The sequence below is a fragment of the Microcaecilia unicolor genome, chromosome 4 (genome assembly GCF_901765095.1).
Source record: "Microcaecilia unicolor chromosome 4, aMicUni1.1, whole genome shotgun sequence".
Taxonomy (NCBI): domain Eukaryota; kingdom Metazoa; phylum Chordata; class Amphibia; order Gymnophiona; family Siphonopidae; genus Microcaecilia; species Microcaecilia unicolor.
Window position 1 is genome coordinate 35,377,442 of NC_044034.1, and position 288,358 is coordinate 35,665,799.

Here is a 288,358-nt window from a genome sequence, read left to right on the forward strand (position 1 = left end):
CCTTTTTTTGTGGCCGAAAATGGACGTGCGGCAAAATTAAAACCAGCGCACGTCCATTTTCGGCATGAGACCTTACCGCTACTCACTGATTTAGCAGTAAGGTGTCATGCCTTAGCAGTAAGGGTGGTAATTGTCAGCGCATGTAAACTGCCGATTACCGCCGGGTAAGCACCACCTGGTAGAAAATAGAAGATATTTTCTACCACGTGTTTTGGATGTGCGTCAAAAATTAAATTACTGCCCGTGGCACGCGGGTAACTGGGTGCTAGTTCCAATCTGACACACATTGAACGTGCGTAGCGCTGAATATGCTTTGTTTGAGCTTGGCTGTCCCCATATCAGGATATATATTAAGCAGATTTTCTTTCAAGTCATGTCTTGTTTTACAAATAGCACTGGTGTAAATGTAGAAAAATGTGGTTTCCATGACAATGCATTCCACATTTATAGCCAGCAAGCCCTCTCATTAAAAAAGAATCATATTGTTACCCAAAAGTGTGAATAGACTACAAAGTGCTCTACTAAGTACTTGTTTTGCTGTAGGGTGGTATTTCCCATACTGTTAGGACAAATGACTAAGATTACTATATACCAGATAATTGATATTTTTTATAATTATAATATTCACTCAAATTGCTCAGTTAAATAATCAGCAACAACTTCCTTTGCCCTTATAAGCTCTGGAACAATTTGTGATAAGAGAACAGTCTAAGACGTCCGCTGATCAGTTAAAAACAAATGTAGGATTTTTTTTTGTGTGTACACCTAGCCGAAGTGCTGAGTATCTGTGACTTTTATCTTATTTTTGCTAATCATAGTCTTTGTATGAAGGCTGATGGCTTGCTCTGCTTTTGTATGTTAAAAAAAATCAATAAAATCATTTCAACAAGGCTGGTAATGGAGTTTCTCACAATATATGCCTTTTCAGCAACTCCCTTTTACTAATGTTTACTAAAGCGCAGTAAGCAGTTATAGCACGAATCAGTATGTGGTGCTAATTCTTATTTGGCAGCTTAACCCCTAGTTGTACTACCATGAGACTACCATTAGAGGTCAGAATAACCATTTTGGATTAGGAAGCAGACATGACAGGAGCATCTAGGCATTGCTCCTGTCCTCCCCCTCTCCCTCCATGCTAGCTACCAAGGACTTCTGGTAAGAGCCCAGAGGGATATCAGGGAATAGGGGCATGCAGGTACGGCTGGTCTTAGCAATTGCAGGTCCCTGTGCAGATCAGTTCGGTGGGGCCCTAGGCCCCTTGCCAAGACCTGCCTCTTGTCCAACCCTGCCCCATCTAGCTCCGCCCCCACCCAGCACTGTCCCTGCCCCCAATTACAAGAATTTTTGTAAAAAAATTTTATTTTAAGATCTATGGTAAACCCTCCTTTCCAATAACATGCAAACAAAAACTGAAAGTAGAGATATCAGACTCTGCATGTCGTGTAACACCAGAGAAATAGAAAGAAATGCATGTCCTGCACAGTGCAAAATAAAGCCGACAGATATAAACTCTCAACACCGACATAATTCAATCACTAAACTGAAAACGAAATCATTTTCCTACCTTTCTCTGGTGATTTTATTATTCTAATCATCTTATTCCCAATCTCTGGTTCTGCTTTCCTCTGTCTGTGATCTTTAACTCATGTTTCCAGGACCTCCTTTCTTTTCTCACCTCCTTTTTTCTTCACTTCCTGCCTTTTGTCTTTTTGGCATTGATCTTACACATTCAGCTTTCTTCAATTTCTCTGCCACCTTCTCAAATCTATCTAGCTTTCCCTCTCCTCTTCCCTTCATGTGCAGCCTCTCATCCTTTCCATTCCATCCATGTGCATTTCCCCCTCTCCCTGCCCTCCTACCCAAGTGCAGCACTTCCCCCTCCCATTCCATTCATGTGCAGCTTTTCCCCCTCTCCCTCCCATTCATGTGCATTTCCCCCTCTTCCAACCCTCCCATCCAAGCGCAGTCTTTCCCCTCTCCCTTCCATTCATGTACATTTCCCACCTCTCCTTTCCATTCATGTATATTTCCCCCTCTCCCTTCCATTCATGTGCAGCCTTCACCCCCCCCCCCCCCCTTCCCTGTCCTCCTATCCAAGTGCAGCAATTCTCCTTCCATTCCCTGGCCTCCTATCTACCTGTAGCCTTTCTCCCTCTCCCTTCCCATCTATGCCAGTGCAGCCTTTTCTCTCTCCCTTCCCATCGTACAGCGTCTCTCTCACTCATGCAGCAGCGATCCCCAGTCGCTGCTGTCCATGCCATCATCTCAGAGAATCAAAATGACGGCTCCGACCTCTCACAGTAGTCTCATGAGAGTTTGTGGCCACCATTTAGAATTGCGGAGCCGGCACAGGAGCTGCGACTGGGGATCGCTGCTGTCTGAGGGAGAAAGGTGCTGCACGTGCCACCATGTCAGGGTCAGTAGCATGGGGTCCCTGAGAGCATGAGGTCCTGTGCAGCCACACTGGTTCTTCCTGCTTAAGACTGACCCTGAGTGTGGGGGACTTGGTTCACTGTATTGGTAGGCTGTGGAAAAGAGGGGGGAATTGATTCTGAGTGTCAGGGGTATCAGCCTCCAGTAAGGGCATCCCCACTACCAAAGAACTTAGCATGCATTAATCAGCAATGTAGTTACCATGTGGTAAACATATGTGGTGCATGGGTAGGCATGGCCTAGGGTTACCATATGGCTCCAGAAAAAGGAGGACGGATTGAGCCAGCCGGGTTTTACTTCCATTGCTTTCCATTGAAAGCAATGGAAGTAAAACCCGGCTGGATCAATCCGTCCTCCTTTTTCTGGAGCCATATGGTAACCCTAGCATGGCCACACCCCCACTAGTTACCACACAGGTTTTATAGTTAACTGTGTTAATTTATGCCACTAATTTGCAATAACTACAAAACTTTACCATACTTTAAAGTTAACATGTCTCCTTTAATGTGATATAAGGGCAATTCATGACCTATAAGTGAAGTCCTCATAATCCCCCCTTCCCACTCCACCCCCTATGTGAAAACTGACACAGTTTCAACTTCTTGGCACCACAATCTGCCCCCCAGAAAGACAATTTTAAAAACACAGGGGTCCTTTTACTAAGCTGCGGTAAAAAGGGCCCTGCGCTAGCGCCAGGGGCCATTTTTGCCATAGTGAGGGAAAAAAGGGTGAAAATAGCCATGGCCATGCGGTACGATTGCTCTTACCGCATGGCCATGCGAGGGGGAGCACTTATCACCACTGACTGAGGTGGCAGTAAGGGATCCCGCACTAACCCGACAGTAAGGTTACAAGTAAAACTACAGTTTTATTAACGTTCAAAATAAAGATTCTTCAAGTCTGTTCTCTCCACAGGCTTGATACTTTAACCAATCACTTGGAACTTCCTGAGCCGGTACGTCAAGCTCCATCTCTGGCTGTCTTCAAATCTAAGCTGAAAGCCCACCTTTTTGATGCTGCTTTTAACTCCTAACCCTTATTCACTTGTTCAGAACTCTTATTTTATCATCCTCACTTTAATATTCCCTTATCTCTTATTTGTCCTGGTTGTCTGTCCTAATTAGATTGGAAGCTGTGTCGAGCAGGGACTGTCTCTTCATGTTCAAGTGTATAGCATTGCGTACGTCTACTAGCGCTATAGAAATGATAAATAGTAGTAGTAGTAACGTGCTGCCCGATTAACGCCACAAAAAAATTGAGCCCTATTTTCCCCAGCGTGGGAAATGGCGCTTGCTGGGGCTGGAACTACCGCCGGTGCCTGCATTGGGCCAGAGGCAGATGGAAGTCTGCAGGGCCAGTGCAAGGAGCGAGAATGAATCGCTACAGGCGCTGAGGATGCCTGTTTGATAGACCGGGGAGGGACGGGGTTGAGACAGGAGCACAGATGCCGGGACACTGCAGAGGAGACAGAGGAAATGTGGGGTAGCTGAAAAAAAAATCTATGCTCTTAAAAAATATCTATGGGAAGATATTTGTTGTGTTGTGTTGTGTGGTGTGGTATAGATGTGGAGGGGGGGGGGAGCGGCACGTTCATGTGGAAGGGTCCATCCAATTTATCTCTGGGCCCATCCAAAATACCGAGTCTGGCCTCGCCTCTGATATATGTACAAAGAGCTGGTATAAACGCTTGTCCCTTAATGCCGAAGATAATAATAATTATAATAATAAACAGTAATCTTATCTACCATCACAACCAACAGCTCAGTAAGGTTTACACTAAGATAAAAGAAATCCATTCAGTCTAATGGTAATATCATAACATATCATCATTCAGTAATGTAATACATTTTAGACATAAACATTCCTCTACGTTTAGTATTTCATAAATAACCACTTTTTCAATATTTTTCAAAATGTTAAATAATCAAGTTCACATCTCAGAACTGTAGGTAAGTGATTCTACACAGAAGGAAAAGCATTACTAAAAATGTTCTTTCAAAATGAAACAAGACAAGTTGAAGCATCTGCAGGGAGTTCAAACTTGTTCTTATGAACTAGTTGTTTTCATAAAAATCCAAATCTCACCTTTTTCCAAGTACATCATATAAAATGGACATTCATCATATAACAACTTAGAAACAATACTCAGAATCTTAAACTCAACTCTAGTTTCTAGCGGCAGCCAATGCAAAGCTCTCAGAAGTTGGGTCACTCTCAGACTTTGATTTCCCTAAAATAATCCTGGCTGCTGTATTCTGTAAGAGTTATAATCTAATGAAAAGGGCATTAGAATTACCTAAATAAATAGAATTACAATATTCCAAGCTCAATAATACATAGATACATGTTTGATTTATAGTATTCTATGAGTGACACATATAAGTGTGAGTCCCACCCATACTCTGTCGAGACTTCACTCATGGCGCACCCATCTCTAAATTACACACTATCGGAGATATGCATGTATTTACAAAATACCGTATAACCGGATTTTCGACATTTATGCGTGTCTATGCACACATTCATGTGTCTCTGCCAGTATCCTAGTCACCTGAGCCAGGGGCGTAGCCAGACTTCGGCGGGAGGGGGGTCCAGAGCCTGAATTGAGGGGGCACATTTTAGCCCCCCCCCCAGCGCCGCCGACCCCCACGCCATTTTTGACCCCCCCCCTGCTGCAACCGCCACCACCTTTGACCCCCCCTTCCCGCCGCCACCAACCCTCCCCTGCCGTCGTCGTCAGGTACCTTTGCTGGCGGGGGTCCCCAACCCCCGCCAGCTGAAGTCCTCTTCTCCAGCGCAGCTGCATTCCTGATCTGCAAGGCTTCTGTTTCTGTGAGTCTGGCATCCTGTAGGTACATGCAGGATGTCAGACTCACAGAAACAGAAGCCTTGCAGATCAGCAAGGCGGGCGCAGCAGAGAAGAGGGGCTTCAGCTGGCGGGGGTTGGGGACCACCGCCAGCAAAGGTACCCGACGGCAGAGGCAGTGGCGGGGGAGGGTTGGTGGAGGGAGGGGGGTCGAAGGGGTTGGCGCCGGGACCAAATCTACAGGGGCCCATGCCCCCATGGCCCCACATAGCTATGCCCCTGATCTGAGCATATATCTGCCCTATAAATGTTGATGTCTACTTTATAGAGTTACTTTTTTATGACCAAATTTGCTTTATCTAGGGATCCTTTTACAAAAGTGCGCTGACAAACGACCTGCGGTAGTGTAGATGCATGTTTTGGGTGCGCGCAGAATCATTTTCCAGCATACCTGTAAAAAATGTCTTTTTAAAATTTTTGCTGAAAATGGATGTGCGGCAAAATGAAAATCGCCAAAGTGTCCATTTCGGCGCCAGCCATTGACCTAGCGATAAAGTCTCAAAAGTAACCAGGCAGTAATGACCGACGCACATCAAATGCCACTTGGTGCGTGTCCGAAAATAAAAGCTAGTTTTTGGACTCATGTATCGGATGTGCAGCAAAAATGAAATTACCACAAGAGTCACGCAGTAGCTGGGTGGTAACTCCTTTTTAGCACACGTTGGGCGTGCGTAGACGCTTATGCGGGTTAGTAAAAGGGCCCCCTAGTGTCTCATTCATGTATACTTAGGACTTCTGAGTTTAGGTTTTAACTCATACAAAAACGTGAAAATAAGTGTTTAGAGGCCCCTCAGGTTCTGCTTCCAAAAAGCACAGCAGAGACCTCTAGTGGCTCCACCAGGATTAGGCATGTGACTTTTTGACATAGAATTAGAGGTGTGCACAGGGACATAACCTGCTCCCCATCCCTACTTCTCCCCAGTCAATTCTTTTCTACCCCTTCCCCATCCCCATCATATTGGTATTGTTCCATCATCCCTACAGTTTTCCTTCCCATCCCTGTACCCAACCGACATTTAAAAGATCTTGTAAATTCAAACAAAACAAACCCCCAGATTGTAGAAATTCATGCCAAAATCTAGGTGTCTTCTATAACAACGAATGTAACTTAATTGGCTTAACAAACTAATTAGCCATTGATAACAGCACTTAAGCAATAATGAGCACTAATTGGCAATAATTAGAATTTACGTGCTTCTTTGGTTGTTTTTTAGGAACCGGGAAAAATTGTTCCTGGGTCTAAAAATAAATTTAATTCCTGATATTACGAAAGAAACCCAGAAAAGACGTAAACAATTCTTATTATTAAAACCTGCCGTCTTACAACTTGGAGGAGTACTTTATTTAAGGTTTCCTTGCAAATGTATCATCCGATTAAATTCATTTAAATATGTTTTTATGGACCCTTCGCATTTGTCATCATTTATAGCTTCGAAAAGAACTGAAGGAGTTTAATTAATACTAATTTCTGTCCAACTAGGTGCTGATTAACCTTTGTAATTTTTTCTTTCCTTGAATATCCTGTAATTAACATCATGGATCCAAAAATTTGTGGACTTGAGTGTTGAAACTAAGCTTATTATTATATTATTACTAGTAAAAAAGGCCCGTTTCTGACACAAATGAAACGGGCGCTAGCAAGGTTTTCCTCTGAGTGTGTATGTTTGAGAGAGTGTATGTGAGAGTGACTGTGTGTGAGAGAGAGAGTGAATGTGCGAGTGTGTGTATGTGTGTGAGAGAGAGAGTGAGTCTGGGTGCGAGTGTGTCTGTGAGAGAGTGTGTGTGTGAGAATGAGTGTGTGCAAGTGCGTATGTGAGACACAGTGTGAGAGAGAGTGTGTGTTTCAGACAGATACAGTGTGTGTGAGAGAGAGTGTGTGAGATACAGACTGTCCGTGAGACTGAGTGTATGAGACCAAGAAAGTGTGTGAGTGACTGTGTGACACATAGAGAGTGAATGTGATACAGTGTGAGACATAGAGTGTGTGAGAGTGAGAGAGAGAAAGACATTGACTGTGAGAGAGAGAGAGTGTGTGAGAGAGAGTGTGTGTGTGACAGAGATACCTCCCCCCCCCTCTCTGGTGTCAGGCCCCCCCTCCCTCCCTCCCTCTCTCTGGTGTCAGGGCCCCCCCCCTCTCTCTGGTGTCTGAGCGTTACTGTGCAGGACGCTGAGCTCTGGCTGTGCTTCAAGGAACTGACCAATCCTATTTAATAGAATGCACCTCAAACTTTCTGAAGCTGAGTAACCTCATGTGGATGGTCACTTCTGCTTGTGACGAACCCGGAAGTACGTGATGTCAATTCAGGAGATGGATACAGAGAGCAGGAATGCCTTAGCCATGCAGTCAGCTTCAGAATGTTGGAGGTGCGTTTTATTATATAGGATAATGTTTCCTTATTTCTTTATATTTATACTAGCCGTTCAGCCCGTAAAAACGGGCTAGTATAGGAGGGGGGGTTGAGAGGCCCCCCACCCCGCCGCCGAGTTCGCCGCTGCCTCTCCCCCCCCCCCCCCCCCCCCCCCCGGAGCTGTCGCCACCCACCTTCCACCCGGTCGGGCCCTCGCTCCGCTATTGAAACAGCGAGGGCACGCAGCACACAGCTCTACTGCTGAGCTGCCATGGCCTTCCTTCTTCTTCTCTGCCTGTGTCCCGCCCTCGTGTGATGTAACGTCATCGAGGGCGGGACACAGGCAGAGAAGAAGAAAGAAGGCCGACGGCAGCTCAGCAGAGCTGTGTGCTGCGTGCCCTCGCTGTTTCAATAGCGGAGCGAGGGCCCGACCGGGTGGAAGGTGGGTGGCAGCGGCGACTCTGGGTGGGGGGAGCGTTAGCGACGGCGGTGTCCCTCGCAAATGCACAGTACAGACCCTCTCTGTTCTGCTCCCGTCATCACGTATTGACACGGGAGCGGGGCAGAGAGGGTCTCTACTGTGCATTTGCGAGTGAGTACGACACTCGCCATTTATATATATTGATTTCTTTATATTTTTCTTTATATTCCCACCCAGTGAAGGAGTGGCCTAGAGGTTAGGGTGGTGGACTTTGGTCCTGGGGAACTGAGGAGCTGAGTTTGATTTCCACTTCAGGCACAGGCAGCTCCTTGTGACTCTGGGCAAGTCACTTAACCCTCCATTGCCCCATGTAAGCTGCATTGAGCCTGCCAAGGGTGGAAAAGCGCAGGGTACAAATGTAACAAAAATAAATATATATATATTTGTGGAAATGTTATTACACTTTTCTGGATGAAGAGCATAACCTTGAAAATTGTTATAAAATTCTGAAAAAAAAGCATTTACGTGCACAACTCGCTAAGCATATTCTGTAACACAGTGCACCTAACCTTTAATATGTGCAAGCAAAAAGGGGCATGGTTATGGGCAGAAAATGGGTGTTTTGTGAGCGTTCTGAAATTTACGCACATAGTTATAAAATATGGCCCTCGGCGCCTAAATCTACGTGCTGGGATTTATGCCACATTTTTGTTGGTGTAAATGGAGGCACTGGGATATCAACTAAGTGTATTCTATATTCTGCCCCTAAATCTAGGCACTGCTTATAGAATTCGCTTAGGCGGAAATATTTTCCACATGGATTTTTTAGGTGCCATGTGTAGGATGTGGCCCAAAATGCATCCTATGACTAGTTAAAATTTAACACAAAACAATAGGCATTACTTTGTTAAATATACAAGAAAAATATATTCTTATTATTAACATAGACTACTCTTTTAATTTTTTAATTAATTTATTTTTTTTACTTCAGATGTCGTGTTTCCAGTTTCCGCATCGAGATGTGCATGGGGACATAATCTGATCTCCATCCCCTCCCATCCCCATTCACTTCTGAACTATCCCCTCCCTACTACTATTACTACAAACTCGCATATACATATAAAGTATCACATACCATGTAAAATGAGTTTATCTTGTTGGGCAGACTGGATGGACTGTTCAGGTCTTTATCTGCCGTCATTTCATTTCGTTTACTATCCAGCTTATTTTCGAAGGAGATCGCTGGCCATCTTCCGACACAAATCGGGAGATGGCCGGCGATCTCCTGAACCCGGCCAAATCGGTATAATCGAAAGCCAATTTTGGCTGGCACCAACTGCTTTCCGTCGCGGAGCTGGCCAAACTTCAAGGGCGGCGTGTCGGTAGGGTAGCAGAGGCGGGACGGGGGCATGGTACGAAATGGCCAGCTTCGCCTGATAATGGAAAAAAGAAAGCCGGCCTTGACGAACATTTCGCCGGCTTCACTTGGTCCCTTTTTTTTCCAGGACCAAGCTCCAAAAAGGTGCCCCAACTGACCAGATGACCACCGGAAGGAATCGGGGATGACCTCCCCTTACACCTCCAGTGGTCACCAACCCCCTCCCACCCAAAAACAAATATATATATATTTTTTTGCCAGCCCTCTATGCCAGCCTGAAATGTCATACCCAGCTCCCTGACAGCAGTATGCAGGTCCCTGGAGCAGTATTTAGTGGGTACTGCAGTGCACTTCAGGCAGGTGGACCCAGGCCCATCCCACCCCTACCTGTTACACTTGTGGTGGTAAATGTTAAGCTCTCCAAAACCCACTGTACCCACATGTAGGTGCCCCCTTTCACCCATAAGGGCTATGGTAGTGGTGTAGAGTTGTGGGTAGTGGGTTTGGGGGTGGTTTGGGGGGCTCAGCACACAAGGTAAGGGAGCTATGCACCTGGGAGCAATTTTTGAAGTCCACTGCAGTGCCCCCTAGGGTGCCCGGTTGGTGTCCTGGCATGTGAGGGGGGACCAGTGCACTACAAATGCTGGCTCCTCCCACGACCAAATGCCTTGGATTTGGCCAGGTTTGAGATGGCCGGCATCGGTTTCCATTATCGGCGAAAACTGATGCCGGCCATCTCAAACCCGGCCATCTCTGACATTTGGCTGGCCCCAACCGTATTATCGAAACGAAAGATGGCTGGCCATCTTTTTCGATAATACTGTTCGGGACTGGTCTTTGCGGCGCCGGCCAAATAGATGGCCAGCGATCTATTTGGCCAGCACCATTCGATTATGCCCCTCCACGTTACTGTAACTAAGCTTGTTAAAGCCAATTATTGATACTTATCACAAACTGATTGCCAATTTACCACCAATTAATTAATTAAGTTAGATATGTAACTGGTGCTTTCTAAAATGAGATCCCGAATTGTGTGCCTAGCCATACACATCCTATACAGAATGCGGGGTTTAAAGTGCAAGAGGAAACATTGTCCTAAAAATGTATTTTAATTGCTACGTTCAATTGCCTAGTGTTTGCTTATCCTAAGGAATCTCTTGCATTACCTAGAATAACTCTGTCTAAAAATACACTGCCTTGAACTGAATCACTTTTGTCTGAAATATTCGCTCCACAGTAGGATCTAAATAATGGTTCACATTAAAATCAACCGAGGAACCTCTATTTCATGATTCAATTAAGTGACAACTGGCCACAGCAATCAACCGTGAAATCGCCAATGTTCCAGATTTCTCTGTGTTTAGTTAGGTTTAATGGATGGCCATGAAAGAAAAGAAAATTGCTAATTGTTGGAAAAGGATTTTGAATCAAAGTCAAGTCAACTTTAACACATCATTTCACGAAACTACTACAGTGGCAAACACCATTTTCATCTTTAAACAAAGTTAAATCACTTGTGTCCTCAATTTGCAAATACATTTCCACAGCATACTGCTTCCCTTACTATTTAAGGAAAATCTATATCATTTTCAACAAGAACTTTCCAGTGATTTGTATGGATAACTATATAAAAATTGTGGCGAGACCACAATCTCCCTTCTGCGTACACACTTAGCGCTACAGCATCAATACATTGACACATATATTGCTTTCACAATTGGATAGAATTAATGATCAACACACGGTGAGAAGACTCCTGACGCAGGCCAGTATAGCCGAAACACAGCTGTGTCGAGTCCCTTTCTCCCTGCTATCGTTTGGCTAATAAAGTTGATTTTTTAATTTTTACATCCAAAGTGTCGACTTTTTTATGTAATTTTTAATCTTTATGTATTTATATTTTTAAATACATACTTTATGATTATTTTTAAATTTTGATGTTTTTTAATATATTTTGTTTTTAAGTTTTGATTTTTTGTTTTTTGTTTTGTTAGTCATCTTCGCTGTTTTGTTTCTTGTAAACTGAAATCTTACATTTGCATCCCTAATGTCACCAAGCACAACAGTCTCACCAGTTCTGATTAACTGTCTGGATTTTTAGAAGGAGAGGTAGTATGATATTGGGGGTGGGGGTGGGGCTAAGTGCTGGATTACCTATAGAATTTACATGAACTACAGATGTGCACAGGGCAAAGGGTTTTGATAATTTTTCAGTTCGTTTGGCGTTTTCCCTAATTCCCTCCCCAAATTTAGAAGAGTGAGGGTTGGGATTGGGATCTTGGGTAATTTTGTAGTTGGAACGATGTTTAGGGATGTTAAAAGGGGTAGTTTAAGTCGCAGCTGCAGTAATTTAAATGAGAATTTTTCAAGCAGCCTTCATTTAAGGACAATGAGTTTACTGGCTATATAGATTTTACAGTGTAATCTGCTTTTGTGCGAAACCGCCAGAAGCAGAAGTGAGGCCTTGATGTCACTACAGGTCTCCCTTTACAAAGTGGTTCAGGGAGTATTAATACATTTGATGGAATAAATATGTGCAGCTAGGTCGGCACCGACTAGCTTTATAAAAGGTAACAAGAAAAGTGAAGGTTGCATTAAAATATTGATAACAACATTTTTATTTGTGTTGGTTATGAATTTTTGATTGGTTAATAAAGCTGCGGCCAAAATTATTTTTCCAATTTATAAGGTTGTCATGGAGGGGCATAATCGAAAGTGTGTGCCCATCTCCTTGGGTGCCCATCTCCGTGGGCAGCCATGCGAAGGGACGGGACAAACCGTATTTTCGAAAAAAGATGGACACCCATCTTTTTTCGATAATACGGGTTGTGCGGGGCAAATGCCTAGGATTTGGGCGTTTTTGAGCTGGGCGCTATCGCTAATGAACAAATCCAGGACGTCAGACTCACAGAAACAGAAGCCTGCGCGGCCGCGTTGCTGATCTGCAAGGGCAGGCTTCTACATGGAATGTTGCTAGTGGAGGAGTAGCCAAGTGGTTAGTGCAGCAGATTCTGATTCTGAGGAACTGGGTTCAATTCCCACTGCAGCTCCTTTTGACTCTGGGCAAGTCACTTAACTCTCCATTGACCCTGGTACAAAATAAGTACCTGAATATATGTAAACTGCTTTGAATGCAGTTACAAAAAAAACTCAGAAAAGTGGTATATTTATTTATTTATTGCATTTGTATCCCACATTTTCCCACCTATTTGCAGGCTCAATGTGGCTTACAGAGTTTTGTTATGACATAGTCATTCCAGGATATCAGATACAATTGGTAATGTACAAAGCTTAAGTAAAGAAAGAGAGAAGGAAAGTGTAAGGCAAGTTAGTCTAGAAGGTGGAATTTCATAGCCGGGTAGGCTGGTGAAGTAGTTTTGTAGTCTATGGGTTCTCTTTGTAGGCTTTGTTGAAAAGATGTGTCTTCAGAGATTTGCGGAAGTTGGTTATATCAAGTCCCATTTCCCTTTCCCTTTAATGCTTTGGGCATGTTGCATTTTTTTCCCCGTGAAGCACACATTCGCAAAGCGACATTGCACTTCATCGTATCAAATTCTTATCAGTAATAAACCAGATCACAAAGAAAAGACCCAACAGCACTGGCCTGGCTAGTAGTGCAATGGGAGACCGTCAGTGAGAACTGGGCCCTGTAGACTGGAGAAGGCCGTAGCAAACCTCTAAAAGTATTTGGCCAAGAAAAGGTCACAGGCCTCACGATGGGGCTATACAGTTTATTTTGCTGTTCATCATTGTTTAGCACTCTAGTCCATGAGTCAGACTTCAGTTGTCACCACAGAAACATTTGTTGCTGACAGGTGAGCGTTTTTGAAGCAGACTTCTGGTCTGTTGCGTTTGCTGGATAGGAGAGTTGCTAGTGGCAGCAAATACAGTGATGGCTAATATGAAATGAAGAGAAAGCAAAACAGCGAAGATGACTAACAGGAATAAAAAACAAAAAATAAAAATAAAAAATGTGTAGAAAAACTTCAAAATCTAAAAATAATCATAAAATAGTATTTAAAAATATAAATACATAAAAAAGACGACACTTTGGTTATAAAAATTGAAAATACATATATTTTTAATTTTTACAACCAAAGTGTTGTCTTTTTTTATGTATTTATATTTTTAAATACATATTTTATGATTATTTTTAAATTTTGAAGTTTTTCTACACATTTTTTATTTTTATTTTGTTCCTGTTAGTCATCTTCGCTGTTTTGCTTTCTGTTGTTTTTCTTGCGAAGACTGGTTTCTTCTGTTTTTGGTACCTAATATGAAATGAGCACATAAAAAAAATGATTAGACACCAAAAACTAAAAAATGTATTATATGGTTTCCAATTTTAATTTGGAACAACCTACTTAAAAAAAGAAACTGCCCGTGAGCTGAAATCTTTCTTGCTATTAATAAAGCCATGCCATCCTCGCAACAATCTTCCAGCGCTGCAGATGTTGTTGCATGTAATTGAGATATTTAACAGAGAAGGATATGGTGCGCAAAGTACTCTACCTCCCCTCCCCCCACAGTGATTGTATTGCACGAATCATGTAATTGCATGCTAATGGGTGACAGCTGTAGCATCACTGACTGATGAAAGCAATTTGTGTAGCTCTATGCTTGTTAAAATAAGCAGATAAAAATATCTGATGTGATATTTAAGGCTGGATTTAAATACTGGGACCGACTCCATGTGTAGGATTCTGTTTGAGCTACAGGTCATTTCAATGTCTTTATTTGTAAGTTACTCTACTTATTTAGCAAAGACAGTTTAAGGAATTTAGGGTTTTCTTGGTTTAGCATTTAAAATCTCTGTTACAGTTTCATAGGCTAGTAGTTAAGGAACTATTCTAGAGTTTACCATAGCATCAGTGTAGAGCTGAACTGGTAGTCACAGGAAACCCCACTATACAGTTTAAACTTTAGTTTAAACTTTAGTTTTGCAGCACAGCTTAGCCAGTTCAAATAAGGACTACAGAGCTGAGAGTCACAGGAAACCGCAATTACAGGCAGATGATCAAAAGCAAACGCCGGCACTAGAGTCTGTTAGCGCCGGCATTTGCTACCGCCCCATAATCAGAGCCCTCGAGCGCGTGAAACAACGCACTCGAGGGCTCTTAGCACAAGTAGCATGCAAATGCATGCTAAATAGGGCTGTTAGTGCAGGTACTACTACTACTACTATTTAACATTTCTAAAGCGCTACCAGGGTTACGCAGCGCTGTACAATTTAAGCCTGCAAATGCATGCTAATCAGCGCTTAATGCATTCATCCCCAATGATCAGCGTCCAGCGCACCAATGATTGGGTCGCTGGCCGCGATAAACCCTAACGCCAGCAGAGCTGGCGTTAAGGTTTGCAGATCATTGGAGAGGAATGGTGAGCCCTGTCCAGCATGCATTTGCATGCTGGCAGGCCCCCATTCCCCCCTACAGCAAACCTGCCAGCAAGGGCAGTTGAGGACGTCCAAATTTTGGACGTTTCTGCAATGGGCAGTTAAGGACGTCCAAAATTGGATGTTTCTATGAGAAAGACGTCTTTCTCATAGAAACATCCAATTTTGGACATCCTTAATTGCCCATTGCAGAAACGTCCAAAATTTGGACGTCCTCTACTTCTCATAGAAACATCCAATTTTGGACGTCCTTAACTGCCCATTGCAGAAACGTCCAAAATTTGGACGTCCTCTACTTCTCATAGAAACATCCAATTTTGGACGTCCTTAACTGCCCATTGCAGAAACGTCCAAAATTTGGACGTCCTCAACTTCTCATAGAAACATCCAATTTTGGACGTCCTTAACTGCCCATTGTAGAAATGTCCAAAATTTGGACGTCCTCCACTGCCCCGTCGCTATACCCCCGACACCCTCTTGAAATTTGGCCATCCTTGCAACAGGGCAGTTGAGGACGTCCATCTTCTGATTTAAAGATGGGTGTCCTTCTCTTTTCATTGGTCTCCAGCCCAGACCTGTCAAACAAGTGCGGGAGGATTGTGCTGAGCGCATGCTCAGGCACAATTCTCCCGCACTTCTACCCCATAGTCAGAGATAATTGCGCTGCTTAAATTTGCATGCATTGTCTCTGATCATAGGTCTAATAGCACCCTGCGCTGTTCCAGCGCTATTTTAGAGCGCTGTTTGGAACAGCGCGGGGCTTTTGATCATCTGCCTATTAGAGATTTAACTCTTGTTTTGCAGCACAGCTTAGCAAGTTGAGATAAGAGAGCTGATAAATCTCTAAACTGGGTTTCCTGTGACTAACTCTAGTTTTCAAGCACAGTTTAGTCAGTTCAGATAAGGAATACAGAGCTGATAGTCACAGGAAACCCTAGTTTAGAGTTTTAACTTTTGTTTGCAACACAGCTTGGCCATTTAAAACAAAACAATACAACAACAAAAAGATACCAATCAGGAAACGGGGTAGAGTCATACTTGTACATCTCTATTTTAAAATTATTTTTTAAAAGGAGTTACATTCACAGAGAATCTTTAACAAAGGGTTGTCCTGTTAGGAAAGCTGGCAAATTTGGCAATGCTATAATAATGGGTGATTTCAATTACCAAATTCTACTGTTTAAAACCCTGTATTGCAGGTGTAAATTCACAGAAATGCGGTGAAATATACTTAAATTATAACTTAGCTTGAATCTTCTTGATATCAACAGTCCATATTCTCTTGTATAATGTCCAATAGTCAAAAGCCCCAGCCTCATAGTACCCTCCAAGCTGCAGCAGCTTTTAATGTCCTATGACATCACTTCCTGTTTCAGGCCGCCACAAGATGGCTGCCAACAACACTGTCAGACCCCAAACCCACTTATCACACTAGCTAACATTTATATGCCATTCCCAAGGGCAGCTTTCACTTTTAAACCTTTAGGAATGGGGTAAGGGGATTTTTTTTTTTTAAAGCAAGGACTTGGGGAGAAAATTCTTTCTATACAGAACTTGGGCTTTTGACTATTGGACATTATACAAGAGAATATGACCTGTTGATATCAAGAAGATTCAAGCTAAGTTATAATTTAAGTATATTTCACCGCATTTCTGGCTTAGTTATGAGCCTCTACCTTTTTGTATTGTTAAAGGTGTGTGCACAGATATTTTATGAATAAGAAGAGTGGAGTTTTTTTTGTGAAGACTGGTGATTGAAGAACGGAGTTCTCTTGATTTTGAAAGGTGTTCCTTTATAGAGAATTGTCCTGTGGTTTCTGAAGTCTTTTTTTCTCCACATACTTTCATAAATATATGTGAATTTACACCTGCAATACAGAGTTTTAAACAGTAGAATTTGTTGATGATTTTTTGATATATATTCTACTTATCCTGTAACATATGATTTCAATTACCCCAATATTGACTGGATAAATGTTACATCATGGAGTGCCAGGGAGATAAAATTTCTAGATGTAATAAAATGACTGCTTCTTGGCGCACCTGGTCCAGAAACTGACAAGAGGGAGAGCCATTTTGGATCTGGTCTTTGGTGGTGTGCAGGGCGTAGTGCGAGAGGTGACGGTGTTGGGTCCCCTGGGAAACAGTGATGATAACATGAGCAAGTTTGAGCTACTATCAAGACAAATCCCTCCTTTCAGTACCCTTCTCCACCACCGCCAACTCCAGGCTCCGCCCTTTCTGCCTCGCCTCACCCCACGCGTGGAACAAACTCCCCGAGCCCATACGTCAGGCCCCCTCCCTCCCCATCTTCAAATCTCTGCTTAAAGCCCACCTCTTCAATGTCGCCTTCGGCACCTAACCTCTACACCTCTACCCAGGAAATCTAGACTGCCCAACTTGACATTTCGTTCTTTAGATTGTAAGATCCTTTGAGCAGGGACCGTCCTTCTTTGTTTATTTTGTACAGCGCTGCGTAACCCTACTAGCGCTCTAGAAATGTTTAGTAGTAGTAGTAGTAGTAGTATCTGGGATGAACCCACAAAGAAAATCTACTGTATCTGCATTTAGCCAAGGGAAGTCTTGCCTCACCAATTTGCTTCATTTCTTTGAAGGCGTGAATAAACACATTGATAAAGGAGAGCCAGCTGATGTAGTGGATCTAGATTTTCAGAAAGAGTTTGGTAAAGTTCCTTATGAGACACTCCTGAGAAAATTAAAGAGTCATGGGATAGGAGGCAATGTTCTCGGACAGTTTCTTTTTAACATATTTATAAATGATAGAGAGATAGGAGTAACTAGTGAGGAAATTAAATTTTCTCTAGTGAGATAATTAAATTTGCTGATGACACAAAGTTATTCAAAGTTGTTAAACTGCAAAAGGATTGTGAAAAATTACAAGAGGACCTTACGAGACTGGGAGACTGGGCATCCAAATAACAGATAACATTTAATGTGAGCAAGAGCAAAGTGATGTATGTGGGAAAGAGGAACCTGAACCATAGCTATGTAATGCACGGTTCGACATTAGGCGTCACCGATCAGGAAAGGGATCTAGGTGTCATCATTGATGATACGTTGAAACCCTCTGCTCAGTGTGCGACAGTGGCTAAGAAAGCAAATAGAATGTTAGGTATTATTAGGAAAGGAATGGAAAACAAAAAATGAGGACATTATAATGCCTTTGTATTGCTCCATGGTGCCACCACACCTTGAATACTGTGTGTAATTCTGGTCACCGCATCTCAAAAAAGATATAGAGGAATTAGAAAAGGTACAGAGAAAGGCGATAAAAATGATAATGGGGATGGGACAACTTCCCTATAAGGAAACGTTAAAGCGGCTAGGGCTCTTCAGCTTGCAGAAGAGACGGCTGAGGGGAGATACGATAGAGTCTATAAAATAATGAGTGGAATGGAATGGGTAGACGTCAATCGCATGTTTACACTTTCCAAAAATACTAGGACTAGGGGAAATGCAATAAAGCTACAAAGTAGTAAATTTAAAACAAACTCAGAGAAAATATTTCTTCTCCCAATGTGTAATTAAACGCTGGAATTCTTTGCCAGAGAATGTAGTAAAAGCAGTTAGCTTAGCGGGCTTTCAAAAAGGTGTGGATGGCTTCCTAAAGGAATAGTCCATAGACTATTATTAAAATGGACTTGGGGAAAATTCACTGCTTATTTCTAGGATAAGCAGCATAAAATGTATTGCACTGTTTTGGGATCTTGCCAGGTAATTGTGACCTGGATTGGCCACTGTTGGAAACAGGATGCTGGGTTTGATGGACCTTCAGTCTGTCCCAGTATGGCAATACTTATGTACTTATGTTAATTAGGAATTGGTTATTGGACAGAAAACAGAGGCTAGGGTTAAATGGTCATTTCTCTCACAGGAGGACGGTGCACTCTCTGATTAGTGCCGGCATGATACGTGGACAGAACCAGTACTTAACCAGTTAGCAGCAATATTCAGAACACTGACTGGTTAAGTAAGTGCCTAAAGTTAGGACCAGTGGCGATCCTAGGTCGGCTGCCACCTGGTGCGGATCGCCGCTGCACCCCCCCCCCCCCCCCCGGTGCAGCGGCGTCTGTCCCCGCAGGGTGCAGCACGACCCCCCCCCCCCAGTGCACTGACACCCCCCTCCCCGGCGCATCAAGCCCCTCCCCCCCATGAGTGCATTCTTGGCTGCTGGAGAGTGCAGAGAGCAACCGCGCGCCTGTCAGCTCCACTGGCTCCCTGCTCCCTCTGCCCCGGAACAGGAAGTAACCTGTTCCGGGGCAGAGGGAGCAGAGAACCAGCGGAGCCGACAGGCGTGCGGCTGCTCTCTGCACCCTCCAGCAGCGTGCACCCGGAGCGGACCACCCCCACCGCCCCGCCCTAGCTACGCCACTGGTTAGGACAGCAAAAAAGGCTGGCCTAACTTTAGTTGCTGAGCTAACGGTGCTTCTGAATACTGGCTGGTGCCCGGTTAACTTCCAGGTAGCGGCATGAGGAGTTTCCCTCTCTGAAGAGCCCCTGACTCAGCCCCCACCCACCATGCCCCTGTAAGCCCTCCTGGGCCTACATGTGATATCTCTGGTGATCTAGTGAGTCCTAAGGGCAGAAACAATACCAACTCACTCCTGCCTATCATGGCTCCGGCCTCAAAAGGGCCACCATAACCTCTAGTGGCAATCTCACTGTATTTGCAGCTTGAGGTTGAGGAAACACATTTTTGTCCATTGAAAGCTGCAATACTGCACTCTACCAGAACCCTTATCCACACTCTTATCACCTCTCGTCTTGATTATTGTAACCTGCTTCTCACCGGCCTCCCTCTTAGCCATCTCTCTCCTCTTCAATCAGTCCAAAACTCTGCTGCATGGCTCATTTTCCGCCAAAGTCGCTATGCTCACATCAGCCCCCTCCTTAAGCCACTTCACTGGCTCCCTATCCGTTTCCGTATTCAATTCAAACTTCTCTTGTTAACCTATAAGTGCATTCACTCTGCCGCTCTCCAGTACCTCTCCACTCGTCTGTCCCTACGCCCCCCCCCCCCCCTCGGATACTCCGTTCTGTGGATAAATCTCTCTTATCTGTCCTCTTCTTCTCTACTGCTAATTCCAGACTCCGTTCCTTTTATCTCGCTGCACTTCATGCCTGGAATAGACTTCCCGAGCCTGTACGTCTAGCCCCGTCTTTGGCCGTCTTCAAGTCCAAACTTAAAGCCCACCTCTTTACCACTGCTTTTGACTCCTAACCACTACTCACTTGCCCTGTCCTTTTATCCTCACCTCTTTATTCCTGTCCTCTTATCCTCACTTCTTTATTCCCTTACCCTTAATTGTTCTGTCTGTTTAACTGTCTTATCTAGATTGTAAGCTCTTTGAGCAGGGACTGTCTTTTTGTGTATGGTGTACAGCACTGTGTATGCCTTGTAGCGCTATAGAAATGATAAGTAGTAGTACTGTGACTGTTGAATTTGCATAGGAAGCATTTTACAGTGATGGACAATTCTGACCCATGGCACAGTTGTTTGCCAAAACACAGGCTGCATCGGGTCCTTCAAAGAAGTTTGCTTCCTCCGCTCTATGTCTGTGCTTTGTTGTTCCATCCACAGCCCACTTCACTGTTCATTGCTTTACGTTTGGTTTGTGTTGCTGTTTCCTTCTAGTCTGCTCTACAAAATAAACTTACCAAATTTCAAGGTGGTGGAAGATTATTTTAAACAAGGATACTATGAGTTATTGTATTATCAGCAGAAAGAGAGTGGGCTTTTTGTATTGGCTGTCTTCAGCCTCTTACTACTTTCTTCTCATCTTCTTCGCTATGCAGTTTTTTCCCCTTATTCTCTTTCATACCATATTTCATCCAAATGACCCACCTCCCACAAGCTAATTTAATATCCCCACATATATGCAGACTGTATATATGGAGACTGACTCCCTGTCTACTTCTACAGTAGCAATACTTTGTGGGAAGGATGTCATGAAGCAAAAATCTAGTAATCTACTATAATAAAACTCACCCTCAACGTTCTGAAGACAACGTTCTGAAGTCACTCAGTCACTCCCTGAAGGGTTCATGGATTCATGGTGGTGAAGCCACAACACTGACCATGTCTCTCTGCCCCGCCGTCGCATGATGGACCAATCAGAAAAAACTCCCTCAACATTCTGAAACACAAAGGACCATCACAACACCGTTCCCAGGCAACACTAGGCAACGTAAGACGGATCAATCAGAGGAAACTACGTGACAATAAGGGAGGAGCATTCCCCAGCAGAATGGCTCATTATCTGGGCAGCATGGAGAGCACAGAACCACCGCTGGAACGAGAGAAGAATATTCCTGCTGTGGGTATGTGCAAAAATAGACCGAGGGGGGGGGGGGAGAGATTTTTAAATGCCTAATGCCAGTACTGAAGAGTGCCAGAGGGCCTATAGCACAGACTATATTTGGGATCGCTTGACATGGAGTCAGAGGAGCCGGAAAACAACGTGCCCGTCACCATCTGGGACGTGGGCGAACAGGACAAGCTGCGGCCCAGCTGGAAGGATTACCCGCGACCCAGCCAGCAGCAAACAGCGACCAAGGAAGGGGGAGGAGTACTCCTTCCCTGCCTAGGAATCGCTGGAGACTGGCTGCCAAACTAACGTAACAACCGCACACCGACGCACCACCTCCATCATCAACAACCTGCACACACACCGCACCCTCACACACACACACATACACACACACAAAATAACTCTGTGACACATACACACACACACACAAAAAAAAACACATGCTAGCGCCCGTTTCATTGGTTTCGGAAACGGGCCTTTTTTACTAGTTAAATATGATGTCTCTAATGTGAATAAAGAAGAAAGAACAGATAGAAACGATGCAAAGAAATAAATACAATAAGTTGCGATTCTGGCACTTTTTACATAATTCCTATCTATCTAATTCAATCACACTTCTTGCCTGTTCAGGAAACGTGAGAGGCTGCAGTACCAGCAACGGCCACATGCTGTCAGTATTTTGTTTGTTTTGAGTATGCTGTGCATGTAGAGTCCAGGCCATAGAGAGCATATGCAAAAACCAGGTTGTACTTGTGCACTGTGTGGGGCTGTAGGTTATGGCACCGAAGTGGGTTACATCAAAGATAGGAGCACTAGTACTTGTATGTGAGATGTAAGTTGCGTTCCAAGACGTATGAAGAGAGTCTTGCTGACCTGAACATGTATACTCTGGAGGAAAGGAGGAACAGGGGTGATATGATACAGACGTTCAAATATTTGAAAGGTATTAATCCGCAAACAAATCTTTTCCGGAGATGGGAAGGCGGTAGAACGAGAGGACATGAAATGAGATTGAAGGGGGCCAGACTCAGGAAAGATGTCAGGAAGTATTTCTTCACAGAGAGGGTGGTGAACGCTTTGAATACCCTCCCACGGGAGGTGGTGGAGATGAAAACGGTAACGGATTTCAAACATGCGTGGGATAGGCATAAAGGAATCCTGTGCAGAAGGAAAGGATCCACAGAAGCTTAGCTGAAATTGGGTGGCGGGGGGAAGAGGGGTTGGTGGTTGAGAGGCTAGGATAGGGGAGGGCAGACTTATACGGTCTGTACCAGAGCCGCTGATGGGAGAGAGGGTGGTGGTTGGGAGGCGAGGATAGGGGAGGGCAGACTTATACGGGGTCTGTGCCAGAGCCGGTGATGGGAGGCGGGACTGGTGGTTGGGAGGCGGGAAATACTGCTGGACAGACTTATACGGTCTGTGCCCTGAAAAAGACAGGTACAAATCAAGGTAAGGTATACACATATGAGTTTATCATGGGCAGACTAGATGGACTGTGCAGGTCTTTTTCTGCCGTCATCTACTATGTTACTATGTTACTATGGTTGTACCACTGAAAGGCGGTATATCAAGAATCAAATAAATAGTAAAATGCAGTGAGGACAGTAAAGGATGCCAAGGTAAATCATTGATTGCAGGCCACATCAGCTGTAGTGATGCCACAGGCTTATACCCTTTTACAGAATGCTGTTCCTGTCCTGTGGCCTGTGTTTTCTGTTTTTATTTTAGTTAATTATGTAAACTGCTGTGATTTGTCTTGCAACCTGAGCGGTATATCAAGTGTAATAAATGAAAGTGGGAGGCTAGATTTCTTGGCATCAATAGTGAATCCCAAAGATATTTACCACATTTTGCTTTGAAGGCAGTATGGCGCTGCTGCCTGTATACAGCTGAACTTGTGGCAGGTGCTCTACCAGTAGTACAGGTTGGGAATACAAGTCAGTGGGAAGAAGGGTTAGGAGAAGGGAGTGGTACTGGATCAGAGCTGCCAAGGGGGTCCCAATTTTTGAGAGGGAAATTTTTAGTACACGTCCCAGCCCCGCCCCATTCTTCCTTGGCTCCACCCACTCTACCTCATAGCTCCGCCCCAGCACTTCTCAGTCCCATGGCCATTCCAGAAAATATTTTATTTACACCAGTGACAGCAGGGATGGGTAAGATAGAGAATTTCAGTTCACTCTATTACACCCCCTCTCCAGCATCTATTCCCCCCAGGGACATAACGCAGCGGAGCTGCAGAAGCAATTCAAACATCTTCTCTCTCTGCTGCGTGGCCTGCCCCAACGGAAACAGGAAGTTACCTGCAGCACCGGTGGTTAGGTGGCGGGGCTAGTGGTTGGAAGGCGGGGCTAGTGCTGGGCAGACTTCTACGGTCTGTGCACTGAAAATGCTAGATACAAATCAAGGTCATATAAAGTAGCACATATGAGTTTATCTTGTTGGGCAGGCTGGATGGACTGTACAGGTCTTTTTCTGCCGTCACCTACTATGTTACCTCAGAAAAGACAGGCCACCGTAGTAGAGAGAGAATTGCCTCTGAATCGCTGCCACCGCCTGGCAAGTTTTGAAACTCAGGGGAAGAGGGTTGAGGGAGGGAAGAAGGAAAAGAGGAGATGCCGGTCCGGGGAGCGGGGGTCGTAGTTGCGTCGGAGGGAAGGGAAAGATGCCAGAGGTGTGCGGCAGACTCAGTGCCTCACAGGACCGCCCCTATCAGCGGGAGACGTTCCCGCTTTGGCGGGTCAGTCTCCCACTCAATGCGGGAGACTTGGCAGGACTGACTGGATGGAAGAATACAAGAGAGGCCACCTGCTGTGGGGTTTATAAGGATCAGCTGGGCCACTGGGGAACGAGAGAGTTTTGAGATGGAGAGGGAACTGGTTTGAGGGTTAGCTGAGAAAAGAGAGGAGATTAATTTAATGTATGCCTGTGTTTGTAATCAATAGGGAGGGAAAGAGAATCAGAGCAGGAGTGGGTATATATCTGAGAGAGTATTAGGGATGGAGGGTAAGAGAAGTGTAGGAATGGGAGAAAACAAGGGCAAGAAAGGACTAGAAATAGGAGGAGGGAGGGGAGCAAATGATAGGGAATAGGACTGAAGCTGAAGGAGGGACATCTTCTTTCCTCCCCCAACCTAATCTTTTCTCCTCTACCAATTTGAACACTCCTCAGGAGTTCTGATTCTATAAAAGACTTGCATGGAAAAAAAAAAACAAATTTTGTACTTACAGAATTATTGTTGCAATAGAGATTGATTTAGTGTATCTAGATTTTCAAAAAACTTTTGACAAAGTTCCTCATGAGAGACTCCTGAGAAAATTAAAAAGTCATGAGATAGGAGGCAATGTCCTTCTGTGGATTAGGAACCGGTTATTGGACAGAAAACAGAGGGTAGGGTTAAATGCCCATTTTCCTCAATGGAGGAGGGTGGAGTGCTGCAGGAATCTGTACTGGGACTGGTGCTATTTAACATTTTTATAAATGACTAGTAAAAAAAGGCCCGTTTCTGGAGCCAATGAAACGGGCGCTAGCAAGGCTTTCCTATGCCCCCCCCCCCCCACCCGTCGTCGATGTTGGTGAATTGCTCCACCTCCGCCCTCAACGTCATAACGTTTGACGCGAGGGCGGTGAATTGCTCCGCCTCCGCCCTCAACGTCATAACGTTTGATGCGAGGGCGGGGCCCAGAGACTGTTTTTCGAGGCTTCAGAGCTTCAAACATACGAACCTTGGCTTCAGTGACGTCAGAAGCCAATAAAACGTTGAGGGTGAGTTTTATATATATAGATCTGGAAATCAGAACAACAAGTGTGGAGATTAAATTTGCAGATGACTATTCAAGGTCGTCAAAATGCATGTGGATTGTGAAAAATTGCAGGAAGACCTTAGGAAGCGGGAAGACTGGCCATCCAAATGGCAGCTGAAATGTAATGTGTACAAATGCAAAGTGATGCACACTGGGAAGAATAATCCGAATCATAGTTACCTGATGCTAGGGTCCACCTTAGAAGTCAGCACTCAAGAAAAAGATCTAGGTGTCGTTGTAAACAATACGCTGAAATCTTCTGCCCAGTGTGCAGTGGCGGCCACAAAAGTAAACAGCATGTTAAGAATTATTAGGAAAGGGATGAAAAATAAGGCCAACAATATTATAATGCCTCTGTATCGCTCCATGGTGCAACCTCACCTTGAGTATTGCATTCAATTCTGGTCGCTGTATCTCAAAAAAGATGTAGTGGAATTAGAAAAGGTTCACAGAAGAGCAACCAAAATGATAAAGGGGATGGAACTCCTCCCGTATGAGGAAAGACTAAAAAAGTTAGGGCTCTTCAGCTAGGTAAAAAGACAGCTGAGGGGGGATATGATTGAGGTCTCTAAACTCCTGAGTCGTGTAGAAAGGGTAAAAGTGAATTGATTTTTACTCAACCATAATACCACCTGTATTTGTTTCTTTACCGGACTGGCGAATGCCTCTACGGTGCTATGTAAGCCATATTGAGCCTGCAAATAGGTGGGAAAATGTGGGATACAAATGTTGCAAATAAATAAATTTTCACTCTTTCAAAAAGTACAAAAAGATCAGCGGACACTTGAGGACATTACATGGAAATACTTATAAAACAAATAGGAGGAAATATTTTTTCACTCAAATAATAGTTAAGCTCCAGAACTCTCTACTGGAGGATGTGTTAACAGCAGTTAGTGTATCTGGGTTTATAAAAGGTTTGGACAAGTTCCTGGAGGAAAATTCCATAGTTTGTAATTGAGATGGACATGGGGGGAAGCCACTGCTTGCCCTGGGATCGGTAGCATGGAATGTCACTACTCTTTGGGGTTCTACATGGAATGTTGCTACTCTTTGAGATTCTGAATGGAATGTCGCTACTCTTTGGGGTTCTACAAGGAATGTTGCTACTCTTTGAGATTCTGAATGGAATGTTGCTACTCTTTGGGGTTCTACATGGAATGTTGCTACTAATTGGGTTTCTGCCAGGTACTTATGACCTAGATTGGCCACTGTTGGAAGTAGGATACTGGGCTAGATGGACCATTGGTCTGACCCAGTGTGGCTATTCTTATGTTTGTATGTTCTTATAATTTGACTGGAAATGTTTCTGGTCTCTGATAGCATCTAATATTGTAATGTCACTAACTCTAGAGACTCTTGAGTGCATAACCAAGATCTCATTGTTCATGCATACGTTGTTATCCCGGCAGCTTGGAAATTCTTATGTCCTTAAACTAATAGGTTAATACATTTAAAAAAAAAATCTCTTCAGCTTTGGCTGAATGGTAAAATGACACATATCAGAGCTCCAGATCTCTAGATATGCCACAGAGCCTTTTGTTTTTGAGCAGGTGCTAAAACATGAATGCTTGGAGAGGAGGGAAACCCATTATTTTCTGCATATGCTAATTCCTGAATCAGTTATCATTTATCAAGACCTCAAAGAGCTCCATATATTAAAAAAAAAAGAATGTTGTACACAGAAGAAATAAGAAAATATACTATCATGAGCTGGCATTACAAATGAAACATTTCTGCCTGTTTTCAGATGGAAAAGCATAATTGAATCTGTGTCTGCAGCTGAGGGAACACGATAACCCTTTAATGTCCTAAACGAACATATCCATATTGCAAATTAACTTTCACTCTTTCTAATAATGAGTAGACCACAGCTTCCAAACTTGTCCTGGTGACCCACAGCGAACCTGGATCTGCACAATGACAGACCGATTTTCGATAGTACGTGGAGCGGGAAATCCACATACCCAGGTCAAGATGTGGAAAATTCCTGTCCTGTTTCATAAGAGGCTCTGCCAAATCTACAGCTTCTTGTAAAACAGGTGCAGGACTGCAGGGTTACATCCCTCCATGCACAGAGGAAGCAGCGATTTTAAAAAAGAATTGCATGCGGGGAAAATAAACATAGAACTTCTCCCGCTCTCCCCTCTAAAATCACTGCTCCCTCTGTAAAAGGCCCTGATCCCAGCATTGGTACTCCCTTTCTTCCCCAAGGCATCTGTCCCCCCCCCCCCTCCTCTCACAGCATGACCTCCCCACTGCCAGACACCCCCAGGGAGGTCTCTACCATGTTTCAAGTCCTCCCTGTTTGGGGAGGGGGGTCTCTTTTACATTTTCTGTTTTTTCTTCCTCTATGTTCTTTCCTGCCTCCCCTTCATTTCTCTCTAATACTGATCTTCCATATTTTTTGTTTCATTTCTCTAGTCTGCCTCTATGTTTACCTATTGCTAGATTTTGCTTCTCCTTCTTCCATTCTCTTTACCCTCCAATTTCAGTTTCCCTCTTTTTTTTTTACTTTACACCTACATAGCAGCTTTCTGTCTCCCACTCTCATCTCTTCCATTACCCCCTTCTGGTCTTGCACTCCTTCTCTGGTCTTCAATTCACCCTCCACCCACTCTTGTCTCCCATTTCTACCCACTGAATCCATCCTCTCTTGAGCTTTCATCGTCTTTCCTCTGCCTCTCATCCCAGCTTCTCTATCATTCATTCCCACCCCACATTGGTACATAAATACATAAGTACATAAGTAATGCCACACTGAAAAAAGACCAAGGGTCCATCGAATCCAGCATCCTGTCCATGACAGCGGCCAATCCAGGCCAAGGGCAGCTGGCAAGCTTCCCAAACGTACAAACATTCTATACATGTTATTCCTGGAATTGTGGATTTTTCCCAAGTCCATTTAGTAGTGGTTTATGGACTTGTCCTTTAGGAAACCGTCTAACCCCTTTTTAAACTCTGCCAAGCTAACCGCCTTCACCACGTTCTTCGGCAACGAATTCCAGAGTTTAATTACGCGTTGGGTGAAGAAAACGTTTCTCCGATTTGTTTTAAATTTACTACACTGTAGTTTCATCGCATGCCCCCTAGTCCTAGTATTTTTGGAAAGCGTGAACAGACGCTTCACATCTACCTGTTCCACTCCACTCCACTCATTATTTTATATACCTCTATCATGTCTCCCCTCAGCCATCTCTTCTCCAAGCTGAAAAGCCCTAGCCTCCTTAGTCTTTTCTTCATAGGGAAGTCGTCCCATCCCTGCTATCATTTTAGTCGCCCTTCGCTGCATGTCTCCTGTATTTTACCCCTAATCAGCCTCACATTCTCCCTTTCACCTTCTCCATTTCGATCTCATCCTTTCAAAGACCCATCTCCATTTTCTTTGTCTCTCACTCCCTCTACAGGCTCTTGTCTCTTTCTATTGCTTCCTGACCCCTCCTCGCTTCCTCCACATTCTTCACACTATCTCTCCAGCTTTTTTCACCCTGTTACGCACTTCACAGCTCACAGAACACACTCCTTCTTATACCCCCACTCAATTGCTTAGTCTGTACTCCATCAATCTAATCCTCAAGCTTCCACTTCTCACCCTATGTAAGCCTTGAGATTTCATTGTACCCCGCCCCATTCCCAATTTTATATTACTGCTCTCCTATTCAATCCCTTAATACCCTCACAACCTGCAGTACTTGATCTGCCCTCAACCCTATATCTTAATAGCTGTTCTGCCCCCTTTCGTACTTCCCATCAGCCTCCCTATTGCCTTCCACCCAACATCCATTCCCCTGCCTCTCTCCTCTATTCATTACATTGACTCCCCATACTTCCACATACAGATCAAGCTTCCATCTTTCACCCACAAGTGCATTCGCTTGGAGGCTCCTCATCACTTATCTTCTCTTTCCCTACAGCCCTCCTTGTGAATGCTGCTCATCTGGGAAATTACTCTGATCTGTGCTCTTCTCCCCCCCCCCCCCACTGCCGAATCCTGACACAGCTCTTTCAACCTTGCTTTGCCATTTGCCTAGAACAGATTCTCCAAGTTCGTATGTCAGGCTCCATCTCTGGCCATATTCAAATCCAGACCAAAACATCAGGGGCTGATCTTCAAAGGGGCTTATCCAGTTAGAAGGACCAGCCAACCAGATAAGTCCCAGTGAACCCAATATACAGCAGCAATATCCAGAAAGTGTTGTTGAAAATGCCCTCTGACCACCAAGGCACCATCCAGACAGTGCCGGGAGCAAAATGATAAAGGGGATGGAACTCCTCTCATATGAGAAGGGCTAAAGAGGTTAGGGCTCTTCAGCTTGGAAAAGAAATGGCTGAGGGGAGATACAATTCAGGTCTTTAAAATCCTGAGTGGTGTAGAATGAGTAGAAGTGAATTGATTTTTTACTCTTTCAAAAAGTACAAAGACTAGGGGATACTCAATGAAGTTACATGGAAATATTTTTTTTTAATAAATAGGAGGGAATATTTTTCCACTCAGCGAATAATTAAGCTCTGGAACTCTTTGCCAGAGGATGTGGTAACAGCAGTTAGCATATGTGGGTGTAAAAAAAGGTTTGGACAAGTTCTTGGAGAAAAAGTCCATAGTCTGCTACTCAGAAAGACATGGGGAAGCCACTGCTTGTCCTGGGATTGTTAGCATGGAATGTTGCTACTATTTGGATTTCTGCCAGGTACTTGGAAACAGGATACTGGGCTAGACGGACCATTGGTCTGACCCAGTATGGCTATTCTTATGATCTTATGGTCCATGGACAGAGCTGGGGAGGAGCGATTTTCAGTGTCACTCTCCAGATATGAATCCACAGAAAAAAAGGCTGTCCTAAGCATTACCTGACTCTTCTTCCCCCTTTTCCTCTCTAAATTCCCCCAACTGTACCTCCCATACATGTACCTAATGCTACTACAATATCACTTTGTATTCATTCATACCATGCATTTGTTCAGACCGTAATGGGTAACGCCGTTAACGGTTATATGTAAGCCACATTGAGCCTGCAAAAGGTGGGAAAATGTGGGATACAAATGTAACAAATAATAATAATAATATGCAGTTTGCCCATCGGGATAGTGGCTGAATATCCGCATAGCCGCAGTGCTGACCACAAACTCAACAGCAGTAACTATCCAGATACTATCACTAAATATCTGGATTTATGTACCCACGGCAGCTGGAGCTTGAAAACTATTTACCATACCAGCTCAATGTTACCCCCTCACCAGTCGCGTACCAAGGGGGGCGGTGGGGGCGGTCCGCCCCGGGTGCACGCCACTTGGGGGGGGTGCTGCGCGCCTGTCGGCTCTTCGTTTTCATGCTCCCTCTGCCCCGGAACAGGTTACTTCCTGTTCCGGAGCAGAGGGAGCATGGAAACGAAGAGCCGACAGGCGCGCGGCACCCCCCCCCCCCCAGCGGCGTGCACCCAGGGGGTTCTTTCGCCGGGGGGGTCGCGCTGCACCCGGGGGGTTATTTCGCCGGGGGGGGGGAGGTCGCGCTGTTCCAGGGGGAGGCGCTGCACCCGGGGGGGCGGGGCGCATCGGCGATCCGTCCTGGGTGTCAACGCCCCTAGGAACGCCACTGCCCCTCACCTTTTCAAGGTTTCTTCTACATCTTAACCATTTCTCTGTAAGAAATACATACTCCTACACTCTCATGTTTGTTATGTATGTTTATTTTGACTAGATCATAAGATTTTTTATTTATTGCATTTGTATCCCACATTTTCCCACCTCTTTGCAGGCTCAATGTGGCTTACAATACAGCATGAATAGTGGAAATATATAAGAAAATAGACATTTAGTATTACATAATGATCTTGGTTAACAAAGATCTGTGGAACAGTGACTGTCTCTCTTATGTGTGCTTGTTAAGTGCAGGGTATGCTTTGCACTGTGTGCAGTGCTTTAGAGAGGATAAGTAGTATTACCAGTGGTAATACTAAGAGTGGGCTCTTACTTTTTTTTTAGACACATCCAACAAAAACATTCTTGAAAAAGTTTGAACAGCAACTCTGAGACTTGAGGTGGCATAGTCTAAGGTAAATATTATTCAGTTCTGCCTGAACTGGATCCTAACTTTTCTAAGACTTGGCTTGTCCTTTGTTTCTACGGGAGCACGTACATAATCCAATGCCTTTGTATTGCTCCATAGTTTGACCGCACCTCGAATACTGTGTGCAATTCTGGTCAGCGTATCTCTAAAAAGATATAGTGGAATTAGAAAAGGTGCAGATAAGGGCGACGAAAATGATAAAGGGGATGGGATGACTTCCCTATTAGGAAAGGCTAAAGCAGCTAGGGCTCTTCAGCTTGGAGAAAAGATGGCTGAAGGGAGATATGATAGAAGTCTATAAAATAATGAGTGGAGTGGAATGGGTAGACATGAATTGTTTGTTTACTCTTTCCAAGAATGCTAGGACTAGCAATGAAATTACAAAGTAGTACATTTAAAACAATTTCTTCACTCAACAAGTAATTAAACTCTAGAATTTGATGTCAGAAAATGTGGTAAAAGTAGTTAGCTTAGCGGGGTTTAAAAAGGTTTGGCTAGCTTCCTAAAAAGAAAAGTCCATAAGCCATTATTAAGATGGACTTGGGGAAAATCCACTGCTTATTTCTAGGATACTGTCAAAAAATTAGGCGTTCTACTTATTGTGTTCTCAAAACTCAGCAAACATATGCAAAAATAAAAAGTAGAGAAGTGAGTGTCACCCAGTACTATACAAATTGAATCTTGGGGATGTCTCATATGTTATCATTTGGCTGTATGTATGACAAAGTGCTCTTGTCTGTCAGCCATAACAGTCTTTAATCATTGACTACCCCCTCCATCCAGATTTGGTGAAAATATATATTAGTATGGAACGTACTTAGGGCACACACTTATAAAACAGTAGGAAGGTATCTATTTAGACTACCACTGTTTGATTATCAGAATAACTTATCTTGTGCGTCTTATGTATATATTGAGGAGCATCCAGGAACCTTCGTTATCCCGACAGGACCTGTTTCGCCAGATTGCTTTGTCAAGGGATAATCGGTTTCAACTTCCTGGTATGCCTTGTGCTCACTCTGCATTCTAGGATAAGCAACATAAAATGTATTATATTGCTTTGGGATCTTGCCACTTACTTGTACCCTGGACTGGCCACTGTTGAAACAGGATGCCGGGCTTGAAGGACCTTCGGTCTGTCCCAGTATGGCAACACTTATGTTCTTCTGCACTGTATCTTTTAATAAATATCCTTCATTGGAACCACTGGTCCAGCCCCTTCTTTTTGGTTGCGTTGTTGACTGAGCAAACTAAAAATATTTCTACTAGTACAAGAAAAATAAAGGATTGGCATGATCAGGACTATTGCACTGCACTCAGTGGACTCTGATCTAATAAAGGAAAATTGTGTTTTAAGGCATAGAGTGAAAAATCGCAGAACCTGGGAGTGACAGATAGTTGCTAGAGAAGAGTGTGTTACCTTAAGAAATATTTTTAAACTGTCTTGTTGTTTTTTTTATTATTTTTGAGCCACTGCAAAGATGCATAGGATGGTCTCTTCCTAATAACTATCAGTTATTGTCTTCCTCACCCCAAGCAGATGAGTGGTCTGGGATCCTGAGTGTTGAAGGAACTGATTTATCACTTAATTTTACACAAAAACTAGAACTGGAAGAAGACTGAGGAAAACTATTTGTTATGATATTCATGCTGGAGCCTGACAGAAAATGGATTTGTTATGATTCTCTTAGTATTCAGAGCAATTAGAGGTTTTCAGGAGAACAAGGGAAACTCTGATTCTGTTGCTTCAGTCTCTCTTGACCTGTTTGGATATTTACATACACATCAATGGTTAAAATGACCATATTTACTCCCATTTTGTATGGGGCTAAATGCTCAGCAAAGAAGGTCCATAGCTATTTCTTCTCAATAATTTCAACCCTTTCGGATCTGTTCTTTTACTGGGAACTTGTATCTTTGCCCTACATATTATTTTAGGGCACTTTTATTAATGAGTGTTAAGCCCTTAATGTGCAGTTAGCATGCGCAAACAGGCTATCACAGAAAAACGTTAAAGCTTTTTGCAGTATTTTGCTTGTTTGTACATGCTAACCTGCGTGTTCTTGGGAAGAGGAGTGTTAGGTGCAGACATTGGGCATGGAAGAGTTAACCAGCTAGCACTGGCTAACACAGGGGTCCTTTTACTAACCTGCACTAATAGATTTAGTGCACACTAATAATTGGCACTTGCTAAATGCTAAGAAGCCCATTTTATACCTATGGGCTTCTTAACATTTAAGGCACACTAATCATTAGAGCCTGCTAAAACTGTTAGCACACATTAATAAAACGGACCCCCCAGTGTTAATGTGGGAGAACTTACTCCTGATTCTATACAAAAGTCACTAAAAATTGGATGGAAAAATTTGGTTACTTCTACTACTAGTACTTATCATTTCTAAAGCGCTACTAGACGTACACAGCGCTGTACACTTGAACATGAAGAGACAGTCCCTGCTCAACAGAGCTTACAATCTAATTAGGCCAGACAAACAGGACAAACAAGAGATAAGGGAATATTAAAGTGAGGATGATAAAATAAGGGTTAGGAGTTAAAAGCAGCATCAAAAAGGTGGGCTTTTAGCTTAGATTTGAAGACGGCCAGAGATGGAGCTTGACGGACCGGCTCAGGAAGTCTATTCCAAACATATGGTGCAGCAAGATAAAAGGAACGGAGTCTGGAGTTAGCGGTGGAGGAGAAGGGTACAGATAAGAGAGATTTACCCAGTGAACGGAGTTCCCGGGGAGGAATGTAGGGAGAGATGAAAGTGGAGAGGTACTGAGGAGCTGCAGAGTGAATGCATTTATAGGTCAATAAGAGGAGTTTGAACTGTATGCGGAAACGGACAGGAAACCAGTGAAGTGACTTGAGGAGAGGGCTGATATGAGCATAACGACACTGGTGGAATATTAGTCGTGCAGCAGAATTTTGAACAGATTGAAGAGGAGAGAGATGGCTAAGTGGGAGACCTGTGAGAAGCAAGTTGCAATAGTCTAAGCGAGAGGTGATAAGAGTGTGGATGAGGGTTCTGGTAGTGTGCTCAGAAACGAAAGGGCAAATTTTGCTGATATTATAGAGAAAGAAACGACAGGTTTTAGCAGTCTGCTGAATATGTGCAGAGAAGGAGAGGGAGGAGTCTTCTGAGTCTATCCCCTTTCTCCTTCATCCTATGCCTCCTCATTCCAGAGATTCCTTTCAATTGAAAGAGACTCACCTCCTGTGCATTTATGCCACTTAGGTATTAGTGTCTCTTTCATATCTCCCCTCTCCCACCTTTCTTCCAAAGTATACATATTGAGATCTTTAAGTCTGTCCCAATACTCTTTATGATGAAGACCACTGATCATTTTAGCAGCTGCCCTCTGGACTGACTCCATCCTGTTTATAGCTTTTTGAAGGTGCGCTCTCTGGAACTGTGCACAATATTCTAAGGGGTCCTGTGAAAGAACAGTATGTTTTAAGCCTGTAAAACTGCCTTAACTCTTGAAATGCATTTCTCTAGTTTGGCCAGCAGGTGGCACATGTTTTATGATATAGCTGTTATAGAAAAGTGAATACTCCCTCTTTAGTTTCACTCTGTGAAGAAGTGATTTACAGTACTGTGAGCAGTATACCTTTAAAACTTGTTGACTGAGCTCTGATTGGCCCTGGAGCTCTTTTCATTTGGATTGTACTGGCTTTTGCCCCAGTTTCAGCCTGGGAGAAGAGAGAGAGAGAGAAAGCTCTTTGCTGAAGCCCTGAAAAAACAGTTATATTTGATAACTTGTGAGCAGCTATATGTCCTGTCCTGTTTAGACAGTATACAAATGTTTAGTTGGTTTTCTAATTGATCCATTTTTCAGTTACTTGTTACTATTTGCTGATTGCACTTTTTCTGTCCACTGTTCAATATTTTAATGAGAATAAACACAATTGTTTGTTCACCCTACTTGTCTGGACTTATAAGGAAACCTAGTGATTTGTGTGTTGGGTCTATGAGTGCTTTCTGGGAACTGTGGGACCACTGGGAGTGTTGCCCCAGTAACCTTGAAATCACTGGGGTAATTTGAGAGTGGGAGACTCGTCCAGAGGTGGTTGTGACCCAGTCAGTGGAAGGAGGGTGCAAGTTTAGAGCACAAACAGCAAGTGCAGGTGGACCTGAGCTATGCTGGGGATAGATCCTCTAAGTGGCCATGCGAGGTAACCCCAGGTGGGTGACTAGGTGTTTCGTGACAGCTTCTTTTAATAAGCTGCAGGAAAAAGGGCCCGTGGTGGTGGCAGGGGACATTTTTCCCGCTCCAGGCCCTTTTTACCACAGCATGTAAAAAGTCCCTAAAAAAATTGCCATGCAGTAAGATTACTCATTGAGGTGGAGGTAAGGGCTCCTGCAGTAACCCAGTGGTAACCGGGCAGTACGCAGCGATGCCCGATTACCACCGGGTTAGCGCCATGCTATAAAATAAATTTTCCTGGCACAACAGAAATGGCGCACACTCAAGGCAGAACTTCATCTGGCAGCCGAGTTGGGCTGGTTGTAGTTCCGGGTTAGCGTGCAGTAAGCCCATAAAAGGGCCCCTACACGAGGTCTCATCAGAGTCTTATACAGGGACATCACCACCTCCTTTTTCCTACTGGCCATTCCTCTCCCTGTGTACCCAAGCTTTATACTTTATTCACACTTACTATACCGCCTTAGCTGACATACAGAATAAAGCGGTTCACAATTCTAAAAAAATACAAGCAACCTTCTATCTTTTCCCGTCACCTTTTCTACCTGTTTGGCCACCTTAAGATCATCACATACAATCACACCCAAGTCCCACTCCTCTTTAGTGCACAAAAGTTCTTCACCCCCTAAACTGTACCACTCCCTTGGGGTTTCGCAGCCCAAATGCATGCCTGTATTTTTTTAGCATTACATTATACCAGTTCTATAGCTTGTGTAAGTGGTTGTGCCTAAAATATACCTGAGTATTTTACCTATTACACTGGTATTCTATAAAGGAAAGTAGGCACTTATTTTCCTTTATAGAATAGGCTTCAAATAGATGTCTAAAATAGACTTACCTTCCATCTGCCATGCTAATGTAGCAATGGTCACTAACAGTCAGAAGCATACCAAGGGCAGGGCGGTGGAGGTAATTCACCCCAGGTGCAGGCACCAAGGGGGTGCGTGGAGAACACGTATTGCTGTTGGTTCTGCCGGTCCCCTGCCCCCTCCAATGTTACTTCCTGTTTCGGGGAAGGAGGCCAGCAGAGCCAACAACCACATGCCTGCTCCGCACACCCACTTGGTAGGAGGAAAGGTGGTGAGTTAATGCACTTCAGGGAGGTGGCGTGCCTTGGGGTGGGGGTGGGGTGACGCGCTGGGGTAGGTGACACGCTGGGGGGGGGGGGGCACAACAAGCTAGGAACACCACTGCTAACAATGCATGCTAATTCACCCACTAAGGGCCTTATTCTATAAAGGTTATGCTCCTAAAATGTATGCTCCTAAATTTACGCTCCTAATTTACAAGCGTAATTTATTTTGGTGCATAGATTATGCTCATAATTTAGGAGCATAACCTTTAAAGAATAAGGCCTTAACTGCTTACTGCGCTTTAGCAAAAGGGCCCCTAAGAAATACAATTCTGTTATGTTATGTTATGCTGCAGCTTAAACTCTCTGCTGTTTGGTACTATTTCATCATTTAGAATCAAAAGCATAACTGCTCAAATACAACACAAGTTATTGCCTGAGGCACAGAGCTGAAGTTGTTGTTGATGACTGTTAGCTCTGGGGACCATGACTTAGGAAAAACATCTAATTTTTTTTACTCTGCAATGAAAAAAAAATTGCCTTTAATCATTTTTCAGTGATTTGTCTCTGAATATCTCAAATGGATGTATAAAAGGCAGTTTTTTTCTGAGCCATTAGAACATAAGAACATAAGTGTTGCCATATTAGGACAGATCGGAGGTCCATCAAGCCCTGTATCCTGTTTCCAGCAGTGGCCAATCCAAGTCACAAGTATTTGGCAAGATCCCAGAAAAGTATAACAGATTTTATGCTGCTTATCCTAGAAATAATCAGTGGATTTTCCCAATCCATCTTAATAATGGGTTATGGACTTTTCTTTTTAGGAAATTAGCCAAACCTTTTTTAAACCCTGCTAAGCTAACTGCTTTTACCACATTCTCTGGCAACGAATTCCAGATTTAATTACACAATGAGTGAAGAAACATTTTCTCCAGTTTGTTTTTAAATTTACTACTTAATAGCTTCATTGCTTGTCCCCTAGTCCTAGTATTTTTGGAAAGCTTGAAAAGGCGATTCACATCTACCCATTCCACTCCACTCATTATTTTATATATTTCTATCATATCTCCCTTCAGCTGTCTCTTCTCCAGGTTGAAGAGCCCTAGCTGCTTTAGCCTTTCCTCAGAGGGAAGTCATCCCATCTCCTTTATCATTTAAATGCCCTTCTCTATATGCATTGACCAAAACTGCACGCAGTATTCGAGATGCAGTCGCACCATGGAGCGATACAAGGGCATTACAGCATTCTCATTTTTGTTTTCCATTCCTTTCCTAATAACTCCTAATATTCTGTTTGTTTTCTTAGCTTCCACTGCACACTGCATCACGTAGCTATAATTTGGGTTCATCTTTCCCACATGTATCACTTTGCACTTGCTCACATTAAATGTCTTCTGCCATTTGGATGCCCAGTCTCGTAAGGTCCTCTTGCAGTTTTTTTCTGCCTTATTCTTACTATTTTAATATAAAACTGAACTAGAATATTTCAGCACAAACATGATTCTCTATGCCATAATAGCACAAAAGTAGAATTCTTTGAGAACATAATTCTACATGCTATCTGATGCTTGCTAGGTGTGACAGTTGGCTATGTGAGCTTTTTAGCAATTTAAATATGCATTTACTCTAAAATGTGATATTTGACTTTCTGAAACCTTCTTCCCACAGCTGCGTAAAACACTGTTTAGACATACACACAATTCCATTAGTTGACTTTTGGAACACAAAAATATAGAGCTTTGTTTTCAGACCTCTTCTCTACAGTGTGCTTATGTCAACACAGCTTGAAAATGGAGTCCTTATTGTTTAATAAGTATGGCTCATTTTCCTCCAAATTAAACAGCTGTTGCCATAGAACAATACAATGAAACAGCAAAACAGATGAAGGGTATGTACGAAGGAACTGTAATGATATTCTCAAGACAGTGTACGGAAAAAAGTTCTTGAGAGCTTCGTGGAAAGGCGGGTTCCTGTCAGAATAACCAAGCCACCCCCAGGCCTCTGTTTCACAGTCATTGTGATGCACCCTCGTGGGCCAAACTAAAGAAATATTTTCCTTTCCATCCGATGTATCGACTGATGTATTTAAAAGGTCAGTCAGAAAACTATAATTTGCAAATCTTTGTTTTGCAGTAGTTCAATAAAATTATTTGAAATGATGCTGACATAACTCGTTTTTTTTTTCTCTCTATAGTATCTCCCTCATTTATTTTCTTCAAAATGTACTAAGGAGGAAATTCTATATTTCGCGCCTAGAAAATCCGCGTGGAAAACATTTCCGCCTAAGCGTATTCTATAAGGGGCGCCTATATTTAGGTGCGGTATACAGAATATGCTTGATATCCTAGTGCCTAAAACTACGCAGATTCATTTACCCCAAGAAAAACATGGCGTAAATCCTGGCGCTTAGATTTAGGCGCACAGGGCCATATTCTATAACAACGCATGGAAATTTTGGAATGCCCACAAAATGGCCATTTCCCCGCCCATAACCACACCCCTTTTTGCCTGCAAACATTAGAATTTATGTACCGTGCATTACAGAATACGCTTAGCAAGTTATGCTTGTAAATTCTAATTATTGCCAATTAGTGCTCATTATTTATTTATTTGCTGCATTTGTATCCCACATTTTCCCACCTCTTTGCAGGCTCAATGTGGCTTACAATACATCATGAATAGTGGAATTATATAAGAAAATATACATTTAGTTTACAGAAGGATCTTGGGTAACATGATAATGAAAAAACATGATAGTAGTTTAACAAGCAAATATTGTAAAACAGATCTGGATATATGTGTAGGAGTTCACATTTGTTGATCTTTGTGGTATGCCTTGTTAAAGAGATGGGTCTTCAATAGTTTGCGGAAGTTAGTTAGTTCAAAGATCGTTTTTAAGTTGCGCGGCAGCGCGTTCCAGAATTCTGTGCTGAAGTAGGTAAAGGTTGACGCATGTGTTAGTTTATATTTTAGACCTTTACAGTTGGGGAACTGAAGATTAAGGAATGTAAGGGATGATTTTTTAGCATTCCTGGGTGGTAAGTCTATCAGGTCTGACATGTAGGCTGAGGCATCTCCGTGAATGATTTTGTGAACTAGGGTGCATATTTTGAACATGATGCGCTCTTTAAGTGGGAGCCAGTGTAGCTTTTCTCGTAGGGGTTTAGCACTTTCATATTTTGCTTTACCGAATATGAGTCTAGCTGCAGTGTTCTGAGCTGTCTGAAGTTTCTTGATTAATTGCTCTTTGCAACCAGCGTAGAGTGCGTCGTAGTAGTCTAGATGACTGAGTACCATTGATTGTACCAGGTTGCAGAAGATATTCCTTGGGAAGAAAGGTCTTACTCTTTTTAATTTCCACATTGAGTGGAACATCTTCTTGGTTGTGTTTTTCGCGTGACTCTCCAGTGTTAGGTGTCGATCAATGGTAACTCAAAGAATTTTTAGGGTGTCCGAAATTGGAAGTGTGTTAATGGTGGTGAATTTGTTCGTGTTATGTTGCGAGGTAAGTATCAGGCATTGAGTTTTAGCTGAAATGCATCCGCCCATGTATGCATGATATGTAGGCTTTGGTTGATGTCATTGGAAATTTCCTTTAAATCTTGTTTAAATGGGATGTAAATCGTTATGTCGTCTGCGTATATTTATGGGTTGAGGTTTTGGTTTGATAGTAGTTTGGCCAAGGATTTCATCATTAAGTTGGATAAGGTCGGTGAGAGGGGGGATCCCTGTGGAACTCCGCATTCAGGTATCCATGCTGCTGATGTAGTCGAATTAGATATCACTTGGTATGATCATGTGGTTAGGAACCCCTTGAACCAATTGAGAACGTTGCCTCCTATTCCGAAGTACTTGAGGATAATGTAATAGTATTCCGTGATCAACCATGTCAAAGGCGCTAGACATATCGAATTGTAGAAGTAATATGTTCTTGCCAGTTGCAATTGTTTGTTAAGTGCTGTTTATAATTCTGATTGGCTTGTTAAGCCAATTAAGTTACACGCACGGTTATAGAATATGCTTCGATTTCAGTGTGGAACGCTAGCCACCTTATAATTGAAAGAGAAAAACGCCTAGATTTCGACCCAAATCGGGAGATAGACGTTTATCTCACAAAAACGAATAAATCGGTATAATGGAAAGCCGATTTTGGACGTTTTCAACTGCACTCCATCGCGGAAGCGTACAAAGTTGACGGGGTGTGTCGGAGGCGTGGCAAAGGAGGAACTGGGGCGTGGTTATCGGCTGAGGAGAGATGGGCGCCTTTCGCCGATAATGGAAAAAAAGTATGCGTTTGTAGCTAGAATTTAGGGCACTTTTCCTGGACCCTGTTATTTCACAAATAAGGCCCCCAAAAGTGCCCTAAATGACCAGATTACCACCAGAGGAAATCGGGGATGACCTCCCCTGACTCCCCCAGTGGTCACTAACCCCCTCCCACCACAAAAAATGATGTTTCACAACTTTTTATTTTCACCCTCAAATGTCATACCCACCTCCCTGGCAGCAGTATGCAGGTCCCTGGAGCAGTTGTTAGGGGGTGCAGTGGACTTCAGGCAGGTGGACCCAGGCCCATCCCCCCCTACCTGTTACAATTGTGCTGCTTAATGCTTAGTCGTCCAACCCCCCCAAACCCACTGTACCCACATGTAGGTGCCCCCCTTCACCCCTTAGGGCTATAGTAATGGTGTAGACTTGTGGGCAGTTGGTTTTGAGGGGGATTTGGGGGGCTCAACACCCAAGGGAAGGGTGCTATGCACCTGGGAGCTCTTTTACCTTTTTTTTTGTTTTTGTAAAAGTGCCCCCTAGGGTGCCCGGTTGGTGTCCTGGCATGTGAGGGGGACCAGTGCACTACGACTCCTGGCCCCTCCCACGAACAAATGCCTTGGATTTATTCGTTTTTGAGCTGGGCGCTTTCATTTCCATTATCACTGAAAAACAAAAACGCCCAGCTCACAAATTGTCGAATAAAACATGGACGTCTATTTTTTTCGAAAATACGGTTCGGTCCGCCCCTTCACGGACCCGTTCTCGGAGATAAACGCCCATGGAGATAGACGTTTCCGTTCGATTATGCCCCTCTAGGTGTGCTATACAGAATCCAGGGGTAAATGTGATGAAACATAGTTTAAAGTTTTGCGTACATAAGGGAAGAGTTTAAGTGGGCATACAATTATTCATGTAAATTATAGAACATCTACAAAAAACTAGAACTTACGTGAATAAGAGTATACTTACCTGTCAAAGTACCAGCAGGGTGCTTAAGTGAAAATGGCACGTGTAAGTGACATATGACTAGATTCTGTAAATGGCTTTAAAAATTTGGCCACTGAAAAAAATGAGTGCTAAGTGTTATTTTATAAATGGTGCTCCGAGCAGGACGCCATTTATAGGATAGTGCTGAACAACAGAATCTGTGCCAATTTTGGTGTGAGGATTTACACCAACTGAAACCTGGTATAAATCCTCATGCCCAAGGGACCCTTTTACTAAGACATGTAACACAGTAACATAGTAGATGATGGCAGAAAAAGACCTGCACGGTCCATCCAGTCTGCCCAACAAGATAAACTCATATGTGCTACTTTTTGTGTATACCTTACTTTGATTTGTATCTGCCATTTTCAGGGCACAGTCCATAGAAGTCTTGCCCAGCATTAGCCCCGCCTCCCCCCCCCACCGGCTCTGCCACCCAATCTCGGCTAAGCTTCTGAGGATCCATTCCTTCTGTACAGGTATATATACCACGCCTATATCTAGGCTCCACTTATAAAATATGATTTGGCAGAAATTTGTTCCATGCGGATTTTTCAGTGAAGGCACCTACGCGCAACAGAAAAAAGTAGAGCAATGTAACCTCTCGCTGATGGTGTTCAAAAATATGTCTATTAAAAAGTTCTTCTAAAACAGTGATGATGACCCGACACGACTCTTGTTTCGGCTGTACAGGCCTGCATCAGGGGTCTATAGAATGTCAAATAAGAACAAAACTATACATAAATATACATAAATAAATATAAAAATGCAAAGACAAATTGAAAAGATACTATACCCAGGAAAATGTCATTCAATACATATTCCTAGATTAGTCGTCAAGAGATTAAACTTCCTATTAACAATATAAAAACAAACATGGAATATACAAATTAATCATAAAAATGAAGTAAAAAAAGAGACATAGCTAATGTACATTATAAAAATGGGACATTATATTATGTAAAAAGAGACAAGGGGCATGCTAACCAAAACTCTCAAAAATGTAAAATATATATGTACAGACAATGTAATGATGCTTAGAAATATCTTTGTGAATCATTATATAAAAAAATTATATATTAATGCATCATGTGAATGGTAAAAAGCATATAACACATGGGCACGTGAATAAAAAAGCAACCAGTTATATAAATAAATTATATCTACATGTGAGAACAGACAATATAATGTGACCAGCAGAAAAAAGGAGGTTTTAATGCCCCTGTATAAGACGTTGGTGAGGCCCCACCTGGAGTATTGTGTTCAGTTTTGGAGGCCGTACCTTGCGAAGGATGTTAAAAAAATGGAAGCGGTACAAAGAAAAGCTACGAGGAAGGTATGGGAGTTGCGTTCCAAGACGTATGAAGAGAGACTTGCTGACCTGAACATGTATACCCTGGAGGAAAGGAGGAACAGGGGCGATATGATACAGACGTTCAAATATTTGAAAGGTATTAATCCGCAAACGAATCTTTTCCGGAGATGGGAAGGCGGTAGAACGAGAGGACATGAAATGAGATTGAAGGGGGGGCAGACTCAGGAAAGATGTCAGGAAGTATTTCTTCACGGAGAAGGTGGTGAACGCTTGGAATGCCCTCCCGCGGGAGGTGGTGGAGATGAAAACGGTAACGGAATTCAAGCATGCGTGGGACAGGCATAAAGGAATCCTGTGCAGAAGGAATGGATCCACAGAAGCTTAGCTGAAATTGGTGGCGGGGGGGAAGAGGGGTTGGTGATTGAGAGGCTAGGATGGGGGAGGGCAGACTTATACGGGGTCTGTGCCGGAGCCGGTGATGGGAGGCGGGACTGGTGGTTGGGAGGCGGGAAATACTGCTGCACAGACTTATACGGTCTGTGCCCTGAAAAAGACAGGTACAAATCAAGGTAAGGTATACACATATGAGTTTATCGTGGGCAGACTAGATGGACCGTGCAGGTCTTTTTCTGCCGTCATCTACTATGTTACTATGTAATGATGCTTGGAAATATCTTTATAAATTAATAGCATAATAAAAGGCCAGCTAATAAAATACAGTCCACGTATGTTACTAATCAAGGAAAGATAAAAAAGCTTCTAAAGCAAATGTTTGTAATAGTGTGGTAATGTATAAAAGCACCAACATATGAGGTATTAATCTAAAATTAAGTTGTCAAGACTGGACTGCCTTTCATGAAGACACTAAGGGGCTCATTTTCAAAAGAGAAAAACGTCCAAAAAGTGACGTAAGTCTGCATTTGGATGTTTATCTCACAAAAACGTCCAAATCGTATTTTTGAAACCTCTTTTTACACGTTTTTCTCTAAAGTCCATCAGAAGGATGTCTAAATCTCAAGGGGGCGTACCAGGGGCATGCTCAAGGTGGGACTTGGATGTTTCTCAGACTTAGACATCTTTCAGCCATAATGGAACAAAACAAAAATGGCCAGGGCTAAAACTTAGATGTTTTGAGCTAGACCTGTTTTTATTAAGATTAAGGCACAAAAAGGTGCCTCAAATGACTAGATGACCACAGGAGGGAATCAGGAATGACCTCCCCTTACTCCCCCAGTGGTCACTAACTCCCTCCCACCACGAAAAATTGTGAAGAACATTACTTGCCAGCCTCTATGCCAGCGTCAGATGTCATACCCAGGTCCATTACAGCAGCATGCAGGTATCTGGAGTAGTTTAGTAGTAGGTGCAGTGGACCCAGGCTCCTACCTCCCCCTACCTGTTACACTTGTGGAGGAAACTGTGAGCCCTCCAAAACTCACCAGAAACCCATTGTACCCACATATAGGTGCCCTTCACCTGTAAGGGCTATGATAGTGGTGTACAATTGGGGGTAGTGGGTTTGGGTGGGGTTTGGGGGGCTAGGCACACAAGGCAGGGGAGCAATGGTCAGATGTGTACCTGGGAGCATTTTATGAAATCCAAGGCAGTGCCCCCTAGGGTGCCCTGTTGCTGTCCTGGGATGTCAGGGGGATCAGTCTACTAAAAATGCTGGCTCCTCCTATGTCCCAATGGCTTGATTTTGGATGTTTTGCACTTGGACGTTTTTCTTTCGAAAATACCCCATAAACAAAACTGTCCTATAGTATTTTCGAACACAAAAGATAGACGTCTATCTTTTTCGAAAATGACCTTCTTTCCTGTTCAGAATTTGGACATTAAAAACGTCCAAATTCTGAACAGGAAAGAAGGTCATTTTCGAAAAAGATAGACGTCTATCTTTTGTGTTCAAAAATACTGATTTAGATGTTCTATCAAAAATGCCCCTCCAAGTAAATCACGGTTTTCTAGTTACAAAAAGAGGCTCTATGGTGAAATTGATAATCAAGAACAATAACTGAGCATGAGGGGTGAAAGAGCAAAAAATGGTTGAATGGTGGGCAGATGTGTATGAAAAATGTGAAAAAACGTTTCATATGAGGTTTATTAAGTAACATCAGAAAACTAATATATTAAGCTGAAATAGCAAGAACAAAACACAAAACGTAACAAATGGACCGGATATAACTGTCTACAAGGTTGCATACACAATTAGGCTAGACTATGCAAAAATAATGAAGTAAACTGCGGGGCCATAGGCTGCACGGCACCACGGAACAAAATAGTAATCACGTCCTCTTGAGGTCTGGATGCATTGCAGATGAACTGCATAGAAAAACCTCTGAAAAATAAGATTTGAAAATACCGATTTGGACATTTTTGTGAGAAAAAAAACGTCCAAATGCTGCTCTATGCCACTTTTTAGATATTTTTCTCTTTCGAAAATGAGCCCCAAAGGCACCTGTCAATTTGATGGCACTTGTGCTGTGCATCAGTTGCGCCTACCCCTGGGCGCCATTTTACAGAATTGCCCCTTTATTTCAGGGATCCTATTCTCATTAATTGGTCCAGACAGCGTTTAATACAGAATTGGAGACCCCTTTACATAGTTGTGATTATCAACCATGTGGGGGCAATGTCAATTTTGCCAACACACTTTTCAAGGTACGACATGGCATAACCTGTAAATTTTAAAGAAATACAAATTAAAGACATCTACTGATTGTACTTCTTCTTTTGAAGTATATTTGATACTTTGTCCCTGCAATTTGCTGTATGTGGGACATACAGTCAGAACAGTGAAGACCTAAGGGGCCCTTTTACAGAGCAGCAGTAAGCCCAACGCAGGCTTACCGTTCGCTCTTCCGGGACTACCGCCAGTACAACGTGGCTGCTGGTGGTAGTCCCGCCCCTAGCGTGCGCCATTTCCGAGGGAAAAAGAAAACCCCTGGAAATGGCTTGTGTGGCGGTAACCTGGCGGTAATTGGGCATCACCCAGCGCTGCCTGGTTACCGCCGGGTTAGCACGGGAACCTTTATCACTACCTCAATGGGTGGCAGTAAGGGCTCCCTGCCGCATGGCCGTGCGGTAAGAATTCTCTTATCGCATGACTATTTGTGTCTGGGGGCTTTTTACCCACTGCAGTAAAAAGGGCCCTGGCGTGCGGGGAAAAACAGACCCTGCCGCTAGCGCAAGGCCCTTTTTCCCACAGCTTGGTAAAAGGGCCCATTATTGAGCATAGGAGTTGTTAGAGTACTCACATGACCACATTTCCTTTGATACCTCGTTGTTAACAAAAAAAGTCATCAGTTTCAACATTTCACTTGGCCGATTATCAATTATGTTCCTCCCTTAAAGCGAGAAGGTGATACAGGATTATCCTTAGCTCGCAAGAAACAATTTTGGATTTTTGAGCTACAATTGGTTTTTCCTTCTGGCTTGAATTAATGCACTGAGTGGAATACTATTACTTAAAATTAATCAAATTTTATTATTTAAATCTTTGCTTTGGGTCAGGCTTATTCTGCGTGCTAGTCTTCAGTAGTTAATTACTATTATCTGAAAAGACTCAGTGGTCGGTATTAATAAAGTTTTATTTTTGCTGACATCATTTCCAGGAAGTAATTTAATTTGATGGGAGCTCAAACACTGTCACACCATTTTGGAACCAATTGTTCATATCTTGAAATTGTATCACTCTTTGCAGCAAAGCTATCTTTGGATACACAGTTTGGTTTATACTCACCCAACTTCCTGATGTTTCTGCTGGCATATGCTGCTGGCTGGTCTTGCCATTGAACTGCTGAGTCTATCCAAAGACCATAACAGGAATTCAAATACAGTAACATAGTAGATTACAGCAGATAAAGACCTGCATGGTCCATCCAGTCTGCCCAACAAGATAAACTCCTGTATATGATATATATAAGTGCGTAAGTACATAAGTATTGCCATACTGGGACAGACCAAAGGTCCATCAACATCCTGTTTCCAACAGTGGCCAATCCAGTTCACAAATAACTGGTAAGATCCCAAAAAAAGTACAAAACATTTTATGCTGCTTATCCCAGAAATATTTTCCACAAGTCCAATTTAATAACGGTCTATGGACTTTTCCTTTAGGAAGCCGTCCAAACCTTTTTAAAACTCTGCTTAGCTAACTGCCTTTACCACATTTTCTGGCAACGAATTCCAGAGTTGAATTACACATTGAGTGAAGAAAGATTTTCTCCGATTTGTTTTAAATTTACTACTTTGTAACTTCATCGCATGCCCCCTAGTCCCTAGTATTTTTGGAAAGCGTAAACAGACGCTTCACGTCTACCCGTTCCACTCCACTCATTATTTTATACACCTCTATCATATCTCCCCTCAGCCGTCTTTTCTCCAAGCTGAAGAGCCCCAGTCACTTTAGCCTTTCCTCATAGGGAAATCATCCCATCCCCTTTATCATCATTTTCATCACCCTTCTCTGCACCTTTTCTAAATGCCATTGTCAGGTTCTCAGGTTCAGAGCCCACGGGACCGGGCTCTGGAGCAAACGTGAGCCCTTGGGCTGCTGACAAGGAGCAACAGCAGCAGGCAAAACCCACCAACCAATGCTGGGTAAGCACACCGGCACCAGCAGGGACTGCAGGCACTGCCCAGCGAGCCGGAACACACGGACTGGAAACCCCCGGACTGGAGGACACACGACTGGAACACAGGACTGGAACACACCGGACTGGAGCACCCTGGACTGGAACACCCTGGACTGGTCCATACAGCTTCACCTGCACTTAGTCACTGCCCCCCAAGGGTTGAGCCCCTGGGTTTGAGTGGCCGGCAGGACTTACTGGATGACACAGGGACCAGGACTAGAACAAGCTGGAAACAGCAGTACTCCTAAATCCTAAACTGACATAAATGCTCCCAAGCCCTAACCAACAGAAGAACTCCAAACAGAAACCAACAAAAGTGTTCCTAACAATAAACCAACAAAAGGACTTCCTAAGCCCTATACTAACAGAAGTACTACCAATAGCACCACTAGGAAAAGCAGGGGAGCCACAGGGAAAGAGCAGGGAACCTAAACACATAAGCTAACACAGGTGCTACTAAACACCAAACACAGAAATGTTACTAAAGCACCAAACACAGAAGTGCTTCCAAAGCACCAAAAGGGAAAGCAGGGGCGCTACAAGGGAAAAGCAGGGAAGCTAAACACATAAGCCAAAAGTGCGTCTAAAGCACCAAAACACAGTAGTGCTTCTAAAGCACCAAAAGGGAAAGCTGGGGAGCCACAAGGGAAAAGCAGGGAAGCTAACACAGATCAAAAGTGCACACTGCACTACCACTAACCTGGACCTAAAGCAAGCCTGATGATGTCACCACTACCAGACACAGGCAGGCAGCATACTGAAACAGAGCTAGAGCTAACTCAGGCTTAACCCCCACAGCTGCAGTATAGCAGAGCGATTAGAGCCACGCTGGAAGCAACCAGCACACAGAGGCAGCTAGCTCAGGTAAAACACACAGCTGCAGTATAGTAAAGCAATTAGACTCATGCTGGGAGCAGCCAGCCCACAGACACAGAGCCAGCTCTAGCAACACAGAAAGAAGAAACAGAAGCCAGCACAGAAGCTGACCACCAGAATAAGGTAAGTCTGGGAGAGGTCACGGCCACAATCGTAACAGCCACTATATCTTTTTTGAGATGCGGCGACCAGAATTGAACACAATATTCAAGGTGCGGTCGCACCATGGACTGATACAAAGGCATTATAATGTCTTCATTTTTGTTTTCCATTCCTTTCCTAATAATATCTAACATTCTATTTGCTTCCTTAGCCGCAGCAGCACACTGAACAGAAGGTTTCAACGTATCATCAACTATGACACCTAGATCCCTTTCTTGGTCGGTGACTCCTAACATGGAACCTTGCATGACTTAGCTATAATTCGGGTTCCTCTTTGCCACATGCATCACTTTGCAATTGCTCACATTAAACATTATCTGCCGTTTAGACGCTCAGTCTCCAGTCTCGTAAGGTCCTCTTGTAATTTTTCACAATCTTCCCATGATTTAACTACTTTGATTTTTAAGGATAAATTACATATTACTAACAATAGTTCCGCAAATTCATTTTTCAGTTTTATCAGTACTCTGGGATGAATACCATCCGGTCCAGGAGATTTGCTACTCTTCAATTTGTCAAATTGCACCATAACATCCTCTATGGCTATAGAGATTTCATTCAGTTTCTCTGACTCGTCAGATTTGAATACCATTTCTGGCACCGGTATCTCTTCCAAATCTTCCTCAGTGAAGACCAAAGCAAAGAATTCATTTAATCTCTCCACTATGGCTTTGTCTTCCCCGATCGCCCCTTTTACTTAGTTAGACTCTGGAATTCGTTGCTGGAAAAAGTGGTTAAGGTGGTTGCCTTAGCAGAATTTTAAAAAGGATTGGATGGCTTCCTGGAGGAAAAGGCCATAGAATGTTATTGAATGGACGTAGGTAAAATCCACTATTTCTGGGATGGGCAGGACAAATTGTTTTTTCTTTTGGCCGCTGTCGGAGACAGGGTGCTGGGTTCGATGGACCCTTGGTCTGTCCCAGCATGGTGATGTTTATGTACTTATGTACCCCTCGGTCATCTAGCGGTTCAACCGATTCTTTTGCTGGCTTCCTTCTTTTAATATATCTAAAAAAATTTTGCTACGTGTTTTTGCCTCCAAATCAATCTTTTTTTCAAAGTCCCTCTTTGCCTTCCTTATCAGCACTTTGCATTTGACTTGACATTCCTTATGCTGTTTCTTATTATTTTCAGTCGGTTCCTTCTTCCATTCTCTGAAGGATTTTCTTTTACTTCTAATAGCTTCCTTCACCTCACTTTTTAACCATGCCGGCTGTCGTTTGATCTTCCATCCTCCTTTTTAAATACGTGGAATATATTTGGCCTGGACTTCCAGGATGGTGTTTTTGAACAGCATCCACACCTGATATAAAGTTTTGACCCTCGAAGCCGCTCCTCTAAGTTTATTTTCACCGTTCTTCTCATTTTATCATAGTCTCCTTTTTTAAAATGAAACGCTAACGTATTGGATTTCCTGTGTATACTTACTTCAAAGCTAATATCAAATTTGATCATAAGATCACTGTTATCAAGTGGCCCCAGCACCATTACCTCCCTTACCAGATCATGCGCTCCACTAAGGACTAGGTCTAGAATCTTTCCTTCTCTCGACACCTCCTGTACCAGCTGCTCCAGTCCTTGATAACATATGCACACTTGATCTTGAGCAGTCCTTGCCATATTTAGTGCACAGACCGTTGAAGTCTGCTCATCACAGAGAAGCTTGAGATGACTCATCATGGCTCAACAATACTGTCTAGTTGGTGTTTGGAACGTGCAACATTTTTGTATTGTTCTGAAGTGGCAAACAGTAGCATTAGGTTGTTGCTGTCCCAGTACCAGAGGGCAATCATAGATGGAGGCCGTGACATTGTCCTTACATTTATGAACAAGATGAAAATGTGTATAACATCTAGTATAAATTAAAATTCAGTAGATGAAACCCATTATATTATTAAAATAAAGTCTGAATGAGATTCAGAACATTTACACTGTAAGTACTTAAGCCTGACAAGAATTTCATTGAATAATGTAAACTGGAATTACTACACAATGCAAGAATGTCTTTGGAAAATGTTCTGTGATAGTTTCTATGAAGAAAATTCATTAGATGCCTGAATCAGAAATGCAAAGCACAGCAGTTGTGTAAGACATTCTCAAAATACTGAATGATGAAAATAATTTTAAACAGAGAAAAAAATATTAGATGGCAGAAAAAGACAAACCAACCCATCCTGCCCAGTTATTCCTGTTCATACTGTTAAGGATACATCGTAACTGCCACCCATAGAATATAACTGCTTGTAAAATATCATTCCTTATCCAAGACAATATTTGATATCTTCCTTCTTTGTAGTCTTCCATATTGGGAGAAAAGATGATAAACTTGAGATGCTGTGTGTTCACAGAACTGGCTCCTTCTAAATTGTTTGCTGCTTCATATTGGAAAAGTAAAGTGAAGGCAGTGGAGAAAAACCTTCCCCAATAGAAATATATTTTTTAAAAAAAGAACAAATAACTTTAATAAAAGATAAAACGTTGATGATGAGGAAAATAGAGCAAATTGAAAACTATAATAAACGTTTAAATTTAAGGATTTTGAATTTCTCATTGGTAGATGGTATTGCTCCAAAGGAACTATTTTGAAAATATCTAATAGAGGTTCTACAATATTCCCCCTCACTTATACCTCCATTGAATAAAATTTTTTATATTTCCTTACAAAAGAAAAGTCAGGGGGAATTGAGGGAAGGAGCTCAAGTTGAAAGTCGACATAATTTACAAGAATTAACAGCATTCTTGGAACAGTCTTTGTCAGTAATATCTCAACATCAAACACTTCTAATTTCTTTCGTCTTCGAGCAAGATAAGAACTCATTATTAAAACTATACTTTAAGAATTCTATGAAGACTTTTTGTGGCTCAAGGCTTTGGATATTTCCGGATGTTACAAAGACTACACAGGATAAGAGAAAATTATTTTTATCACTGAGGGAAGAAACCAGGGCATTAGGAGCCACCTTTTTGTTGGCATACCTATGTAAAAACTTAATTAAATATTTGAATATAAATCTGTTGTTTTTTTTAACCAGACCAGTTAAAGTTTTTTCTGGAACAGAAAAAGCTTTCCAATGTAAATCCAGCATAGTTTGAACATACTGTTAACATGGGAAAAAGTGGGTAGAATATGAGTCAGGCCATTTTTCTTTATTGTAGATATCTTATGTTCTCCTGGTTAAAAGACTAACCCCCCACATGTAGTGGTCTAAGGAAGAGTAGAAAATATGATAAATAACTGTTTGGTTTATGGAAGAGAATTCTTTATTTGAATATTACTATCTCTGTTTTTCTTGATACAAGATGTATATTCTTGTAATTTGTTAAATTAAATAAATAAATTAAAATTAAAAAAAAAAGAACAAATATGGGATGCAAACAATTTCAACCTTTCTCAAAATATCTGTGTTTTACACAGAGTTGTAGAAAGAAGGCTACAGTTTCAAGAATTAAAGATGACAATTAGTTGGGTAAGTGGTTAGGGGATTTGGTAGTAGATGAGTAGGTAGATAGGTTGGTAGGTGAGAGGTTGGATGGGGTCCTTGGGTAGGTAGAAGGTTGATTGGTGAGTGGATGGCTCTCTGGTCCTTGGCCACTCTTGTTCAGATGATGTCAGGACAGTGTATCCCTAGCTCAGGAGTCCTGGAGTAGAGTCTTCCTGGCTCAGGGGTTCCAGGAAGGATCTTCTGGGACCTGGGGGCATTCAGTCAGGAGATCTTGTGTCAGTAGGTCCCAAATTGGGAATTCCACTTGCAGGGATTCCAGCTTGATGATCTAGGGTCTATAGCAGTGTTTACCAAATCCGGTCCATCATTTGCCAGTCAGGATGGTGGACTTTGGTCCTGGGGAACTGAGGAACTGAGTTTGATTCCCACTTCAGGCACAGGCAGCTCCTTGTGACTCTGGGCAAGTCACTTAACCCTCCATTGCTCCATGTAAGCCGCATTGAGCCTGCCATGAGTGGGAAAGCGCAGGGTACAAATGTAACAAAAATAAAATAGATACTATTGGAGATTCTACATGGAATGTTGGAGATTCTACATGGAATGTTGCTACTATTGGAGATTCTACATGGAATGTTGCTATTCCACTAGCAACATTCCATGTAGAAGGCTGCACAGGCTTCTGTTTCTGTGCAGGACGTCAGACTCACAGAAGCAGAAGCCTGTGCGGCCACATTGGTGTGACTCTGGGCAAGTCACTTAACCCTCCATTGCCCCATGTAAGCCACATTGAGCCTGCCATGAGTGGGAAAGTGCGGGGTACAAATGTAACAAAAAACAAAACAAAAATGAATATACATGAAAGAGATTTGCATCTAATGGAGGCAGATATCCTGAAAACTTGACTGGCAAGGGGTACTCCAGGACTGGACATGGTAAACACTGCTCTGTAGTAGCTGATGTTTTTACGTTATACTGATCGCCACTGAATTTAATAGGAAGTTAAACTTTATTTCATTTCTAGAGGTGAAGTAAAGATTCAGCAGTGTTGAGAAACCAAAAAGCAAAAGTTAATTCTATAGGCAACTCATTAGCATGCATTTTTCATGCTAATCGTGCTTAGATTAGAGCAGTGCAGTTCTTCACATTTTTCATACACTTAAACCCTTTCTACCAGAGCTGTACCAAATAGCATGTTTTACTATTTGGCCGAATACAAATAATGAAAAAAATGATTCGGCCAAATATGAATACTGAATATGAATAACGGGCACTGAGCTTTAACATGACAAATAATAAAAGAAGAAGCGTGAAATCAGAGACCAAGTGTTTATTTCAGTAGGATTTAGCACAGTAGAGCGATAATCCTCTGTAAGCATAAATCTGAAAGTGAAACAGAGGTGCTCATGAAGTTTCAAGTGTACTGGGGATTTTCTATCCCGCCCATCGCAGAAAAACATCCAGGCGGCTTACAATCTAAAATTGAAAAGAAAAGGGAAGGGACGGAGCACAAGACATGACAAGAAGGGTAGTGGGGGATGAAGGAGGCATTTAGTGGGGGAGTTATCAAACTGTGTTAAAACCTTAAGTCACGTTATTTGCCCCTTAACATGACTTAAAGAGCTCTAACGCTTCTCGTCTTGCTCTCCTGCAGTAGCATTTAGGTAATTTCGAGTAACATATAATGAGATGCAAAACATGCAAATTGTAAAGCTGCATGGCTTATGCTATTCTTGACCAAAAGACAGGAAAAGGGAGGTTTTATTACTCTCTACAACAGGAGCTGGTATCTGTAGCAAACATTAGTAATCTCACAAAACCTAACATCAGTTACTCTGGTAGTTGTAAAATTATTAGTCTGAACTCAAGAGAAGAGGAAGAAAAATTTGTTCCTCATCAGGACATATCATAATGAAGGACACAAAGGTGAGAGAAAGGAGAGAGAAACAAACAAATGAAAGAAGGAAAGAAAGAATGAAAGATTCTTAGCTGCAAAGACTATGTCCCCACCGATAGTCATGGGAAGGTGGGAAAAGCACACACATGCCCTACCTACCAGAAGGATATATTCCAACGTTCCCTAGATGTACAGTCACTTATATACACCTTCCATCACAGAGCACCACCTCATAAATTACCCAGTGAGGAATCCTGCACATACACAGGGCTCGTCCCGTGTGTCTGGTCATTACCTCATGTTTTACCAACCGTTGTTCTTATATGTCCAGCTAAAACTGGTTTGTACTAGTTTGCAGATAAAACCGTTATCAGGCCTCTGGCTACAGTGAACAGGATGTGCTGAGGTCTGCAGGAAGAGGCCCCAGCACAAACACTCACAAAGCACAAAGAAGCATAGGGTTTTTTTTTGTTTTTTAGTTACATTTGTACCCTACGCTTTCCCACTCATGGCAGGCTCAATGCAGCTTACATATTGTATACAGGTACTTATTTGTACCTGGGGCAATGGAGGGTTAAGTGACTTGCCCAGAGTCATATATACAGTGGTGGAAATAAGTATTTGATCCCTTGCTGATTTTGTAAGTTTGCCCACTGACAAAGACATGAGCAGCCCATAATTGAAGGGTAGGTTATTGGTAACAGTGAGAGATAGCACATCACAAATTAAATCCGGAAAATCACATTGTGGAAAGTATATGAATTTATTTGCATTCTGCAGAGGGAAATAAGTATTTGATACCCCACCAACCAGTAAGAGATCTGGCCCCTACAGACCAGGTAGATGCTCCAAATCAACTCGTTACCTGCATGACAGACAGCTGTCGGCAATGGTCACCTGTATGAAAGACACCTGTCCACAGACTCAGTGAATCAGTCAGACTCTAACCTCTACAAAATGGCCAAGAGCAAGGAGCTGTCTAAGGATGTCAGGGACAAGATCATACACCTGCACAAGGCTGGAATGGGCTACAAAACCATCAGTAAGACGCTGGGCGAGAAGGAGACAACTGTTGGTGCCATAGTAAGAAAATGGAAGAAGTACAAAATGACTGTCAATCGACAAAGATCTGGGGCTCCACGCAAAATCTCACCTCGTGGGGTATCCTTGATCATGAGGAAGGTTAGAAATCAGCCTACAACTACAAGGGGGGAACTTGTCAATGATCTCAAGGCAGCTGGGACCACTGTCACCACAAAAACCATTGGTAACACATTACGACATAACGGATTGCAATCCTGCAGTGCCCGCAAGGTCCCCCTGCTCCGGAAGGCACATGTGACGGCCCGTCTGAAGTTTGCCAGTGAACACCTGGATGATGCCGAGAGTGATTGGGAGAAGGTGCTGTGGTCAGATGAGACAAAAATTGAGCTCTTTGGCATGAACTCAACTCGCCGTGTTTGGAGGAAGAGAAATGCTGCCTATGACCCAAAGAACACCGTCCCCACTGTCAAGCATGGAGGTGGAAATGTTATGTTTTGGGGGTGTTTCTCTGCTAAGGGCACAGGACTACTTCACCGCATCAATGGGAGAATGGATGGGGCCATGTACCGTACAATTCTGAGTGACAACCTCCTTCCCTCTGCCAGGGCCTTAAAAATGGGTCGTGGCTGGGTCTTCCAGCACGACAATGACCCAAAACATACAGCCAAGGCAACAAAGGAGTGGCTCAGGAAGAAGCACATTAGGGTCATGGAGTGGCCTAGCCAGTCACCAGACCTTAATCCCATTGAAAACTTATGGAGGGAGCTGAAGCTGCGAGTTGCCAAGCGACAGCCCAGAACTCTTAATGATTTAGAGATGATCTGCAAAGAGGAGTGGACCAAAATTCCTCCTGACATGTGTGCAAACCTCATCATCAACTACAGAAGACGTCTGACCGCTGTGCTTGCCAACAAGGGTTTTGCCACCAAGTATTAGGTCTTGTTTGCCAGAGGGATTAAATACTTATTTCCCTCTGCAGAATGCAAATAAATTCATATACTTTCCACAATGTGATTTTCCGGATTTAATTTGTGATGTGCTATCTCTCACTGTTACCAATAACCTACCCTTCAATTATGGGCTGCTCATGTCTTTGTCAGTGGGCAAACTTACAAAATCAGCAAGGGATCAAATACTTATTTCCACCACTGTATATATGGAGTAGCTCATTAATATGTACAGCCCATTGTGAAACTTGCGGCGTGCAAGTCACATTATGACCATAAAATTACAGTAAAATAACCCCAGCCAAAAACTGGGATTATTTTACAGTGCCAGGAGCATTGGGCCTCAAAGCCACAGCACAATTCTCTCAGGACCAACCTTAAAGAGGCCACAGGGCCAATCAGAACCCCCTCATCATGAGACCCCCCACCTGCCGATGAAAACCTCTACCCCTGATTCCATTCCCCCTCAGATGAAGAACCCCCACCATGTGATCGAGACCCATCACTGAACTAAGTCCCCTTCCTTCCATCAATGAGAATCTAAGAGCCTTGAACTTAGTGATCTAATGGTTCTAAGGGAGGTGCAATCCCCAGTTGCTTCTGCCCTACCGAAGCCAACTGTAAACTAGCACCCCTAGCTGATGGGAGGGGGGCTTATGGGATGGAGGGGTATAACTGGTGAGGAGTCTTAATCTGTGGGGATCTTGATTGCCAGATGGAGGATCCAACTCAGCCCCATGGCTCCTTTAATGTCAGGCCTGGGAGCATTGGTCTGCAGTTTGGAGGCCTGATGTTCCTGAACTGGTGAAATAACACTGCTTGAAAGGCAGCTTGCAAGCAGTGTTATTCATTTATCATGGGAATTATTAGGAAAGGAATGGTAAATAAGACCAAAAATACTATAATGCCTTTCTATCGCTACATATTGTGTCCGCACCTTGAGTATTGCATTCAGTTCTGGTCGCAGTATCTCATAAAATATATAGCAGAATTAAAGGTTCAAAGAAGAGCGACCAAAATGATAAAAGGGGATGGAACTCCTCTCGTATCAGGAAAGGCTAAGGAGATTAGGGCTCTTCAGCTTGGAAACGAGATGGATGAGGGGAGATATGATTGAGGTCTACAAAATCCTGAGTGGTGTAGAATGAGTAGAAGTAAACCAATTTTTTACTCATTCCAAAAGTACAGAGACTAGGGAACACTCAAGGAAGTTACAAGGAAATACTTTTAAAACAAATAGAAGGAAATAGTTTTTCACTCAATGAATAGTTAAGTTCTGGAACTCTTTGCCGGAGGATGTGGTAACAGCGGTTTGCGTATCTGGGTTTTAAAACATTTGGACAAATTCCTGGAGGAAAGGTCCATAGTCTGTTATTGAAACAGACATGGGAAGCAACTGCTTGCCCTGGGATTTGTAGTATGGAGTGTTGCCCCGATTTGGGTTTCTGCCAGGTACTTCTGACCTGGCTTGGCCACTGTTTGGAAAACAGGATACTGGGCTAGATGGACCGTTGGTCTCACCCAGTAGGGCTACTCTTATGTTCTTATGAAATACCTCAGACTGCTGGCTGTCATGGTAAATTATGATGGAGTAAAAGCATGCTTTTTGCCACACCTTCATAATTTCCTCCCTTAGGGGCCCTTACAAAGCTGCGTTAAAAAATGGCCTGTGCTACTTTTTTTTTAAAAATCTTTATTAATAAATTTCAATATTTCACTACACAATGTGAATATGCAATCGGCATTATTATACAGAGGAAATTTAAAGTACAATTAAAGTAAAGAAAAATTCTTAACAGCCTATTCGTCCACAATTAAAGAAATTAGATTCCAAGAATTCAAAGGTCTGTGCTACTTTTAACACGTGGGTTTCCGGCACACTGAGGCCACTCTTAGCGCGGCTGTAAAATGGCTGCCATTTATTTTTTCCCCATTAATGGCCACACACTAATTTCCCAATTAGCGTGTGGCCATTACCGTTTGAGCTCTTACCACCACCTATTTTGTAGGAATGCCTACTCTCTGCCCCCAAACACCCCCCCCCCCCCCCACACTATAAATATCTTATAAGAATACCAGATACAAATATTTTTTAGCGCAAGATTGGTGCATGCCAATCCTGGAACTACCGTGGAAAGTCTGAGTGCATCCACGCTACTGCCTTTTAGCGTACGGTAAGCACAGGTTGGTTCTTACCGCTGCATATTATAAGGACCCCTTAGTATGTTTGTTCATTTGAAGTTCTATTACGCTTTTTCAACGTTGTACTATGTTCAGCCTGAAGTTTTATTATGTTTAATTTGAAGTTCAATTTTTGTAATATGGATTGGTTTGTAATCTGACGTGCTTAAGTATTTTAAATTCTATTAAATTGTCACTATTTTATTTATGCAATTATTTATTTATTTTGTAATTAGTGTTTATGTTGTAACCTGCCTTAAACTCCTTGTGGGCGAAGTAGAATAGAAATGGCAAATTTAAATTAAATGATATTAAATTACTGTTATATTCACTTATTGTTAATTCTGGATTGCTGGCAATGGAACTCAAGTCAAGCAGTGATTAATAGTGGGAAGGGGAAAACAGGATTCAAGTTTCAAAATGAAATGAAATTACAGAGTCATTTGGAAGCTAGAGCGTTATCTTGATAGCTCAGTGATGTGAGTTGCTGCCAGTCTAATGATTAGCTGCATATCAAATATCCATTAATCTCAGAACTTCATCAAGCACTCTACGGGCTGGATTTAAAGACCAACATTTTTTATCTATTTTTTTATCTGCACAGTTTTTTTCCCCACAAATATTTGCCGTCCAATAAATTCATGCTTTAGGCAGAACTTGCTTTACTTGTAGTTTAATTATTTGCTTCACTGCTTTTCATTATTTACAGTAAAGCAGTGTAAAAGTGAAAAAAAATATATATATATAAACATAAAAACAAATATAGGAGCCTGTTTACTAAAATATGTGTGTTTTTTAAACTTACCTCATCTTACGTGCAAAACTTAAGGTGCAATGTGTGCAAAACCTTCCACACAAGCCCCGATTACCTGCTTAGGCAGATAATATGACTCTGGGCAAGTCACTTAACCCTCCATTGCCCCATGTAAGCCGCATTGAGCCTGCCATGAGTGGGAAAGCGCAGGGTACAAATGTAACAAAAATAAAATAGATACTATTGGAGATTCTACATGGAATGTTGCTACTATTGGAGATTCTACATGAAATGTTGCTATTCCACTAGCAACATTCCATGTAGAAGGCTGCGCAGGTTTCTGTTTCTGTGAGTCTGACGTCCTGCACGTAAGACGTCAGACTCGCAGAAGCCTGCACGGCCACATTGGTGATCTGCAAGGCCCGACTTCTACATGGAATGTTGCTAGTGGAATAGCAACATTCCATGTAGAATCTCAAATTGTAGCAACAGTGGAGGAGTGGCCTAGTGGTTAGGGTGGTGGACTTTGGTCCTGGGGAACTGAGGAACTGAGTTTGATTCCCACTTCAGCCACAGGCAGCTCCTTGTGACTCTGGGCAAGTCACTTAACCCTCCATTGCCCCATGTAAGCCGCATTGAGCCTGCCATGAGTGGGAAAGCGCAGGGTACAAATGTAACAAAAATAAATATGCATACATTCGCTCTATCTGCCGTTGAATGCAACATGGGTCCCGATACGAAATAAAAAGAAATCCATTCTCATGGATGCAAAATCCTGAAACAAACTCCTGGGCTCAGCAACCCCAATAATCATTCCTCCTCAACAGCTCATCCTCCCATCCCCAAATCATGCACCTCAATAGAATCCTACAGTCATCACCCCCTCAATAAAGCTCTTCTGAACAGCCACCCCAACAAATCCCCTTCTCAAGTACTCCCTAAAAACATCCCTTCACACTGAGCAGAAGCATCCCCATCAGCAATTCCTGATCCCTCCCCCCCCCCCCCCAGAACTGACCCAGGGGTATCCCTGGTAGTCTAATGGATGGGGTAGGAGTGGTCCCCCTTCACTTCTACAGGTTCAAAATGGATGCTATGACCCCTAACGCAATCTCATGGGTAAGGGGAGGGTCAGAGATTGTGATGGGGGGTGCTTCTGCTTGGGGGATTGATGGGGGATCGCTGATGATGGGGGCCTACTGATGGAATCATGACTAGAGGGATCTATTGAGGGGGTACTGAGCAAGGGGAATAATCATCAGGAGGGTAAACCTACTGTACCTAAATGTCCACCACTACAATAGCCCTCAAGCTTGCATTTATATATTGCATTTATATATTTAGGTACGGGGGTATTTCTATGTTCCAGGAGAGCTCACATATCTGTACTGAAATGAAAGAGTTAAAGTGGAAATTGAACCTGTTGTTCACTGGCCACTGCACTGACCACCAGGCTACTCCATCCACTTGCTTGTTGCTTTCTTAGGAATGGCCATAATATCTGCAGCTGTCATAGAGCAGGTATCTACTGTCACTATCACATCTTTGGGGGAGGGGGAAGGGGGTCAGTGACCACTGGGGGACTAAGAGGGAGTCATGCCTTAATCCCTAAAGTGGTCAGCTGGTCAGTGAGGGCATCTTTTTCTTAGTTGTGACTAAAACAGGTCTAGATAAAAACACACTTTTTTTTTGCCTTGGACCTTTTTTGTCTGTTCCATTATCAACAGGAAACATCCAGACTGTAAGCCCACCCAAGTCCTGCCCAAAACATGCCTCCAACATGCCCCCTTGCTATTTGGACAAACTCAGCGAAAAACGCCCCAATTCAGCCTTTTCGAAAATTGCAATTTAGATGTTTTGAAAAAACATCCATCTGCTGCTTTAGAACATGAGTAGCCATACTGGGTTAGACCAATGCTCCATCTAGCCCAGTATCCTGTTTTCCAAACAGTGGCCAAGCCAGGTCACAAGTATCTGGCAGAAACCCAATTAGCAGCAACATTCCATGCTAGCAATCCTGGGGCAAGCAACTGCTTCCCCACGTCTGTCTCTATAGCTTTTGTGCTGCTTTGGAGACATTTTTTTATTTATTGTTGCATTTGTATCCCACATTATCTCACCTATTTGCAGGCTCAATGTGGCTTCCATAGTTTTGTTATGACATTGTCATTCCAGAATATCAAATACAGTTAGTAGTGTGCAGAGATTAAGTAGAGAAGAAAGAGGAAGTGATTAGACGGGTGATTGTAGAAGTGGATTTTCGTAGCTGGTTAGGTTGGGAAATTGGATCGGTGAAGCTATTGGTTCTCGTTGTAGGCCTTGTTTAAGAAGTATGTCTTCAGAGATTTGCGAAAGTTATTTGCTTCAACAATTGATTTCAGTTCTGTGGGTAGAGCATTCCATATCTGCGTGCTCGTGTAAGAGAAGGTGGTGGCATGCATCAGCTTGTATTTTAGTCCAGCTGGGGAAGTGCAAATTGAGAAATTTGCGAGATGTTCTTGTGACGTTTCTGGGAGGTAGGTCCACTAGGTTCAGCATGTAGATCGGGGCATCAGCGTGAAAATGAGCGCCTATATGTCAGACCTTATAGACTTATAGACTTGCCTACCAGGAACGCAAAAAGATCAGCATGCACATTCCTCAATCTCCACTACCCTAATTGCAAAGGGCTAAAATATAAATCCACAAATGCAACCAGTTTCTCATACATTTGCACGCAGCTATGGAACGCACTACTGAAGGCCATAAAAACAACACAAGACCTAACTAAGTTCCGAAGGCTACTGAAAACAGATGTGTTCAAGAAGGCATACCATAAACATCCATCTTAAATACTAAATAATAAGACTTTACACGACCTAGACATAACGGAAATCTTTCACTGAACTGACTAACCTCTTTGCCATTAATGAACAAGCACTACCACTTTAATCTTTATGTAGACTAGGATCTCTCCATAGTCGATGGAACCTTCGTGCATTACCATAATATATTCTTCCCTACCATGTATACATGCACCTTAACGCAATACCATTTGTAATTCTGTTACCCGGAAATGGCAACCGCCATTACGGCAAATGTAAGCCACATTGAGCCTGCAAATTGGTGCGAAAATATGGGATACAAATGCTACAAATAAATAAATAAATAAATTATGAAGGATTAACGTAATTACTTGGTGAATACCTCAATTTCAAAATGCTTCTAAATTTTAAATAGTTTCACATCTAAGAAACGTAGATAGTGAATTCCACATCAAGGGGACAACTACACTAAAAAGCTTCTTCCATGATGAAGTGAGATGATGGAGGAAACTGAGAGAAGCTCAAATTTATTAAACATGTACTAATCGCTTAGATATCTGACAAGGTCTAACTTTTAGAAGACGCAAAAATCTTAAAAGCAAGATTTAAAGGGCTGGATTCAGTAAATGGCGTTCAAATTTAGGCACCGGGAAATATCTGCACCAAGCACTATTTTTTAGAGGCTGCTCCAGGCTAAGTATCCTTGATGGAATAGCACTTAGCACGGATTCCTGCACCCAACTTTGGGTACAAGTAGTTACACCTGCTGAAATCTGTTGTAAGTCCTGATACACAGTTTGGGGGTCCTTTTACTAAGCTGCAGTAAAAAGAACCCTGCTCTAGTGGCAGGTGCCGTTTTTGCCGTGCGCTGCAGCGCTTTCAACCACAGCAGGTAAAAAATGCTGAAAAGAGCCATGGCCATGCGATAAGATTTCTTTTTTTTATCGTGTGGCCATGCAAGGGGGGCACTTACCACCACCCATTGAAGTGAAGGTAAGGGCTCCCCCATGCTAACCCGGTGGTAATCGGGTAGCACTCAGCAGTGCCCGATTACTGCTGGGTTAGCGCCACGCTAATAAATACAGCCCTACTTTCCCCAGTACAGGAAATGGTGCACACTGGGGCTGGAGCTACTGCTGGCACCTGCGTTGGGCCAGTGTTAGCTCCAGATTAGCGTGCGGTAAGCGCTTACCGCTGCTCTGTAAAAGGGCCCCTGGATGCATAACCCAGGTATTCTAAAACACTGTGCCTACATTTTAGGAACTCCCCATACCCAACAATGCCTCTCCTATAGCCACACCCCCTTTTGGGCAAATCCCCACGCAAATCCAAATTAGTGCCAATTAACGTCAACAGTGGATTGTTGATACCTTGTTAAGTCATTAATTTGCATGTATATCTGCCCTGCGTGCTCAAATTTGGGCACCCAACTTTGGACGACCTATATAGGATCCGGGGAAAATTTTTAAATCAACTCTTGTCACAACCAGCAGCCAGTGGAGTTCCTCAGAAAGGTCACTCTATCATATTTGGTAGAATAGTAGTACTTTGGAGATGCCTAAATACAATGAATTGCAATAACTTAACGGTGAAAAAATTATTACAGAAACCAGCTTTTTACATAGTCCTTACGTAGTAAATGACGGCAGATAAAGACCTGTACAGTACATCCAGTCTGCCCAACAAGATAAACTCATTTTACATGGTATGTGATACTTTATATGTATACCCAAGTTTGATTTGACCTTGCCATTTTCAGGGCACAGATCATAGAAGTCTGCCCAGCATTGTTCTTGTACTAAAAGTTCTGAAGCTAACGTCGAAGCCCCTTTAAAAATGTACAGTCCAGCCCATCCATATCTAATCAGTCACGATCAGGGCACAGACCGTAGAAGACTGCCTAGCACTGGTTTTGCTTCCCGATTACCGGTGTTGCCACCCAATCTCAACTAAGATTCCATGGATCCATTCCTTCTAAACAGGATTCATTTGTGTTTATCCCACGCATGTTTGAATTCCGTTACCGTTTTAATCTCAACCACCTACCGCAGGAGGGCATTCCATGTATCCACCACCCTCTCCATGAAAAAATACTTCCTGACATTACTCCTGAGTCTGCCCCCCTTCAACCTCAATTCATATCCTCTAGTTCTATCGCCTTCCCGTCTCCGGAAAAGGTTTGTTTGCAGATTAATACCTTTCAAATATTTGAACATCTGTATCATATCACCCTTGTTTCTCCTTTCCTCCAAGGTATACATGTTCAAGTCAGCATGTCTCTCCTTGTACGGTTTGCAATGCAAATCCAATACCATTTTGTAGCTTTTCTTTGCACCACTTCCAGTCTTTTTACATCTATAGCAAGATACGGCCTCCAAAACTGAACACAATACTCAAAGTGGGGCCTCACCATCGACTTGTAGAGGGGCATCAACACCTTTCTTCTGCAGGTTATACCCCTCTCTATGCAACCTAGCATTCTTCTGGTCATGGCCGCCACCTTGTTGCATTGTTTCTTCACCTTCAGATCCTTGGACACCATCAACCCAAGGTTGCCATTTTAATACACCTTGCTACACAGCTGCAAATTATGCCAAACCATTTCACAGGATCCCACAGTAATTCACAAAGGAAAAATTTTCAACATAAAGGAATCCTTCACATGCTCATCTTCCAATGTGGTATATATCATTCAAAGTAAAAAGTGTGACAAAGGGTGCTATATTGGAGAAACAAGCCAGATGCTGAAGAAGAGATTTAATTTACATAGACATCATATGAAAAATGCCAATGCCAACCAGGATGTCACCTCTATGGGGCAGCACTTTACAAAACCAAAACAATGTATCAGTGAGAATACTAAAAGGAAACTTCAAAGGTCTTACATTCCTGGAGTGTCTTAAAGTCAGAATAATTAAATATTTTGACACCCACCAGACAGGACTTAACAAAGATCTGGGTTTTCTAGCCCATTATAAACCATAATATTCTACTGCATTGTCATCCTCTTATCACCTTGCATATCTCCTTGGCCCTCATCCACCCAGCTCTCCCTGTCTCTCACCTAACCCATCCCACCCTCATCCTGTGAGACTGTCACTGGAATGCTTTGATGTTTCACTTATACATACTGTTAATTATCAACATTTGCTTATTTCCGATCTGATGAAGAAGGATTACCTTTGAAAGCTAATCAAAAAAATGTATTGTTAGTCCAATAAAAAAGGTATCACCTTATTTTCCTTTCTCTGTTTTATTTTCTTTTATTTCTATTGATTACCTTTAGAGGAAGCAAGAAATAAGCTGATAAATGCAGCTTCGTGCTGTCCAGGGTTCAGTCTGTTCTCTGAAAAATAGCGGCAGAAATGTCTTTCATCCGTGGGTCATATATCACCCGTCTTCACAGATTAGGTGTGCTTTACGTTTACAGCACTACATTACTTGTTCAGCAAATTACAAAAAGAATTCCTCTGTGGGGAAAAAAGCTTAGCAAATAGGGCCTTAAACATGAGTTTCATCTTTCCCTGGAATGATTTTCTGAACTGTTCATTTGCTCAAGCATTCTGGTTCCACTGACACTTTCATATGCAAGGCATGCAACATGCCACAAGGAAGAAATCACTAGGTATTTATTACAGACGTGTCTTGCTAAGGGTATGAACCACTCAAGTTGGATTAGTTTGATTAAGTGCACCTACGTAACCTTCAGCAACACTAAAGGGCAGTGTTAGAGTCCTTTCATTTGTTTCATTTAAAGAGGGTTCCCCCCCCCCCCCCCACAATCTTAGTTAAGTAAACAGTTGATAAAGCCAGAAGGGTACAACAACAGAGCTTGGATCATGCAACAATCCATATGCTCCTATTGAATTATGCAAATTTCCTGGGGAAAAATTATCATGGGGGCGATTCCTTTGAAGGTAACGGGATTTGTTGTCACCCAAATGCATTATTGTGTTGTCTGGACTGCCTCAGATCTAGATCTTATTGTGGTCTCTGGATTTGGACATAGGGAGGCCTATTTAATAAAGCATTTCTATATGTAAAATAACATTTATACATGCAAAAAAAGTGCTTATAAAATTGCACATCCAATATGCACATAAAGTAACAAGACCAGAAGGACAGCAGCGGCCATCAAATGAAGAAGCAAAGTGACCGCAAAGTGCAATTCAATATCATCATCATTTATTAAAATAAAATCATACTGACCCAACACGGCCATGTTTCAGCATATGTAGCCTGTGTCAGGAATCTGTGGGGTCCTTTCACTAAGCCACTTGGGCACCTATGCATGCAGCATGCCCAACGTGCGTCAATTTGGAGTTACTGCCCAGCTACCTCATAGCCCGTGTGGTAATTTCATTTTTGACGCTACAAGCGCCAGAAAATATATTTTATTTTCTGGGGCATGGTGAAAATCAGGCAGTAAATTTGACTTGACGCTCATAGGCGATTACATCACGGTTAATGCAAGAGACATTACCGCTAAGTCAATGGCTGGCGGTAAGGTCTCAGACCCAAAATGGACACGCACCAATTTTTATTTTGCCACATGTCCATTTTCGACAAAAATTTTAAAAAAAGGTCTTTTTTACAGGCACGCTGAAAAATGGACCTGCGCATGCCCAGAACCTGCACCTACATTACCGCAACCCATTTTTCAGCGCACCTTAGTAAAAAGACCCCTGTGACTTTAACCCGTGTGATCATACATGAACACAAAGTCACTGTCCGTATAAAGCTTTTTGGTGTCTAAACAAAAGATACTCCTATTGCTACCGCGAGCAACAGAGTTTGATTCAAATTTGTGACCAATGAACTTTCCTGCCAAAACTCAAAATTTCATTAAAAAAAAACAACATAGGAAACTTTGTTGAAATTTCCTTTTTCTAATGAAAGCACATTCCTAAATGGTGAGTGCACCCAGTAAGAATACTGGGAGTAATTTAATAAAGTGGGAGCCAGCATGCACGCATCCGAATGTAAATGTCATTATTCCAGCTACACACTATTCTATAACATGGTGAGAGAACACAAGGGCGAGACTGGGTGGAATGTAGTCAGGGGCGCATAGAGGGGCATAATCAAATGTCGCCAGCGAAATAGATCGCCGGCTATCTATTTTGGCGGCGGCGCAACAGCTGGCCGGAACTGTATTATCGAAAAAGATGGCCGGCCATCTTTTTTTTCCGACAATACAGTTTAGCCCGGCCAAATGCCAGAGTTTGCCGGGTTTCAGATCGCCGGTTTTGTTTTTCAGCGATAATGGAAAAACGTGGAGGGGCATAATCGAACGGCGCTGGCCAAATAGATCGCCGGCCATCTATTTGGCCGGCGCCGCAAAGACCAGTCCCGAACAGTATTATCGAAAAAGATGGCCAGCCATCTTTCGTTTCGATAATACGGTTGGAGCCAGCCAAATGTCAGAGATGGCCGGGTTTGAGATGGCCGGCATCAGTTTTCGCCGATAATGGAAACCGATGCCAGCCATCTCAAACCCGGCAAAATCCAAGGCATTTGGTCATGGGAGGAGCCAGCATTTGTAGTGCACTGGTCTCCTGACATGCCAGGACACCAACTGGGCACCCTAGGGGGCACTTCTAAAAATTAAAAAAAAAATAAACAAATACTTCCCAGGTGCATAGCTCCCTTCCCTTGGGTGCCCCCCAAATCCCCCCCAAAACCCACTCCCCACAACTGTACACCATTACCATAGCCCTTATGGATGAAGGGGGCACCTACATGTGGGTACAGTGGGTTTTGGAGGGGGTTTGGAGGGCTCAACACTTAGCACCACAAGTGTAACAGGTAGGGGGGGATGGACGTGGGTCTGCCTGCCTGAAGTGCAGCGCACCCATTAAAAACTGCTCCAGGGACTTGCATACTGCTGTCAAGGAGCTGGGTATGACATGTGAGGCTGGCATACAGGCTGGTAAAAACAGTTTTCAATTTGTATTTTTTAGTGTGGGAGGGGGTTGGTGACCACTGGGGGACTATGGGGAGGTAAGCCCCCATTCCCTCCTGTGGTGATCTGGTCAGTTGGGGCACCTTTTTAAGGCTTGGTCGTGAAAATAAAAGGACCAAGTAAACCCGGCGAAATACTGCTTTAACGCCGCTTTTTTTTCCCATTATCCGCGAAAGCTGGCCATCTGGTAGCCACGCCCATGCCCGCCCATGTCCCGCCTTCGCTATGCCGCTGACACGCCCCCTTGAACTTTCGCTGGCGAGGCGACGGGAAAGCGGCAATGCTGTCAAAAAAGCCGCTTTCGATTATACCGATTTCGCCGCTTTTGAGAGATCGACGGCCATCTCCCGATTTATGTCGGGAAATGGCCGGTGATCACTTTCGAAAATAAGCCTGATAGCTACACAAATAAATTACGGAATACTATAATTGACATGCATTTCCAGCGATCTAGGTGTGAGCATTTACATCAGCTCTATAGCTGATGTAAGTGCTTGTTCCTAAACAGATATGCTTGTATAATCTAATATAATAATTCGCACCTCCAATGTTCTGAAGCTGACTCCATGGCAGCGAAGCCGTGTAGTTTTCGTAGGGTTCGTAATTGCCCCGCCCTCGAGGGAACTCTGTACAGTTGCCAGGGAAAGAAATGTAACGTCAGAAGGAGAAGGGACCAACCACAGGCAATCACAATCGCTCTCAGTTTCCGCAAACAGGAAATGAGGGCAGGACCAGATGAACAGCTGAAACCACAGCCTGTCTGAAGCGGCGTCTGTACTTGCTGCACTTCAGTGTTGGCGGCCGAGCAGGAGGTAAAACATTTTAAGCAGCACACGTCCTCCTTGCACTCGCAGGCCACAGACACAGAGGGAGGGAGGCGCTGGGCGGCGGAAAGCGGAGGAGAGGGGGGGCGTGGATAGAGGGGGGCCCTGAGACGAGAGAGAGAGAGGGGGAGGGGGGTCCCGAGATGAGAGAGGGTGGGGTCAAGACAAGAGAGAGGGGAGAGAAGAGGAGGGGGTGAGGGGGGAAACAGGACGGGGGAGGGGGCTCTGGAACCTTGCTAGCGCCCGTTTCCTTTCTGTTCGAAACGGGCTTTTTTTTTACTAGTATTCTATAAATAAAAGCAGGCACTATGAGGGAGATTCTATATATGATGCCTAAAAAATTGGCACGGAAATCAGTGCCGGCTAAGCGTATTCTTTAAGCAGCGCCTATATTTAGGCGTGGTATATAGAATACGCTTAGTTGATATCTCAGCGCCTACAAATACATGCATCCATTTACACCAATGAAAACATGGTGTAAATCCCAGCACGTAGATTTACATGCACTGGGTCATATTCTATAACTATGCGTGTAAATTTTGGAACACCCACGAAATGGACGTCAGACTCATAGAAACAGAAGCCTGCGCGGCAGCGTTGCTGACCTAGAAGGGCAGGCTTCTAGATGGAATGTTACTAGTGGAGGAGTAGCCTAGTGGTTAGTGCAGTGGACTTTGATCCTGGGAAATAGAGTTCGATTCCCACTGCAGCTCCTTGTGACTCTGGGCAAGTCACTTAACCCTCCATTTCCCCAGGTACAAATAAGTACCTGTATAAAATATGTAAGCCACATTGAGCCTGCCATGAGTGGGAAAGTGCAGGGTACAAATATAACAAAAAAAAATTGCTAGAGACAGGCAGGTTACCTGGAGTCCTGCAGAGCTTGGCTGTCCCTCACTATTGAAAATGTGACAGTGAAACAGCACCCCCCACTGGCAGGTCTGTAGGTGAACTCCTGCTCAGCTTAGAGGAAACAGTGTGAAACACGCTTTCCTTTGAACTTCGACAGGAATCTTCTTATAAGAATTTTAAAATAGGAGTTAAAACTTGGCTTTTAATTTTAGAACAGAATGTTGAGTTACTTTGAATACCTTTCCTCTTGTGTCTCAGTTATTGTTGTTTTGGGTAGATTATTGTTGTGCAATTTCAGCTCCCTACCGTTTCTTTCGGTTTAGTCTGTTTCATTTAAATAATTGTTTTCTTAAGTTTTTATCCTGTTTGAACTACAATTATTGTAATATATTGTAACCTTCTTTGATGTTGCTATGAAAGGCGGTATATGGGCAGACTGGATGGACCGTGCAGGTCTTTATCTGCTGTCATCTACTATGTTACTATGACACAAATTGGGAGATGGGCTTCCTTCTCCCAGGGTCACCCAAATCGGCATAATCGAAAGCCGATTTTGGGTGCCCTCAACTGCTTTCCGTTGTGGGGACAACCAAAGTTCCCGGGGGCGTGTCGGAAGCGTAGCGAAGGCGGGACTGGGGCGTGCTTAACACATGGGCGTCCTTGGCCGATAATAGAAAAAAGAAGGGCGTCCCTGACGAGCACTTGGCTGACTACTTGGTCCTTTTTTTTTTAACGCCCGAGCTACAAAAATGTGCCCTAAATGACCAGATGACCACCGGAGGGAATCGGGGATGACTTCCCCCTACTGCCCCAGTGGTCACTAACCCCCTCCCACCCTAAAAAAAAAATTTAATATTTTTTTCCAGTCTCTATGCCAGCCTCAAATATCATACCCAGCTCCATGACAGCAGTATGCAGGTCCCTGGAGCAGTTTTAGTGGGTACTGCAGTGCACTTCAGGCAGGCGGACCCAGGCCTCCCCCTACCTGTTAAACTTGTGGTGGTAAATGTGAGCCCTCCAAAATCCACCACAAACCCACTGTACCCACATCTAAGTGCCCCCTTCATCCCTAAGGGCTATGGTAGTGGTGTACAGTTGTGGGGAGTGGGTTTTGGGGGGGCTCAGCACACAAGGTAAGGGAACTATGCACCTGGGAGCTTTTTCTGAAGTCCACTGCAGTGCCCCCTAGGGTGCCCGGTTGGTGTCCTGGCATGTGAGGGGGACCAGTGCACTACAAATGCTGGCTCCTCCCACAACCAAAGGGCTTGGATTTGGTCATTTCTGAGATGGGCGTCCTCGGTTTGCATTGTCGCTGAAAATCTGGGACGACTATCTCTAGGGACGACCATCTCTAAGGTCGAACTAAATGTGGAGATTTGGGCATCCCCGACCGTATTATCGAAACGAAAGATGGCTGTCCATCTTGTTTCGATAATACAGGTTTCCCCGCCCCTTCACGGGGACATCCTGTGAGGATGCCCTCAGGAAAACTTGGGCGCCACGTTCAATTATGCCCCTTCACTTATGTTACTATAAAATAAAAGTATGAAATAATGCTTAGTATAGAAGATCCTTCTTTTCAGATGACTTTACCAGACCAGAACTGACCTCAAAGGCATTCAAGAGGGTTCAGCAGAATGGCCAACCACCGGAGTGAATATTATTGTCATAACTATTAGAGTTATGGAATAAAGAATTGGAAACTTTTGAGGACACCCAAAATTAACTGCAATACTGCTAGAAATCATTGCCGAAAACATGCTTGAAAAATAAAAATATTGTATGGGATACTCTTGTTTCCCTCTAGATTTTCTTTAAAAGCACAGAAGTTCATCTATATATATAAAACTCACCCTCAACATTCTATTTGCACTGACGTCACTGAAGCCAGGTTCGTAAGTTCGAAGCTCTGAAGCCACACAAAATCAAGTCTGTGGGCCCCGCCCTCGCGTCAAACGTTATGACGTTGAGGGCGGAGCACATTCTCAGCTCCAACGTTGTACTGCACTGTAGCTCTGCTCCGCCCTCGCGTCAAAACGCGATGATGTCGAGGGCGGAGAACACGTTACTTCGACAGGTCAGTGGGGTGGGGGGGCCTTCGGAGAGGGGGGAGCGCCAGCAGCGACGACATCGGTGGGGTGGAAGGGGGTGCACTGGCAACACACACATCGGGGGGAATGGAACGGTCACGGATGCTGGAGGGCGTGCCAAAAGGGCCAGGGTCACAGCACATTCGCACGGAGGCTGCAGGGGGGCCGGCGACACACGGACATACAAAGGGACGGAGGGGAGCCTTGCTAGCGCCCGTTTCATTGTGATTTGAAACGGGCCTTCGTTACTAGTCTATCCATAATGACTTAGCGAAACTTGAAGAATGCTAATAAATGCAGGGTCATGCAATTGGGTCACAAAAATACAACAGGATGGTATAGTATAGGGGATGAAGTACTTCTGTGTATGAAAGAAGAACAGGGCTTGGGGGTGATCATATGTGATGATGTTAGAAGGCCAAACAGATAATGATAATTTATTTATTTATTTTATTTATTTATTGCATTTGTATCCCACATTTTCCCACCTATTTGCAGGCTCAATGTGGCTTACATAGTTTTAATAAGACATAGTCATTCCAGGATGTCAGATACAATTGGTAATGTACAAAGATTAATGTACAAAGATTAATGATAAACTGATCTTATATCCGGCTAATACATCACAGTTCAAAGTGGGTAACAATCACAAGAGACCAGAAACAGTCTTCTGGGAATAAGGAACAAGAGATGCTGATTACAGTCAGGAGTTTTGATGCAAGACACATTTCTGAAGCAGGAAAGTCTTAACCCTTTTCCTAAAAATGAAATACGACCAAGAGAAAGAAAAGATGTCAGCAAAATCCTTCTTGTGTCTGGCTGCCCAGAAGGCCAAAGTTAATTCAAATAAACGTAGTTTCTTCTTCTCCTTAACCAAGGGGAAGACCATTTCACCCTTTCTTCTTGCCCTCCGGGCAGCAAGAAACCAGAAGTGGTCGTAAAGATAATTGTGTGCTAGGCCACGCATAACCTTGAAAAGGAAGCAGGAACTTAACAATTACTCTAGCTTCGATGGGCAACCAGTGCAATTTTATAAAACTAGGATTATCAATAGAAATCAAACAAATAAAACATAGAAAAGAAAATAAGATGATACCTTTTTTATTGGACATAATACATTTCTTGATTAGCTTTCGAAGGTTGCCCTTCTTCGTCAGATCGGAAATAAGCAAATGTGGTAGCAGATAGTATATATAAGAGAAACATCAAAGCATTACTTTGACAGTCTGACAGAGTGGGAAATGTTATCAAATTTGGTTAATCCAAAAATCAAACAGACTGCAGTATTTTGTATGGTCTGTATTCTAAGAAGACCCCTACTACATCCCAGATATATAAGATTGCAATAGTCTAATTGAGAGACTAAAAGCGACTGTACTAAAAATTTAAATTGGTCTATTTCAAAGTAACTCCAAACACATCACAGTTTCCTCATTAAGAGAAAACATTTCTTAACTAAAAAGGAAACTTGATTCTCCAAAGAAATAGCACTATCAACTAAGATGCCCAAAATCTTAATAACTGGGAAAATTAAAAAGTGACGATCAATGTAAATTGTCTTAGGAATATTCTCTGGTCAAGAATCAAAACATAATAGGGTTTTTTTTTTTTTGGGGGGGGGGGGTTGAGTTTTAATTTATGACAGAATATCCAGTTATCTAATAAAGTTATGCAATACTGAATCCTGGAAGAATCAATATCAGATGTAGAATTGAATGGAATTAAAACAGAAATATCACCTGCATAAATATAGTGTAGGTAGAAAAGGCAACGGTCAAAGCCAGAAGAATGCTTGAGTGCATAAGGAAAACATAAGGGTAGCCATACTGGTCAGACCAATATCCTGTTTCCAACAGTGGCCAAACCAGGTCACATGTACCTGGCAGAAACCTAAATCGTGGCAAGATTCCATGCTACAAATCCCAGGGCAAACAGCTGCATCCCCATGTCTGTCTCAATAGCAGATTATGGACTTTTCCTCTAGGACCTTGTCCAAACCTTTTTTAAACCAAGATACGCCGACTGCTGTTACTACATCCTCCAGCAAAGAGTTCCAGAGCTTAACTATTCGTTGAGTGAAAAAATATTTCCTCCTATTTGTTTTTAAAGTATTTCCATGTAACTTCCTTCACTGTCCCCTAGTCTTTATACTTTTGGAATGAGTAAAAAAAAATCGATTTACTTCTACTCGTTCTACAGCACTCAGGATTTTGTAGCCCTCAATCATATCTCCTCTCCAAGATGAAAAGCCCTAACCTCTTTAGCCATTTTTGGTCGCTCTTCTTTGAACAGGAGAGGAATGACCAGCAGGAAAAAAAATGAGGTGATAGTGCCCTTTTATAAGTGTGCAATTCTGGAGACCACACCTACAAAAAGATATAAACAGGATGGAGCTTGTCCAGAGTGCGGCTACAAAACTGGTCTGTGGGCAAAATGGTAGAGACTATTATTAAGAACAAAATTACAGAGCATATTCAAAAGCATGGATTAATGAGACAAAGTCAACATGGATTTAGTGAAGGGAAATCTTGCCTCACCAATCTACTACATTTCTTTGAAGGGATGAACAAACGTGGATAAAGGGGAGCCGGTTGATATTATGTATCTGGATTTTCAGAAGGCGTTTGACAAAGTACCTCAGGAAAGACTGCAGAGGAAATTGGAGAGTCGTGGGATAGGAGGTAGTGTTCTATTGTGGATTAAAAACTGGTTAAAAGATAGAAAACAGAGAGAGTAGGGTTAAATGGTCAGTATTCTCAATGGAGAAGGGTAGTTAGTGGGGTTCCCAAGGGCTCTGTGCTGGGACCGCTGCTTTTTAACATATTTATAAATGACCTAGAGATGGGAGTAACTAGTGAGGTAATTAAATTTGCTGATGACACAAAGTTATTCAAAGTCATTAAATCGCGGGAGGATTGTGAAAAATTACAAGAGGACCTTACGAGATTGGGAGACTGGGTGTATAAATGGCAGATGACGTTTAATGTGAGCAAGAGCAAAGTGATGCATGTGGGAAAGAGGAACCCGAATTATAGCTACGTCATGCAAGGTTCCACATTAGGAGTCACGGACCAAGAAAGGGATCTAGGTGTGGTCGTCAATGATACGTTGAAACCTTCTGCTCAATGTGCTGCTGCGGCTAAGAAAGCAAATAGAATGTTAGGTATTATTAGGAAAGGAATGGAAAACAAAAATGAGGATGTTATAATGCCATTGTATCGCTCCATGGTGTGCTTTGAATATTGTGTTCAATTCTAGTCGCCGCATCTAAAAAAAGATATAGTGGAATTAGAAAAAGTGCAGAGAAGGGCGACGAAAATGATAAAGGGGATGGGACGACTTCCCTATGAGGAAATGCTAAAGCGGCTAGGGCTCTTCAGCTTGGAGAAAAGGAGGCTGAGGGGAGATATGATAGAGGTCTATAAAATAATGAGTGGAGTTGAACGGGTAGATGTGAAGCATCTGTTCACGCTTTCCAAAAATATTAGGACTAGGGGCATGCGATGAAGCTACAATGTAGTAAATTTTAAATGAATCTGAGAAAATGTTTCTTCACTCAACATGTAATTAAACTCTGGAATTCGTCGCCAGAGAATGTGGTAAAGGCGGTTAGCTTAGCGGAGATTAAAAAAGTTTTGGACAGCTTCCTAAAGGAAAAGTCCATAGACCATTATTAAATGGACTTGGGGAGAATCCACTATTTCTGGGATAAGCAGTATAAAATGTTTTCTACATTTTTGGAATCTTGACGGGTATTTGTGACCTGGATTGGCCACTGTTGGAAATAGGATGCTGGGCTCGATGGACCTTTGGTCTTTCCCAGTATGGCAATATGTAATTATGTACTCTGTTATAAAGTGTATTGGGATAAACTTATAGACTTCAATATGTATACTCAGGGAGAATGGCAGGATAAAGGGGATATGATAGAGATGTTTAAATACCTCCATGGCATTAATGTAAAGGGAAAGAGAAATGGGACTTGATATACAGCCTGAGGTTTTTGCAACTACATCAGGTACTTATTTTATACCAGGGGCAATGAAGGGTTAAGTGACTTGCCCAGAGTCACAAGGAGCTGCAGTGGGAATCGAACTCAGTTCCCCAGGATCAAAGTCCACTGCACTAACCACTAGGCTACTCCTCAACTCATTCCACCAATAAGAGCCAACCTCATCAGTGATGTCACAATGACTTGATTGCCTGATACTTGGCTCACTTCTGATATTGTGATGTCATAAGGGAAAGGGGGAAAGGGAAATGGGACTTGATATATCACCTTTCTGAGGTTTTTGCAACTACATTCAAAGCGGTTTACATATATTCAGGTACTTATTTTGTACCAGGGGCAATGGAGGGTTAAGTGACTTGCCCAGAGTCACAAGGAGCTGCAGTGGGAATCGAACTCAGTTCCCCAGGATCAAAGTCCACTGCACTAACCACTAGGCTAATTCTCCACTAACAACATTCCATGTAGAAGCCTGCCCTTGCAGATCAGCAATGCAGCCACACAGGCTTCTGTTTCTGTGAGTCTGACGTCCTGCACGTAGGTGCAGGACATCAGACTCACAGAAACAGAAGCCTGCACAGCCGCGTTGCTGATCTGCAAGGGCAGGCTTCTACATGGAATGTTGCTAGTGGAATAGCAACATTAACATTCCATGCAGAATCTCAAATAGGGAAAGGGAAATGGGACTTGATATACTGCCTTTCTGAGGTTTTTGCAACTACATTCTAAGCGGTTTACATATATTCAGGTACTTATTTTGTACCAGGGGCAATGGAGGGTTAAGTGACTTGCCCAGAGTCACAAGGAGCTGCAGTGGGAATCGAACTCAGTTCCCCAAGGTCAAAGTCCACTGCACTAACCACTAGGCGACTCCTTTGTCAAATGAAGGAAAACTCTGAAATGAGGGGGCATAGGCTGAAGATAAGAGATTATAGACTCAGGAGTAATCTAAGGAAATACTTTTTCACGGAAAGGGTGGTGGACACGTGGAATAGGCTCCTAAGGGAGGTCATGGAGACAAGGACTGTGTCTGAATTTATGAAAGCATTGGACAGACACGTGGAATCTCTTAGGGAAAGGAGGAGATAGTGGTTGCTGAGGATGGGCAGACTGGATGGGTCATTTGGTATTTATCTGCTATCACGCTTCTACTTCCCAGTTCTTTAAAAAGAAAAAGAAAGTCCTCTCTATCTCCAAGCCCACTTTTGAATTGCTCATGCAAAATATAAATGCTGCACGTGTTTTAATTTCATGCTGACATGCCCAGGAACAAAATCATACCAGGATTCATAATAGGAGGGGAGGTTCAATAGGAAGAACATTCCAAATCTTAAAGTGGTGTTTCTTCGGTAATGAAATAAAACATCTGAATGAAAAAGGTGATCCCAAATCTTTGACTCTGAATCATAGAAAGACAGGGGTAGAAAGGACCACCAGAGGTCATCCAGTCCATCTACCTGATTTAAGGCAGAGTCTACTGTACCTAAATTATCTCCCGACAGATGATTATTACTTAGACATCAGGACATAGAAATGTCACCACTACCTTAAGTAAATTGTTCCTGTGCTTAACTATCCTTATACTTGGAGTTGATGATTATGTATTCTTAAGTGCTTGCTCAATTACTTTAAAAATTGCTAGAACTGCTGTTTTAATTGTAACCACGTGTGCAGTGTAACATAAAACTTACAATTTTCTTAACAGCAGAACAATAGCAAAATGACCGAATATAAGTATAAATACAGTCAATGAAGTAAACTTGGAAATGGCAAATTGAAACCTGGTAATAGGATTAACATGATACAGATCACAAATATTTTATTTATTTATTTATTTATTAGGATTTATTTACTGCCTTTTTGAAGGAATTCACTCTAGGCATAAACTGTAGAACAATTATATAAGATCATATAATCAAGAGTGTACCTAAAAATCACAGAAAGATTTCTGGGGAGGAGTAGCATAAGGGTTAGTGCAGCAACCTGAGACCCTGGGGGAATTGGGTTCAATTCCCATTGTAGGTCCTTGTGACTCTGGGCAAGTCACTTAATCCTCCATTGCCCCAGGTACAAAGTACCTGTATGTAATATGCAAACTACTTCGTAACCACAGAAAGGCAGTATATCAAATCCTATCCCCCCCCCCCCCCTTTTTCATGCAGTACATAATTAAGCTTTAGAATCTGATGCAATAAAATGTGGTCAAGGCAAGTAACATAGTGGAATTCAAAAGAGGTTTGGACAAATCCCTGAAGGAAAGGACCATAAAATAAATTAGCCAGATAGACTTGCACATTGTAGGACCTTTAAAAACAGGGAATTTCAGCATAGGTTAGACTTGCGGGAATGTACAGATAGAGAGTAATTGAGCAAATTCAGGCAGACCAGAACTCAGCTTTCCTCTCTCAGCTCTCAGAGTAGTTGCATAGATATATATAAACTGACCCTTACAGGGTAGAGGCCACCCTTACAGACTGTAGGTTGAGGAGAAAATGATGGTGGTTCTGTGTTACTTGGCTACAGGCTCCTTACAGAAGGCGGAAGGAGAAATGATTGGTATCATCTGGTTCTGTTTCTACATGTCAGCTCTTTTCTGGTGGTCAGGCTTTTTTTTTTTTTTTGTTACATTTGTACCCCGTGCTTTCCCACTCATGGCAGGCTCAATGCGGCAGGCAATAGAGGGTTAAGTGACTTGCCCAGAGTCACAAGGAGCTGCCTGTGCCGGGAATCAAACTCAGTTCCTCAGGACCAAAGTCCACCACCCTAACCACTAGGCCACTCCTCCAACTATTTGAGATTCTACATGGAATGTTGCTATTCCACTAGCAACATTCCATGTAGAAGTCGGCCCTTGCAGATCACCAATGTGGCCGCGCAGGCTTCTGCTTCTGTGAGTCTGACGTCCTGCACGTACATCAGACTCACAGAAACAGAAGCCTGCGCAGCCTTCTACATGGAATGTTGCTAGTGGAATAGCAACATTCCATGTAGAATCTCCAATAGTATCTATTTTATTTTTGTTACATTTGTACCCTGCGCTTTCCCACTCATGGCAGGCTCAATGTGGCTTACATGGGGCAATGGAGGGTTAAGTGACTTGCCCATAGTCACAAGGAGCTGCCTGTGCCAGGAATCGAACTCAGTTCCTCAGTTCCCCAGGACCAAGGTCCACCACCCTAACCACTAGGCCACTCCTCCACGTCTGACTATGGGCCCTCTTTACTAAGCATGTTTCCAACAGACAGAAAATGGGAGAAACTCTAAAGTAAAAGATGCCTTTCAAGGGAGAAGAAGAGTGACACAATTTACTTTCTTAATATTATCAGGATTAGGAATCATATTAATCTAAAGGAGTATCTAATAGAGCTGTAAATATTTTCAATCTGGACTCCAGATATATCTTCACCACTTCTTACTGGTGATGGACACAGTGGACCAAGTTTCCTGGTTCTTGCCATGATACCCATTTATTTAAAAAATGTGCCCTCTGGGATCCAGGAGACAAAGTCCTACTGAGTAAGTGCTGGAAACATCATAGTGCTAGTAGTTTTCCCACATTTCGTGGTCCACCATGGCAGTTGCGCATCCAAATGACAGATGAAATTTACTGTGGACAAATGCAAGGTGATGGAAAGAATAATCCGAATCATAGTTATCTGATGCTAGGGTCCACCTTGGGGGTCAGCACTCAAGAAAAAGATCTAGGTGAATAAGCTGAAATCTTCTGCTCAATGTGTGGTGGCAGCCAAAAAAGCAAACAGTATTCTAGGAATTATTAGGAAAGGGATAGTGAATAAGACTGAAAATACTATAATGCCTCTGTATTGCTCCATGATGCAACTGCACCTTGAGTATTGCGTTCAGTTCTGGTCGCTGCATCTCAAAAAAGATATAGCGGAATTAAAGAAGGTTCAAAGAAGAGCGACCAAAATGATAAAGGGAATGGAACTCCTCCCATATGATGAAATGCTAAAGAGGTTAGTGCTCTTCAGCTTGGAAAAGAGATGGATGAGGGGAGATATGATTGAGGTCTACGAAATCCTGACTGGTGTAGAACGAGTAGAAGTGAATCGATTTCTTACTCATTCCAAAAGTACAAAGACTAGGGGATACTCAAGAAAGTTACATGGAAATACTTTTAAAACAAATAGGAGGACATATTTTTTCACTCAATGAGTAGTTAAGTTCTAGAACTCTTTGCCGGAGGATGTGGTAATAGCGGTTAGCGTATCTTGTTTTAAAAAAGGTTTGGACAAGTTCCTGGAGGAAAAGGCAATAATTTGCTATTGAGACAGACATGGGGAAGCAACTGCTTGCCCTGGGATTGGTAGCATGGAATGTTGCCACTATTTGGGCTTCTGCCAGATACTTGTGACCTGGATTGGCCACCGTTGGGCCCTTTTACAAAACAGCAGTAGGGCTACCATGAGGGGCATTTTTGAGAGGGACGTCCAAGTTGCGAGCTCCAACAAAATCCCTGTACTACACCAAGTTTGAATTGTGCCAGCATATATCACAAGACCCTATCCTCATGACAGAACTGGTTATCCAAGGTAACATCCAGATTGGTGGAATTGTCTAGATCTACTGCTTTCTCTCTTGGGATGCAACTCAGGGTTCCCCTCAAAAGTTCTCTGTTCACCCCAGGGAGAATGCCCACAAGTTACTAGGTTTACAGGTTGTTGGCGCTCCTCAAAAAAAACCTCGTTATCATGACAGTTCGAGATATGAAACTCAAAATTGAAGTGGTTATCCAGCACCCAGATTGGCAGAGCTGGGAACACCAGCATTGGTGGAAGTATGAATATCTTTGAGTAATTCACCCTCCTGGATTCAAGGCTGTAGGCCTTTTATGATTTTTCTCAGTTCTTCCAGCATTGGATTATATGTCACTTCAAGGGAGGGCTCGCTATGATATTTTCTTCTTTGTATTGCAGTAAGTTTCCCCTGGTTGTTTTAAGTGAAATCATTCTGGGGTTGTGGCTTTTCTGTTTGAAGGATTCAGTCAGGATTTTGAAGTGCTTATCTCTGTCTCTTGGGTCAGAGCATATACAATATTATCATGTAACCTTGCTGTGTATAATGGACTACTTTGCATGTGAAAGATGATAGCTGAAATTGTGGAGGTACTGCGTTGTCAGTTGGTTTTCTGTATATTGATATTTGTATATAGCCACTGTTGATAGAAATTGTGGTATCTAGATATGTGAAGAAAGATGCTATGTTGTAGCGACAGGTCAGGTCCTAAAGACAAGAATCAGCTCACACAGGTACAACAAAACAAACCAAGGTGTCACCTCTATGAGTATTTTTCAGGAACAGAGAACTGCAGCAGAATACTAGGAGAAAAATGTAAAACAATCCATGAATGTAAGACTTTCAGAGTTAAAATGATGAGATACTTCGATCTCAATGAGAAAGTACTTATCAAAGATCAGAGTTTCCTATCACATTATAACCAAAAACAACTAAAAGGTGGAAATGACCATGAAAATATGAGCCAGGATATCAAATAAGATTAATTGCTAAACAGTCACTCAAAAAGCATATATCATTGCATACAGAAAAAGTCCAATGTGAATGTAATCTCAATTTGTAAAAATATATGCTATATGGAGGAAACCATGTAGTCACATTAAAAAAGTTTTTGAAAATTGCAAATCCAATGACAATTCAATGCGAAGTCTCAATTTGTGAAAACATATGCTATATGGACGGACCCTACAAGGGCCGTGTTTCAAAAGACAAACCTTCCTCAGGAGTTCTTTACAGGATAAAGCATTAAAATATACTCTAGAAAACTTTCACATTGAGACCAAATGGATGCACTATTAAATGGTGCCTTCTTGTGGCATACAATCATGTACAAATACCATGCCAACATAACCTCTGTGGCACAAACTGCAGATTTTCCCTTGGTATTTTTTTTTTTTTTGGACTACCACATTATAAACCATAAAATTATATTTGTCACCTTCTGATCACACATCAATCTCTCCCTGTTTCTCACCCCAACCATTCCTTTCCTCTTGAGACTGTCATTGGAATGAATACGTTTATGTTTCACTTATATATTCTGATATTGTCATCTTTTGGTGCGCCAAACACAGCAAAGGTGACAAAAATGAGGTAAAACCTAGATGATGTTCAAAATATCAAAAGTTTATTAAAACATCCAATGACTCGACATGAGTCACGTTTTGGCCGCAAAGGTCGGCCTCAGGAGTCTTCTGTAGGATGTCAGTAAAAGCGCTACCTTTCCAAATATAAACACAACTACGTCATGCGACACAAAGAAACTCTTAACATAGTGCAGTCACGTTCTGACTATGTTGTTTTTTTGTGTCGCATGAGGTGTGATATCATTCGTGTTTATATTTAGAAAGCTAGTGCGTTTAGTGACATCCTACAGAAGACTCCTGAGGCAGACCGTTGCGGCCGAAACACGACTCGTGTCGAATCAATGGATGTTTTAATAAACTTTTGATATTTTGATCATCATCCAGCCATCTTTTGCTCATACTGAGAAAGAAGGTTCTAGCATTTGAAAGCTAATCAAAAAATGTATTGTTAGCCCAATAAAAGGAATCATATTATTTTTCTGGAGATGACATACAATTCTGGCTCTCAGAGACTAATTGACAGTGATCTTCATTGCTACTATTAGCAGGGTTGCCAGATAAAAAAAAAAAATTCCCACACAAAACCGTCAAAAACCTGCCCAGAAACCACACACACCCCACCCCCGCAGTCATCAACTCCGCCCCCGCCGTCATCAACCCCGCCCCCACCGTCATCAGCCCCACCCCTTCCGTCATCACCCCCGCCGTCATCAGCCCCACCCCTTCCGTCATCAACCCCGCCCCTTCTGTCATCACCCCGCCCCTGCCGTCATCAGCCCCACCCCTTCCGTCATCACCCCCGCCCCCGCCATCATCAGCCCACCCCCACCGTCATCAGCCCGCCCAATACATCAGCAAACCCCGCCCAAAAGGTCACAAACCCCGCCTCTGACGTCATTAGCCCCACCCCCCGCCGGCCGAAAACCCGCCCCAAAACCCGCGCAGAAAAAACAAAACGAGCCCAAAAAACCGCAACCCGCAGTGGGCAAAAATTTCCCGCAGCGGGTTGCGGAAAACCGCCCAATTGGGCGGGAAAACCGCCCATCTGGCAACCGTGACTATTAGTATGAAATAGATGAACCTTTGACTTGGAATGTTCTTGCTATTTCTGGAAACCAGTAACAGCAGTGGGAGGACACAGTCCTGTGGAGGGAAACTGAGAATACAAAGCCCTAGCTCATGGGAGGGGCCTTGTCTTTGGCTTCTGCTCCCTAGCCACTGCACCACTAAAAGCAAGGGAAGTAACCTAGAAATTCTATAAAAGCCGCTAAAAATTGTGCATGTAATTTAATTGAACAACAAGCCAATTAGTGGTGATAATTGGCTTCTTAATAAGCAATTATTGGTCTAATTGTATTTAATTAAAATGTACATGTGTAAATTCAGGCATGGGCCAAAAAGGGGGTGCAGTCATGGAAGGCTCATGAGTGGATCACAGGCGTTCCCACAATTTATGTGTGACGTTCTAGAGTAACAGGGATCCGGCTAATTTAAGCTCCATGGCGTGACTGTATCTCAAATACTGTGTGCATTTTGGTTACCACATCTCAAAAAAGATATAGCAAAATTAGAAAAGGTAAAGAGAAGGGCAACGAAAATGGCAAAGGGGATGGAATGACTTCCCTATGAGGAAAGTAACATAGTAACATAGTAGATGACGGCAGAAAAAGACCTGCACGGTCCATCCAGTCTGCCCAAGATAAACTCATGTGTATACCTTACCTTGATTTGTACCTGTCTTTCTCAGGGCACAGACCGTATAAGTCTGCCCAGCAGTTTTTCCTGCCTCCCAACCACCTGTCCCGCCTTCCATCACCGGCTCTGGCACAGACCGTATAAGTCTGCCCTCCCCTATCCTCGCCTCCCAACCACCAACCCCTCTTCCCCCCACCTGCTCTGCCACCCAATTGTAGCTAAGCTTCTGAGGATCCATTCCTTCTGCACAGGATTCCTTTATGCACATCCCACGCATGTTTGAATTCCGTTACCGTTTTCATCTCCACCACCTCCCGCGGGAGGGCATTCCAAGCATCCACCACCCTCTCCGTGAAAAAATACTTCCTGACATCTTTCCTGAGTCTGCCCCCCTTCAATCTCATTTCATGTCCTCTCGTTCTACCGCCTTCCCATCTCCGGAAAAGATTCGTTTGCGGATTAATACCTTTCAAATATTTGAATGTCTGTATCATATCACCCCTGTTCCTCCTTTCCTCCAGGGTATACATGTTCAGGTCAGCAAGTCTCTCTTCATACGTTTTGGAACGCAAATCCCATACCATCCTTGTAGCTTTTCTTTGCACCGCTTCCATTTTTTTTACATCCTTCGCAAGGTACGGCCTCCAAAACTGAACACAGTACTCCAGGTGGGGCCTCACCAACGTCTTATACAGGGGCATTAAAACCTCCCTTCTTCTGCTGGTCACACCTCTCCCTATAAAGGTTAATGAGGCTAGGGCTCTTCAGCTTGGAAAAGAGACGGCTGAGGGGAGATATGATAGAGGTTTATAAAATACTGAGTGGAGTGGAAATGATAGTCATGAATTACTTGTTTACTCTTTCCAAAAATACAAGAACTAGGGAGCACGCAGTGAAGCTACTAAGTAATAAATTTAGAACAAATAGGATAAAATATTTCTTCATTCAGGGGATCTTTTATAAAGTTACGCTAGCATTTTTAGTTCATGCTAAACGCTAGAGATGCCCATAGGAATATATGGGCATCTCTAGCATTTACCGCAAGCTTATTTTTAGTGCACCTTTGTAAAAGGGGCTCTCAATGTGTAATTCAACCCTGGAATTTGTTGCAACAAAATGTGATAAAAGCAGCTAGCTTAGCAGGGTTTAAAAAGGTTTGGATAATTTCCTAAAAGAAAAAAGTCCATAAAAATCCACCACTTTTTTCTAGGATAAGCAGCATAAAATCTGTTGTACTCTCTTGGTATATTACCAGGTACTTATGACCTTATGGGACTCATAGCATCAGGCTTTCTTCTCCTTTCATCAAGTCTCCCTCTCAATGGCCTTAGGGAAACCCAGCCCTTTTCTCTTAGCTGTGATGTAACCTGTCTAGGTCTACTGCTCCCTCTCCTGGGATGCAACTCAGGGCTTCCCTCAAAATTATCTATCCATCCCAAGGGGAATACCCACAAGTTACTAGCTTTTCAGGCTGTTGGAGCTCCTCAAAGACCCTGTCCTCATGACAGTTTGAGATATGAGACTCAAAAGTGAAGTGGCTATCCAGGGTAACACCCAGATCCTTTACACAGCTCTGGAGTAGCAATGGGCGAAGTTGGGGAACGGGATGGTTCATCAAGAGAACCTAACTGCAGCAGCTTTTGAAGGATTAAATTTAAGGCCATTGTCAGAAAGCTAAGTTGCATTTTATGTTCAATTTTAGGGAAAGACCGGAGAATGAAGAAGTGGTATCAGAAACAATAACTATTAATAACTGAATATCATCAGCATAGATGAAAAATGTAAATCCTAGCAATTGCATTAATAGTATCAGAGGTGCTAGGAAGATATTAAAAAGAATGGGGCCAAATATTGAACCCTGAGGCACTCCACAATGCAAACTACAGCCATTGGAGGTGGAATGAGACCTAAAGTATCTACTTTCTAGATAAGAATAGAACCAAGAAAATACAAACCAAAAGATATGAAGATCAGAAAGCACTCCGCTCCATGGATAAATCCTTCTTATCTGTTCCCTTCTCCACTACTGCCAACTCCAGACTTCGCGCCTTCTGTCTCGCTGCACCCTACGCCTGGAATAAACTTCCTGAGCCCCTACGTCTTGCCCCATCCTTGGCCACCTTTAAATCTAGACTGAAAGCCCACCTCTTTAACATTGCTTTTGACTCGTAACCACTCGCCTCCACCTACCCTCCTCTCCTCCTTCCTGTACACATTAATTAATTTGATTTGCTTACTTTATTTTTTGTCTACTAGATTGTAAGCTCTTTGAGCAGGGACTGTCTTTCTTCTATGTTTGTGCAGCGCTGCGTACGCCTTGTAGCGCTATAGAAATGCTAAATAGTAGTAGTAGTAGAAAGCCTTTTGATAAGGACAGAGTGATTCACTATGTTAAATGAAGCAGAGATATCTAATGATTATAACAAGATCTCTCTGCCTTCATCTACAGTAATCTGATTCTGATAAAATCAACCAAAGGACGAAGGCTACGCTAATTCCAATGGTAGGGACACAAACCAGTTTGCCACAGATGGAGAGTATTAGTTTAATCTAGGTAAGATGAGAGCTGTGTTGCGACAATTTTCTTGACAACCTAAGAAATAAATGGTAGATTATAAATATGGGATGCAAAAGTAGGTCTGCCTTAGGGACTTGTGTAAATTGACTTAAGACCACTGAAAGAAATCCCTGAATATGAATCAGGAGGTTATTACTCTGGATGTCACTTCTTAGTCAGAGTTTTCTGTAAATGATTGTTGATATTGACTAATGTAAAATATGTATTTTTTAAAACCTCTCAAAGAAGGTTTCCATTTATTCAATGTGGCCTATGAGCTGTGTGAATTAGGATGGGAGGCAGTGTTGGGGGAGATGGGTAATAGTTTACATATTCAGTAGGGCTAATTTCTCTCTCAGCTACAGATTTATTTTTACTTTGAGTATTGTTCATGCCACACTTCCTTGTTTACTCTTGGTTCTGTCCTTTATCTTGCACGTCTGTAAGTACCATCTATTACTTTTTGTTTTTGGCTTTACATAGATTTTTTTTTATTTACTTTTTCTTGTGGTAAGTGTATTTTCTTTGGTAGATTCAATCAAACATATAAATGGCAAGTGACCGACTCACCTGCCAATGCGTAGTAGAGACTTCCCTCTCTGTCCCGCCCTCGTGTCAAGACGTGATGACGTCAGAGGGCGGAACAGAGAGGGAAACGGAGTTGGACTGTCGGACGCTGCCGCTGGAGCCTGGAAACGAACATCGTGCGCACCAGCCTCCCCCTCCCCCCCATCAACGCTGCCGCTCCCGCCCCCTCCGTATCGGGCCCCCTGCACTGACCTGACAGCGCCTCTCACCTCCGTGTGGAAGCGCTGCAGGCAGCAGCAGAGCGATCTGCTGCTGCCTGCAATGCTTTCACACGGAGGTGAGAGGTAGTGGCGTAGCAAAGGCGGGGCGCTGGGGGCGGTCCGCCCCGGGTGTCAACGGGTGGGGGGGTGCATCCGTCCACCCCTCCCCGGCACAGCGCCTCCCCCCCGACACGGTCCCCACCTGCCTACGAGCTCCATCCATCTGCAGCACTGCTGTAAAGAAGAAATCGATTCGTCAGCCCTTCCCTCACTCACTGTCTCCCAGCCTCTGACGTAACTTCCTATTTCCTCAACGGCGGGAGACAGTGAATGAGGGAAGGGCCGACGAAGCGATTTCTTCTTTACAGCAGCGCTGCAGATGGATAGAGGTCGTAGGCAGGTGGGGACCGTGTTGGGGTGGCGCTATGCTGGGGGGGGTCCATGCCGATGGGGGGGTGTCGTGTTGGTCTGCACCCGGGGGGGGTGCAGCGGCGATCCGCCCCGGGTGGCAGCCGCCCCCGCTACGCCACTGGTGAGAGGCGCTGTCAGGCCAGTGCAGGGGGCCCGGCACGGAGGGGGGAGGGAGCGGCAGTGAGGAGGGTAGCTGGAAATCTCGCCCGTTTTAACGGGCTTAATGGCTAGTGCTAAATATAACGGGGACCCTTTTTCAAAGCCATGGTAGGGCTACTGTGGCAAATGGCATGTGGCAAATCAGCCCTACCACAGCAGCCTGGCGGTAGTGCCATGCGCCATTTTCAGTGCTCAAAAAATTTTTTTATTTTTTTTAGTGCCGGGGGCTTACACAGAGGTAAATGTCAGCGCAGAGCGGGAGCCCTTACAGCCTCCTAAATAGGAGGCAGTAAGGGTGCCCCCAAGAAATGGCCATTTCCGTTTTTTTATCAAAAACCATCACAGGGGTCCTTTTACCGCAGCTTGATAAGAGGGCCCCAAAGAAAGTAAGAAAGCCAAACAAACAAAACCAGAAACCTGTACAATTAGAAATGTGCCGTATCGTAAGGCAGAAAGAAATAGAATTTGCATTTCAAGAGTTTCCTTCAAAGGCACTAAAACTACATTAGATGACACTTTAGCCATCCACCTCCTCTTCTTTACCTACAGGAAGAGTTAAAAATAGAGGAGAAGATGCAGCTTGAATTATAACACAAAGTGGGCTGAAACAAGCAGCAAAATCAAACCTTCAGGATTTTTATGTGGGCGGTGGCAAATAGGCATGTAAATCCCACTGTTACCGAACTGCTGCGTATTAAAAAGAAACAAACATTCAGATCCCTGTCTACTGAAAATCTAAAAATACTTTGAACAAACAGATCAGACATAAGACTGGGTAGGCACTGGGTTTCTGGATGGAATTTCATGGAGTTAAATTTGTATTATTCATATTTCGGTACTTGTATATGCATTTTGATGACGATCTGACTATTTATTTATTTGTTGCATTTGTATCCCACATTTTCCCACCTCTTTGCAGGCTCAATGTGGCTTACATTGTTCCGTCATGGCGATCGCCAATTCCGGAGTTAGAGATACAAGTGGTATTACGTTTAAAGATCATGATTGCCGTGGTAGATTAAGCAGTCAAGTAATTAAGAGTTCATATTCGGAATTGGAGGTAGAGTAATATTGCGTTAAGAGTTCATTCGTGGTAGGATAGACCTTGGTAGTCAAGTATGGAGAGTTAGGTTTTATCTAGTACAGGCTTGAGTTTAATTGTCTGGTAGTTAGGATGTTTCGTTGTGGTATGCCTTTTTGAACAGACTATGGTTGGACAGCTCATTTTAGTAGTGGCCTGGGCGAAACTGAAACTTGCTCCTGAGGACATATGATAGTGGGATGCTGACGTATATAAAAAATTATATCGCCAAGGAGCCTCTTTACTACAGTATGCTAATATTTGCCTTACGCAGATCTTAGGGGCCCTTTCACTAAGCTGCATAAGCGTCTACACGTGCCAAAATGGAGTTACCGCACGGCTACCACATGGCTCTTGCGGTAATTTCATTTTTGTCGCACGGCTGAAAAAATAATTTTTATTTTCTCCCAGCCAAGTGGCATTTGGCGCACATAGGTCATTACCACCCGGTTACCGCTATGGCTGGCGGTAAGGTCTCAGACCCAAAACGGGCGCGTGTCCATTTTCAGCAAAAATTTTAAAAAGGTTTTTTTTTACAGGTGCGCTGAAAAATGATTCTGCGCGCACCCAAAACCCGCGCCTACACTACCGCAGGTCATTTTTCAGCGCACCTTAGTAAAAGGACCCCTTAACGTGGGAATTATATACAAAACATTAGCATGTTTCTTTTAGGACTTTTTCTGTTTAGGTTTTTTCAGGTCATGTGCTAATATTGCCATTAGCTCATGAGACCTTACAAACGTCATGCTGCAGCACTTAGCACCAGAAGCTGTGTCATGTCTGCGTTAACTAGTTAGTGCGTTCTACTCAAACCATGCCGGCTGGTTATTTTAAAAAAATGTAATTTATTTAAAGCACTTGATATACCATAAGTGATCCCTGAAGCGACTATGTGGTTTACAATTTCTACTTTGCACTGTCCCTAATGGTCTCATAATCAAATGGGCCAATCTTCAGAAGCAAACGCGGTTGCTAGAGGCTATTAGCGTCTTACTAGCACCTGCGTTTGCTACCGCCCCATGATCAGAGACCCCGAGCACGTGAAACAACGTGCTCACAGGCTCTGACTGCAAGCAGCATGCAAAATGCATGCTAAACAGGGCTCTTACTACAAGTAGCATGCAAATACATCTAAACATATTTCTCCCCAATCATCAGCAGGCAGCACGACAAACGTTGGCATGCTGTCTACAGCAAACCCTACACCAGCTCGGAGCTGGCGTTAGGGTTTGCAGACCATTGGGGAGGGATGGTGAGCCCTGTCCAGCTTGCATTTGCATGCTAGCAGGCCCCCCATTCCCCCCCAATATAAACCCCCACTCAGGAGCCCCCCTCAGGAACCCTGACCCCCCCCACCACCACACTGAGCCAGCAATACGGGGGCTGGAAGTCCAGTGGACCTTCCCCCAGACCCCCCCCCCCAAAAAGCTCTGGCTGCCCAGTGGCCGCAAACCAAGCCCCCCCAAAACCTGGTGGTCTAATGGCCCTGTTCCCCGCTCCCCGCTCCCCTGTACCTTTCCAGTGCCACCTTAAAAATGGCAGCACCCAGCCCTGCCCAATGCAGCCCGGTTATCTCCCATAGTCTGAAAATCGGATGGTTAGTGCATTTTGGATGGCTCACACGTTCCATCACAAGTGTACTAGTTAGAGTAGGATATGGGCCTGGGTCACCTTCTCTACTGCCCACTGCACTGACCACTAGGCTACTTCTGGGTCCTGCTTGCTGCTGTAATACGAATGGTCGTAACATCTGAAGCTGTCATACAGCCTGGTCTGTACTATCACTGTCACATCTTAGGGGACTGGGAGAGGGTCAGTAACCACTGGGAGAGTAAGAGGAGTAGAAGCTATGCCTTAATCTCTCCAGTGGTCAGTTAGGACTAAATTCTATAAAAGGCACCTAAAAAATTGTCGCTGAAAAAAATACAGCTTATTGCTATTCTATAAATGGCGCTTAAAGTTAGGTGCTGTTTATAGAACAGCACTTAGCACCGGGAACCATGACTACATTTGAGAATAACTATTCACACCAATGAAACCTTTAGGAACAGATCCCCTGCATGAATTAAAGGAATGCCCCTGATCCGTGCCTATGACCCTCCCATGTCCACACCCCCTTTTTGGATCCACATGTAAAATTTATGTGTAAATCCCGTACCTAAATTTATGCATGCAAACTTTAATTAAACCCAATTAGTACCAACAATTGCTTGTTAAAACTTCAATTATAGGTGCTAATTGGTTCATTATTCAATTAAATTGTGCATGCACCCAAATTTGCATGCCCAATTTTAGCAACTTTTATAGAATTTGGGGGTTGGTCATTTAGGGCACCTTTTGTCACTTAGTCGTGATTGAAAAAGGCCTAGTCAAAATGTCTTAATATTGGCCCTAGATGTTTTCATGTAGTTCCATTATTGCAGAAAAACAACTCTTTTGGGGGCCCCCCATGTCCCCCTCAAAACACCTCCCCATTATGGCCTCTTGAAATTTGGACAAACTGTGTAGCAAAATGTCTATAATCGGGGGTGTCAAAAATCGCAGTTTGGACGTTTTTGAGAGAAAACATCCTTCTGCCATCGTATGACATTTTTGTATTTATTTTTTATTTTATTACGGCATTTATAGCCCGCATTTTCTAATTTACATTGTTTCAATGCGGCTTACAAACAAAATAATATGGTAACATTTGAAGGAATGATCTGTTTTAGTGGCATGAATGAATGTATGTGTACATTTTAGTGGCAATAATCATATTAACAATTAGCTAGCTGATTGATATGCCTAGTTTGATGTCCCTATGTTCTTGAAGAAGAACGCTTTAAGGTTTTTTCGGAAGATCAGGTAGTGATTTATGTTTCTTATGGTTTTTGGTAGCATGTTCCAGTTCATAGTGCATAGATATGTGAAGCTTGATGAGCAAGTTGACATGTATCTTAGTCCCTTGCAATTGGAGAAGTGTAGTCTGAGGTAATTCTTGATTCTGTGCTTATGTTTCTTATCGGTAAGATTATTAGTTCTGCCATGTAACTTGGTGCTAGACTGAATACGATTTTGTACGCTAACATACATAGTTTGAAGGATATTCTTGCTTTGACTAGGAGCAAGTGTAAGGCCTTGAGTAGTGGTGTGGCTCTGTCATAGTGTGATTTTCCATGAATCAGCCTTTTTGTGGTGTTTTGCACCATTTGTAATTTTCTTAGGACTTGATCTTTGGATCCTGCACATATCCCGTTAAGTAATCTAGGTGTGCTAAGGTTAGTGTTTGCGCTAGCATACGGAAGACTGCTCTTGGAAAGTAGCCTCTTATGCGCCTTAATTTCTACATCAATCACCTTACTTTCTAACTCGTCCTACTTTCTTACCCTTCTATATGTCACATCTTTGCTTTACTCTTCGCTATCACCTTTAATGTTCTATTACGCATTGTGTTGACATTGTAAATAGTATACCATGCCATACTTTGTATTGTTTTTGAATATTTTTACTATTGTAATGGCCTATTGCTCATGTTTGATCTATTCTTACTGTACACCGCTTTGAGTGAATTCCTTCAAAAAAGTGGTAAATAAATCCTAATAAATAAATTATTCGGAACATTTTTTGTTATGATATTTGATATCTGTTGTTCAAATGACATGTTTCTGTCTATTCTGATCTCTAGGACTTTGGTTGCTACCTTTGCTAAAGAAATATTTAACCATAGCAAATGTATAAATGGCTTTTAATTTTTTTGTTTGTTTGTTACATTTGTACCCCATGCTTTCCCGCTCAATGCAGCAGGCAATGGAGGGTTAAGTGACTTGCCCAGAGTCACAAGGAGCTGCCTGTACCAGGAATTGAACTCAGTTCCCCAGGACCAAAGTCCACCACCCTAACCACTAGGCCACTCCTCCACTCCAATTTATGAACACACACCAGAGACTGATTTACAGTACAGCAGTAGACAATCTACTTTTCAAAAACTTCCAGATTTCAGTTTGTCTGAGCCCGAGCCCGTGTACTTATCAGAAGAGCAGATATCTCTCAACAACTTTGGCTGGCTTCTGATATATGTGTGAAGGTCTTTGCATGACATATATTTAAAGTTGTGCTACATTAACAAAATTCCTTTGAAAGCTTCAACCAGCAGGGAAACAGAGAGGAGATCAGCAATGTTTATCTCTCTGTCTCTTTAGGACCCCCATGTGTCCAGACCGACTAATAGGCCAGAGATGGTTCTTCTCATTATGGGCTAGATTCTACATAGGGCGCCTGAAAAATTTGTGCAGTAAAAAAAAGACGCCTAGGCGTACTCTCTAAAGTATGCCTAAATCATACAGAATAGGCTTAAATTTTCATGCAGTAGACAGAATACGCCGAGCACGTCTCCAAGCTACCAAATTTGGTCGCGTCCATTTAGGCCTTGTTTCACTTGGCATAAATCCCGACGCCTATATTAGGCACAGAGCGGGTGTATTCTATAACAGTGCACATAGATTTTAGAAACGCCCAATACACACACATAATCACACCCCTTTTCAACTGTGCAACTTAGAATTTACACGCATCACGTTACAGAATACGCTTAGAGGGGCATAATTGAACGAAAACGCCTATCTCCATGGGCGTTTATCTCCAAGAACGGGTCCGTGAAGGGGCGGACCGAACCGTATTTTCGAAAAAAATAGACGCCCATGTTTTATTCAACAATGTGTGAGCTGGGCGTTTTTGTTTTTCAGCGATAATGGAAAATGAAAGCGCCCAGCTCAAAAACGAATAAATCCAAGGCATTTGTTCGTGGGAGGGGCCAGGATTCGTAGTGCACTGGTCCCCCTCACATGCCAGGACACCAACCGGGCACCCTAGGGGGCACTTTTACAAAAACAAAAAAAAAGGTAAAAGAGCTCCCAGGTGCATAGCACCCTTCCCTTGTGTGTTGAGCCCCCCAAATCCCCCTCAAAACCCACTGCCCACAAGTCTACACCATTACTATAGCCCTAAGGGGTGAAGGGGGGCACCTACATGTGGGTACAGTGGGTTTGGGGGGGTTGGACGACTAATAAGCATTAAGCAGCACAATTGTAACAGGTAGGGGGGATGGGCCTGGGTCCACCTGCCTGAAGTCCACTGCACCCCCTAACAACTCCTCCAGTGACCTGCATACTACTGTCAGGGAGCTGGGTATGACATTTGAGGGTGAAAATAAAAAGTTGAGAAACTTCATTTTTTGTGCTGGGAGGGGGTTAGTGACCACTGGGGGAGTCAGGGGAGGTCATCCCCGATTCCCTCCAGTGGTCATCTGGCCATTTAGGCCACTTTTTGGGGCCTTATTCGTGAAAAAACAGGGTCCAAGAAAAGTGTCCTAAATTCTAGCTAAAAACGCATACTTTTTTCCCATTATCGGTGAAATGCGCCCATCTCTGTTTGGCAGATAACCACGCCCCAGTTCCGCCTTCGCCACACCTCTGACACGCCCCCATCAACTTTGTCCGCATCCGCGACGGATTGCAGTTGAAAACGTCCAAAAATCGGCTTTCGATTATACCGCTTTATTCGTTTTTGTGAGATAAACGTCCATCTCCCGATTTAGGTCGGAACTTGGGCGTTTTTCTCATTCGATTATAAGCAGGTTAGTGAGTTGTGCGCATAAAATCATAATTAATGCCAATTAGTGCTGACAACTGCTTGTTAACATCCAATCGACAGCACTGATTAGCTACTTAACCAATGAAGTTACGTGCATTGTTATAGAATATGCTTCAATTTCCACGTGGAAATTAAAGCACGATATATAGAATTTGGGGATATATGGGTAGGTATGTTGGCCATAGGCACATAAACGAGAAAAGGATATTTTCTTAAAAATTAAAAAATCCGGAGGACATATCTGAAGAAAACCAAAAGAAATAATACAACAAAAAGAACTCTCTAGTATGATGGCAAGAAATAGTACTCTTCAAAAAGACTATAATTCTGTGGAGTGCATCAACTTTGAAAGGAAAAATAAGGGAAAAAGCCTCTGCGTTTCACCCAACCTCTAGTCCAAGTAATCATTATGTCAGTAACAAGGGTTGAGAAAAGTTTTATCTGGGTGTCTTCTCATCATCGGCAAAAAATCCTTAAGTTCCAAAATGCATATAAGAGATGCTAAAGCTCGACAGAATTAGCAAGGGATCCATACAACACGTGAAGGTATATCGTAACAACTTTCAAGTGCAGGTACAGGGCAACATATTGCACTGGTCCCCCTCACATGCCAGGACACCAACCGGGCACCCTAGGGGGCACTGCAGTGGACATCACAAATTGCTCCCAGGTGCATAGCTCCCTTACCTTGGGTGCTGAGCCCCCCCAAAACACACTCCCCACAACTGTACAACACTACCATAGCCCTTACGGGTGAAGGGGGGCACCTACATGTGGGTACAGTGGGTTTCGGGTTGGGTTTTGGAGGGCTCACATTTACCACCACAAGTGTAACAGGTAGGGGGGGATGGGCCTGGGTCCGCCTGCCTGAAGTGCACTGCACCCACTAAAAACTGCTCCAGGGACCTGCATACTGCTGTGATGGAGCTGGGTATGAGGCTGGCATAGAGGCTGGAAAAATGTTTTTACATTTTTTGGGGGGAGGGGGTTGGTGACCACTGGGGGAGTAAGGGGAGGTCATCCCCCATTCCCTCCGGTGGTCATCTGGTCAGTTTGGGCACCTTTTCGAGGCTTGGTCATGAAAATAATTCGACAAAGTAAGCCAAATGCTCGTCGGGGACACCCTTCTTTTTTCCATTATCGGCCGAGGACGCCCATCTCTTAACCACGCGCCCGTCCCGCCTTCGGTACACTGCTGACACGCCCCCGTGAACTTTGGTCGTCCCCGCGACGGAAAGCAGTCGAGGACGCCCAAAATCAGCTTTCGATTATGCCGATTTGGGCGACTCTGAGAGAAGGACGCCCATCTCCTGATTTGTGTCAGAAGATGTGCGTCCTTCTCTTTAGATTATGCCGCTGATAGGTGCCTAACTGTCAATTTCATGGCACCTTTGATGGCTTAAGTGGCACCTACCTCTAGGTGGCGCTTTGTAGAATTGCCTCCGAAGTGTTCTTATAGAACAGGTTCACAGCCTACGTTGTTTTTATGGCCTTCGGTAATGCGTTCCATAGTTGCGTGCAAATGTAGGAGAAACTGGTTGCGTATGTGGATTTATATTTTAATCCTTTGCAGTTGGGGTAGTGGAGATTGAGGAATGAGCGTGCTGATCTTTTTGCGTTCCTAGTAGGCAAGTCTGTAAGATCTGACATGTAGGCCGGTGCTTCCCCGTGAACGATTTTGTGGACCAGGGTGCAAACTTTGAACGCAATACGTTCTTTTAATGGGAGCCGGTGCAGTTTTTCTCTTAGGGGTTTGGCGCTTTCGTATTTCGCTTTTCCAAATATGAGTCTGGCTGCTGTATTTTGAGCGGTTTGAAGATTCTTGATGATTTGTTCTTTGCATCCGGCATAGATGGCATTATGTTATAAGCACGGTCAAAGCAGGATTATGCCACCTCTCAAACAAAGGGTACAGATGTTTCTAGTTTCTGGTGATAGGGCACAACATGGAGCATTTCACACTATCCACCTTATAATTGAAAAAGAAAAACGCCTAGATTTCGACCCAAATCGGGAGATAGACGTTTATCTCACAAAAACGAATAAATCGGTATAATGGAAAGCCGATTTTGGACGTTTTCAACTGCACTCCATCGCGGAAGCGTACAAAGTTGACGGGGGCGTGTCGGAGGCGTGGCGAAGGTGGAACTGGGGCGTGGTTATCGGCCGAGGAGAGATGGGCGCCTTTCGCCGATAATGGAAAAAAAGTATGCGTTTGTAGCTAGAATTTAGGGCACTTTTCCTGGACCCTGTTTTTTCACGAATAAGGCCCCAAAAAGTGCCCTAAATGACCAGATTACCACCAGAGGGAATTGGGGATGACCTCCCCTGACTCCCCCAGTGGTCACTAACCCCCTCCCACCACAAAAAATGATGTTTCACAACTTTTTATTTTCACCCTCAAATGTCATACCCACCTCCCTGGCAGCAGTATGCAGGTCCCTGAAGCAGTTGTTAGGGGGTGCAGTGGACTTCAGGCAGGTGGACCCAGGCCCATCCCCCCCTACCTGTTACAATTGTGCTGCTTAATGCTTAGTCGTCCAACCCCCCCCCCCAAACCCACTGTACCCATATGTAGGTGCCCCCCCTTCACCCCTTAGGGCTATAGTAATGGTGTAGACTTGTGGGCAGTGGGTTTTGAGGGGGATTTGGGGGGCTCAACACACAAGGGAAGGGTGCTATGCACCTGGGAGCTCTTTTACCTTTTTTTTTTGTTTTTGTAAAAGTGTCCCCTAGGGTGCCCGGTTGGTGTCCTGGCATGTGAGGGGGACCAGTGCACTACGACTCCTGGCCCCTCCCACGAACAAATGCCTTGGATTTATTCGTTTTTGAGCTGGGCGCTTTCATTTTCCATTATCACTGAAAAACAAAAACGCCCAGCTCACAAATTGTCGAATAAAACATGGACGTCTATTTTTTTCGAAAATACGGTTCGGTCCGCCCCTTCACGGACCCGTTCTCGGAGATAAACGCCCATGGAGATAGACGTTTTCGTTCAATTATGCCCCTCTATGGCTGTTATTTCTTCTACTATAAAAGTTTCTCATATCTTGGAGTATTAATAATTCAAAACTATGAAAGCCAATTTTGAGATTCTACTGTTCTGATATATATAAAAAAAAGAGAAATTGCTACATCCTGTATCTTACTCTCCTCTATCTCTCTGAAGACAAACCATGCTGAAACCCATTTTAATAAACCAAATAAAATTACCTGATTAATTACCAGGCAGCAATATTCTTGGAAAGAATATTAAAATTCAATTTACTCCAAATGGAGTTCTAATAACCATAACAATGTTACTATTACAAAAGATGTTATTTAGCTGTCACGTGTTCAAAGCAGATTGGTCTTTAAATTGTCCTGCAGTGGATTGGACACATTGTTCATCATCATCGATTCTGTTATCATCAGTGGTTTATTTCATGCTTTTCCAATGAAGAAGGGTCACTTTTAGGCTTATGGTAAAATATTACATTTTGCCACAACTTAATTTAATGCGGAAGCCACACAATCTATTATGTCCTTCTTCCTGCCCCTCCCCTACAATTTTTCCCATAATAACTACATGTTAACTCTCATTACTCACCCGCCTCCCATTCCCATACCACTTTCATCCTCCTTTCCTTACCGACAACCTCTCTACTTATAATATTACCACACATAAATGACCACCTTATTACTTATAATTCACAGTTGCATCCATTCTATATCACTTTGTTAACCTGTTTTACTATGTAAGCCGCATTGAGCCTGCTATTGAGTGGGAAAGTGCGGGGTACAAATGTTATAATTAAATAATCTGCTTGTAACGCTGTAATACATTTAAAACAAATCGGAGAATATATTTCTTCACTTCACGCATAATTAAGCTCTGAAATCTATTGCCAGAGAATGTGGTAAAAGTGGTTATCAAAGCAGGGTTTACAAAAGGATTGAATACGTTTCTGGAATAAAAATCCATAAACTGCCATTAAGGTTGACGTGTGGAAAATCCACTGCTTAGTCCTGGGATAAGCAGTATGGAATCTTTTTACTTGTGGGATCCTGTCAGATACTTATAACTTGCATTGGTCACTGTTGGAAACAAGACTCTGGGTTTGATGGACATTTGGTTTGTCCCAATGTTTATGTATTTATGTATTTAAGTGTGGTGGGTCACGGACCTAACTTGCTAGGCCATATTTGGATATAGAGCACAGAAGGTGGCGCACACATTGGGAGGACTCATGGCCAAAAGAGGGAAGAAACGAAAACCCCTCCAGTCTCTCTTCTTCCCCAACCCCAACTCATCTCCAGCAGCTGACCCCCATTTCAGTGTTCTTCTCCTGCCCCCTCCCTTACCACAGCCTATCTACACCACACTGATATCCTTCCGGTCCAGTCTGGCTCATCCATACCACACACTCTCCACTTCCAGCACATTCTTTAACTGTCCCTCTTCCCTACCTTGATTGTGCACACCAAATTCTTATCTCTTCTCTTAACCCATTCTCACTTTTTTCTCACCACTTCTTATCTTTTCCTCTTTTTGCCTCCATATCCTAGTTTCCTCTCAATTTTTAATCCTTTTTTAATCATTTTTATTGACAGTAGAAAAAATGGACAGCACAAACCATAACAGAACAAATGCTATACAACAACAACTGGCATGTCAGCCAAACATTACAAAGAATCAACCTCCATTAGTATCAGTAAAACAAATAACAAATTCTACGAGGGTAACCCTAGGAGCGAAGGCGATCAATGCAAAAAGAAGGATAACATAACGGTTGTGTGCCACCCACCTCTACTGAAAAATTCTGCATACCCACAAGATTAACCCCACGCACACTATCAAACACCCAACAGTCAATCCCAAAACTACTAAGTCTAAGTCCCCACTCAGGTCCATCCAACCATCCAAGCCAACAAGCACTTACACACATCCCAGTTGCCACCACCCTGTACCCCCCCTCCCCCAACCCCTAAAAAAGGAAAGAGAAGAACTCGTTATGAAGATCCATCTCCTGCATGCAACACAAAAAGTGCTCCCATAAAGCTACATATAGTTTCCTATCAATACTGTGGAGAGGATGATAGCTAAATATCTCAGATTTAGCCAGGTCTCTCATCCGAGCTAGCCACTGAGGAAACAGAGGAGAATCTGCTGAGATCCAATACGCCAATATTTATTTATTTATGCAGAACATTTATACCCCGCTTTATACCACTGAAAGCGGCCTCACAGCGGCTTACAATGAACTGATGAAACAATACAATGACAGTAGAGAGGGTAGAAGGAACAGAGGAAGAAGGGAAGGGAAGGGAAAAGAGTCTAAAATGGACTGTGGAAATCCAGATGCTGAGATGTACCAGAGTGGCTGGAACAGCTCCCAACAAGGCACTGTAGTGAGACCCAGTGAGCGCAGTCGAAGCGCAGAAGAAGCAGCATGCATCCTGGAAAGTGGAGGTGGTCACCGGAGGCAGAAGACAGCAGCTGGAGGCGAACAATGCCGGCGGGTCCAACGGGTACGGCAATAACACTGCCAAGGTATAAGAGTCGCAGTCTACCGGAATTAAAGGCAGCTAATATTAATTTCTTAACCAATAACAGGGCATTTTAATCCTTATGCATAGGGTGCTTAATACCCCCATATCTGCCCTACTCCCCATTCTTCAACTTCTCTGCTCCCTACTTTACTTGACCGGCCCAGTTTCTCACTAGTTCCTCTCCCCATTAGGTTACCCCTCACCCCTCCCGAGTAAGCACTCTTCCCCTGTAGGATAGGCTCATCCATCCCTTATCCCTCCTCAGTGAATTCTTCTCAAGTCTCAAGGACTAAGGCATGGCAAGTTAGTAAAATTTACTCCCCATTTCAGGAAAGGAGTAAATGTCTATGTCCTAAAACAGGAGTGGGCAACCTTGGTCCTCGAGGGCCGTAACCTAGTCAGGTATTTAGGATTTCCCCAATGCAGGGACACCAAGAGACTGAACCAGGCCCGGGCCAGGGCCGTGCTGCCGGGCCTGGGGCAGGGCTACTGCCACCCCCCAACCCAAGTCACCTATTGCTGCCACCCCCCAATTGGGTCCCCTCTGGAGCAGGAGAGAGAGAGACCCCAGCGCCAGGCCTCCCTTGGAGGCCTGGGCTTTGCCCCCCTTGCCCCCCCTCTCGGTGACCCTGCCCCAATGAATATGCATGAGATCTATTTGCATACAATGGAGGCAGTACATATATATATATATATATATATGTATCTCATGCATATTCATTGGGGAAATCCTGAAAACCTAACTGGGTTGCAGCCCTCGAGAACTGAGGTTGCCCACCCCTGCCTTAAGAGATAAGATGCTGGAAGCCTCGATTCCCAGCACAGGCAGCTCCTTGTGACTCTGGGCAAGTCACTTAACCCTCCATTGCCCCATGTAAGGCGCATTGAGCCTGCCATGAGTGGGAAAGCGCGGGGTACAAATGTAACAAAAATAAAATAGATACTATTGGAGATTCTACATGGAATGTTGCTACTATTGGAGATTCTACGTGGAATGTTGCTACTATTGGAGATTCTACATGGAATGTTGCTATTCCACTAACAACATTCCATGTAGAAAGCTGCGCAGGCCACATTGGTGTGACTCTGGGCAAGTCACTTAACCCTCCATTGCCCCATGTAAGCCGCATTGAGCCTGCCATGAGTGGGAAAGCGCGGGGTACAAATGTAACAAAAAAACCCATATTTAGATATGGCAAACTGCTCCTATTGAATAGCACTCCACTGGAGGGATTAGGGGAGGTTGCCCTCTTAATCCCCCTGTGATTTTTGTCCCCCTTCCCCCAAAATAGCCAAACTGGCAAGGGATACCGATCTCTGTGACAGCCCTGGGAAAATGCATATTTATGTTTCTAAAATTCCAAAGATAAACATGTATGTGCTGGCATAAACACACTTATATCCAGAAACATATTTTGGGGTGATTTCTATAAATGGCATCTAAAAAATTGATTTAAAAAAAACCCTGCTTAAGGGCTATTCTAAAAGCCATGCCTAAAGTTAGACATGGCTTATAGAACAGCGCTTAAGCGAATGGGTTGCATCCATTTGCGCCGACAAAAATGTGGTGCAAATGCCTGCACCTAACTTTACCAAGGAGCCCCCTTATTCTATAACTGGAATCCACGCCCATGCTCTGCCCTGAAACATCAATGACCTTCCCATTCCTGTGTCCCCTTTTCCAGGACGCATGTAAAATTTAGGTGCGGATCCCATGCCTAAACCATGCATACATGTTACTTTATTTCAATTAGCGCCACAAATTTGCATATTAAAAGGCCAATTGGTGCCAATTGGCTCATTATTCAATTAAACTGTGCATGGAAATTGGGCACATGTCTCAATCTGTGCATGCAATTTTTGGTGACTTTTATAGAATTAGGGGTTTTAGGTGCTGATTTTTAGCCCCTGAAATTTTTCAACACTTTTTTGTTCTAAAATGCATGTTTACACCACCTGCATTCGGCACACAAATATCCATTTTTCCTGTGTTTTAGAACAGTCTCTACATCAGCAGATTCTGTTCTAAAATACTAGTGAAATCCGAGACATCCCAACCTGGACATCTCATTTATTTATTTTGTTACATTTGTACCCCGCGTTTTCCCACTCATGGCAGGCTCAATGTGGCTTACATATTATATACAGGTACTTATTTGTACCTGGGGCAATGGAGGGCTAAGTGACTTGCCCAGAGTCACACCAATGTGGCCGCGCAGGCTTCTGCTTCTGTGAGTCTGACGTCCTGCACATACATGCAGGACATCAGACTCACAGACACAGAAGCCTGCGCAGCCTTCTACATGGAATGTTGCTAGTGGAATAGCAACATTCCATGCAGAATCTCCAATAGTAGCAACATTCCATGCAGAATCTCCAATAGTAGCAACATTCCATGTAGAATCTCCAATAGTATCTATTTTATTTTTGTTACATTTCTACCCTGTGCTTTCCCACTCATGGCAGGCTCAATGTGGCTTACATGGGGCAATGGAGGGTTAAGTGACTTGCCCAGAGTCACAAGGAGCTGTCTGTGCCTGAAGTGGGAATTGAACTCAGTTCCTCAGGACCAAAGTCCACCACCCTAACCACTAGGCCACTCCTCCATTTTCAACTTCTATGTGTATTTCAGTGAATACTTTTCACCAGAACAATTAGTCCAACTATATTATTTGTGTGTGGCATATGCTTCATTTGCTGTTAAAAATGCTTTTCCTTATTATATGTCATTTTCTCCATGATATTTTATTATTGGTTCCTTAATTAATGCATTTTATTTTGTCACATTTTAGTTGTTACGATTATGATTGTATTTTGTTTGATGCAGGCGCTGTGCACTGAAACACGGCCCATGGCTGGTCACTTTTAGACGATTGATATCCAGGTTGTGTGGTTAAAGGATCTCTGTCCCGATTTCGAAGGCTCTTGATGCTTTCTTTCTACACTAGTAAAAAAGGCCCGTTTCTGCCGCTGATGAAACGGGCCCTAGCCGGCACCGGACTCCCTTCCCCTCCCCTTACGCTTGTCTCCCTGGTGGTCTAGAGGTACCTGTTCGGTCGGGGCAGGAAAGAAAGAGCCCCTTCTTTCCTGCCCGTAGCGGTGCTGCTAGCTTCCTTGCTGCATCGTGTGGGAGTCCGGCTCTTGGCGTTTCAAAATGGCTGCCGAGAGTTGAAGTCTCGTGAGGCAGCTTCAACTCTCGGAGGCCATTTTGATTCGGCGAGAGCCGGACTCAGACACGATGCAGCCGGGCAGCTAGCAGCAGCGCTCCGGGCAGGAAAGCAGGGGTTCCTTCGTTCCTGCCCGAGCGAACAGGTACCGCTAGACCAGCAGGGATAGTGGCGTAAGGGGATGGGAGGTGACAGGGGGGAGGGAAGGTGATGAGGGAAAGAGTGTGGTACTGGGGGCGGGCCGGTACCTTGAAAGGGGTGGGGCGATGTGGTGAAAGGGGCCGGGGTGATGGGCACGTCGTCGTTTGCGGCTGGGATTTGTTGGAAGGGGAGGAGTAGCTCCCCGTGCGTTGATTTGCCTTGTTTTCGTGTTCCGCCCTCGACATCACATTTGACGCGAGGGCGGGGCATGCAGACATGGTGAGTGTTGTGGCTTCACCACCATGAAGTTACGAACTGGTGTGTGAGTGCCTGCAGTGACGTCAGTGTCCTCAGAACGTTGAGGGTGCGTTTTATTATAGTAGATATGAGTTTATCTTGTTGGGCAGACTGGATGGACCGTGCAGGTCTTTTTCTGCCGTCATCTACTACGTTACTATGTTTATGTTATTTGTTCTTCTGTGCCTAGACATTAGCCTTTCAAAAATTTCAAGTGCAAACAATTTTTGAAAGGCTTTATATCTAGGCACAGAAGAGCAGGCACTGATGTGTTTTGATCCAGACAAGCGTCCAGCATGCTCTCCTCCATATGCCACAGGAGTTCTGCAAATAAAATTTGCCGATAATTAACTTACTGCATTCTACTGTATTAAGCTTGAGAGTCACACACTCAGACATCTATGATCGGGTCTATCACAAGCATTTCTATATCAGCCTCCATGTCAGATAATTGTTTTTCGCTGCTTCAGAAGGCTTCTTGCTTGAGCATCCAGTTGCTATTACATGTCACGGTCTTTTTAAAGACCGTCACAGCCTATCACTGTGATTGCCGAACTTCTATTCTCTGATACGAGCACACTGACTCTTGATGAAGGCCCTTTGGCCGAAACACAGCGTTGTGTCGAGTCACTTTGTTTTTGCCATAAATATTGTTTCACCCAAGTTCTTTTGTGGTCCTGTTTCTGGAAACCCTGGTTTTTAATCCCACTCCCCTCCTTGACTTGTGTTTCCTCGTTGGATCTTTTGAGTTCTCCACGCAAGTGGATTCTCCTTAGATAATTGTCTCCTACATTTGTATAGATAAGTTGTAAAATATTTTGGATTTAAGTTTTTGAAAATTAATGATCTAGAAACTGAAGTTAAAATACAAATGATAATATTATCAAAAGATATTCATTAGATGAAAATCACATATAATAGAGTAATATAATTGGACTGATCACGAGTTGTGTTGGCGAAATGTATTCATTGAGCTGTTCTGTCTCCTGACACTCACAATACTTAGTAAAATATATTTTGAAATTTTTAGGGCGAGATTCGTGTCAGTGTCTTTAATTAATACTTTCCTAATTGGTGAGAGGATAGTGACTTACTATTTCAAAACCCGCTGGTATGTAAAATACAGTTTGCCAGAAATCTCAAAAGAGAAAGCTCCTCTCCATGACAATTAAGAGGCAAGAAAAGTTCTCTAGATGTACAGTGGCAGAGGAGCAAGCAGGATCTCTACCGCACTACCTAACCCTCCGGGAATAGTTTTAAGGGATTAAAAGAATTCAGTTGCCATAGAAACTCAGTACAGTTTGGTTTCCATGCTGCAGAAATTAAACAGAATTACTGTGTATGGGGTTTAATATCCAGCTGCAAGTTCACCTGTGCCTAAAATATAAAGGTAGGCAATGTAGGAAACTGGTTACATCTTTCACTGCCTGGAATTAGTACCATTACATAGAGAAATTCAGCCTAATCCTAAGTGTGCCTTGTCCCTTTCAGATCCTCCATTTTCCATTAAAGGAAAAAATGAAAAAAAAGTGGGGGGTCTGAGTAGCTACTGTACTTATATTTTTTTAAACAAAACAATAAGATCTGCTGTCAGAGAAAATGACTACTTATGGCCAAATGTTACAACACAATAGCGGAAAAAGCCTCAAAAAGCTTCTAGGTCTTGAATTGACCTAAAGAAGCTACATCGGGTCAAAAGACCCTGCTTTCATCATAGGCATAAAAAACCGCTGCTGTTACACTATTTGAATATTATCAGTTTTACTTAATGTTATTAATTGTACTCAACTTATAATAATCTCTATGTTAAATAAACACCACACTTATCTTTGCGGTGGGTGCTTCATAACAATGGATAGCGTGAAAATGCTGAATTCTTCCCTCTCCACCAGTGTGGGGCCGACGATGGCCAGCGTTTCGCAAGGCTGCTTCAGGGCCTCTAACGCACTATTAGGACGAGAGGTCAGCTCAAATGCTACGCTTTCCTAGCTTATATTTTTTTATCCACAGTTCAGCTGAACCATGAGACTCCTTGTTACCATATCTTGCAGGGGCGTAGCCAGACAGCAGATTTTGGGTGGGCCTAGGCAAGAAGTGGGTGGGCACCAAGTGCTCTTCCCCCCCCCCCCCCCAACCACCACCAACAAAAATATCTCAGCTTGCGGGGAAATGCTTCTTTCCACCATGGCAATCTGTAGTACGCCTGCGCTGAAGACTGAGCATGCGCAGGTGCTGGTATCGTGGAGAGTGGTGTTGTCGTTACCATTAGGGGGAAGTCTTCAGCTGGCTGAGCTTGGGATCCCCACCAGCTACTACTAAACGTGTGGTACTGTTGGGTGGGCCTGAGCCCTAAGTGGGTGGGCTGTGGCCCACCCAGGCCCACCTGTGGCTATGCCACTGCTTTAAAGGGATACAGGCTTCAAGAGCTACCCTCCTGATTATTTTAAATTCTGAAAGTGACAAGATTAGGGTGTTACAAGCATATTTTGCACAGAAAGATGTTAATTTTCTGGCTACTGTCACTCGTTTATTAAGGAAGCAATTTCTTGATTTAGGGGTCCTTTTACTAAGGCACGCTGAAAAATGGCCTGTGGTAGTGTAGCACGGGTTTTGGGCATACGTAGAATCATTTCTCAGTGCACCTGTAAAAAAGGCCTTTTTAAAAATTTTTCCTGAGAAAGAAAAAACAGAGAGATCGGGAGATCATTAGATTGGGGAAACAGTTGGTGCAATTGAGGAGGGCATATGGACAAGGGGCAGCAAATCATATCCGAGAGCAATTGTTAGCCACTCAGGTAAATTTAAATGAACTGCTACATCAGCGAGCCAGTAAATCTGTTGAATATTATAGATATCAATTGCATAGATTTGGAAATAAACCAGGGAAGCTGATGGCAGGGCTGGTGAGGAAGGCGAAGGGGCAGAGGAGAGTGTTGGCGGTCAAGACACAGAGGGGGAACCTAGTACATGATGATACAGAGATACGAGAAGTATTTAAAGATTATTATGCTAGGCTATATGCCAAAAAAGACGAAGATGATTTAGACCCTGACATATATTTAGAGAATATCAACAAGACAAAGATCTCAGAACAACAGAAAAGGGCGCTAAATACACCGATTGAGACTGAGGAGGTCCTTAAAGAAATTAAAGCTAGTGCTTTACATAAAGCTGCGGGGCCAGATGGATATAGGGCTGAATTCTATAAAATATTAATGCAGGACATAGGAGGTCCCTTAACTAAAGCCTTTAATAGATCAGTTGAATTAGGGGAACTTCCACAGTCTTTGCGACTTGCGGATATAGTGGTATTTCCAAAACCTGAGAGGGATCCAACTATACCAGACTCATACAGACCAATTTCACTGATTAGTTATGAAGCTAAGCTGCTAGCAAAAATTCTGGCCTCGAGATTGGCAAAAGTGCTTCCCAGCATAGTTGCAACTCCTCAGGTGGGATTTATACAAGGGAGACAGAGTGGGAAAAATATTAGACTGATATTGGCATCAATAGAGAATGTGTGCAGAGGGGATAGAGATTCACTATTGATTAGCTTCGACGCCGAAAAGGCGTTTGATCGAGTAGAGTGGGAGTTCCTGTTCGCTTCATTAAGAGCGTACGGATTTGAAGGCTTCTTTACACAAGCAATCTCTATATTATATAAGAACCCTATGGCGAGAGTGCTGGTTAATGGAGCGTACTCTCGAAATTTTGTAATTAATAGAGGTACCAGACAGGGATGCCCTCTGTCCCCTTTACTGTTTGCTATTACGCTAGACCCGTTGGTCAGGGAAATCATAGATAACCCTGAGATTGAAGGTATAAATCTGGGAACCAGAGAATTTAAGATCTCGGCGTTTGCCGATGACATTTTGGTTCATCTAGCTAGACCGGAGAGCTCGCTACCGGTGTTGATGGAGGTTTTTGAAGAATATGGGGCCTTTTCGGGATTTAAATTGAATTTCCAAAAGTCAGAGGGATTGCCCACAACTAATCAGGTAAGGGAGAAATGGAAGGGTAGGTTCCCACTGAGATGGGCGAACAAGGAATTTAAATACCTAGGCATAACTCTAACAAGTGATCCGAGTAGATTATATAGACAGAATATTGATAAGTTATTGCAATATACGCGCCACAAACTAGCAATATGGGAGGGACTACCCTTAACTTTAAGTGGGCGAGTGGGTTTATTTACGATGATACTTTTTCCAAAATGGCTCTATGTATTAAGACAGTTGCCACTAGTTTTACAGACTAAAGATATAAAGAAGATTCGAGGCATGTTGACTAGGTTCTGTTGGAGTGGGAAAAAGGCTAAAGTTAAATTGGAATATCTCTATGGGAAAAGAACAGAGGGAGGCCTGGGGTTGCCTGACATTAAACAATATAATTGGGCCTGTTTAGCTAGACACTTAGCAGATTGGATTATGGAAACAGAAGAGCATACGGCATGGAATATTGAGTGTGCATTGTTTAGACCATATCATCCCTATTATATGATGCACGTTGAGAGTAAAATGTTACCAAAGGAATGGAAACATCATATTTTATTGCACCCAATGAGATGTATATGGCAGTACATATTGAGGAGATTAAATAAGAACCCACGATGTATGGACCTCCTCCCACTAGTAGGAAATGGAGCATTCGAACCAGGGAATGCTTACCCGAAATTTATTAAGTGGGCACAGGAGGGAGTGGTATTAGTGGCAGATGTTATGCAAGATACGGGAAAGATTATATCAAGGGAGGCTTTAGAGGACTTGGTGGGAGTAGAGAACGTGACATGGTATGCTTACTGCCAGATCCACAGCTATATTGAGAAATTACTTAGAGAAAAATGTGATAGAGGGATGTATGAGTTGCTGGTGAATTTGTTTTTGCCTCAGGGAAGAGAACAGACTACGGTGTCCACACTGTATAAACAGCTAAGCTTGATTGCCAAGCATCGTAGTTATGAAGCAGTGGCAAGACGATGGTCTGAGGATTTACAGGTAGAGATCAGCAGTGGAGATATAGTCCAATCACTAAAGGAGATAGTACATAAAGTGGCTAGTGCCAGATATAGGGAGATACAATTTAGAATCATTATGAGAGCGTATTTTTCTCCCATACAGGCTTATTACGCAGGTAGATTGCAAGAAACACATTGCAGTAAATGTAATTTTCAGAGAGCAACACTGTATCACATGTTTTGGGGATGTCTGGTTATACAAAAATTTTGGGGTCCAGTGCTGGAATATTGTGAGGCCTTGCTGCACAGGAAGCTTCGGCTAGAGACTAAAACTGTTGTGCTTGGACTAAGGGGACGAGGGTCAATAATGCGACATAAAGAAAGTCTATTTATCTATAAGGTACTAATTGTTGGGAAGCAATGTATATTACAACATTGGACACAAGATATAGGACCATCCTTCTGGCAATGGAGGAGCTCGCTTCACTCCCTGGTGCGAATGGAAGCACGTGCTATGTCCAGTAGCCCTAGAAGTAGACAACGGTTTTGGGAAGTCTGGGAACCATATGTACAGGCTCTATCAAGCAGAGCTCGTAGTTTATTGGTGAACACACTCACGGGAAAGGAAGGGAAGGAAAGTTAATGATATATATGTTTATTGATTAATGGTGATATGAGAATTATACGGTTCAGGTATAGGGGGGGAAGGGGGGTGGGGGGAAGGGGAAGGGTACCTTTAAAACTTTTGATGACACTTTAGATATGATTATGTTAAGAAACAAAACGGACAAAGACTTGGTTTAAGTAAATGTTTATTGACTATATTTGTTATTGACTGTGACATCAATAAAACAGTTTAAACAGTAAAAATTTTTGCTGAAAATGGACGTGCGGCAAAATGAAAATTGCTGTGCGTCCATTTTGGGTCTGAGACCTTACCACCAGCCATTGAACTAGTGGTAAAGTCTCACACGGTAACCAGGAGGTAATGACCTACGCACACCAAATGCTACTTGGCACGCGTGGCTGACGCGTACCGGAAAATAAAAAATATTTTTCGGACACACATAGCGGACGCGCGCCAAAAATGAAATTACCGCAAGGGCCACATGGTAGCCGGGCAGTAACTCAGAACTGGTATGCGTTGGGCACGCGTAGGCGCTTACGCAGCTTAGTAAAAGGGTCCCTTGAAGTCTCAGACACTTGCGTTAGGTGCCTCCTTTTTTCATTGTTTTCCTTGTAGAGAAACTTGGGATGCAGAAATCCAAAAGAGATGTACCAAATAGGAGGGGAGAGATTGGTAAGCTCGGCTCAGGAGAGGGACCTGGGGGTGATGGTGTCCGAGGATCTCAAGGTGATGAAACAATGCGACAAGGCAGTGGCTGCAGACAGAAGGATGCTAGGCTACCTAGAAAGGAGCAGAGTCAGCACAAGAAAGGAGGTGTTGATGCCCCTGTACAAGTCATTGGTGAGGCCCCACTTGGACGACTGTGTTCAGTTTTGGAGGCCATATCTTAAAAAGATGTAAAAAGACCTGAAGCGGTGCAAAGAAAAGCTACAAAAATGGTATGGGGGTTTGTATAGCAAGACATATAAGGAGAGATTTCCTGATCTGAACATATATAACCTGGAGGAAAGGAGAAACCAAAGTAATATGATACAAACGTTCAAACATTCGATAGGTATAAATCCACAGACAAACATTTTCCACAGATGAGAAGGTGGTAGAACTCGAGGATATGAATTAAGGTCGATAGGGAGCCAACTCAGGAATAATGTCAGGAAATATATTTCCCCGAGAGGGTGGTAGCAACCTGGAATGCCCTTCTACGGGAAGTGGTGAAGTTGCAAAAGGTAACAGAATTAGAAAATGAGTGGGATAAACACAAAGGAATCCTGTTTGGAAGGAATGGATCCAAATAAACTTAGCAGAGATTAGGTAGCAACGCCGCTAATTGCAAAGCAAAGCCAGTGCTGGGCAAGACTTCTATGGTCTGTGCCCTGATTATAACTGAATACATTTGGATGGACTGCAGTGGAGCTTTTCAGGGGCTTGACAACTTCAAAATTTTAGAACAGGAATAGTGCCAGGCAGACCAAGAAAGGGATCTAGGTGTCATCGTTGATGATATGTTGAAACCTGCTGCTCAGTGTGCTACGGCGGCTAAGAAAGCTAATAGAATGTTAGGTATTATTAGGAAAGGAATAGAAAACAAAAATGAGGACTTTACAATGCCTTTGTATCGCACCATGGTGTGACCGCATCTCGAATATTGTGTTCAATTCTGGTCGCCGTATCTCAAAAAAGATATAGTGGAATTAGAAAAGGTGCAGAGAAGGGCAACGAAAATGAAAAAGGGGATGGGATGACTTCTCTATGAGGAAAGGCTAAAGCGGCTAGGGCAGTTCAGCTTGGAGAAAAGGCGGCTGAGGGGAGATGTGATAGAGGTCTATAAAATAATGAGGAGTTGAACGGGTAGATGTGAAGCATCTAGGACTAGGGGGCATGTGATGAAGCTACAATGTAGTAAATTTAAAATGAATCAGAGAAATGTTTTCTTCACTCAACATGTAATTAAACTCTGGAATTCGTTGCCAGAGAATGTGGTAAAGGTGGTTAGCTTAGCGGAGTTTAAAAAAGGTTTGGACGGCTTCCTAAAGAAAAAGCCCATAGACCATTATTAAATGGAATTGGGGAAATCCACTATTTCTGGGATAAGCAGTATAAAATGTTTTCTACTTTTTTGGGATCTAGCCAGGTATTTGTGACCTGGATTGGCCACTGTTGGAAACAGAATGCTGGGCTTGATGGAGCTTTGGTCTTTCCCAGTATGACAATACTTATGTACTTATGGCAAAGACAAATCAAGATCAGGTATACATATAAAGTATCACATCATACCATATGGATGGACCATACAGATCTTTATCTGTCGTCATCTACTATGTATGCATGTTACTAATGTAAGTACCTATAGCAATTTCTGTTAGATACGGAAGCTGGTGGATTAAAGGGCCTTACTCCCCTCTTTACAAAGCCACGCTAGTGGCTGTGGGTGCAGTGATGCAGACACAACCCATTCACAAGGCAGCCGCTGGTGCAGCTTTGTAAACAGGGGGGCTAGCTAGCAAGTTGTTTATGCATGTATATCCTGACTTCTTGCTCTGTCTCCCCACTGATGTGAACTATGTTTATTTCTTGTTTTTAATTTATGATTAAGTTCAATAAAAAATATTAAATAAATAAAGGGATGCAAGATTATTGAAGAAGAGAGCAATGCTTTAAGCTTTACATAGGAGAATTTGACTTACAATTTCAACACTAAGAAACATTTTCATTTTTCCAATAAAACCCTGTCCTGCTAAAATTATCTTCCAGTACTCCTAAAATAGACAAGCTTATGATACTCTCCAGTATATGATATATGATGCCTTGTCTCTTACACAGATGACACCAGCAGCTCTCGCCGTTGTGCGCAGGTGCTGTCGGACTCGCAGATGAACACGGACCCCCCAGCCTGGCCCGCAGCTCTGTCATGCTGCCCAAAGTGGAGGCAGAAGCCCTGGGACTCGCCCGATCTCATGGGGAACAGGGGCGGGTCCTGCATGTAACCACGTCAGGACCTCGCATGGGGAACAGGGGCTGGTCCTGCCTCTAACAACGTCGGGACCTGTGACGTGATGCCCCTCGCCCCGCCTCTGACTCCTCCTCCTTTCTGGAGCTGGTGGAGGCGGGGCTTGGACTTTTGCTCTCTCAACGTTCGGGCTCTACTGCGCATTTGCGGGTGAGTCGGTCACGGCTCATTTATATAGATTGATTATTACTTTACCTATGAAAAGTTATTCCGTTATAACATTTCCTCTTTGTACATCTGTATGCAAGCCAGCATGTTTAAAAATATAAGTGAGATTAAATAAAAAACGCTACTAACAATAAAGAATGACAACTTGGAGGCAGCAGCAGCTCATAGGTTTACTTGCTTTGTCTTGAATGGGAAGGGGAAACAGAGACTGACCTATTGGCTTCAACTTTTTGACTTACTACTACTACTTAGCATTTCTATAGCACTACTAGACGTACGTAGTGCTGTACACTTGAACATGAAGAGACAGTCCCTGTTCGACAGAGCTTACAATATAATTAGGACAGACAAACAGAACAAATAAGGGATGACAAAGAGTAGCAAGATTCCGGAATCCCAATGTAGCAAGATTCTGTGCAGAATCCCAAAGAGCAGCAAGATTCCGGAATCCCACAGACTACTACTACTACTTATCATTTCTATAGCACTACTAGACGTACGTAGTGCTGTACACTTGAACATGAAGAGACAGTCCCTGCTCGACAGAGCTTACAATCTAATTAGGACAGACAAACAGGACAAATAAGAGCTAAGGGAATTACTAAGGTGGGGACTTCATCCCATCTCCTGTTTTCATCCAACCTCCTTGGCAGTCCCCTCTGCGAGTCCTGAAGGCCATCTGCTCCGTGTCCCCAGTGGCTGCGACAAAAAAAAAAAAAAAAAAAAAAAAAAAGAAGAAGAAGCAAGCGCGGGGCCACAGCAGCCTTCAGGCATGTGCTGTCGAATCTATTGGCCCTCTGCCCCTACTGATGTCAACTTCCAGTTCCAGGGAGCAGATGACCGGCAGAGCTCACAGCACATGCTTGAAGGCTGCCTGCAGTCCTGCGCTTGTTTTTTTTTGTTCTTCTGCCGCTGCTGTCTGCAGTAGCAGTTCGAGTGGTGGCGGGCGAGAGGGAGGTCGGGATTTGCCGCGATACCCAAGAGAGTTCACTGCGGTGCACCAGGGTGCCATAGCGCAGTTTGGGAACCACTGGCTTAGAGGACATAGTGCTTAGGGACCCTTTTACTAAAGCATTTAAGGGTAAATTCTTTAAGAGACTCCTAAATCAGTGGCGTAGCCACAGGTGGGCCTGGGTGGGCCGGGGCCCACCCACTTAGGGCTCAAGCCCACCCAACAGTAGCACATGTTTAGCAGTAGCTGTGGGGATCCCAAGCTCTGCCAGCTGAAGACTTCCCCCTGACGGTAATGAAAATGCTGCTCTCCACGATACTGGCACCTGTGCATCCTCAGTTTTCAGCGCATGCCTGCTGCAGACTACCAAGGTGGAGAGAAGCATTTTCCCCACCAGCTGAGATATTATTTTGGTGGGGTGGGGGGGTGGGAGAACATTTGGTGCCCACCCGCTTCTTGCCTAGGCCCACCCAATATCTGCTGTCTGGCTACACCCCTGGCCTAAATATCTATGCCTAAAAATCCACATGCTTAGTGTGATTCCACAAAGGGAGTGTACCATATATAGAACCATGCATAGCGCGAGTGATGGCATCTCTTTTCATCTGTTAATCGCAGCATAACATTCAGCACGATTCGTGCAGCGTTTTAAGGTATTTCCAGTTACTTTAATGAGAATGTGGCTGTATAGTATTCTCACCTAGTTATGATGTTTTGTTTTTCTTTTTAGATTTTTTTGGCAACTAATGGAAACCCTGGACGCAGGTCTGAGGGATCAAAATGCCATTAATATGCTATAGTGGGCGTCAGGTGTCGGACAACCTACAGGGCGCTGTGATTGTTATTGCAAGCGAAGTAATCGTTTTTGTTTTTCTTCTGTTCTTTTTTGTTAAGTTGTGTGATTACAAAGCAGTATTGATTACATTGAAAGTTGTCAATTCAGTGAAAAAATAACAAGCGTTTTGCACATGATAGATAACACCAGCAGGCTCAGCATTGGCATGGAGCTGTGAATTCTTGTTTCTTACGCTATTCCTTCAGGTCATCTTGGATGCTCGGTTTTACTACCAAGGGCTAAATATTGTATGTCCCTGGTTAGGTATGTCAATTTGATTTTTTTGAATGTATGTTTAATGAATTATGTTGTTTTAAATATCTTTATGTGTCCTACTTGTACATGAGGATTTTAATTAAGCTCCTTTCATTTATTAAAGATTTTAATATAAATGTTTTTACTTTGTAAGCAGATAATTATAGTTACATGTTCCAATTTGTTTTTTCTTTTTTTTTTTTTTTACATTTTTTGTTAGTTGTTTATGTTTTACCCCTGATGCAGCCTAATTGGCAAAACGTGGCCACGTTGAGACTGTTTGAATAAAGGGCCCTGTTTACTGAGGCGTGTTTGCGTTTTTAACACGCCTAACAATTAGCGCACACGCTAACCGTGTAGGTGCCTATAGGGATATTGTTGGCATGTACATAGTTAATGTGCGTACACGGTTAACATGCCTATAACACGCCTTAATAAACAGGGCCCAAAGACTCTTTGGACCTTATAGTGTCTGCTTTGGTGTTTCTCTTCTCTGTTGCTGCAAGACACTGAATGCCTCTTTTTTGATCTAGGCAGAAGAGCCTCTTGGCCATCTAAATCACCTGTCCAGGGCTGAAAATGCCTGGTTAGCACCCAAGCAGAAACTGGCTATTTTGGGATGTTCTGAGGCGGAGTCAGCACTTAAGTGCTGATTTTCAGCGCTTAACCGGCCAAGATAACTGCATAAAAAGGACCACATAAAGGGGCTTATTCTATAAAGGTTGTGTTCCTAAATTTACACTCCTAAATTTTCACGGAGAGAGTGGTGGATACTTGGAATGCTCTCCCGCGGTAGGTGGTGGAGATGAAAACGGTATCGGAATTCAAAAATGCATGGAATAAACATAAAGGAATCCTGTTCAGAAGGAATGGATCCTCAGAAGCTTAGCTAAGATTGAGTGGCAGAGCCAGTAGGGGGAGGCGGGGCTGGTTTTTGGGAGGCAGGGCTAGTGCTGGGCAGACTTCTACAGTCTGTGCCCTGAAAATGGCAAATACAAATCAAGGTAAGGTATACACAAAAAGTAGCACATATGAGTTTGTCTTGTTGGGCAGACTGGATGGACCGGGCAGGTCTTTCTCTGCCGTCATCTACTATGTTACTATCCAGCTCATTTTCGAAAGAGAAGGGCGCCCATCTTCCGACACAAATCGGGAGATGGGCGTCCTTCTCTCAGGGTCGCCCAAATCGGCATAATCAAAAGCCGATTTTCGGTGCCCTCAACTGCTTTCCGTCGTGGGGATGACCAAAGTTCAAGGGGGCGTGTCGGCAGTGTACCGAAGGCGGGACTGGGGTGTGGTTAAGAGATGGGCGTCCTCGGCCAATAAGGGCGTCCCTGACGAGCATTTGGCCGACTTTACTTGGTCCCTTTTTTTTCACGACCAAGACTCAAAAAGGTGCCCCAACTGGCCAGATGACCACCAGAGGAAATCGGGGATGACCTCCCCTTACCCCCCCAGTGCTCACTAACTCCCTCCCACCATAAAAAAAGTTTTAAAATACTTTGCCAGCCTCTATGCCAGCCTCAAATGCCATACTCAGGTCCATCGCAGCAGTATACAGGTCCCTGGAGCCGTTGTAGTGGGTGCAGTGCACTTCAGGCAGGCAGACCTGGGGGGGAGGGGTTTGGGGGGCTCAGCACCCAAGGTAAGGGAGCTATGCACCTGGGAGCGATTTGTGAAGTCCACTGCAGTACCCCCTAGGGTGCCCGGTTGGTGTCCTGGCATGTCAGGGGGACCAGTGCACTATGAATGCTGGCTCCTCCCACAACCAAAGGGCTTGGATTTGGTCGTTTTTGAGATAGATGTCTTTGGTTTCCATTATGGCCGAAAACCGGGGCCAACCATCTCTAAGGTCAACCTAAATGTTGAGATTTGGGCGTCCCCAACCATATTATCAAAATGAAAGATGGACGCCCATCTTGTTTCGATAATACGGGTTTCCCCACCCCTTCGTCAGGGCGTCCTTAGAGATGGGTGCCCCCGTTCGATTATGCCCCTCTATTTTACTATGTTATACTCCTAATTTAGGGCCTATTATGCTCATACATTTAGGAGTGTAAATTTAGGAGCATAACCTTGATAGAATAAGAGCCAAAACACAAACCTATCTTTCTCTGATTGTTCATAGCTGGTTAATGGACGAATATCGTGCTTAACTGACTATGTTTTTGCCAGCTCTGAATACCCAGAAATTCAATGCTGCAGCTAGGACAGAGCCTGGCATTTAATAACACTGGCAGCACTCAGCATAATGCTAATTGCTGCTGGATGAATATCAGGCCCAAAGAATTTGCATATTTAAGTAGGAGACATGTCCACGTGCTGCCCATGTGTAGGCACCCCCTTGTAGTTACCTGCTACAGCACTTACTTGCTCTCGTATAAAATAACAGAGCACTTGAGTGCTTAAGTGCCAATTTAGGTTCCACTTACGTGTGCAAAGTATGTGTAACTGCACATGAACACTTATGGAACTGCCCTTTAAATACCCAGGGCCCCTTTTACAAAGCGGCAGTAAGCCCAACCAGTGGTGTAGCTACGTGGGGGCCACGGGGGCCTGGGTCCTCGTAGATTTGGCCCTGGACCCCCCTGCCGACGACCCTCTCGATCCCCCCTCCTGCCGCCAACCCGTCGTCTTCTTCCGGCGCAAGGCTTCGTTCTGTTTCTGAGTTTGACGTCCTGCACATACAACGTGCAGGACGTCATGAAGCCTTGAGCCGGAAGAAGAGGACCTTGGCTGGCGGGGGTTGGGGTCCCCTGCCAATAAAGGTAGGCAACGGCGGTGGCGGGGGAGGGTTGGCGGCGGGAGGGGGGTACGAGAGGGTCGTCAGCAAGGGGGGTCAAATTTGTTGTTGTTGGTGTTGGTGGCGGTCGGCAATGGCGGGGGGAGGTCAGCGGTGCCAGGGGGGGGTTAAAATGTGCCCCCTCACCTAGGCTCTGGACCCCCCTCCCGCCGAAGTCTGGCTATGCCCCTGACCCCAACACAGGCTTACTGCTCGCTAAAAGGGAAGTACCATCAGGCTACCGCAGCAGCCCTGCGGTAGTTCCCACCCCACTGTGGTAAAGAGGGGGCCTCAGCACGTGTGACAAACACAAGTTGGTGCCAGCGCGGGCCCCCAACGCACGAGAAAATAGCTCCCACAGCAACTTCATACAGTCAAAAGTTGTGCATATAATTTCCAGCAGATTTTAGAAAATAAGCACTTATCTAGTTGGCACCTGCTGCCGACAGCATAATTGCATTTAAACGTTGGGTCCTTTGTTGCTGTGTCAGTGAACGGTTTTGAGTGTAATGCTGTGCTGTTAGTGGTAAACATGATTTGATGATCAGTTTAGAAAGGTTTTTGAGTAACATTATTATTACCTGTTGGATTTCTGAAACTATAAGGGGCCTAGTGATATTTTGTGTGTGCCTGGTTTTTTGTTTTGTGTTTGGAAAACCTCAGGAAAAAAAAAATCAAGAATATAAAAAGCTGTGAAGCCCTACAATTGTAAACTTCCAAAAAGACTTAAGCAGTGATGGACTAGGGGCGAGCCTCTCGAAATTATTTCATCAGCCGAATAAACTAGCAAACAATACTCAATAAGAATCAGGTAGCACATTACTAAAGAGCAGTGGCGTTCCTAGCTTGGATTGCACCCGGGGCGGATCGCCGATGCGCCCCCCTCCCGGGTGCAGCGCGCCCCCCCCTGCGAAATTACACCTTCCCCCCTGGTGAAATGACACCCCCCCCGCCGAGTGCACGCCGCTGGGGGGGGGGGTGCCGCGGCGCGCACCTGTGGGCTCCGACTTCGCTAACTTCCCTCGTTCGCTGTAGCTCCCTCTGCCCCGGAACAGGAAGTAACCTGTTCCGGGGCAGAGGGAGCTGCAGCGAACGAGCGAAGTTAGCGAAGTCGGAGCCCACAGGCGCGTGCCGCGGCACCACCCAGCGGCGTGCACCTGGGGTGGCTCGCCCCCACCGCCCCCCCTTGGTACGCCACTGCTAAAGAGAACCTAATTCAGATTGTTCCAGAACCTTTCCATGCCTCACAAGTCTGCAAAATTCATATAGTCGCTGCCTCACTTGAGTGAGCTCCATTTCATCTTAACATTGATTCATTTTGTTCGTCCATTTGTGCTTTGGGTCCAGTTTCCTGCCATCTGGCAAGTATTATTTCTATTACTAATAACATGACCTACATTTTCTGAAGGTAGAACAGAGGCCTGAATATTTACTTTTAACAGTAGCCATATAGCTGTAGTTTAAAAGTGATTTCTTTGTTTTCTGCTATTAAACTAATCTCAACCACCCAATCGGAACTGACATTTTGTACATCAAGAGCCCGATGGACATCAAAATCTATTTCTCTAACCCCCTTCTGTGGTACAGCCGTATTTCCTTTGGAACACGCAATCAAAATGTTGAGTTGGCTGAATGTTAAAACACATCTCATTTAAAGAATGAGGCATCTTGTTTCATGACCAGAGTATCACTAATAATGGATTATTTCAATACAACAATTAATAGTAACATATTAACATATAGTATAATGGCAGATAAAGACCTGTATGGTCCATCCAGTCTGGCCAATAAGATAAACTAATTTTATATAGTATGTGATACTTTATATGTATACCCGATGTTATGATTCTGCTAACAGGCAGGGGAATGGCTGGAACTCGCCTCTCATTGGTCTGTCAGGATTTGAGGAGCTGACAAGTCTGTAGCTGCAGACCTCAGAAGCCAAGATCTACTTAACCTTATCTTTCCCTACAACCTTTGCTTTAGCATTGATTGCTCATCTGAAGACTGCTTGTGCTATGGAACTTTGTGTATACGTTGGTTGGAGTTGTTGTTTGCTGATTCTGTGAGGTTGAAGGGGGGCAGACTTAGGAGTAATGTCAGGAAGTATGTTTTCACGGAAAGGGTGGTAGATACGTGGAATGCCCTCCCATGGTAGGTGATGGAGATGAAAACGGCAGTGGAATTCAAACATGGGATAAACACAAAGGAATCTTGTTTAGAAGGAATGGATCTACGGAATCTTAGTGGAGATTGGGTGGCAACTCTGGTAATTGGGAAGCAAAACCAGTGCTGGGCAGACTTCTGTGGTCTACGCCCTGTTCATGACTGAATAGATATAGATGGGGCTGGAGTGTAAATTTTAAGGGGCTTCGATGTTAGCTTCAGAACTTTTAGTACAAGAACAGTGCTGGGCAGACTTCTACGGTCTGTTCCCTGAGAATGGCAAGGACAAATCAAACTCGGGTATACATATAAAGTATCACATACCATGTAAAATGAGTTTATCTTGTTGGGCAGACTGGATGGACTGTACAGGTCTTTATCTGCAGTCATTTACTATGTTATCTGAAGTACAATACAGGCCCCAGCACATTTTTACACCATGCCCCCATCACCATGACTGAGATCAGCACTGCTGATCCCATAATGCATAAGAATGAGGTTTGCAAAAATCCTGGATCGGCCACAAATCTCCATCCTGGAACAAATCTCCCTCATGGAAGTTCTGTTACTGCCTCAATTTAGCATTTGTTATGCTCTGCATCTGTCTGATACCCTCACTCACTGGTTACTATAACAGCCCTCCAGAGTGTGACACCTAGAACAACATAGTAAGGCAAGTTCTGAGACAGCAGTAGGAAGGGGGAGGGGGGACAGGCTCTGTTGAAGGCCCCTTATAGAAGCTTGGGATGCTCCACCCTATATCTTCCAGCACAATTGAGAATGTCAGTACTGCTGTGACAAGAAAGCTCCCCCAGTTCTACAGAAACAGCCAGTTGTTAAGATCATCACAGACTAATGTCTGTGTTTGATTGTTCTGACCATGGCTTGCAAGAGAGAAAATATCTCACAAACTTAGCATACAGCAATAGGAAACCACACAGAAAAGGTGTCCTGTTCAACAGTAGCATAAGAACCCACAGGTCATTTCCACGCCTTTACAAAATCCTGTTGAGTGCTGATTTCCATGCCAAAATTAAGGCGCCACTATTTACACCTGCTGAAAGCAGATGTAAATGTTGATGCTGAAATTTGGTGTGCATCAAGCATAGTCTATAAATGCACATGTAAAAGTTGGGAATGCCCTTGACACGCCCCTAGCCATGAGCCCTTTCTAGATCCACACCATAGAGATGGGTGCTGACCTTAATAGAATTGTGCGTAGCCAAACTGCATGCACAAATCCTAATTGATGTTAATTGAGTGCAATAATTGGCTATTAGCACTCAAGTATTGCCAATTAAGTTGTGCAAACAATTATGGAATACTCCCGATGCACACCAGATTTCAGTGTGCAACTTGGGGGGCTATACACAGAATTCGGGGGTTAGCATAGTAGGGTTTAAAAAAGGTTTGGACAAGTTCCTAAAAGAAAAATCCATAACCCATTATTAAGATGGACTTGGGAAAATCCACTGCTTATTCCTAGGAAAAGTAGCATAAAATCTGTTTTACTCTTTGGGGATCTTGCCAGGTGCTTGTGACATGGATTGGCCACTGTTGGAAAAACAGGATACTGGACTTGATTGGCCTTCAGTCTGTCCCAGTATGACAACACTTATGTTCTTATGAGTGTCCCTGGTTATGGCCATAGACTCCAGACAACTTGAGTAGAAATCAATCATTCATCATTTAAAAAGGAAATAATATTTGATGAGAAGGAAGTTGTAGCATAAATGAGAGCTTGTAACATTTAAAAAAAAAAAGAATCAGGGTCATTGCTTTTTTTAAAACAAATTTTACCGAGTTCTATGACAGTTTCTAAAGAAGGATCAAAATTCTAAAATAAAAAGATGAGTCACTAAGAGCCTTAATCATAAAGATGACATTAAATTAGTTCAGCCCCCACATTGGAACTGCCATTTGAAACTGCACACTTGTTGCTTGTGCAAAAAAAAAAAAAGTTCCATAAATTTCACCTTGTGTTAGTTTCTTACAAAAAACACTTGAAATGAAACTAACAGAATCCTGAAAAAAAATGTGGTATTACTAGACTCTTCAGAAAGCAAAACATCCTATTGGTCTTCGCCAGATCAGCTCCAACCAATGGGTTATTCCCTCCTAGAAGCAGGTGGAGACGGAGCAAAACTCTTGACTTGCTTTATGCATGCTTGTGCAGCACAGAAGCCAAGCAATATTGCTCTGACGCTAGCACAGAGAGACACCTAGACTGTAGCAGCAGGCACTGGTAGAGGAAACTTACTTACATAGTAACATAGTAACATAGTAGATGATGGCAGAAAAAGACCTGCACGGTCCATCCAGTCTGCCCAACAAGATAAACTCATATGTGCTACTTTTGTGTATATCCTACTTTGATTTGTACCTGTGCTCTTCAGGGCACAGACCGTATAAGTCTGCCAAGCACTAGCCCCGCCTCCCAACCACCAGCCCCGCCTCCCAACCACCGGCTCTGGCACAGACCGTATAAGTCTGCCCAGCGCTATCCCCGCCTCCCACCACCGGCTCTGGCACAGACCGTATAAGTCTGCCCAACACTATCCCCGCCTCCCACCACCGGCTCTGGCACAGACCGTATAAGTCTGCCCGGCGCTATCCCTGCCTCCCCAACCTCCAGTCCCGCCTCCCACCACTGGCTCTGACACAGACCGTATAAGTCTGCCCCGCACTATCTCCGCCTCCCAACCTCCAGCCCCGCCTTCCACTTCTACAGTAAAGCAGTGGCATAGCCAATGGTGGGCCCAGGCCCACCCAGTAGCAGCACACCTATGATGTGGCTGGCAGGGATCCCCAAGCCCCACTAGCCAAAAACTCCCAACAACTGTCCCTCCTGAATACCTTGTAAACAGAAGATCTTGGCCTGCAGCGAGCAGCAACTGATAATACTGTTCACACCAGCCTCGCAGCCGCCCCTTTGACGTATTCCTGCCTATGTGGAAACAGGAAGTTGCATCAGAGAGAAGGCTGTGGAACCAACATGAGCAGTGCGTATTAGTTGCTGTTCACTGCTGGTGAAAATCTGCTATTTAAAAGGTATGCGGGGGGGGGGGGGGGGGGATGTTTGAGCTACCATGTCGCATGCAGGCGAGAGAGGGAGAGACCAAATCACTCGTGGGACAGGGTGGAGCTCTGCCCACCTATCTTGGGCACAGGCCCACCCAAAATTGGGTGTCTGGCTACGCCCATGCAGTAAAGTTGGGTGTCTGGATCCCTAAGAGGTTTTTTCCTAAATAACATTCCAGAGAAAGAGGCAACAATACAACTCATGCTGGAATGCTTTCTGACAGCTACAAGAAATAATCCCAGTGTCTTCACTCAAAAGTAGAAGACAGTGATATTCCCCTTTTTTTTTTAAATTGATAACGCAAGAGGGAGGGTACTTTTAGCCCAGTTCTGGACCCAGGCCCGTGCCAAGGGTCTGTGCCGTCCCCCCCCCCCCCCCCGCAGACGAACAGTTGGCACCCCCCCCCAGCAGATGAACAGTTGGCGCGCGCGCGCGCCCCCCCCCGTGAAGATGATCGCGGCGCGCCCTGGGGGCCTTTAAATCTTTTACTTGCAGTCGCAGCAGTGTCTGTGAAAGCGGAGCGCTGCCGACGTCTCCCTTCCCTTCGCGCTGTTGGTTCCCTCAGTGTCCCGCCTTCTTCTGACGTCAGAAGAAGGCGGGACACTGAGGGAACCAACAGCGCAAAGGGAAGGGAGACGTCGGCAGCGCTCCGCTTTCACAGACGCTGCTGTGACTGCAAGTAAAAGATTTAAAGGCCTCGGCGGCGCGGGGCAAGGGTAAGCACCGCGGCGGCGCCCTCCAGAGGTGGGCGCCCTCCTGCAGTGCTTACCCCGCTTACCGCATCGGCACGGCCCTGTCTGGACCCCAGGCAACTCACTGTCTGCCTTCTGGTGATATAGTTCTGGATAGGGACTTTGAGAATGGTAAATGGCTGTAAGGACCAGGAAATTGCTAAATTTATTGGATATATGAGAAGTTTATCTGCATATCCCCATCGAGCAAGAATTTCCATTCTATACTAGCATTTCCAATTCCCTCCAAAACCTTTTACAAAGGAATGGTGGTACTTGCATCATCCCCAAAGGAGGAGAGGGTGCTGTTTCATTCTTACCTTGACAATTGAATGATACAGGCAAAGTTAGGGGAGGAGAGCAGCCAGGGTGACATCTCCTGAAACTCTAGGTTGGGTAGTGAACAGAAACAAAAGTAGGCTAGTGTTATCACAGTAGTGGGGGTGGTGAGGGGGGGAGGATAGAAGATCTTGATCTGAATGGCTGCCTGGACCGGGATTTCCAGGGCACTTTACATTAAAAACAATCTTTTTGCCAGCTGATCAATTTTATAACAGGTGTCCCAGCTAACGGAACATCTAAGGAGTATGGCAGGGGTGGAAATGACTGGATGGACTTTCAAGCTGGAGGCTACCAAGAGGGGCATTTTCGAAAGGGACATCCAAGTTTTGATGAGGACGTCCTTGCAAAATGTCCCCATCCAAGGGCGGGGAAACCCATATTTTCGAAACAAGATGGACTTCCATCTTTCGCTTCGATAATACGGTCAGAGATGCCTAAATCCTGAAATTTGGTCGTCCTTACAGATGGTCGTCCATGACTATGACTTGGTCATTTCTGATTTTCGGCGACAATCGAAACCAAGGACGTCCATCTCAGAAACGACCAAATGCAAGCCATTTGGTCATGGGAGGAGCCAGCATTTGTAGTGCACTGGTCCTCCTGACATGACAGGACAGCAACCGGGCACCCTAGGGGGCACTGCAGTGGACTTCATAAATTGCTCCCAGGTAAATAACTTCCTTACCTTGTGTGCTGAGCCCCCCAACCCCCCCTAAAACCCACTACCCACAACTGTACACCACTACCATAGCCCTTACAGGTGAAGGGAGGCACCTAGATGTGGGTACAGTGGGTTTTGGAGGGCTCGCTGTTTCCTCCACAAACGTAACAGGTAGGTGGGGGGATGGGCCTGGGTCCGTCTGCCTGAAGTGCACTGCACCCACTAAAACTGCTCCAGGGACCTGCATACTGCTGTGATGGACCTGAGTATGATATCTGAGGCTAGCATAGAGGCTGGCAATCAATATTTTGAAAGATGTTTTTTGAGGGTGGGAGGGGGTTAGTGACCACTGGGGGAGTAAGGGGAAGTCATCCCCGATTCTTTCTGGTGGTCATCTGGTCATTTTGGGCACCTTTTTGTGCCTTGGTCGTAAGAAAAACAGGACCAGGTAAAGTCGTCCAAGTGTTCGTTATGGATGTCCTTGTTTCTTTTGATTATGGGTCGAGGACATCCTAGTGTTAGGCACACCCAAGTCCCACCTTCGCTACGCCTCCGATACGCCCCCTTGAACTTTGGCCGTCCCTGCGACGGAAAGCAGTTGGGGACATCCAAAATCGGCTTTCGATTATGCTGATTTGGACAACCCTGTGAGAAGGACACCCATCTTCCGATTTATGTCGCAAGATGGGCATCCTTCTCTTTCGAAAACGAGCCCACAAGTGGTTAAACAGTTTAAGTGTGAGCCACAAGATGGTGGCTGCCAAGGACCCAGAAGTGACAATGCAAAAATTACTTAATGAGCCTCTCCAGAACAAGGAGGTCTTTCATGACAAAAGAGAATCTTTAAATAATAAGCAAGATATTGGGGCAATTAAATTGGACTTTGGAGACTATGACACAAGCACATGCAGGTGGGGAGCTAAGCAAATCTCCCAGCTGGGAGCCGATGGAGAAAGCCTCATTGTAGAGCCTGCTCAGAATACAGTTCTACCACAAAAATTATCGACCCAAAAATACTACCTTATGCTATCAGCAATGAGCAAGTAAATTACTGCTATGTTAAAATTGCAGCAGTAATTTGCAGTCCATTGCTAAATGTCACCTTTCCTGTCAGTGCCTGAGCAGTGATTGACTCAGGCACTGATCGGAAGACTGACATTAAAAAACGCACACACACAAGAAAATGTATGATTGTTTTAAAAGCTGCTGCCTACTGTGTTTGGCAAGAAGCCAGCCCAAGTAAGACTTTCGACTCATTTGCAAGAGAATATATTGCCAAAATACCACAACTGTGAAGCAAAAGGCTTCAATATACCTGGGAAAGTAATACAGAGGTTTTCTGTTTACTTTTACACCTTGTCTACTACTACTACTACTACTCAACATTTCTAAAGCGCTAAAAGACTTATGCAGCGCTGTACAGTCAAACATGAAGAGAGAGACAGTCCCTGCTCAAAAGAGCTTACAATCTAAAGGACATAACAACAGAGACAATCAAATTAGGACAGCATAGTACATCTGATTACACAATAGTTCATAGGGACAGACTAATAGATCTAAACAGCTAAAGACAATTAAGGTATGCAAATGCATAATACAGACAGATTGGTAGTGGTATTGAATAGAGGAGTAATGGTAAGGTTAAGTGCCAAAAGCAGAGTCGAAAGGATGGGCTTTGAGCAAGGATTTGAAGATGGGTAGGGATGGGGCCTGACGTATCAGTTCAGGAAGTCTATTCCAGGCAAAGGGTGAAGCGAGGCAGAAAGGGCGGAGTCTGGAGTTAGCGGAGGTGGAGAAGGGAGCAGAAAGGAGGGATTTGTCTAGTGAGTGGAGGTTCCGGGTAGGAATGTAGGGGGAGATGAGGGTGGAGAGGTAAGGAGGGGCAGCAGAGTGAGAGCATTTGTAGGTTAGTAGGAGAAGCTTGAATTGTATGCATTAACGGATCGGAAGCCAGTGAAGTGGCTTCAGGAGAGGGCTGATGTGAGCATATTGGCTCTGGCGGAAAATAAGACGTGTCACGGAATTCTGAACAGATTGAAGGGGGGATAGATGGCCAAGTGGGAGGCCAGTGAGGAGCAGGTTGCAGTAATCTAGGCGAGAGGTAATAAGAGTGTGGATGAGGGTGCGTGTGTGGTGCTCTGAGAGGAAAGGGCGAATTTTGTTGATGTTAAAGTGAAAGAAGCGACAGGTTTTGGCCGTCTGCTGGACATGAGCAGAGAAGGAGAGGGAGGACTCTACTCATTCTGCTGCTCCCCAGTATCTCTCCACACTCGTCCTTCCCTACACCCCTTCCCGTGCACTCCGTTCCCTGGATAAATCCTTCTTATCTGTTCCCTTCTCCGCTACTGCCAACTCCAGACTTCGCTCCTTCTGTCTTGCTGCGCCCTACGCCTGGAATAGACTTCCTGAGCCCCGTCTTGCCCCATCCTTGACCATCTTTAAATCTAGATTGAAAGCCCACCTCTTTAATATTGCTTTTGACTCGTAACCACTTGTATCCACTCGCCTCCACCTACCCTCCTCTCCTCTTTCCTCTACAAATTAATTGATTTGTTTGCTTTATTTTTTGTCTACTAGATTGTAAGCTCTTTGAGCAGGGACTGTCTTTCTTCTATGTTTGTGCAGCGCTGCGTACGCTTTGTAGCGCTATAGAAATGCTAAATAGTAGTAGTAGTAAGATGACTCCTAGGTTGTGAGCAGATAAGACAGGGAGGATGAGGGTACCATCTACTGAAATAGAGAATGGGGGGAGAGGCAAGGAGGGTTTGGGGAGAAAGACAATAAGCTCAGTTGTCACGGTTGTGCCTATGTTTTGTGCTCTCCTTCTTCTCACCACCTGGTGGGCAGACCTGGTGGCTGCAACGGACTGTCTGGTTACTGTCACCCATTCCAGATTTCAGGCCAGTCCGGTCCGGATCTTCCAGACTGCCAAACTTGCTCTTTTTGTTTCATCCTGCACCGCACCCGTAGTTGCCTGGTGATTGCTGCAGTGAGCCTCAGCTGCTGCTGGGCTTATTAGCCATTTTTTAAACTCTCTGCTCTGCCTTTGCACCGCCTAAGGCCCTGAGGTTTGTCGGTGTGCTGTGTACACGTCTGCCTGATCTGGTTTTACTGTATTGACTCTTGTTTGATTTCTAGTTAGTCTGTGGGTAGTTTAGTTTAGGGCTATTGTTTGTTTCTTAGTCTTGATCCTGGTTTGCAGTTCTTTGTGTAGTTCTTAGGTTCTGGGTTGTCTGTCTTCTGTGGCTGCTTGCAGCTTCTAGTTCTTGCCCTTGTCTGTCCGTACTTGTTTCCTGTGTTAGTGGCTGCTTGCAGCTTTCAGTCTCTGTCCCCTAGCTTGTCCACTCCCTGCCTTGTGTTGTATTGTCTGTCTGTGAGTCCTAGCCCAGTTTCCTGCCTTTTGCCCTTGTTCATTCCTTTCCCCTCTGACCCTCAGTCCCTGTGTTGCCTAGCTGATATCCAGTCCCGGCCCTGTCCAGTAAGTCCTGCCGACCGCCTAGAGCCAGGGGCTCAACTCCTGGGGAAGGGCGGCTAAGTGCAGGTGAAGTCTCACTGTTTATCAGAGTTCTGCCTTGCCTCTGGTGTGGGGTGGTTTTGCCTGCCACTGCCACTCCTCGGCAGTGGTCCAAGGGCTCACAAACCTAGTTCCAGCTTTGAAGACGTGACATCAGTTTTGGCCATATTCAGTTTCAGGTGGCGGTGTGACATCCAGGCAGCTATGTTGGTCAAGCAGGCTGTCAGGTGTGGAGAGGTAGAGCTGGGTGTCATCAGCATAAAGATGGTATTGGAAACTGTGAGATGAGATCAGAGAGCGCAGGGAAGAAGTGTAAATGGAAAAAAGAAGGGGTCCAAGGACAGATCCCTGAGGTACTCCAACTGAGAGTGGGATAGGGGTGGAGGATGATCCACCAGAATATACTCTGAAGGTACGGTGGGAGAGATAAGAGGAGAACCAGGAAAGAACAGAGCCATGAAATCCAAATGAGGACAGTGTGGCAAGAAGAAGACTATGACTGACTGTGTCAAAAGCAGTGGATAGATCGAGGAGGATAAGGATGGAGTAATGGCCTTTGGATTTGGCGAGGAATAGATCGTTACAGACTTTAGTGAGCGCTGTTTCAGTCAAATGTAGAGGGCGAAAGCCGGATTGAAGCGGATCAAGGATGGCATGAGAGGAGAGAAAATCAAGGCAGCGGCTGTGAACGGCACGCTCAAGTAACTTGGAGAGGAAGGGTAAGAGGGAGATGGGACGGTAGTTAGAAGGACAGGAAGGGTCTAATGACGGTTTTTGAGGAGCGGTGTGACTACAGCATGTTTGAAGGTGTCAGGAACAGTTGCGGTGGAAAGAGAACAGCTGAGGATGTGACAGAGGGGGTGATAGTGGGAGAAATGGAGTTAAGTAAGTTGGTGGGAATGGGATCAGAGGGACAGGTAATGCATTTCGAGGAGGAAAGAAGGTGGACGGTTTCTTCTTCAGTGATATCAGGAAAGGAAGAGCTGTTTCTGTGAAGACCCTGCAGCCAGCCTTCCACCCTGCAACCACAGTCCCATTATTTTAAAAGTACTCCAGTACACTCAAGTGGAGGACATTTTGCAGAAGGCCTGCTTTAAATCACCAGCGTCTGAAGGTAAGAAGATTCTTATTTTCCTGGACTTGTATAGAGATATGATGGCCTACCGGAAGAAACTTCTCATTCTCCAGCCTCATCTGAAACACACAGGAGCCAAGTATTGGCTATTTTCCCCCATCATTATGTAGAGGAGTGTGGTAGCCGTGTTAGTCCACTCTTAAGGTTATCAATAGAAATCAAACAAAATAAAACATGGAAAAGAAAATAAGATGATACCTTTTTTATTGGACATAACTTAATACATTTCTTGATTAGCTTTCGAAGGTTGCCCTTCTTCGTCAGATCGGAAATAAGCAAATGTGCTAGCTGACAGTGTATATAAGTGAAAACATTCAAGCATTACTATGACAGTCTGACAGGGTGGGAGGATGGGGGTGGGTCGGAGGTATGCATGGGGACATCAAAGCATATCATTGATATTCTAACAGGATGGGTGTGGATAGGTGAGGGGTGGGGTGATCAACAGAGACATACAGCTTTATGGTTTATAATGGGTTAGGAACCCCAGGTCCTTGTTAAGTCCTTTCTGTTGGGTGTTAAAATATTCAATCATTCTGACTTCAAAGGTCTTACGTTCTTGTATGGTTTTAAAGTTACCTTTCAGTATTCTCACTGTGAAATCACTGGTACAGTGTCCTGGTTCTGTGAAGTGCTGTCCACCCTGTCAGACTGTCATAGTAATGCTTGAATGTTTTCACTTATATACACTGTCAGCTAGCACATTTGCTTACTTCCGATCTGACGAAGAAGGGCAACCTTCGAAAGCTAATCAAGAAATGTATTAAGTTATGTCCAATAAAAAAGGTATCATCTTATTTTCTTTTCCATGTTTTATTTTGTTTGATTTCTATTGATAACCCCCATCATTATAAAAGCTGCTCACCATAATGTAAATGGTTCCTTCAAGGGTTCCTTTATTATGCAAGACTTTATCAATGAGAAAATGGGAACTGGCAGGGATGCTTAAAGTCCTGGGGCCATCTTCCTTTTTCGCAGTTTTTTGTTGTAAGAGTGAATTGGCAAGTTACTATATACATATATACAATGTATATTGCTAATGGTACTACATCTCCTGACTGCCTCAGTAGAATCCTTGGGCAACATTTGACATTAGTGGAGGAGTGGCCTAGTGGTTAGGGTGGTGGACTTTGGTCCTGGGGAACTGAGGAACTGAGTTGATTCCCACTTCAGGCACAGGCAGCTCCTTGTGACTCTGGGCAAGTCACTTAACCCTCCATTGCCCCATGTAAGCCGCATTGAGCCTGCCATGAGTGGGAAAGCGCAGGGTACAAATGTAACAAAAATAAAAATAGATACTATTGGAGATTCTACATGGAATGTTGCTATTCCATTAGCAACATTCCATGTAGAAGGCTGCGCAGGCTTCTCTTTCTGTGAGTCTGACGTCCTGCACGTACGTGCAGGACGTCAGACTCACAGAAGCAGAAGCCTGCGCGGCCACATTGGTGTGACTCTGGGCAAGTCACTCAACCCTCCATTGCCCCATGTAAGCCGCATTGAGCCTGCCATGAGTGGGAAAGCGCGGGGTATAAATGTAATAAAAATTTACTAAATGACTGACCCCCCACCCCCGGTATTAGGTACTGTGCTCACTGAAAGCAGGAAGATGGGTATCTAGACTCACAGAAGCAGAAGCCTGCGCGGCCACACTGGTGTGACTCTGGGCAAGTCACTTAACCCTCCATTGCCCCATGTAAGCCGCATTGAGCCTGCCATGAGTGGGAAAGCGCGGGGTATAAATGTAATAAAAATTTACTGAATGACTGACCCCCCCCACCCCCGGTATTAGGTACTGTGCTCACTGAAAGCAGGAAGATGGGTATCTTTCTCTAATTTGTTACTTGGATATCTTAAATTGTTCATTGGACAACAGTTGATAATGTATGCATGAGCTGATTTAATTAGGAACACCGTGTTGAACTGTAGAGACTGCATGTACATTAAGGATGCCTGTTTCTTTAGTGGATTCGTTTTTGAGCCGATATCATATAAGTAATGGTCCCAGGCTGTTTTTCAATATTGAGCCCTCCAGGACGAATACTATTTTGTTTTTTTCTTTTGTTTGGCTAAGGATTGCAGCGTGTGTGATTCCTTTTTTACCGCATCCAAGTCACGCAACGTATTATTCTTATGCAGACATACTTATGTGATGCCCATGGCCCCTTTTCACAAGTGGGCAGCCCTTTTACGTCCTGCAAAACTGACTGAGCATTGCTATACTGGTAGACACTAGCTTGTATCGAATGGTGGCTTATGTATTTAAGACAGTGTCTTTAAACATGAAAGGTTTCAATAATCCCATTAAAAGAAAGCAAGCACTGGTACACCTAAGAAGGTTTAATCCTGATATTATCCTCATTCAAGAGGCTCAATCCATGAAGTTAGCAGGGTCAGGATTTGAGGTTTGTGCTTTTTCTCCAGCTCTGGGGAAAAAGAACGGTTTAGCAATTTTGAAGCGTAAAGTCTTAAGTTTTGTAATCTTAGCTCAAGCAACAGATGAAGAGGACAGATGGGCATATGTTCATTTTAATGAGGCATCACATAATTATCTGTTTTATGCTATTTATGCACCTACAACTGACCAACCAGAGTTTTTCCAACACTTTCAAATGGCTTTGTTAAATTTGCTGACTCCATAATTATTTTAGAAGGTGACTTTAATGAGGTAGTAGATCCCATCTTAGACTGGCAGTCTCCAGCCCTAACAGACCCTCTAGAACATAGCAGGCCTTGCTTTTTTGTATTCGGACCTTGGCCTGACAGGGCCTTGGAGAACAAATCACCTTACCGAGATAGAGTTCACGTTGATTTCATTACCTCATCAGTCTCACTCTCAGATTATTTCTTAATTTCACTTAGTTCCCATGGTTGTTCACACTGAGATTTGTGGTATTATTTTCTCAGACCATGCCACAATTTCTTTATTATTAGCTCACCCGGAACCTAATGACAGACCCCTTCAAGGCAGTTTAGCACTCGGTTTTTAGAGGATCCCTTTTTCAAACCTCACATGTCACAAATTTGTCAGCGTTATTTTCAGGAGAACCTTCCTGGGGACAGGTTGGTGCAAAGCTGGTAGGAAGCCTTGAAGGCCACGATTAGAGAGGAGATAGTAACATATTCCATTAAGAAGAGCTCATGCCCTTACACAACTAGAAACTCAGATCAAAGTGTTAGAACCACAATTAATTCATACCATGGATTCTTCAGGAGTGGCCTAGTGGTTAGAGCACTGGTCTTGATACCCAGAGGTGCCCAGTTCAAATCCTACTGTTCCTCCTTGTGATCTTGGGCAAGTCACTTAACCCTCCATTGCCTCAGGTACAAACTTAGATTGTGAGCCCTCCTGGGACAGAGAAATATCCAGAGTACCTGAATGTAACTCACCTTGAGCCACTACTGAAAAAGGTGTGAACAAAATCCAAATAAATAAATTCATGCCCCCTCCCGTCATCTCACCCCTTTTTCAGTGGCGCACTGAAAATTTTGCTTGTGCATATTTATAGAATAGCACATAGCAAGATGCAAGTGTAAATTCAAATTGTTACTAATTACCAATTATTGATTGTTAGCACCCAATTATTGGCTCGTTACTCAAACTGCACACTCAGATGTGCGCACAATTTTGAGCGCCATATATAGAACTTGGGGGGATAATGTATTGCCCAGTCAACAAGCAGGCTCTGTTTTGTTGGCTCAAAAGGCTCATTACTATGAAGAATGAAACAAAACTGCTAGCTTTTTAGGGAAATGTCTTAAAAGGAAAACACTTCTCATCAACAAATCTTGTGGATTAAATTAACACCATGTTAATTTTGCTTTTTTTTAGATCTGAGCACATTCTCCCTTGAAAAAATCTTGGGCGAAACGGGACCTGTTGGGAGTAACAGATAAGTGTGCCTGATGTTTGGAAAGAAATTTATTAAAATATAAACTGAGATGTTTCACAGAAGGTAAAATTAAATAGACATATTGAAATATATGGAGGTTTTTTGGTGGCCAATGATGATTGAGTCTGGGATGTCCTCATTACGCTGAATGCACTGAAGCACCTCAGACAGTATATGAGGCCCCTTTCCTCCATTTATAATTTTTTCCCTATTTAGGCAGGGGGTTTTGTAACACAAAGTGTTCATTTAATCCACAAGATTTGTTGATATGAAATGATTTTCTAATAATATTGTGGAGTGTTCTTGATTTTTTTTTAAAGAAAACACAACAGACAATGGATATCCCATTTATTGTGGCCTGATGGCACGCATTATACCAAGGATGACGCAATGGTGAGCAATTTCCAGAAGTTTTATCCAAGCATATGCTCTTTGGGGCTCTTTTACAAAGGCACGCCAAAAAGTGGCCTGCAGTAGTGTGGGCGCAGGTACTGGAACGCATGCTGGACCATTTCTCCACCGCATCTGGAAAAAAGGTTTTTTTGGGGTGCCAGGAAAAACACATGCGGCAAAATTAAAACCAGTGCGCGTCTAGTTACGGCCTGAACCCTTAACACCACCCATTGACTTAGTGCTAAGGGGCTCACACGTTACTCGCACGGTAACCGTCCAGTATGCGTCAACTGCTGATTACCGCCGAGAATGCCCCTGCGGTAGAAAATTATTTTCTACTGCGAGTTTTCAGCACATGCCAAACTAGGAATTACCACCAGGCACACGCGCTAGCCAGGTAATAATGCCGATTTGACACATGCTGCACAGCTCATGACAAATACTTCCAAGACGGAGAAATATGAACACAATAAACCATTAAGCAAGTGTGAAACTTACAAACCAGTGGAGTAGCCACATGGGGCCTGGGGGGGCCTGGGCCACCGTAGATTTGGCCCTGGATCCCCCTGCCGACGACCCTCTCAACCCCCCTCCCGCTGCCAACCCTCCCCCGCCGTCGCCGTGGGCTACCTTTGCTGGCGGGGAACCCCAATCCCCGCCAGCCGAGGAGGTCTTCTTCGTCCCACAAAGGCTTTGTTCTGTTTCTGACGTCCTGCACGTTGTACGTGCAGGACGTCAGACTCACAGAAACAGAAGCCTGCGCGGCCGCATTGCTGATCTGCAAGGGCAGGCTTCTACATGGAATGTTGAATGATTGTATGATTGCACGAATGTACACAAAATCATTCATGCAGACGCCCTAATCTACATGCTAAACCTCGTGGACTTGCCCCCCCAGGAATGCCATAAGATCATCCCGCAAATTTCTCAACCTGCACTTCCCCAGCTGTCAAGGACTAAAATACAAGCTGATGCACGCCACCACCTTCTCTTACATGAGCACGCAGCTCTGGAATGCATTACCTACAGCCCTGAAAGCTATTGATGAAATAACCAACTTCCGCAAATCTTTGAAGACACATCTCTTCCACAAGGACTACAAAGAGCACCCATAACCTCACAAAACTACCTCACCAATCCTTCTAATTATTAAAGTCCACCTTCCATACTATCCTGCCTAACACCTTCCTTTTCTCTTCTCTTATTTAATCTCCATACAATACTAAGTGTATCTGATATCATGGAAGGGCTATGTCATAACAAACTCTGTAAGCCACATTGAGCCTGCAAATAGGTGGGAAAATGTGGGATACAAATGCAATAAATAAGTAAATAAAATAGTAGCAACAGAATCTCCATTAGTAGCAACATTCCATGTAGAATCTCATATAGGGAAATGGGACTTGATATACCGCCTTTCTGAGGTTTTTGCAACTACATTCAAAGCGGTTTACATATATTCAGGTACTTATTTTGTACCAGGGGCAATGGAGGGTTAAGTGACTTGCCCAAGGTCACAAGGAGCTGCAGTGGGAATCAAACCCAGTTCCCCAGGATCAAAGGCCACTGCACTATACACTAGGCTACTCCTCCACTCATTCCACCAATAAGAGCCAACCTCATCGGTGATGTCACAATGGCTTGATTGGCCGACACTTGGCTCACTTCTGATATTGTGATGTCATAAGAGAAAGGGAAATGGGACTTGATATACTGCCTTTCTGAGGTTTTTGCAACTACATTCAAAGTGGTTTACATATATTCAGGTACTTATTTTGTACCAGGGGCAATGGAGGGTTAAGTGACTTGCCCGGAGTCACAAGGAGCTGCAGTGGGAATTGAACTCAGTTCCCCAGGATCAAAGTCCACTGCACTAACCACTAGGCTACTCCTCCACTCCGCACTACTACGGGACAGCTGAGTGCATCCTGCCATAGTTCTGGGATCAATCGTGGTTATGCTCAGCTTCTCAAATATTTCTGAACCTTATAATACAATGGTCAGCACAACAATAGAACTATGATAGGATCTATCAGATGCACGTACCCACCTCCTCATTGGCTGAATAGTTCAATGAGCCAAGCATACAGTAGGGGGGTTTACGTAATCCTCATGAATCCTTAGTTATAATATTTGATAGTAGTCCATACTTTATTCTCAACATATTTCTCAACACTTTTTTGTTTTATGTATTTTTTGTAAAAGGATTTCTTTGGAAAAGCCTGACCTTTTTCTTTCTTCCATATATTTATAGCATTGTATTTCAATGAGAAGAGTACTCCACTTTTAGCTTAAGCAGCGGTATACAGGTAGAGACCAGTTCTCACCAACATGGATCTATGGTCTCCACCATGTATACCCCGTCTTAAGCTAAAAGCTAAGTACTCTTCTGATTGCTAATTATTGTAACTAGTACATAAGTACATAAGTACATAAGTAATGCCATACTGGGAAAAGACCAAGGGTCCATCGAGCCCAGCATCCTGTCCACGACAGCGGCCAATCCAGGCCAAGGGCACCTGGCAAGCTTCCCAAACGTACAAACATTCTATACATGTTATTCCTGGAATTTTGGATTTTTCCAAGTCCGTTTAGTAGCGGTTTATGGACTTGTCCTTTAGGAAACCGTCCAACCCCTTTTTAAACTCTGCTAAGCTAACCGCCTTCACCACTTTCTCCGGCAACGAATTCCAGAGTTTAATTACACGTTGCGTGAAGAAAAATTTTCTCAGATTTGTTTTAAATTTACTACACTGTAGTTTCATCGCATGCCCCCTAGTCCTAGTATTTTTGGAAAGCGTGAACAGAAGCTTCACATCCACCTGTTCCACTCCACTCATTATTTTATATACCTCTATCATGTCTCCCCTCAGCTGTCTCTTCTCCAAGCTGTATAGCCCTAGCCTCCTTAGTCTTTCTTCATAGGGAAGTCGTCCCATCCCCGCTATCATTTTAGTCGCCCTTCGCTGCACCTTTTCCAATTCTACTATATCTTTCTTGAGATGCGGCGACCAGAATTGAACACAATACTCAAGGTGCGGTCGCACCATGGAACGATACAACGGCATTATAACATCCTCACACCTGTTTTCCATACCTTTCCTAATAATACCCAGCATTCTATTCGCTTTCTTAGCCGCAGCAGCACACTGAGCAGAAGGTTTCAGTGTGTTATCGACGACGACACCCAGATCCCTTTCTTGGTCCGTAACTCCTAACGTGGAACCTTGCATGACGTAGCTATAATTCGGGTTCTTTTTTCCCACATGCATCACCTTGCACTTGCTCACATTAAACATCATCTGCCATTTAGCCGCCCAGTCTCCCAGTCTCGTAAGGTCCTCTTGTAATTTTTCACAATCCTGTCGTGATTTAACGACTTTGAATAACTTTGTGTCATCAGCAAATTTAATTACCTCGCTAGTTACTCCCATCTCTAAATCATTTATAAATATATTAAAAAGCAGCGGTCCTAGCACGGACCCCTGAGGAACCCCACTAACTACCCTTCTCCATTGTGAATACTGCCCATTTAACCCCACTCTCTGTTTCCTATCCTTCAACCAGTTTTTAATCCACAATAGGACATTTCCTCCTATCCCATGACCCTCCAATTTCCTCTGTAGCCTTTCATGAGGTACCTTGTCAAACGCCTTTTGAAAATCCAGATACACAATATCAACCGACTCCCCTTTGTCCACATGTTTGTTCACTCCTTCAAAGAATTGAAGTAAATTGGTCAGACAAGATTTCCCCACACAAAAGCCATGCTGACTTGGTCTCAGTAATCCATGTCCTCGGATGTGCTCTGTAATTTTGTTTTTAATAATAGCCTCTACCATTTTCCCAGGCACCGACGTCAGACTCACCAGTCTATAATTTCCCGGATCTCCCCTGGAGCCTTTTTTAAAAATGGGCGTTACATTGGCCACCCTCCAATCTTCCGGTACCACGCTCGATTTTAAGGATAAGTTGCATATCACTAGCAGTAGCTCCGCAAGCTCATTTTTCAGTTCTATCAGTACTCTAGGATGAATACCATCCGGTCCAGGAGATTTGCTACTCTTCAGTTTGCCGAACTGCCCCATTACGTCCTCCAGGTTTACCGTGAAGTCAGTAAGTTTCTCCGACTCGTCCGCTTGAAATACCATTTCCGACACCGGTATCCCACCCAAATCTTCCTCGGTGAAGACCGAAGCAAAGAATTCATTCAGTCTCTCCGCTACGTCTTTGTCTTCCTTGATCGCCCCTTTTACCCCTCGGTCATCCAGCGGCCCAACCGATTCTTTTGCCGGCTTCCTGCTTTTAATATACCGAAAAAATTTTTTACTATGTTTTTTTGCCTCTAATGCTCTCTTTTTTTCATACTCCCTCTTGGCCTTCTTAATCTGTGCCTTGCATTTGCTTTGACACTCCTTATGCTGTTTCTTGTTATTTTCAGACGGTTCCTTCTTCCATTTTCTGAAGGCATTTCTTTTAGCCCTAATAGCTTCCTTCACCTCACTTTTCAACCAGGCCGGGTGTCTTTTGGACTTCCGTCTTTCTTTTCTAATTTGCGGAATATGTATGGCCTGGGCCTCCAGGATGGTATTTTTGAACAGCGTCCACGCCTGTTGTACAGTTTTTACTCTCTCAGTTGCCCCCCTAAGTTTTTTTTTTACCGTTCTTCTCATTTTATCATAGTCTCCTTTTTTAAAGTTAAACGCTAACGTATTTGACTTTCTGTGTACAGTTACTTCAAGGTCGATGTCAAAACTGATCATATTATGGTCACTGTTATCAAGCGGCCCCAGTACCATAACGTCCCTCACGAGATCATGCGCTCCACTAAGGACCAAGTCTAGAATTTTTCCTTCTCTCGTCGGCTCCTGCACCAGTTGCTCCATAAAGCTGTCCTTGATTTCATCAAGGAATTGTATCTCTGTAGCGTGTCCCGATGTTACATTTACCCAGTCTATATTTGGATAATTGAAGTCACCCATTATTATCACATTGCCCATTTTGTTCGCGTCTCTGATTTCTTTTATCATTTCTGTGTCTACCTGCTCATCCTGGCGAGGCGGACGGTAGTACACTCCTATCACCATTTTTTTCCCTTTTATACATGGAATTTCAACCCACAGTGATTCAAAGGTGTAATTTGTGTCCTGCTGAATTTGTAATCTATCTGAGTCAAGGCTCTCGTTAATATACAATGCTACCCCTCCACCAGTCCGGTCTACCCTATCATTACGATATACTTTGTACCCCGGTATGACAGTGTCCCACTGGTTATCCTCCTTCCACCAGGTCTCAGTAATGCCTATTATATCCAATTTTTCATTTAGTGCAATATATTCCAACTCTCCCATCTTATTTCTTAGACTCCTAGCATTTGCATATAGACATTTCAGAGTATGTTTGTTGTTCTTATTTGCATGATGCTTAGTACCTGACACTATTGATTTGACATCTTTTGTCTGATCTTTAGTTGTATTTAAGGGCACCTGGCCTACCACGGTCTGTTGTGTAACCTCACTATCCAGAAACCCTATCTTTCCTGTTTGTGAGGTATCTTTGCAAGATACCTTTTCCCGAACCATGCGCTTTTGAGCGACTGTCGGCCTTCCCCCCATTTCTAGTTTAAAAGCTGCTCTATCTCCTTTTTAAATGCCGACGCCAGCAGCCTGGTCCCACCCTGGTTAAGGTGGAGCCCATCCTTTCGGAATAGGCTCCCCCTTCCCCAGAATGTTGCCCAGTTCCTAACAAATCTAAAACCCTCCTCCCTGCACCATCGTCTCATCCACGCATTGAGACTCTGGAGCTCTGCCTGTCTCTTGGGCCCTGCACGTGGAACAGGTAGCATTTCAGAAAATGCTACCCTAGAGGATCTGGATTTGAGCTTTCTACCTAAGAGCCTAAATTTGGCTTCCAGAACCTCTCTCCCACATTTTCCTATGTCATTGGTACCCACATGTACCAAGACAGCAGACTAATTCCGGGATTGGCATGCGCCAATTCTGCACTAAGAAACGTAAAGTATATTTTAGTGTGGGGAGGGCGAGTTTGGGGAGTGGAGAGTAGGCGTGCCCTGTGCTAATCTGCACATTGCTGCGCTCTGCCGATTAGCGTGGGTTTAGCTCAAGAGCCCTTGCCGCCTTGTAAACGTGGCGGTAAGGGCTCCCGTGTTAATGGCCATTCGCTAACTGGGAAATTAGTGAGTGGCCATTAATGGAAAAAAAGAAACTGCGGCCATTTTACAGTTGCGCTAAAAGTGGCCTCAGCGTGCAGGAAACACGCGCGCTAAAAATAGCACAGTCCATTTTTTTTAGCGTGGCTTAGTAAAAGGGCCCCAAAATGTTTTGGACCTAATAATTCCACTTTGAATAAGGCTGTTCTCAAAGGGTTAAAGATTTTTTTTTTTTTTAAATAGCTACTTGCTGCTCTGCGCTTTTCATTTATTAAAAGTAGATTGCCAATACAACTCTAACGTAAGCATTGACAGGAAAAGAAAATTGACAGCTTGATCCAATTATTTACTGGCAGACACATATGTGCATGTAGATATAAAACTTAATGATAAGACTATTCATAAAGATAAAGACATTCAGCACACACATTTTAATTTGTTCTCAGTCCCTGGACAAACAATATTTGTGGAAAAGATGGCAACTAACCAAGAAGAATATTCTTTCCAGTATCTGAACTCTATACATTGAAACTATTACATGAGGAAAAGATAACCCCTTTCTTTATCTTACTCTGCTGCACAGAGAATGTGGAACAGTGGGTTACCATGGTTATCACTGTGGAAACATTAAAGTATCCCTCCGCTAATAGAAGAGATTGCGGAGGTTATTTCCGAAGCATGCACATGTAAAAACCAACTTCAGAGAGCCACTGCTTTTAAAGTTCATTATTTTTATTGAGTTAGTTTACAGAAGAATAACATAGAACAAATCAGAGTTTGAATAATATTATAAAAAAGGGGGAGGGGTAAAGAATCTAAACCACTGCTTTTAAGTGGAAATCCAAACTATGTAGAGATTTCAGTGGCTGGACATTTCATCAGCTGATATTTCATCACTGAGAAAGACACCTGGTCACCTGACACGTCAACATTGATACTTCATCACCGAGCCCGTTGATCATATGTCAATTCATCAGCTGATATTTCATTGCAGAGAAAGGCACCTGGTCACCTGACACGTCAACATTGATACTTCATCACTGAGCCCATTCATCACATGACACTTCATCAGCTGATATTTCATCACTGAGACCGACACCTGGTCACCTGACACGTCAATATTGATACTTCATCACCGAGCCCGTTCATCACATGACACTTCATCAGCTGATATTTCAACACTGAGACAGACACCTGATCACCTGATACATCAACACTTACACTTCATCACCGAGCCAGTTCATCATCACAGACATTTCATCATGACGCATTCAATCTAAGGGCTAGGTTCTATGTATGGTGCCAAAAAAAATCGGCACCAAAAAAGCACTATTCTATAAGACGCACTTAAAGTTAGGTGTGTTTTATAGAATAGCGCTTATGCCTGGGAATTGCGTCTAGTTTTAGGTGTGGCCATTTGCCCCAACTGAAACATGGTGTAAATGTACATGCCTACATTAGATGTATATTCCCATTATTCTATAAGGGGTCCATTTACAAAGGCACGCTTTTAGTGTGTACGTTAAATATGCATGCACTAAATGCTAGAGATGCCAATATATTCCTATGGGCATCTCTAGTGTTTAGCGTGCCTAATCATTAGCGTGCGCTAAAAACGCTAATGCGCCTTTGTAAAAGACCCCCTAAGTGTGTTAATTTTAGGAATGCCCTATTATGCCCATGACCCTTCCATTTCCACATCCCCTTTTTCAGATCATGTGTACAGAACATATAGGTGTAAATGCCAATTAAATCTAATTAGTGCCAATAACTGCTTGTTAAAAAATCTATTATTAGTGGTAATTAGCTCATTATTCAATTAAATTACATACGCAAATTGGGCATGTTCCCAAATCTGCACATGCAATTTTTGGCAACTTTTATAGAATTAGGGGGTAAATGTATTCAAATTATATGTGTAGAAAACTTGAGGGGAAATGCCAGCACAATTTAGCACCTGTTCTTTTGTGATTATTATATGAGCTTCATTAAACCCATACTGAAGCCACACGCCCCTGATTCTCTTTCCTGTTTTATCTCATGCATGGCAGAAAGCACTTCCTCATAAGTTGCATAGACTTCCATATTAGTCCCCAAAGGAGTTTTTCCCCCTTTTTTCTCACATCTACTATAATAAAACTCACCCTCAACGTTCTGAGGACACTGACGTCAGTGAAGCCAAGCTCTGACTTCCTTCAAAAAGGTTTGAAGGTTCGTGGTGGTGAAGCCACCAAAATCGCTCCGGGCCCCGCCCTCGAGAGCGGAGCAATGGCATAACAACGAAGGGGTTGGCAGGGAGGGAGGCAGGGAGGGGGGGGAAAATCGCTCCGGGCCCCGCCCTTGAGGGCAGAGCAATGGCAGAACAACGAAGGGGTTGGCAGGGAGGGAGGCAGGGAGGTGGGGAGGGGGGAAAATCGCTCCGGGCCCCGCCCTCGAGGGCGGAGCAATGGCAGAACAACGAAGGGGTTGGCAGGGAGGGAGGCAGGGAGGCGGGGGGTGGCAAATCGCTTCGGGCCCCGCCCTCATGTCAAACTTCATGACGTTGGGGGCGAAGCAATGGCAGAACAACCAAGGGGTTGGCCAGGGAGGGAGGAGGGGGGTGTTGGCGACGAAAACCTTGCTAGGGCCCGTTTCATTTGCTCTGAAACGGACTTCTTTTACTAGTATATTAATAAAATATTTATTTATTTATTTATTGCATTTGTATCCCACATTTTCCCACCTTTTTGCGGGTTCAGTGTGGCTTACAATATGAGTTGAATGTTGGAAATACAATTTATATAGATAGTTAGGGATTATATTAAGCAGGGTTAGACGAAACAATTGAGGTGTCGTTAAGGGAAGTGATAATGGAACATAGGCATTGCAACTTTGGAAGGAAGCAATGGGAGCTAAGGGGCGATAAAAAGACATGAAGTCATATGGTAAACAACTTTCTGTGTGAAGAGGTGTGAGTGATGTGATAATACGGGAATGGGAGTTCCGAGATGAGTGTACGATGCATTAGTGAACAGTAAGTATGGACTTTATGTGTTTTGTTTTTTTCCGTAGACTTGTTCGAAAAGATGGGTCTTCAATAATCTGCGGAAGGAAGCTTGCTCGTAGGTTGTTCTTAGGTTGCGCGGTAGTGTATTCCAAAACTGCGTGCTCTTCTGAGAAAAGGTTGACGCGTGTAACTTTTTGTATTTCACGCCTTTGCTACTGGGGAAGTGGAGGTTAAGGAAGGTTCGAGATGATCTTTTGGCATTTCTGGGTGGTAAGTCTATCAACTCTGACATGTAGGCTGGGGCTTCACCGTGAACGATTTTGTGGACTAATGTGCATACTTTAAAAGTGATGCGTTCCTTGAGTGGAAGCCAGTGCAGTTTTTCTCTTAATGGTTTTGCACTTTCATATTTTGGCTTTCCAAAGATAAGTCTGGGCTGTTTGAAGTTTCCTCAGTGTTTGTTTTTTGCAACCTGCGTATAGTGAGTTGCAATAATCCAAATGGCTGAGCACAAGGGATTGCACTAGGCTGCGAAAGACGGATCTTGGGAAGTATGGTCTTATCCTTTTTATTTTCCACATGCTGTAAAACATCTTTTTTGTTGTGTTGTTTGCATGAGTTTCAAGCGTTAGGTGGCGGTCGATGGTGATTCCAAGGATTTTTAGCGTTTCTGAGACTTGAAGGTTCAGGTTTGGAGTGTTTATGGTTGTGAATTCTTTGGTGTTGTATTGAGAGGTGAGAATTAGGCATTGAGTTTTTTCTGCATTTAATTTCAGTCGAAATGCATCCGCCCATGTGTTCATGATGTGTAGGCTTTGATCAATTTTGTTGAGGATTTCGTTAATGTCCTGTTTGAACCACAATGGGTATTGGTTTAGCAGTACTTTATAAAGGCAGCAAACAGCTGTATGAAAAATGCATCAACTTGCAATTTGCATCTATGTACATAAATCCACATTTATGTTTATATTTATTGAAGTTTGCTACATCGTCCTTACTAAACAAAGAGGTCAAGGTGATTTAAGGTCTAAAAGAAAATCGTCAGAAAAGAACGCTATTCAATAATAATAGGAAAGAAAACTATTCATCATAAAAAAGGAGGCAAGAATCTCAAAATAATGACAAGGTTAGTATCTGTTTCAGGCAACGAGCACCCAAACGCTGATTCAAACAATTGGGCCAGATCATTTCCAGAGGGCCAACTGGTGGATAAAGAAAAGCACCAGCATCCGTGCTTCACTTTATCTGTATATTCAGTAGCACTATAGATTTAAATATCACAGCTTAATATATGGATAAGTGTCAGCATCAGCAGTGAATACTGTTCAAGCTAGGCCTGCTCTATGTAGGGATGTAGCCAGACTTCGGCAGGAGGGGGGGTCCAAAGCCCGAGGTGAGGGGGCACATTTTAGCCCCCCCCCCGGCACTGCCAACCCCCCCCAAACCGCCATTGCCGACACCCACCCACCCCCTCATTGCCGACCCCGCCGCCACCACCAACTTTGAATACACTGCAAGAAACCTTTCACTTGCTAACCTTCAATGTCAATAATTAGGGTGGTTCTTTTCACCCTTGGTATCTCTGCATTCTGGAAACGGGACCCTGGCACAGGTGCTTTTGTGTCATCAAAAAGTTCTGGCTGCCTATTCTGTAGAAATGTACTTTCCTTCCAACTATACTGGTCAGCCACCAAGCTCTCAGACAGTTTGAGCAACCACTTTATTCTTTGACATATGATACACATCTAATATCTAAATGTAATAAAAGGTGTATTACCTGTGACTATTTTACATTTACTTACTTTTTTCTGTGTTGTCAAATAATTATGGATGTAAGCCACACCCCTGGCACCACCCCTGACCACGCCCCCTTTAACCTCCCCAAACAGTTGGGCCACCGACCGCCTATGGAATGTATTTGTACTTCCGCCTGTACCCTGTCCAAACTCCACCATTTTCTGCCTATGCTCTACCCAAACTCCACCTATGTGCAGTAAAAATATGTGCCATGAAAACAATGTGCATACTTTTATGCTGGTTGGTATTTTAGCAGATCTCATTAACCCATGTAAGAGGCCACTTAGACACCCAAATGGCTAAAATACTGATATTTTTGCATGTTAACACCTACAACTAGATGCCATCTTCTAAAATTAACCCCTAAATGTATACATGCTGGTAGTATCATTACCAGCCTGAATGTTGGTCCCAGCACCTACTTCTCCTTGGGGCCCTTTTACTAAGCCGCATAAGCGTCTATACACCCAACGCGCACCAAAATGGAATTACCGCACGGCTACCGCATGGCCCTTGTGGTAATTTCATTTTGGGTGCGCGTCCAATACGCATGTCTAAAAAAAATCATTTTTATTTTCTGCCGCGTGTATCGGTCGCAGGCCAAGTGGCGTTTGGCGTGCATAGGTCCTTACCGCCCAGTTACTGCTTGATACTTTACTGCTAGGTCAATGGCTGGTGGTAAGGTCTCAAGCCCAAAATGGACGCGTGGCAATTTTTATTTTGCGGCACATCCATTTTGGGCAAGCATTTTTAAAAAGGCATTTTTTGTGGGTGCACTGAAAAATAATTCTGTGCATGCCCAAAACACGTGTCTACACCACCACAGGCCATTTTTCAGTGCACCTTAGTAAAAGGACCCCCTTGTGATCTTGGGCGACTCAATTAACCCTCCATTGCTTCAGGCACAAACAAATTGCAAGCCCTTTGGCAACAGGGAAATGTAACTTTCCTTGAGTTGCTACTGAAAAGATGTCAGCTAAATCCCTTTAATCCATTTAACCAATTAAAAAGCCTGGAAGTAGCTTTCTGATTTTAACAGCCACATGGTACCAGCAACTACAGCCAGTCAAGTACAGGTTGAACGGCACTCTCATCTCTCCCTGCACTCCTCCCCAGGAACTCCGTTCAGTGGGTAAATCTATCTTATCTGCACCCTTCTCCTCCACCGCTAACTCCAGACTCTGCTCCTTTTATCTTGCCGCACCATATCCCTGGAATAGACTTCCTGAGCCGGTACGTCAAGCTCCATCTCTGACTGTCTTCAAATCTAAGCTAAAAACCCACCTTTTTGATGCTACTTTTAACTCCTAACCCTTATTCACTTGTTCAGAACTCTTATTTTATCATCCTCACTTTAATATTCCCTTATCTCTTATTTGTCCTGTTTGTCTGTCCTAATTAGATTGGAAGCTGTGTCGAGCAGGGACTGTCTCTTCATGTTCAAGTGTACAGCGCTGCGTACGTCTAGTAGCGCTATAGAAATTATAAGTAGTAGTAGTAGTAGTGAAAAGACAAGCTTCCATTGCTGTGCAAGGATTGGTGGGCTGGTAGGAGGAGAAGACAAGTAGCATAAAAGTTTCATGGAGCTAGGGCATACATTCTGCCCCCCCCCCCCCCCCCACCTCATTCTGGCACCTATGAAGAAGGTAATGGTAGGAGGAAACCTCTCTTGGAGGGAAACTGGGACTGGTATAAATTCTGAGCCCAAAGGGTGCTTGCCTGTCTTTGCCTGGTCAAAATGTTTCGGGTAAGGGGTTTTCTACACCAGCACCCCCTGAGGAACCGGGAGTTGAAGCTAGAAAATCAGCTTTTTTGAAACTGAAGATGGTTAGTAAAATACAACTGCATTTGACATTGACAGCTTTGAAGACTGCGATGCACGCTTTGGTTCAAAATACATTAGATTACTGCAATGTTCTTTATATAGGTCTTTTGGGTAAACAGCTAAGCAAGCTTCAAATGATTCAGAATATGGCTACTTGAATAATATTGGGGGGTAAGCATGGGAAAGTGCTCACTCACTATTGGCTACTTTGCATTGGCCTCCTGTTAAGGAATATTGCTTATTTAAGCTGCTGGTTATAGTATTTAAAGAGATACAGGGAGGAAGACCCTTAGATTTGTTTCAGAGATTACAGTTTTATCATCCTAGGAGGAGTCGGAGATCTTCTCAAGGAAACCTATTAGAGGTTCTTACTTTTAGGTTGGTAAAATGGGCAAGAATACCATGGCATTTTCAAAGGTTACTCATGGAACTTTATAAGTCTGAGCAGTGGGGATCCCAAGCTCTGCCAGTTGAAGACCTCCCCCTGATGGTGCTGAAAACATTGCTCTCCACTTCAGCAATCTGAGCTTCCTAAGCTGGCACCTGCGCATGCTCAGTTTTCGGCGCATCCCTGCTGCAGGCTGCCAAGGTGGACAGCAGTGTTTTTCCGCCAGCTGAGATATATTTTTAAGTTGGTGGGGGAGGGAGTTGGTGCCCACCCACTTCTTGTCTAGGCCCACCCAAAATCTGCTGTCTAGCTACGCCCCTGAGTCTGAGTGCTTTGAAAATATGCCTCCATGTAGAGTAGCTGGTCCTTTGAATTGGAATAAACTTGTTGCAGAAGTAAGACCAGTCCCAATTTTGCTGTCCTTTTTGTAACAGTTTAAAAACTTTCTTATTTCCGGATATGATCTCATGTTGTTGTAATTCTCTTGCTTTGCTCTATTTTTTTTTTTTAATACTGGTTTTTTGCACTCCAGAAACAAGAAGTAGAATCAGAGGAGACGGGACCGCCAGAGGGAAGGCCACGCGGAGTGCCCACAGACAGCCTGTTTTCATTGCAGCAGCCGGCCAGGATGGAAGGCAAGCTTAAAGGACCCCGGAGTGCGGTAGGGAGCGAGTGAGTGACAACTGCTGAACCGGGAGGGAAATGGGAGAGAGATGCCGAACTGGAGGTGGGGAGGAGCCAATGCTGAAGAAAAAGGTGCTTTTAGCATGTGAGCTGAAAAACAGGGGGTATATGCGTGTGACTTGGCATGTCTGCTATCCGTAAGGGAGAGTCAAGCGTAACCTAACAGACTACAACCCTTTAATATTCTTCTACTCTGCCATTATTTGATTTTTGTCAAAAATCACTTAAGGCATTCATGGAGCCCTTTTACTAATCCGCGTAGGCGTCTACGCGTACATAACATGCGTCAATTTGGAACTACCACCCAGCTACCACGTGGCCCAGGTGGTAATTTCATTTTTTATGCACGTCCCCTACACGTGCTGGAAACTTTCTGGCGTGTGGTGCTTACCGGGCAGTAATCGGCAGTGTACATGCGCTGACCATTACCGCCCAGTTAACGCGTGAGACTGTACCGCTAAATCAATGGGTGGCGGTAAGGTCTCGGGCCTAAAATGGACGCGCGTGAATTTTTATTTTGCCGCATGTCCATTTTCGCCCCCCCCCCCCCCCAAAAGGCCTTTTTTGCAGGTGCGCTGAAAAATGGACCTGTGCGCGTCCAATACACACGACTACACCAGCGCAGGCCATTTTTCGTCGCACCTTAGTAAAAGGACCCCTCAGTTAATCCTTGGCTCAGAACAATATCTTGCATTGACTTATTAATTGGGTAGGAGAAGGTGTGGAAAAAGTGGATTTTGGTGCCAATGGCCTTCCAGTTTTTCTGGTCCCAACTGGGAACCCAGGGCCAGTTCCCAGAGAGTTAAACTTACAAGGCAGCTTTACCTCCCTGAATTTATCTTCCTGGTCTGCTGTAAGGGCCCCCAGCCCAGCAGGTGTTATACTATGTAAAGGAAACTGCACTTGACTGTCATCTTCACATTAATTGAAACAAAATGAAAATGGCCATTTTATACATGTGGTCAGTTACAGCATTTTTGGTACAATCCATTCAGAATTCTTTTAAGATGCGCAAGATTATTCATCTTTTGCAGCCTTTGCAGCCATTCCAATAACTGAACTTTTTCTCATTTTCTTCAGTCAGGTAATCAGTTCTGTAATATGAGGGCTTTTCTGAATAACAGATATATCTTGAAGCTATGATAGTGGAAAGTTGCCAACTGTCTTTACCACTAGTTTACTAATGCAGAATTTAAAACTGACAGCTTGCAAGGGTTTCTGTTCCTATGCTATAGTGATAAAAAGAGAAAATAATTATCATACTGGCCTGTACCCACTTACGCCATTAAAATCTAACCCATGACCTGCAAGTAAAAGGTGCCAAAAGATCAACTGGCTGACGGGAATTAAATGGAACAAAATGCATAAAGTTATTTATAAAAGTAATATAGGAAATTGTGGGGTCCTTTTACTAAAGTGCGCTGAAAAATGTCTTGCGGTAGTGTAGGCACGGGTTTTGGCCGCGCACGGAATTATTTTCAGCGCACCTGTAAAAAATGGCTCTAGGCCACTCCTCCACTCCATAACATGGCCATTTAAAACAATTTCAGGTGAAATAACTGCTAGTGAAATGGAATCAATTGCTGGTTCTAAATTCTTATGGCGCTCCTGATAATTTTATACCTGAGGCAATGGAGGGTTAAGTGGCTTGCCCAAGATCACAAGCAGCAGCAGTGGGATTTGAACCAGGCAACTCTGGATGTCAAGGCTGGTGCTCTAACCACTAGGCAGACTCAGGGGCCCTTTTACTGAGCCACGCAAGCTTCTATGTGCGCCCAACATGCGCCAAAATGGATTAATTGCCCAGCTACCGCGTGGCTCTTGTGGTATTTTCATTTCTGGCGTGCGTCCGATACTCACGTCCAAAATTTTTTATTTTTAGACGCACGTATTGGACGCTCGCCAAGTGGTATTTGACGCGCGTAAGTTATCACTGCCCAGTTACTGCATGAGTCTTTACCACTAGGTCAATGGCTGGCGGTAAGGTTGCAGACCCAAAATGGACGTGCGGAAATTTAAATTTTGCCTCGCGTCCATTTTCGGCAAAATTTATTTTTAAGGCTTTTTTACGGGAGTGTTGAAAAATGGATTGGCATGCACCCAAAATCCGCGCCTACACTACCACAAGCCATTTTTCAACGCGCCTTTGTAAACTGACCCCCTAAGTCTCCTCAATTCTGCTGTTACCTCAATATTGCTCCTATCAGGAGCGCTATAAGAATTTAGAACCATTTCTCTAGCATTTGGTTTTAAGAATTTCTTGAGACCCCTGACACAGACATATAGTTTTGCCGAAACTCAGCTGTGTCGGGTCAGCTATAACTGATGCTGGCAATAAAGAATCATCTGGTTCCTATTATTAATTGTGCACTCCACTTTTTACTCCATCTGTGGTTTATTCCATTCCTGGAGTTTTTTTCCTTCTCTTCTGCATTTTAAAAAAATTACCATGGAAGCCCTTACCACCTCCTATGTAGGAGGTGCTAAGGGCTCCTGCATTATGGACATGCTAACGGGTAATGTCAGTGTGCTAGCTGACTAGCGCATCCATATCCATTTTCTGCCCCTGACCTGCCCCCTTCAAAAACAAATAAAATAAATACTGCACACGCAGATTTATTTTGTCATTTATTTATGTTGTCACATTTATACCCCACATTTTCCCACATGTTTGCAGGCTCAATGTGGCTCACATTAAACCGAGAAGGCAATCGCCAACCTGGTTATTAATCGATTACAATATATTATGGTAACTGTAGAAGAACAAGTTGAAAGGAGGGAAAAGGGAAAGGAAAGAGAGTCCAAAATAGTCCATTAATGTATTGCTTTGGAGGACTTTAGGATTATGTTGGATTCTGGGAGTAGGCTTTCTTGAGTAATTTCCTAAAGTTAAGATGATTTTGGGTAACATAGAGGCATATTTTCAAAGCACTTTGGGAGTCTAAGTTCCATAGGTTTCTATGGAACTTTGGGAGGCTAAGTGCTTTGAAAATGAGCCTGATAGTAACATAACATAGTAGATGACGGCAGAAAAAGACCTGCACGGTCCATCCAGTCTGCCCAAGAAGATAAATTCATATGTGCTACTTTTTTATTTGTACTGTCCTCTTCAGGGCACAGACCGTATAAGTCTGGCCAGCCCTATCCTCAGTTTTGACAGCTTTTGGTAAAGCATTCCATAATTGGGTGCTGATAAAGGAAAAGGAGGTAGCGTAAGTAGATTTATACTTGAGGCTGTTGCAGGTAGGATAATGGAGGTTTAGGAATGAACGGGATGTTCTTGATGTATTCCTAGAAGGAAGGTTGATTAGATTATTCGTGTATCCTGGGACTTCTCCATAAAGATGACAAAACTAACGGGGAACACATTAGCGCATGCTGTGTTAGGCCATTTTTCCTCTGTTAGGCATGTGTTAACGCCTAATGGAGCTTAGTGAAAGAGCCCCTTTAAGTGCAGAAGAACCTTGCAGTGGCGTTGCTAGGGTGGCTGACACCCAGGGCGGATCGCCGATGCGTCCCCCCGGGGTGCAGCGCAACCCCCCCCCCCCCCCCCGGCAAAACGACGGACACCCCCCCCCGGGTGCATCTTTACCTGCTGGGGGGGGGGGGGCCGCGCGTCTGTCAGCAACACTCGTTCCCTGCTCCCTCTGCCCCGGAACGGGTTACTTCCTGTTCCGGGGCAGAGGGAGCAGGGATCGAGCTTTGCCAACAGATGCGCGGCACCCCCCCAGTGGCGAAACGACGGACACCTCCCCCCGGTGAAACGACACCCCCCGGGTGCATCTTTACCTGCTGGGGGGGTGTCGAGCGCCTGTCGGCTTCGCTCGTTCCCTGCTCCCTCTGCTCCGGAACAGGAAGTAACCCGTTCCGGGGCAGAGGGAGCATGGAACGAGTGTTGCTGTCAGACGCGCAGCACCCCCCCCCCCAGCGGCGTGCACCCAGGGTGGACCGCCCCCACCGCCCCCCCCCCTTGGTACGCCACTGGAACCTTGAACTTTGCTTCCTTATCTGCAGTCTAGGCATCTGCATTTGTTAGTACGCATTTGGTTTATTAGTATGCCTTAAAAATTGATTTAACATGCACTAACTGATGAATTAACATGAATTCATTAGCATGCATTATAAAATTAGACCAGAGTCAATAAATTACCATTAAAATAAAAGTATAAAATGAACCAAAAACTGGGGGGGGGGGGGGGGGGGGGGAGTGAAATAAACCAAAAACGAATTGAAAACTTTTGGCTTGTGCAGATCATTGTTGCAGTCCATAGATGTCCATAAACTAGCATTTAGAGGTCCATAATACATAAACATCTGAATCCCAATTTTGCAAAGCTACGATTTGAAAGTCTAAAACTGAAGAACATCCATATGAGATCAATGTCCAAAATATGTGTGACTATTTTACCCTACTGATAATAAAATATATACAAGTAGCACTTTATTTCAAATTTGTAGTGGAGGTTTTTATCCAATGACTAGTAAAAAAGGCCCGTTTCCGAAACCAATGAAATGGGCGCTAGCATGTGGTTTTTTGTGTGTGTGTGAGGGTGCGGTGTGTGTGCAGGTTGTTGATGTGTGTCTTTTTTTTTTGTTTTGTTTTTTTGCTTGGGGGGGTTGGGGGATGTGCTGTGCTATGCTGGCAAAGTGGGATGGATTGGTGTGTGGCTTTGAGGGTGTGTTTCTGTTGTATTGTGTGTGTGTGGTTTTGTCTGTCAAGGAGGTTTGTGGAGGGGGGTCTTTCTGTTGGTGAAATGTAAATGTGGTTGTAGGGGGTGTCAGCCTTTGTTGAGTGTTGTTTTTTTTTTCCATGTTTTTTTTTTGTGTTGTGCTGAGGCAGCAGTGTTGTTTTAGATGGGCGGAAGGTTGAGGAGCACGTTCTTTGTCTGTCGGTATTTTTTGGCCGTTTCAGGGCTGCTGTAGGGGAATGCTGGAAGAGAAATGTGCTGTTGGAAGCAGCGCCATCTTTTTCCATTGGGCTGGGGTTCTGAGCATCCTGGAGGTGGGTGACGGCTTGCCTGAGGACGGGGATGGTTGTTTTAAGTTGGCAGAAGGGAGAAGAGCACGGTCTCGGGCTGTCGGGGGGTGATCCGGTATGTTTGGTCCATTTCAGGCCGGCTGCAGGGGAATGCTGGAACATTTATGCGCTGCAGGAATCAGCGCCGTCTTTGTCCGGGTGTTCGGGGAATCCCCGAGGTGGGATTTTATCCAATGATTATAATTGGTTTCGATATATAGCAACGTTCAAAAGTCCTTTTTGTGACATATTATGTGAGTTGCCTTGCGTTCTCTGAGGTCTTTTCCTCCACTACGTATTTTTGATTTAAGTTTGGTAAGTTGTAATAAACCGTATGTTTTGCTGGTTTACACTTGTTTGTTTTTCTACGGATTCCCCTATTTGTTGAAGTAAAACTGAAGAGCATCCATATGGCAAGGGGATGTGGTCTGGGCGTGTTTCGGTCAGGACAAGGGCAGGTCCAAAGATTAGGGGGTCCTTTTACTAAGGTGCGCTGAAAAATGGCCTGCGGTAGTGTAGGCGCGTGTTTTGGGTGCACGAAGAATCATTTTTCAGCGCACCTGTAAAAAACGCCTTTTTTAAAATTTGTGCCGAAAATGGACGTGTGGCAAAATGAAAATTGCAGCGTGTCCATTTTGGGTCTGAGACCTTACCGCCAGCCATTGACCTAGCAGTAAAGACTCATGTGGATAGTGAATTTCCTGGAAGCCAATAAGTTGCAAGATCCGAGACAACATGGTTTTACCAAAGGGAAATCGTGCCAAAACGAATCTCATTGAATTCTTTGATTGGGTGACAGGAGAATTGAATCAGGGACGAGCTATAGACGTAATCTACTTAGATTTCAGCAAAGCTTTTGACACGGTTCCCCAAAGGAGGCTCTTAAATAAACTGGATGGGCTGAAGATAGGAACTGGTTAACGGACAGAAGCCAGAGGGTGGTGGTGAATGGAATTCACTCGGAGGAGGGGAAGATGAGTAGTGGAGTGCCTCAAGGATCGGTGCTGGGACCGATTCTGTTCAATATATTTGTGAGTGACATTGCCGAAGGGTTAGAAGGTAAAGTTTGCCTATTTGCAGATGACACTAAGATCTGTAACAGAGTGGACACCCGGGAGGGAGTGGAAAACATGAAAAAGGATCTGAGGAAGCTAGAAGAATGGTCTAAGGTTTGGCAATTAAAATTCAATGCGAAGAAATGCAAAGTGATGCACTTAGGGAATAGAAATCCTCGGGGACGTATGTGTTAGGCGGGGAGAATCTGATAGGTACGGACGGGGAGAGGGATCTTGGGGTGATAATATCTGAGGATCTGAAGGGACGAAACAGTGTGACAAGGCGGTGGCCGTAGCTAGAAGGTTGTTAGGCTGTATAGAGAGAGATGTGACCAGCAGAAGAAAGGGGGTGTTGATGCCCCTGTATAAGTCGTTGGTGAAGCCCCACCTAGAGTATTGTGTTCAGTTTTGGAGGCCGTACCTTGCGAAGGATGTAAAAAGAATTGAAGCGGTGCAAAGAAAAGCTACGAGAATGGTAAGGGATTTGCGATACAAGACGTATGAGGAGAGACTTGATGACCTGAACATGTATACTCTGGAAGAAAGGAGAAACAGGGGTGATATGATACAGACGTTCAAATATTTGAAAAGTATTAATCCGCAAACGAACCTTTTCCGGAGATGCGAAGGAGGTAGAATGAGAGGACATGAAATGAGATTGAAGGGGGGCAGACTCAAGAAAAATGTCAGGAAGTATTTTTTCATGGAGAGAGTAGTGGATGCTTGGAATGCCCTCCCGCGGGAGGTGGTGGAAATGAAAACGGTAACAGAATTCAAACACGCGTGTGACAAACATAAAGGAATCCTGTTCAGAAGGAATGGATCCTAAGGAGCTTAGCCGAGATTGGGTGGCAGAGCCGGTGGCGGGAGGCGGGGATTGTGCTGGGCAGACTTATACGGTCTGTGCCAGAGCCGGTGGTGGGAGGAGGGGCTGGTGGTTGGGAGGCGGGGATAGTGCTGGGCAGACTTATATGGTCTGTGCCAGAGCTGGTGGTTGGGAAGCGGGGATAGTGCTGGGCAGACTTACACGGTCTGTGCCCTGGAAAGGACAGGTACAAATCAAGGTAAGGTATACACAAAAAGTAGCTCATATGAGTTTATCTTGTTGGGCAGACTGGATGGACCATGCAGGTCTTTTTCTGCCGTCATCTACTATGTTACTGTGTGGTAACCGGGCAGAAATGATCTATGTGTGTCAAATGCCACTTGACACGCTCTCAAAATACGCGTCCGAAAATAAAAATTATTTTTCAGAAGCCCATATCGGACATGCGCCAGAAATGAAATTACCGCAAGAGCCACGCGGTAGTTGGATGGTAACTCCATTTTGGTGCACATTGGGCGCATATAGATGCTTCCACGGCTTAGTAAAAGGGCCCCTGGATGTTTATTCCCCTTTTTCAGAAGGGGAATGAACATCTATGTCCAAGAAGATGGACATCAGAATTTAGAGCTCCTATCTGGGAAATCCAGGTTTCAGAAAAGTGCTTCTATTGAGCAGCGCTCAACTGGAGGGATTAGGGGCTAGATCGCTTCCTTAACCCCCCAGTGGTTGATGTCCCCCTCGAAAGTGAAACTGGCAAGGGATACCAGACTCTGTGCCAGCTTCAGGAAAAATAAACGTTTATGTTTCTAAAATTCCTGACATAAATGTTTATGTACAAAAGACGAGAAGGAAAATCCGCCACGAATGGAACAAACCAATAGTGGATCAAAGAGTGGAGAACAGTCATATGTAGAAACCAGATGATTCTTTATCATAACGTAGATGACGGCAGATAAAGACCTGTACGGTCCATCCAGTCTGCCCAACAAGATCAACTCATATTGCCATATGACTGTTCTCCACTCTTTGTTCCATAAATGTTTATGTTCCAGCATATAAATATGTTGCCATTTCATAACATGGATGTTCATGTGCTGCCAAAGAGATTCTTATGTTCCTATGTTGCCCATTCATATTTTAAACATTTACTAGCCTTTGAGCCCGTAAAAACGGGCTGAAGGGGGGATTGAAAGGCCCCCCCACGCCACCGAGTTCGCCGCTGCCCTTCCCCCTCTGACGCCGGCCTTCCTTCTTCTTCTCTGCCTGTCCCGCCGTCGTGTGACGTAACGTCGTCGAGGGCGGGACACAGGCAGAGAAGAAGAAGGAAGGCCGACGGCAGCTCAGCAGAGCTCAGTGCTGCGTTCCCAGACCCTCGCTGTTTCAGTAGCGGAGCGAGGGCCCGACCGGGTGGGTGGCTGCGGCGACTCCGGGTGGGGGGAGCGTTAGCGACGGCGGTGTCCCTCCCTCGCCAATGCGCAGTACAGACCCTCTCTGTTCCGCCCCCGTCATCACGTATTGACGCGGGGGCGGGGCAGGGAAGGTCTCTACTGCGCATTTGCGAGTGAGTACAACACTCGCCTTTTATATATATTGACTAGCCTTTGAGCCCGTGAAAACGGGCTATTATAGGAAGGGGGGGTTGAAAGGCCCGCCGCCGAGTTCGCCGCTGCCCCTCCCCCCCCGAATTCGCGCCCCCCCCCCCCGAGCCGTCACCACCCACCTTCCACCCGGCCGGGCCCTCGCTCCGCTATTGAAACAGCGAAGGTCCGGGAACGCAGCACTGAGCTCTGCTGAGCTGTCGACGTCGGCCTTCCTTCTTCTTCTCTGCCTGTCCCGCCCTCGTGTGATGTAACGTCGTCGAGGGCGGGACAGAGGCAGAGAAGAAGAAGGAAGGGCGATGTCGGCAGCTCAGCAGAGCTCAGTGCTGTGTTCCCGGACCCTCGCTGTTTCAATAGTGGAGCGAGGGCCCGACCGGGTAGAAGGTGGGTGGCGGCGGCGACTCGGGTGGGGGGAGCGTTAGACGGCGGTGTCCCTCCCTCAGAAATAAGCAGTACAGACCCTCTCTGTTCTGTCTCCGTCATCACGTATTGACGCGGGGGCGGGGCAGGGAAGGTCTCTACTGCGCATTTGCGAGTGAGTACGACACTCGCCTTTTATATATATTGATTTTTCTAATATGGATGACTCGGTCATATGTTGCCACTGGAAACTTCTTCCAGGGCTTTAGGTTTTATATTAGACTCACAACTAACAATAGAATATCAGGTTAATAATTTAAGCAAGAGGATATTTTTTAAATTAAGACAGTTTAGGGCAATAAGATCATTTTTTCTGTTCAAATTAGAGTTTTGGTTTGCCACAGTCAGATTATTGTAGTTCTCTATTGGTATTAACCAGACCCTTCAGAAGAGGGTCTGGTTAATACCAATTTTTACAAAATAGTGCAGCCAGATTAACTTTTTGCTGAAAAAAAGTTTGAGCATGTTTATTAAGGAATCTGCATTAATTGCCAGTTAGGGCTAGAATTGATTTTAAGGTGGTTTGTTTGATATATAAGATTTTTATGGTTGTTGTCCATCAGTGGCGTAGCAAGGGGGGGCGGTCCGCCCCGGGTGTCAGCTCAAGGGGAGTGCTCCCTGCCAGCTCCCCCTCCCGGGTGCAGCACAATGACACCCCCCCTCGGTGCATCAACACCCCCAGACCCAGTGCCTACCCTCAGCTCTGTCCAACCAGCTCCCGCACCCTACCTTTAAAGAAATCTCGGAAGCCGTGGTGAGGCGAGGCACAGTGCCTCGTGCCTGCGTGTAAAAGAAGTGTGGATTGTCTCATCGGGCCTTCCCTCACTCTGTCTGTCCCGCCCTCCGCTGACAGCAACTTCCTATTTCCGCAAGGGCGGGACAGACAGAGTGAGGGGAGGCCCGATGAGACGATCCACACTTCTTTTACATGCAGGCGCAAGGCGCTGCGCCTCGCCACGGCTTCTGAGAGTTCTTTAAAGGTAGGGTGCGGGAGCTGGTTGGACAGAGTTGAGGAGGGTAGGCACTGGGTCGGGGGGGGGGTGTTGATGTGCCGAGGGGGGGGGGTGTCATCGTGCTGCACCCGGGGGGTGGGGGTGCAACGGCAAAACGCCCCGGGTGGCAGCCCCCCTTGCTACGCCACTGTTGTCCATTAGATCACACATTTCTAGTGCCCTATTCATCATCCTGTCAGCCTTCTAGGTATAAATTCAATGAATTTAAACCTTCCAGCGGTTAATAAGATCCGTTATAAACGCTTCTGTGATGGCTTTTTTTAGTTGTTCTGCAGTTAAGTTACAGAATTCTATCCCAACTCAACTTCGAGACATCGCAGATTATTTCCAGTTTAGAAAAGTCTTGGAAACTTTTTTATTTGATAAGTACTTTGATAAATGAAATCTTAAATTGTATTACATTTTTATTGTAACCTGCCATGATTCCTGTTGGGAGATTTGCGGGATATAAAAGTTGGAATGGAATGGAATGGAATGCAGCTGGTATATAAACATCCATTTCTCCATGTGTCCTGATTTAGATTGTAAGCTCTGGGTTTCGGGTGGGTTTTGAAGGTCTCACGTTTACCACCACAAGTGTAACAGGTAGGGGGGATGGGCCTGGGTCCACCTGCCTGAAGTGCACAGCACCCACTAAAAACTGTTCCAGGGACTTGCATACTGCTGTCATGGAGCTGGGTATGACATTTCAGGCTGGCATAGAGGCTGGCAAAAAAGTTTTTTTGTTTTTTGGGGGGGAGGGAGGGGGTTGGTGACCACTGGGGGAGTAAGGAGAGGTGATCCCTGATTCCCTCCAGTGGTCATTTGGTCAGTTGGGGCTCCTTTGTGAAACTTGGTCGTGAAAAAACAGGGACCAAGTAAAGCCGGCGAAATGCTCGTCAAGCCTGGTTTTTTTTTTCCATTATCGGGTGAAGCCGGCCATCTCGTGAGCACGCCCCTGTCCCGCCCCGGTCCTGCCTTCACTACCCTACCGACATGCCCCCTTGAAGTTTCGCCGGCTCCGCGACGGAAAGCAGTTGGCGCCAGCCAAAATCGGCTTTCGATTATACCGATTTGGCCTGGTTCAGGCGATCGCTGGCCATCTCACGATTTGTGTCGGAAGATGGCCGGGGATCTCTTTCGAAAATGAGCTGGTATGCGGCTTAGTAAAAGGGCCCCTGAGATTGCAAGTCCTAGAGTAGAAGAATTAAAGACACTTGCAAACCATGCATGTGTTCAGCTTTTTAAAGACTTCTGCATGGCATGTCTTTCCAGTGGCGTTCCTAGGGGGGGCGGTGGGTGCGGTCCGCCCCGGGTGCACGCCGCTGGGGGGTGCCACGCACGCCTGTCCATCGTTCGTTCCATGCTCCCTCTGCCCCGGAACAGGTTACTTCCTGTTCCGGGGCAGAGCGGGAGCATGGAACAAACGAAGTACAGGCGCACACGGCACCCCCCCCCTAAGCGGCGTGCACCCGGGGGGGAGGGTTCTTTCGCCGGGGGGTGTCCTTTTGGCCGGGGGGGGTCGCGCTGCACCCAGGGGGCGGGGTGCATCGGCGATCCGCCCCGGGTGTCAGCCCCCCTAGGAACGCCACCGTGTCTTTCTACTTCCAAAAGAACTTTAAGCTCAGATGCTTGTGAATAACAATTTTAAAAATGTAAATATGCATAAATCCTGATCTTGTTTGCAATACTCCTGAAAAACATGTCCTCGACAATCTACTTACTTGATTTGGGCATTTGTACCAGCATTTGTTGATGAAAACAAACAAACAAAGAAAAACAAAACAACTATTCTGCAATATGTTTCAAAGCTCACTTGATTAAAAATGCTAAGATACTGGATCATGAAAGGAATTTTAAGGCTGCCAAGGCTCTCAGGGGTCCTTTTACTAAGGCGTGCTGAAAAATGGCCTGCGCTAGTGTAGGCGTGTGTTTCGGGCACTCGCAGATCCATTTTTCAGCGCACCTGCAAAAAAAAATGCCTTTTTAAAAATTTTTGCCGAAAATGGATTTGCGGCAAAATCAAAACTGGCGGGCGTCCATTTTGGGTCTGAAACCTTACCGCCAGCCATTGACCTAGTGGTAAAGTCTCACACGGTAACCGGGCGGTAATGACCCGCGCGCGTAGCAAATGTGCGCCAGAAAATAAAAATTCTTTTTCGGACACGCATATCGGACGTGCACCAAAAATGAAATTACCACAAGAGCCACGCGGTAACCAGGCGGTAACTCCATTTTGGCGCACGTTGGGCGTACGTAGACACTTACACTTCTTTTTTAAAGGGTCCCTGAATCAACCAGTCATTTTAACTAGTGTAGGGCTTATATGTTGTCAAGACTGTGGGTGAGATGTCAGATCCAATGTGCACATGAGAACTTTCCCTGCTTGATAGCAACCTTAATTGCTACACAGTTTCCCACAGAAAATCACGTCACAGGGAGACCTTTGAAATATAGTGGATTCTATTCTGTGCACGCAGAGAGGAGAAGCTGGAGGGGCTTAAGTAATAAGTAATGCACAATTTTAATTAGTATATTGACGAAAATTAAGGGGCCCTCTTTCTAAAGCGTGCCAAGAAATGGCCTGCACTGGTGTAGGCGCGCAGATCCATTTTTTAACATGCCTGCAAAACAAGGTCTTTTTTTTGGTCAAAAGTGGACATGCAGCAAAATAAAAATTGGCGCGCATCCATTTTGGGCCTAAGATCTTACCGACACCCACTGACTTAGCGATAAGGTTTCACACGTTAACCGGGTGGTAGTTGTCAGCGCACGTACACTGCCGATTACCGCCCAGTTAGCGCCACGTGGTAGAAAATAAAAAATATTTTATGCCACGCGTATCGGACAAGTGTAAAAATTGGAATTACCACTAGGGGCACATGGTAGCCGGGTGGTAGTTCTAAATTGATGCATGCTGGACACGAGTAGACGTCTATGCTCCACTGTAAAAGGGTCCCTAAGTGTCGATATTCAGCACTTAACCAGCCAGGTTATCCGCATAAATAGGACCACAAGAAAGTCGGTCCTATCTTTGGAGCCCTTTTACTAAGCGATGGTAAGCCCAACGCAGCGCCGGCGGTAGTTCCAGCCCTAGCGCATGCCATTTCCCATGCTACAGAAAATCAGCCACGCTTTTCTAGTGTGGCAGTGATCGGGCAGTGCTGTGTGCTTCCTGGTTACCACTGGGTTAGCGCGGGAGCCCTTACTGCCATCTCAACGGGTGGCGGTAAGTGCTCCCCTCCCACATATCCATGCCGTAAGAGCAATCTTATCAAATGGCCATGTGTTTTTTGAGCCTTTTTACCCACTGCGGTAAAAAGAGCCTCAGCATATGGCAAAAATGGCCCCTGCCACAACCGCAGTGCCCTTTTTACCGCAGCTTAGTAAAAGGGCCCCTTTATGCGCTAACCCATAGCCAGTTAACTACTAAATATCAGACTGAATAGGCTATGCATTAGCTGGCTCTGCAAAACCAGATATTCAATTCCGAAGCCTTGAATATCCAGGTCTAACCACCAGTGGCGGTCAGCAAAACGCTGATCGGTGCTAGCTGAATATTACCCCCTGGCATTTAAAATTCAAATCTAACACTGAGAATAGGCAAGAGAGAGAATATGAGAGAGACATTCAGACACCTCAAAGGTATAAATAATGAACTATAGTAGTGCAAAAGTAAGCAAATTGCGAAGACTAGATGGACCTAATGGTTCTTATCAGCCAGCACAGTCTCTGTCCCTATGTGACCTGATCAGTGAACAAACTGATCTGCTACTAGCAGAATACCGAGCTTTTTCATAGCTTTCTCTTTGCTCAAAGTAAGATGTGAACGCAACTGAAATTTAGGTAGAACTATCTGGAAGCTGGAAGACTAGAAGCAGACAAGATAACATGCCATCTGTTTCTCCTTGTATTTTACAGGACAGATTTTTCTATTTGTCTTGTAACTTTCAGAAAATCTTTCTGATGAGGAGCTTGTTAAAAAAAAAAAACAGATCAGTTTACTTCATAGATTGAAATCTCTGTTTGAAAAAAAAAAGAAACCTTTAGCTTTTTTGGATCCCCTTACATTTATTTTAGAGGGCAGAAGAAAGGTTAATAGAAAATGGCCACATTTCTAAAGCAAATTGATAGGCATACCAGTTCACAATTTATTTTTATTTATTTATTGCATTTGTACCCCACATTTTCCCACCTCTTTGCAGGCTCAATGTGGCTTACATTACATCATGAATAGTGGAAATCTATAAGAAAATATACATTTAGTGTTGCTTAAGGATCTTGGGTAACATGATAATAGTAAAGCAGGATAGTAGAGTAACGAACTAATTTCGTGAGTCAAATTTCTTAAAGCAGTTCTGGATATTTGTGTAATGGTTCACATTTGTTGATCTTTGTGGTATGCCTTGTCAAAGAGATGGGCCTTCAGTAGTTTGCGGAAGTTGGTTAGTTTGTGGATCGTCTTCAAGTTGCGCGGCAGCGCGTTCCAGAATTGTGTGCTCAAGTAGGAAAAGGTTGACGCGTGCATTAGTTTGTATTTTAGACCTCTGCAGTTGGGGAAGTGAAGATTGAGGAATGTGCGGGATGATTGTTTTAGCATTCCTGGGTGGTAAGTCTGTCAGGTCCAATATTCAGTTGGCGGCGGTGAGTATATTTTTAAAAGCCTGCCGTCGCCAGATAGTTCAGCCCCCAATATTCAGTGCTGGACCATGTGAGCCTGGCTGATATTCAACTAGGGCCAGCATAAGAAAGTTATGCAGGCCCCAGCTAGAGACACCCATATATTCCTTTGGGCATCTCTAGTGTTTAGCGTGTGCTAAAAAATGCTACTGTGCCTTTGTAAAAGACCCCCCTCAGTTTGCCACTTCCAAGTTCATCTCATTTATTGTATTTCAGTTGTATTTGGTTATTTTAGTATTGTTATGCTATTAACATAATCGGAAGTTTTATATCAAGCTGTACCTGCACACCATCGTGGGTGAATCTCTTCAGGTAGGTGGTTAATAAATTCCAATAAATTAATAAAGTCAATAAAATATCTGACCTAGCCTCTCTGCTTGTCTTATGATTTTCTAAACTGCCAATATCATTCATATTCACTTCTAGTTATCACACTTACGTCTTAATGCTCCCAAACCTATATTTATAAAATCGGAATTGCATATATCAATTAAAAGATAAGTAGTTACAAAAATTGGGCTGAAAATAGACTAGGCTGAACAATATGTCTGAAGACTGTCCCTGAAACCATCTTCTCTAAAATTGCTGTCACAAAACAGTAAATTATAGATGTCCCGCGGTTATCGCTTTCTGTTGGAAGAGGAACCCAAAGACAATAAATTTTGACAGTTAATGCCTTACACTTTACAGCATTTTCCCCCATGCTGGAACTTCTCTTTCACCCTTGTCATATAGAAATGATTTACCTAGAAGAAGTACAATCTAAAGTTAGTATGGCTGCTGGTATTTAAAACAAGCAAATCGATTTGCATAAACTGGAAAAAATTAACAGTTTCAATGGTGTGACGTTTTAACATGTGGCAAGAAGCAATTCATAAACCAGGAAGAAAGTTTAGCGGAACATATGAATCTGAAAAAGGCTTGGGTGACTAGATAGACAATAAAATAAACATGTTAATTGGTAGCTGGCAGGGCAGTGAGGCTTGTGAAAAGGTCAATTTGCAGTATGGAAATCGGGAGATCCTGCCCTGCGTAAGGTCTTATCTGCCATACGGGGTCTATTTTTATTGCCTCATTTCTGGAAAGATAATGATATGCTTGAAAGAGTCTAAAGGAGAGCAATAAAACTTATAAAGGCAATTAAGTATTTATCAAACTCAGATACGTTGGAAAAAGACTGGGGTTGCTGACATTAGGAAATTAAAAGTTAAAGGAGAAGTGATAACACCATAAGTATTTATGAGGGTCCTACAAAGATTTGTGTGAGAGGTGTTATGAGGGAGTAAGAAGTTAAGGAGAAGGTTAGCAAGTTACACTATTAAAGTAACTTATCATAGAGGAAGCAGGTAACTAGGAGTTATGAGTATAGCAAAAGAGTAAGGGTAGAAGGGGAATAAAGGGCAAGTACTGAACCAGAAACTGAATTCTATTTCTCAAAAGGGGCAACTAACAACAAAATGTGAAGCAACTCAAGCTCTAATGAAGCAGGGTTAGTCTAGTGGCCGATGCCGCTATTCTCCCTTGTTGCACTCCCGTGAAAGGCGAGACTTCCGTGGGAAGTCTCAGCAGCCATTTTGAAAACAAAGTGGTGCAACCAGGGAGAATAGCGGCACCGGGTGGGTAGGAAAGAGAGGATTTTTTTCAGTTTTAATGGAACAAAACAAAAACATCCAGGACTAAAACTTAGATGTTTTGAGCTAGAACTGTTTTTAAAATGAATAAGCCCCAAAAAGTGACCTAAACGACCAGATGACCACTGGAGGAATAAAGGAATGACCCCCCCCTTACTCCCCCAGTGGTCACTGGCTCCCTTCCACCCTCCAAAGATGTGAAAGAAACAGTACATCCTCAGACCAGAAAAATGTCCAACTACTACCGGAGTATTGTGTGCGCCCGGCGGTAATTCCGAGTTTGGCACGTGCCGAATCCAGCAATAGAAAATATTTTTATATTTTTTACCACAGGGGGTGTTCCCAGCGGTAATCGCCAGCGCAGTTCAGGGCCGCCGAGGGGGGGACAGGGGGGGGCAAAATTCCCCGGTCCTCCAAGGGGGGCACGGCACCGGAGTCAGGCCGCCGGCACTGCAGTCCTCGGTCTCTCTTGCCTGCCTCCACAGCTCCCGGCCCCCTTCATTCAAAGCAGCAGTCGCAGATCGTCTCTTCTGGCCTTCCCTCCCTGTGTCCCGCCCTCGTGGAAACCAGAAGTTACATCAGACGAGGGCGGGACACAGGGAGGGAAGGCCAGAAGAGACGCAATCTGCAACTGCCGCTTTGAATGAAGGGGGCCCGGAGCCGTGGAGGCAGGCAGGTGAGACCGCGGACTGCAGCGGCGTGGGGGCGTGACGGAGGGCATCAGCGATGGAGAGGGCGGAGGCGGGGCAGTGGGGGGCCTGGCCTAGTCTCTCGGCGGCCCTGACGCAGTTACATTGGCTCGTGCTGCATGGTTACCATGCGAGTAGTGCGTGAGCCGTTACTGCTAGGTCAATGGCTGGCGGTAAGGACTCAGGCTGTAAACAGGCACGCGCTAGTTTTAATTTTTGCGCACACCCGTTTCCTGGCCCATTAAAAAAAATGGCCTTTTTCCCAGCTGCGGAAAATCGTGGCCCAGCGTGCACCAAAAAGATGCTCCCACACTACCTCAGGCCACTTTTTACAACGGCTTTGTAAAAGGACCCCAGAGATACTTGTGCACTAAGTAGGAATTCTTGCAGTTCATTCTTGCTGCAGAGATCAGAGTATTAAAAACGAGTCATAAAACATTTTTTTTCTGAAATGGTTTTTGACTTTCACTTTAATGGAACCGAACAGAGTAAAAGAAAGCAGTGTGCCCACAGGGTGGCTTCCATGATTTCTTGTGAGAGAAAAATAAAATATTCATTTTTTTCTTCAACATGGTATAATAGGAACTCGCCAGCAAATGGGAGAGCAGCTAGATTTATGGCTGTTCAGAGCAAAGATTTGTAGGGTAGAAGCCTTTAGAGATTAATACATCCACATAGCTAGCGGCAAAGAGCCATTTGTTAGTGGGAAAGGAGGTGGAGAGGATCCTGTCAATGGATTCTTCTCTGCTGGGCACATGTAGCTTTGTTAGGACCCAGGTACATATATTTTTATTTATTTATCATTCCCATCTTTTTGCAGGCTCAATGTGGCTTACAAATATCCGTTAACGGCATTAGCCAATTCCGGTCTGAACAAATACAAGGTATAACGAATACAAGGTGATGTTTTGGTAGAATGGGGTACATGTATAGCAAAGGCGTAGCCAGACCGCGACGGGAGGGGGGGCCAGAGCCTGAGGTGGGGGGCACTGTTTAGCCACCGCCCCCCACCGCCAACCACCCCGCCACTTTGGACCCCCCCCCCCCCCCGCCGCAACCCCCCCCCCCCCTGCCGCCCACCCCCTGCCCCACCACCACATCAGGTACCTCGTTTGCTGGTGGGGGTCCCAATCCCCGCCAGCTGAAGAGTCTTCTTCAGCGCCGGTCGACTCTGGCACCTTCGTTGTGTGATCATCTGTTTCTGACGCCTTACGTCCTGCACGGGGCTACATGCACGGTGCAGGACGTAAGGAGTCAGAAACAGACAATCACACAACGAAGGCACCGGAGTCAACCGGCGCTGAAGAAGACGCTTCGGCTGGCGGGGACTGGGGACCCCTTCCAGCAAACAAGGTACCTGATGATGCAGCAGCGGGGCGGGGGGCGGGCGGCAACGGGGGGGTCAAATGTAGAGGGGGCCATGGCATAATCTGTGGGGGCCCACGCCCATGTGGCCCCACGTAGCTACGCCCCTGATGTATAGTAGGTATAATTGGGGGGAACTTAGAAAGGGAGAGGAAGAGTCAAGTAATGTCCATTACAGTCTATGGTTACATTGTGTGGCAGGTATCCAGGTATTTTTATGTTGGGTCGGTGGGGTATGCTCTTCTGAACAGGTCTGTCTTTAGTGCTTTCCAGAAATTTAGGTGGTCGCGTAGTTTTTACTGCTTTTGGCAGTGCATTCCATAGTTGTGCGCTTAAGTAGAAAAAGCTGGATGCATAGGTGGATTTGTATTTGAGTCCTTTGCTGCTTGGGTAGTGGAGGTTTAGGTATGATCGTGCAGATTTTGTGGTGTTTCTGGTTGGCAGGCCGATGAGGTCTGTCATGTATCCCGGTGCCTCGCCATAAATAATTTTATGAACAGTTGTGCAGATTTTGAAAGTGACACGTTTTTGATTGGTATATATATATATATATATATATATATATATATATATATATATATATATATATAGTCTTTGGAGGCAGTAGTAGCCAAATATCTCCTCTTACGAAAATAACAACTTGAGAAAATAGGTCACTGGACTGCTATCCTCCTTTTAAAACCTAAAAATGGTGTAATTAGATGTGAGAAAAAAATATTGATATAAGGACTTAGTGCTGGGCAGACTTCTACGGTCTGTGCCCTGAAAATGGCAGATACAAATCAAAGTCAGGTATACACATAAAGTAGCACATATGAGTTTATCTTGTTGGGCATACTGGATGGACCGTACAGGTCTTTCTCTGTTGTCATCTACTATGTTACTATTTAAGGGAAAGGGAAATGGGACTTGATATACTGCCTTTCTGTGGTTTTTGCAACTACATTCAAAGAGGTTTACATAGTATATAGAGGTACTTATTTGTACCTGAGGCAATAGACGGTTAAGTGACTTGCCCAGAGTCACAAGGAACTGCAGTGGGAATCAAGTAAATCTGCCCGAAGGCATCTGCGGGTTTGTCCAGTATCTTCTCTCAAGCGGATGCCTTAGGGCAGATTTAGTTTTTCAGTATATCCTTTGAATACTATTGTGACCCCTGAGGCAGGCGTTTTGTGATGCCGAAACACGGACTGTGTCAGGTCCTTTTGTCCAAGCAGCAAATAAAACATCTTTCAAGCATCATCTCCAGTGTTGGATTCATCCTTTGGTCAGCCTCTACTCTTTGTTTGATTGATGCCTAATTAAGACACACCAATACCAGGTTAGGCTGATATTCTATAATGGATTCTAGGTGTCCAGATGCAGGCATAGAATATGTTCTCATTGCTCCCCCCCCCCCCCCCCCCCCCCAGATTATAAACCTGCAAGGACAGGAAAGTACCTGAATGCAACACATCTTTGAGCTAAATTCAATATCCCTCCCTTCTGTAGAAAGAAATGTTCACTTATGTCCCACGAATACCATCTTTTTTCAGCTTTTGGAAATAAATTGACATTGCTAATGAAATAAAACATGTGTGTTCAGACATTGCCTTTATGTTGTGTAAGGTCCAAGGAAACAGGGCATGAGATCCACAAGATCCAAAACAGCGGTATGAAAGGAGCAGATCACACAGGAAAGGTCCTTCAAGAAATACTTTATAAAGTACTAGTAAAAAAGGCCCATTTCGGTATAAAATGAAACGGGCGCTAGCAAGGTTATCCCTCTCTCCCTCCTTCACTCTCGCCCTCTGTCCCCTCCAAGTCCCACGGCCCCCTTTCTTCCCTTCCGATTTCCAGGCCCTCCCTCCCTCTCCTTCCCTCTGTCCCTCACCCGAGTTCCAGTCCCCCCTCCTCTCTGTCTCACAGACATGTCCTTGCAATGCCTCCACCCGCGGCCCTCCCCTCCCCGACACTGGCCACGCCCATCCCCCTACGTGCACGTCGCCCCCCCTCCAAACTCGCCAACCCCCCTCTGCTACCCTCCCCTCCCCCCTCTTACCGGGGTCCCGGCGGCAGCAGTGAAGAGCCTCGCAAGTCTGCTGCCTTCCCTTCTCTTCGCTCTCAGCTCTGACTCTGGTCCCGCCCTCATTTCCTGTTTCCGCAAGGGCAGGACCAGAGTCAGAGCTGAGAGCGAAGAGAAGGGAAGGCAGCAGACTCGCGAGGCTCTTCACTGCTGCCGCCGGGACCCCGGTAAGAGGGGGGAGGGGAGGGTAGCAGAGGGGGGTTGGCGATTTTGGAGGGGGGGCAATGTGCACGTAGGAACGTCTCTGCCCGCTCCCGCTATTCTTCAACGCACATCTCTCACTGGGATCGTAACCCCCTGATGATGTCAAGCAAGCAGGGTTCTACTGCTGGCCAGTGACATCAGCAGGTGGTTACAATCCCAGGTAGACATTTTCGAACGTTCACATAGCAAATTATTATATTAGATTTCTCAAAGGACCTTTTCCTGTGTGGTCTGCTCCTTTCATACTGATTTATTTTGTGTGAGATCGTGACATCCTCTAAAATACGCACTTCTCAATTAAAAAAAAATATGAAATACAATGTTTCATTAAAATACAAGCAACTAAGTACAAGCACCAGAACAATAAAACATCAATCCTTCATTTAATAGGCCAGCTTAGATCAGATAAAAAAAAGACATCACATGCTCATATTTATCAGTACCTGTCAATAATTTTGCTGCTGTATTCTACAGTAGTTGAAGACCTTGCAATATATTTCCAGTTAGCCTGCAACAGACCGTATTTCTGTAATCTATTTTACTCATCACCAAAGCATGAATTAAAATTGCCATACCATTCAAGTCCAACTATGCACACAAACATCTAAGTGGTATCAAACTATAAAACACTGCAGTACCACTGTGATGTGTTTCTTAAAAGCCTCTCCCTCATCTCGTTACACTCCCATGCTTTTTGCTTCAGTCTTTAGACTGATTTCCACTTCACCAAGTCAAGGCTCATAAACTAACATCCTTCACACAAATCTGAACCAAACTGCCTCTGTTTCTCCAATGTTTAGTTTAAATGATGAGATACTAACCAAACCTGCATCTTCTTAACAACAATCATCCAATTTCTTCACATAGCTGTTGGATATCTTCAGTGTAATAGTAACCTATGGAAGTTTGTAAGTCTAGGTGCTTTGAAATGGAAAAAGGAAAAATAATTCAAAACAGCATAAAGTGGCATTTGAACGTTTTTCTCCAAAAATCATCCAACTTGCAAATTTCAAAACTCAGATTTGAGACATTTTTATCTGTAGTGCATGCAAATCACAAGGGGGCATGTTGGAAGCGGGATTTAGGCATTCCCAAAACTTGGACATTTTTCTGCGAAAACGGAACAAAGCAAAAAATGCCCAGGACTAAAAGTTAGACATTTTGGTCAAGAGTCTAGATCTGTTTCAATCACAACTAAGCCACAAAAAGGTGCCTTAAATGACCAGATGACCACTGGAGGGATTAAGGCATGACCCCCCCCCCCCCACTTACTTCCCCAGTGGTCACTGACCCCCCTTCCATACCCCAAAGATGTGAAAGAAACAGTACATGCCAGGATCTATGGCAGCTTCATATGTTATGGCCAGTTCTATTAGAACAGCAAGCAGGTCCACAATGGGGCTCATTTTCAAAGCACTTAGGGGCTCATTTTCAAAGTGCTTAGACTTACAAAGTTCAGTGGGTTACTATGCAACTTTGTAAGTCTAAGTGCTTTGAAAATACGCCTCTTTGCCTCCCAAAGTTCCATAGAAACCTATGGAACTTAGCCTCCCAAAGTGCTTTGAAAATATGCTTAAGAGTGGCCAAATGGTTGGTGCAGTGCACTATAGAGAAGAGGATCCAGACCCATATCTTACTCTAACTGGTCCACTTGTGGTGGAATGTGTGAGCCCTCCAAAACCCACCAAAAACCTACTGTACCCACATATAGGTTTTTATGCTTCACGCGGACATTTCGTTTGTTTACGCGCAAGTTCTTTCATAAAGGTCTTTTTAAAGACCCACTCCATAGATTATCACATTAAGTGTTTCCCAACGCACGCATCAGCTGATTTACAACGTCTGAGACCCACTATACGGAACACGTCGAGTGAGACTCCTGATGCAGGCCTAACGGCCGAAACACAACGGTTGTGTCGAGTCTTTTTTTCATCAATAAACAAGTATTTTTAAGATCCATCTCTCCAGGTCTTTTATTTCCGTGGTCAAACATCCCACTTTCTTCCATAACAAAGAAACAGTACATGCCAGGATCTATGGCAGCTTCATATGTTATGGCCAGTTCTATTAGAACAGCAAGCAGGTCCACGGAGTGGCCAAATGGTTGGTGCAGTGCACTATAGAGAAGAGGATCCAGACCCATATCTTACTCTAACTGGTCCACTTGTGGTGGAATGTGTGAGCCCTCCAAAACCCACCAAAAACCTACTGTACCCACATATAGGTTTTTATGCTTCACGCGGACATTTCGTTTGTTTACGCGCAAGTTCTTTCATAAAGGTCTTTTTAAAGACCCACTCCATAGATTATCACATTAAGTGTTTCCCAACGCACGCATCAGCTGATTTACAACGTCTGAGACCCACTATACGGAACACGTCGAGTGAGACTCCTGATGCAGGCCTAACGGCCGAAACACAACGGTTGTGTCGAGTCTTTTTTTCATCAATAAACAAGTATTTTTAAGATCCATCTCTCCAGGTCTTTTATTTCCGTGGTCAAACATCCCACTTTCTTCCATAACAAAGAAACAGTACATGCCAGGATCTATGGCAGCTTCATATGTTATGGCCAGTTCTATTAGAACAGCAAGCAGGTCCACGGAGTGGCCAAATGGTTGGTGCAGTGCACTATAGAGAAGAGGATCCAGACCCATATCTTACTCTAACTGGTCCACTTGTGGTGGAATGTGTGAGCCCTCCAAAACCCACCAAAAACCTACTGTACCCACATATAGGTTTTTATGCTTCACGCGGACATTTCGTTTGTTTACGCGCAAGTTCTTTCATAAAGGTCTTTTTAAAGACCCACTCCATAGATTATCACATTAAGTGTTTCCCAACGCACGCATCAGCTGATTTACAACGTCTGAGACCCACTATACGGAACACGTCGAGTGAGACTCCTGATGCAGGCCTAACGGCCGAAACACAACGGTTGTGTCGAGTCTTTTTTTCATCAATAAACAAGTATTTTTAAGATCCATCTCTCCAGGTCTTTTATTTCCGTGGTCAAACATCCCACTTTCTTCCATAACAAAGAAACAGTACATGCCAGGATCTATGGCAGCTTCATATGTTATGGCCAGTTCTATTAGAACAGCAAGCAGGTCCACGGAGTGGCCAAATGGTTGGTGCAGTGCACTATAGAGAAGAGGATCCAGACCCATATCTTACTCTAACTGGTCCACTTGTGGTGGAATGTGTGAGCCCTCCAAAACCCACCAAAAACCTACTGTACCCACATATAGGTTTTTATGCTTCACGCGGACATTTCGTTTGTTTACGCGCAAGTTCTTTCATAAAGGTCTTTTTAAAGACCCACTCCATAGATTATCACATTAAGTGTTTCCCAACGCACGCATCAGCTGATTTACAACGTCTGAGACCCACTATACGGAACACGTCGAGTGAGACTCCTGATGCAGGCCTAACGGCCGAAACACAACGGTTGTGTCGAGTCTTTTTTTCATCAATAAACAAGTATTTTTAAGATCCATCTCTCCAGGTCTTTTATTTCCGTGGTCAAACATCCCACTTTCTTCCATAACAAAGAAACAGTACATGCCAGGATCTATGGCAGCTTCATATGTTATGGCCAGTTCTATTAGAACAGCAAGCAGGTCCACGGAGTGGCCAAATGGTTGGTGCAGTGCACTATAGAGAAGAGGATCCAGACCCATATCTTACTCTAACTGGTCCACTTGTGGTGGAATGTGTGAGCCCTCCAAAACCCACCAAAAACCTACTGTACCCACATATAGGTTTTTATGCTTCACGCGGACATTTCGTTTGTTTACGCGCAAGTTCTTTCATAAAGGTCTTTTTAAAGACCCACTCCATAGATTATCACATTAAGTGTTTCCCAACGCACGCATCAGCTGATTTACAACGTCTGAGACCCACTATACGGAACACGTCGAGTGAGACTCCTGATGCAGGCCTAACGGCCGAAACACAACGGTTGTGTCGAGTCTTTTTTTCATCAATAAACAAGTATTTTTAAGATCCATCTCTCCAGGTCTTTTATTTCCGTGGTCAAACATCCCACTTTCTTCCATAACAAAGAAACAGTACATGCCAGGATCTATGGCAGCTTCATATGTTATGGCCAGTTCTATTAGAACAGCAAGCAGGTCCACGGAGTGGCCAAATGGTTGGTGCAGTGCACTATAGAGAAGAGGATCCAGACCCATATCTTACTCTAACTGGTCCACTTGTGGTGGAATGTGTGAGCCCTCCAAAACCCACCAAAAACCTACTGTACCCACATATAGGTTTTTATGCTTCACGCGGACATTTCGTTTGTTTACGCGCAAGTTCTTTCATAAAGGTCTTTTTAAAGACCCACTCCATAGATTATCACATTAAGTGTTTCCCAACGCACGCATCAGCTGATTTACAACGTCTGAGACCCACTATACGGAACACGTCGAGTGAGACTCCTGATGCAGGCCTAACGGCCGAAACACAACGGTTGTGTCGAGTCTTTTTTTCATCAATAAACAAGTATTTTTAAGATCCATCTCTCCAGGTCTTTTATTTCCGTGGTCAAACATCCCACTTTCTTCCATAACAAAGAAACAGTACATGCCAGGATCTATGGCAGCTTCATATGTTATGGCCAGTTCTATTAGAACAGCAAGCAGGTCCACGGAGTGGCCAAATGGTTGGTGCAGTGCACTATAGAGAAGAGGATCCAGACCCATATCTTACTCTAACTGGTCCACTTGTGGTGGAATGTGTGAGCCCTCCAAAACCCACCAAAAACCTACTGTACCCACATATAGGTTTTTATGCTTCACGCGGACATTTCGTTTGTTTACGCGCAAGTTCTTTCATAAAGGTCTTTTTAAAGACCCACTCCATAGATTATCACATTAAGTGTTTCCCAACGCACGCATCAGCTGATTTACAACGTCTGAGACCCACTATACGGAACACGTCGAGTGAGACTCCTGATGCAGGCCTAACGGCCGAAACACAACGGTTGTGTCGAGTCTTTTTTTCATCAATAAACAAGTATTTTTAAGATCCATCTCTCCAGGTCTTTTATTTCCGTGGTCAAACATCCCACTTTCTTCCATAACAAAGAAACAGTACATGCCAGGATCTATGGCAGCTTCATATGTTATGGCCAGTTCTATTAGAACAGCAAGCAGGTCCACGGAGTGGCCAAATGGTTGGTGCAGTGCACTATAGAGAAGAGGATCCAGACCCATATCTTACTCTAACTGGTCCACTTGTGGTGGAATGTGTGAGCCCTCCAAAACCCACCAAAAACCTACTGTACCCACATATAGGTTTTTATGCTTCACGCGGACATTTCGTTTGTTTACGCGCAAGTTCTTTCATAAAGGTCTTTTTAAAGACCCACTCCATAGATTATCACATTAAGTGTTTCCCAACGCACGCATCAGCTGATTTACAACGTCTGAGACCCACTATACGGAACACGTCGAGTGAGACTCCTGATGCAGGCCTAACGGCCGAAACACAACGGTTGTGTCGAGTCTTTTTTTCATCAATAAACAAGTATTTTTAAGATCCATCTCTCCAGGTCTTTTATTTCCGTGGTCAAACATCCCACTTTCTTCCATAACAAAGAAACAGTACATGCCAGGATCTATGGCAGCTTCATATGTTATGGCCAGTTCTATTAGAACAGCAAGCAGGTCCACGGAGTGGCCAAATGGTTGGTGCAGTGCACTATAGAGAAGAGGATCCAGACCCATATCTTACTCTAACTGGTCCACTTGTGGTGGAATGTGTGAGCCCTCCAAAACCCACCAAAAACCTACTGTACCCACATATAGGTTTTTATGCTTCACGCGGACATTTCGTTTGTTTACGCGCAAGTTCTTTCATAAAGGTCTTTTTAAAGACCCACTCCATAGATTATCACATTAAGTGTTTCCCAACGCACGCATCAGCTGATTTACAACGTCTGAGACCCACTATACGGAACACGTCGAGTGAGACTCCTGATGCAGGCCTAACGGCCGAAACACAACGGTTGTGTCGAGTCTTTTTTTCATCAATAAACAAGTATTTTTAAGATCCATCTCTCCAGGTCTTTTATTTCCGTGGTCAAACATCCCACTTTCTTCCATAACAAAGAAACAGTACATGCCAGGATCTATGGCAGCTTCATATGTTATGGCCAGTTCTATTAGAACAGCAAGCAGGTCCACGGAGTGGCCAAATGGTTGGTGCAGTGCACTATAGAGAAGAGGATCCAGACCCATATCTTACTCTAACTGGTCCACTTGTGGTGGAATGTGTGAGCCCTCCAAAACCCACCAAAAACCTACTGTACCCACATATAGGTTTTTATGCTTCACGCGGACATTTCGTTTGTTTACGCGCAAGTTCTTTCATAAAGGTCTTTTTAAAGACCCACTCCATAGATTATCACATTAAGTGTTTCCCAACGCACGCATCAGCTGATTTACAACGTCTGAGACCCACTATACGGAACACGTCGAGTGAGACTCCTGATGCAGGCCTAACGGCCGAAACACAACGGTTGTGTCGAGTCTTTTTTTCATCAATAAACAAGTATTTTTAAGATCCATCTCTCCAGGTCTTTTATTTCCGTGGTCAAACATCCCACTTTCTTCCATAACAAAGAAACAGTACATGCCAGGATCTATGGCAGCTTCATATGTTATGGCCAGTTCTATTAGAACAGCAAGCAGGTCCACGGAGTGGCCAAATGGTTGGTGCAGTGCACTATAGAGAAGAGGATCCAGACCCATATCTTACTCTAACTGGTCCACTTGTGGTGGAATGTGTGAGCCCTCCAAAACCCACCAAAAACCTACTGTACCCACATATAGGTTTTTATGCTTCACGCGGACATTTCGTTTGTTTACGCGCAAGTTCTTTCATAAAGGTCTTTTTAAAGACCCACTCCATAGATTATCACATTAAGTGTTTCCCAACGCACGCATCAGCTGATTTACAACGTCTGAGACCCACTATACGGAACACGTCGAGTGAGACTCCTGATGCAGGCCTAACGGCCGAAACACAACGGTTGTGTCGAGTCTTTTTTTCATCAATAAACAAGTATTTTTAAGATCCATCTCTCCAGGTCTTTTATTTCCGTGGTCAAACATCCCACTTTCTTCCATAACAAAGAAACAGTACATGCCAGGATCTATGGCAGCTTCATATGTTATGGCCAGTTCTATTAGAACAGCAAGCAGGTCCACGGAGTGGCCAAATGGTTGGTGCAGTGCACTATAGAGAAGAGGATCCAGACCCATATCTTACTCTAACTGGTCCACTTGTGGTGGAATGTGTGAGCCCTCCAAAACCCACCAAAAACCTACTGTACCCACATATAGGTTTTTATGCTTCACGCGGACATTTCGTTTGTTTACGCGCAAGTTCTTTCATAAAGGTCTTTTTAAAGACCCACTCCATAGATTATCACATTAAGTGTTTCCCAACGCACGCATCAGCTGATTTACAACGTCTGAGACCCACTATACGGAACACGTCGAGTGAGACTCCTGATGCAGGCCTAACGGCCGAAACACAACGGTTGTGTCGAGTCTTTTTTTCATCAATAAACAAGTATTTTTAAGATCCATCTCTCCAGGTCTTTTATTTCCGTGGTCAAACATCCCACTTTCTTCCATAACAAAGAAACAGTACATGCCAGGATCTATGGCAGCTTCATATGTTATGGCCAGTTCTATTAGAACAGCAAGCAGGTCCACGGAGTGGCCAAATGGTTGGTGCAGTGCACTATAGAGAAGAGGATCCAGACCCATATCTTACTCTAACTGGTCCACTTGTGGTGGAATGTGTGAGCCCTCCAAAACCCACCAAAAACCTACTGTACCCACATATAGGTTTTTATGCTTCACGCGGACATTTCGTTTGTTTACGCGCAAGTTCTTTCATAAAGGTCTTTTTAAAGACCCACTCCATAGATTATCACATTAAGTGTTTCCCAACGCACGCATCAGCTGATTTACAACGTCTGAGACCCACTATACGGAACACGTCGAGTGAGACTCCTGATGCAGGCCTAACGGCCGAAACACAACGGTTGTGTCGAGTCTTTTTTTCATCAATAAACAAGTATTTTAAGATCCATCTCTCCAGGTCTTTTATTTCCGTGGTCAAACATCCCACTTTCTTCCATAACAAAGAAACAGTACATGCCAGGATCTATGGCAGCTTCATATGTTATGGCCAGTTCTATTAGAACAGCAAGCAGGTCCACGGAGTGGCCAAATGGTTGGTGCAGTGCACTATAGAGAAGAGGATCCAGACCCATATCTTACTCTAACTGGTCCACTTGTGGTGGAATGTGTGAGCCCTCCAAAACCCACCAAAAACCTACTGTACCCACATATAGGTTTTTATGCTTCACGCGGACATTTCGTTTGTTTACGCGCAAGTTCTTTCATAAAGGTCTTTTTAAAGACCCACTCCATAGATTATCACATTAAGTGTTTCCCAACGCACGCATCAGCTGATTTACAACGTCTGAGACCCACTATACGGAACACGTCGAGTGAGACTCCTGATGCAGGCCTAACGGCCGAAACACAACGGTTGTGTCGAGTCTTTTTTTCATCAATAAACAAGTATTTTTAAGATCCATCTCTCCAGGTCTTTTATTTCCGTGGTCAAACATCCCACTTTCTTCCATAACAAAGAAACAGTACATGCCAGGATCTATGGCAGCTTCATATGTTATGGCCAGTTCTATTAGAACAGCAAGCAGGTCCACGGAGTGGCCAAATGGTTGGTGCAGTGCACTATAGAGAAGAGGATCCAGACCCATATCTTACTCTAACTGGTCCACTTGTGGTGGAATGTGTGAGCCCTCCAAAACCCACCAAAAACCTACTGTACCCACATATAGGTTTTTATGCTTCACGCGGACATTTCGTTTGTTTACGCGCAAGTTCTTTCATAAAGGTCTTTTTAAAGACCCACTCCATAGATTATCACATTAAGTGTTTCCCAACGCACGCATCAGCTGATTTACAACGTCTGAGACCCACTATACGGAACACGTCGAGTGAGACTCCTGATGCAGGCCTAACGGCCGAAACACAACGGTTGTGTCGAGTCTTTTTTTCATCAATAAACAAGTATTTTTAAGATCCATCTCTCCAGGTCTTTTATTTCCGTGGTCAAACATCCCACTTTCTTCCATAACAAAGAAACAGTACATGCCAGGATCTATGGCAGCTTCATATGTTATGGCCAGTTCTATTAGAACAGCAAGCAGGTCCACGGAGTGGCCAAATGGTTGGTGCAGTGCACTATAGAGAAGAGGATCCAGACCCATATCTTACTCTAACTGGTCCACTTGTGGTGGAATGTGTGAGCCCTCCAAAACCCACCAAAAACCTACTGTACCCACATATAGGTTTTTATGCTTCACGCGGACATTTCGTTTGTTTACGCGCAAGTTCTTTCATAAAGGTCTTTTTAAAGACCCACTCCATAGATTATCACATTAAGTGTTTCCCAACGCACGCATCAGCTGATTTACAACGTCTGAGACCCACTATACGGAACACGTCGAGTGAGACTCCTGATGCAGGCCTAACGGCCGAAACACAACGGTTGTGTCGAGTCTTTTTTTCATCAATAAACAAGTATTTTTAAGATCCATCTCTCCAGGTCTTTTATTTCCGTGGTCAAACATCCCACTTTCTTCCATAACAAAGAAACAGTACATGCCAGGATCTATGGCAGCTTCATATGTTATGGCCAGTTCTATTAGAACAGCAAGCAGGTCCACGGAGTGGCCAAATGGTTGGTGCAGTGCACTATAGAGAAGAGGATCCAGACCCATATCTTACTCTAACTGGTCCACTTGTGGTGGAATGTGTGAGCCCTCCAAAACCCACCAAAAACCTACTGTACCCACATATAGGTTTTTATGCTTCACGCGGACATTTCGTTTGTTTACGCGCAAGTTCTTTCATAAAGGTCTTTTTAAAGACCCACTCCATAGATTATCACATTAAGTGTTTCCCAACGCACGCATCAGCTGATTTACAACGTCTGAGACCCACTATACGGAACACGTCGAGTGAGACTCCTGATGCAGGCCTAACGGCCGAAACACAACGGTTGTGTCGAGTCTTTTTTTCATCAATAAACAAGTATTTTTAAGATCCATCTCTCCAGGTCTTTTATTTCCGTGGTCAAACATCCCACTTTCTTCCATAACAAAGAAACAGTACATGCCAGGATCTATGGCAGCTTCATATGTTATGGCCAGTTCTATTAGAACAGCAAGCAGGTCCACGGAGTGGCCAAATGGTTGGTGCAGTGCACTATAGAGAAGAGGATCCAGACCCATATCTTACTCTAACTGGTCCACTTGTGGTGGAATGTGTGAGCCCTCCAAAACCCACCAAAAACCTACTGTACCCACATATAGGTTTTTATGCTTCACGCGGACATTTCGTTTGTTTACGCGCAAGTTCTTTCATAAAGGTCTTTTTAAAGACCCACTCCATAGATTATCACATTAAGTGTTTCCCAACGCACGCATCAGCTGATTTACAACGTCTGAGACCCACTATACGGAACACGTCGAGTGAGACTCCTGATGCAGGCCTAACGGCCGAAACACAACGGTTGTGTCGAGTCTTTTTTTCATCAATAAACAAGTATTTTTAAGATCCATCTCTCCAGGTCTTTTATTTCCGTGGTCAAACATCCCACTTTCTTCCATAACAAAGAAACAGTACATGCCAGGATCTATGGCAGCTTCATATGTTATGGCCAGTTCTATTAGAACAGCAAGCAGGTCCACGGAGTGGCCAAATGGTTGGTGCAGTGCACTATAGAGAAGAGGATCCAGACCCATATCTTACTCTAACTGGTCCACTTGTGGTGGAATGTGTGAGCCCTCCAAAACCCACCAAAAACCTACTGTACCCACATATAGGTTTTTATGCTTCACGCGGACATTTCGTTTGTTTACGCGCAAGTTCTTTCATAAAGGTCTTTTTAAAGACCCACTCCATAGATTATCACATTAAGTGTTTCCCAACGCACGCATCAGCTGATTTACAACGTCTGAGACCCACTATACGGAACACGTCGAGTGAGACTCCTGATGCAGGCCTAACGGCCGAAACACAACGGTTGTGTCGAGTCTTTTTTTCATCAATAAACAAGTATTTTTAAGATCCATCTCTCCAGGTCTTTTATTTCCGTGGTCAAACATCCCACTTTCTTCCATAACAAAGAAACAGTACATGCCAGGATCTATGGCAGCTTCATATGTTATGGCCAGTTCTATTAGAACAGCAAGCAGGTCCACGGAGTGGCCAAATGGTTGGTGCAGTGCACTATAGAGAAGAGGATCCAGACCCATATCTTACTCTAACTGGTCCACTTGTGGTGGAATGTGTGAGCCCTCCAAAACCCACCAAAAACCTACTGTACCCACATATAGGTTTTTATGCTTCACGCGGACATTTCGTTTGTTTACGCGCAAGTTCTTTCATAAAGGTCTTTTTAAAGACCCACTCCATAGATTATCACATTAAGTGTTTCCCAACGCACGCATCAGCTGATTTACAACGTCTGAGACCCACTATACGGAACACGTCGAGTGAGACTCCTGATGCAGGCCTAACGGCCGAAACACAACGGTTGTGTCGAGTCTTTTTTTCATCAATAAACAAGTATTTTTAAGATCCATCTCTCCAGGTCTTTTATTTCCGTGGTCAAACATCCCACTTTCTTCCATAACAAAGAAACAGTACATGCCAGGATCTATGGCAGCTTCATATGTTATGGCCAGTTCTATTAGAACAGCAAGCAGGTCCACGGAGTGGCCAAATGGTTGGTGCAGTGCACTATAGAGAAGAGGATCCAGACCCATATCTTACTCTAACTGGTCCACTTGTGGTGGAATGTGTGAGCCCTCCAAAACCCACCAAAAACCTACTGTACCCACATATAGGTTTTTATGCTTCACGCGGACATTTCGTTTGTTTACGCGCAAGTTCTTTCATAAAGGTCTTTTTAAAGACCCACTCCATAGATTATCACATTAAGTGTTTCCCAACGCACGCATCAGCTGATTTACAACGTCTGAGACCCACTATACGGAACACGTCGAGTGAGACTCCTGATGCAGGCCTAACGGCCGAAACACAACGGTTGTGTCGAGTCTTTTTTTCATCAATAAACAAGTATTTTTAAGATCCATCTCTCCAGGTCTTTTATTTCCGTGGTCAAACATCCCACTTTCTTCCATAACAAAGAAACAGTACATGCCAGGATCTATGGCAGCTTCATATGTTATGGCCAGTTCTAGTAGAACAGCAAGCAGGTCCACGGAGTGGCCAAATGGTTGGTGCAGTGCACTATAGAGAAGAGGATCCAGACCCATATCTTACTCTAACTGGTCCACTTGTGGTGGAATGTGTGAGCCCTCCAAAACCCACCAAAAACCTACTGTACCCATATATAGGTGACACCTGCAGATATAAGGGTTACTGTAGTGATGAACAGTTGGTTACAGTAGGTTCTTGGTGGGTTTTGGTGGGCTCACCATATAATATAAAAGGGTAGTGGTGAGATCGTGGGACCTTTTATGTGGAGTCCAGTGCAGTGCCCCCTAGTGTGCCCCATTGCTCTGCTGGGATGTCTGTGTGGCCAGTCTACTAAGAATGCTGGACCCCAGACAACCCAATGGCTTGTTTTTATGCGTTTTTCCCTTGGACATTTATTTTTCAAAAATGGTCCTAAAAGATATACGCACTGAGCACAAAAACATCTAGAAAATGGCCATTTTTGAAACAAAAAGTTGGACGTTTTTCTGGTTTGAAAATTGCCATTTTTCTGGTTTGAAAATTGCCATGTTTGCTACTGGAGTTTTGGTCATTCTTCCTAAAATGTCCAAAATCAGATTTAGATGTCTTATCGAAAATGCCCCTCCACATACCTCCTCACACTGTGATTTGCAATTATCTCTCCCAATAGGGCAAAATAGATTGAATAATAATTGGAAAAAGATAGAGCCTTGTATTCCATGAGGTCAGTTATACTGTGAGGACTTCTCACCTTGCCAATGTACCAAAAACCTCCTATTTTTAACAAATGACAATAGCTACTCTTATAGGAATGGCCATCAAAAAACAAATAAACTTCAAAGTCTACACACTGATCCACAAGATACTCCACGGAGAATCTTCAAGCTACATGACCAATCTTATCGACCTTCCAGCCAGGAACAGGTCCAAATCTTCTCGAACATATCTCAATCTTCACCTACCAAATTGCAAAGGTCTCAAATACAAAACCTACTACGCATACAACTTCTCCATTATAGGCAGCCAACTCTGGAACACCATACCAAGATACATCCGTACAACCAATGAACATCTACCCTTCCGAAAGCTGCTGAAAACATACCTCTTCAAACAAGCCTATCCAAATGACCAACTTAATTCACGAACCTATCCACCACTTACATTAACCATACCTCAATCCTTCCTCCACTTCTATTCCCCCCACATCTCTTCTTCTTATCCTTCTCTATACAATTGTGTTATCTCTGTGATACTTTTCACACATACATTGTGTTGCCTCTGTGATACATTGTACCCATACATTGTATTATCTCTGTGATACCTTGTACCAATACATTGTAAGCCGCACTGAACCTGCTATCGAGAGGGAAAGAGCGGGGTATAAATGCTACAAATAAATAAATATCTGAAGGTTTCTTAGAGCCTGCAGCACCAGTTTTAGACACGGTGGGGCCCAGGGCAGAAATTAAGGAGGGAGCACCTGATCCCTGATCCCCTCTCCCCCAGATCTCCCCACCTGCATTGCTAGTACGCGGTCCGGGCATCTCTTCTCCTTCTCCCCACCACAGTCCGTCTCCCTCCCTTCTCCTCACCTTGCAGTCTTTTAAATTATTATTATTTCCCTTCTGAGAGGGGCCGGCAAAACATCCATCCTCACAAGCTGCCTCCGGCTGAACCGAAGTTTTCCCTCTCTGCTGTGATCTGCCCAAGTGGAAACAAGAAATTGTGTCAGAGGTGGGGGGGGGGGGGGGGGGCGATCGCGGCAGAGAGGGAAAGCTTTGGGTCAGCCGCAGGCAGCTTGTGAGAATGGCTGCCACGCTGGGGCCCTTCTGAGAAGGGATATTAGAAGGAAGGAGGAGAGAGACTAAGGTGGGGAGAAGGGGAAGAGATGACTGGACTGCAGGGTCCCCTGGAGCTGTGGAGCCCAGGGCAGCTGCCCTGTTTGGCCCTTCCCTCCCCCCCCACGCCAACCGTGAAAGCCTGGTATGTACAGTCACATCTTTGGGGTGTGGGAGGGAGTCAGTGGCCACTGGGGGATTAAAGGGGGGATCATGTCTTAATCTCTCCAGTGGTCATCTGGTCATTTAGGGCACCTTTTGTAACTTAGTCATGCTTGAAACAGGTTTAGCCAAAACCATCTCAACTTTTGCCCCAGACGTTTTAGTTTTGTTCCACTGTGACATAAAAATGTCAAACTTTTGCAAGGAGGTTAGATTGAGAGCAGGAGATGGCATGAGCCTATCTAGCCATTATGTCAGGGGTGTAGCCACGGGCGGGCCTGGACGGGCCCAGGCCCAGCCACTTTTGCTCCAGGTCCGCCCACCCTAACTAGACCCAACCCAACCAAACCAGTGGCTTAGCTCTCCCAAGCGAGGCTCCAATCTTTTCCTGCCTCTTCTGCCCGCTCTCCCCGTCCGCGTGGTCTGCTCACTTTTACTGCCCTGAAGCACCGTTCTCCCTCCAGCACCTGCGATTCCCATAGCCAGCCTTCTGCCAGCGTGCGTCGTCGGGGCCTCTTCTCAGGTGCTTCCCGCTTACTCTGCAACTTCCTGCTTTCCGCAAAGGTGGGACGCGCGCCTGAGGAGAGGCCCCGACGACACAGGCTGGCAGAAGGCTGACTATGGGAATCGCCGGTGCTGGAGGGAGAACGGCGCTTCAGGGCAGTAAAAATGACCAGAACTGACCATATGCAGGGGGCTGTCAGCATCTGGAAGAACACTGCCAAATGCCATGGGTTTGAAACAGTTCAGTAGGGGGTGGGGAGGAGAAGGGTAGCGGGTGGAGAGGAAATGCTAGGCCCGTGCCCACCCAGTCCACCTCCAGGCCCATCTAAAAATTGAACTCTGGCTACGCTACTGGGCTCAGTAGGCAGAGCTTGTCCTTATGTGGGCTGAGATGTGAGGAGGAAGTCTGTAAAGAATGAAATATGGATGGGAAAAGGCATTTCGTAAGTTATTCGATCACAGTAAAAACTTTTTAAATTACTGTGCATGTAATGAGTACAAAGGAACGTGTTATACCTCTGCATGAACTATCCAGTTTCCTTTCCACTTTCTCTGTATGGTAGCAACAAAAATATGTAAAATGATTGAAACAAGAAGACTGGTTCATCCTGCTGAGCTAGCCGCTGTTGAGCTGCGTCTGAGTATCAATGACCCCATTTTGCATTTGTTTCCTGATCTACCAAAATTGTTAGCGAGTAAGTTTCCTACCCTTCCCCTGCTTTTTCTCATGCCTCTCGCAGTTCTTTGCCTTTTCAAGCAAATAAAAATAAAACTTTAGAAATGTAATGCCTGGAAGAGGACTAAACACTTCCAACCCCTGTAAAAGCTCCTAACGCTCCCTCGCTGCTTTTATCCAACTCTTTACAACATCTTAAAATCAACACTGATGTTCCAGTGCAGCCCAGAAATAATACAATGTATTTGTATGTTCAGACATAATCTCTATTTTCTTCTGCACTAAGCTGATGAAGGAAACATAAATCTCAAAAGCTCTTCCAAATACATGAGAAGTTAGTTAATAAAAAGGTGATTGCTGACTTTTATTCCTGTGTGTTTTAGGTTCTGATTTTAGAAGCTCTATTCATGCTTTGAACATCTGAAAACTGGAATTTAGACGTCCATATTGCATGGATGTCCAAATCAATGATTTTATAAAGCCAGGATATGGACATGTCTACAACAGCAGTACGGCCTTATGGCAAGGAGTGTGTGGTCTGGGCGTATTTTGGGTGGGACTAGGGAGGTGGCAAAATATGGACATCCAGCTCCAATTTCAGAAGAGGAAGGGACGCCTGTGTCCAAAAAGATGGACATTGTTATTTAGACCTTGTATTTGGTATGTCCAGGTTACAGAAAGGTGCTCTGATTGAGTAGCTGTCCACTGGAAGCATTAAGACAAGTCACCTCCTTAATTTCTCAGTGGTTGCTGTCCCCCAATTTCGCCCGAATGTGAAGCTAGCAAGGGATAACGGGCTCTCTGACAGCTTCAGGAACTATGGATGTTCTTGGTACTGATATCTGTTTTAACGTACCTTCATAACAGACCTCCACAAAGAGTTGAGGAGATAAGGGGTCCTTTTACTAAGGTGCGCTGAAAAATAGGCTGCGCTAATGTAGGCACGTGTTTTAGGTGCGTGCAGATCCATTTTTATGCGCGCCTGTAAAAAAAAGGTCTTTTTAAAATTTTTGCCAAAAATGGACATGCTGCAAAATAAAAATTGGCACGCATCCATTTTGGGTCTGAGACCTTACCGCTAGCCATTGACCTAGCGGTAAGGTCTCTCGCGTTAACTGTGCGGTAATTGCCTAAGCGCATCAAGTCAGACTTACCGCCCGACTTTTGCCGCGCGCAAGAGAATAACATATATTTTCTGGCACACATAACGGACACGCAACAAAAATAAAATTAGCACACGGGCCATGCAGTAGCCAGGCGATAACTTCAAATTGACGCTAACCCAGCAGTAACTAGTTAGCACATGGCAGTAACCAGGTAGAGCGCAGTGCTGACTGATTACTGCCAGGTAACCCCCTGCAGAAATATTTTTTGAATACTTCCGCTAGCTCCGGAAATGCAGCGCACTAGGGGTGTAACTACCACCAGCATCCGCGACGGGCCAGCTCCAGATTGGCACGCTTTCCACCGTTTAGTAAAAGGGCCCCTAAGTTTCAGTTAAAAGCCCCCCCCCCCAAAATTTTTATTTACCATTTTAACTAAAAATAAAAGGATTCCCTTTTCCAAGAGAGTCATGCTGCCTTTGAAGTCTTTTGCTTCCACAATAAGAAATGAGTCTTTATCAAATCTATGAGGATTCACAGTCATGTTCTCTCTGCACGTCTCTATGCCAGGGGTTCTCAACCCAGTCCTCGGGACCCACCTAGCCAATCAGGTTTTCATGATGTCCAGAATGAATATGCATGAGATAAATTTGCATGCCTTACCTGCATTCTGTGGTTTGGGATTCTTTGGGGATTTATTTATTTACATCATTTATTATCCCGCACAATCCAATGTGTTCTTGGCGGCTCACAGTAGTAACAGACACAATTTAAAAGCACAATGCTAACATAAAATAAAAATGCTAATCTAGATTTCTCAGTCAGTTACTGACATGGCTAAAGTTATACTTCTGCAAAAAGAGATGCAAGAAATATCAACAATCTAGAAGATCATTTTCAAAGGCATTTCTGTAGATAAAACAGTACTTTATACACAGAAGTAGGGTTTTATAAAAATGCACATAAAGTTACACATATACAGCCCATAAGCATGTGGAAGCCTTCTCAGGGCAGGGTTGAAGATGGTTTGCATTACGCGCAGACTTTTCAAAATGCAAGCATATACACATAAAGTAAGCCAGCAAATGTCAATGTTTGAAAAAGCAGATGTAAATGTCATTGTATAAATTCTCTGGGGTAAGAGCCTTGGGGGAGTGACACCTAGTGGTTAGACTTTGGGCCCATGGTTGCAGGTTCTAGAAGGATATCTGGTTGTATGGCTTCTGGCCCAGAATTAGAGGGTCCTTCTATGAAGCTGCGGCAAAAGGTGTTTTTTTATAAACGCTGAGGCCCCCTTTTACCGCAGTGGGTAAAAGGCAGGGTTTTTTTTTTTTTAAAGAAATAGACGTGCGGGTAAGGGCTCCTGCACTACCCCGGTGGTAATCGATTACCGCCAGGTACACACTGGTGCTACAAAATTTAAAATATTTTTGTAGCACCAGAAATGGCACGTGCTGTGGGTGGGAACTCTAACTGAGCGGAAGTGAGGCATAAATTAGGGAAGAAATCCCCAAGCACTAGTGAATGAAGGCTTGTGGCTCTGGATTCCTGCTCTAGTTCTTATTGAGCTGGATGCCTACAAGAAGCAGGAACATAACATAAGATTAGCCATACTGGGTCAGACCAATGGTCCATCTAGTCCAGTATCCTGTTTTCTAAACGTTCCTACGTGCAGGACGTCAGGACTCACAGAAACAGAATCCAGATCAGCAACGCGCCGGAGACCGGCGCTGAAGAGGACTTCAGCTGGCGGGGGTTGGGGACCCCTGCCAGCAAAGGTACCTGATGGCAGCGGCAGGGGAGGGTTGGTGGTGGCGGGAGGAGGGGGAGTCAAATGTGGGGGGTGGAGGGTCAGCGGCAGGGGGTGAAAGCAGGGGGGCCAGGGCTAAATCTGCAGGGGCCCATGCCCCCGTGGCCCCACCCAGCTTCGCCCCTGGTTCTAATGGATGAAAGGCCCAGAATGGGGCAGAAACAGCAGATCCATGTGAAAACACACTTACATGCCCATTTATAGAATAGTGCCAAAGTGATTCCGCATGGATCCACAAAGTGAGCATGGCCACAGGCGGGGCATGGTTAGGCCGGGACATTCCCTTAAAATGTGCACAGTGTTACAGTGACGATCCCAGGTAGGCTGCCACCCGGGGCGGATTGCCGATGCACACCCCCCCCCCCCCCCCCGGTGCAATGAATTCCCCCCCCCCCCATGGTGCATTTTTAGCTGCTGGGAGCAGCCGCACAGCTCTCGGCTCCGCTGGCTCCCTGCTCCCTCTGCCCCGGGAAGAGGAAGTAACCTGTTCCGGGGCAGAGGGAGCAGGGAACCAGCGGAGCCGACAGGCACGCAGCTGCTCTCTGCACCCCCCCACCCCCAGCAGCGTGCACCCGGGGTGGACCACCCCCACTGCCCCGCCCTTGGTACGCCGCTGCAGTGTTATAGAATTCAAGGGATATGCGCCCAATTTGTGTGCTGGGTTTACACCTGGTTTCAGTAGGTGTAGCTCCTCGCGTCCAAAGTTGAGCATGACTCCCGGCACTAGACGCTATTCTATACGGGGGTTGCTCATCCCGCAACACCCGTTATAGAATTCCGTTTGGTGCCAATTTTTCCAGCACCGAATTTTGAGTGCTATTTATAGAATTTCCCCCCTATTAAAGAAACTGCAAACCTTACAAAATACCGCTATGAGGCTTCTCAGTAACGCTTGCCGGCCTGACCATATTTCTTCTCTTCTTATATCACATTGCTGGCTTCCAATAGAAGACCTTCAAAGTTCTTATGCTTGCTTTTAAGGCCCTTCATATCTCATTCCTTACTATCCCCTACTGTCCGGTCTGTTCCCTTCACTTCACCTTGTTCTTCTCAACTCAAAACAGACCATTTTAGAATCTACAAGACATCGAGCATTCTATTTGGCGGCACCAGCCCTTTGGCATTCTCTGCCCCTCACTATCCGAACTGAATCATCCCTCCAAAAATTCAAACTTCTAATTAAATCCTGGCTTTTTCAACAAGCTTTCCCCTCAACTTGAACAGAGTGTTTCGATATCTCACTGTGTGGAATCCTCTTCTCTGTTGGTTTGTTGTCGTGTCTGTCCCCTTATTACAACGCTACTTTTGTTCTTTCCTATCACAAATTGTAGTTCTGCTTCTGTGTGTTATATGTTTTATTTATAACTTTGTAAAGTGCTTTGAATTATATGTTAGCAAAGGCGGTATAGAACGTTTGAATAAATAAATTAATTAATTAAAATGTACATGCATTTGATCCATGTAGCTTCACACTACAATATTACAACATCCTGATGCTTCCTGGAACAGTCTATGTAAAATGATGATTGAAGACGCAGTCAGAATTAAATTTTAAATACTGTACAGCTACACACTAACATCACACTGGGGTCTTTAAGAGACTTGATAGCAGGCTTGGCCAACCTCTGGCTTGAGGGCCAGAACTCAGCCCGCCACGTGCTTTTTTACCTGGCCCTCAGAAACTCAATGGGTTTCCTTGAAACTGTGAGACCAACCCAAACTTCTGGCACCAGGTGGCTCAAGCCTGCAGATAGGTCACAGGAGGAAGCAGGAATCCCACTGATCTCCTCCAGGAGGAGCCAGATGAGGGGAAAGGGACTGGGCGACGGCTGTGGGGGTATGTGAGAGAGAGAGACTGGGTGCTCTCCGAGAGTAAATGAGTTTATGATTCTCAAAAGGAGAGCATGAGTGCACATGTTTAGGCCTTCCGAAAGTTACAAATAAAAAATGTGGCCCCCCAATAGAAAAAGGTTGGAGAAGCCTGTTTTATAGCCAAAGTAATCAATGCCATTTTGTAAAACTGTCATGTATTACACATTGCTTAGTGGAGGAGTGGCCTAGTGGTTAGAGCACTGGTTTTGCAATCCAGAGGTGGCTGGTTCAAATCCCACTGCTGCTACTTGTAATCCAAATAAATAAAGGGGGTGTCAGAGCGTCCCCAGCTACAGTTGTTGCTACAGCCCAGATAAGTACCACCTTTAAAGTGCAGTTCAATATATATAAAAATTAATTGAAATATAATACATACTGGTAATAGACAATTAGACCTTGGAGGTTTTCTTTAGACTCATGAGGAGCTCATGCGATATCCACATCAGAAAGGAATTTCTATATATAGTGGATACAAGCATTCAATCATTCACTGTTTATTTGATTCAACAGAGAATGTTGAGCATCTGAAGTCTTTTTCCTCCAAGTATAAACTAATTCATGAAAAGGAGAGATATACTTGCTTATTTTAGAGTTAAACTTTAGTTTGTCAGCGAGTACCACTGACATTTTGAATTTAGAAAACAATCAGAAAAATGGCATTAATTGAACTTCTTTTAACCAGTAATATCTCAAGTAACGGATCTCCTGCAGAATAGGTCAGAGTGGAAGCTGAAGACACTGCCTCTCCCAGTATTACTCCCTGTGTCAGGTGGGTACTTATATTTTACTGTATGACAAAACCATTTTAAAAGCACTTTTCCCCTCCAGCTGTTTCCTATGAAGTTTTTTTCAAACACGCGTGGGATAAACATAAAGGAATCCTGTTCAGAAGGAATGGATCCTAAGGAGCTTAGCCGAGATTGGGTGGCAGAGCCGGTGGCGGGAGGCGGGGATAGTGCTGGGCAGACTTATACGGTCTGTGCCAGAGCCGGTGGTGGGAGGCGGGGATAGTGCTGGGCAGACTTACACGGTCTGTGCCCTGAAGAGGACAGGTACAAATCAAGGTAAGGTATACACAAAAAGTAGCACATATGAGTTTATCTTGTTGGGCAGACTGGATGGACCATGCAGGTCTTTTTCTGCCGTCATTTACTATGTTACTATGTTCCCCGGGACTCTGTCAACATAGCTCAACTAATCACCAGTGGCCAATGCATTCCAGAATTGGAGCAAAGCTGTGATTGTTCAGTGAAACAGTCTTTGGCTCATTAAGAAGTTATATTGACAAGTTAGATTGCAGGCCACATATTCTGATTTATTTGAAAAGTTCATGCTTGAGCCATACTAAACCTGTCAACTTTTAAATCCCCAAAACGGAGTCATCTACCTGTATGATAGAACAAGTAGGCCAAGCGTTAACCCATAGGCACAATTTTTGTTCTTATGGCAAGCACTAGAATCCAACACATTGTGTTAAATGTCACTTTGCAATCCCCTTTTCTACTCACCCCTTCTCTTCAAATCCTGTTCCAGCAGTAAGCATTATGGGAAAGCCTTTGTTTCCGAATGGAGCAAAAGGAACGCTCAAACTAAGGAATGAATAATATTGAACATACACAATCCACACGTTTTCTACCTACATAACTGTGTTTGTGTAAATGCTTCTTTGACTTTAGAAGCTGTAGACTGTACTTTGCTCACTTTCTTTTTCCTATATGTGCAATTTCTAAATTCAAACAGCCATATATTCGAATCAAATTGTATACTTAGCAAAGTATATTCATGCAAATGACTGAGAAAAGTACACAGTGTGCTGGAACATTTCTGAAATCACTATACTTCGGCAGGATCCAGCTGCCCAGGACTTGCCCCAATCCTGTACCGCACCTAAATTGCATAATTAATAACTGAATAAAAGTTTAGGCAAAATAAGTATCATTTTACGGGTGCAGGATGTGAGATTCGAATAAAGACATGAATCCCATGAGCTGGTACCCAAAGAGACATAGGGGGGAAGGGGGAGGAGGGGATGTTTATAGATGGGAGGGTGGGAGAGGTTGGTTGGGAGGGAGGAGGAAAGTTAGATTGTGATAAGAGAAGTGGAAGGGAAGGTGGGAGGACAGACTAGATGAAGAAGGAAGATAATATATAAGGTTGATGTTAGCTAATAGAAGATTACCAATGTTAACTGAGGGTATACGAATAGTTAAACAAATATTCCACTGATGACGACCGTTTAACATGTATGATGTACCATCTTACTAATAAAAATGATTTGAACAGAAGTATCACTTTACATTAACCTTTTACATTCCATCTATGTTCTTTTTTGGGGAAGGGGGAGAGGGGGGTAATCCTTGAGTTATACAGAGACTTGAAGTTGCAAAACAATACTTTTCAGAGGTACCTCAGCAAACTGTGCTTGCTTGATATCAACTAGACTCCCATTCAAAGGAGGAAAATCATGTTTGAGCTTTAGTATTTGGTCAGACAGATAAGACAATACTAAACCAGGTGAAAAATGGATTTTCAAAATACCGTTCGTGCAGATTGCATGAATAGTTGTGTATTATAGAGCCTAAAAGACTATGCCACAGCCAGGTAAAACCTGACTGCATCCATTCACCTGCTGTACCCATGCCACGGTATCAGAACACCATAATCATACCAGATTGACTTACCACCACCCCTCCACCCCCCACTTTTTCTATCTCGTCATCCCCGGTGACAATTCAAATATGCCCAGAAGGAAAACGTATTGTTCTGAAAGTGAATGAAACTATGATAAAAAAAAGTGATAGCATGACAATTACGAGAAAATAACTCTTATAATATCGCTCATTGCAGTTGCTCTCCATTTAGAAGCATGTATTTTGCAGTTATTAGATTGTACTTATTCTAATACCACTGATAAAATATTCCTTCAACCCAAGCCAAGTATAATTACTCATGTATTCTCAACCATTTGGAGCAAACTTTGAGACAACGGGTGCATGAAGGCAATATGCTAATTTAAAAAAAAGACAGATTGTTGAAGTATTGATTCGAATCGAGAAATCTGTGCATTGAATATATTTTCACATGGACAAACACACTCCGTTATGCTCAGTACAATGAAACCACAAATAAGTAGCTGCACATTTTTTTTTTCACCCTCATTTAAATGCTGCACCTGGAATTCCTGAGCTGGCCTAAACTGGCTGTCTGTTAAAAAAAAAAGCACAATATTCGCTGATCTTTAACACTCATGTTGCCCTCTATGCCTGACGAGGGACTACAGCTACCAACTTATGTTAAAGTTGAGCAAATCTGGGTATAGGAATGATATTGCCAGGAGGCTGGTTAATAGCATTGACAGACGTATATGTTACCCCTGATGCTAATTAGATTCTATGCATGCCAACATTGCCAGCAAATCCCGATGAAATCCTCAGCCCCTTACTTCCACGCAAGTAATCAGGGGATGCAAATGAAATACCGTTTGCAAAAAAAAAAAAAAAAAAAAAGTCTTGCTAAATTCCATTTAATGCTCTGCAGCTTTGCTACAACAATCTGTGGCTTCTTTTTTTTGTTTGTTTGTTTTGGCCTACGTGTATCTGACCAATTTCCAAACATTTCCCCCTGCGCCGCACCAGGGTGCACATGCATGCATCCCCAGCTAGGAAGGAGTTAACCGTGCTGAAGGTCACTCTGCTGCAAAAATCCAAGCGCGGCTCCTTAGCAGGGAATCCGTCAGCCCTCCACAACCACCTGTACAAATCTGCCCCGTCTAGCCTGCGTTTCTCTCTCAAAGTACTCAGCAGCCCAAAAAGGTAGACATTTTCTGCAGATGGCTTCTTTTCTCTCCATGCCCGTCTCCAAAATCAAACCCCCCCGCCTCGTGCCTCCTCTTACCTTCACGTTAGTCCGGAGTGCACAGTAGCATGCAAAAAACATTGCAGTAAACCAGGAGCATAGGGACCACCAGGGGTTCAGCTTCTCTCCTCAGCCGCACGCGCACACACACACAACGCTACATCCACGCGAATCCCGAGCATGTGCTAGCACCAGGGAGCTCTTCCCTTCGCTCTGTCACTTTCAAAATTGCATTGATCGCTCTCTTTCTGATGATGACAAAAGACGCGTCTGGAGGGGACCGAGGGGAAAGCTGGAAATCTCATATTATATAGCGCTGTGCACGGTGATTGCAACTGGCAGAGATGAGAAGGTATCGGGAAAGTTGGACTTCATTTGCTATTCCTTCCCTTGTGAAAGGAGGGGGGGGGGGGGGAGGAGAGAAATGAAATATTAACCGGGAGATTAGTTCTGTGGCTGCGTGTGGGTCAGATATTTTCTGGTTCAAGATTTATGAATAAATGATAGGAATGTGGGCATACTGGGCTCTCCTTTAAGACTGTTTCTTTCTGATCTCCGGAAAGATGCCATCATCCCCTTTTAAAAACGAGACAGTGTGGTTGGCGATGGCCAATTTAACCATTGGAGATGACAATCCAAAGTATTAAGAGGGGGGGGGGGGGGGGGAGGAATGTTATTTGCCATGTTTCTAACATGCAAAAACAGTGCTCTCTCTCTGCTAACCTATTTTTAACTGACAGAAAATCCACCTACTCTATTCTTCACTGGATTATCATTATCTATATAAGGTAGTAGTATCATGGTGCTATACAGAATTTGAAAGCTACTTTCACTCTTAAATAAACCCTATGCTTCATTAAGAAAAGAAACTGTTAAGAAGCAGAAAACAGGCAAATGGCATAAATATTCCGTTTTTCACCATGAAAAATATTCAGATGGTCTCAGAGAAGTTAAAGCAACGCTGCTTAAAAAGCACAGCAACGGTATAATTACAACACTATGATATTACAGGGCACCCTTGGCAACGGCTAGGAGGCTCCGGAATTAACCAGTTCAGGGGCAGAGGTACAGCACGGTAAGACAATGTCTACCTTAAGGAGCAGGGGTGTAGCCAGACCTCACGGTGGGAGGGGGCCAGAGCCCGAGGTTGCCCGCTGCCCCCCATCACCTCCTCGCCCCTCCCCACCACCTCACCTCACCCCCTCACAAGTACCTTTGCTGGTGGGGGTCCCCAACCCCCGCCAGCCGAAGCCTTCTTCAGCGTGATCTCCGGCGCAGCTTCGTTGTTCGCTGCTCTTCTTGCTCCTCTCCTCTCAGCGTGCACAAGAGGAGCAAGAAGAAAGAAGAGCAGGGGCAGGCAGCGAAAGCGGCTGCGCCGGAGACCGCGCTGAAGAAGGCTTCGGCTGGCGGGGGTTGGGAACCCCTGCCAGCCAAACCAGGGGCCCGGATGAAATTTGCAGGGGCCCAGGCCCCCCCGTAGCTACGCCCCTGTTAAGGAGAAAACCAGCATTTTAAAGCAGAGTAGGTCACTAATGTATTCCAGCAGCTGTCTGAAGTGTGTTAAGAATAAATGAAGAGAGCAGAATTTTTCACTCAACCAAAGGTTGTAGGAGGAAACTGAGATAGTGTTTTGCAACCAACCTCCCACTACAACAAATAAGCAAGACTAAGAGGCCTATCTCAGGGGTCCTTTTACTAAGCTGCGGCAAAAGGGGGCCCGTGCTGGCATCGGCATGTGTTTTTGACATGCGCCGAGGCCCCCCTTTTACCGCAGCGAGTAAAAGGTAGGGGTTTTTTATTAATGAAATGGAGGTGCAGCAACTGAAGCACTTGTCGTGCACCCATTTCGGGTGGGAGCACTTACCGCCACCGCCACCCATTGAGATGGTGGTAAGGGCTCCTGCGCTACCCCCGCGATAACCGGGCACACGCAAACTGGGTATACGCCAGGTATACACCGCTGCTACAAAAATAAAAATATTTTTGTAGGGCCAGAAATGGCAAGCGCAGGGGGAGGGAACAACCGTCGGGCTGCTGCTGTAGCCCGGCGGTACTTCCTTTTTAAGCGAGCGGTAAACCCGCGTTGGGCTTACTGCCACTTTGTTAAAAGGCCTGAGTGCAGTACATTTTTGCTGCTGTCATGCCTTAGTTGCAACACTTAGGGGTCCTTTTACTAATGTGAATTTACTGCAGCTTAAAAAGGCTTAGAATAGGGCACGCTGACGTGTCCTGTGGTAAAATCCCAAGGAGCCTTTTACTAAGGTGCGCTGAAAAATGGCTCAAAAAAGATATAACGGAATTGGAGAAGGTGCAGAGAAGGGCGACGAAAATGATAAAAGGGATGGAACGACTTCCCTATGAGGAAAGGCTGAGAAGGTTAGGGCTCTTCAGCTTGGAGAAAAGGCAGCTGAGGGGGTGATATGATAGAAGTCTACAAAATAATGAGCGCAGTAGAGCGGACAGATGTGAAGCGTTTGTTTACACTTTCAAACAATAATAGAACCAGGGGACACAAGATGAAGCTAGAATATGGTAGATTTAAAACAAATAAGAGAAAGTTTTTCTTTACTCAGCGTGTAGTTGGACTCTGGAACTCGTTGCCGGAGAATGTGGTGGCAGCGGCTGGCCTTACGGAGTTTAAGGGGGCTTTGGACAGATTCCTGAAGGAAAAGTCCATTGAACATTATTAATTTGGGGGGGGGAGGGGGTTTTGCTAGGTTCTTGACGCCTGGATTGGCTGCTGTCGGAGACAGGATGCTGGGCTTGATGGACCCTTGGTCTTTTCCTAGTATGGTGGTGCTTATGTGCTTATATGGCTTGCGGTAGTGTAGATGCATGTTTTAGCGCATTTGTAAAAAATGCCTTTTAAAAATGTTTGCTAAAAATGGACATGCGGGAAAATGAAAATTGCCGAGCGTCCATTTTGGGTTTGAGACCTTACCTCTAGCCATTGACCTAGCGGTAAAGTATGACACGGTAACTGGGCGGTAATGACTTACGCGCTTGGCTGACCATACCAGAAAATAAAAAATATTTTTTGGGCGCGCGTAGCGGACGTGCACCAAAAAAGAAATTACTGCAAGGGCCATGTGGTAGCTGGGCAGTAACTCAGAACTGGCGCACATTAGATATGCGTAGGCGCTTATGCAGCTTAGTGAAAGGGTCCCCCAATGTGCACACACTACCCATGCGCTAAAAAATAAATTTTTTTGGCTGAAGGGGGCATATCTGGGGGTGCAGAGTGGGCATGTCTACGCTAATCAGTTAGCACAGCCACACTGCTGCGCACTAACCAATTAGCGCATGATTAGCACATGAGCCCTTACCACCTACAAAATGGGTGGCGGAAAGGGCCCACATGCTGATGGCCACACGCTAATGGCAACATTAGCGTGTGACTACTCCCCTAACAAGGCTCATATATGGTATTAACCTCCACCTTAACCATATATCATATAGAAATCATTCATATGTTTTTTATCGCCTCAGCAGTGCACATGACCAACTTCACTCTTTTATTGGACATTCAATAGCACCCGAATCCTCACTGGTGATAATATTTTATTAAACTGTTTCTTCATTTACTTATTTAACGGTTCATTTTACTTTTTAATCTCTAAGTTACTTATAAGCAATACTTAACTTGCACTGAACGGTCAGACCAGGGGTTCAACAATGCCCGACATGCATGTTTCGCCCTAAAAGGCTGTGTCAAGGGCTCCCCCTTAGCCGTTCTTAGTACCAGCCTCGCAATGTTTTCTTTCTGGATTTCCTCCTGCTAAGATCTTTAAAAAGTAAAATGAACAGTTAAATAAGTAAATGAAGAAACAGTTTAATAAAATATTATCACCAGTGAGGATTCGGGTGCTATTGAATGTCCAATAAAAGAGTGAAGTTGGTCAAGTGCACTGCTGAGGCGATAAAAAACATATGAATGATTTCTATATGATATATGGTTAAGGTGGAGGTTAAAACCATATATGAGCCTTGTTAGGGGAGTAGTCACAGTTGAAGGGCTCTTAAAGAGAGAGTTAGTAGTGCCAAGTACGTGCGGTTTCAAACATTAGCGTGTGGCCATTAATACAGAAAATAGAAAATCGACCATTTCCTGGCTGCTGCAAAAAGCAGCCGTAGCGCGTGGGAAATATACCTCTGTACGGGTGCGTTAAGGCCATTTTTTGCTTCAGATTTGTAGAAAGGCCCCTTAATGTACTGTATTTGCTCTGTCCAAGCTTTTCTCTCTTCACAGTCTATTTGCTCTCTTCTTCCTGCCTTGGCCATTGCCCACTCGGACTATTGCAACTCTGTATATGCCAGCCTCCCACTATACTCCCTAAAATGCTTGTAGTCCAATCTACTGCCAGGTCACCCCCCTTCTTCACTCTGAACATTGGCTCCCCGTTTCCTCCCACATGATATTCAAACTGCTAGTTCTCACGTTTAAAAGTCGTTTACCCTCCGCACCTGCTTACACTAACAAGCCGCTCATCCCCTACTCTCCTCCTCCTCGTCTCTTCCACTGTGATAATGAGAGTCTATTATGTCTTCCTTCTCTTTCTTCCCTGCACCTCACCGTCTCTTGAGACACGGCCTACCTTGGCCCAAAGTTGTGGAACTCCCTTCCCTCCTCCCTTAGATTGGTTGACTCTCACCACACTTTCAAAGCTCTCCTAAAAACTCACCTCTTTACTGAGGCCTTCTGCTCAGGGTTGCCAGGTAGAAATTTTTTTTCCAGCCCAATCCAGGCCAGAAACCAGCCCAAAACCCGCCCAAACACAAACCCCGCCCCTGACACCCCCACCCCCGCGTCACCGGCCCCGCCCCCGCCGTCACCGGCCCCGCCTCCCACGTCATCGGGCCCGCCTCCCCGTCATCGGCCCCGCCTCCCACGTCATCGGCCCCGCCTCCCACGTCATCGGCCCCGCCCAAAACGTCACTAACCCCGCCCAAAAACGTCACTAACCCCGCCCTCCGCGGCCGAAAAAAATCAAAAAGCCGCCCAAAAAGCCGCCCGGAAGCCCAAAAAACCGCAACCCGCCGCGGGCAAAAATTACCCGTGGCGGGTCGCGGAAAACCGCCCAATTGGGCGGTAAAACCGCCCACCTGGCAACACTGCTTCTGCTCTCCTCACTGCTAACCTTTCATCCTTGCTCACAGTGTCTCCCTGTTCCTCTTCCTCTCCTTCTACTGCAGCTTAAAAAAAAAAGCCTTTTATTGTGTAAAGCGCATTGTCACCATTGATGGCGCTATTCACGGTATATCAATTCAATTCAGTTCAATTTAGGTCTTATATACCGCTAATATCCCGTTTAGGGTTCAGTGCGTCCAACTTTTCTAGTGTGTATCTGAAACGGGGGCATGGCCAGAGGAGTGTTGGGGGTGATCTAAAAAGCTGCACTCGGAACTACAGAATTTGGCTTAAGAGTGCCTAACTTGAGCAGCGGCATTTACACGGGTTTCAGCAGGCGTAAGGCCAACACCCAAAAATTAGGCGCAGAATCTGTACCTAAACACTATTCTATATAAGGCACGCCCTTTTTACAGACTAGCAGTTAGTGCCAATTTTTTTTGGTACTCAACTTTCAGCGCCATTTATTGAATTCTCTCCTATCCCTCGGACTCTATATATCGCGATGAGATTTCCGTATGTAAATCGAAGCATATTCCATAACAATGTGCATAACTTAATTAGATAACAAGTTAATCAGTGCTGATAACTGAATATTAACAAGCAATTATCAGCACAAATTGCCATTAATTAGAATTTATAAGGGCTAGATTCTATATATCGCACCTCAATTTCTGCATGGAAATTAAAACATATTCTATAAAATATGCTTTAATTTAGGCATACATTATAGAATACGCTGAGTGCTGCGCCACGCGACTAAATTTAGTAATGGTCAATTACACCAACTAAAACCTGGTTTAAATCCCAATGCATAAATTAGGAGTGGAGCAGGTGCATTATATAACAACGTCCATAGATTTTAGAAACGCCCATGACCCGTCCATTTCACTCCCATAACCACGCCCACTTTTCAACTCTGTGACTTAAAATTTATGCATGCCATGTTACAGAACACAGTGAGTTGTGCACTTAATTCAGTTAACGCCAATTGGTGCTGATAATTGCTTAACATCCAATTAACAGCGCTGATTAGCTAGTTAAGCAATTTAGTTACATACATTGTTATAGAATACGCTTCGATTTCCATACAGAAATTAAGGCACCATATATAGAATCCCAGGGTAAGCGTGTTCTTCAAAGTGGCGTGCTTAAATTCTAATGCGTGCTGCCAGAAGGGGGGCATGGATCTGGGTGTGGAATGGATGGGTTGTGAGCATTCTCGAAAATTATGCGCAGAGTTATAGAATACACTTGCTCTGCACCTAACTTAGGGGTCCTTTTACTAAGGTGCACTGAAAAATGGCTTGCGTTAGTGTAGGTGCGGGTTTTGGGTGTGCGCCAATCCATTTTTCATCACACCTGTAAAAAAGGCCCTTTTTTTATTTTTGCCGAAAATGGACGTGCGGCAAAATCAACATTGCAGCGCGTCCATTTTGGGTCTAAGACCTTACCGCCAGCCATCGACCTAGTGGTAAAGACTCACGCGGTAACCGGGTGGTAATGACCTACGTGCGTCTGAAATTTTTCAGATGCGTGTATTGGATGCACACCATAAATAAAATTACCGCAACACCCATGTGGTATCTGGGTGGTAACTCCATTTTGGTGTGCATTGGGCACGCGTAGACGCTTATGCGGCTTAGTAAAAGGGCCCCTTAGGCACTGGTATTTACACCAAGCTTTATGTGATGTAAAAGGACGCGCCATGAGTTAGGTGCTGTCATGGCCACTCGGCATATTATACATACCGCACAGAAATTTAGGCTCATTCTATTATGTAAGCCTAAATTAAGGCGTCCTTTTTTAGAATGCATTTAGGCGAATTTCATTTTGGCACTGAATTTTTAGACATGATATATAGAATCTAGTCATATAAGTGCTAACTCCAACTTTGCCCCTCCCTAGTGTCAGACCATTTAGTAAGTTAAGCAGCTAGATTTCATCAATTCAAGGGCTGAAAATATTCTGATAAGCAAATTATATTAAACATACAAGGCTAGATTCTATATATAGTGCCTAAAAAATCGGCTCAGGAAAAAGCCTGCTTAAGCGGTATTCAATAATCTGTGCCTAAAGTTCGGCGTGCTTTATAGAATTAACGCTTAAGCAGAGAGGTTGCGCGTAAATTTAGGCACCGTCATTTGCACCAACGAAAATGTGGTACAAGTAACCGTGCGTATATTTACGCATCAAGCACTATTATTCTACAGTTATGTGCATAACTCTAAACCATGCCTCTGATCCACCCCAAAATGCTCATGATACCCCAATTTCCACACCCCCCTGTTCCAGGCCATGAATAAATTTTAGGCACAGATCCCACGCCTAACTTTACACTTGTAAGCCTCAATTAAATCTAATTAGCACCAATCCTTGCTCGTTAAAAAAGGCAATTATTGGCATTAATTCTATATAGAGTGACTTAAGTTGCACGTGCAAATACAGTCGTATTCTGTATTTGCACACACAACTTAATTAGTTAATAAGCCAATCAGCATTGAAAATTGCCAACAAGCAATTACTGAAATTAACTGGCATTAATTACAGTTTACAAATAGAACTGTCTAAGCGTATTCTGTAACGTGATACACATAAATTCTAAGTCTCATAGTTGAAAAGGAGGCATGGCCATAGGCGTGGAATGGGCGTTTCTAAAATGTATGCGCGTTGTTATAGAATACACCCAGACCATGCTTAATTTAGGCATTGGGATTTACACCAAGCTTTACTTGGTGTAACTGCTTATGACTAAATGTAATCGCTTGGCCTGAGGGGCATAGCCAGACTTCGGCGGGAGGGGGGGTCCAGAGCCCGAGGTGAGGGGGCATATTTTAGCCCTCCCCCCCGGTGCCACCAAACCCCCCCCCCCATTACCGACCGCTGCCACTGCCACCACCACCAACTTTGACCCCCCCCGCCAACGACCCTCTCGACCCCCCTCCCACCACCAACCCGCTGTCGCCGTCGCCTACCTTTGCTGGCGGGGGACCCCAACCCCCGCCAGCTGAGGTCCTCTTCCGGTGCAAGGCTTCATTCTGTTTCTGTGAGTCTGACGTCCTGCATGTACGTGCAGGACGTCAGACTCACAGAAACAGAACGAAGCCTTGCGCCGGAAGAGGACCTCGGCTGGAGTGGGTTGGGGTCCCCCGGCAGCAAAGGTAGATGATGGCGGGTTGGCGGCAGGAGGGGGGGGGGTCGAGAGGGTCGTCGGCAGAGGGTCCAGGGCCAAATCTACAGGGGCCCAGGCCCCCGTGGCCCCACGTAGCTACGCCACTGCTCGGCGTATTAGAAATTTAGGCTTATTCTATAAATTATGCCTACATTTAGGTGTACGATTTTTTTAGGTGTGATATATAGAATCTAGTCCCTAGTAACTTAGAGTAATTTCTACATTGCTTGCGTAAGTGAATGCCCCTCTTGCAAGCACGAACTATGTACGCTAGGCCCTCCTGGCACTTTCATGGATAAATGCCTCGATTATAGAATTGTCCTTTTTATTCCTGTTCTATGCTTTCCACCAAATGGAATGTTGGAAAGAATTATATAAAAGGGATCGATAACCATTTCTCTCTCTTTCTGTCCACCCACCTATATATAGACTCAATAACTCTCCAGGAAAGTGACAGGAAAACCCCCAAATTTGGCAAGCAGGAAGAAAACAGGAAAATCTCAGATGAGTTTGCTAATCAGAAACATTGGGTCAATATTGTCAGAGAATGAGGTCTCCAGAAATAAAAATTCCTTTTTTATTTCCTATAGAAAACTATTAGAGCTGTAGAGTACTGACCACTGTTTCATTCAAAATTCAGTCTCATCCTTCTAGCACTTTGACACAGAGCACTGTCAGAAGATAAAGGAAATATAATTAAAGCAGCCAGCAGTGCATGGCACAGAAAGATGCCTTCAAAGCCAACTCTTCTGCACTTCCAAAACCACACACATATATCCTACATGCCCTCGCAGATGTTACACAAAGCGAATGCTACATACCTGTAGAAGGTATTCTCCGAGGACAGCAGGCTGATTGTTCTCACTGATGGGTGACGTCCACGGCAGCCCCTCCAATCGGAATCTTCACTAGCAAAGTCCTTTGCTAGCCCTCGCGCGCCCGCGCGCACCGCGCATGCGCGGCCGTCTTCCCGCCCGAAACCGGCTCGAGCCGGCCAGTCCAGTATGTAGCAAGACAATACTCTTAAGGGAAGACACAACTCCAAAGGGGAGGCGGGCGGGTTTGTGAGAACAATCAGCCTGCTGTCCTCGGAGAATACCTTCTACAGGTATGTAGCATTCGCTTTCTCCGAGGACAAGCAGGCTGCTTGTTCTCACTGATGGGGTATCCCTAGCCCCCAGGCTCACTCAAAACAACAACCATGGTCAATTGGGCCTCGCAACGGCGAGGACATAACTGAGATTGACCTAAAAAATTTACCAACTAACTGAGAGTGTAGCCTGGAACAGAACAAACAGGGCCCTCGGGGGGTGGAGTTGGATCCTAAAGCCCAAACAGGTTCTGAAGAACTGACTGCCCGAACCGACTGTCGCGTCGGGTATCCTGCTGCAGGCAGTAATGGGATGTGAATGTGTGGACAGAAGCCCACGTCGCAGCTTTGCAAATTTCTTCAATGGAGGCTGACTTCAAGTGGGCTACCGACGCAGCCATGGCTCTAACATTATGAGCCGTGACATGACCCTCAAGAGCCAGCCCCGCCTGGGCGTAAGTGAAGGAAATGCAATCTGCTAGCCAATTGGATATGGTGCGTTTCCCTACAGCCACTCCCCTCCTATTGGGGTCAAAAGAAACAAACAATTGGGCGGACTGTCTGTGGGGCTGTGTCCGCTCCAAGTAGAAGGCCAATGCTCTCTTGCAGTCCAATGTGTGCAGCTGACGTTCAGCAGGGCAGGAATGAGGACGGGGAAAGAATGTTGGCAAGACAATTGACTGGTTCAGATGGAACTCCGACACGACCTTTGGCAGGAACTTAGGGTGAGTGCGGAGGACTACTCTGTTGTGATGAAATTTGGTGTAAGGGGCCTGGGCTACCAGGGCCTGAAGCTCACTGACTCTACGAGCTGAAGTAACTGCCACCAAGAAAATGACCTTCCAGGTCAAGTACTTCGGATGGCAGGAATTCAGTGGCTCAAAAGGAGGTTTCATCAGCTGGGTGAGAACGACATTGAGATCCCATGACACTGTAGGAGGCTTGACAGGGGGCTTTGACAAAAGCAAACCTCTCATAAAGCGAACAACTAAAGGCTGTCCTGAGATCGGCTTACCTTCCACATGGTAATGGTATGCACTGATTGCACTAAGATGAATCCTTACGGAGTTGGTCTTAAGACCAGACTCAGACAAGTGCAGAAGGTATTCAAGCAGGGTCTGTGTAGGACAAGAGCGAGGATCTAGGGCCTTGCTGTCACACCAGACGGCAAACCTCCTCCAATGAAAGAAGTAACTTCTCTTAGTGGAGTCTTTCCTGGAAGCAAGCAAGATGCGGGAGACACCCTCTGGCAGACCCAAAGAGGCAAAGTCTACGCCCTCAACATCCAGGCCGTGAGAGCCAGGGACCGGAGGTTGGGATGCAGAAGAGCCCCTTCGTCCTGCGTGATGAGGGTCGGAAAACACTCCAATCTCCACGGTTCTTCGGAGGATAACTCCAGAAGAAGAGGGAACCAGATCTGACGCGGCCAAAAAGGAGCAATCAGGATCATGGTGCCTCGGTCTTGCTTGAGTTTCAACAAAGTCTTCCCCACCAGAGGAATGGGAGGATAAGCATACAGCAGGCCCTCCCCCCAATCGAGGAGGAAGGCATCCGATGCCAGTCTGCCGGTGGCCTGAAGCCTGGAACAGAACTGAGGGACTTTGTGGTTTGCTCGAGATGCGAAGAGATCCACCAAGGGGGTGCCCCACGCTTGGAAGATCTGGCGCACCACTCGGGAGTTGAGCGACCACTCGTGAGGTTGCATAATCCTGCTCAACCTGTCGGCCAGACTGTTGTTTACGCCTGCCAGATATGTGGCTTGGAGCACCATGCCGTTCCGGCGAGCCCAGGTCCACATGCTGACGGCTTCCTGACACAGGGGGCGAGATCCGGTGCCCCCCTGCTTGTTTACATAGTACATGGCAACCTGGTTGTCTGTCTGAATTTGAATAATTTGGTGGGACAGCCGATCTCTGAAAGCCTTCAGAGCGTTCCAGATCGCTCGTAACTCCAGAAGATTGATCTGTAGATCGCGTTCTTGGAGGGACCAGCTTCCTTGGGTGTGAAGCCCATCGACATGAGCTCCCCATCCCAGGAGAGACGCATCCGTGGTCAGCACCTTTTGTGGCTGAGGAATTTGGAAGGGACGTCCCAGAGTCAAATTGGTCCAAATCGTCCACCAATACAGGGATTCGAGAAAACTCGTGGACAGGTGGATCACGTCCTCTAGACCCCCCGCGGCCTGATACCACTGGGAGGCTAGGGTCCATTGAGCAGATCTCATGTGAAGGCGGGCCATGGGAGTCACATGAACTGTGGAGGCCATATGGCCCAGCAATCTCAACATCTGCCGAGCTGTGATCTGCTGGGACGCCCGCACCCGGGAGACGAGGGACAACAAGTTGTTGGCTCTCGTCTCTGGGAGATAGGCGCGAGCCGTCCGAGAATCCAGCAGGGCTCCTATGAATTCTAGGTTCTGCACTGGAAGAAGATGGGACTTTGGGTAATTTATCACAAACCCCAGTAGCTCCAGAAGGCGAATAGTCATCTGCATGGACTGCAGGGCTCCTGCCTTGGACGTGTTCTTCACCAGCCAATCGTCGAGATATGGGAACACGTGTACTCCCAGCCTGCGAAGTGCCGCTGCTACCACAGCTAGACACTTTGTGAACACCCTGGGCGCAGAGGCGAGCCCAAAGGGTAGCACACAGTACTGGAAGTGGCGTGTGCCCAACAGAAATCGCAGATACTGTCTGTGAGCTGGCAGTATCGGGATATGTGTGTAGGCATCCTTCAAGTCCAGAGAGCATAGCCAATCGTTTTGCTGAATCATGGGGAGAAGGGTGCCCAGGGAAAGCATCCTGAACTTTTCTTTTACGAGATATTTGTTCAGGGCCCTTAGGTCTAGGATGGGACGCATCCCCCCTGTTTTCTTTTCCACAAGGAAGTACCTGGAATAGAATCCCAGCCCTTCTTGCCCGGATGGCACGGGCTCGACCGCATTGGCGCTGAGAAGGGCGGAGAGTTCCTCTGCAAGTACCCTCTTGTGCTGGAAGCTGTAAGACTGAGCTCCCGGTGGACAATTTGGAGGTTTTGAAGCCAAATTGAGGGTGTATCCCTGCCGGACTATTTGCAGAACCCACTGATCGGAGGTTATGAGAGGCCACCTTTGGTGAAAAGCTTTCAACCTCCCTCCGACTGGCAGGTCGCCCGGCACGGACACTTGGATGTCGGCTATGCTCTGCTGGAGCCAGTCAAAAGCTCGCCCCTTGCTTTTGCTGGGGAGCCGCGGGGCCTTGCTGAGTCGCACGCTGCTGACGAGAGCGAGCGCGCTGGGGCTTAGCCTGGGCCGCAGGCTGTCAGGAAGGAGGATTGTACCTACGCTTGCCAGAAGAGTAGGGAACAGTCTTCCTTCCCCCGAAAAATCGTCTACCTGTAGAGGTAGAAGCTGAAGGCTGCCGGCGGGCGAATTTGTCGAATGCGGTGTCCCGCTGGTGGAGAGACTCTACCACCTGTTCGACTTTTTCGCCAAAAATGTTGTCCGCACGGCAAGGCGAGTCCGCAATCCGCTGCTGGATTCTATTCTCCAGGTCGGCGGCACGCAGCCATGAGAGCCTGCGCATCACCACACCTTGAGCAGCGGCCCTGGACGCAACATCAAAAGTGTCATAAACTCCTCTGGCCAGGAATTTTCTGCACGCCTTCAGCTGCCTGACCACCTCCTGAAAAGGCTTGGCTTGCTCAGGGGGAAGAGCATCAACCAAGCCCGCCAACTGCCGCACATTGTTCCGCATGTGTATGCTCGTGTAGAGCTGGTAAGACTGGATCTTGGACACGAGCATAGAGGAATGGTAGGCCTTCCTCCCAAAGGAGTCTAAGGTTCTAGCGTCCTTGCCCGGGGGCGCCGAAGCATGTTCCCTAGAACTCTTAGCCTTCTTTAGGGCCAAATCCACAACTCCAGTCGTGAGGCAACTGAGTGCGCATCAGCTCTGGGTCCCCATGGATCCGGTACTGGGACTCGATCTTCTTGGGAATGTGGGGATTAGTTAATGGTTTCGTCCAGTTCGCAAGCAATGTCTTTTTTAGGACATGGTGCAAGGGAACGGTGGACGCTTCCTTAGGTGGAGAAGGATAGTCCAGGAGCTCAAACATTTCAGCCCTGGGCTCGTCCTCCACAACCACCGGGAAGGGGATGGCCGTAGACATCTCCCGGACAAAGGAAGCAAAAGACAGACTCTCGGGAGGAGAAAGCTGTCTTCCAGGAGAGGGAGTGGGATCAGAAGGAAGACCCTCAGACTCCTCGTCAGAGAAATATCTAGGATCTTCCTCTTCCTCCCACGAGGCCTCACCCTCGGTGTCAGACACAAGTTCACGAACCTGTGTCTGCAACCTCGCCCTGCTCGACTCAGTGGAGCCACGTCCACGATGGGGGCGTCGAGAGGTAGACTCCCTCGCCCGCATCGGCGAAGCTCCCTCCGCCGACGTAGTCGGGGAGCCTTCCTGGGAGGTGGCCGCGGTCGGTACCGCACGCGGTACCGACGTCGGGGACCTCAACCTGGGCGATGGGCCAGCCGGCGCCACGCTCGACGGTACCGGAGGCGCAAGCACCGCCGGTACCGGAGGGGTAGGGCGCAACAGCTCTCCCAGAATCTCTGGGAGAACAGCCCGGAGGCTCTCGTTTAGTCGATGCCTCGATGCACTCGATGCAAGGGCGGCCGAGGAAGATGGTCTGGACGCTGACGACGTCGATGCACTCGAAGATCCCGGTGCCGATGCCGACGAAGAGCCCGAGAACAAAACGTTCCACTGGGCTAGTCTCGCTACCTGAGTCCGCCTTTGAAGCAGGGAACACAGACTACAGTTCTGAGGGCGGTGCTCGGCCCCCAGACACTGAAGACACGACGAGTGTCGATCAGTGAGCGAGATAACCCGGGCGCACTGGGTGCACTTCTTGAAGCCGCTGGAAGGCTTCGATGTCATGGGCGGAAAAATCACGCCGGCGAAATCAAAGTCCGAAATGACGGAAAAAGAGCACCAAAAACTGTAGAGGGAGAAAAATCTCGACCGAGGCCGAAAAGAGGCCTACCCCGACGACGAAAGAAAACTTATCGGGGCCAAAAGCTGGAAATACGGGGAGGATTGAAACGAAACCCGGTGGAGGGGTTCCGGAGCACTTCCCGAGTACAGGAAAACTTTTCCGAAGAAAAAACACGTTCACAATATGGACGCGCGAGGTCGACTCTCCGGGGCTCGACACGGCGAAAAATACGACCGTACCGAGTGCGGACAAAAGAAGACTGGCCGGCTCGAGCCGGTTTCGGGCGGGAAGACGGCCGCGCATGCGCGGTGCGCGCGGGCGCGCGAGGGCTAGCAAAGGACTTTGCTAGTGAAGATTCCGATTGGAGGGGCTGCCGTGGACGTCACCCATCAGTGAGAACAAGCAGCCTGCTTGTCCTCGGAGAATACCATCTCATATATACAATACCTGCCATATATACATACACTAGCCTTTGAGCCCGTAAAAACGGGCTATTATAGGAAGGGGGGGGGTTGAAAGGCACCCCCGCGCCGCCGAATTGCCCCCCCCCCCGGAGCCGTCGCCGTCGCCACCCACCTTCCACCCGGCCGTGCCCCTCCACTATTGAAACAGTGAAGGTCCAGGAACGCAGCACTGAGCTCTGCTGAGCAGCCGACGTCAGCCTTCCTTCTTCTTCTCTGCCTGTCCCGCCCTCGTGTGACGTAACGTCGTCGAGGGCGGAACACAGGCAGAGAAGAAGAAGGAAGGCCGACGGCAGCTCAGCAGAGCTCAGTGCTGCGTTCCCGGACCCTCGCTGTTTCAGTAGCGGAGCGAGGGCCCAACCGGGTGGAGGGTGGGTGGCGGCGGCGACTCCGGGTGGGGGGAGCGTTAGCGACGGCGGTGTCCCTCCCTCGCAAATGCGCAGTACAGACCCTCTCTGTTCTGCCCCCGTCATCACGTATTGACGCGGGGGCGGGGCAGAGAAGGTCTCTACTGCGCATTTGCAAGTGAGTACGACACTCGCCTTTTATATATATTGATTCCCCTGTACCTACTACTACTACTTATCATTTCTATAGCGCTACTAGACATACGCAGCGCTGTACACTTGAACATGAAGAGACAGTCCCTGCTCCACAGAGCTTACAATCTAATCAGGACAAACAGGACAAATAAGGGAAATATTTATGGTGGGAATGATAAAACAGTCATAGGTACTGAACAAGTGAATAGGGGTTAGGAGTTAACAGCAGCCTCAAAAAGGTGGACTTTTAGCCTAGATTTGAAGATGAACAGAGATGGAGCTTGATGTACTGGCTCAGGAAGTGTATTCCAGGCATATGGTGCAGCAAGATAAAAGGAACGGAGTCTGGAGTTAGCGGTGGAGGAGAAGGGTGCAGATAAGAGAGATTTACCCAGTGAACGGAGTTCCCGGGGAGGAATGTAGGGAGAGATGAGAGTGGAGAGGTACTGAGGAGTTGCAGAGTAAATGCACATGTAAGTCAATAAGAGGAGTTTGAACTGAATGTGGAAACAGATAGGGAGCCAATGAAGCGACTTGAGGAGAGGACTAATATGAGCATAGCGACACTGGTGGAATATAAGCCGTGCAGCAGAATTTTGATACACCTTCTGCGTACTCCCCCGCCACACTGACACACACACACAACTCAGAACATCCTCTTAAACAAAGCAGAGCTAAAAGGTGGCCTCAGTGCATCCTTACGTGGGTCTTTCCTGCACATTAAGGCCATTTTTTGCACAGCACAGTAAAATGGGCAATCTTTGAATTTTTGTATTAAACACGCTAATGTTGCCATTAGCACATGGCCATTAAAAAAGATTAGTGCGTGAGCCCTTACCACCGCCTATTTTGTAGGTGCATGGAGCAGTCGTGTGGCTGTTGGCTCTGCCAGTCCCCTGCCCTCTCTGATATTTCTTCGTGTTCCGGGGCAGGGAAACGGCGGAGCCAACAGCCAGTGTGACTGATCCTTGCACCCCCTTGCTAGAAGGACGGGTGGTGGGGTGATGCATTTGGGTGGGATTGTGATGCACCTCGGGGGGTTGGGGGGGTGACGCACCTTGGGGGGGGGTAGGGGTGTGAAACGATGTGGGGGTGAGGGTGTGATGCGCCTCGGGGGGAGGGGAGTGATGCACCTTGGGGGGGTGCACCAGAAGATTGGACGGTGACCAATGTAACACCGATTTTTAAAAAAGGTTTGAGAGGAGATCCGGGAAAATATAGACCAGTAAGCCTGATGTCAGTGCCAGGCAAAATGGTGGAGACTATTATGAAGAACAAAATTACAGAGCATATTGAAAAGCATGGATTAATGAGACAAAGCCAACATGGATTTAGTGAAGGGAAATCTTGCCTCACCAATCTAGTACATTTCTTTGAAGGGGTGAACAAACGTGGATAAAAGTGAACCGATTGATATTGTGTTATGATTCTGCTGGATAGGCAGGGGAACATTTGGTACTCACTCCTGATTGGCTTGTCAGGGGCTGAGCCAGCAGATGTCAGAAGCCTGATCCATTTAAGCCTGCCTTTCCCCTGCAATCATTGCTTTGGCGTTGATTGCTCTGATTGCTTTTCTGAAGCCAGTCTGCGCTTGGGCGCTTGTGTTCATGTTGGAGTTTAGCCTTTCTCCTCGTGCTTGCTTATTGTGTGTGTGTGTGTGTGTGTGTGTGTGCTGGATATTCCCAGCATGAGCCTGATTGCCTCACTCCCCACACCTGGTTTGCTTTCTCCTGCTAAAACGTAGTGCTGTCTGGGGTAAGCTTGTGCCTTCAGTTGTTTCAGTGTTTGTTTAACTTTCTCTCCCTCTGTGTTCCCTTTGTTGTGCTGAGCTTCTGCTCTGCTCCCTGTGGTTCTGCCTCCCCCTGTCCTTGTATTTTGCTCTTGTTTGTTTGTTTTAGTTCTCTTTGTTTGCTGTAGCTGTCTCCTGTGTAAGGGGAGCAGCGTTCCTTTTCTGGTCTGTGTGTGTCTAGGCAGCTTCCTCTGTTTGCTTACTCTCCCCTTTACCTTTGTCTGCTGAGTAGTTCTGCCCTGTTTTTTCCCTTTAGCAGTTCCCTTTTTCCCTTGGGGGTTGTGGGGCCAGCTTTGTATATTCCTTAGGTAGTTCTCCCTTACCCTTTGTATGCTTTATAATCATCCTAGTGTGTTCCCTTGTGGGGGCTCCCTGTATCGTTGTATGTTGTAGGTACAGCCTAGTTCCCTTGTGTGCTGAATGGTTCAGCCTAGAGTGTATTCCTATAGGTGGTTTCCCTTCCCCTTTTTTCCCTGAGTGCTGTAAGGTACAGCCTTGAGTGTTCCTATGAGTGGCTTCCCTTTTCCCCTGTATCGCTGTATGCTGTAGGTACAGCCTAGTTCCCTTGTGTGCTGAATGGTTCAGCCTAGAGTGTATTCCTATAGTTGGTTTCCTTTTTCCTTGAGTGCTGTGTTGTATAAGCCTAGAGTGTTTCTTTCTGGGGATTCCTGTATTCTTGTTCGCCTGTGGCACAGCCTTGTATACCTTTAGAGGCTTCTGCCTCTCACCATTTCCTTTGTGGCTCTACCCTGCACTGTGTGCGTTGCTTGTGGCCCAGTTCTGTGTGGAACCCTTGTTGTTCTTTCTCCCTTCCCAGAGTGTGACACGGTTCCCGGTCAGCCGTGAGGCCCGCTTCCTTGGTCTCTGCGTAAGTGGGTTCCCGATCGGCCATGAGGTCTACCTAAATACTCTATCTCCCACTTTCTGGTGGTGCCTGTTGGCTGTTGTGAGTGTGCGGGGCTTATGAGGAAAGGCTGAAGCGGCTAGGGCTCTTCAGCTTGGAGAAAAGACATCTGAGGAGAGATATGATAGAGGTCTTTAAAATAATGAGTGGAGTGGAACGGGTAGACGTGAATCGCTTGTTTACTCTTTCCAAAAATACTAGGACTAGGGAGCACGCGATGAAGCTACAAAGTAGTACATTTAAAATGAATTGGAAAAATTTTGTTCTTCACACATGTAATTACACTCTGGAATTCATTGCCAGAGAATGTAGTAAAAGCAGTTAGCTTAGCGGGGTTTAAAAAAGGTTTGGATGACTTCCTAAAGGAAAAATCCATAGACCATTATTAAAATGGACTTGGGGAAAATCCACAGCATAAAATGTACTTTTTTGGGATCTTGCCAGGTATTTGTGACCTGGATTGGCCACTATTAGAAACAGGATGCTGGGCTTGATGGACCTTCGATCTGTCCCAGTATGGCAATACTTATGTACTTATGTAACCCGTCCCGGGGGGCATTCAAGCTAGGTATGACACTGCAAAGCGCACCCCATTTTAAGCTCTTGTAAGCTGTGGTAAATTATCACCCACATACATCCCCAGACCTCCACACACACACTATACATAAACACACACACTCCAACATAAAATAGTGCACAGGATACACACCTAAAAGTATGTATAAGTAATGAGCCTATGCTGCCAGATATTCAGCCAGCAGCGGGCAGTGCTTTAACTCTTCACCGCTGGCATTAAACCTTGATATTCAATGATGGGCCATTTTCGGTGAATGTCACTGAATATCCTGGCAGTTTTTTGGCCACTAAGAATGTAACTGGTTAAGCAGAAATTCATTGGCTGACCAGTTAACGATAAGACTGCTATTTATGTGGTCTGATTTAACTGGTTAACTTAAGAAGTCAGGCGCTGTATATCAGCCCTAACAGGTTAAATCCCCTGACTTAATTGGTTTCTCAGTAGGTGCTAACCGCAGATATTCAGCAGAGATAACCAAAGATCCCATCCCCACCCCTTAGGCCCTCCAGGCCTATCTGAAGGATGTCCTAGTGGTCTAGGGTAGGAATGAGCATCATTCACTCCTGCCTGTGCTGGCTCCCAGTGCAAAATGGCAGCCGTGACCTCAGGACGGATTGGATGTTCTTGGGAGTGGGTTTCTAGGTAGGGAGAGGATGCTCTGGGGAGGGGGGCTGGTAAAACTAACCCCCCCCCCCCCCCCAATATTAAACTTACTACCTGGTTAGCTAACTGGGTACTGGGCTGAATATCACCACTATCCATTTAATTGGTTTAATGTACTACCCAATGTCATTTAAAATGTGATTAACTGTAATCAAAATCTTTAATTGAGCAAGTAATCCCAATTAAAATTGTTGATTGAATAACAGCTATAATAAAAAGGTAGTTTACACATCTTCATGGGCATACATGTGTAAGCAGCACTTCTAGAAAAGGCACTACTTATACAGATATATATTCCTAGTGGAAACAAATTTTCAAGGGGAGTGTTCTGGGTGGACTTTGAAAATACATTTCTTATTTTCAAAAAATTTCCTGCCAACATTTGCATCTCCTTTGAATCATGCATAACTGTGAGCTAACTGCTCGTGTGGACCTGGCATTCACGGACTGAGTGAGGGGAGCAATTGTGCATATTTCTTTGGCCTTAATAACTACTTCAAACAGACAAAAAAAATTGAAGTTTATTTATTTATTTTTTACATTTATATCCCACATCATCCCAAGCAAACTCAAGTTCAATGTAGCTTACATTTGAAAATATAGTGAGACAAAATAATAGAATTCAGTAACATCATGGAAGCAAGTAGATAGATATGTCTGAAACATTTAACAAAGTTGAGATTAGCGTGTATATCCAACTGGGCATTTAAAAGATGTTGCATGTTCAGAAATCATGACAGTTATTCGAACATTATCAAATGCACTCAGGGGCCCTTTTGCAAAGGCGCACTGAAAAATGGCCTGTGGTAGTGTAGACGCATGTTTTGGGCGCGCACAGAATCATTTTTCAGCGCACCTGTAAAAAATGCATTTTTAAATTTTTTTCTGAAAATGGACGTGTGGCAAAATGAAAATTGCTGCGCATCCATTTTGGGTCTGAGACCTTACCACCAGCCATTGATCTAGCGGTAAAGTCTCATGCGGTAACTGGGCAGTAATGACCTACGCGTGTCAAATGCCACTTGGCGCACGCCCAATACGAGCATCTGAAATTAATTTTTCGGACGTGCGTATCGGACGCACGCCAAAAATGAAATTACAAGGGCCATGCGGTAGCTGGGCGGTAACTCCATTTTGACACGTTAGGCGTGCTTAGACGCTTAAGCAGCTTAGTAAAAGGGCCCCACAGTCATCCATATACACATTGCAAACATTTAGAACTCATCTCCTAATTGATTCCTCTTGTACATGTAGTTTGACAAATTCCAGTACCTACCACCAGTGGCGTAGGAGGGGGGGGGCGGCTGGGCGGTCCGCCCCGGGTGCACGCCGCTGGGGGGTGTTGGCTCCGCGCTGGTTTACTGCCCTTTCTGCCCCGGAACAGGTTACTTCCTGTTCCAGGACAGAAAGAGCAGTGAACCAGAGCACAGCCGACACACCCCAGCAACGTGCAGTCGGGGCGGATCGGCCCTCCCGCCCGTCCCTCGCCGCAGGTATGCGCTCCGGGGGGGGAGGTATGCGCTCTGGGGGGGTGCGCTCCAGCGGTAGGAGGGTGCGCCGTGCTGCACCCGGGGGGGGGGGGTGCGCAGCGGCGACCCGCCCCGGGTGTCAGCTCCCCTCGCTACGGTTCTGCCTACCACATGTATTTTTACCAGCACCTTGGCATATCAGGCTGCTACTCAATGAAATAGTCTTCCACATAATATAAGAGGCCAGGATAATTATGCTGCATTTTGGAAGTTGCTGGTATCTTTTTTATTTACAAAATATTTCACTTAATGTTCGTTACAGATGAATGACCTTTGGGTTTTTATTTTGCGGGTTCTGTAATGTGAACTCTCTTTGAGGGACCCTTTTACTAAGGTTCACTGAAAAATGGCTTGCGGCAACGTAGGCACGGGTTTTGGGTGTGCGCCAATCCATTTTTCAACGTGCCTGTAAAAAAGGCCTTTTTTTATTTTTGCCGAAAATGGACGTGTGGCAAAATGAAAATTGTCGCACATCCATGTTGGGTCTGCAGCCTTACCACCAGCCACTGACCTAGCAGTAAAGTCTCACACGTTAACCGGGTGGAAATGACCTGCGTGCGTCCGATACACGTGTCCGAAAATAAAAAATATTTTTTGGCCGCCCGTATCAGACACACGCCAACAATGAAATTACTGCAAGAACCAAGTGGTAGCCGGGCAGTAACTCCATTTTGGCATGCGTTAGTCATGCGTAGATGCTTAAGCGGCTTAGTTTTGAACAAGGATTTGTGATTTGGATGTTTTGGTTTTTGGTCCATTTTCGAAAAAAGAAAAGAAAAAGGTACAAGTGCAAAACGCGCAGAATCAAGCCATTAGGATGTAGAAGGAGCCAACATTTTTAGTAGACTGGTCCCCCAGACATCCCAGGAAAGCAATAGGGCACCCTAGGGGGCACTGCAGTGAACTTCGTAAAATGTTCCCAGGTACACATCTCACCATTGTTCCCTTACCTTGTCTGCTGAGCCCCCCAAAACCCACCCAAAACTCACTACCCCCAACTGTAGACCACTACCATAGCCCATATGGGTGAAAGGGGCACCTATATGTGGGTACAGTAGGCTTCTGGTGAGTTCTTGAAGGGCTCACAGTTTCCTCCACAAGTGTAACAGGTAGGAGAAGGTAGGACCCTGGGTCCACCTGTCTGGAGTGCACTGCACCACCATTAGACTACTCCAGGGACCTACATGCTATTCTAATGGACCTGAGTATAACATCTGAGGCTGTCCCTGCGACGGAGTGCAGTTGGGGATGTCCAAAATCGGCTTTTGATGATACCGATTTGGACAACCCTGGGAGAAGGACGTCCATCTTCCGATTTATGTCGAAAGAGGGGCGTCCTTCTCTTTCGAGAATGAGCCCAATAGTGGCTCAATACTATGTGCAGCTTTCTGTTGAATATGGCAAAATAATCTAGGGGTCCTTTTACTAAGCTGAAGGTACACACTGGTGCTACACAAATTAATATATTTTTGTAGTGTCGGATATGATGGTGCGCTGGGGGTACCCCGGTGGTACTTCCTTTGTAGCGAGCGGTAAGCCCGTGTTGGGCGTACCACTGCTTTGTAAATGGGGACCTTAGTATTTAGCATACCCCCATGTTCAATCACAAAGAGATACTATAGGAGGGCGTCTATCTTATATGGACATATAATGAAGGCAAATACAGATATACATAATTCTTGCTTGACCATCAGAGAATAAACACAAGAAAAACAAAATAAAGAAAGTCATGTAGCCATTCTTATTAATACGCCTTATTCCTGGATATAAGCTTCCAACAGTTTTGGATCTGTATATGTTTTAGTTTTATTATTATGCATTATTTTCATCCTGGCGGGAGCAAGTAAGCCTAAACTCGCCTCTATCGCTTCCAGTCGAGGTTGAAGTATTAGAAATTGCCGTCATCGGTCAGCCGTAGCTTTAGAAAAATCTGCTGTTATAAAGATATTTTGACTTTGCCACACAAGTTTTTGAAGAGTTTCCATTCTCTCTAGAACTGCTGACACTCGTTTGTTTTATCACATTATGTAATTCCCAGGTTTGTTCTGGTTATCTTTTATTGTATCCCACTTAGCACTGAATAGGTACAAGTAGTCAACAAATTCTGTTGTTATTATTATTATTATTATCAAGATGAGGCAAGTGGTCATGCACAGTAATACATGTTATTTGTAAATAGACTAAAATACAAAAATAGGAATAGTTTCATAAATGTTATCATATTCTAAAAAATTGTGCAAAATACTTCCCATTAAATAATATAAAAATGTGAAATATGTGCTCAGACATAAGTGGCAGTGTTCATCAATTGGTACAGGCAACGTGACATTCCATCGTTGCACTCAGCTTTCTCGAAAATCTTCAAAATTGCAAAAATAATAAACACAGTTATCTTAGTTGTGTCGATTGTACCAGCTTTAATGCAAAGTCTGTAGCTTGTACTGCAGGGAGTTGGGGAGAATTTTCTATAAATTGCACTCCCTTTCTGATCGTTGATTAGTGAATGGTCCCCATTCGAAATAAAGGAAGCTATGGTGAATACCATTCATTAATGTGGGCTGTTCTTTTATACAAACAAAAATTGGGTGGAAAGGAACCAGTATCAAGTAATCAGTCGCCACATCAAGGTAAGATGCTCCAAGAAACCTTTATTATGACCCAAAGGGAAATATTTAGTTTTTGCTGTGGCCCATGGGTAAACTGGGCCTCTCTTATAATCATTTGTGTCTCGTTTAAATTTTTCCATCTTACCTTTTTTGATATCTTGCTTAAAAATATTGCTACGAGAATTAACATCTAAAATGACAGTATTAAAATTTTCATCTTCTTTTTCAAGAATATCAAGTTCAACTTTCATTTCTTTTCTAATCCTCTCTGCTTTCTTTTTAGCAGTTTCAATCAACAAGATCATAAGGTCTAATGAACACTTATTTAGTATTTTGCACCAATCATCTAAAAAGGACTGATCATCTTGAAAGATGGTGGGACCCTTCATGATCCTTAACCCACGAGGGATTCTTTGCTGTCTACAGTATTCTAATAACAATGAATAGTGTAAATCCATTTTAATCATATTCTTCTGTTTTGAAACAACATTGGACCACCGGTCTAAAAGTGATACATCAGTCTCATCTTCTTCTGTGAAAAGTTCTTGTGATTGTAATAATCCATTGAGCCGGTCACCTGGGAAGCTCAATATGTTATCCCAGGGTTGAAAGGACATGTTGGGACCACCGTGGGTGAACCAACGTTCAACAGACACACAGCCCAGTGGTGTAGCCAAGGGTGGGCTTGGGTGGGCCCAGGCCCACCCAGTAGCAGCACACCTATGATGTGGCTTGCAGGGATTCCCAAGTCCCACCAGTTGAAAACTCCCAACAACTGTCCCTGCTGCATACCTTGTAAATAGCAGATCTTCGCCTGCAGCGAGCAGCAGCTGATACATACTACTCACACCAGCCCCACAGCCTTCCCTCTGACGTATTCCTACCTATGCAGAAACAGGAAGTTGTGTCAGTGGAAGGCTGTGGGGCCAACATGAGTGTATTAGTTGCTGCTCACTGCCGGTGAAAATCTGCTATTTAAAAGATATGCGGGAGAGGGGGGATGTTTTGCGAGACCATATAGCATGCAGGTGAGAGAAGGAGAGACCAAATCACCTGTGGGAATGGGGCGGGATTCTTCTGCCCACCCATCTTGGGCCCAGGCCCACCCAAAATTGAGTGTCTGGCTACGCCCTTGACACAGCCAGATGGGGTTCACACCTTCCACAAAAACGGAACACAAAAATTGGGTGGAAAGGAACCAGTATCAAGTAATCAGTCGCCACATCTTGATACTGGATCCTTTCCACCCAATTTTTGTTTGTGTTCCGTTTTTGTGGAAGGTGTGAACCCCATCTGGCTGTGTGGCTGTTCTTTTATAAACAGAGCCCTTAATGTAACCAAAACTAAACTATCTGACATTTTTTCAAGAAAGCCAACTATTTTTCTACTTCTTTGGTTAAGTTCTTATGTAAAATATACTTTCTATTTGATAAAGTTAATAAGACTCCATTTTGCCACATTATTGCTCTTCAGCAGTGTTTCTCAAATCAGTCCTGCCCTAGGCAGTCTGATTTTCAGGATATCCGTAATGAATATGCATGAGAGATATGCATTTAGTAACATAGTAGATGACGGCAGAAAAAGACCTGCACGGTCCATCCAGTCTGCCCAACAAGATAACTCATGTGTGCTACTTTTTGTGTATACCCTACTTTGATTTGTACCTGTGTTCTTCAGGGCACAGACCATATAAGTCTGCCCAGCACTATCCCCGCCTCCCAACCACCAGCCCCGCCTCCCACCACCGGCTCTGGCACAGACCGTATAAGTCTGCCCAGCACAGACTTATACATATGCATATAGTGAAGACAGCACATGGAGATATGGTTCAAGACCAGCTTGAGAAACACTAATCTAGATCTGGGCTTTTCTGCTCAGCTCTTATGACTCACCCAGCCAATCAAGTTTTCAGAATCTTCACAATGAACACGCATGAGATAGATTTGCCAACCAAGGAGGTTGTACATGCAAATTTATTTCATAGTCATTTGAGTTATCCTGAAAACTGACTAGCTGGCCATGCCCAAAGGAATGGGCTGAGAACTACTTCTCTTGAGTACATGGTGTGATAGCAATGTGAGTTAATTGATTTGGGGGCCTTTTTCTAAGCCACGTAGGTGCCCATGTCAATTTTGAACTACCACCTGGCTACCGCGTGGCCTGGAGATAATTTCATTTTTTACGTGCATCCACTAAGTACGCCGGAAAATATATTTTATTTTCTGGCGCACGGTGCTAACTGGGCGGTAATCAGCATTGTACGTGCGTAGACCATTACTGCCCTGTTAATGCGTGAGATCTTACGGCTAGATCAATGGGTGGCAGTAAGGTCTCAGGCCCACAATGGACGCAAGGCAATTTTTGTTTTGCCGCTCAACCATTTTTAGCCAATAAAAAAAGGACTTTTTTGTAGGTGTGCTGAAAAATGCACCAGCGCAGGACACTTTTTGACGGACCTTAGTAAAAGGACCCCTCGCTGACATATGTTGAATAGTATTCTATGACAGTTTGTTAAACTGAGTCCAAAGGAAATTATTATATTGTTTTCATAAAGAACAACAGTATCTAATCGTGTTTGATTGTCCCACCACAGCCACACTTCCACATAAAAGCACGACGGATTTACCATTAACGCCAGTCACTGCTATAGTGCAAAATGTTTGTTGAGCTCAACCCAAAAAACAGGGATATATTTTCTATAAGGTACTCTATATGAAAATAAATTTCTTGGAAAATTCCTACTATTAGCACAATACATAGTAACATAGTAGATGACGGCAGAAAAAGACCTGCACGGTCCATCTAGTCTGCCCAATACCGAGGACAGTATTCAGTAGGGTGGTAAAATAAGTATAGATTAGAATAGAGATGGTGAGCATGTTACAGCTAAGATCTATATAGGACGGACTAAATTGATTTTTAGATATCAAGCAGTACTCCTTATGGGAAAAGTAGCATTGACCGTTTAAAAGTACTTTTTGGATAGGCGATATGATCCAGTACTTAAAATGGGTGACATTACTAAATATGTTTGTGGTGTTATGTAATAAAGTATAAAAAAAAGAGAGAGAGAATGCTTTACAAGAAGCTGTTCTATTTTTCTCAGAACCACAAAAAGTTTAGAAACTTCCATAATTGCTCCCATAGGAAGCAGTGAGAGCTGCAAGACTCAAGACTGACAAACCAGCTTATAATTGAAAAAGAAAAACGCCTATAGTGCGACCCAAATCGGGAGATAGACGTTTATCTCACAAAAACGAATAAAGCGGTATAATCGAAAGGCGACTTTGGACGTTTTCAACTGCACTCCGTCGCGGATGCGGACAAAGTTGATGGGGGCGTGTCAAAGGCGTGGTGAAGGCGGAACTGAGGCGTGGTTATCGGCCGATCAGAGATAGGTGCCTTTCGCCGATAATGGAAAAAAAATATGCATTTTTAGCGAGAATTTAGGGCACTTTTCCTGGACCCTGTTTTTCCACGAATAGGGCCCCAAAAAGTGCCCTAAATGACCAGATGACCACTGGAGGGAGTCGGGGATGACCTCCCCTGACTCCCCCAGTGGTCACAAACCCCCTCCCACCACAAAAATATGCCGTTTCACAACTTTTTATTTTCACCCTCAAATGTCATACCCACCTCCCTGGCAGCAGTATGCAGGTCACTGGAGCAGTTATTAGGGGGTGCAGTGGACGTCAGGCAGGTAGACCCAGGCCCATCCCCCCCACCTGTTACACTTGTGCTGGTAAATGGGAGCCCTCCACACCGCCCCCCAAACCCACTGTACCCACATGTAGGTGCCCCCCTTCAACCCTTAGGGCTATAGTAATGGTGTAGACTTGTGGGCGGTGGGTTTTGAGGGAGATTTGGGGGGCTCAACACCCAAGGGAAGGGTGCTATGCACCTGGGAGCTCTTTTACCTTTTTTTTTTTTTTTTGTAAAAGTGCCCCCTAGGGTGCCCGGTTGATGTCCTGGCATGTGCACTACGAATCCTGGCCCCTCCCACGAACAAATGCCTTGGATTTATTCGTTTTTGAGCTGGGCGCTTTCATTTTCCATTATCACTGAAAAACAAAAACGCCCAGCTCACAAATTGTCGAATAAAACATGGATGTCTGTTTTTTTCGAAAATACGGTTCGGTCCGCCCCTTCACGGACCCGTTCTCGGAGATAAACGCCCATGGAGATAGACGTTTTCGTTCAATTATGCCCCTCAAAGTATCCTGGCTCAGTTACAAGAATCTCAAGCAGTAATACAGATACTTATTTATTAGGATTTATTTACCACCATTTTGAAGGAATTCACTCAGGGGTCCTTTTACTAAGGTGCCCTGAAAAATGACCTGTGCTGGTGTAGACGCAAGTATCGGACACACGCAGGTCCATTTTTCAGCATACCTGCAAAAAAGCCCCTTTTTTTGCCGAAAATGGACGTGCAGCAAAATAAAAATCAGCGCACGCCCATTTTGGGCCCGAGACCTTACCGCTCTCATTGACTTAGTGGTACGGTCTCACGCGTTAACCAGGCGGTAATCATCAGCTTGCATACACTGCCAATTACCTCCCGGTTAGCGCCACACGGTAGAAAATAAAAAATATTTTCTGCCACGCATATCGCACATGCGTAAAAAATGGAATTACTGCCTGGGAATGTGCTAGCTGGACAGTAGTTCCAAACTGACATGCATTGGACACATGTAGGCACATACGCTCCTTAGTAAAAGAGCACCTCAAGGTGTTATACAGCAAGAATAGGTCAAACAGGCAACAGCCAATTACAGCTGTAAAAGTATTTAAATAACAATACAAGGTATAACATAATACACAATAAAACATTTTAATAGCACAGAGAGTAAGCAAATATAAAACATAAGATAGAGTAACAGGAGTTAAAAATGAGGGGACTAATTTAAAGAAAGCTGCAAAGTCAGAAAGGTGCATGAATATAATCTCAGCTACGGCAGGAGTGGATAAACATGTCCTGCTACAATATGTGCAGCCAGTGTCACCACTTTTGCGTGTGTGACTAGCGAGTTAGGGCCCCTTTTACAAAACGGTGCTAACCCAATGTGGGCTTACCGCTTGCTAAACAGGAAGTACCGCTGAACTACTGCAGCAGCCCGGTGGTACTGCCCACCCCAGCGCACTGTTACTGTATATCCAGCACTACAAAAATATATTTTTTATTTTTGTAGCACAGGGGTGTGCCTGGCAGTAAGCTGGCAGTGCTCCCTCCTCCTCCAATCCCCCCTCTCTCTCCAGAAGCACACAATCCCCACCCCCTTCCAATCCCTCTCCCTACTTCCCTCTCCAAAGACAAGAAGGCGCAACTAAGCCCACCACCCACCCACCCCTGTGGGCCCTCTTTGGCCTACCTTGAAGAATACTGGTGGTCCAGTGGGGTCCTAAGGGCAGGAGCGATGCCCACTTGATAGTGCCTGTAGTGGCTATATCCCTAAAATGGCTTCCGTGATCTTTAACAGTAGTATCATAGTACTCGCAAGTACCACGGAGCTGCTGCTAGAGGCTGCAGCAGTCCCCACAGACAGGACTGAGTGGGCCACTCCTGCCCTTACGATCCTACTGAACCACCAAGGTAGGCCAGGTGGCCTAACGGGGTAGGCTCAGAAAACTCTCCTTGCCCTGGGGGGGTGGAAGAGAGGTGGACTAGAAGAGGAAGAGCATGTGTGCTTCTGTGAATGGAGAGAGGGAAGTGGATCAGAAAGGGGGCTTCTGTACTACCGGGAGGAGGGGCTGAGAGTGAGGGAAAATTGCTATTGCAGGGGACGGAAGGGGAATCAGGGAAGCAGAGGGCACCTGCATCCCTTTGCGGTTCTAAGTTAATAGTCATATTCATAAGTACATAAGTATTGCCATACTGGGACAGACCAAAGGTCCATCAAGCCCAGCATCCTGTTTCCAACAGTGGCCAATCCAGGTCACAAATACCTGGCAAGATCCCAAAAATGTACAAAACATTTTATACTGCTTATCCCAGAAATAGTGGATTTTCCCCAAGCCCATTTAATAATGGACTATGAACTTTTCCTTTAGGAAGCCGTCCAAACCTTATTTAAACTCCGCTAAGCTAACCGCCTTTACCATATTCACCCAGGGTTTACATAAGTTTCATATGCAGGTTCCTCCCAGCTGTCTATCGGGTGGGATCCTCATAAGCCCAGCAGCTAGCATATCTGTAATTAGGCATGGATATTCAATGCCAGTGCCCAGACATGACCCAACATTGAATATCTGGGGCTAATTCTGAACGCCACAGGGTGAATATTGACCAGATAAAAATTTGGGTCTGTGGGCTGTGAAAGGGGAATAACAAAAATCTTTTAATATTTGGGTAAATTAGTGTTTGTATACATACCTATGGGGAAGGGGGAGGCTATCAGTGGATCATCTATGGTTATTCTACTTCCTGTTTGATCACATTTCATGGGGGGGAGGGGGGGGGGTTGGTCATAATATTTTATTTTTTCGATGATTACCCCTGTTAACTCTGCTTTTCTGGCATCTGTTTTTATTTATTTATTCACTGTACTTACTTATGAGCCAGTGTTTTCCATCAAGAGAAATACTTTGAGTGACCTCTCTGCGGGAAGAAAACAATTTTAAATTAAGCTCATTGTCTCTTCAGCTTCCTTCAGTATGCTCTGGAACATCCCTAGGTATGACAGCTAAGTGTTAACATTAACTGAGGCAATAGAGGATTTTCAGAATAAATTAGGTATATTCTTAGCAGCCAGAAATATAAATAGCTTCATAGATGAACTGCAGAATCAACAACAAGGGTCCTGAACACTCAACAGCAATCTGTCCACAGTGGACAAATTTATTTTTCAGTCGAAAAACTGTCACTCTATTCCTGATCTACAGTAGCTCAGAGTACACATTAACAATTTTTGATGACCATAGGATATCAACCCTATTCTAAAGGTCCTGTACACAGGTTGCTTATACTGAAAAGTAGTCATAGTTTTATGTTCTATTTGAAGTAAGTGTCTCATGATAAAATTTATTTTTGTTTTCTAACTGAAGTGTATATTACTTTATTAAATAATCTAATAATTTGTCAGAATGATCTCATGTGCACTAGAGCAACATGGTTAGGTTTTCCTTCTCTCTAGTGGATTAGGAATTGGTTATTAGACAGAAATCTGTGGGTAGGTTTAAATGGTCATTCTTCTCAATGGAGGAGGGTGAATAGTGGATTCTCCGAGGACAAGCAGGCTGCTTGTTCTCACGACTGGGTGACGTCCGCGGCAGCCCCCACCAACCGGAAAAAAGCTTCGCGGGACGGTCGGCACGCAGGGCACGCCCACCGCGCATGCGCGGCCGTCTTCCCGCCCGTGCGCGACCGCTCCCGCCAGTTCCTTTTTTTCCGCGTCTGGAGAGAGTCGTGCCCCGCCGCTCTCTCTGATTCAGCCGCCGGATTTTCGATCGCGTTTACGCCGATCGTGCTTTTTCTTTGTTTATTTTGGTTTAGTTACCGTCCGGTTTCTTTTTAAAAAAAAAAAGAAACCCTGCGCGTGTGGAGCACGCGCTCCCTTTTTTCCCTCGCTTCCAGCGGGGACGCTGCATTGCGGCCTAGTGGCCGCACGGTCGTTTTCCTTTTCGTGGTGTGATTTCAGCCACCATTGATGACTTTGACTTCGCCGACGCGATTTTTCCGTCGATGTCCTCGAAGGTCCTGAGTGGATTTAAAAAGTGTGGTCGCTGCGGCCGGCCGATCTCGCAGACCGACACCCACGCTTGGTGCCTCCAGTGCCTCGGGCCGGAGCACAATATCAAGTCGTGTTCTCTGTGTCTCGGTCTCCGGAAACGGACTCAGGTTGCGAGGCAAGTTCTGCGGGACCGTCTTTTTGGAACTTGCGCCGGCCCCTCGACGTCGACCTCGAAGGCATCGGTATCGACGCCCGGCCCTTCGGTACCAGTATCGATGCCCGAGACATCGGCACCGATGGCAGCGACCCCAGGAGAACAGGTCCCGTCGGCCCGCCGGTCCTCCGGTGAGAGTGGGGGTGAGAGGCCGCGTGGGCAGTCGGCCCCGGTCACTCCCTCAACTCGTGGGCCACGGGACCGAACCCTGTCTGACCCGGTACCTCGAGACCGAGGGGGATCGACCTCCTCCTCCTCCATGCCTTCCGGCGCCGGTGACGGGCATCGTAAGAGATAAGAAGCGTCGTCACCGGTCGCCCTCGGTGCATCCGGATATCGGAGAGGAGGCGACGCCGAAGCGTCATCGTCGAGAGGAGAGGTCTCCGTCGGTTGTGGAGGTACCGACGCGTCGGGGTTCCGGCACCTCGGTGCCGTCTCCTGGCCCCCAGCAGCTTCTGGCGCCAACACCCCTACCGGCCCCACCGCCTTTCCCGGCAGCGGGCCTGGACGAGTGCCTCAGAGCCATCCTTCCGGGGATCCTGGAAGGGCTGATGCGCCAGGCTGTGCCGGCGCCGGGGGTGCTTGCGCCCTCGGCGCCGATGACTGTGGCGCCGGCGAGCTCTAGCCCGGCGCCGGGGCCGTCGACACCGCCGCCACTTGCGGTGCCGGTCTCGACAGCCACGCAGGTGGAGTCCCCGTCGACGTCGATGGAGGGAGCTCCGTCCCCGCCGGCGCGGGAGTCCACCGCTCGACGACACCGAGACCTTGGTGCCTCAACGTCGAGCCGGGCCCGGTTCAGGACTCAGCTACATGAGCTTATGTCCGACACCGAGGATGAGGACTCGTGGGGGGAAGAGGAGGACCCTAGATATTTCTCCTCAGAGGAGTCTACGGGCCTTCCCTCGGACCCCACGCCTTCACCGGAGAGGAAACTCTCACCTCCTGAGAGTCTCTCCTTTGCCTCCTTTGTGCGGGATATGTCTATTAGCATTCCCTTCCCCGTGGTCTCTGTGGAAGAGCCGAGGGCCGAGATGCTCGAGGTCCTCGACTATCCATCACCACCTAGAGAGTCCTCCACGGTGCCGCTGCACAATGTCCTTAAGGAGACGCTGCTTCGGAACTGGGTGCGACCATTAACTAACCCCACCATTCCCAAGAAAGCAGAGTCCCAGTACAGGATCCACTCCGACCCAGAGCTAATGCGGCCACAATTGCCCCATGACTCAGCGGTCGTGGATTCTGCTCTCAAGAGGGCACGGAGTTCGAGGGATACCGCCTCGGCGCCCCCGGGGCGGGAGTCTCGCACTCTGGACTCGTTTGGGAGGAAGGCCTACCAATCCTCCATGCTCGTGACCCGCATCCAATCATACCTGCTCTATATGAGCATTCACATGCGGACCTATGTGCAGCAACTGGCGGACCTGGTCGAGAAGCTCCCGCCGGAGCAGTCCAGGCCTTATCAGGAGGTGGTCAGGCAGCTGAAGGCGTGCAGAAAGTTCCTGTCCAGGGGTATCTATGACACCTGTGACGTGGCATCTCGTGCTGCGGCCCAAGGTATAGTGATGCGCAGGCTCTCATGGCTGCGTGCCTCTGACCTGGACAACCGCACCCAGCAGAGACTGGCCGACGTCCCTTGCCGGGGGGATAACATTTTTGGTGAGAAGGTCGAGCAGATGGTGGACCAACTGCATCAGCGGGAAACCGCTCTCGACAAGCTCTCCCACCGGGCGCCTTCAGCATCCACCTCCACAGGTGGACGTTTTTCCCGGGCCCGGCAGGCTGCACCCTATTCTTTTGCGAAGCGTAGGTACAACCAGCCGGCCTGAAGGCCTCGCCAGGCACAGGGACAGCCCCAGCGCGCTCGTTCTCGTCAACAGCGTGCGCCTAAGCAGCCCCCTGCGCCTCCACAGCAAAAGCCGGGGACGGGCTTTTGACTGGATCCACGGGAACATAGCCGCCCTACAAGTGTCCGTACCGGACGATCTGCCGGTCGGAGGGAGGTTAAAATTTTTTCACCAAAGGTGGCCTCTCATAACCTCCGACCAGTGGGTTCTCCAAATAGTGCGGTGCGGATACGCCCTGAATTTGGCCTCCCTGCCTCCAAATTGTCCTCCGGGAGCTCAGTCTTTCAGCTCCCATCACAAGCAGGTACTTGCAGAGGAACTCTCCGCCCTTCTCAGCGCCAATGCGGTCGAGCCCGTACCACCCGGGCAGGAAGGGCAGGGATTCTATTCCAGGTACTTCCTTGTGGAAAAGAAAACAGGGGGGATGCGTCCCATCCTAGACCTGAGAGGCCTGAACAAATTCCTGGTCAAAGAAAAGTTCAGGATGCTTTCCTTGGGCACCCTTCTGCCAATGATTCAGAAAAACGATTGGCTATGTTCCCTGGATTTAAAGGACGCATATACTCACATACCGATACTGCCAGCTCACAGACAGTATCTCAGATTCCGCCTGGGCGCACGGCACTTTCAGTATTGTGTGCTGCCCTTTGGGCTCGCCTCTGCCCCACGAGTGTTTACCAAGTGCCTCGTGGTGGTAGCGGCCTACCTACGCAAGCTGGGAGTGCACGTGTTCCCATATCTCGACGATTGGCTGGTCAAGAACACCTCGGAGGCAGGAGCCCTCCGGTCCATGCAGTGCACTATTCAGCTTCTGGAGCTGCTGGGGTTTGTGATAAATTACCCAAAGTCCCATCTCCAGCCAACCCAGTCTCTGGAATTCATAGGAGCTCTGCTGAATACCCAGACGGCTCAGGCCTACCTTCCCGAAGCGAGGGCCACCAATCTCCTGGCCCTGGCTTCGCAGACCAGAGCGTCTCAGCAGATCACAGCTCGGCAGATGTTGAGACTTCTGGGTCATATGGCCTCCACAGTTCATGTGACTCCCATGGCTCGTCTTCACATGAGATCTGCTCAATGGACCCTAGCTTCCCAGTGGTTCCAAGCCACCGGGAATCTAGAAGATGTCATCCGCCTCTCCACCAGTTGCCGCACTTCACTGCTCTGGTGGACCATCCGGACCAATTTGACACTGGGACGTCCATTTCAAATTCCACAGCCCACGAAAGTGTTGACGACGGATGCATCTCGCCTGGGGTGGGGAGCTCATGTCGATGGGCTTCACACCCAGGGTCTGTGGTCCCTCCAGGAAAAGGATCTGCAGATCAACCTCCTGGAGCTCCGAGCGATCTGGAACGCACTGAAGGCTTTCAGAGATCGGCTGTCCTGCCAAATTATCCAAATTCGGACAGACAATCAGGTTGCAATGTATTACGTCAACAAGCAGGGGGGCACCGGATCTCGCCCCCTGTGTCAGGAGGCCGTCGGGATGTGGCGTTGGGCGTGTCGGTTCGGCATGCTCCTCCAAGCCACGTACCTGGCAGGCGTAAACAACAGTCTGGCCGACAGACTGAGCAGAGTCATGCAACCGCACGAGTGGTCGCTCCACGCCAGAGTGGTACGCAAGATCTTCCGAGAGTGGGGCACCCCCTCGGTGGACCTTTTCGCCTCTCAGACCAACCACAAGCTGCCTCTGTTCTGTTCCAGACTTCAGGCACACGGCAGGCTAGCGTCGGACGCTTTTCTCCTCCATTGGGGGACCGGCCTCCTGTATGCTTATCCTCCCATACCTTTGGTGGGGAAGACCTTACTGAAGCTCAAGCAAGACCGCGGCACCATGATTCTGATAGCGCCCTTTTGGCCCCGTCAGATCTGGTTCCCTCTTCTTCTGGAGTTGTCCTCCGGGGAACCGTGGAGATTGGAGTGTTTTCCGACTCTCATCTCGCAGAACGACGGAGCGTTGCTGCACCCCAACCTTCAGTCCCTGGCTCTCACGGCCTGGATGTTGAGGGCGTAGACTTCACTGCGTTGGGTCTGTCTGAGGGTGTCTCCCGGGTCTTGCTTGCCTCTAGGAAGGATTCCACTAAAAAGAGTTACTTTTTCAAGTGGAGGAGGTTTGTCGTGTGGTGTGAGAGCAAGGCCCTAGAACCTCGTTCTTGCCCTGCACAGAACCTGCTTGAATACCTTCTGCACTTATCAGAGTCTGGCCTCAAGACCAACTCAGTAAGGAATCACCTTAGTGCGATTAGTGCTTTCCATTATCGTGTGGAAGGTAAAGCCATCTCTGGAGAGCCTTTAGTCGTTCGATTCATGAGAGGCTTGCTTTTGTCAAAGCCCCCTATCAAGCCTCCTACTGTGTCATGGGATCTCAACGTCGTCCTCACCCAGCTGATGAAACCTCCTTTTGAGCCACTGAATACCTGCCATCTGAAGTACTTGACCTGGAAGGTCATTTTCTTGGTGGCAGTTACTTCAGCTCGTAGGGTCAGTGAGCTTCAAGCCCTAGTAGCTCATGCTCCATATACCAAATTTCATCACAACAGAGTAGTGCTCCGTACCCACCCAAAGTTCCTGCCGAAGGTGGTGTCGGAGTTCCATCTTAACCAGTCAATTGTCTTGCCAACATTCTTTCCCAGGCCGCATACCCGCCCTGCTGAACGTCAGTTGCACACATTGGACTGCAAGAGAGCATTGGCCTTCTACTTGGAGCGGACACAGCCCAACAGACAGTCCGCCCAATTGTTTATTTCTTTCGACCCTAACAGGCTAGGGGTCGCTGTCGGGAAACGCACCATCTCCAATTGGCTAGCAGATTGCATTTCCTTCACTTACGCCCAGGCTGGGCTGACTCTTGAGGGTCATGTCACGGCTCATAGTGTCAGAGCCATGGCAGCGTCGGTGGCCCACTTGAAGTCAGCCACTATTGAAGAGATCTGCAAGGCTGCGACGTGGTCATCTGTCCACACATTCACATCTCATTACTGCCTCCAGCAGGATACCCGACGCGACAGTCGGTTCGGGCAGTCGGTGCTGCAGAATCTGTTTGGGGTGTAAATCCAACTCCACCCTCCAGGACCCGAATTTATTCTGGTCAGGCTGCACTCTCAGTTAGTTGTTCTTCGTAGGTCAATTTCTGTTGTACCCTCGCCGTTGCGAGGTTCAATTGACCTGGGTTCTTGTTTTGAGTGAGCCTGAGAGCTAGGGATACCCCAGTCGTGAGAACAAGCAGCCTGCTTGTCCTCGGAGAAAGTGAATGATACATACCTGTAGCAGGTGTTCTCCGAGGACAGCAGGCTGATTGTTCTCACCTACCCTCCCTCCTCCCCTTTGGAGTTGTGTGTTTCATCTTTTGCTAGTCATTCAACTGGCGGGAGCGGTCGCGCACGGGCGGGAAGACGGCCGCGCATGCGCGGTGGGCGTGCCCTGCGTGCCGACCGTCCCGCGAAGCTTTTTTCCGGTTGGTGGGGGCTGCCGCGGACGTCACCCAGTCGTGAGAACAATCAGCCTGCTGTCCTCGGAGAACACCTGCTACAGGTATGTATCATTCACTGTGCCACAAGGATCCGTAGTGGGACTGGTGCTATTTAACATATTTATAAATTATCTGGAAATTGGAACGACAAAGTGAGGTGATTAAATTTGCAGATGACACAAAAACTATTCAAAGTTGTCAAAATACATGAGGACTGAAAAATTGCAGGAAGACCTTAGGAAGCTGGAAGACTGGGCATCCAAATGGCAGACGAAATTTAATGTGGACAAATGCAAAGGGATGCACATTGGGGAAAATAATCCAAATTATAATTACCTGATGCTAGGGTCGACCTTAGGAGTAAGCATCCAAGAGAAAAGCCTAGGTGTCATTATAGACAATATACTGAAATCTTCTGACCAGTGTGCGGCAGCAGCTAAAAAAGTAAACAGGATGCTAGGAATTATTAGGAAAGGGATAGTAAATAAAGCCTAGAACAGTGGTTCCAAACCTGGGCAGTGCATGCAAATCTCTCTCATGAATATTTATCATGGGTATCCTGAAAACCTAACTGGATGGGGTGCCTCCAGGACCAGGTTTGGGAGCCACTGACCTAGAAGATTATAATACTTCTGTATTGCTCCATGGGGCAACCTCACCTTCAGTATTGTGTTCAGTTCTGGTCACTGTATCTCAAAATAGATATAGAAAAATTAGAAAAGGTTCAAAGAAGAGCGACAAAAATGATAAAGGGATGGAACGCCTCTCATATAAGGAAAGGCTGAAGAGGTTAGGGCTCTTCAGCTTGGAAAAGAGATGGCTGAAGGAGGATATGATTGAGTGGTGCAGAACAGGTAAAAGTGGATCGATTTTTCACTCTTTCAAAAAGTACAAAGACATGGGGACACTCAATGAAATTAAAACAAATAAGAAGAAATATTTTTTCACTCAAAGAATAGATAAACTCTGGAACTCACTGCTGGAGGATGTGGTGACAGCAGTTAGCATATCTGGGTTTAAAAAAGGTTTGCACAAGTTCCTGGAGGAAAAGTCCATAGTCTGTTATTGAGATAGACCTGGGAAAGCCACTGCTTGCCCTGGGATTGGTAGCATGGAATGTTTGGGTTTCTGCAAGGTACTTGTGACCTGGATTGGCCACTGTTGGAAGCAGGATACTGGGCTAGATGGACTATTAGTCTGATCCAGTATGGCTATAGTTCTTATAGATGTTTTCTGCAATAATGGAACAAAATGAAAACATCTAGGGCCAAAATAAAGACTTTTTGGTTAGACCTGTTTCAATCATGACTACATGACAAAAAGGTGCCCTAAATGACCAAATGATCACTGCAGGGATTAAGGCATGAACCCCCTTACTCCTCCTCCCACCCCACAAAGCTGCGAAAGAAACAGTACATTCTAGCCTCTATGACAACTTCAGATGTTATGGCTAGTCCTATTAGAGCAGCGAGCAGGTCCTTGGAGTAGCCTAGTGGTCAGTGCAGTGCACTATAGAGAAGGGAACCAGACCCATATCCCACTCTACCTGGTACAATTGTGATGGAAAGTGTGAGCCCTCTCAAACTCACCAAAAACCTACTGTATCCAAAAGTACACCACTACAATAGCCCTTATGCCAGCAGGGTTTTGGTGGTTTTGGAGGGCTCCCTATAAAATATATGGAGATAACAGTGAGATGTGTCCCTGGGACCTTTTACGTGAAGTCCATTGCAGAGCCCCCTAGGGTGCCCCACTGCTCTGCTGGGATGTCTGTGTGGCCAGTCTACTAAGAATGCTGCCCCTCCCCCCCAAATATCCCAATGGTTTGTTTTTTAATTGTTATGTTTTTAATGGTCCTAAACGTTTGACACACCGAGTAGAAAAACAACTAGCAAATAACCATTTTCAAAACAAAAAGTTGGACATTTTTCTGGTTTGAAAATGGTCATGTTTGCTACTGTTTGATGTTTTTTTGTAAAACGTTCAAAATCAGATTTAGACATGATATTGAAAATGCCCCTATATATTTAAGCTGATCATATCATTTACTATAAATACGACATTTAATTTTATGAACCATCATTTCTATCAAATTTCTACCTGGATGAAATGTAATTCTTTCAGACTTACTTCAGATAAGATAGTTTTGTTATGTATAGGTATGAAGTTGTACCCTCCTGCTTCTGATTATCCTGAATTAGAGGGTAGAAGAATTCCCTCCGGAACTTCTACCTGTAGTTTGTGAGTTTGGATAAGTTCCAATTTGGATGGACAGGTTCGCACAAATCATTTGGTGTCGACAGCTTTAGTACATTTAAGTTTTCTCCATCAAATTGGTGCTTATGTTTCTCAAGGTCATTTGGAAAAGATTGTCTATGCGACCATTTTTTCTCATTTAGATTACTGTAATTCATTCTCGGAAACTTCTAAGGCTTCCTAATCTAGACTACAGTTATTACAGAATACCACAGCCAGAATTATTATATACAAGGAACAATCTGATAGAGGTTTTTTTTTTTACTTTTTTGAGGATCTTATTCATAGCAACCCAAGTTGAACTTAAAAAGTTTGTTTCTCTCACAAAATATCACAACATACTGTTTGGTAATAGTCTAGGTTATTTGACCTTATTGACCAATACTTGTTTGCAACACGAAATACATATACATAAACTTGAAATTCCACATACTTTTTAAATTCATTTATAGGCCCTGTAACTAAAGCTTAGCACACACTAATGGAATTAGTGTATGCTAAGAGCTAGATTCTGTACATGGTTCCAAAAAAATCAGTGCTGAAAAAAGCGCTGTTCTATAAGCCACGCTTAAAGGTTTAGTGTGGTTTATAGAATAGCGCCTAACTTTAGGCACAGCCATTGAAATGTGGTGCAATTGTACATACCTGCATTAGGCATGTGTCTCCGTTATTCTTTAAGAATGCATTTTAAATTTTAGGAATGCCTTCATTATGCCCATGACTCTCCCATTCCCATGCCCTCTTTTTCAGATCACGAGTAAATTTTAGACACGGATCATGCACCTAAATTTGTACATGTAAATACCAATTAAACCTGGCAATTAAAAAGCCAATTATTAGCACTACTTAGCTATTATTGGCGCTACTTAGCTTGTTATTCAATTAAGTTGCACATGCAAATTGGGCACACACCTACATTTGCATGCCTAATTTTGGAGACATTTATAGAATTAAGGGGTTAAGTACACAGGTATAAAATGGGCTTCTTAGCATTTATCATGTGCTAATTCCATTAGCATGCACTAAGCTTTACTAAAAAAGCCCTTTAAAATCTTCTCAAAAATTTCTTTTTAACTCAATTGCTCCAAGTTTGTGGAATATGCTTCCTATGGAAATCTGCCTTGAACAGAATTATCTGAAGTTTTGTAAGCCATTGGAAACCTGGTTCTTTACTAAGGGTCCCTTTCACAAAGGCGTGGGAGGGCCTACGCACTTACAGCCTGCGCCAAATTGGCACTACTGCCTGGTGAGCCAGGTGGTAATTCTGAATTTGGCGCATGCCAAATCCTGTGTGTCAAGCCCACTGAGAGGGAACGTGAGCCCTTGTGCTCGATGGAGGAGGGTTCCTCCCCGAACTGTCAGCCAACCCCGAGTTCTCCCTGTGTCACCCTCCGTTCCCCAGGGGTTGAGCCCCCAGGTGCAGGAAGCCAACAGCAGGAAGAACTGAGTCCAGAACAAAGTCCACGGGGCCCGGCCTAGCCACGGGAGAAACAAGAAGCAGACAGCAGAGGAGACAGGAACGGGCAGAGGTCAGTACCAGGCAGCAGACAATAGCGAATCCCGGATCAGGCAGAGGTCAAGACCAGGCAGCAGGCAATAGAAGAGTCAGGAACAGGCAGAGGTCAGTACCAGGCAGCAAACAATAGCGAATCCAGAATCAGGCAGAGGTCAAGAACAGGAAGCAGGCAAAAGAAGAGTCCGGAACAAGCAGAGGTCAGTACCAGGCAGCAGACAATAGCGAATCTAGGATCAGGCAGAGGTCAAGACCAGGCAGCAGGCAAAAGAAGAGTCAGGAACAGGCAGAGGTCAGTACCAGGCAGCAAACAATAGTGAATCCAGGATCAGGCAGAGGTCAAGACCAAGAAGCAGACATGAATGTATCCAGAAGCACTGCAACTACCCGAGGAACTGAGTAGAAGCCGAAGCGTGGAAGGACTGGTAGTCGGGCTTTAAATAGAACAGGAATTAGGCCCAAACATGTGCAGCTGTCAACAAGATGGCTGCCCCCACCGGAGATGCCCTTACGCAAAAATATAGCCTTCCTTCCTGAAACTGCCCAACTCCAAGATGACTGCCACAACTTAAGACGCCCACCTCTAAGATGGCCGCCCTATCCTGGAGATACCCAAATCTAAGATGGCCGCCCCATCCTCAGACGCCCATATCCTGAATGGTCAGGGAACATGACATGACATAATTTTCTATTTTCTACCACAGGTCACTTACCTGGTGGTAAACAGCAGTTGGCACGCACTGCTTGCTTACCATGCGGGTAGTGCATGACACCTTACCCCTAGGTCAATGGGTGGCGGTAAGGTCTCAAGCCGAAAATGGTCAAGCACTGGTTTCCATTTTAGCGCATGTCCATTTTCCAGCCCCTTAAAAATGGGTCCTTTTCCTAGACGCAGTAAAAAATGGCCCATTGTGCGCCCAAAAGGACCCCTAAGTTTTTTTCTTGATTTGAGGTTTAAGTATTATTATAATTATTATTATGACACTTGTATCCCACATTATCCCAAACAAGCTCAGGTCCAATGTGGCTTACATTCAAGAAAAAAAACATCAAAAATATAATACAGTCAGATAATTAATTATAACATTTTAACATATTAGGAATAATTGTGTGTTTGTCATGAAGCTAGGCTAGAGTATTGGTTATGTTGAAACATATAAGAGAGACGGCAACATTAGTTTATCGTCTTTTGATAAGATACGTACTTAATAGAAAAGCCTTTAGTACTTTACAGAATCTCAGATAATCTTCTAAGTACCGTATTTTTCGGACTATAAGACGCACTTTTTTCCCCAAAAATTTGGGAGGAAAATGGGGGGTGCGTCTTATAGTCCGAAGGTAGCGTTTTTGGACCGCCATCCCGTACTTACACGATTCCATGTTCCCTGGTGGTCTAGTGACGTCGGGGCAGGAAAGAGCCCCCTCTTTCCTGCCCATCGTGCTGCTCTCCGTGCTCCTCACTGCTTTTCTGATGGTCTCGGCGAGATTCAAATCATTTTGAATATCGCCGAGATCGTCAGAAAGCAGTGAGGAGCACGGAGAGCAGCGCGATGGGCAGGAAAGAGGGGGCTCTTTCCTGCCCCAACGTCACTAGAACACCAGGGAACATGGAATCGTGTAAGTACGGGACGGCGGTCCAAAACTCGGACAAGACGCACTGGAGCACTGGAGCACCTAGGTTTTAGAGGAGGGAAAAAGGAAAATTTTTTTTTCCTATTTCCCTCCTCTAAAACCTAGGTGCGTCTTATGGTCCGGTGCGTCTTATAGTCCGAAAAATACGGTACCTTAATTGCTTGGGTAGAGAATTCCAAAGTTTGGTTCTCTGATATGTGAAGCCTGCAACAAGTATATTATATAATATTTTAAAAAACATTTTTACTGGAAATTCAGCTGGTTGAGCAGCCAACATTTTGTGAATCATCTTGAGCTAATGGCTATGGAAAATATATAAAGGTAAAGTATTATTAGTAGTAGCATTATTATTAATTCTCTCCCCCTCAGAGATTCACAACAATCCACCAGCTGCTGCTGCTGCTGCTGAGTTTTATATTACGCTCTCTTTTGACCCCTTATGTCTGTCTATATTATGATTGTGATAATGAATTAATAACGCACACACTTATCTGCCTATTAGGAATATGCTTTTCACTGATAGCTGACACATGCTGGGAGGGGACTGCTGCATTGCTTAATAACAGCGCGCAGTGCTTTTTCTCTTCTGTCCATTAGTTGCATGATATTGGCTTTCTCCTTTGCCAAGATGAACAGATTTTTTTGAGGCGTGCTCTCCCTATTATTGCTTCTGATATTGGGGTGAAGTTAAAGGTTTTATATGCTGTTTTTGCCCCTGATGCAGGCATAAACGAAAACATGGTCATGTTGGGTTTTAATGTTTAGACTATATATACATCAAGACAATTTTCAAATGAGATATCTAAGGATGTCCACATATTCATCTAGAGTATACATGTAGATTTAACACATTTTCAACGGTACTGTATACGTAGGGGTAGATTCAAAACAGAGTGCCATAATTTAGAGGTCCTTCTACAAAGCTGCGGTAAAAAGTGGCCTGTGGGTGTGTGGGCCAGGGCCGCCGAGAGACTGGGCCGGGCACGGGACAAGGCCGCCCCCAGGCCCCTGGCCCCGCCCCCGCTGCCACCCCCAGGTTGTCAACGCCCCCCCTGAGGGGGGCCCGGCGCCACAGTCCCACCCGCCTCCGCCACCGGGCCGGGCCCCTTCCACCCAACCCCCGCCAGCAGAAGTGCTGTCTTCTGACTCCGGCGTGCGCGGCCCACACAGACGCGCTCCTCCCAGCTGATCTTCGCTGTACTCTGCAGGGCTTCTGTGTGTCCCGCCCTTCCAGAAACAGGAAATGAGGGCAGGACCAGAGGCAGAGCTGAGACAGATGGGAAGGCAGTCTGAAGCGCCGCTCGCCTTCAATGCTGACGCCGGACCCCGAGGTAAGAATTTTTTAATTAGAGCCAGCACGCAGGAAGGCGAGGGGCTGCCGGAGGACAGGTCGTGCTTGCACTCGGAGGGGAGGGAGGCATGGGGGTGTGGATCTCAAAGGAGAGGGGGCATGGAACTAGGATGGGAGGGGGGGCTGCAACTCGAAGGGAAGGAGGGTCCTGCAGCTCGAAGGGGAGGGGGGGCTTGTAACTCAGAGGGGAGGAGAAGGAGGGAGGGAGGGAGGTAGGGGGGCATGGAGGTGAGGGGTCTGGAACTCGGAGGAGAGGGGGGAGGAGGAGAGGGGGGCCTTGAACTCGGAGGGAGGGGGGTGATTCTGTACTCACCTCCAACGTTCTGTGGCTGTCTGGTGCTGGCTTCCCTTCCCTCTCACTTCCCATTGGTCCGCCCTCTGACGTCATCGCCAGGGCGGACCAATGGGAAGTGTGTTACAAACCCAGGCATCCAGACAGAGGTGCAAATTATTATATAGGAATGTGTGGATCTAGGTGTGCTATATAGAATCTGGGTGGAATGGGTCTACAAGATGATGAGAATTTCTCATACTACGTTTTCCTAGCTATAAAACTATTAAATTTAAATCTATATAGAGACTTTTCACACATGGGCTCAAAATGGTGGAATTCCATTCTAAATGAGATAAAAAGTATTACCAACTACTTAATGTTTCACAAATTTCTAAACACTTACTGAATTGAAAAATGTTTTCTGATCCTTAATCAAATTCGTTAATATGTTTAGCTCCTATAATGGTATTACTTTTCATCTTGCTTGAAACTACATATTGTATAACTTACCACTTCTTTACTATTGTGAGCCACATAGAACTGAATAACTAAAATTCAGATTATGTGGGATATAAGCACCAATAAATCAATAAATTGGGGGTAGGTGTATAGGCGCTCAACATCTGCTCCTACATGACTAGAGTCAGTGCGTAGTGGGCCCCGCCTATTGAACACCCCTTTCACACACAATTTTCCACACATACGTGTACGTCAGATTGTGCCCTAATCTTATATTCACTGCTTCACTGAAAATTAAACTTAAGTGGCACTTAGCTATCTGACTCAGTACCAAATAAGTGCCATCTGAAAACTGGCCTCTTCTATATTTAAACTGAAATTACCTTTTCTTATTAATATTATAGTATACGGTACTGCTTTATTGTTTTTGTGTCTTGTTTGTAATGCTTAGGCTCTTTTGACTGAACTTCATCTTCGTAGAAGGCAACTTTTCAAAAGAAGAAGGGGTGCTGAAGTCAACTCAAATTGCCACTCCCGGGATGGATTTTTTTTTAAATTTTATATTTATTGATTTTAATTATAATACAAACAACTCAAGTTTGTAAGGCAATACAGAGAGTTATTGAGGAAAGAAAAAAAAATATTCCATTTAAACATACATGTCAAACTTATTTATCTTATCGCTCTTCCTTACACCATCATAAAATAAGAGGGGAGAGTCCAAACAAATTTAAGGAGAATTATTACTCTAAAAGAGAGGGAAAAAAAATCTTAGCACAAATTGGCATAGTCCTGATTTTACTTTCTCTTAATTCTTACTTGCTGATATCAATCGTTCTTCCTATTCAGCTGGATGGATTTTTAGCGTCCAGAAAAACCTTTAACTGAGATGGCTCAAAAAAGACGTATTTAATGCCAGACATACCAATTATACATTTGCATGGATATGCCAAGGTAAATATTGCACCCAGCGCTTTCACTTCATCTCTCAATGCAAGAAATTGCTTTCGCCTCTGCTGCGTTATCTTAGTAACGTCAGGGTAGATCCATATTTTCTGCCCACAAAACAGGGCTGACGAATGTTTAAAGTACATTTTCATAATCATGTTCAAATCCTGTTCAAAAACCATAGATATTATAAGGGTCCCTCTTGAAGTTATTTCTATCATTGAGTCTTCCAGTAGTGCTGTTAAGTTCTGAATATCTATTGCAGAGGGTTGAGGTACTTCTCCTTGCTTTTGCACTTTAGGTAAGTAATAAATCTTATTACAAGGTGGAATATCCGCTGGAGAAAACTTCAAAGTCTCCTGCAAATATTTTTTTAAAAAGTCACGGGGAGTCAAAGCTGGTGAAATAGGAAAATTCAACATTCTAAGCATGAGGCGTCGGTTGTAATTTTCTATTTTACGAGAAGTGAAAACTTTATCCTTCACAAGAGAATCAACAGTTGACTTTACCATTTTTATTTCTTCTTTTACTGTGGCAAATTGAGTAGCGGATTCTCTTTTAACTTCCTCATGGGATTCTGACATTAAAGTCAACTTACTTGCAATCGTGGAAACTTCTCTTGTAGATTTAGCCACCTTAATAGTCAGTCTCTGAAGCGCCATCCAAATAGCTTCCATTGTCACCTCCTGGGGCATTTCCAGCTCCAGTGTATTCTCAACCGCTGTTCCAGGGGAGAAACCGCCAGATAGGGACAAGTCATCGACCACATCGGTTCCCGCTTGATCCCCTAACTCCACTCTGGCTCCTGCGGGACAAGGAGGCGGATTCAGCGTCGGCGGCGATAGGGTAACATCTAGGCCCCTGGCCAACGTCGCTCCTTCGTTGTCGGCCAACGCGGGGATCGCCGAACCGGTATCGAGCGGTAAGCTTCTCACGAAGCGGTCTAACGTCTGCTGGTTAGGGGACGACGTTAGTGCAATTGGCGGTTGCACTTTTGTCATCCCCTTTCTTTTAGTATGGGGCATACTAGGAATCGAGGAAAAAGTCTTGAGAATTACCCGCAAACAATTCGAGAGCTTCCGTGAGCACAGCTAGGACGCCATCTTGCTCCTCCCCCCCTCCTCCTCCCTGGATGGATTTAAGAAATGTGTTCAATACTGGGATGCTCAAGCTCCCACTGCACCAGAGAGATGGCACCTAATACTATCATATTTTTGTTTGTTCACCATTATTTTCATGCACTTAAGTGGAAGAACATTGTAGTCACACTACTTTAGGGGCAGAATAGAAAGTATTATTTGGGAGAGATGATTACAAAGACTTGGGGGCTTTGATTTCTCTCATGCAAGGATCCAGGGAGCTGTATGCTTCTCCTTTAACAATAATGAGCTTTCCAGTGGAGGCATAACCTAATGGTTAGTGCAGTGGCCTGAAAACCAGGGGAACTGGGTTGAATTCCCACTGCAGCTCCTTGTATCTGGGGGCAAATCACTTAACCCTCCATTGTCCCAGGTACAAAATAAGTATATGTATATAATATGTAAAACCAGTGGCATTCCGTGCTTGGCTGACACCCGGGGCAGATCGCCGCTGCGCGCACCCCCCCTGGGTGCAGTGCAACATGGCGCCCCCCCCCCGGCATGGAATGGCACCCCCCTGGCATGGACCCCCCAGGCGCAGCGCCTCTCACTCCCCCCCCCCCCATCCGACAGTCCCCACTTGCCTATCAGCTGAGCTCAGTGCAACCGGCACCTCGAATCTGCAGCGCTGGAATGCTGGCTGTAAAAGAAGAAAACCGTCTCGTCATTGGCCCTTCACTCACTGTGTCCCGCCCTCGAGGAAATAGGAAGTTACATCAGAGGGCGGGACTCAGTGAGTGAAGGGCCAACGACGAGACGGTTTTCTTCTTTTACAGTCAGCAGCGCTGCAGATTCGAGGTGCCGGGTGCATGGAGCTCAGCTGGTAGGCAAGTGGGGACTGTCGGATGGGGGGGAGTGAGAGGCGCTGCACCAGGGGGGGTCCACGCCAGGGGGTGGTGCCGTTCCACGCCGGGGGGGGTGGACGGAGCACCTCCCCACCCGTTGACACCCAGGGCGGACCTCCCCCACCGCCCCGCCCTTGCTACTCCACTGTGTAAAACCGCTTTGATTGAAACCACAGAAAGGTGGTATATCAAATTCCATCTTCAATGGGATTTGGATTTTACAAATATCATCATAGTAGTTGGTTTTTGTCTTGGCTTTTTTGTACTTGTCAATCTACAGCTCCACCCTTTCAACCCTTGTCTGACTCCCTTCCTGATGCCTATAATGATTATGTGAGTCCCCTTTTATAGATGGGAATGAATGATATCCCATGTTCCCTTTCTGTTTCTGAAGTATGTGTTAAGGGGGGGGGAGGGAGGGAGGCGTGGAAGAGATTTCCTATTCTAAATTGCATATTCTAATTGAAGAGGCCCAAAAAGAAAGCTGCTTTCAACGAGATTTTTTCTGGTAGATCAGGCCTTTGCATCATTTTCTCTCAGGAGATGGAGCTGCCAGATGGATGAATTTAGACCTTTCTTGATTTGAGACGCAACATCCTAAGGCCATATGGTAATAGAAGTTTCAGCTTCTGTCACTGGAGTTTTATTCTGCAGCTCTCTTTCTGCTTGTTTATGAGGAGATACTAAAATGTTATTGTTTCTATAATATCACTTCTCGGCCTTTTGGCTAAGATCAACTGTAACATCATTAAAATCTGATCCTTACTTTCTGAATACACTGCCAAGATCCTAATCCACTCTCTCTTCTCTTCCAGCTTGGGCTATTATAACCTCTTCCTCACATGTATCCTGACTTATGTTCAAAATTCAGCTACATGACTTTTGTAATTCTCTTCCAGCGTCCTCTCCATAGAGAGGGGCTCACTATAGAGCTGCTAAGACCCTGACACCTCCCAGTGCAGCTCCTCAAGTTAGTTCTGACACTGGGGAAGCAAAGCTTCATGGGCTTTAGGCTACAAATGGTACTATTTCTCCTCCAACAACCAGTCTGGACACTGAGTATATTGCTCTAAAAATTGTAAGATTTATTGAAAAAAATTCCTTCAATGGTTTCAATCTAATAATAGTCCATCTACGGACTTGCACCAGATTACATGACGGAACTTATCGATCTACCATTAAGAAATGTGACGAGAACAGCAAGAACCTACCTAACCCTTCACTACTCCAATTGCAAAGGCATAAAATACAAATCTTCACATATCACTAGCCTCTCCTTATAGGCACACAACTTTGGAACTCACTACCCAACGACCTGAAACTCACAGAAAACTACCTACAATTCAGAAAAAACCTGAAAATGCATCTTTTCAAGAAGTCTTTCCCCCTGGATCTTCCTAATCCCACACCACCATACATCATGAAAAGTTCAGAAATGGAAAACAATAATATTAACATCTCTCACAATATGCTAATAAATCAACCTAAGTGTTTATTGTACTTCTGTATTATGTACTAGACTTCTACAAACCTAAATTTTGTAACCGCCTTTTTAGCAATATGTAAGCCACATTGAACCTGCCATACGGTGGGAAAATGTGGGCTACAAATGCAATAAATAAATAAATATTGTACACATTGGACAATGTACAGCAGCAGACAGAAGCATCCCGAGCTGGAAATGTACCCAGTTCAACATGACTCCAGCGTTCCCCACTCCACCCTGTGACCCTCACCTTTTAGGGAGTAAATGCGGCAGTTAACTGCACCTTTGGTATTGGAATTGATGTCCTTCACAGGGTGGACCCCATTGGCCGTTTTTGTGTTTTTGTTAACCCACCTCATTCTTCAGCACCCGCTGGCGACCCACATAATCCTCTGTTGCCACCTAAGTTGTCGGAAAAAGAAATCCCTGTTAAAATCCATAACGTAACCGATTTGAAGGAAACTTTTGCCCTTGAAACCGGTTATGGGGATATTAATATGTGGTTAGACTGGATCAGGTACACAACACGTAGCTTGAATGTGTCTGACCGCTATGCTTGTTCTACCCCTCATCCTGAGCCCACTGTTGCTCCATTTCCCTTAAATTTTGACACTGGTTATGAGGGGGCCGTATACATGCTAAAACTACTTCAGAGTAACGATAATGACAAATCTTGTAAATCCCTTGCTTTACTGTTTCCAAATTTACCCAAAGAAACTAGAATGCCCCCTGTATTCAAAGTCCCCGCCCCACTATTAAAATTTACTACCTGTCTAGTAAGGATCAATGTAACCAAATCCCACTTTGTTGGGAATTTAACAGCATGTAATTTCAGTGTACTTGCTATTAACTCTATGGATTTTTCAAAGTTTTCCAATCCCCTGGCCGATGTGTGGTCATTCTGTGGAACTAAAACCCTTTACCCCACATTGCCCCCTAATTGGTAAGTACAATGTGCTTTGGCCCAGTTAGATATCCCACTTACCATAGCATCCCGACACAAAGATCAATCCATCCCCCACTGCTTAAGAAGAAAGGCTCCTGCTGGCTCTTTTGATGGCAGAGTCTATATTGATGCAATAGGTGTACCAAGGGGGGTTCCAGATGAGTTTAAACCCCGAAATCAGATTGCTGCAGGTTTTGTATCTTCAATATTTTGGTGGATTACCATTAACAAGAATGTTGATTGGATTAATTACATCTATTACAATCAACAACGTTTCATTAATTACACCCATGATGCCATCAAAGGTATTGCTGAACAATTGGATGCCACTAGCCGCATGGCCTGGGAAAATCGATTAGTCCTTGATATGATGTTGGCCGAGAAAGGGGGTGTGCGTTTGATGTTAGGCAGCCACTGTTGTACTTATATCCCTAATAATAATAATAAGAAGAATAGACTTCCTGAGCCTGTAGATTGTAAGCTCTATTGAGCAGGGACTGTCTCTCTCTATGTCAGGTGTTCAGCGTTACGTGCATCTGGTAGCGCTATACAAATGTTAATAATAATAATAACACTGCACCTGATGGTTGTATCACAAGGGCTTTACAGGGCCTTACCACTTTGGCTAAGGAACTTGCTGAAAACTCTGGTATAGACACCATTTGGACTGGTTGGTTGGAGGGTATCTTTGGAAAATGGAAAGATTTCATACTTTCAGGTTTAACCACTCTAGTTATTGTCGTTCCTGTACTTATACTTCTGGGTTGCGGTATTATTCCTTGTGTTAGAGGGTTGGTGTTACGCTTAATTGAAACTGCTTTAAGCAAGAAAGAAGCTATAGAGTACGCCTTGACTCTGTATGAACCACTGGAAGGCAATCACGATGATGACACTGATTCTGCTCAAATGCAAGCTTCCCCTACCAACCCCGATGTTGCCATTTATGATGATGTCGCACTCAATGCCTGACTATCCTATAAATAGTTACACATGTAATCAATTGCTCTTATCTATGCCATTATACATATATACATCATTTATTTCATGTATGCTAGTGTTAAGATGCTATTATACGAGTATTTAGCCTTGGTATATGGTTCTTTTTGTTTTTTCCGTTTGCCAAGTTTCCTTCCTCTTGCAGTTCTATGTTTGTACTCATATTGGCCTGTTGCCCCCTAGGAATTGTTACTGCTATGATATCCTGCCCTGGCCATCCTAGCCTTACCCATCCCATTTGTAACCCCTTGCTCTTGACCTTCCCCTATCATGTCTCATCAGTTACACCCACCTCCTAGTGCTCATGAGATTGTATGGCCATGACGGGTTTTACCCGTCGGGTAAGACAGGAACTGAACTCTCATCCTGCTGAGGGACTGTAGGATGTCTGCAACCTAAGACCGCCTACAATCGGAGCACTAATCACGTTGAGCTTTTCCTCACTACGAGCTGGCTCATGCTTTGGGGGTGTGAGTGTGTGCCTTGGTGCAGGCCTAGGCCCACTGCTGGAGACACTGACTTTCCATATTTCTGAAGGTCTTACTTTCAAAGACCTTCAAGGGGGGAGATGTATATCATGAACCATTGTCTTTACTTTGGTTCAGGGCTCAAGTCCTCCTAAAAGCTGACAGGTCCTAAGTTAATACTGGCCTGAGCTTCAGATCAGTACCAAGCCACATGATCAGTTGAGAAACGTAAGTGCAAGCTAAAATGGGGAACGGGCATAGGTGGAAAGACAGATTAACATAGTGCAACATCATAGTGGTCACAGATGTTCTGCAGTTGCAGAACCTGTTAACTCCAAAGGAATGTGACTTTGTATTCCTAGAAGAACCAATATTATTATTAGCATTTCTAGGTAAAATTATTATTAGTCTTTCTGAGTACTAACCAACTTATTATCATATATCCAATAAGTGCTAACCACGATATTCTCATAGCCAATAAGTGTGTTTATTGTCATATTACCTATGAATAATTTGTTGCCACTATGAAGGTATAAGAGTGATTGTATTTCCTACTTCTAGGGAGATCTAGATTGCAAATACCTTTATACAACAACCGTTCTCCCCAAAGCAATTACCAATTGTATCTGTATTTGATAAGTTACTAATCAAAGATTTGAATTGCTTTCTCAACTGCACGTAGCCTCGGGTGATTTATTTCCCACTAACAAATTACAAGTGGCTGGCCCATTGGTATTTGGGAGGAGGTATAAATTCACCCTAAAATTTACCATGCCATAGCCACCTCAGGGGAGACAGCAGACAGGGAGTGATTTCTGTGCCTCAAAACACAAAAGAAACAGAGCTCTCAATCAATACCCAAACATAAATACTAATTAAACCATTCAAACTCATTTCAAATAAATTCACAGAAAAGGTAATTCTTCCAAAGAGAAGAAGGAAAAGTCTGAAAGTTCAGTTCGGAGCTCAATTGCTCTCACAAACTTGTATGAGCTTCCTCATAGGCATAAAAACTTTCTTAGTAAACAATGCAGAGAAAAATACAGTTCTTAAATGACATTAAAGCATCAATTTAAATATGGTTAATCAATTCTCCAGGTATTTCATTTAATAAGTTCTGAAAGCCTTTCATTTAAAAAAAGTAATTTTTTCCTTTAAAGGAGACTTTGAGAACTTATTAAATGAAAGACTTGGAGAACTGATTAACCATATTTAAATTGATGCTTTAATGTCATTTAAGAAATGTATTTTCCTCTGCACTGTTTACTTAGGAGGTTTTTATGCCTATGAGGAAGCTCATACAAGTTTGTGAGAGAAACTGAGCTCCGAACTGAGCTCTGAGGCTTTTCTTCTTTCTCTTTGGAAGAATGACCTTTTTCTGTGAATTTATTTGAAAGGCGTTTGAACGGTTCAGTAATATTATTAGCAGATCAAAGAGGCAATTCTGGAAGTGGGTGCCACCTAACGGCATCTGAGCACCTAGATTTTGTTATAGGCTACTGTCATAACCTCGAATCAGCAAGCCTACATGTACAAGACTGCAGTTACACTATCCACAGGTCTAGCATAACTGTGGTTGCGTAAATGTGACAGGGCTGTGTCAATGAAAATTGTGTAGTTAAGTGGCAGCCCTGTCTATGCCCCTCTCATAGTAATATAGTGACAGCAGATAAAGGACCTGAATGGTCCATCCAGTCTGCCCAAAAGTCACATTCATGCTCAATTCAAGACTAAATCAACAGTGAACATGATATTATATACTTGAACATGGTCTTTCTTTGGTGTTTCTGGGACATAGATCATAGAAGTCCGCCCGGCTCTATCCTTATGTTCCAACTACTGGAGTTGCCATCAGAGCCTATTCCAGCCTATCTGAATCCATCTTATCATTTGCGGGACAAAGACTGTAAAAGTCTGCCTGGCACTGTCCTCACTTCCAAATTACTGGAGTTTCCGCAAGACTTAGACCGTACAAGCCAGCCCAGCACCGGTCCTAGTTGATACCGCCAGAGTTGCCATCTAAGCACCACTTGACATGCAAACACATATGCAACCCTTTTAAGTTTTGTTTTAAAGGTTTGAATGCCCCCTTGCCTTTATATTCTACTTACAGAGCAGCGCTTAGTCTCCCTGCTGCCTCAAGCGCATGTGCACACTTAGCCATGAAAATACTAGTATTCAGTACATTTGCTCACTCAAGTGGCAAGTAAATGTGAGCATAAATTCCTGATTCTATAAAGGTTACCAAAAATTGCACATGAAAATTTAGGAGCATTCTCAACTTGCGCACACAATTTAATAGAATAATGAGCCAATTAGTGACAATAACTGGCTTTTTAAAACGCGATTTTTATATTTAATTGGGAATAATGGATGTAAAGTTAACTGCAGAATCCACACCTAAAATTTCTTGCAACTTTTAGGAAGAAAAAATTCCACAGAACAAGTTATGCAGACAAAATTGTGCAAAAGTGCTATAGAATTTTTGTGTGATTCATATATTTTGTTCTTTTGCATTTTAAAGTTCCACAGTTCTTCTTGCACAATGTTTCACTCGTACAACTTGACTTCCTGAAACTGAAGAGAAGCAAATCTTTCTTTTTATAGCCTACATTATTCCAAAGCAGATTTGGTTCAATGTGGCTTACATAGAACAGGAGTAAATGGATTATGTATAACCTAGAAAAATAGTAATAACGTGTGAACAAACAACTATAACATTTCGCTGAACAATAATAACATGACAACTGGTAAGCATGCGAATATTTATTTATTTATTACATTTGTATCCCGCGCTTTCCCACTCAAAGCAGGTTCAATACGGCTTACACAGTAATAGGGAATACAGAATATTGTTGGAGAAAGTAAAAGTTAAATATACCAGAATAATAGAAGAGATGAGTAGGTAGAGATAAGCAGTGCAGAAGAGAGTAAGGTAGAGATACAGTCTAGGTCAGTGTCGTTGTCACATGGATATGTGTTAGGTAGATGGGTTCATAAGATTAGTCTGGGTCATTAGGATAGGCTTGCTTGAATGGGAAAATTAGGTTCTTACCATGATAACATAACATTTTGTAAGCTCGAAGCAATTGTTCAAGCATTAAACAGACATGAAAAAAAAGGGAACAGTGAGGTGTTAAGTAGTCCTGAGACGGCAAAGAGCGTTCAGCAACAAGGTTAATGTTTAGCATGAGTGATCTCGATAAGAGAGTCATCGAAAGAAGGGAGATATCTGGCTATCAAAGTGGGTGGGGAATTACTGGTAATTTTTTTTTCTTTTTGTGGGTGTGGAAGAGGCTGTGATTGGGAGGAAGTTGAGAGATCCAAATTAATTATCCTGTGTCAGTGACAAATTGTTTGAACAGATAGGCTTTTAACATTTTCCGAAAGTTCAGGTAGTTGGTGATATTTCTGATATTAGGTGGTAGGATATCCCAGACCTTAGATGAGAGGTACGAGAAACAAGTGGCGTATATAGATTTGTAACGTATTCCTTTATGGTGCAGAAGATGGAGAGTTAGGAAGTCGCAAGTACCTGCTGTGGCGTTCCTTAGGGGAAGGTCGATCACTGTCATGAGATATTCCGGGGATAGTCCTTGAGGAATCGTGAAGACAAGTGTTGTAATCCGGAAGATAGTTCTGGCTTTTATGGGGAGCAAAAGATGTGTATTTGTATAGTGATGTGTTCAACTAGTAGCTCTAAAGTAACGACAAAACATTTCTACAAGTACTACACTTAAGACTGTACAAGAAAAATATATCATAAGAAATTGTCTTTTCTAAAACTTAAATGTGGAGGAGCAGAACAGTAGAGTAAAACCCCGGGATCAAATCCTGCCTCTCCCACTGACATTGCTTGTGACCTTGGGCATCTCACTTTGCACTCCAATGGTCAACTACAAAAGTTATGGCCCTGTTTACTAAGGTGCGCTAGTGTTAGTGCATGCTAAACACTAGTCACCCATATGTTTCTATGGGCAACTTTAGCATTTAGCGCGTGGTAATCATTAGCATGCACTAAAAACACTAGCATGCCCTTAGCACTGCTTAGTAAACATGTACATTAGACTGTGAGCCCTCTGGGCAGAAAAATACCTACTATACCTGTATGTAACTCGCCATGAGCTTGCATTTGAAACGGAAATTATATCTAAACTCCAAATACAATCTTGAAACATCACCCTGGCATAGGCCACTGCACTCACACAGTACCCCTGATTCTATAAAGGTCACTGAAAATTGCACGTGCAAATTTAATAGGATAAGTCAATTAGTACCAATAATTGGCTTTTTAACAAGCAATTTTTGGCACTAATTAGATTTAATTGGGTGTTATGCGCCTAAACTTTAAGTTTGGTCCAATAAAGGGGGTGCAGAAAGGGGATGTCATGGGCGTTTCAGGGCAGAATGGGGGGTGTGGCTTTGAGTTACACATTTAATTACAGAATAAAGGTGCTCCGCGTGTAAATTTAGACATGGGCATTTACACCATGTTTTCATCGGTGCAAATGGTGGTGCCTAAATTTGTGCGTGACCATATTGCTTAAGCATTATTCTATAAACTGTGCCAAACTTTATGCATGGCATATAGAATAATGCTTAAGTGCAGGGTTCTCAGATTTTTTAGGCGCTATTTACTGAACCTCCCACGACGCTTACTTTCTCCACATTCTCTTTGGTCCCTTCTGCTTCTTCTCTTTCTCTTTCCTTAATTTAATAAAAGTATTATTTTCACTGTCTTGTCTTCTTTTTTTATTGTTAGATTTTGTAGTTGCCTCTCTTTATACTGTTCCCAATGAGGGAGGATGACACAGGTATACTGTAACTCCACCCCCCACCACTGCCACCAATCTTCTTTCTCTAGAAGGGAGGGCCAACCCCAGCATCCAGAGCAGCTGCAGCCATGCCACCTAGGGAAAAAAGTTTGTTTGTCCTTGCTCTAGTCCTTCTCACCTAGCACCTCACTTTCTAGTTCCTGAAATTCAAAGGGTTTAAATGAGCAGGAGAGGCTTCTGCCTGGTTAAACCCCGCTGAGCTAGCCATCCGGCAATATCCAATGGCACTTAAGTAGTTAATATCACTGAATATTTCCTGTGACCATCTAGGCACTGTCTGGTTAGTGCTGGGTAGTGCTGTCCGACTCGCGATTTGAATTGATTCGCTAATTTGTTTTTGGCGAATCGATTTGTTTCCTGATAAAATAGATTTTTTTACTCACCACCTGCACCGCATTTTGTCAGACCAAAAGGCCCATCAGCCTATTGCACACACTCCTCCTCTGCCTTCACTGTTCCCCACTTTCCCACCTTCCTCTGCGGCACCCCTCTCCCTCCTTGTCCCTCATGCTACTGCTGTCCGACTTGCCTTTGGATTGGTCTGACAAGGTGGCCTGCCCCCCCAGGCCGCCGCTTTTCCACCTTCCCCCGTGGCGCCCCTCTCTCCCAAGCCTATGGCACAGTTAGCCAGCGGGCACTGAGCACTTGAGCAGCACTCTTGGATTCCATTGCCCCATGCCATATAATCCTTGCGCTCTCTGCACCCTGAATTGTGCTGGAGTCTTCCAATATTTTCAGCTTCAGTGCTCTCTCTAGTGCTGTCTAATTCAGTCTCTGACATTTTCAGCTCATTTAGGGGTCCTTTTACTAAGATGCACTGAAAAATGGCCTGCGGTAATGTAGACACGTGTTTTGGGTGTGCGCAGAATTATTTTTCAGCGGCATCGCACCTACAAAAAATGCCTTTTTTTTGGCCGAAATGGACGTGCGGCAAAATCAAAATTGACCTAGCGGTAAAGAATCTGGGCGGTAATGATCTACGCGCACCAAATGTCACTTGGTGCGCGTCCATTACCTGTGCCTGAAAATAAAAAATATTTTTCAGACGTGCGTATTGGACGCACGCCAAAAATGAAATTACCGCAAGAGCCACATGGTAGTCAGGTGGTAACTCCATTTTGGCGCACGTTGGGCGCATGTAGACGCTTACGCGGCTTAGTAAAAGGGCCCATTACTGAGGTAATTTAGTCTCTTATACTAAAATCTCTTGTATTTTCAGTCCCTGGACCATCTTTAATGTGTATTCTCTCTATGTTGTGCTAAAATCTCTGGTATTTTCAGTCTCTGAACCTTCTCTAATGTGTTGCTGGTATTGAGGTGACACTAGTCCCTGATTTGCCACCTGACCCCATATGCAACACAGCTGTACAATGAAACACGCACTAGTCTTCTTAAAAAGTAAAGTTTCTCCCACAGGTTCCTATGCTGTAACACTGCATGCTCACACTAAGAGTTGTTCATATTATAGTTAGTTTTGTCCAGTTGCTGCTGCCTGTTTGTGTTACTCATATCTGTTATAATATTAGCATAGGCCTGAAGGTATTTGCCTTTCTATTTCAGTTAAGCTGAATCAAATCAAATCGAAAAACCAATTCATTTGAGTGAATCGAAAATTTTTTCGTCTGAATCGGACAGAACTGGTGCTGGGGCGATCCAGGGGTGGAGCCAGAACTTAACCGGTTAGCAGCAATATTCAGTCCACTAACCGGCTAAGCAAGAAGATAACGTTAGGACAACAAAATGGCTGTTCTAACTTTATCTAATGAACTAATGAGACACCAGTCTAAATATCAGCCGGCACACAGTTAACGTCTGGGTGACCACACATACCCAAATGTTCAATGTCCAGCATAGCCTGGTATTTAATATCTGGGGTTAATTTAGCAGGCTGCAAAGATCAACTAATCAAGAAACTTCAGACCGCACAGAATACAGCAGCGAGACTGATCTTTGGAAAATCTACATTCGAATCTGCCGAGCCCCTTCGAGAAAAATTACATTGGCTTCCCATCAAGATTTGCACCTTGATTCACAGGATCATTTATGGTGATGTTTCAGGATACATGCTAAACCTAATAGATCTACCACCCAGAAATAGTTCCAGCCTTTCCCGATTCTATTTGATGTTACATTATCCAGATTGCAATGGCCTCAAATACAAATCTACCTATGCTTCTCCTTCATAGGAACTCAGCTATGGAATGCACTGCCTAAACTCTTAAAATCAACTCCGAATCACTTAATCTTCAGGAAATTATTGAAGACCACCCTATTCAAGAAGGCGTACCATCCAGACGTTACTTACTTTATTTCTTATTTGTTCAGCAAAATTTATGGACCCTTAATGTTTTTCCATTATCTTTTATTATCTTTGTTGTTTTAGACGTTAAGTCTACGATTAATTCTTTTTTACTATGACATTGTTTAATGATATTATATTGAACTATAGCCTACCCATGTTATTATGTAAGCCACATTGAGCCTGCAACTAGTGGGAAAATGTGGGGTATAAATGTGTTAAATAAATAAATAAATGTAGCTGTAAGTGGTCTAAAAGCTGTTGACCGCTGCAGGCTGGATATCTAGCCCCTAGTTGTTAATTACACTTCTACTTTTGAAATTCATTTATATGTTGTGGGTATAATACTGACTGCCAGTGAACACACTTAAGTTGCACTGTACTCAGGGTTCCAATCAATAAAATACGTATTCACTGGATTCGACAGATTTCAATAGAAACTATCACCCCCTTGAGGGGATGGCATGGCCTCTAGTGCACAATACTACCATCAGGCTTCAAGCAACACATTTTGAATAATTGGAATTCATAATTAGTTTGAATGAGATTCATTAAGCAGATGGACAAGGGTATCAGCTTCCCTTTTTAAATGTTTTCATTCTCATCTATATCTGTTGTTCCTTGGATACTTAATTAAGGGCTTTTAGTTAGGATAATCATATTTCTCTTGTGAGAAGAGAATTAAAAAAAAAACTTCTGTGTTATTAAAATGCAGATGTGGGTAAATGGTTGCCAACAAGTGAAATGAACAAAAGTTTTCAAACTCATATCCAATCTGCTTTGGAAGATTCTCACTTTTATGGTTGGATTTATTTATTTCTGCTACAGTTGTACTAAAGGTGCAATTTTCCACCTCCAGAGACTCATTATTGCAAAAATAAATTCGGGAAAGTGGAGATTAACAATGATTAAACAAATGACTTCAATTTTGTAATTTTTTTTTAAAAAATTGTAAATGACTTTGCAGTTCACAAAGGAAAGTGTAATCCTAATGTAAATCTCCTGCTTGCACAAAACCAGCAGGCGTGAAAGACTAATAGTAATTGAAAAAAAAAATAATTTAATTCTGTGATATATGAGGTGCATAGCCACAGAGTTTCCTGCTTTCCAGGCAGCATACTGCTTCCATAAATGCAAGTTTGACAAGCGCTCCGGCCGTTTTTACAAAATGCAAGGCTGATGCAATTCCAGATTCGCATAGCCGTGGATTAAAAATCAGGGGACAGGAGGCTAACTTGTGTCTGGGAGAAGAAAAAATTGTATTGGTTTTGTTACTGTGGTGAAGTCTGCATTATCACTTTCTCATCTAGGTATGTTCAGTGGATCCTGATCTCTTTTTGCTTAACATCCAAGCATGGGGTCCACCAATCTGTGAGCTCAGGATGTTTCCGTCTTGGCCTTTTGTATGAACCAGGGGCGTATCTGGACTCTGGCAGTAGGGGGGGCCAGGGCCAGAAAGGGGGGGGCACATTTTAGCCCTCCCGGCACCACCGACCCCCCTGCCATTGCTAGAGCCCCCCCTGCCATCGACTCCCCCCCGCCATTGCCAGAGCCCCCCCCGCCACCAACGACTCTCTCCACCTCCTCTCCCGCCGCCAACCCTCCCCCGCTGACGTTGTTTACCTTTGCTGGCGGGGGACCCCAACCCCTGCCAGCCGAGGTCTGCTTCCGCCTGCTTTTAAAAATAATTCTTCAGCTGGCGGGGGACCTCGGCAGCTGGCGGGGGTTGGGGTCCCCTGCCAGCTGAAGAATTATATTTAAAAGCAGGCGGAAACGGACCTCAGCTGGCGGGGGTTGGGGTCCCCCGCCAGCAAAGGTAAACAACATCAGCGGGGGAGGGTTGGCGGCGGGAGGGGGGCCAGGGCGAAATCTGCGGGGGCCCAGGCCCCTGTGGCCCCACGCAGATACGCCCCTGGTATGAACTGGAGAACCTGTACAGTATGAGGTCTGGTGGAGAGACACAGTCATAGCTCCCACTCCTATGATTATTTTACAATCACTACCAAAGTAGGAGGATTAAACCTTTGGCACAAAAAAATATGGTTTTCTCCTCGGGCTTCAACATTGCATTGCCCAGTTTAATCTAATTATGTTTGAATATCACTGACGGTACTTCAAAAATTTCTTGCAAGGCTGAATTATTCGAAATTAAATGAATAAAAAATTAACGGTTTTGAGGGGCATTTTTGATATGACATCTAAATTCAATTTTGGACATTTTGTGGAACACGTCCAAAAATCCAGTAGTGAACGTGGCCATTTTCAAACCCGAAAAACGTCCAACTTTTTGTTTTGAAAATGGCCACTTGTTAGATGTTTTTGTGCTCAGTGTGTCTACCTTTTTGGACCATTTTTGAAAAAAAATAAAACCAAGGGAAAAAGGTACATAAACAAGCCACTGGGATGTATGGAGGGCCAGCATTCTTAGTAGACTGGCAACACAGACATCCCAGCAGAGCAATGGGGCACCCTATGGGGACACTGCAGTGGACTACACATAAAGGTCCCAGGTACACATCTCACTATTGCCCCCTTATATTGTATACTGAGCCCTCCAAAACCCACCAAAAAACTACTGTACCCAACTGTACACCGCCCTTATGTGTAGAGGTGTCACCTATATCAAGGTACAGTAGTTTTTTGTTGAGTTGTGTAGGGCTCACACTTTTCACCACAAGTGTACCAGTTAGAGTGGGATATGGGCCTGAGCCCCCTTCTCTACAGTGCACTGCACTGACCACTAGGCTACTCCAGGGACCTGCTTGCTGCTCTACTAGACCTGGCCATAACATCTGAAGCTGTCATAGATGTTGGTATGTACTATTTCTTTCATATCTTTGGGGGGTGGGAGGGGGTCAGTGACCACTGGGGGGAATCATGCCTTAATCCCTCCGGTGGTCATCTGGTCATTTAAGACACCTTAGTCATGACTGAAACAGGTCTAGACCAAAACATCTAACTTTTAGCTCTGGACATTTTTGCTTTGTTCCATTATAGCATAAAAACATCCAAGTTTTGGGAAGGCCCACAATTCCACCCCAATCTCACCCCCTTGTGATTTGGATGCACTGCAGAGTAAAAGTCTCAAATCCGAGATTTGAAAATTGTGATTTGAATGTTTTTAAGAGACTTTATGCCATTTTTAAGACGTTTTTCTCTTTTGAAAATGAGCCCCTTTATATCATGACCAAATGGGAATGGTTAGTAAGTGGAGAATGGTTATTAAAGATGATAGACTACTGTGAGCAGGAGCTGAAGAGTCGTCCTATTATACAAAAGCAAACAACGCATTCTGCAAACTGGAACATGTGCTGTATTATTATGTTTAGTATTTATTTGGCATGCTTTCTCTCTGCACTCTTTTTCTAAATGAGTAAGTTAACATTAAATCAATGTAACTGGTGTTTGCTCTCCTTTGATTCTGGTTCCTGCTGTGTATTCCTTTCCCTCATTAATTTGGACTCCCACAAGGTGAAACCTCCTCCAAACTGACTACTAGGATTATTGAGATGAAACTAAAAAAGAATGATGGTAATTGTTTCATATTCCAGAGGTGGTAACATAATGGTCTCATTCCTTTTTTTTAATTATTTTTTACAGATATTGCAAAAATAAACTAGCAAGAAACATAAAAGGATCCCAACAAACTGACATTATGGCCAATTTTTTGTTTTGACTTACTTCATTCAAATATGATTTTGTTTCTTTTTCTCTAACCCTCGTCCTTACCTTGACATGCATCTCATCCATTTCTGTATCACCATATTATAATGGAAAACAAATTCCCAAAACCTAACCACTGGAGATCTCCAAAGGGAACTCAACTTAGGATATATCTCGGTCCCTGTACCACCATTTTATAGAGGAAGCCAAACCCCCAGACCTAACCACTGGAGATCTCCTCAAGGAACTAAATTTTGAATATATGGAGCTTATTTTCGAAGGGTGCCCAAATAGATATCCATGTGCTTGAAACGACCAAAACCAAATTTTGCAAAGAGAGAAAAGGGACATCCAACATTGTAGTATGTCCAAATAGCAAGAGGGTGTGCTGTGGGTATGTTTCGGGCAGGACTAGGGAGGGCCCATAAATAGGACATCCAACAGTGATAATCAAATGGGAAGAAATGTCCAAGTCTAAAAAGAAGGATGTCCTAAGTTAGACCTGTTTCAGTCACATCCACGACTGAGCACCTGACCATTGGAAGGATTAAGACACAACACCCCCTTAATCCCCCAGTGGTTGCCATTCCCCTCCCTGTCCCTTGAAAGTAAAATTAAAGGATATGCCAGGCCCAATGACAGCTTCAGGTATTATAGACATTCTTAGCAAAGCAGGAAGTAAGTCTGAGGAGTAGCCTAGTGGTGAGTACAGTAGACTTTCAACCAAAGAACTGTTTAAATGTCCCTTTCTTAAAGACCTCTTTCTGCCCCTTTCACACAGGGGGACTAAAGGTACTTATTTCATATAACAGGTTCTGTATAGTTTCTCTAACCTCCATTGTCACCCAATCACAAGGGGGTCTGTTCTGGGGTGGCATTAGGAGCCGTAATTGAAAACTAATTCCCATAACTACTGCTTTCTGTCCAAAACTGAGTGTCACTTGTATGGGACCTACCTTGTAGGCTAAATGTAAGGTAAAGAGAAGATAGAATCAATAAAAATAGAGACAGAGATAGGTTTAAATAGATAGGTACATTTTATTCCTTACCCTAAGACAAGTCTTCAAGTTGATACAAATACAGACATCAGACAGATTCTGGGTTCATCTGCACAGCGCCCTGCCGTCTGAGAGAAGCGTTGGGGAGGACTCCGAAACTAAGGCAAAATCTCCCCTCTTTTATACACAAACCTCTCCATAGAAGTGAATGGTGAGAAACCTTGCTCCTAATCTTTCTCACTTTCTGAGATCATACTTTCCCACGCGTCTTATCAGCATGTTTTGGGAACAAGTTGTTTTGTTTTTTCTCATCGTGCGGTTTGAGATAACAGTTTCACATCTCCCTGTTGCAATACTTTTCACACCATCTTATGAACTCTGTATGACCTCTGTATCATTTTATACAAAAATTATAAGCTCCATTTTATTCATCTGATCCATCATTCTTTCATTACAGGTGCTGTATTTGATTTAAAAATTGTACCAATTTGTGGCAGGACTCATTGTTCAGACCTGCTTTTTACAGATTCTCAAATATTAAATCATTTACTTGTTGTTTGGCCTAGTCAGTACTTTTTCAGTTGTTTTAGGCTGCATAGCTTTGGCCATCACTATTCCAGTGGTAGCCTTAAAGCCAGGCCATATATTAACAGAACCTAGGTACAAATCCCACTTTAACTCTTTTATAGTTTTTTTTTTTGTTTTGTTTTGGGGTGTTTTTGTTTAATTGTGTGCCCTCTAGGAATAGAAAAATACCTATTGTACCTAAATATATAAGTCACCTGGAAGCCTGAAGGCTATTGAAGTGGTGTACATTCAAGAACAGTAGGTATTTTTCTGTCCCTGGAGGGCTCACAATTATAAAAAGAAGAGATTAAAGTGGTATTTGAGCCTTAGTCTATTGGTGTAAAGTCCACTGCACTAACCACTGGGCTGCCCTCTGCTCTACAGGAATGTCTGTGTGGCCATTCTTCTAAGAATGCTGCCAGTCAAACGTCCTTGTCTCTGCTTTTTTGCCATTCACATATTGGACATTCCAGTCTGTAAAATGGCTGCTCATGCTGGACCTCCTCAGCACTCGAACAACCATCTCATGTATTTCCTGTTGGAAAATACATGCAAAATGAATGTCTGTTTTGGACGTTATGAGCTCGACATCTCTACTCTGACTTGGACTCCTTTCAAAAATGCCCCTCCACATCATCAGTATCTTTACCACTCTATTATAAAGGAAGCCAAATCCCCAAAACCGAACCACTAGAGATCTCTATCGAGAACTCAATTTAGGATATATCTCAGCCTCTGTACCACATATTAGAGAAGAAGCCAAACCCTGAAACCTAACCGCTGGAGATCTCCACAGGGACCTCAATTTAGAATATAGTTTATCAGTCTCTGAACCACTATATTATAAAGGAAAGCAAACCCCCAAAAGAACATAAGACCCATACTGGGTTAGACCAAAGGTCCATCCTGTTTCCAATAGTGGCCATTCCAAGTCTCAAGTACCAAATGTAGCAAGATCCAGATATAAGCAAGGGGTTTCTCCAGGTTTACCTTTATAAATGGTTCACGGATCATTCTTTCCAGGATTCTTAAAGATGTCCAGGTGATGCGCTGTTCAAGTTTGCTTGACTGACGTTTCATCCACTTTGCTGTGATGCACCACCCTGAAGAATGCCACAGCAAGATGGCTGAAATATCACTCAAGCAAAATTGGGCACAGCAGCACCCAGACAGCTTCAAGAAATTGCCCATTTGGAGAAATTGCTTTCAAGAACCATGATGCCAGCCACGGAAGCCCAGGAGAACATTTTCTTCCAGGAATGTGTCAAAAAACTTTTTTAAAACCAGCTATACTATTTTTACCACATTCTTTGGCAACCAGTTCCCGAGCTCAACTATGTGCTGAGTGAAAAAAATATTTTCTCTGTTTTAAAGGTAGTGTTGTGCCCTTTACTCTTTGTATTTTTTTGAAAAGTAAACAGACTGGAATGGACCTTACAGACTAATGCAAGCGTCATTCATGAATACACAGTATGTGTGTGACATTCTAATTTATGTACTTATTTGTTCACACTGAGCGAAAAGGACAGCAAGAATCAAGATCTTGCAGGGTCAGAAGTGGATTTTCAGGCTAGGCCCAACTGGACTATCCGTGGAGCAGGACTTATCTTGTGAGGAGGAGGACTCATTACTTGTTCCAGAGTGCTGAAGCAGCCTAGGGGAGTACTGGATGGACCTTTCCAATTTATACATGACCTCAATCTACTAAAGAATGTAAATGAGAATAATCCAGCTATGTATTGTTCTGTGTGCGTATGCATATGCACATATCTTCGATATAAACTTTGAGACAGGCGGTCAAATGGGTGGCGTCCAGGCAGAGAGTATGTGGGGCACACACTTATGTATGTAACTTATAAAATACTATAAGATCTCTCCCGAATCTAAGCACAAGCATTTAAACTAGCTCTATGGCTGGCATAAGCTCTAATGCCAAAGCATAGACACATATATACACCCAGTTATGCTAGTCCTATATAATAATTTGCACCTCCAATGTTCCATCGCTGTCTGGCTGCCTGGGCTCGTAACATCTCATGATGTCAGCCAGCCTCCAGCGTTCCATTCCCCCTCACTGCCCCGCCCTCGCGTCAAAACATAATGACGCCAGAGGGCGCAACAGTGAGAGGGAAGGGAACGCTAGAGGCGAGCTGACATCAGGATGTTACCAACGGAAAGGAAGCCAGCCAGGCCAGCCAGAAAACGATGAGGTACAAAGGAAGAGAGAATCGCGGTACATCAAGGGGACGGCAGAGCAGAGCAGAATTGATGGACATGGATGGGATGGGATGGGAGGCGAGGACAGGAGAGGAGAATTGCGGGACACGGATGGGAGGGCAGGGAAGAGGAGAATTGCTGGACATGGAGGGGAGGGAAGGGAAGAATCGCTGGACATGGAGGGGAGGGCAGGGGAGAGACAAAAAATAGCTTACAAGAGAGCCCTTCTAGGGCCCGTTTCATTGTTGAGGTTCCACTAGTATTCTATATAGGAAAGTAGGCACTTACTTTCCTGTATAGAATAGGCTCCAAACAGGTGTTTCTTTATAGAACTAGCCGTTGAGCCCGTTAAAACGGGCTGGTGGGTCGCCACCCCCTCCCCCTGAGTTCGCCGCCCCCACCGCCCCTCCACCAGGCCCGTCTCTTCGCTATTCAACTTACATCTCTGCAGCAGGCAGAGATCAGCTGAGCTCCCGTCGGCCTTCCTTCTCTGTCTGTGTCCCGCCCTGTGTGACGTAACGTCAGTGAGGGCAGGACACAGGCAGGGAAGGAAGGCCAACGGCAGCTCAGCTGATCTGCCTGCTGCGGAGATGTAAGTTGAATAGCAAAGAGACGGCCAGGTGGAGGGGTGGCGGCAGTGGCGACTCCAGGGGGGGGGGTAGCGGTGGCGACCTCTGTGGTTCCCTCCCCTTCGCGCAGTTTCCCTCTCTGCCCTGCCCCCCCCATCATCTCGTACTGACGTGGGGGCGGGACAGACAGGGAAGTCTCTACTGCGCATTTGCGAGTGAGTACAGTCACTTGCCGTTTATATGTTTGATTGTCCTCCACGTGGATAGTGAAGTCATGGTGACAACACTACCAGTATATTCCATGCTGCTACCTATTTTGATAGTGACACAAAATATACAGGTTAAGACAAACTTAAGCTGATCAATGTGGCGGTTAATTATTCACGACATCATTTTATAACTGTACTCATTAATGTAAAATCAGATATATTGCAGTTTCTAATATGTCAGTCATATAAATATTATAGATAGCTGATTATATTACGCATGTGAATATTGAAAAGTGAAGCAAAATATATATGCAGCTGTTCACATCAGATATAATACGCTAATATTTAATCCCCCAAATTCTATAAATGGCGCCTTAACTTGTGTATGCTAATTTGGCCAATTGCCCGAATTGCATGCACAACTTAATTGATTAACAAGCCAATCAGCGCTGATAATTGGTACTTAACAACCAATTATTGGCACTAATTGACTTTAATTAGAATTTACAAGCACAACTTTCTAGGCATATTCTATATCAAGATGTGTGTAAATTCTAATGCGCACAACCAAAAAGGGGGCATGGCCATGGGCGTGGAATGTGCGGGTCAAGGGCATTTCAAAAAACTATGCGCATTATTATGGAATACATCCAATTTGTGCCTAAGTTAGGTGCAGGTACTTAGGTCTGGTTTTAGTGGCCTAAATGAGTGCGCCTAAATTCTAGTTGCAAGAACAGCACATAAACAATTCTATAAACTTTAAGCGTAGTTTATAGAATTGTGCTAAGTGTGTGTTTTTTGGGCACCGATTTTTAAGGCACCATTTATACAATTTGGCCCAATATGAATTACATATACATAACAGGTAATATCCTACTATATAAATGAGCTGTGACCGACGTGCCGCGCATGCACAGAACAGCACAGCTGTTCTGCGCATGCGTCACTACACCCTAACAGATCTGACAGCAGTGCGGTTCTCCGTGGCTTCCCAGAGAAGGGACTAAAGGAAAATGAGCTTCAGTACCCATAGCAGCAGAAACAACAAGACCCCCAGGCCAAGATCTGTGCCTCTCATCGATCCGTTTCTCTCTCTTCCCTCTCTCCACTTTCTCCCTCCCTCCTTCCCTGGCTCTGTCTACTCCTCTCCTCTCACAGAACAGAATTCTGGTTGGCGATCACTCCCTCCGCCGTGCTGTGTCCGTCCGCCTCTCACCGGCAGCCGCGGGAAGATCTTGGCCAAGCAGCAATGACAGAAATATCGACCAGGCTGTGGGGAAGCCTTCGCCTTGATTTTTCCTCCTCTGTCGCTGACGCACAATGACGTCACGACGTTTCACCCTACGGCAAACATGAGGGGCCAAACAGGGGCGTGGCGTGACAGGAAAGCATGGAAGATGTGGGTGGGGCAGTGGCAGCTACCTTCTGGGGTGTGGTCTCTAGGTGTTTCTTAGTATTTCCAGTCTGCTCTGCAGAGCTGAGATTCCCTCCGATCTCGGCCACTAACAGTTCTGGCAAACTCTAACTAGGTCGAGCAGGGACTATTTTACATGTCTGTGCACAGTGCTTATTATTGTTCTAATATTTTGTTAGTGTGTGTGTGTGTGTGTGTGTGTGTGTGTGAGAGAGAGAGAGAGAGCGAGAGAGTGAGTGTGTGAGAGAGAGAAAGAGAGAGAGAGAGAGAGAGAGAGAGAAAGTGTGTGTGTGCGCACCTGTCTGAAAGACAGAGAGAGTGTGAGAGTGAGTTCAGAGACAGAGAGTGAGAGTGTGTATGTGTGCCCGTTTTAATGGGCTTAACGGCTTGTAAAACATAATACACTGACAATCAGCCCTGTAACACGGATCAATAATATCCAACATAAGGCCTGTGGGATGGAATGCAGGCTGCTTAGTTAGCTTACAGTTTGGTTCTTAAAGAACTTAGTTAATGTGGTATAATATGATAAGTGATATCAGCATGGAAATATTTATTTATTTAGTAAAATTTCCTAACTGCCTTTTTTAAAGAGATTCACCCAAGGCAGTATAGAACAGGCATAGCTTGATATAAATAACTTACAATATATTAACAACAGGACAACAATAAAATGACCAAATGTCTGTGTAAAAACAGTTAAAACTATGAGGTAATTGTAGATAAGCAAACTAAATTGTAATAACTGTAATATGATAGAGCATCAGAAATATGTACTTTTAAAAGAACACAGTAGAATATAAGTGGAGTGGAGGAACAGCTTACTGGTTAAGCATCTAGCTGAAAACCAGGGAAACCCTGTTCCGGGGGTGTGCTGGTAAATTTTTAACAGCGGGCTCTCTCTCCGGGCATAGCCGGTCCTGAAATTTTGTGTGTGTGGGGGGGGGGGGGGGGGGGGGGGAAATACATGTCTCTCTTTCACCTCCCTTGTGCCGGCACGCTAGGCATACCTTTGCCGAGCCCCACCAGATAATAAATGGACTGCCACCATTCTCTGCTGCTTGTTTCTGGCTCTGAGCAGCATGATGGAACCTTCTTGCGCTTGCATGAAAAGTCCCAGCCTGATGCTCAGAGTCAGAAACAAGGAGCAGGGAGCAGCAGCAGTCTATTTACTTGGCTGGTGGGGCCAGCATCACTGCCAGCAAAGTAAAAGAGAATTCAGGAGGGGGCCCAAGCCCACATTTTGGGAGTCAGTTGTTAAAGTAGCCATGGGGAGGCCTACTTTAACAACCGGCTCCCAAAATTCTTAAAAACTTAACAAATGGCTCTCGCGAGCCCGTGAGAGCCCGCTCCAGCACACCACTGCCCTGTTCAAATCCCACTGCAGCTCTTTCTGATCTCGGGCAAGTAACTTAACCCTCTATTGCCTCATATACAAACTTGCCAGTCAATATTCAGCCATTTTTTTTCAAATGCTGATCACTGGGGGCAGAATCAGCTCTAGATATTCAGTCCAGGGCAACACTGAATATCAGGAGCGAATTCTTTTTAAGGAAGCTGCCGAAGGTTATGTGGGTCCCAGCGGCCGATATTCAGCTGAGATCTGTGATTCTCCCCCCACACCCCCCCTTGATCATGATCCTTCCTCCCTCCTCACACAAAGCAAGTATACCAAAGATCAGGCACCCATACATGCCCCCTCCCCCCAAGCTACAAAGCTGGAGTCCAGGACCCCCACTCCCTCCCCAACCCCAAAGCCAGTAAACCAGAGTCCAGGCCCCCCCCCCCACAAGACAGTAAGCCAGAAATCATGCCCCCTCCCCAAAAAAAAGACTGTAAGCTGGAGATCAGCCCCCATCCCACCCCCCCCCCATGGCCCCTCTGAGCAAAAAAAGGCAATCATATAAACATAAGCATTGCTATACTGGGACAGATCAAAGGTCCATCAAGCTCAATATCCTGTTTCCAACAGTGGCCAATCCAGGTCACAACTACCTGACAAAATCCCAGAACAGCAAAGCAGATTTTATGTTGCTTATCCTAGAATATACTGTGGATTTTCCCAAGTCCATTTTAATAATGGCTTATGGACTTTTCATTTAGGAAATTATCCAAACCTTTTTTAAGCCCTGCTAAGCTGCTTTTACCACATTCTCTGGCAACGAATTACAGAATTTAATTACTCTTTGAGTAAAGAAATATTTTCTCTAATTCATTTGAAATTTACTACTTAGTACCTTCATTGTGTGCCCCCTAGTCCTAGTATTTTTGGAAACAGTAAACACGTGATTCACATATACTTGTTTAACTCCACTCAAAGGTCCATCAAGCTCAATATCCTGTTTCCATCACAAGTACCTCACAAGATCCCAAAACAGTAAAACAGATTTATGCTGCTTATCCTAGAAATAAGCAGTGGATTTTTCCAAGCCCATCTTAATAATAGCTTATGGACTTCTCTTTTAGGAAATTATCTAAACCTTTTTTTTTTAAACCCTATTAAGCTAACTGCTTTTACCACACAACAAATTCCAGAATTTAATTACACGTTGAGTGAAAAAATATTTTCTCTGATGTTTTAAATTTTCTACTTAGTACCTTCATTGCATGCACCCTACGCCTAGTATTTTTGGAAAGGGTAAACAAGTGATTCACATCTACCTGTTCCACTCCACTCAATATTTTATAGACCTCTATCATATCTCCCCTTAGCCTTCTCTTCTCCAAGCTGTGTGGTAAAAGCAATTAGCTTAATAGTCTCATTTTTGTTTTCCATTCCCTTCCTAGTAATTCCCAGCATTATATTTGCTTTCTTAGCCACTGATGCACACTGAGGAAAAGGTTTCAATGTATCATCAACGATGACACCTAGATCCTTTTCCTGGGTGGTGATTTCTAATGTGGAACCTTGCATCACGTAACTATAATTTGAGTTCCTCCTTCCCACATGCATCACTTTGCACTTGCTCACATTAAACATCATTTGCCATTGGAATGCCCAGTCTCCCAGTGTCCTCTTGCATTTTTCACAATCCAATTGTGATTTAACAACTTTGAATATGAACATAAGAATAGCCTTACTTAGTCAGACCAAGGGTCCATGTAGCCCAGTATCCTACTTCCAGCAGTGGCCAATCCAGGTCACAAGTTCCTGGCAGAAACCCAGTTAGAAGCAACATTCCATAATACCAATCCGAAGGCAAACAGTGGCTTCCCCCATACCCAACTTAAAAACAGACTATCAATTTTTCCTCCAGGAACTTGTCCAAACCTTTTTGGATATGCTACTACTACTACTTATCACTTCTATAGCGCTACAAGGCATACGCAGCGCTGTACACCATAAATGAAAAGACAGTCCCTGCTCAAAGAGCAGACAGAATAACTAAGAGGTAAGGGAATTAAAGAGGTGGGGATAAAAGGGTACAGGGCAAGTGAGTAATGGTTAGGGGTCAAAAGTAGCGTTAAAGAGGTGGGCTTTTAGCCTGCATTTGAAAACGGCCAAGGAGAGGGCTAGACGTACAGGCTCGGGAAGTTTATTCCAGGCGTAAGGTGCAGCGAGTTACCCGGCAGTGAGTTCCAGATCTTGACTATTCTTTGAGTGAAAAAATATTTCCTCAATAGGAAAGTTTTAAAAGTGTTTCCATGTAATTTCATGGTCTTTGTACTTTTGAAAGACTGAAAATTCGATTCACTTCTGCCTACTCTACACCACTCAGTATTTTATAGACCTCAATCATATCCCCCTCAGCCATCTCTTTTCCAAGCTGAAGAGCCTTAACCTCTTTACTCATAAGGAAGGAATTCCATCCCCTTTATCATTTTGGTCACTCTTCTTTCAACCTTTTCTAATTCCGCTATATCTTTTTTGAGATACGATGGCAAGAATTGAGCTCAATACTCAAGGTGACATTAAGTCAGCTAAACAGCTGTGATTGGCTGACAGAAACTTGGCGGGACTTAATGGAAAGGGAAGGACATCTAAACAACTGATTCATGTGGTGCAGTGCTTAGAGCATTGGCCTGGGAATCAGAAGGTGGCTGGTTCAAATCTCCCTTTTACTATTTTTTAATTTGGACGTCTCCAACTGCACTTGCATGGTTTTTTTTTTCTTCCGATTTTTGCTCTCTGCATGGGTCCAGGCAGCACCAACTAAACTAAATTTGCTCGGGGGACCTGCATACTGCTGTCATGGAGCTAGGGATGATATTTGAGGCTGGCATAGAGGCTGGAAAAAAAAGGGTTTAAAGTTCGGGTTTTTTTGGTGGGAGGGGGTTAGTGACCACTGGGGGAGTCAGGGGAGGTCATCCCCGATTCCCTCCGTTGGTCATCTGGTCATTTAGGGCACTTTTTTGGGACCTGTTCGTGAAAAAACAGGGTCCAGAAAAAGTGTCCTAAATTCTGGCTAAAAACGCCTTTATTTTTTCGATTATCGGCCGAGCGCGCCCATCTCTCCTCAGTCGATAACCACGCCCCAGTCCCGCCTTCACCATGCCTCTAACATGCCCCCGTCAACTTTATGCGTTCCCGCGACAGAGTGCAGTTGGAAACGCCCAAAATCGGCTTTCGATTATACCGATTTGGGCACCCACAAGAGAAAGACGTCCATCTCCCGATTTAGGTCGGAATTTGGGTGTTTTTCTCTTTCGAAAATAAGCTGGCTAGTCTTCCAGGTTCCTAAGGTCTTCTTGCAATTTTTCACAATCTGCATATGTTTTGACAACTATGAATAGTTTTGAGTCATCTGCAAATTTAATCACCTCACTCATCATTCTAATTTCCACATCATTTATAAATATGTTATATAACACAAGTCCCTGTACAGATCCCTACAGTACTCCTCTATTCACCCTCCTCCATTGAGAAAAGTGGCCATTTAACCCTACCCTCTTTTTTCTGTCAATAACCAATTCCTAATCTACAGAAGGACATTGCCTCCTATCCCATGACTTTTTTAATTTTCTCATGAATCTCTCATGAGGAACTTTGTCAAAAGCTTTCTGAAAATCCAGATACACTACATCAACCAGCTCACCTTTATCCACATGTTTATTTATGGCTTCAAAGAAATGAAGCAAATTGGTGAGGCAAAAGTTCCCTTGGCTGAACCCATGCTGACTCTGTTCCATTAAACCATGTTTGTCTACGTGTTCTGTAATGTTATTCTTTATAATAGTTTCTACTATTTTCCCCGGCACTGAAGACAGGCTTACTGGTCTGTAATTTCCCGGATCACACCTAGAACCCTTTTTAAAAATCGGCATTGCATTGGCCACCCTCCAATCTTCAGGTACTACAGATGATTTTAATGATAGGCTACAGATCACTAACAACAGATCAGCAATTTCATGTTTCAATTCTTTCAGTACCCTGGGGTGTATGCCATCAAGGCCAGGTGATTTATTACTCTTTAACTTGTGAATTTGGCTCAGTACATCTTCCAAGTTCACTGAGATTTCTTTCAGTTCCTCCGCATTGTCACCCTTCAAAACCATTTCCGGTACTGGTAGATCTGTTACATTTTCTTCCATAAGGACCGAAGCAAAGAATTAAATCTCTCCGCTATGGTCTTCACCTCCCTGAGTGCCCCTTTTGCTCCTTCATGATCTAACGGTCTTATGGATTCCCTCACAGCTGCTTCTGATGTACCTGAAAAAAGCGTTACTATGAATTTTTATCATCAGCACATTTAATGACCTCACTAGTTATTCCCATCTCTACATCATTTATAAATATGTTAAAAAGCAGCAGTCCCAGCACAGACCTCTGGGGAACCCCACTATCTATACTTCTCTATTGAGAATACTGACCATTTAACCCTACTCTCTGTTTTCTATCTTTCAATCCGTTCTTAATACACAGTAGGACATTACCTCCTATCCCATGACTTTCTAATTTCCTCAGGAGTCATTTAAAAGGTACTTTGTCAAATGCCTTCTGAAAATCCAGATACACCATATTGACTGTCTCACCTTTATCCACATGTTTATTCACCCCCTGAAAGAAATGTGGTAGATTGGTGAGTCAAGATTTCCCTTGATTAAATCCATGTTGGCTTTGTCTCATTAATCAATGCCTTTGTATATACTCTGTAATTTTGTTTTTTTGTTCAGTGGAGTAGCACACAGATCCAGCCTGACGTATTGACCTCAGATCCATACTGTTCAAAACCTTCATGAGCAATATTACATAGAAATTACTGACAAAAGTTTGAGAGGTCCTTTTACTAAGGTGCACCGAAAAATGGCCTACACTGGTGTAGACACGTTTACTGGACACATGCAGGTCCATTTTTCAGAACACCTGCAAAAAAGGACTTTGGGGGGGGGGGGGGCAGGGGCAAAAATGGACATGCAGAAAATAAAAATTGGGACGCGTCCATTTTGGGCCTGAGACCTTACCGCCACCCATTGATCTAACGGTAAAGTCTCACACGTTAACCGAGCGATAATGGTCTATGTACGTACAATGCTGATTAATGCCCAGTTTGAGCCGTGTGCTGGAAAATTTCTGGCTCACTTAGTGGACGCACGTAAAAAATGAAATGACTGCCCAGGCCATGCAGTAGCCGGGCGCGTGTATGCACCTACACGGCTTAGTAAAAGGGCCCCTGAGTTTTTTTACTGGTGACACTAAGGTCTGAAACAAACTTAACTTTCCAGAGGAAGCAAATAGAATGAGGCATGGTTTAAGAAAACCTGATGAGTAGTTCAGTGCTTGGCAACTAAGTTTAAATGTAAAAATGAGCATTCGGGCATTTGGGTTACAGAAATCCAAATGAGTGGTATGCAATGGAGGCTGAGAGACTGATTGATGCGCAGCAAACAGGAAACAGGCCACGAAACGATCATGTCTGATTATCTCAACGTAGCAACACACTGTGACAAGACAACGTTCAGTCTTACAGGAGTACTAGGGAGTGCCATAAACCTGGGCTATATTCAATGAATTATGCCCAAAGTACTATGAAATCCAGCAATATGGCACAAACAAGAACAAAAAACCTCAAAGCACAGATCTAATTTCATTTCTAAAGAAATAGAAATTCTATTAGAAGCTTTAAGATGTGAAAAACAATTATGTAGATATCAATCTTCAACTTTAAACCTTTAACAAGAATAAAAAGATATAAAAAAAACATTGTTAGTAAAAATTAATAGTGTTAGAAGAAAATTACAGAGAAATTTAAGTAATACAAAATGCTGGCGAGAATTCAAAAGAAAAGCTAAAGAGAAAATAGCAATGTTATTACACTGGTGCTATATTTTGCATTCATATTAAAGGAATAGATATGTTTCTGTTCAACCTTGTCTTGTGAAAAATGGCAAAATCTTACATCAATGGAAATTAACATTTGTGGGCTGGTCAGCATTTCTTAAAGTGTCAGCCACCCTGGGCTTTATAAACCTGAATATTCAGTGCGGACTTTGTCCGGATACCAGCACCGAATAGCTGAGTATAATGTGGCCACCAGGGCTTACGCAGGTATCGTCAATATTCAGACCTGTGTCCAGATAAAGGTAGGGCAGCTTTTTCACTATTCTAACTTTATCTGGATACATAGAGGGGCATTTTCAATATGACATCCAAGTCCAATTGTATACATTTTGCTGAAAACAACTAAAATTCTCAGCCTACTACTACTACTTAACATTTCTAAAGCGCTACTAGGGTTACGCAGCGCTGTACAGTTTAACATAGAAGGACAGTCCCTCCTCAAGGAGCTTACAATCTAAAGGACAAATGTACAGTCAGTCAAATTGGGGCAGTCTGGATTTCCTGAATAGGTATAAAGGTTAGGTGCTGAAGGCAACATTGAAGAGCAGGGCTTTGAGCAAGGATTTGAAGATGGGTAGGGAGGGGGCTTGGCGCAAAGGCTCAGGAAGTTTATTCCAAGCATAGGGTGAGGCGAGGCAGAAAGGGCGGAGTCTGGAGTTGGCGGTGGTGAAGAAGGGTACTGGACATAGCAATTTTTGAACCAAAAAAACAGCTAATCTTTCTTTTTTTGAAAATTGCTATTTTCCAAACATGTTTGTGCTCAGTATGTATTCTTTAGGTACCATTTAAAAAATGCCCTAGAGACAAACACAACAACAAGCCATAGGAGCGGCTGTGTGGCACCACTTCTAGTAAAGACATCCCAGCAGAGCAAAGGGGCAGCCTAGTGATTAGTGCAGTGTAGGGGCGTAGCTACGTGAGGCCACGGGGGCATGGGCCCCCACAGATTACGCCCTGGCCCCCTCTACATTTGACACCCCCCCGCCGCTGCATCATCAGGTACCTTGTTTGCTGGCGAGGGTCCCCAATCCCCGCCAGCCAAAGAATCTTCTTCAGCGCCGGTAAACTCCGGCGCCTTCATTGTATGATCATCTGTTTCTCACACCTTACGTCCTGCCCCGTGCATGTAGCCCCGTGCAGGATGTAGGGCGTCAGAAACAGATGATCACACAACGAAGGTGCCGGAGTTGACCGGCACTGAAGAAGACTCTTCGGCTGGTGGGGACTGGGGACCCCCGCCAGCAAAGTACCTGATGCGGGGGTGGAGGTGGGGTTCAAAGTGGTGGTGGGGGGAGGCGGCTGAACAGTGCCCCCCACCTCGGGCTCTGGCCCCTCCTTCCGCCGAGGTCTGGCTACGCCCCTGGTGCAGTGGACTTTATATAAAGGGATCCAAGTTCAAATCCCACCTTAGCACCCTTAGGGCACTGTTTACTAAGCCGCGTTATAGGCACGTTAGTGTTTTTAACGCGTGTTAACAGTGTACGCGCCTACAATATCCTTTTAGGTGCCTACACAGTTACCATGCGCGCTAATTGTAGGCGCATTAAAAATGCTAACGCGCCTTAGTAAACAGGGCCCTTATTTTGTATTGTGAGCCCTCAAGGAACACCTAAAAAACTATTGTACCTAACTGTACGCTAATTCAAAAGCCCTCAGATCTGCAGGTTTCTCCAATCTATAGGTACAGTTGGTATTTTGTGGGGTTTGGAAGGCTCACAATTTCCATCATAAGTGTACTGGTTAGAATGGTATATGAACCTGGGCCCCTTTCTCTTCAGTCCACTGCACAGACCCCCCCACCCTACTCCTAGGACCAGCTCATTCTACCTCGCCTCACCCTATGCTTGGAACAACCTTCCTGAGCCCTTACGCCAAGCCCCCTCCCTGCCCGTCTTCAAGTCTTTGCTTAAAGCCCACCTCTTCAATGCTGCGTTCGGCACCTAACCCTTACCGTTCAGTGAATCCAGACTGCCCCTATTTGACTGCCCCTATCGGACCGACCGTTCACTTGTCTATTAGATTGTAAGCTCTTTGAGCAGGGACTGTCTCTCTTTGTTAAATTGTACAGCGCTGCGTAACCCTAGTAGCGCTCTAGAAATGTTAAGTAGTAGTAGTAGTAGCTTGCAGCTGTAATAGCAATGACAATAATATCTGAAGCTGTCAAAGAGCCTGGTATGTATGGTCAGTGACCAGTGGGGGATTCAGTGATCAGCTGGTCAGTTAGGGTACTTTTTTGTGACTTAGTCATGATTAAAACAGGTCCAGATAGAAACGTTGCAATTTTTGCCCTAGACATTTTTTATCTTGTTCCATTATCCCTGAAAAATATCGAACACGCCCCTATCATGCTTGCTTGTAATTTAGATGAACAGCTGAGAAAACTGTCTCAAACCTGAGTTTCAAAAATCACAACTTGAATGTTTTGCTGTGAAAAACATCCATCTGCGGCTTTGTACTGCTTTTGAGACGTTTTTCTCTTTTGAAAGTAAGCGCCTTCCCAGCTAATAGACTGAATATTGATGCCAACTGGACAAATTCAGGCACCACTCCGACTCTGCCCCCTGTACTAACCAAAGAGTACCATGGCAGTCAAAGTACATATTCAATGATACTGTCTGGTTAAGTGCTGCTGAACATTCTGCTCTAGGGATGCGGGATTTAACCCAGTAGAAGCCTTCCTACCTGGCTAAATCCCTTTTAAACATTGGACCCTATATATTTTCATTTCATTCATATTTTATATTTAGCTTATGTACAGTAAGTATTTCCTCATCCTTTGAGGGCTTACAATTTGAGGGGCCCTTTTACTAAGGCTCGCTGAAAAATGGCCTGCACTGGTGTAGGCGTGTGTATTGGACGCACGCAGGCCCATTTTTCATTGTGAGATGTTTATTTTGAAACACAGCATTGAGCACTATAAATAATAAAAAAAGAAGGAGAGTCAAGCAAACCTTGGACATTTAGAGGGGCATAATCAAACGTCGCCAGCGAAATAGGTCGCCGGTGATCTATTTTGGTGGCAGCGCAACAGCTGGCTGGAATCGTATTTTCGAAAAAGATGGCCGGCCATCTTTTCTTTCGATAATACGGTTTAGCCCGGCCAAATGCCAGAGTTCACCGGGGTTGAGATCGCCGGTTTTGTTTTTCAGTGATAATGGAAAAAAAATGCCAGCCATCTCAAACCTGGCAAAATCCAAGGCATTTGGTCATGGGAGGAGCCAGCATTTGTAGTGCACTGGTCCCCCTGACATGCCAGGACAGCAACCGGGCACCCTAGGGGGCACTTCTAAAAATGTTTAAAAAATACACAAATAGCTCCCAGGTGCATAGCTCCCTTACCTTGTGTGCTGAGCCCCCCAAATCCCCCCCAAATCCCCCCCAAACCCACTCCCCACAACTCTACACCATTACCATAGCCCTTATGGGTGAAAGGAGGCACCTACATGTGGGTACAGTGGGTTTTGGGGGGGGTTTGGAGGGCTCAACACTTAGCACCACAAGTGTAACAGGTGGGGGGGGGATGGACCTCGGTTTGCCTGCCTGAAGTGCACTGCACCCATTAAAAACTGCTCCAGGGACCTGCATACTGCTGTCAGGCAGCTGGGTACGACATTTGAGGCTGGCACAGAGGCTGGCAAAAAAGTGTTTTATTTTTAATTTTTTAGTGTGGGAGGGGGTTGGTGACCACTGGGGGAGTATGGGGAGGTCATCCTCCATTCCCTCCGGTGGTCATCTGGTCAATTGGGGCACCTTTTTGAGGCTTGGTTGTGAAAATTAAAGGACCAAGTAAACCAGGCGAAATACTGCTTAATGCCGCTTTTTTTTTTTCCATTATCCGCAAAAGCCAGCCATCTGGTAGCCACGCCCATGCCCGCCCATGTCCCGCCTTCGCTTCACCGCCAACACACCCCCTTGAACTTTCACCGGCGCAGCGACGGGAAAGCAGCGATGGTGTCAAAAACGCCGCTTTCGATTACACCGATTTCGCCGCTTTTGCAAGTTCGCCGGCCATCTCCTGATTTATGTCGGAAGATGGCCAGCGATCACTTTCGAAAATAAACAGGGGTGATATGATACAGACATTCAAATAGTTGAAAGGTATTAATCCGCAAAGAAACCTTTTCCGGAGATGTGAAGGCGGTAGAACGAGAGGACATGAAATGAGATTGAAGGGGGGTAGACTCAAGAAAAATATCAGGAAGTATTTTTTCACGGAGAGAGTAGTGGATGCTTGGAATGCCCTCCCGCGGGAGGTGGTGGAAATAAAAATGGTAGCGGAATTCAAACATGCGTGGGATAAGCATAAAGGAATCCTTAGTCGAGATTGGGAGGCGGGGCTGGTGGTTGGGAGGCGGGGATAGTGCTGGGCAGACTTATACGGTCTGTGCCAGAGCCGGTGGTGGGAGGTGGGGCTGGTGGTTGGGAGGCGGGGATAGTGCTGGGCAGACTTATACGGTCTGTGCCAGAGCTGGTGGTTGGGAGGCGGGGCTGGTGGTTGGGAGGCGGGGATAGTGCTGGGCAGACTTATACGGTCTGTGCCCTGAAGAGCACAGGTACAAATCAAAGTAGGGTATACACAAAAAGTAGCACATATGAGTTGTCTTGTTGGGCAGACTGGATGGACCGTGCAGGTCTTTTTCTGCCGCCATCTACTATGTTACTATGTTTTGTATAGATTTACCTTACCAATACACTAGTTCCACTGCATCTTTCCATTGTAGTGTTGATCCTTTTTACCACAGCTTGGTAAAAGGACCCCTCAGTGAGCTGAGTGAAGATTTGCAAGTTGCACTCATCACAAACTACAATGTAAGCCAAGCAAGTGGAGATTTGATTTGAGACACTTTAAATCCAGAGTCAGCTGTGACTCAGATAATGTTGATCATATTAGAAGGATCAGATTTAATTCAACCTGGTTTGGAGGTATCACTGGAAGGCACTGTAATACTTTTATCCAATACTGCTAACCAGGTTGAAAAGAACATAATTTGTGTCATTAAAAAGAAAATCTATACAGCCTTCCTGTAGTACATGGTACACCATGGCTTTTATTCCTGGGTACTCAGTGGTACTGAGCACCAGCACTTTTTCGACTGTCTGCTACAATTGACCCATTCTGTGCATGCATGCAAAAGCAAGCTCAGGCTCTGCACACCCCAAACACAAAAATAGAGAGTGCCCCCCACAGGAGAGGCAGTGTTTCAGACACTACCAGCACGCCCGCAAGAGAATGTGGAGATGCATGCCGCAGCCAGCATATAATAGCTCGGCCCCGGCAAAATGTGGGAGGCATGGGCTAGAGAGGCTGAGTTTGCATGAATTCTTTGCATAAAATATTACCTGCTGCAAATAATGTATACTAATATATGTTAGCACATGCTAATGCAGTAGCCCCTTTCAGTAAATCTTTGGTATTGTTAACTTTTTAGCTGGCATCAGTTTATATTGGTTTGCACACCTTCTACTTACTTGACATACCCCAAAATTCTATTAAATTGGGTGCTCAACTTTCCACTTTAGCGTGCAAAGTTGTGCATGGTACATTGGGTGACCAAACTGTTAGATGTGGGAGGGGCGCTTGATGTGGTATACTTGGATTTCAGCAAAGCCTTTGGCACTGTTCCTCACAGGTGACTGATAAATAAATTGAGTGCCCTCGATATGGGTCCTAGAGTAACTGATTGGGTTAAAAATTGGTTGAATGGTAGGAGACAGAGGGTAGTGGTAAATGGAGCTTGCTCTGAAGAAAAGGATGTCGTCAGTGCAGTACCGCAGGGATCGGTCCTAGGGCCGGCTCTTTTTAACGTCTTCGTGAGCGATATTGCGGAAGGGCTGCCTGGTAAGGTTTGCCTCTTTGCGGATGACACTAAACTCTGCAACAGGGTGGACACCCTGGAGGGTGTGAATGACATGAGGAAGGACCTAGCGAAGCTAGAGGAATGGACCGATATTTGGGCAACTAAGGTTCAACCCAAAAAATGCAGGGTCATGCACTTGGGTCACAAAAATCTGAGGGAACGGTACAGTATAGGGGGTGAAGTGCTTCAGTGTGCGAAGGAAGAGCGGGACTTGGGGGTGATTGTGTCTGATGACCTTAAAGCTTTCAAACAGGTAGAAAAAGCGACAGCCAAAGCCAGAAGGATGCTTGGGTGCATAAAGAGAGGCATGAGAAGCAGGAAAATGGAGGTGCTAGTGCCGTTGTATAAGTCTCTGGTGAGGCCTCATTTGGAGTACTGTGTGCAATTCTGGAGACCGCACCTACGGAAAGATATAAACAGGATGGAGTCGGTCCAGAGGGAGGCTACGATATTAGTAAGCGGTCTTGAATGCAAAAATTATAGGGACAGGCTTATGTACCTCAACATGTATATGCTGGAAGAGAGGAGGGAGAGAGGAGACATGATAGAAATGTTTAAATATCTCAAGGGCATTTATGTACAGGAAGAGAGCCTTTTTCAAATGAAGGAGAGTTCTGGAATGAGGGGGCATATGACAAACTTAAGAGGGAATAGGCTTAGGAGTAACCTAAAGAAGTATTATTTCACAGAAAGGGTGGTGGAGGCGTGGAATGGCCTCCCGGTGGAGGTGGTGGAGTCGAGGACTGTTCCAGAATTTAAAAAGGCATGGGATAATCATGTGGGATCGCTAAGGAACAGGTAGAACTGGGGGTTACAGAGGATGGGCAGACTGGATGGGTCATATGGCCTTTATCTGCTGTCATGTTTCTATGTTTCTAGTAGTTATGCACGCAACTGACCCTGGTCAGTATTCCATAACATGTGCACGTAAAATCCATACTGCACAATTGTAAGGGACGTAGACAGATACACGCTATATAGAATATGCTTAGTCGATACCGCAGCACCTAAATCTACATGCATTCATTTACGACAATAAAACCTGGTATAAATCCCTGCACATAGATTTAGGCGCACTGACCATATTCTGTAATTATGCACCGACATTTTGGAATGCCCACGAAACGCCCAGTTACGCATGCTTATTTCGAAATGCGCGCTTTGCAATTTAGGCGCAGTTCTTTACAGAATACGCTTAGCATTGTAATTGTTGTCAATTATCGCTCATTATTGCTTGTTAAGTGCCGTTAAAATGCTGATTACCTTGTTCCGCCAATTAAGGTACGCACGTACCTCTGCGCAGATTCTAGGCACCATATATAGAATCTTAATTTTCAAACGGGCCAGTTCAGAAACTTAACTCCTTTTTAGGTGATTAAACCCTTTGTAAAATGATCCCTTACATCAGAGCATAGTAACTTTTGCATATTTGAAAATAAACTTTAGTACATAGACCCCTGAGTCTATATTTGTTTTTAAAGGCCTACCCTTCTGAATCTGCTTAGCTGCTTCAACTCTGCACTGATTTAAAAGACAATGTTATTTCTTATTTCCTTTGTCATTTATTGTTCCCATCAACCTCTGCCTTCCCTTACACAATTTCTGATTGTATTTGTTTAACATCGACCCAGTACGGTGTCTTGTAAGCCACATTGAGCCTGCTAGTGTGTGGGAAAATGGGGGATACAAATACTTCAAATACATAAATAAATATTCTTTCATCTTCCTATCATAAACCTTCATTTTTGAATTACTTTTATGCTACATATTGTTTACCTCATTAAAGTGCAATTAAATCTGGGCTTAACGTGTTTTAATGATGGACTTTCCAGTGTGCTAAGCCCAGATTTAATGCAGCACTTAAGGGGGGGGGGGGGTTGTAATATATTTTATTGCAGGTCATTTACTAATGTTGTCATTAGCACTTGGCACCTGCATTGAATTAACAGAAGAGCCTTTACTGCCTCGTATTTAGGAGGCACTCGGTGCACCAGCCTTAACTCTGTGTTATCCAGTTAGCATGCTAATCCATAACACGCTAGCTGGATAATGTATTTTATTTTATTTTTTATTTTAGTTACATTTGTACCCCGCGCTTTCCCACTCATGGCAGGCTCAATGCGGCTTACATGGGGCAATGGAGGGTTAAGTGACTTGCCCAGAGTCACACCAATGTGGCCGCGCAGGCTTCTGCTTCTGTGGGTCTGACATCCTGCACGTACGTGCAGGACATCAGACTCACAGAAACAGAAGCCTGCGCAGTCTTCTACATGGAATGTTGCTAGTGGAATAGCAACATTCCATGTAGAATCTCCAATAGTAGCAACATTCCATGTAGAATCTCCACTAGTATCTATTTTATTTTTGTTACATTTGTACCCTGCGCTTTCCCATTCATGGCAGGCTCAATGCGGCTTACATGGGGCAATGGAGGGTTAAGTGACTTGCCCAGAGTCACACCAATGTGGCCGCGCAGGCTTCTGCTTCTGTGAGTCTGACATCCTGCACGTACGTGCAGGACGTCAGACTCACAGAAACAGAAGCCTGCGCAGCCTTCTACATGGAATGTTGCTAGTGGAATAGCAACATTCCATGTAGAATCTCCAATAGTAGCAACATTCCATGTAGAATCTCCACTAGTATCTATTTTATTTTTGTTACATTTGTACCCTGCGCTTTCCCATTCATGGCAGGCTCAATGCGGCTTACATGGGGCAATGGAGGGTTAAGTGACTTGCCCAGAGTCACACCAATGTGGTCGCGCAGGCTTCTGCTTCTGTGAGTCTGACGTCCTGCATGTACGTGCAGGACGTCAGACTCACAGAAACAGAAGCCTGCGCAGCCTTCTACATGGAATGTTGCTAGTGGAATAGCAACATTCCATGTAGAATCTCCAATAGTAGCAACAGAATCTCAATAGTAGCAAAATTCCATCTAGAATCTCCAATAGTATCTATTTTATTTTTGTTACATTTGTACCCTGCGCTTTCCCACTCATGGCAGGCTCAATGCGGCTTACATGGGGCAATGGAGGGTTAAGTGACTTGCCCAGAGTAGGAGCGAATACTCTCCACCCATTTTCTAGAAATATTTTTCGGAGGGGGTAACGCGCTGGCTAGTGCATACAAACAAATAAAATACCACCAAACACTTTACCATGTTTCTGTGGTAGTCTGTTCTCACGCTCTAACTGCACGTTCAGGGCTTAACACCCTTTACTAATATTTGAGGCATATGAATGTTTCCACCGTATCCTTCCAGTTCATCTTCTCCTTCAAAGTATGTTTGTCTACTTTTTTTTTTTAAACCGTATTTAGGTACAATTAATTACAACCTTTCTAGCATAATTTTCTAGAACTACAGAAATGAACAAGACTCAATAATGGAAAGATGACCATGAGGGGCATAATCGACCAGAAACGCCTATCTCCATGGGCGTTTATCTCCGAGAACGGGTCCGTGAAGGGGCGGAGTGAACCGTATTTTCAAAAAAAATAGACGCCCATGTGTTATTCGCCAAGGTGTGAGCTGGGCGTTTTTGCTTTTCAGCGATAATGGAAAATGAAATCGCCCAGCTCAAAAACGAATAAATCCAAGGCATTTGTTCGTGGGAGGGGCCAGGATTCATAGTGCACTGGTCCCCCTCACATGCCAGGACACCAACCGGGCACCCTAGGGGGCACTTTTACAAAAACAAAAAAAAAGGTAAAAGAGCTCCCAGGTGCATAGCACCCTTCCCTTGGGTGTTGAGCCCCCCAAATCCCCCTCAAAACCTACTGCCCACAAGTTTACACCATTACTATAGCCCTAAGAGGTGAAGGGGGGCACCTACATGTGGGTACAGTGAGTTTGGGGGGGTTGGACGACTAAGCATTAAGCAGCACAATTGTAACAGGTAGGGGGGGGATGGGCCTGGGTCCACCTGCCTGACGTCCACTGCACCCCCTAACAACTGCTCCAGGGACCTGCATACTGCTGCTTGGGAGGAGGGTATGACATTTGAGGGTGAAAGTAAAAAGTTGTGAAACATCATTTTTTTGTGGTGGGAGGGGGTTAGTGACCACTGGGGGAGTCAGGGGAGGTCATCCCCGACTCCCTCTGGGGGTCATCTGGTCATTTAGGGCACTTTTTGGGGCCTTATTCGTGAAAAAAACAGGGTCCAGGAAAAGTGCCCTAAATTCTAGCTACAAACGTATCCATTATCGGCGAAAGGCGCCCATCTCTGTTCGGGTGATAACCACGCCCCAGTTCCGCCTTCACCACGCCTCCGACACGCCCCCGTCAACTTTGTCCGCATCCGCGACGGAGTGCAGTTGAAAGCGTCCAAAGTTCGGCTTTCGATTATACCGCTTTATTTGTTTTTGTGAGAAAAACGCCCATCTCCCGATTTAGGTCGGAACTTGGGCGTTTTTCTCGTTCGATTATAAGCAGGCATATGTTCGAGACTGCTTCGCATGTCCTTTTCTTGCTTTTTCCATTCCATACTTATACGACCAGCTAAATACCACATACATTTCCCAGCCCATCGTTGCCCCCACCTCTGTTATTTTGATTTCTTATGTATTTCATTGAAGGAGCCCTTAGATGTGCTAGGGCTATATTAATTCTATCTTGCTATTAAGGTTCTGATGTAATTGTTAGACCGCAGTCGTCTTAAGCAGGATGCCAGGAGGAAAGTGCACAACGTTCAACACTTCAAGCAGCACAGTAAACGAAATCCCTCAAATTATCAACCAGCCCGTTTTCTCTTCTTCTTCCTTGTTCAGGTCTTAGATCAAGGGGTCCTCTTACTAAGCTGCGGTAAGACTAACACGTGGTTACTGCAGGTTAAAAATGCCTTCCGTGGGATGCACTGTGGCGTCTTGCGGTGCTGTGGGGTTCAGTGCGCACTTCCCAAGTGCTACAAAATTGAAAATATTTTTTAGCGCTGGGGCGTGTTTAGGGGCGGAGACTAGGTGTGCCCAGCACTAATTGTCTAGAACAGCTGCATCGCCATACGCTAACTGATTAGCGCACGGTTAGCGCGGCAGCCCTTACCACCTAGTAAGCAGGTGTTGGTAAGGGCTCCTGCACTAATGGCCATGTGCTAATTGGGAAAGTAGTTTGTGGCCATTAATCAAACAAATGGAAAATGCGTCCATTTTACAGCCATGCTACAAGTGGCCTCAGAATGCGGGAAACCCACGAGCTAGTTATAGCGCAGGCTACGTTTTAGTGGCGCTTAGTAAAAGGGCCCCGAGTTTGTTTTCCGCTTCCTCCTAACTTAAGACTACATGCACTCAAGTCTGCTACTGTGTGAACGAACTCGAATACCATTAAGATGCATTGGTAGTAAACAGGTATCATTGTATAAAGAGGAATTTGCGTAGGTAATGCGTGTTAATGAATATTAGTGTGCACAAATGTGTTAGCACCTTTTAGTAACTCTCTCCCTTTTACTGCCAAGCTTTCCGGAATAGGTAAGCACCATTCATTATGAAAAACAGTAGCAGCCAGGAATAAAAAATCTGAGTTTTAATATATTATTATTGTTCTAATGTAAACAGTGCCATTAATTATATTTTTTGTAAAGACTGCATTTATTACAGATTGTCTTTTTGTTTTCTTAATAATACACTTCTGACTGTAGCAGGTAAAAAGATTTTTTTTTTCTGTTTGATATCTTTTATTGGATTTTATCATCTCTCTATATAAAAGGCAACCCCAACGTTCTGAAGCCTCCACGGAAGTTGAGGCGCCCGAGATATCCGGTGTGCCCTGGAGTGTCTGCACCGCCCTCCCGTCAAAACGTCATGACGTCGAGGGCGGAGCTATAACACTCGAGGGCCGAAACACGAGGCGAACGCGAACCCCGAACAAGTAACGCAAGTAGCTCCGAGGGACGGAGGGAGGGGGCCCCTTGCTAGCGCCCGTTTCATTGCACTCAGAAACGGGCATTTTTTCCTAGTAATACAATACAAGCAAGAGCCCACCACAGTTCAACAAACAACGTTACAAACATGGCAAAACTGGAGCTCACATTCAAAAAAAACAACTATCCGCAACTAGAAACACATTAAGAAAAGGGGGGAAGAAAGAGGAGGTGGAGAAGTAAAACAAAAAAAAGGAGGGGGAGGGGGTGCTGGAGGCTACAAATCCAGACATGGAGCATGCATAGGCCACAAAATACATCAACCTCAGTATTTATCTCTGTACCGAAGCAAAATAGGACACCAGTAAAAAGATTTTGATGTGAGAACATTAAGGAATGCTTTTCTCCCTGACTGTTGCTCCTTTGTGATTCTGATACTGTGGCTGGATTGCCTCCTTTTCCTCACTTTGGGGCCCTTTTACTAAACGGTTGCCGCATGGCAATCCGGAACTACTGCCGGCCCCAACACGGGCGCCGACGGTAGTTCCACCCCCCCCCCCCCCAGCACACGGCATTTCCAGTGCTAGCGGAAATATTGGAAAACTATTTCCACGGGCGTTACTGCCGGGTTAGCGAACTTACCGAACGGCCATTTATTGGGGGGGGGGGGGGGGGCTTTTTACCCACCGCGGTAAAAGGGGCCCTGACGCGTGGCAAAAATGGCCACCACTGTTAGCGCAAGGCCCCTTTTACTGCACCCATTCTCTAAATCCCCCTCTCCCCGAAGTCACTATTTCAGAGGTTGCTGCTACATTTATATTGCACAAGCGTAAGTGCGATGACGATGTGGGATTCTGATCAGTAGCTTTCAGACTGTCTCAAATGCAACATGCCCGGACCTTTCAAACGCTTTGGAAAAAGACTATAATTTCCCCAGGAATGGAATATAAATCAGGATTAAATAAAGGGAGATGGTTGTCGTGTTGCTTGTTCTAGCTGCCAGCTAAACTCACTGAAAAATGTTTTGCCAGAGCTGCTGCTTTAAAATAATTAGACAGCTTACCTATGGGGACTGTAAAGCCTGTGCATAATTTGTAAACATCTCCTGGATCACCTCCTCCAACAGCTCCCAACCAGTTAATCAGAATGGAAGGCTTCACGCTGAAATTTAGTGCTCTGTTTATCTGGACTTTACAGATGGCGTGTTCTCAAAGCTTTGGAATAGCACCATAATACCACCCATTAAAACACTGTGCATCTGGCCAGAAGAGCCATTTCAATTGTTGGGAGAGCTGTGTACTACTGAAAGATAGATTGATCCACATTTGACTCTGTTTTATGTTTATGGATTCAAATTTACGTCTGATGAGACACAAATAGCACACTATATCTGGCTTTAGGAACAGTGCAACCTCAAGCCAAGCGAGAATCAAGGAGAAATGATGCTGATGTTGCATAAATGAACAGCTTTCAGGCTTTGGGAAAATGTCATCTCCTAAAAGGCATATGAGGATAATTATAATTTTGCTTAAAGCGATTAGCCACTTGGGAAGTGAACAGAAAGAAAAAAAAAATCAATTTGGTTCATTTCTGAATCAGTTTTCAGTCATTACGTCTGATCCGTTTTCAGGCTCTGATACCCATTTGGCTCACTCAGATCCTTCTAAGGCAATGGGTAGAGAACTACTTGTAAAGCGTTTCCCACATTGACTTTAATGGATCTGAATGATCTGGACTCCTAAATTTAGATACAGATGCAAATAAGTGCCTGGCTTATTTGCATCCATAGTTAAACTTGCCAAAAGTTTTTATGTGGATTCGCAGGGCCAGGAACTTCAAGTGTTCCCAGCCATGGGCATGCAAAGAAAATTGGGGGGGGGGGGGGGGGGGGTGATATTCAAAACAATTTAACCAGGCCGAGAGGCTTCTGCCAGGTTAAAGTTCAGCTGCTGTTATTCAGTGGCACTTAACTGGACGCTGCTACTGAAATCAGCTGTGATGGTCATGGCACTATCCAGTTAATCCACAAAACAGAAACAGATCCCAGGTGAAAGACATAAAGCAGTTAGTTTATTAAAACAAATAATCAGATGTGGCCAGATTTCGCCCAAAGGCTGTGTCAGATCATATATTAAACCGAACATTCATACTAGGGGAGGCCAGGAAGGGGGACACAAACCATGTACCTCCCCCTACTTGTTACACTTGTGGAGGAAACTGTGAGCCCTCTAAAACCCGCCAAAAATCCACTGTACCCACATATTGGTCCTCCCTTCATCTTGTGAAGATGAGGCTACTGTGAAGATGAAGCTCCCACCTCAGGATCCCAGGTCCCTCTTTCACTCAGGGTGAGCTGGTTCTCAGTATGCAGATTTTATGCAAATTATTCTACTACCCCTTTCTGCTCAGGGTGACCTGCCTCTCAAAGGCAAACACAGTCAGGTCTCACCAACAGGATATTCTCTTACAAATCTTTTATTCCCCCTTCCTGGGGCATACTTCTTCCAGCTTAAAACACTTTTACAAGCTTAAACAGTCCTTCCAGCTTAAACCTTTCTTCCTAGTCAATTCAATCTTCCAGCTTAAGCATTTCTTCCTACTCAGTTCAATCTTCCCGCTTAAGCACCTGGACACCCAGTCCTTCCTTGTAACCCGGACACCCAGTCCGTCCTTGTAACACACAGTCCTTATACCTGGCACTCTAGGGCCTTCTTACCCCAGCCAGCTTCCTTGCTTTGCACACAGTTCACCAGCAGTCCAAAGGGCTCAGCCAGTACTTCACATGGGGACCTCCTGCTTCAGCTACCAGCTCTCTTCTTCCGCTGCTAGCTCTCCTCCTCCCCCTCACCACTCAGGTGGGGTATTAAGTGTTTAATGGCCAAACAGGACCCAGCCCATAACCTACTGCACCTGTTTCCCCCTCCAGGACTCTCCCCGGTCCTAGCAACCTCCAGCTATACCTCCCCTTACTGGCTCCCTTCAGCGACTCACCCAGCCCTTCTCCCTGGACATTTTAGGGGAACAGCGCCCTCTAGGGGCCTAACCAGGGTAGGACAGACTCTCCCTTCTCACAACCTGTAAGGGCTATGGTAGTGGTGTGCAGTTGGGGGTAGTGGGTTTTGGGTGCCCCCAAGGATGCCCTATTGCTTTCCTGGGATGTCACTTTTCCACTATTCTACCTGATGCCAAGCTTTCTATTATTTTTTTTATAACACCTGAGCCTTGTGTCTATTGTTTATCATTAGATTTGGGCTTTGAATTCAGATCTATAAATGAAAAGGAGGTCTCATTACATATATCTAAATACCAGAGTGCTATTTTTCCATACTTCATAGCAAGAGTGTGCATTCCCTAATTACCTGCCCCAATGTAACTGAAGCTTTTACCTCCTCAGTGCATGTAAATGGTTTCATCCCTGTGTGGATTCTCTGATGCCATGTGAGGCTTTCTTCCAACCAAAGCTTTTACCGTACTCAGCACATGCAAATGGTTTCACTCCTGTGTGTATTCTCTGGTGCATTGTGAGGTTTACCTTCTGACCAAAGCTTTTACCAGACTCTATACATGCAAATGGTTTCTCTCCCGTGTGGACTTTCTGATGCACTTTGAGATTTACATTACAACCAAAGCTTTTACCACACTTAGAACATTCACTTTATTGTGGATTTTCTTGTGTATTTTGTATGTTTTGCATTTGGATGTATTTGTTTGAAAATGGCCCAAAAAATAAAACATCCAAATCACAAAACATTTTTCCAAACAGCATTTTCAAAAAACGTCCAAATTCAGACTTAGATGTCATATCCAAAAATACCCCTTCTGCATTTGACTTGCCCAAAGTCACAAGGAGCAGCACTGGGAATTGAACCCATGTTGCCAGGATCAAAGCCTGCTGCACTAACCATTGTTGAAAAAACCTATTTTAAGGCAATATCATTGGTTTTACAAATAATATTTTTTCTTAGGTCAAATTCAATCAAAATGACCTCCTATATATATATATAATCAATGTAAAAATGTTTTATAATTTTTTGAAATGTGCTCAGTCCGTACCCATTACACCCATTGCGTCCCCAGGGGAAGCATGTGGTAGTGTCACAGGTGGAACCATCACAGCACATTCTATGTTCCGCCTCCTTTAAAGTGTATGCGCACACACCTGTATTTGTTAATCTCAACTATCAATGCATCAAAACCATATGGCACAGATCACACTTAGACCTATTAGGAAGCCCACATTCAATTCATGTACCACTACATTTGCTTATAAATGCATGCACGATTCATCTCTAACAATCCCTGATGGTCATAGGCGGTCAGTGGCCCAACTGTTTGGGGAGGCTAAAGGGGGCGGGGTTAGGGGTGGAGCCATGGGTAGAGCTTAAATCCATAATTGTCTGATAACACACAGAAAAAATAAATAAATAAAAATAAGTCACAATTAATACCTTTTATTAAATATAGATATTAGATATGTATCATATGTCAAAGAATAAAGTGGTTGCTCAAAGCATATTCTAAGCACAATCGCTCAACTGCAAAACACTATGCACAACTTTGTGCAAAAACACACTCAGAACCTTACTGTACCATAAATATTACACTGGGCAGAACCTAATACACCAATATACCACTCATACGGAAAATGCAGACCGTCAACAATATGAAACAAGGGATCATAATATCACAATTCTCATGTAGAGCCACAAAACATCCTAATTCATGTTTAATGTGGGATAAAATGCCATACATAAGTAAATAAATATAAACTTTTAATGTTGAGCACCTGATTCTCAAAGTGGACATATTCCAAACACTATAATGAAAATAAAATGATTTTTTTCACCTTTGTTGTCTGGTGACTGTTTTTCTGATCATGCTGGCCCAGTATCCGATTCTGCTGCTATCTGTCCTCTTAACTCCGTTTCCAGGGCTTCCTTTCCATTTCTTTCTTTCCTTTCCTCCTTTCTTCTTCATTTCTGGTCCTCAGCTTCTGCCTATTTTCTTCATCCATGTGTTTTTCTCCTCTCATCTCCTTCCTCACTCTTCCCTCCCCTCTATCCATGTCCAGCATTTCATCTCTCTCCCCTCCTCTCCCCTGCCCTCCATGCACCCATACCCGTTGACCCTCCTCTCCCCTGCCCTGCATGAACCCATTATATTATACCCAGCGACCCTTCTCTCCCCTCCATCCACAAATGCCCTGCGACTCCCTTCTCTCCCCTGCCACCCCCTCCCGAGTTCTATGGTGAATTCTCTCTCTCCCTCCCTCCCGATCCGGTCCCCTACACCGACCTGACTCTTCGAATTCTTTGGGGCAGACAATCTTGCCTGCCCGCTGCCAGCGCTAACTCTCCCCCGCTGGCGCTGCCGGCGTTCGCGCTTCAAAATGGCCGCTGAGACTTACAGGGCGGCCTCCAAGACTTCAGTCTCGCGAGGCCGCCTCTGGAAGTCTCGGTGGCCATTTTTAAAGCTCGAACGCCGGCAGCACCAGCGGGGGAGAGTTAGCGCTGACAGCTGAGCTCCGAAGAGTCAGGTCGGTAACGTGAGGGACGGGACCGGATCCGGAGGGAGGGGGAGGAGCCGGCTCGCTGCGGCTGGGGAGGCTTAGCCTCCCCAAGCCTTCGATACCAGGCGCCTATGCTGATGGTAATAGAAGGCAGTTTGCTATGAATACCGTGTTCCCACATACCACTTCCACTAATATAGAAACCTAAACAATAATCAATGTATATATATAGAGAGAGAGTCACTTCCCTTGGGGACCCAAACGTGCTTGTGCGAGTGATTTAAAACCTCATTAGTAGTCCACTCCTACTCTTCATTCTCACTCCATCTCAACAATTTCCCTTTTCCCTTTAACTCTAGCTGAGTTTCGAATATCTTCCTCAGAAAGGGAAAAACAAACCTTCAACTGACAACATCAATATCGGACACTTAAACCCTGGTGGGTAAGTATCTGTAGACCTCCCTCCAACACTATAGATGGCAGTGATAATAGCAACTATGGTGCAGCCAACAGTATCTGGCTTTAATGGAGGCATCGGATGGCTTTAACCCAAGTCCCTGAGGAAATTGTTGAAACCCGCGGAGTAATGCGTCACCAGGGGAAGCCGTTTGGGCAGCTACATTTTGTTACTGGGAAGTACACAGCAAGTAAGCTGGACAAGCAAGCTGAGTATTCCTACTAAAAAGGTTTTTTTTTAAAAAAACGTTTAAAGATAAGTTCACGTTTTTTCTTTAACATTGTGCACTATATTATTTGTTATCACTTTCTGATTCAGGCAATAGCACCTACACTTATGAATAAGAGTGAAAGATGTGCTATGCCACCTGGCAAAACCAATGATATTGCCTTAAAATAGGTGGATATTTCTGAGGGTACTCTTAAAAAATATTGAGACATTTATAAACCTATAACATGAGTGTTGTTGTATAAGTATTTAAAAGTTTTTCACTTTATTCTGCTGTTAGCCCGTTTCACGTTTTTTCAACAGCATAGATCTTTGGTTCTAGTAGTATATGATATATTTTTATCACGGACTGTGGGGTGAGTTTTTGTATTTTTACCGGTTTTTGCACTAACCATTAAGCCACTCCTCCTCTGTTTTAGATGTCTTGCATTTGGACGTCTTTTGTTCGAAAATGGACCAAAAAAAAAAAAGGACGTTCAAATCATAGGATGTCCATAGTATTTTCGAATACAAAAGATAGACGTCCATCTTTTTCGAAAATGACCTTCTTTCCTGTTCGGAATTTGGACGTTTTTGTATAATGTCCAAATACTGATTTAGACGTTTCTTTCGAAAATGCCCCTCTATGTTGCCCAATATCCATGCAGTAGTTTCATTGTGTGTGGCCCTTAATTACACTTTTATCATAACAAAAGATGGCTACCACCACTTCATAAGAACATATATTATTAAGTGCTCAACTTACCTTCATCTAAGTTCACCTTTTAAAAAAATACTGCATGTGAATTTGGAACTTTTGAAGGTTGACAGACTTTGGACAAGACAAAGTCCTTGATTCTTGTACATGATAGGAGTAGAAGAGGACAAGCAGGGGTAGCATAAGCTTTCTCTCATTGCCCTTTCCATGTGTTTAAAACCTGTTTTGGTGAGGGCACTGTTAAGGGTGAAAGGTTAATTTGTTCTTCTTGTCTATTAAATCTTTTCACCATCTGCTGAGACTGCCAAGAATGCGGTCAATTAATAAAAAAAACTGTAACGGTGGCTTTGTAATAATGCATGCATCTGTCCACTTGGACATGAACTCAAACCATTATACATATGCCAGCAAACAACTGTCAGAAAGTAATGACTTTCAATCATTCCTGTCTTCACTGGATTTGAAAAAAAGGACCTAGAGATAAAAGTCTCTCTCGTGACCTTTAAGCTTGGAAAATGAAATAAAGAGGGTATTTTGTATAGGTCATCTAGGTGAGGAAACAGACATTCAAGGCTATCTGCCGGATTCTATATATTGCGACTTAGTGTTCCACACCTAAATCTAAGCATATTCTATAACAACTAGGAAAAAAGGCCCGTTTCTGACACAAATGAAACGGGCGCTAGCAAGGTTTTCCTCAGAGTGTGTATGTTTGAGAGATTGTGTGTGAGAGTGACTGTGTGAGAGAGAGAGAGTGAATGTGCGACTGTGTGTGTGTGTGTGACAGAGAGACAGTGAGACTGGGTGCGAGTGTGTCTGTGAGAGAGATAGTGTGTGTGTGAGAATGAGTGTGTGTGTCAGGGGCCCCCCTCCCTCCCTCCCTCCCAGTTCCAGGGTGTTTCTCCCCCCCTCCCTCCCTGCCAGGGTCCTCCTCCCTCCCTCCCTGCCAGGGTCGTCGTCCCCCTCCCTCCCTCATACTCCTTTCAACTTGTAGCAAGCACAAACTATTTTATCATCTTGTAGTTCGTATCCATCCTGCCGCTAGTTGATTCCCCCTCCTTCCATCGCTTCCCAAAGAATTGCGTGGAAGGATGCGCGTGGCGAGGCGGAGCTTGGGCGGAGAAGCATGTGTGGAAGAAGGAGAGAGGAGTAGGTGGAGAAGAGGGGGAAGTAATGCGGCTGCAGCGGCGATTGATGTTCGGAAGCCGTTACTTTTTGATGTTTTGGACAGACAGTGCCACGCTCTCCGGCAGTAGCAGCTACAGCGGCGGCTGCTGAAAAAGGCAGGGCACAGGGGAGGGAGCAGGGCGCAGGCAAGCTCCTGTAGCGGAGCGGAAAGCAGCAGGAAAAGAAATCATATTTTGTCTTTGTTTTAGTTCTGTTTCGGAGAAATGGATTTCACAGCATATAGCACTCGAGGGCGGGGCGATTACGAACCCTTGTGTGGTTGGTCACTGCTGCTGGTGACAAACCCGGAAGTACGTGACGTCAATTCAGGAGATGGATACAGAGAGCACGCATGCTTCAAGGTTTCAGTGCCACGGAGTCAGCTTCAGAACGTTGGAGGTGCTTTTTATTATATAGGATGTGCGTAACTTAATTGGCTTAACAAGCCAATCAGCGTTAACAGCACTTAACAAGCAATAATGAGCACTAATCGGCAATAATTAGAATTTATGCACGTAACTCGTTGAGTATGCTGTAATGAACTGCGACTAAATTCTAAAGCGCGCAGTTCAAAAGGAGCATGGCTACGGGTGTTTCATGGGCATTCTCAAATTTAGGCGCATTGTTATAGAATGTGACCCAGTCTGCCTAAATCTACACGCAGGGATTTACACCACATTTTCACTGGTGTAACTGCTCTTAGTTTTAGATGCTGGGAAATCAACTAAGCATAGTCTATATATCACGCCTAAATCTTATAGAATATGCTTAGGCAAAAATAATTTCCGCACGGATTTTCCAGGTGTCATATATAGAATCTCCCCCTATATGTTTAAAGCTACATTACTATTTTATAAAAAGGCTCAGTGAGTGCCACCAAAGAAAACATATGCATTTTGCACTATACACAACAAAAGAGCCCATTTTGTAACAGAAGGCATTCAAAGTAGAGCAGCATCACTATGGGATTTATGCACATAACTAGCAGTATATCATATTTTCTCTTACATATCTCAGAAGGAATACATAAGTTTACAGTTTGGAGCAGAATTTGTGGGATATACATGAGAGCAGGCAATACACATTTTTACATGTGGAATGATGGTTCCACTAACAGCGCTCAACACATTTTCTTACATTTTTAAAAAGTTTTTTTTTATTTATGCAATTTCACAATATTTATTTATTTATTTATTTTATTGCATTTGTATCCCACATTTTCCCACCTTTTTGCGGGCTCAGTGTGGCTTACAATAAGTTGTGAGTGATAGAAATACAATTTGTTACTACTCGGTTATGGATTACATTGTGAGGAGTTATGCGAGACAAACTCAGAGTATCATTAAGGAATATAACAATGGAAAAGAGCAGTGAAACATTGGGGGGAAACAATGGGAAACTGAAAGGGGCAGTACATAACAACAAGAAAGCATATGGTATACATTTTCTGTGAGTAGAGGTATGAGTGTGGTGAGGTTACAGGAAATGAGAATTCAGAGTGGCTGTATTGATGCATTATTGAACCGTGGGTGTGGGCTTTATGTGTTTTGGTTCTTTCCGTAAGTTTTCTCAAAAAGATGGGTCTTCAATAGTTTGCGGAAGGTGGCTTGCTCGTAGGTCGTTTTCAGGTTGCGCGGCAGTGAATTCCAGAATTGCGTACAACAGTGGAAAGAAGAACATACAAAAACATTTATGTTTTTGTTTGTCCTCGTGAATTTCCTGAAACTTAATGAAATACATGTGTTCAACAATTACTAAGTAATTTAAGAAGTCGCTTGATTCGCATACCTGGCAGATTATAACAGGCATGAATTACAGAGTCTCTGAGGCAATCATAGAGTTCTGGCATGGACTATCTTTATCAGAGTTCTCATTTTCATCATCGGAAGTGAACCCTTCAAAGTCTGAGTAAAAGCAGGAATCTGCTAAATGTTCTGCTGCAAAAGCTGCCGCTTCCTCATGGAAGAAATTATATAGGAGTTGTCACTGAGCGAACAGTCATCTTTGAGTGCCTTTTCAAATCTTTTGGTAACTGCGGTGGATTTAATCACTTTCCAGAAGATTTCTGCCCAGGAAGAAACTTCAGCATAAGTGTTGCGGCATTGTTTCCCTACAGGAATGAATGCGTGCTTGCCTTCATACATACATTTCTCCCATCGATGACAAAAGAGGCATCTGAATGCGTGATTTACAGAAATGTCCAACTGTAGCTTACTGGTAAGTCCACTGGGTATACAATTGCAACATGCACGCTTGCTCTATTTAGAAACACAGAATCATAGAAACATGACAGCAGATAAAAGCAAACTGGCCCATCGTTTGTCCATCCATATCATCCATTATCACCTCCTCTCCCTAAGAGATCCCATGTGCTTGAAACACGCTATCTTGAATTCAAAAACAGTCTTTGTGTCCACCACCTCTACCGCTTCTGCAAAGACTCTTGTTTTACTACTACTACTACTTAACATTTCTAAAGCGCTACTAGGGTTACGCAGCGCTGTACAATTTAACATGGAAAGACAGTCCCTGCTTAAGGAGCTTACAATCTAAAAGACAGGTGTACAATCTAAAGACAAGTGTACAATCTAAAAGACAAGTGTAGAGTCA